Below are 288,358 nucleotides of genomic sequence, written 5' to 3'. Positions count from 1 at the left end.
GAGAGGAGAGGAGGGTTCTCATTTACAATTGCTGGCCAAGATAAAGCAAAGCAGTTCGACACATACAACGACACAGAGTTACACATGGAGTAAAACAAACATACAGTCAATAATACAGTATAAACAAGTCTAAATACGATGTGAGCAAATGAGGTGAGAAGGGAGGTAAAGGCAAAAAGGCCATGGTGGCAAAGTAAATACAATATAGCAAGTAAAACACTGGAATGGTAGATTTGCAATGGAAGAATGTGCAAAGTAGAAATAAAAATAATGGGGTGCAAAGGAGCAAAATTAATTAATTAATTAAATACAGTAGGGAAAGAGGTAGTTGTTTGGGCTAAATTATAGGTGGGCTATGTACAGGTGCAGTAATCTGTGAGCTGCTCTGACAGTTGGTGCTTAAAGCTAGTGAGGGAGATAAGTGATTCCAGTTTCATAGATTTTTGTAGTTCGTTCCAGTCATTGGCAGCAGAGACCTGTAAGAAAGAATTGGTTTTGGGGGTGACTAGAGAGATATACCTGCTGGAGCGTGTGCTACAGGTGGGAGATGCTATGGTGACCAGCGAGCTGAGATAAGGGGGGACTTTACCTAGCAGGGTCTTGTAGATGACATGGAGCCAGTGGGTTTGGCGACGAGTATGAAGCGAGGGCCAGCCAACGAGAACGTACAGGTCGCAATGGTGGGTAGTATATGGGGCTTTGGTGACAAAACGGATTGCACTGTGATAGACTGCATCCAATTTGTTGAGTAGGGTATTGGAGGCTATTTTGTAAATGACATCGCCAAAGTCGAGGATTGGTAGGATGGTCAGTTTTACAAGGGTATGTTTGGCAGCATGAGTGAAGGATGCTTTGTTGCGAAATAGGAAGCCAATTCTAGATTTAACTTTGGATTGGAGATGTTTGATATGGGTCTGGAAGGAGAGTTTACAGTCTAACCAGACACCTAAGTATTTGTAGTTGTCCACGTATTCTAAGTCAGAGCCGTCCAGAGTAGTGATGTTGGACAGGCGGGTAGGTGCAGGTAGCGATCGGTTGAAGAGCATGCATTTAGTTTTACTTGTATTTAAGAGCAATTGGAGGCCACAGAAGGAGAGTTGTATGGCATTGAAGCTTGCTTGGAGGGTTGTTAACACAGTGTCCAAAGAAGGGCCAGAAGTATACAGAATGGTGTTGTCTGCGGAGAGGTGGATCAGAGACTCACCAGCAGCAAGAGCGACATCATTGATGTATACAGAGAAGAGAGTCGGTCCAAGAATTGAACCCTGTGGCACCCCCATAGAGACTGCCAGAGGTCCGGACAGCAGACCCTCCGATTTGACACACTGAACTCTATCAGAGAAGTAGTTGGTGAACCAGGCGAGGCAATCATTTGAGAAACCAAGGCTGTCGAGTCTGCCAATGAGGATGTGGTGATTGACAGAGTCGAAAGCCTTGGCCAGATCAATGAATACGGCTGCACAGTAATGTTTCTTATCGATGGCGGTTAAGATATAATTTAGGACCTTGAGCGTGGCTGAGGTGCACCCATGACCAGCTCTGAAACCAGATTGCATAGCAGAGAAGGTATGGTGAGATTTGAAATGGTCGGTAATCTGTTTGTTGACTTGGCTTTCGAAGACCTTAGAAAGGCATGGTAGGATAGATATAGGTCTGTAGCAGTTTGGGTCAAGAGTGTCCCCCCCATTGAAGAGGGGGATGACCGCAGCTGCTGTCCAATCTTTGGGAATCTCAGACGACACGAAAGAGAGGTTGAACAGGCTAGTAATAGGGGTGGCAACAATTTCGGCAGATAATTTGATTTGTAGGGGTCCAGATTTTGTAGCTCATTCAGAACATCAGCCGAACGGATTTGGGAGAAGGAGAAATGGGGAAGGCTTGGGCGAGTTGCTGTGGGGGGTGCAGTGCTGTTGACCGGGGTAGGAGTAGCCAGGTGGAAAGCATGGCCAGCCGTAGAAAAATGCTTATTGAAATTCTCAATTATGGTGGATTTATCAGTGGTGACAGTGTTTCCTATCTTCAGTGCAGTGGGCAGCTGGGAGGAGGTCTTCTTATTCTCCATGGACTTTACAGTGACCCAGAACTTTTTTGAGTTAGTGTTGCAGGAAGCAAATTTCAGCTTGAAAAAGCTAGCCTTGGCTTTTCTAACTGCCTGTGTATAATGGTTTCTAGCTTCCCTGAACAGCTGCATATCACGGGGGCTGTTCGATGCTAATGCAGAACGCCATAGGATGTTTTTGAGTTGGTTAAGGGCAGTCAGGTCTGGGGAGAACCAAGGGCTATATCTGTTCCTGGTTCTACATTTCTTGAATGGGGCATGTTTATTTAAGATGGTTAGGAAGGCATTTAAAAAAAATATCCAGGCATCCTCTACTGACGGGATGAGATCAATATCCTTCCAGGATACCCCGGCCAGGTCGATTAGAAAGGCCTGCTCGCTGAAGTGTTTCAGGGAGCGTTTTACAGTGATGAGTGGAGGTCGTTTGACCGCTGACCCATTACGGATGCAGGCAATGAGGCAGTGATCGCTGAGATCTTGGTTGAAAACAGCAGAGGTGTATTTAGAGGGCAAGTTGGTTAGGATGATATCTATGAGGGTGCCTGTGTTTAAGGCTTTGGGGAGGTACCTGGTAGGTTCATTGATAATTTGTGTGAGGTTGAGGGCATCAAGTTTAGATTGTAGGATGGCTGGGGTGTTAAGCATGTTCCAGTTTAGGTCGCCTAGCAGCACAAGCTCTGAAGATAGATGGGGGGCAATCAGTTCACATATGGTGTCCAGAGCACAGCTGGGGGCAGAGGGTGGTCTATAGCAGGCGGCAACGGTGAGAGACTTGTTTTTAGAGAGGTGGATTTTTAAAAGTAGAAGTTCAAATTGTTTGGGTACAGACCTGGATAGTAGGACAGAACTCTGCAGGCTATCTTTGCAGTAGATTGCAACACCGCCCCCTTTGGCAGTTCTATCTTGTCTGAAAATGTTGTAGTTTGGAATTAAAATTTCTGAATTTTTGGTGGTCTTCCTAAGCCAGAATTCAGACACAGCTAGAACATCCGGGTTGGCAGAGTGTGCTAAAGCAGTGAATAGAACAAACTTAGGGAGGAGGCTTCTAATGTTAACATGCATGAAACCAAGGCTATTACGGTTACAGAAGTCGTCAAAAGAGAGCGCCTGGGGAATAGGAGTGGAGCTAGGCACTGCAGGGCCTGGATTCACCTCTACATCGCCAGAGGAACAGAGTAGGAGTAGAATAAGGGTGCGGCTAAAAGCAATAAGAATTGGTCGTCTAGAACGTCTGGAACGGAGAGTAAAAGGAGGTTTCTGGGGGCGATGAAATAGCATCAAGGTATAATGTACAGACAAAGGTGTGGTAGGATGTGAATACAGTGGAGGAAAACCTAGGTATTGAGTGATGAAGAGAGAGATATTGTCTCTAGAAACATCATTGAAACCAGGAGATGTCATTGCATGTGTGGGTGGTGGAACTAATAGGTTGGCTAAGGTATAATGAGCAGGACTAGAGGCTCTACAGTGAAATAAGCCAATAAACACTAACCAGAACAGCAATGGACAAGGCATATTGACATTAAGGAGAGGCATGCTTAGTCGAGTGATCAAAAGGGTCCAGTGAGTGGAGAGGTTGGTTGGGGGTCACGGCGATTTAGACAGCTAAATCGGTAGCAAGCTAGCATAGGATGGAGGTCTGTTATTAGCCACCTCTTGCGTTCTGTCAGTAGATTAGTGGGTTTCCGTGTGGTAGAGGGGATTAATCCAAATCACACAACAACAACAAAAATAAAAACAATAGATATAGTTATAGAGGCCCAAGAAGAAAAATAAATAAATACAAATAAAATAAAAATGGTCCGATTGTCTATTCAGATAGCAGCCGATAAGACAGCCAACGGCTAGCAGGCCGCAGATGGGCGCCTAGGCAACGTCGCGCCGGAGGAGCCAGCCGGACAACTCCCTCGGGTAGACAACGTCGGCAGTCCAGCTGTGAAGGCCCGGTGGGGGTCCGCGTAGGCAGCAAAACGGGTCCGGATAGGTGACTGCAGCCCAGGAGTGATTGATGGAACTCTTCAGCTGGCTAGCTCCGGAACAATTGATGTTAGCTCCGGAATCGACGAAAGCCGATAGTCACACGGATAGCAGCTAGCTAGCTGTGAGATCCAGGTATGAATGTCCAGAGCCAGCGGCCGAAATCCAGGGACATGGAGAGAAAAATTGGTCCGGTATGTTCCGTTCCGAGCCGCGCTGCGCTGCGCTGCGCCGCGCCGTAAAAAACTGGCGATAGATTCTCGAGCCAAAGGACAGCCGATGACCACAAATCGTGGTTAGCTGAGTACTAACGATTAGCCAGTAAAGAAGCTAACTAGCTTCTGAACTAGCTTCTGAACCAGCTTCTGATTAGCTTCTGGACCAGCTTCTGGCTAGCTCCCGGCTAGCTTCTGGCTAGTTTCTGGCTAGCCTCTTGGAGGATTACAGATCTGAGGTAAATAATACTTTTTTTATATAAATATAAATTGGTGAAGCGGATTGCAGGAGAGTGTTCTGAAGATGAGTTTATGGAAAATTAAAAAATGTATGTGAAAAAAAGTTGTAAATATATATATACGGGACACGACAAGACGAGGACAAAAAGACGTCTGAACTGCTATGCCATCTTGCAAGATAGAAGATATGTTGAGGGGGAGAGAGGAGAGATGGGAATGGAATAGACAGAAAGAAGAAAGAGTGTGTGACAGAGAGAGAGAAACAGACACAGAGAGAGAGACAGAGAGAGAGACAGAGAGAGAAACAGACACAGAGAGAGAGACAGAGAGAGAGACAGAGAGAGAGACGAGAGAGACACGGAGAGAGACACAGAGAGAGACACGGAGAGAGACACAGAGAGACAGAGAGAGAAACAGAGAGAGAAACAGAGAGAGAAACAGAGAGACACAGAGAAAGACACAGAGAGACAGAGACAAAGAGAGAGACACAGAGACACAGAGAGACAGAGACAAAGAGAGAGACACAGAGAGAGTCACAGAGACACACAGAGAGACACAGAGAGAGACACAGAGACACAGAGAGAGACACAGAGAGAGACACAGAGAGAGACAGAGAGAGAGACACAGAGAGAGACACAGAGAGACACAGAGAGAGAGACACAGAGAGAGACAGAGAGAGAGACACACAGAGAGAGACACAGAGAGAGACACAGAGAGACACAGAGAGAGAGAGAGACAGAGAGAGACAGAGAGAGACACAGAAAGAGACATTTGTACATTGTTAAAACACTGTATATATAATATGACATTTGTAATGTCTTTATTGTTTTGAAACTTCTGTATGTGTAATGTTTACTGTTCATTTTTATTGTTTATTTCACTTTATATATTATCTACCTCACTTGCTTTGGCAATGTTAACACATGTTTCCCATGCCAATAAAGCCCCTTGAATTGAATTGAATTGAGACACAGAGAGAGACACAGAGAGACACAGAGAGAGAGAGACACACAGAGAGAGCGAAAGGTAAAAAGGACAGGGAAAGGGGCAGATAAAGAGGGGGAAGATAAAATAAGAGGGCAGCAGAGGGAGGATACAGGAGACGTAAAGTTAGAATGGACAGGGGTCAGAACTGAGAACATTGCTTTAGATTCATGACTAATGGTGACACATTTTTAGGGCTTAATTATAATAACTGGAAGTGTATTAATGTTTTGCACACACTGAAGTTCAAGTGATCAATGTAATTTACTGATTGTTGTCCACTGTTGTGAAGACATTTTTCTAAATTACAAAAGGGACAAGGAAGCCAACAGTCAACAGAGAACGTTTGAAGAATAACAAATAAATAAGAAGCTATGCTGTATACTCTAATTCCCTGAGAGAGACTGAACAAGTGGAACAAGAGACTTGGCAAAGAGAATGGGAAAAGAAAGAGAAAGAGGGGGGTAGAAGGAGAGAGAGAGAGGGGGGGTAGAAGGAGAGAGAGAGAGATGGGGGCAGAAGGAGAGAGAGAGAGATTGGGGGTAGAAGGAGAGAGAGAGAGATTGGGGTAGAAGGAGAGAGAGAGAGGGGGTAGAAGGAGAGAGAGAGAGATGGGGCAGAAGGAGAGAGAGAGAGAGGGGTAAAGGAGAGAGAGGGGCAGAAGGAGAGAGAGAGAGGGGGGCAGAAGGAGGGAGAGAGAGAGAGAGAGAGAGAGAGAGAGGGTGCGACAGAAGGAGAGAGAGAGAGGGGGGCAGAAGGAGAGAGAGAGAGGGGGCAGAAGGAGAGAGAGAGGGGGCAGAAGGAGGGAGAGAGAGGGAGAGAGAGAGAGAGAAGGGGGTGCGACAGAAGGAGAGAGAGAGAGAGAGGGGGCAGAAGGAGGGAGAGAGAGGGAATGAAGGGGAGGAACAAGAGACCTTTTAAGGCTACAGAGCACTGAAACATATCCATCTTTAGTCAGGAGGAACCAGGGGGGAGTGAATACTGACCAGTCTGAATGGACTCGTTAGGTGGATATTAAAACATGACCACATTAAAATGTTTGAGATCCACTGATATAGAGCATTCCTACTGTCTGTGTTGTGCTGTGGGAATGTGTGTGTGTGCCAAGACCCCCAGAAATAACTAGCAGCCACACATAGTACAGTACAGTAATACGATGTGCCCCAAATGGCACGCTATTCCCCATATAGTTCACTATTGGTCCGTAGAGTTCTGGTCAAAAGTAGTGCACTATGTAGGGAATAGGGTGCCATTTGGGCCATAGAATCTGATAGGCCTACTGTATAACATACTGTATGGAAGAGTGTGTGATGTAGCTGTACATTGTCATGGTAACACCTCTTTAAGCCAACTGTGTATAATATGTTTAGGGCCTGCCAGCCATAGTTCAATAGAAGACTTGTTGTAAACATTCATTATAAAAATCTATACATTCATAATGAGTGACATAATCACACAGGTTGGTCACATACAGTGCTATCTAAAGGAAGATGATGACTTAACTTCTTATCCTCAACCTTAGATACTATGAACCCCAATGACTGGTCTCTCTCACACAGCTCTACCTATAAACCTCAAACTAGAGAGTCTGGTGTATCGGTGGTCCTGTTTTAGGGACTCCCTGTCAACGCCCCAGTCAGACAGAAAACTACCACCAAAACACGCAGAGCGATGAGACGACCCCAGCCAGATCAATAAGAAGGACTACAGCCAGATCATTAGGAAGACGACCCCAGCCAGATCAATAAGAAGGACTACAGCCAGACCAATAAGAAGACGACCCCAGCCAGATCAATAAGAAGACGACCACAGCCAGACCAATAAGAAGACGACCACAGCCAGACCAATAAGAAGGACTACAGCCAGATCATTAGAAAGACGACCCCAGCCAGATCAATAAGAAGGACTACAGCCAGACCAATAAGAAGACGACCCCAGCCAGATCAATAAGAAGACGACCACAGCCAGACCAATAAGAAGACGACCACAGCCAGACCAATAAGAAGACGACCACAGCCAGACCAATAAGAAGACGACTACAGCCAGACCAATAAGAAGACGACTACAGCCAGACCAATAAGAAGACGACTACAGCCAGACCAATAAGAAGACGACTACAGCCAGACCAATAAGAAGACGACCCCAGCCAGACCAATAAGAAGACGACTACAGCCAGACCAATAAGAAGACGACTACAGCCAGACCAATAGGAAGACGACCCCTGCCAGACCAATAGGAAGACGACCCCTGCCAGACCAATAGGAAGACAACCACAGAGCCAAATAAATGAGATAGCTACTGAAAGAGTGAGGTGTCAGCAACAGACATGGCCTCGACTAGGCAAAGAGGAATCAGGGGTTATTATCACGGCCAACTGCTTAATTACCCGAAGCCTCCGTAGCAGATCCTATCATGACCACAAAAGCCTGGACTTATCAGACACGAACGCTTCTCACACACACATGGTGATAGATAAATAAACATTAACAAACACACATGCAGATATTCACAGACCACAGGAGGCTGGTGAGTGTAGGACGTCTCATAATAATGGCTGAAATGTAGTGGTATCAAACACATGGTTTTACCATTCCAGTCATTCCGTTCTAAATCAAATCAAATCAAATCAAATCAAATTTATTTATATAGCCCTTCGTACATCAGCTGATATCTCAAAGTGCTGTACAGAAACCCAGCCTAAAACCCCAAACAGCAAGCAATGCAGGTGTAGAAGCACAGAAGCATGATATAGTAGCCTACTGTTGTAAGGAGATCACAATGGGGAGGAGGAAGAGATAAGGACAGTTGGGGCTGACCAGAGCAGAGGGGAGAGGGGGGCACACTGAGGGAGAGGGACAAGGAGAGTGTTTGGTTATCTCGGAACAGAAGTACTGTCCTCCACCCAAAACCCTGTGTTTTTAATCACTTTGGTACTATTTTCACAAGTTTGTGGTAAAATATCTCAGTACAAAACTGAAAACAGATCATGAAAAAGGCTTCTTTAAAAAACTTTAAGCACATTTTCAACAATCAAAATCCCTCAGTAACATTTTCAGTAACATAATTCTCTTCTTATTTATTTAAATAAAATAATCCAACTGCGCTTACTCACTAAACTGTTTGGTAAACTTATAGGTTTTAAACTGGTTTGTCTACTATATATGCTACATAAATAAAATGTGTGTTTGTAAATTATAAACATCTAATGACATGTATGATACATGATAACCATACATAATGACTACTGTAAATTATAAACATCTAATGACATGTATGATACATGATAACCATACATAATGACTACTGTAAATTATAAACATCTAATGACATGTATGATACATGATAACCATACATAATGACTACTGTAAATTATAAACATCTAATGACATGTATGATACATGATAACCATACATAATGACTACTGTAAATTATAAACATCTAATGACATGTATGATACATGATCACCATACATAATGACTACAGTAAATTATAAACATCTAATGACATGTATGATACATGATAACCATACATAATGACTACAGTAAATTATAAACATCTAATGACATGTATGATACATGATAACCATACATAATGACTACTGTAAATTATAAACATCTAATGACATGTATGATACATGATAACCATACATAATGACTACTGTAAATTATAAACATCTAATGACCTGTATGATACATGATAACCATACATAATGACTACTGTAAATTATAAACATCTAATGACAAGTATGATACATGATAACCATACACAATGACTACTGTAAATTATAAACATCTAATGACAAGTATGATACATGATAACCATACATAATGACTACTGTAAATTATAAACATCTAATGACATGTATGATACATGATAACCATACATAATGACTACTGTAAATTATAAACATCTAATGACATGTATGATACATGATAACCATACATAATGACTACTGTAAATTATAAACATCTAATGACAAGTATGATACATGATAACCATACATAATGACTACTGTAAATTATAAACATCTAATGACATGTATGATACATGATAACCATACATAATGACTACTGTAAATTATAAACATCTAATGACATGTATGATACATGATAACCATACATAATGACTACTGTAAATTATAAACATCTAATGACATGTATGATACATGATCACCATATATAATGACTACTGGTTATTGCTGATGGAGTTCACATAGTAACCACAAATGGGGGTGAACACTTGTAATTTATTTCAACATGGAGCAGGATAGACAGCAAGGCAGAGAAAGAAATCAAAGAGCTAGTGGACAAGGGGCCCGTCAGAGAGGTGGGCATGGACCCTGTCAAAGAGGTCAAAGAGGTGGGCATGGGCCCTGTCAAAGAGGTCAAAGAGGTGGGCATGGACCCTGTCAAAGAGGTAAAGAGGTGGGCATGGACCCTGTCAAAGAGGTCAAAGAGGTGGGCATGGGCCCTGTCAAAGAGGTCAAAGAGGTGGGCATGGACCCTGTCAAAGAGGTCAAAGAGGTGGGCATGGACCCTGTCAAAGAGGTCAAAGAGGTGGGCATGGACCCTGTCAAAGAGGTCAAAGAGGTGGGCATGGACCCTGTCAAAGAGGTCAAAGAGGTGGGCATGGACCCTGGCAAAGAGGTCAAAGAGGTGGGCATGGACCCTGTCAAAGAGGTCAAAGAGGTGGGCATGGACCCTGTCAAAGAGGTCAAAGAGGTGGGCATGGGCCCTGTCAAAGAGGTCAAAGAGGTGGGCATGGACCCTGTCAAAGAGGTCAAAGAGGTGGGCATGGACCCTGGCAAAGAGGTCAGAGAGGTGGGCATGGGCCCTGTCAAAGAGGTCAAAGAGGTGGGCATGGACCCTGTCAAAGAGGTCAAAGAGGTGGGCATGGACCCTGGCAAAGAGGTCAGAGAAGTGGGCATGGACCCTGTCAAAGAGGTCAGAGAGGTGGGCATGGACCCTGGCAAAGAGGTCAGAGAGGTGGGCATGGACCCTGTCAAAGAGGTCAAAGAGGTGGGCATGGACCCTGGCAAAGAGGTCAGAGAAGTGGGCATGGACCCTGTCAAAGAGGTCAAAGAGGTGGGCATGGGCCCTGTCAAAGAGGTCAGAGAGGTGGGCATGGACCCTGGCAAAGAGGTCAAAGAGGTGGGCATGGGCCCTGTCAAAGAGGTCAAAGAGGTGGGCATGGGCCCTGTCAAAGAGGTCAGAGAGGTGGGCATGGACCCTGGCAAAGAGGTCAAAGAGGTGGGCATGGGCCCTGTCAAAGAGGTCAAAGAGGTGGGCATTGGCCCTGTCAAAGAGGTCAAAGAGGTGGGCATTGGCCCTGTCAAAGAGGTCAAAGAGGTGGGCATTGGCCCTGTCAAAGAGGTCAAAGAGGTGGGCATTGGCCCTGTCAAAGAGGTCAAAAGAGGTGGGCATGGGCCCTGTCAAAGATGGGCCCTGTCAAAGAGGTGGGCATCCCTGTCAAAGAGGTCAGAGAGGTGGGCATGGACCCTGGCAAAGAGGTAAAAGAGGTGGGCATGGGCCCTGTCAAAGAGGTGGGCATGGGCCCTGTCAAAGAGGTCAGAGAGGTGGGCATGGACCCTGGCAAAGAGGTAAAGAGGTGGGCATGGGCCCTGTCAAAGAGGTCAAAGAGGTGGGCATGGGCCCTGTCAAAGAGGTCAGAGAGGTGGGCATGGACCCTGTCAAAGAGGTCAAAGAGGTGGGCATCGGCCCTGTCAAAGAGGTCAAAGAGGTGGGCATGGACCCTGTCAAAGAGGTCAAAGAGGTGGGCATGGACCCTGTCAAAGAGGTCAAAGAGGTGGGCATGGACCCTGTCAAAGAGGTCAAAGAGGTGGGCATGGGCCCTGTCAAAGAGGTCAAAGAGGTGGGCATGGGCCCTGTCAAAGAGATCAAAGAGGTGGGCATGGACCCTGTCAAAGAGGTGGGCATGGGCCCTGTCAAAGACGTCAAAGAGGTGGGCATGGGCCCTGTCAAAGAGGTGGGCATGGGCCCTGTCAAAGAGGTCAAAGAGGTGGGCATGGGCCCTGTCAAAGAGGTGGGCATGGACCCTGTCAAAGAGGTCAAAAGGTGGGCATGGACCCTGTCAAAGAGGTCAGAGAGGTGGGCATGGGCCCTGTCAAAGAGGTCAAAGAGGTGGGCATGGGCCCTGTCAAAGAGGTCAAGAAGGTGGGCATGGACCCTGTCAAAGAGGTCAGAGAGGTGGGCATGGGCCCTGTCAAAGAGGTCAAAGAGGTGGGCATGGGCCCTGTCAAAGAGGTGGGCATGGGCCCTGTCAAAGTGGTCAAAGAGGTGGGCATGGACCCTGTCAAAGAGGTCAAAGAGATGGACATGGGCCCTGTCAAAGAGGTCAAAAAGGTGGGCATGGACCCTGTCAAAGAGGTCAGAGAGGTGGGCATGGGCCCTGTCAAAGAGGTCAAAGAGGTGGGCATGGACCCTGTCAAAGAGGTCAAAGAGGTGGGCATGGGCCCGGTCAAAGAGGTGGGCATGGACCCTGTCAAAGAGGTGGGCATGGGCCCTGTCAAAGAGGTCAAAGAGGTTGGTATGGACCCTGTCAAAGAGGTCAGAGCGGTGGGCATGGACCCTGTCAAAGAGGTCAGAGAGGTGGGCATGGACCCTGTCAAAGAGGTCAAAGAGGTGGGCATGGGCCCTGTCAAAGAGGTCAAAGAGGTGGGCATGGGCCCTGTCAAAGAGGTGGGCATGGGCCCTGTCAAAGAGGTCAAAGAGGTGGGCATGGGCCCTGTCAAAGAGGTGGGCATGGACCCTGTCAAAGAGGTCAAAAAGGTGGGCATGGACCCTGTCAAAGAGGTCAGAGAGGTGGGCATGGGCCCTGTCAAAGAGGTCAAAGAGGTGGGCATGGGCCCTGTCAAAGAGGTGGGCATGGGCCCTGTCAAAGAGGTCAAAGAGGTGGTCATGGGCCCTGTCAAAGAGGTGGGCATGGACCCTGTCAAAGAGGTCAAAGAGGTGGGCATGGACCCTGTCAAAGAGGTCAAAGAGGTGTGCATGGGCCCCGTTAGAGGTTGACATAAGAGAGAGGGAGGCAGACAGCAGGGAACTGTTGTGTCTAATGAAGTCCGGACCATCATCGGTGACCATGTGGTTAACAGAGGCCTTACCATGGCAGAGGCAGCCAGATTAGAACATTTGAGGACATTTCGCCAAGAAAACCGTTAAGTCTGCAGGATATGGACTATGCTTTACCATTACATTTACAGTAAATTAATATTGTAATGCATGTCAATTCACAAAACAGGTTACACTATTCTTACTGTATGATCTATTGACAGTATACTCTGTTCTACCCTCAGAAGACCCCATGGTGGTGGCCGTGTGCTGACCGACCAGCAGGAGTGGGCAGTGGTGGAAATGGTGAGGGCCAGGAATGAGATACGTCTGTCTGAAAGAAAGCAGGACATTGAGGAGAACGATGACACCTTTGCCAATGTGGAATCCATCAGCCTGCCAACAAGCACCCGCCTTTTGGAGAGGCACCAGGTATCTATGAAACACATTTACCTGGTGCCTTTTGAGAGAAACAACGACCAGGTGAAACATTTGCAGGCTGACTATGTTCAGTTACACCACTATATACGGTATTACTGTTACTATTAATGCACATGCTACTTCACAATATCATATTGGAACTATACTGTAAAAATAACTAACCAAAATATATTTTTAGAGGGTGATGGTACTTGATAATGATGTGAACCATCACAAGTACGTATGTGTCTGCTTTGAAAGTGAACTGTGTTTGCGTGAGATCAGGGGTGTATTCGTTCTGCCAATTCTGATGAAAAACTTTTCTTAAACGGAAGCAAACGGAACGAAACAGGGATAAGCATATCTGAATATATCCAATAGAAGCTCTCGTTTGCAACTGTTGGACTAATAATTACACCCTAGATCAGTTAGATGCAGGCAAGAGTGTGCAGGTGGTATTGAATGAGCCAATGTCTGTCATCTTCATTAGAAAACTTTCTCTCGACCTGTGCACCTACGTTGTAAACCTTCACACCGGGGGCAAACTACCTGCCCTCCAGGACACCTACACCACCCGATGCTACAGGAAGGCCATAAAGATCATCAAGGACATCAACCACCCGAGCCACTGCCTGTTCACCCCGCTGCCATCCAGAAGGCGAGGTCAGTACAGGTGCATCAAAGCTGGGACCGAGAGACTGAAAAACAGCTTCTATCTCAAGGCCATCAGACTGTTAAACAGCCACCACTAACATTGAGTGGCTACTGCCAACACACTGTCAATGACACTGACTCTACTCCAGCCACTTTAATCATGGGAATTGATCGGAAATGATGTAAATATATCACTAGCCACTTTAAACAATGCTACCTTATATAATGTTACTTACCCTACATTGTTCATCTCATATGCATACGTTGATACTGTACTCTAAATCAAATCAAATCAAATCAAATTTTATTTGTCACATACACATGGTTAGCAGATGTTAATGCGAGTGTAGCGAAATGCTTGTGCTTCTAGTTCCAACAATGTAGTAATAACGAGCAAGTAATCTAACTAACAATTCCAAAAAAACTACTGTCATACACAGTGTAAGGGGATAAAGAATATGTACATAAGGATATATGAATGAGTGATGGTACAGAGCAGCATAGGCAAGATACAGTAGATGATATCGAGTACAGTATATACATATGAGATAAGTATGTAAACCAAGTGGCATAGTTAAAGTGGCTAGTGATACATGTATTACATAAGGATGCAGTCGATGATATAGAGTACAGTATCAACGTATGCATATGAGATGAACAATGTAGGGTAAGTAACATTATATAAGGTAGCATTGTTTAAAGTGGCTAGTGATATATTTACATCATTTCCCATCGATTCCCATGATTAAAGTGGCTGGAGTAGAGTCAGTGTCATTGACAGTGTGTTGGCAGTAGCCACTCAATGTTAGTGGTGGCTGTTTAACAGTCTGATGGCCTTGAGATAGAAGCTGTTTTTCAGTCTCTCGGTCCCAGCTTTGATGCACCTGTACTGACCTCGCCTTCTGGATGGCAGCGGGGTGAACAGGCAGTGGCTCGGGTGGTTGATGTCCTTGATGATCTTTATGGCCTTCCTGTAGCATCGGGTGGTGTAGGTGTCCTGGAGGGCAGGTAGTTTGCCCCCGGTGATGCGTTGTGCAGACCTCACTACCCTCTGGAGAGCCTTACGGTTGAGGGCGGTGCAGTTGCCATACCAGGCGGTGATACAGCCCGCCAGGATGCTCTCGATTGTGCATCTGTAGAAGTTTGTGAGTGCTTTTGGTGACAAGCCGAATTTCTTCAGCCTCCTGAGGTTGAAGAGGCGCTGCTGCGCCTTCCTCACGATGCTGTCTGTGTGAGTGGACCAATTCAGTTTGTCTGTGATGTGTATGCCGAGGAACTTAAAACTTGCTACCCTCTCCACTACTGTTCCATCGATGTGGATGGGGGTGTTCCCTCTGCTGTTTCCTGAAGTCCACAATCATCTCCTTAGTTTTGTTGACGTTGAGTGTGAGGTTATTTTCCTGACACCACACTCCGAGGGCCCTCACCTCCTCCCTGTAGGCCGTCTCGTCGTTGTTGGTAATCAAGCCTACCACTGTTGTGTCGTCCGCAAACTTGATGATTGAGTTGGAGGCGTGCATGGCCACGCAGTCGTGGGTGAACAGGGAGTACAGGAGAGGGCTCAGAACGCACCCTTGTGGGGCCCCAGTGTTGAGGATCAGCGGGGAGGAGATGTTGTTGCCTACCCTCACCACCTGGGGGCGGCCCGTCAGGAAGTCCAGTACCCAGTTGCACAGGGCGGGGTCGAGACCTAGGGTCTCGAGCTTGATGACGAGCTTGGAGGGTACTATGGTGTTGAATGCCGAGCTGTAGTCGATGAACAGCATTCTCACATAGGTATTCCTCTTGTCCAGATGGGTTAGGGCAGTGTGCAGTGTGGTTGAGATTGCATCGTCTGTGGACCTATTTGGGCGGTAAGCAAATTGGAGTGGGTCAAGGGTGTCAGGTAGGGTGGAGGTGATATGGTCCTTGACTAGTCTCTCAAAGCACTTCATGATGACGGATGTGAGTGCTACGGGCGGTAGTCGTTTAGCTCAGTTACCTTAGCTTTCTTGGGAACAGGAACAATGGTGGCCCTCTTGAAGCATGTGGGAACAGCAGACTGGTATAGGGATTGATTGAATATGTCCGTAAACACACCGGCCAGCTGGTCTGCGCATGCTCTGAGGGCGCGGCTGGGGATGCCGTCTGGGCCTGCAGCCTTGCGAGGGTTAACACGTTTAAATGTCTTACTCACTTCGGCTGCAGTGAAGGAGAGACCGCATGTTTCCGTTGCAGGCCGTGTCAGTGGCACTGTATTGTCCTCAAAGCGGGCAAAAAGTTATTTAGTCTGCCTGGGAGCAAGACATCCTGGTCCGTGACTGGGCTGGGTTTCTTCCTGTAGTCCGTGATTGACTGTAGACCCTGCCACATACCTCTTGTGTCTGAGCCGTTGAATTGAGATTCTACTTTGTCTCTGTACTGGCGCTTAGCTTGTTTGATAGCCTTGCGGAGGGAATAGCTGCACTGTTTGTATTCAGCCATGTTACCAGACACCTTGCCCTGATTAAAAGCAGTGGTTCGTGCCTTCAGTTTCACACGAATGCTGCCATCAATCCACGGTTTCTGGTTAGGGAATGTTTTAATCGTTGCTATGGGAACGACATCTTCAACGCACGTTCTAATGAACTCGCACACCGTATCAGCGTATTCGTCAATGTTGTTGTCTGACGCAATACGAAACATCTCCCAGTCCACGTGATGGAAGCAGTCTTGGAGTGTGGAGTCAGCTTGGTCGGACCAGCGTTGGACAGACCTCAGCGTGGGAGCTTCTTGTTTTAGTTTCTGTCTGTAGGCAGGGATCAACAAAATGGAGTCGTGGTCAGCTTTTCCGAAAGGGGGCGGGGCAGGGCCTTATATGCGTCGCGGAAGTTAGAGTAACAATGATCCAGGGTCTTTCCACCCCTGGTTGCGCAATCGATATGCTGATAAAATTTAGGGAGTCTTGTTTTCAGATTAGCCTTGTTAAAATCCCCAGCTACAATGAATGCAGCCTCCGGATAAATCGTTTCCAGTTTGCAGAGAGTTAAATAAAGTTCGTTCAGAGCCATCGATGTGTCTGCTTGGGGGATATATACGGCTGTGATTATAATCGAAGAGAATTCTCTTGGTAGATAATGCGGTCTACATTTGATTGTGAGGAATTCTAAATCAGGTGAACAGAAGGATTTGAGTTCCTGTATGTTTCTTTCATCACACCATGTCACGTTGGCCATAAGACATACGCCCCCGCCCCTCTTCTTACCAGAAAGATGTTTGTTTCTGTCGGCGCAATGCGTGGAGAAACCCGCTGGCTGCACCGCTTCGGATTGCGTCTCTCCAGTTAGCCATGTTTCCGTGAAGCAGAGAACGTTACAGTCTCTGATGTCCCTCTGGAATGCTACCCTTGCTCGGATTTCATCTACCTTGTTGTCAAGAGACTGGACATTGGCAAGAAGAATGCTAGGGAGTGGTGCACGATGTGCCCGTCTCCGGAGTCTGACCAGAAGACCGCTTCGTTTCCCTCTTTTTCTGAGTCGTTTTTTTTTTTTTGGGCGCTGCATGTGATCCACTCGGTTACACTGGTTGTAAGGCAGAACACAGGATCCGCGTCGCGAAAAACATATTCTTGGTCGTACTGATGGTGAGTTGACGCTGATCTTATATTCAGTAGTTCTTGTCGGCTGTATGTAAAGAAACCTAAGATGACCTGGGGTACTAGTGTAAGAAATAACACGTAAAAAAACAAAAAACTGCATAGTTTCCTAGGAACGCCAAGCGAGGCGGCCATCTCTGTCGGCGCCGGAAGTCATCCTTATGTAATACATGTATCACTAGCCACTTTAACTATGCCACTTGGTTTACATACTCATCTCATATGTATATACTGTACTCGATATCATCTACTGTATCTTGCCTATGCTGCTCTGTACCATCACTCATTCATATATCCTTATGTACATATTCTTTATCCCCTTACACTGTGTATGACAGTAGTTTTTTTTGGAATTGTTAGTTAGATTACTTGCTCGTTATTACTGCATTGTCGGAACTAGAAGCACAAGCATTTCGCTACACTCGCATTAACATCTGCTAACCATGTGTATGTGACAAATAAAATTTGATTTGATTTGATTTCATTCATATGCTAGGATGTAGCAACCTCATGATAGGGAAAACGTGAGTATCATGTAGTAGCCTAAACCTATCCATGTTACATTGAGCTGGGCGAATTGAATATGAATGACAGTCATCCAATTTGCTGTAATAGAAATAAGGCCATGCTCATACTTTTTTTTATTGTCTCCCTCATCTTAAAAGGTACCGACTGCCACGGGTAGGAGTGTTAAGGTCAATATGCATGCATGGGAAATGAGGGGAGAGTAGTGGAGTGTGTGTGTGCTTGGGATTTCATGCTTGAATGTGAGTACATGACTGGTGTTCATTGCGTGGGACCATTTGTTTGAACTTAACAGTTAAAGGAGAAGTTTACACTTAAAGGAGAAGTTTTATTTTTTACAAACAAATCTCTATTTTTTATGTAAATGGCATGTTACAGAAGGGTCCACACAGCTTTTTGGGGATTTCCTTTGTTTTACAGAAACTTACCCCAAACTGCAAATCACTTCCTCATTTACTCAAATGTTTCCTTTAATTCCTTTACTAACTGTAGAACAGACCTATCGCTCGAGCCGCAACAAAATGAAATATAACGTAGCGGATAAAGTTCGGAATGACACCATTTAGGTGTACAACATCTAAAGCCCTGCATCACTATACCGAGAGCTTTGCCGTTTAAAATGACATATCTGGGTGTTCTTGGAGCCTTTGTTCATGTTTTTCAGGCCCCTCATTATACATAACGAGGATGAAGAAGGGATTTGCTGTTTGGGGTAAGTTTTTTGAAAAACAAGTGAAATCACAAAAAAGGCATCAGGACCCTTCTATAACATTTATAACATTATAACAACATGCCATACATTTTACAAACAAATTGATATTTGTTTGTAAACAAAATAAGAAAACTCTTCCTTTAAATGCTGCACCATGCTGTACTGAAAGCAGGGTCTATTTTTACCATTGCTGTGCTTATTTAACTTCCAAATGTCTCTCTCAAAGGAGAGGAAGAGAGTGGGAGACACATTAGGTTAGACTGGACGTCTATAGACTCCCCTTTACTAACTTTGCTCCTATCTGACCCATAGGTCTCTACCACACCCATCCACCACTCCAAGCAGGCTAAAGCAAACACTCAAAATCTTTGAAAGATGTGTAACAGTATTTGAGCCCAGGTGTGCTATTTAGCCTGCAGGAGGGACCAGATCAGGGGTCAGTAAGAATAGACTGGAGTTAGACTGGATTAGAGAAAAACCCACAGGATACTTTGCATGTGTGTGAAAATAAATATGATATGGATACATGAATTGTGGCAGACGCCAACCAGACACTCGCCTTTGCATCGCCAGTACACACACATGCATGCACACGCATGCACACACACACACACACACACACACACACACACACACACACACACACACACACACACACACACACACACACACACACACACACACACACACACACACACACACACACCCTCTCTGAGAAACAATCCATGGTGGGGATGTGAGAAACCGTTCTGGCAGATAGGTGAGGAATTCTACCTCCCCTCATCATGGAACTGTCCTCGCATGCACACACATAAAAGCCCTCACCCCAACCCACTACCTCCTCTGTTATATTCAGCTACTGTACATCCCCCAGGCAGGAAAACCATCCATACCATACATACAAAAGTGATCAGGACTTGAATAGTCCATCTCGTAACACAAAAAGCCAAACGCTAATAATGAAGGTCACTCAATTATTTAGTCCAATTGAAAAGCTACAGGTGAGAAGAAGTCAATGTACAAGTCAAATCAAAGAGTTAGGGGTCTATGAGATAGCCTGGCATTGTCGTTCTCCATATTCTTGTGTTAGAAAGAGGTTATCAGGTGTATTCGTGTACTAGACATGATTTTGGAGATCAAAGTTCCTGCACACTTGGGCAGTTAGAGGAATTTCTGTCCCAATTATCTTTAATTGCAGCCGTCTTACTCAGTGGGTGGTGTGGAGACACTGTTGGAGAGCTTGGCACAGACACCAACACAAAACACCAGCACACGCGACCCGTACACACGCACACACGCACACACACACACACAATATGGGGCTTGGGCCAAATACATTTTCAACTGTATGTCATGCTGCTATTCAAGAGCCAAATTGTCTTCAGTCTTATACTGTATCACAGACCAACCTACAGGTATTCTGCTATCAGTAGAACAGAGTATAGTAGTAGTAGTAAGGTACTAGTATAGTGGTACTAAAACAGAAGCAAAAAGACTAGAATGAGATAGGTCACTAGGTCTATGCTCTAGATTTAACCTATAGTGGAATATCTCATTCTGGTCTTTTTAGATCTATTTTGAGTGATTTATCAATAAGGTAAATCTACATTTCTGCTCTGGCAAATATAAATATATTTTCTAGAAACAAGCACAAAACCCTGAATAAGTCATCATTTTAATTTTTCTTTTACCTTCAGTTAAGAACAAATTCTTATTTACAATGACGGCCTACCAAAAGGCCTCCTGCGGAGACGGGGGCCTGGGCTTAACATAAATAAATACAATATAAAGAGAGAGAGACAACACAACACTACATAAAGAGAGACCTAAGACAACAACATAGCAAGGCAGCAACACATGACAACACAGCAGGGTAGCAACACAACCTAACAACAACATGGTAGCAACACAACATGGTAGCAGCACAAAACATGGTACAAACATTATTGGGCACAGACAACAGCACAAAGGTCAAGAAGGTAGAGACAACAATAAATCACACAAAGCAGTCACAACTGTCAGTAAGAGTGTCCATGATTGAGTCTTTGAATGAAGAGATAAAACTGTCCAGTTTGAGTGTTTGTTGCAGCTCGTTCCAGTCGCTAGCTGCAGCGAACTGAAAAGACGAGCAACCCAGGGATGTGTGGGGACCTTTAACAGAATGTGACTGGCAGAACGGGTGTTGTATGTGGAGGATGAGGGCTGCAGTAGATATCTAAGAAAGGGGGAGTGAGGCCTAAGAGGGTTTTATAAATAAGCATCAACCAGTTTACAGAGGAGTATAGTGTGCAGTGATGTGTCCTATAAGGAGCATTGGTGGTAAATCTGATGGCAGAAACCAGGAAGCAAACCAGAGAGAATACTATAGACATCAAGAAAACCAGTCAGTTGATTATTGACATGTTTTTCCAACACTTTTGATAAACAGGACACAACCAGTGCTGCTATAGCATTAGGTTAGAGTAATACACAGCTGAGCGGTGATTATCTTCTGGAAGGTTTATACAGCATTAGGTTAGAGTAATACACAGCTGAGCGGTGATTATCTTCTGGAAGGTTTATACAGCATTATTAGAGTAATGCACAGCTGAGCGGTGATTATCTTCTGGAAGGTTTATACAGCATTAGGTTAGAGTAATACACAGCTGAGCGGTGATTATCTTCTGGAAGGTTTATACAGCATTATTAGAGTAATGCACAGCTGAGCGGTGATTATCTTCTGGAAGGTTTATACAGCATTAGGTTAGAGTAATACACAGCTGAGCGGTGATTATCTTCTGGAAGGTTTATACAGCATTAGGTTAGAGTAATACACAGCTGAGCGGTGATTATCTTCTGGAAGGTTTATACAGCATTAGGTTAGAGTAATACACAGCTGAGCGGTGATTATCTTCTGGAAGGTTTATACAGCATTAGGTTAGAGTAATACACAGCTGAGCGGTGATTATCTTCTGGAAGGTTTATACAGCATTAGGTTAGAGTAATACACAGCTGAGCAGTGATTATCTTCTGGAAGGTTTATACAGCATTAGGTTAGAGTAATACACAGCTGAGCGGTGATTATCTTCTGGAAGGTTTATACAGCATTAGGTTAGAGTAATACACAGCTGAGCGGTGATTATCTTCTGGAAGGTTTATACAGCATTATTAGAGTAATGCACAGCTGAGCGGTGATTATCTTCTGGAAGGTTTATACAGCATTGGGTCTCTAATGCATATCAAACACATAAGCCCCAGTCTGAATGAACATACTCGACTTGGCCTGTGCAGTATATTGGTTAACTAAATCATACCTGGGATGTTACTGTAGTTTAGCCTGTATTAATGAACTAAACCCAAACTGGGATGTTACTGTAGTTTAGCCTGTATTAGTTAACTAAACCCAAACTGGGATGTTACTGTAGTTTAGCCTGTATTAATGAACTAAACCCAAACTGGGATGTTACTGTAGTTTAGCCTGTATTAGTTAACTAAACCCAAACTGGGATGTTACTGTAGTTTAGCCTGTATTAATGAACTAAACCCAAACTGGGATGGTACTGTAGTTTAGCCTGTACTGGTTAACTAAATCCTAGCTGGAGTGTTACTGTAGTTTAGCCGGTATTACCATCTGTATAACTATCACCAAGCTGGAGTGTTACTGTAGTTTAGCCGGTATTACCATCTGTATAACTATCACCGAGCTGGAGTGTTACTGTAGTTTAGCCGGTATTACCATCTGTATAACTATCACCAAGCTGGAGTGTTACTGTAGTTTAGCCGGTATTACCATCTGTATAACTATCACCGAGCTGGAGTGTTACTGTAGTTTAGCCGGTATTACCATCTGTATAACTATCACCAAGCTGGAGTGTTACTGTAGTTTAGCCGGTATTACCATCTGTATAACTATCACCAAGCTGGAGTGTTACTGTAGTTTAGCCGGTATTACCATCTGTATAACTATCACCAAGCTGGAGTGTTACTGTAGTTTAGCCGGTATTACCATCTGTATAACTATCACCGAGCTGGAGTGTTACTGTAGTTTAGCCGGTATTACCATCTGTATAACTATCACCAAGCTGGAGTGTTACTGTAGTTTAGCCGGTATTACCATCTGTATAACTATCACCAAGCTGGAGTGTTACTGTAGTTTAGCCGGTATTACCATCTGTATAACTATCACCAAGCTTCTGAATTACTACATGTAGTTCACCTCTCTCCAACACTGGGAGAGCAGAAGGAGAGGAACATATGGAGGAAAGGAGGAGAAGAGAGCAGAAGGAGAGGAACATATGGAGGAAAGGAGGAGAAGAGGAGGAGAGGAGAGCAGAAGGAGAGGAACATATGGAGGAAAGGAGGAGAAGAGGAGGAGAGGAGAGCAGAAGGAGAGGAACATATGGAGGAAAGGAGGAGAAGAGGAGGAGAGGAGAGCAGAAGGAGAGGAACATATGGAGGAAAGGAGGAGAAGAAGAGGAGAGGAGAGCAGAAGGAGAGGAACATATGGAGGAAAGGAGGAGAAGAGGAGGAGAGGAGAGCAGAAGGAGAGGAACATATGGAGGAAAGGAGGAGAAGAGGAGGAGAGGAGAGCAGAAGGAGAGGAACATATGGAGGAAAGGAGGAGAGGAGAGCAGAAGGAGAGGAACATATGGAGGAAAGGAGGAGAAGAGGAGGAGAGGAGAGCAGAAGGAGAGGAACATATGGAGGAAAGGAGAAGAGGAGGAGAGGAGAGCAGAAGGAGAGGAACATATGGAGGAAAGGAGGAGAAGAGGAGGAGAGGAGAGCAGAAGGAGAGGAACATATGGAGGAAAGGAGGAGAAGAGGAGGAGGAGGGAGAGCAGAAGGAGAGGAACATATGGAGGAAAGGAGGAGAAGAAGAGGAGAGGAGAGCAGAAGGAGAGGAACATATGGAGGAAAGGAGGAGAAGAAGAGGAGAGGAGAGCAGAAGGAGAGGAACATATGGAGGAAAGGAGGAGAAGAAGAGGAGAGTTGCCAGACACTGGGGATTTGAAGAATGTGTTGTTCCCATCTAGCCCTTGTAGAGGTAACCCATCCTACCCCTGTCTCTAGCCCCAAAAGGCCCACTGTTACCCAATATTGTGCAATGTTTCCCAATGTTGCCAAATGCTCAGTGTTGTTTTGCAGGGTGATGTGCAACCATATTGAGCGGTTGCTTTTATTCTGCTGCTTGTTTGATAAGATGCAATACTCTTTCATTTCATGAAGGCGACAGCTACTTTAAACCAAATGAATGGACAGGGGTCCCAAAACTCTCCATGGATAATGTGGGTCTGTCTGTGGTACAACCAGAAAGGTCACGTCATCAGATCAAAGTGTTTGAAGGAGTTATCACTGTTTGAACAGAGAGACGTAAAGAAAGGGAGTGAGAGGGGAGAGGTAGAGACAGAGATATACAGTACCTTAGGAAAGTACTCAGACCTCTGGACCTTTTCCACATTTTGTTACGTTACAGTCTTATTCTAAAATAAAATAAAAATCCCCTCAATCTACACACAATTCCCCATAATGACGAAGCAAAAACAGGTTTTTAGAAATTGTTGCTAATTTATAACATATAAAACTCTTAAATATCACATAAGTATTCAGACCCCTTAGTCAGTACTTTGTTGAAGCACCTTTGGCAGCGATTACAGCCTTGAGTCTTCTTGGGTATGATGCTACAAGCTTGCCACACCTGTATTTGGGGAGTTTCTCCCATTCTTCTCTGCAGATCCTCTCAAGCTCTGCCAGGTTGGATGGGGAGCGTTGCTGCACAGCTATTTTCAGGTCTCTACAAAGATGTTCGATCGGGTTCAAGTCCGGGGTCTGGCTGGGTCACTGAAAGACATTCAGAGACTTGTCCCGAAGCCACTCCTGCGTTGTCTTGGCTGTGTGCTTAGGGTCGTTGTCCTGTTGGAAGGTGAACCATCGCCCCAGTCTGAGATCCTGAGTGCTCTGGAGCAGGTTTTCATCAAGGATCTCTCTGTACTTTGATCCATTCCTTTTTTCATCACTCCTGACTGGTCTCCCAGTCCCTGCCAATGAAAACCATCCCCACAGCATGATGCCACCACCATGCTTCACCGTAGGGATGGTGCCAGGTTTCCTCCAGACGTGATGCTTGGCATTCTTGGTTTCATCAGACCAGAGAATCTGGTTTCTCATGGTCTGAGAGTCTTTAGATGCCTTTTGGCAAACTCCAAGCGGGCTGTCATGTGCCTTTTACTGAGGAGTGGCTTCCTTCTGGCCACTCTACCATAAAGGCCTGATTGGTGGAGTGCAGCAGAGATGGTTGTCCTTCTGGAAGGTTCTCCCATCTCCACAGAGGAACTCTAGAGCTCTGTCAGAGTGACCATCGGGTTCTTGGTCACCTCCCTGACCAAGGCCCTTCTCCCCCATTTGCTCAGTTTGTCAAGGCGGTCCACTGTGTTCTTGGGGACATTCAATGCTGCAGATTTTTTTTCCACCCTCCCCCAGATCTGTGCTTTGACCTAATCCTGTCTCGGAGCTCTACGGACAATTACTTCAACCTCATGGCTTGGTTTTTGCTGTGACATGCACTGTCAACTGTGGGACCTTATATAGACAGGTGTGTGCCTTTCCAAATCATGTCCACATCAATTGAATTTACCACAGGTGGACTCCAATCAAGTTGTAGAATCATCTCAAGGATGATCAATGGAAACAGGATGCACCTGAGCTCAATTTTGAGTCTCATAGCAAAGGGTCTGAATACTTATTTAAATAAGTTATTTCTGTTTTTTATTTTTCATACATTTGGCAAAATTTCACAAAATAGCTGTTTTTGCTTCGTCATTATGGGGTATTGTATGTAGATTTCTGAGGACTTAAAAAAATTGAATCCATTTTAGAATAAGGCTGTAACCTCACATAATGTGGGAAAAATCAAGGGCCTGAATACTTTCTGAATGCACTGTACAGGGAGAAAAGAGAGGAAGAGGTTAGAGACACGTACCATAAGTTGCAGTTCTCTTTGTATGTCTGTCCTGAGAGGAATTTGTGGCTGTTCCTTTCACAGGTGCCTGGAAGGAAACAAAGGAAGGAAATTCAGAAAGATGCTGACAGCTGATAGGATCACATTAATGATAACTTTTTAGTCCAGTTGTGGCGGAAGATCTGAGAGGCTGACTCATACAGATTCCTCCACTATATCTTCTCACCACACTCCCATGTATACACACACACACTCTACACTACACACTCTACACTATACACACACACACACTCTACACTACACACTCTCTACACACACTCTACACACACACTCTACACTACACACTACACACACACTACTACACTACACACTCTACACTCACTACCCACTACACACACACACACTCTACACTACACACACTACACTACACACACTATACACTACACACTCTACACTACAATACACACTCCACATACTCTACACACACACACTCTACACACACACTCGACACTCTACACTACGCACACTCTACACTTCGCACACTCTACACTACGCACACTCTACACTTCGCACACTCTACACTTCGCACACTCTACACTTCGCACACTCTACACTTCGCACACTCTACACTACACACTCTCTACACTACACTACACACACTCTACACTACACACACTATACAATACACACTCCACACACTCTACACTACACACTCTACACTACAATACACACTCCACACTCAACACTCTACACTACACACACTACACGACACACACACTACACACACTCTACACTACACACACTCTACAATACACACTCCACACACACACTCTACACACACACACACACTCACACACACACTCTACACTACACACTCTACACTACACACTCTACACACTCTACACTACACACACACACTCTACACTACACACACTCTACAATACACACTCCACACTACACACACACACACACTCTACAATACACATCCACACACTCTACACTACACATCCACACACTCTACACTACACACTCTACACACACACACACTCTACAATACACACTCCACACTACACACACACACACACTCTACAATACACACTCCACACTACACACACAAACACACTCTACACTACACACACAAACACACACACTCCGCACTGCAAACACACACTCCACACACTCTACACTACACACACACACACTCCGCACTACAAACACACACTCCACACACTCTCTACACTACAGACACACACTCTACACTACACACACTTTTTAAAATGTTATTTTAGTAATGAGTGGATACATTTTCACAGACACACACACACTTCACACTCCAGACAGACACACACACACACACACACACACACTCCAGACACACACACACACACACACTCCACACTCCAGACAAACACAGACACAGACACACACTCCACACTCCAGACACACACAGACACACACTCCACAATACAGACACTCCAGACACAGACACACTCTACACTCCAGACACTCAAGATACAGACACACACTCTACACCCCAGACACAGACACTCCAGACACACACTCTACACTCCAGACACAGACACAGACACTCCAGACACAGACACACACTCTACACTCTAGACACAGACACAGACAATCCAGACACAGACACACACTCTACACTCCAGACACAGACACACACTTCACACTACAGACACACAAAGGCACGCAGACTTGAGGGGCACACACGGGCGGGCTCAAACGCCAGGAGGAGAGGGAAAGTACCCAAGCTACCAGCCATGCAGGCACCCACGTGTCCACAAACATACCCAAACACCCTGGCTGTGAGGTGTGTAGTGAGAGAGTTAACAGTAACACCCTGGCTGTGAGGTGTGTAGTGAGAGAGTTAACAGTAACACCCTGGCTGTGAGGTGTGTAGTGAGAGAGTTAACAGTAACACCCTGGCTGTGAGGTGTGTAGTGAGAGAGTTAACAGTAACACCCTGGCTGTGAGGTGTGTAGTGAGAGAGTTAACAGTAACACCCTGGCTGTGAGGTGTGTAGTGAGAGAGTTAACAGTAACACCCTGGCTGTGAGGTGTGTAGTGAGAGAGTTAACAGTAACACCCTGGCTGTGAGGTGTGTAGTGAGAGAGTTAACAGTAACACCCTGGCTGTGAGGTGTGTAGTAATGTGTGTGGGGTTTGGGGAACCCTGAGCTGCAGTAATCTTCTGTTGGAATGTCCTGTTGGCTTCTGTCCTCTGTGTCCCAGGGCTAACAGGTCCTCATCATGCCTTAACAAGCTTAATTACACACACACTTAATGAAAACCCTGCCACCTCCAGGGGGTTCCAGGGGACAGGGGCGCCACTCTACCTCACACATCCCACCTCTCACTGGGCAAAGACAAAACCACACACCCCCCCCGTGTGGCCTCCGAGGGTGGGGTCAATTTAAATTCCATCTAGACCTCATCAGTATAGGATTAGACATTCCATGGAGTTTGAATCAAAACGTATAATCCATGTATTATCCTCATGGTCCTTTAATCAACGTTTTCTCAGCACTATTTCCTTTCCAATGTCTTTTGTCATTTTCAAAGGTTTACAGGGTCATTCCAATGTTCAGTTGAAGTCCGACACTGACTGGGACAGATATCTACACCATCTCTGCTGACCTCTTCCCTCTAACACTCCCCTTGTGTAGGAGGAGGGTCAGAAGCCAACGCTGTGTTGGGCCCTGCAGGAGACTGCTGTGTGATTTATGGTAGTAACACTGTAACACTACAGAAGCTACTCCTCCTTCAGCTGTCTCTGTCTGTCTGTCTGTCTGTCTGTCTGTCTGTCTGTCTGTCTGTCTGTCTGTCTGTCTGTCTGTCTGTCTGTCTGTCTGTCTGTCTGTCTGTCTGTCTGTCTGTCTGTCTGTCTGTCTGTCTGTCTGTCTGTCTGTGTCTGTCTGTCTGTCTGTCTGTCTGTGTCTGTCTGTCTGTCTGTGTCTGTCTGTCTGTCTGTCTGATTAACTCTAAAAGTCTAAGCCGTTGGGGTGGCGGGGGGCTAACATATGGAATTGTTTTAAGATGGTGATACCATGGACCATTAACACGACACTACACACTCCAGACACAGACACACAGACACACAAAGGCACGCAGGCTTGAGGGGCACACACGAGCGTGCTCAAACGCCAGGAGGAGAGGGAAAGTACCCAAGCTACCAGCCATGCAGGCACCCACGTGTCCACAAACACACACCCACACACACAGTGTGTAGTGAGAGAGTTAACAGTAATACCCTGGCTGTAAGGTGTGTAGTGAGAGAGTTAACAGTAACACCCTGGCTGTGAGGTGTGTAGTGAGAGAGTTAACAGTAACACCCTGGCTGTAAGGTGTGTAGTGAGAGAGTTAACAGTAACACCCTGGCTGTGAGGTGTGTAGTGAGAGAGTTAACAGTAACACCCTGGCTGTGAGGTGTGTAGTGAGAGAGTTAACAGTAACACCCTGGCTGTGAGGTGTGTAGTGAGAGAGTTAACAGTAACACCCTGGCTGTGAGGTGTGTAGTGAGAGAGTTAACAGTAACACCCTGGCTGTGAGGTGTAGTGAGAGAGTTAACAGTAAAACCCTGGCTGTGAGGTGTGTAGTGAGAGAGTTAACAGTAACACCCTGGCTGTGAGGTGAGAGAGTTAACAGTAACACCCTGGCTGTGAGGTGTAGTGAGAGAGTTAACAGTAACACCCTGGCTGTGAGGTGTGTAGTGAGAGAGTTAACAGTAACACCCTGGCTGTGAGGTGTGTAGTGAGAGAGTTAACAGTAACACCCTGGCTGTGAGGTGTAGTGAGAGAGTTAACAGTAACACCCTGGCTGTGAGGTGTGTAGTGAGAGAGTTAACAGTAACACCCTGGCTGTGAGGTGTGTAGTGAGAGAGTTAACAGTAACACCATGGCTGTGAGGTGTGTAGTGAGAGAGTTAACAGTAACACCCTGGCTGTGAGGTGTGTAGTGAGAGAGTTAACAGTAACACCCTGGCTGTGAGGTGTAGTGAGAGAGTTAACAGTAACACCCTGGCTGTGAGGTGTAGTGAGAGAGTTAACAGTAACACCCTGGCTGTGAGGTGTGTAGTGAGAGAGTTAACAGTAACAACCTGGCTGTGAGGTGTGTAGTGAGAGTTAACACACCATGGCTGTGAGGTGTGTAGTGAGAGAGTTAACAGTAACACCCTGGCTGTGAGGTGTGTAGTGAGAGAGTTAACAGTAACACCCTGGCTGTGAGGTGTAGTGAGAGAGTTAACAGTAACACCCTGGCTGTGAGGTGTAGTGAGAGAGTTAACAGTAACACCCTGGCTGTGAGGTGTGTAGTGAGAGAGTTAACAGTAACACCCTGGCTGTGAGGTGTGTAGTGAGAGGAACAGTAACACCCTGGCTGTGAGGTGTAGTGAGAGAGTTAACAGTAACACCCTGGCTGTGAGGTGTGTAGTGAGAGAGTTAACAGTAACACCCTGGCTGTGAGGTGTGTAGTGAGAGAGTTAACAGTAACACCATGGCTGTGAGGTGTGTAGTGAGAGAGTTAACAGTAACACCCTGGCTGTGAGGTGTGTAGTGAGAGAGTTAACAGTAACACCCTGGCTGTGAGGTGTGTAGTGAGAGAGTTAACAGTAACACCCTGGCTGTGAGGTGTGTAGTGAGAGAGTTAACAGTAACACCATGGCTGTGAGGTGTGTAGTGAGAGAGTTAACAGTAACACCCTGGCTGTGAGGTGTGTAGTGAGAGATTTAACAGTAACACCCTGGCTGTGAGGTGTGTAGTGAGAGAGTTAACAGTAACACCCTGGCTGTGAGGTGTAGTGAGAGATTTAACAGTAACACCCTGGCTGTGAGGTGTGTAGTGAGAGAGTTAACAGTAACACCCTGGCTGTGTAGGTGTGTAGTGAGAGAGTTAACAGTAACACCCTGGCTGTGAGGTGTGTAGTGAGAGAGTTAACAGTAACACCCTGGCTGTGAGGTGTAGTGAGAGATTTAACAGTAACACCCTGGCTGTGAGGTGTGTAGTGAGAGAGTTAACAGTAACACCCTGGCTGTGAGGTGTGTAGTGAGAGAGTTAACAGTAACACCCTGGCTGTGAGGTGTGTAGTGAGAGAGTTAACAGTAACACCCTGGCTGTGAGGTGTGTAGTGAGAGAGTTAACAGTAACACCCTGGCTGTGAGGTGTGTAGTGAGAGAATTAACAGTAACACCCTGGCTGTGAGGGTTAACAGTAACACCCTGGCTGTGAGGTGTGTAGTGAGAGAGTTAACAGTAACACCCTGGCTGTGAGGGGTGTAGTGAGAGAGTTAACAGTAACACCCTGGCTGTGAGGGGTGTAGTGAGAGAGTTAACAGTAACACCCTGGCTGTGAGGGTTAACAGTAACACCCTGGCTGTGAGGTGTGTAGTGAGAGAGTTAACAGTAACACCCTGGCTGTGAGGGTTAACAGTAACACCCTGGCTGTGAGGGTTAACAGTAACACCCTGGCTGTGAGGGTTAACAGTAACACCCTGGCTGTGAGGGTTAACAGTAACACCCTGGCTGTGAGGGTTAACAGTAACACCCTGGCTGTGAGGGTTAACAGTAACACCCTGGCTGTGAGGGTTAACAGTAACACCCTGGCTGTGAGGGTTAACAGTAACACCCTGGCTGTGAGGGTTAACAGTAACACCCTGGCTGTGAGGGTTAACAGTAACACCCTGGCTGTGAGGGTTAACAGTAACACCCTGGCTGTGAGGGTTAACAGTAACACCCTGGCTGTGAGGGGTGTAGTGAGAGAGTTAACATAAGGTTTTGAAGTGTTTGTCCTATATCTAGGAGACATAAGAAAGCTCATAAAAGATTGTATTTTTTTGGGACACATATTTCACCCTTTATTTTTGTTGGCACAAAACGATCTCCACACTTCCACTGATCTGTATGGGTTACCTTCAGACGAGTCCTGTGGCACGTAGAGCAACATATTGATTTGTAGCCCACACGGTTTCAGACGCCACAGTACAGACCCTTGGCACACCAGCGTTACCGACTTCAGACGTGTCCCATGACACTACAGACGTTTTCGTGAGAAGAACAATTTTCGGGATGTCTCATAGTCTGAACAACACAGCCGTAGCTGCAGATACGGTGGGCCGACATCGGCAGATGTGGTCGATTGAGACGCAGCCCATGCAAAAAATAGATATCTCTAGCTTAAACTGAATGGATTTTGATGGGGATTTGTTTATTATGTTTCTTACAGTATATTAACTCACGAGTGTATCGAGAAACTCTTCTTAACTCCATCACTACTCCATAATGGTTCTGTGTAGTGGGCACTAGGAGAGGTGAACCTAACCCTAAACCTAACCCTAACCCTTAACTTGAGCTAATGGTTCTGTGGAGTGGGCACTAGGAGAGGTGACCTAACCCTAACCCTTAACTTGAGCTAATGGTTCTGTGGAGTGGGAACTAGTGTAACCGATGTGAAATGGCTAGCTAGTTAGCGGGGTGCGTGCTAATAGCGTTTCAATCAGTGATGTCACTTGCTCTGAGACCTTGAAGTAGTTGTTCCCCTTGCCCTGCAAGAGCCGCAGCTTTTGTGGCGCGATGGGTAACAATGCTTCGTGGGTGGCTGTTGTTGATGTGTGCAGAAGGTTCCTGGTTCGAGGAGAGGGACGGAAGCTATACTGTTACATTGATGCTGTTGACCCGGATCACTGGTTGTTGTGGAAAAGGAGGAGGTCAAAAGTGGGGTGAGTGTATGACTTGAATGAAATGGTTTTGGAATTTATCCTACAGTTTGTCTGATAAGGTGAGCTGAGAGATGGGAAAGAGCAAGTGAGGTAGAGAGAGTGAGAAATGAAGCTGTCGCTCCTTTCTCTTTCCCCCGTCTCCCATAGGCTAAGGTGTGTTTATGTCCCTCTTTGGGAAACGCAACCTCCCTGTCATCTAGCGAGCACATCCTTACTTCCTGTCCCGTTCCCGTCGCCTATCTCTCCCTCTCTCTGCATAGTGTGCATTCTTTCTCCTGACCTTTGACCTCCCCCTCCATCTGTCTCAGACTAATAAGAAGACTACTGTTCCTGGTCTCTTCTCAGGTTGGGCCCTGCTGCCAGCAGAACATTTTACACCTCCACAACGACTAGCAGAGTTATAGTGTATGTGAAGCATGTTTATACTGTGAAAGCAGAGAAAGTGAACCCACTAATCTCTTTTGACTCATCACATACACTGCTGCTACTGTCTATTGTCTATCCTGTTAACTAGTCACTTTATCCCTACCTATATGTACACATCTACCTAAATTACCTCGTACCCCTGCACATCGACTAGGTACTGGTCCTCTATGTATATAGCCAAGTCGTTACTCATTGTGTCTTTATTCTTTGAGTTCATAGAAAAATAAGATTTCTCTTTTTTTCTTTCTGCATTTTTGGGAAGCGTGCGTAAGCACTTCCCTGTTAGACTACACCTGTTGTTTGTGAAGCATGTGACAAATAATATTTTATTTTACCACAGTGTGCTAAGGTTTCACAGGCCAATGGGACCTCCTACCTAATGTACTGTGACAGTTGAAACATAACTTTGCCTGTGCGTAGGATTAGCAGTTGGTAGTTGCCATTCATTCAGTAGTCCCATACACTCAGTGTGGGACATGTATACTTTGGCTACTCTACAGGTCTCCACTGTACTGGGCCTTTCTGTTTGAATCCTAAGTTGCAGGCCCATACACACGCACACACCATACAACCCCCCCGCCGCCACACACCCTCCTCCCCACACACACCCTCTCACTTACCAATGAAAGGGGGTGAGATGCCCAGACAGTGGCCCCAGAAGTCAGGGCAGCAGTCTGAGATGGTTCGGTTACAGAACAGGTCACAGTAACAGATGGTGTCCAGGTAGGGCACCGTACACTGGTCGTCACGGCCCGGGCAGCAGCCCCCTCTCCGCTCGCAGTACGACCCAAACGGGTCCCTGATTCCCCCCATGTGCAGCGGGCTCATCAGCTCCCTCTTGGTCCTCCTGGATGTGCCTCTGGCCGCCATATTCTCCGCCACCACCAGGAGGAGCACCACTGCTATGGCCACTAGAAGCTTCATTTCTACCCTGACAGAAGGGACAAAGAAGAACATCTGTTAGGATGCTGTGAGCAGGTCATCAGTTATGTAGACACTGATAGAGTGTCAGGTCAGACATTTGTCAAAATCCTAATAGATTCTTTCTATTACAGGGGCTGAGTCACTGGCTTACTGGTGCTCTTTCATGCCGTTCCTAGGAGGGGTGAGTCACTTGAGTGGGTTGAGTCACTGATGTGATCTTCCTGTCTGGGTTGGCGCCCCCCCTTGGGTTGTGCTGTGGCGGAGATCTTTGTGGGCTATACTCGGCCTTGTCTCAGGATGGTAAGCTGGTGGTTGAAGATATCCCTCTAGTGGTGTGGGGGCTGTGCTTTGGCAAAGTGGGTGGGGTTATATCCTTCCTGTTTGGCCCTGTCCGGGGGTGTCATCGGATGGGGCCACAGTGTCTCCTGACCCCTCCTGTCTCAGCCTCCAGTATTTATGCTGCAGTAGTTTATGTGTCGGGAGGATAGGGTCAGTTTGTTATATCTGGAGTACTTCTCCTGTCTTATCCGGTGTCCTGTGTGAATTTAAGTATGCTCTCTCTAATTCTCTCTATCTCAGAGGACCTGAGCCCTAGGACCATGCCTCAGGACTACCTGGCATGATGACTCCTTGCTGTCCCCAGTCCACCTGGCCGTGCTGCTGCTCCAGTTTCAACTGTTCTGCCTGTGATTATTATTATTTGACCATGCTGGTAATTTATGAACATTTGAACATCTTGGCCATGTTCTGTTATAATCTCCAACCGGCACAGCCAGAAGAGGACTGGCCACCCCTCATAGCCTGGTTCCTCTCTAGGTTTCTTCCTAGGTTCTGGCCTTTCTAGGGAGTTTTTCCTAGCCACCGTGCTTCTACACCTGCATTGCTTGCTGTTTGGGGTTTTAGGCTGGGTTTCTGTACAGCACTTTGAGATATCAGCTGATGTACGAAGGGCTATATAAATACATTTGATTTGAATAAGATGACAGGCCTAGTCCTGCTTAGAGATCAACAAGTGAGATATGTAGGTCTAACAGTAGGATAATATATTCAAATCTAACAGCAAGCCCAAAAGTCACACTCAGTGGGTCATTTAACAGCTGGAGAGAGTTCTTAGGAAGATGGAAGGAGGAGAAGCTGGAGAAGGAGGAGGATGAGGAGAAGGAGGAGGAGGCCTGAGCTGCATGCCAACTCTGCAAGGTTTCCCTTGACAGTGGGCTCTGACTGAAATATCAACCCGTGATAACACCTACGTTCATCTGGTTCCTTTATGAAACAATCCACTCACAACCTTCAACAGGGTCATACAGTGTATCAAAAGGATCAACTAACTGTAATAACATACAAACATACATTTGATTTGATTTAAAGGGCGAACCTAGTGTAACAGCGGATGATTAAAGTCCCCTATTTCTTTAAACCGCTTCCTATGAGAGGTCTCAAGACAACAGAATACCTCGTTTCAGAACTTTTTAAATAAGGCCTGTCATTTGGGTTTAGATTATTTCAACATAACTAGTAAGAATAGTAACATAGCACCTTTTTATGTGATACGCGTTTATAAATCAACAAGTATGGAACATATCACTTTGTATATTATGTAGCTTTGACATACCTTGGATGATAATGACAAAATGTAGATTTTCGCCTAAATAGACATACCCAAAGGTAATGAGAGGGCCGTCAACAATAACTAGGAATGCTGCATACTCCAAAACAGATTCAAATGGGGCGTTTACATCTAACAGGTTAGGTCAAGATTTTAAGGGACCTCTCCACAAATCCGTACGCTACTCTTCAAAGAATTCTAGAGCATTCACAGAATGCTCTACTGTATTTGAACAGTGCAAATCTATACTTCACTATGATGAAGAGAAAGGTAAAGCTGCAAAGATTGAACTGCCCAATACTGTTACTGTATTTCAATGGTTTCAGGTCTGAGACATTACTAGACTGTGTCAATGTCCCAAATGACACCCTTTCCCTATAAAGTGCACTACTTTTGACCAGGGACCATAGGACTCTGGTCAAAAGTAGTACACTTTATAGGGAATAGGGTGCAGCCCTGGTCAAAAGTAGTGCACTATGTAGAGAATAGGGTTACATTTGGGACAAAACCTGTAAGCCTGCTATAAATATGGCTCTCTGGGGTCTCTTTGCATAATACGTTGTTCGATGCGGCCGCACTAAAATAGCACTCAATGCAATACTTCACTGTTTATTAAAAAAGGGACATTCCACCACTGCTCAGTCAAAAAGGGGGGTTGTGACATTATTATCATCAACATGAGAATATAAAGCTATCACATCATGGAAACAAACATCCTGCTGTCTGTCAGAGCTAATTTGTCAATCTTCAGGAAATGTCCCAAAGAGCATGCCTCTTTCTCTCTCTATCCTATCCTACAGAACACATCTCTCTCTATCCTGTCCTACAAACCACGCCTCTCTCTCTATCCTGTCCTACAGACCACGCCTCTCTCTTTATCCTGTCCTACAGAACACGCCTCTCTCTCTCTATCCTGTCCTACAGAACACATCTCTCTCTATCTTGTCCTACAAACCACGCCTTTCTCTCTATCCTGTCCTACAGACCACACCTGTCTCTATCCTGTCCTACAACCAGGCCTCCCTCTCTATCCTGTCCTACAGACCAGGCCTCTTTCTATCCTGTCCCACAAACAAGCCTCTCTCTATCATGTCCTACAAACCACGCCTCTCTATCCTGTCCTACAGACCACACCTCTCTATCCTGTCCCACAAACAAGCCTCTCTCTATCATGTCCTACAAACCACGCCTCTCTATCCTGTCCTACAAACCACGCCTCTCTATCCTGTCCTACAAACCACGCCTCTCTATCCTGTCCTACAAACCACGCCTCTCTATCCTGTCCTACAAACCACGCCTCTCTATCCTGTCCTACAAACCACGCCTCTCTATCCTGTCCTACAGACCATGCCTCTCTATCCTGTCCTACAAACCAAGCCTCTCTATCCTGTCCTACAGACCATGCCTCTCTATCCTGTCCTACAAACCACGCCTCTCTATCCTGTCCTACAGACCACGCCTCTCTATCCTGTCCTACAGACCATGCCTCTCTATCCTGTCCTACAAACCAAGCCTCTCTATCCTGTCCTACAGACCATGCCTCTCTATCCTGTCCTACAAACCACGCCTCTCTATCCTGTCCTACAGACCACGCCTCTCTATCCTGTCCTACAGACCATGCCTCTCTATCCTGTCCTACAGACCACGCCTCTCTATCCTGTTCTACAGACCACGCCTGTCTCTTTCCTGTTCTACAGACCATGCCTCTCTATCCTGTCCTACAGACCACGCCTCTCTATCCTGTCCTACAGACCACGCCTCTCTATCCTGTCCTACAGACCACGCCTCTCTATCCTGTCCTACAGACCAGGCCTCTCTATCCTGTCCTACAGACCATGCCTCTCTATCCTGTTCTACAGACCATGCCTCTCTATCCTGTCCTACAGACCATGCCTCTCTATCCTGTCCTACAGACCAGGCCTCTCTATCCTGTCCTACAGACCAGGCCTCTCTATCCTGTCCTATAGACCAGGCCTCTCTATCCTGTCCTACAGACCAGGCCTCTCTATCCTGTCCTACAGACCACGCCTCTCTATCCTGTCCTACAGACCACGCCTCTCTATCCTGTCCTACAGACCACGCCTCTCTATCCTGTCCTACAGACCACGCCTCTCTATCCTGTCCTACAGACCAGGCCTCTCTATCCTGTCCTACAGACCAGGCCTCTCTATCCTGTCCTACAGACCACGCCTCTCTATCCTGTCCTACAGACCACGCCTCTCTATCCTGTCCTACAGACCAGGCCTCTCTATCCTGTCCTACAGACCACGCCTCTCTATCCTGTCCTACAGACCACGCCTCTCTATCCTGTCCTGCAGACCAGGCCTCTCTATCCTGTCCTACAGACCACGCCTCTCTATCCTGTCCTACAGACCACGCCTCTCTATCCTGTCCTACAGACCAGGCCTCTCTATCCTGTCCTACAGACCATGCCTCTCTATCCTGTCCTACAGACCACGCCTCTCTATCCTGTCCTACAGACCAGGCCTCTCTATCCTGTCCTACAGACCATGCCTCTCTATCCTGTCCTACAGACCAGGCCTCTCTATCCTGTCCTACAGACCACGCCTCTCTATCCTGTCCTACAGACCACGCCTCTCTATCCTGTCCTACAGACCATGCCTCATCCTGTCCTATAGACCAGGCCTCTCTATCCTGTCCTACAGACCAGGCCTCTCTATCCTGTCCTACAGACCACGCCTCTCTATCCTGTCCTACAGACCACGCCTCTCTATCCTGTCCTACAGACCACGCCTCTCTATCCTGTCCTACAGACCACGCCTCTCTATCCTGTCCTACAGACCAGGCCTCTCTATCCTGTCCTACAGACCAGGCCTCTCTATCCTGTCCTACAGACCACGCCTCTCTATCCTGTCCTACAGACCACGCCTCTCTATCCTGTCCTACAGACCAGGCCTCTCTATCCTGTCCTACAGACCACGCCTCTCTATCCTGTCCTACAGACCACGCCTCTCTATCCTGTCCTGCAGACCAGGCCTCTCTATCCTGTCCTACAGACCACGCCTCTCTATCCTGTCCTACAGACCACGCCTCTCTATCCTGTCCTACAGACCAGGCCTCCCTGTCCTACAGACCATGCCTCTCTATCCTGTCCTACAGACCACGCCTCTCTATCCTGTCCTACAGACCAGGCCTCTCTATCCTGTCCTACAGACCAGGCCTCTCTATCCTGTCCTACAGACCAGGCCTCTCTATCCTGTCCTACAGACCACGCCTCTCTATCCTGTCCTACAGACCACGCCTCTCTATCCTGTCCTACAGACCATGCCTCTCTATCCTGTCCTACAGACCACGCCTCTCTATCCTGTCCTACAGACCAGGCCTCTCTATCCTGTCCTACAGACCACGCCTCTCTATCCTGTCCTACAGACCACGCCTCTCTATCCTGTCCTACAGACCACGCCTCTCTATCCTGTCCTACAGACCACGCCTCTCTATCCTGTCCTACAGACCAGGCCTCTCTATCCTGTCCTACAGACCACGCCTCTCTTTCCTGTCCTACAGACCACGCCTCTCTATCCTGTCCTACAGACCACGCCTCTCTATCCTGTCCTACAGACCACGCCTCTCTATCCTGTCCTACAGACCACGCCTCTCTATCCTGTCCTACAGACCAGGCCTCTCTCTATCCTGTCCTACAGACCATGCCTCTCTATCCTGTCCTACAAACCACGCCTCTCTATCCTGTCCTACAGACCACGCCTCTCTATCCTGTCCTACAGACCAGGCCTCTCTATCCTGTCCTACAGACCACGCCTCTCTATCCTGTTCTACAGACCACGCCTCTCTCTTTCCTGTTCTACAGACCATGCCTCTCTATCCTGTCCTACAGACCACGCCTCTCTATCCTGTCCTACAGACCACGCCTCTCTATCCTGTCCTACAGACCACGCCTCTCTATCCTGTCCTACAGACCAGGCCTCTCTATCCTGTCCTACAGACCATGCCTCTCTATCCTGTTCTACAGACCATGCCTCTCTATCCTGTCCTACAGACCATGCCTCTCTATCCTGTCCTACAGACCAGGCCTCTCTATCCTGTCCTACAGACCAGGCCTCTCTATCCTGTCCTATAGACCAGGCCTCTCTATCCTGTCCTACAGACCAGGCCTCTCTATCCTGTCCTACAGACCACGCCTCTCTATCCTGTCCTACAGACCACGCCTCTCTATCCTGTCCTACAGACCACGCCTCTCTATCCTGTCCTACAGACCACGCCTCTCTATCCTGTCCTACAGACCAGGCCTCTCTATCCTGTCCTACAGACCAGGCCTCTCTATCCTGTCCTACAGACCACGCCTCTCTATCCTGTCCTACAGACCACGCCTCTCTATCCTGTCCTACAGACCAGGCCTCTCTATCCTGTCCTACAGACCACGCCTCTCTATCCTGTCCTACAGACCACGCCTCTCTATCCTGTCCTGCAGACCAGGCCTCTCTATCCTGTCCTACAGACCACGCCTCTCTATCCTGTCCTACAGACCACGCCTCTCTATCCTGTCCTACAGACCAGGCCTCTCTATCCTGTCCTACAGACCATGCCTCTCTATCCTGTCCTACAGACCACGCCTCTCTATCCTGTCCTACAGACCAGGCCTCTCTATCCTGTCCTACAGACCAGGCCTCTCTATCCTGTCCTACAGACCAGGCCTCTCTATCCTGTCCTACAGACCAGGCCTCTCTATCCTGTCCTACAGACCACGCCTCTCTATCCTGTCCTACAGACCACGCCTCTCTATCCTGTCCTACAGACCATGCCTCTCTATCCTGTCCTACAGACCACGCCTCTCTATCCTGTCCTACAGACCAGGCCTCTCTATCCTGTCCTACAGACCACGCCTCTCTATCCTGTCCTACAGACCACGCCTCTCTATCCTGTCCTACAGACCACGCCTCTCTATCCTGTCCTACAGACCACGCCTCTCTATCCTGTCCTACAGACCAGGCCTCTCTATCCTGTCCTACAGACCACGCCTCTCTTTCCTGTCCTACAGACCACGCCTCTCTATCCTGTCCTACAGACCACGCCTCTCTATCCTGTCCTACAGACCACGCCTCTCTATCCTGTCCTACAGACCACGCCTCTCTATCCTGTCCTACAGACCAGGCCTCTCTCTATCCTGTCCTACAGACTACGCCTCTCTATCCTGTCCTACAGACCAGGCCTCTCTCTATCCTGTCCTACAGACCACGCCTCTCTATCCTGTCCTACAGACCATGCCTCTCTATCCTGTTCTACAGACCAGGCCTCTCTCTATCCTGTCCTACAGACCACGCCTCTCTATCCTGTCCTACAGACCAGGCCTCTCTCTTTCCTGTTCTACACATGTACTATATATACAGTTGAAGTCAGAAGTTTACATACACCTTAGCCAAATACATATAAACTCAGTTTTTCACAATTCCTGACATTCAATCCAAGTAAAAATTCCATGTCTTAGGTCAATTAGGATCACCAGTTTATTTTACGAATGTGAAATGTCAGAATAATAGTGGAGGGAATGATTTATTTCAGCTTTTATTTATTTCATCACATTTCCATGGGGTCAAACGTTCCCATACACTCAATTAGTATTTGGTAACATTGCCTTTAAATTGTTTAACTTGGGTCAAACATAGCCTTCCACAAGCCTCCCACAATAAGTTGGGTGAATTTTGGCCCATTCCTCCTGACAGAGCTGGTGTAACTGAGTCAGGTCTGTAGGCCTCTTTGCTCGCACAAACTTTTTCAGTTCTGCCCACAGATTTTCTATAGGATTTAAGTCAGGGCTTTGTGATGGCCACTCCAATACCTTGACTTTGTTGTCCTTAAGACATTTTGCCACAACTTTGGAAGTATACTTAGGGTCATTGTCCATTTGGAAGACCCATTTGCGACCAAGCTTTAACTTCCTGACTAATGTCTTGAGATGTTGCTTCAATATATTCACATAATTTTCCTTCAACATGATGCCATCTATTTTGTGAAGTGCACCAGTCCCTCCTGCAGCAAAGCACCCCCACAACATAATGCTGCCACCCCCGTGATTTACGGTTGGGATGATGTTCTTCGGCTTGTAAGCCACCCCCTTTTTACTCCAAACATAACGATGGTCATTATGGCCAAACAGTTCTATTTTTGTTTTAACAGACCAGAGGACATTTCTCCAAAAAGTACGATCTTTGTCCCCATGTGCAGTTGCAAACCGTAGTCTGGATTTTTTTATGGCAGTTTTGGAGCAGTGGCTTCTTTCTTACTGAGCGGCCTTTCAGGTTATGTCAATATAGGACTCGTTTTACCGTGGATATAGACACTTTTGTACCTGTTTCCTCCAGCATCTTCACAAGGTCTTTTTCCTGTTGTTCTGGGATTTACTTGCACTTTTCACACCAAAATACGTTCATCTCTAGGAGCAATGTGACGGCTACATGGTCCCATGGTGTTTATACTTGCGTACTATTGTTTGTACAGATGAAGGTGGTACCTTCAGGCGTTTGGAAATTGCTCCCAAGGATGAACCAGACTTGTGGAGGTCCACAATTTTCTTTCTAAGGTCTTGGCTGATTTCTTTTGATTTTCCCATGATGTCAAGGAAAGAGGCACTGAGTTTGAAGCTAGGCCTTGAAATACATCCACAGGTACACCTCCAATTGACTCAAATTATGTTAATTAGCCTGTCAGAAGCTTCTAAAGCAATAACATAATTTTCTGGAATTTTCCAAGATGTTTAAAGGCACAGTCAACTTAGTTTATGTAAACTTCTGACCCACTGGAATTGTGACACAGTGAATTATAAGTGAAATAATCTGTCTGTAAACAATTGTTGGAAAAATGACTTGTGACATGCACAAAGTAGATGTCCTAACCGACTTGCCAAAACTATAGTTTGTTAACAAGAAATTTGTGGAGTGGTTGAAAAATGAGTTTTAATGACTCCAACCTAAGTGTATGTAAACTTCCAACTTCAACTGTATAGTTATGGCATATGCTGCTATACAGATAATGTTACACAGATAATGTTAGAAAGAGAAAAGGAGACCCGTCCACTCTAGGAACTCAGATGCAATAATTGAATAACTAATCAAAATCAAATCAAATTTTATTTGTCAAATACACATGGTTAGCAGATGTTAATGCGAGTGTAGCGAAATGCTTGTGCTTCTAGTTCCGACAATGCAGTAATAACGAACAAGTAATCTAACTAACAATTCCAAAAAACTACTGTCTTATACACAGTGTAAGGGGATAAAGAATATGTACATAAGGATATATGAATGAGTGATGGTACAGAGCAGCATAGGCAAGATACAGTAGATGATATCGAGTACAGTATATACATATGAGATGAGTATGTAAACCAAGTGGCATAGTTAAAGTGGCTAGTGATACATGTATTACATAAGGATGCAGTCGATGATATAGAGTACAGTATCTACGTATGCATATGAGATGAATAATGTAGGGTAAGTAACATTATATAAGGTAGCATTGTTTAAAGTGGCTAGTGATATATTTACATCATTTCCCATCAATTCCCATTATTAAAGTGGCTGGAGTAGAGTCAGTGTCATTGACAGTGTGTTGGCAGTAGCCACTCAATGTTAGTGGTGGCTACTGCCAACACACTGTCAATGACACTGACTCTACTCCAGCCACTTTAATAATGGGAATTGATGGGAAATGACTAGCGTTTGGACAGCCGACCTGTCTTCATCAGGGTATAATGACAAAAAATGCTGGTCACTAGTTTATATATACTCAACAAAAATATAAATGCCACGTGCAACAATTTCATTTTTTCCCACAATAGGACTTTATTACGGACAGAAATACTCGTCAGTTTCATCAGCTGTCCGGGTGGCTGGTCTCAGACGATTCCGCAGGTGAAGAAGCCAGATGTGGAGGTCCTGGTCTGGCGCGGTTACACGTGGTCTGTGGTTTTTAGTCTAGTTGGACGTACTACCAAATTCTTTAAAATGACATTTGAGGCGGCTTATGGTAGAGAAATGAACATTCAATTCTATGACGACATCTCTGGTGGACATTCCTGCAGTCAGCATGCCAATTGCACACTCCTTTAAAACTTCAGATATTTGTGCCATTGTGTTTTGTGACATAACTGCACATTTTAGTGTGGCCTATTGGTGTCCGCAGCACAAGGTGCACCTGTGTAATGATCATGTTGTTTAATCAGCTTCTTGATATGCCACACCTGTCAGGTGGATGGATTATCTTGGCAAAGGAGAAATGCTCACCGACAGAGATGTAAATAAATTTGTGTTTTTTGTGCGTATGTGTCACGTTCTGACCTTTATTTCCTTTGTTTTGTCATTATTTAGTATGGTCAGGGCGTGAGTTGGGTGGGCAGTCTATGTTTGTTTTTCTAGGTTTTGGGGTATTTCTATGTTTTAGCCTAGTATGGTTCTCAATCAGAGGCAGGTGTCATTAGTTGTCTCTGATTGAGAATCATACTTAGGGAACCTGGGTTTCACTGTGTGTTTGTGGGTGATTGTTCCTGTCTCTGTGTTTGCACCAGATAGGACTGTTTTTGGTTTTCCACATTTATTGTTTTGTTAGTTATTTCATGTCTAGTTCCTTTATTAAAGAACATGAATAACCACCACGCTGCATTTTGGTCCACTTCTCCTTCACCACAGGAAAACCCTTACAGTATGGAACATTTCTGGGATCTTTCTGAGATCTCATTACCTTAATGATTTCTCTGTTAAATCTAATGAGACCCTGCTGTACATCAAGCAGACAACAACAGATGATAAACATCAAATCGCTAGGGATATTAGAGCCAACATGAATCCAGGCACAACTGCCTTCACTGGTGTAACTAATGAGCAGTGGTGTAAAGTACTTAAGTAAAAAATACTACTTAAGTAGTTTTTGGTGGTATCTGCACTTTACTATTTATATTTTAGCCACCTTCTACTTCCCTAACACCCAAAAGTACTCATTACATTTTGACAGGAAAATGGTCCAATTCACACACTTATCAAGAGAACATCACTGGTCATCCCTACTTCCTCTCATCTGGCAAACTCACTAAACACAAATGCTTCATTTGTAAATGATGTCAGAGTGTTGCAGTGTGTCCCTGGCTATCCATCAATAAAACTATATATAATAATCAGGCCTTCTGGTTTGCTTAATATAAGCAATTTGAAATGGTTTATACTTTTACTTGTGATACTTAAGTACATTTTATCAATTCCATTTACTTTTAAAATACGGTATTTCTGTTTTGTATTTTTAATACATTTGCAAAAATGTTTTTAAAAAAAGTTTTTGCTTTGTCATTATGGAGTATTGTGTGTAGATTGCTGTGGATTTTGATTTAATTGATCAATTTTAGAATAAGGCTCTATGTGCAAAACGTGGAAAAAGTCAAGGAGTCTGAATACTTTCCAAAGGCACTGTACATAGACAGAATCTCTGGTCACTTTAATGTTTATGAATATACTGTTTTACTCATTTCATATGTTTATACTGTATTCTATTTTATTGTATTTTAGTCAATGCCAACTCCGACATGGAGAGAATCTTGACCACACCTTTTTGGCTGGTGTGTGAACTCTCACTCTCTGCACAGCCATGGGAAGGACAAACAAGGGCCCCCAGCCACATCTTATTGTGTGTGATTGTATCATCAACACCAGCATCAACACCATGACCAAACACCATCACCAACTACCATTAACACCAGCATCAACACCATGACCAAACACCATCACCAACTACCATTAACACCAGCATCAACACCATGACCAAATACCATTAACACCACCATCAAACACCATCACCAACTACCAGTAACACCACCATCAATACCATGACCAACTACCATTAACACCATGACCAAAAACCATCACCAACTACCATTAACCCCACCATCAACATCATGACCAAACACCATCACCAACTACCATTAACCCCACCATCAACACCATGACTAAACACCATCACCAACTACCATTAACCCCACCATCAACACCATGACTAAACACCATCACCAACTACCATTAACCCCACCATCAACACCATGACTAAACACCATCACCAACTACCATTAACCCCACCATCAACACCATGACTAAACACCATCCACACCATCACCAAATCACAGGTCAAGTCTATGTACTGTAAATGGACATGTGACCAGAATTACCTTATTAAGGGCAAATGGTGTCATGTCACATACAGGACTTACAATATACTGTACATACAATATGCTTCGGAATGACTCAAGTAGTGAAAGTCACCCAGTAAAATACTACTTGAGTAAAAGTCTAAAAGTATTTGGTTTTTAATATACTTAAAGTATCAAAACTAAATGTAATTGCTAAATTATACTTAAGTATCAAAAAGTAAAAGTATGAATAATTTTTAATTCCTTATATTAAGCAAACCAGGTGGCACAATTTCCTTGTTTTTTTAAATTTACAGATAGCCAGGGGCACACTGCAACACTCAGACATCATTTACAAACTAAGCATGTGTCTTTAGTGAGCCCGCCAGATGAGAGGCAGTAGGGATGACCAGGGATCTTCTCTTGATAAGTGTGTGAATTTGACAACTTTCTGTCCTGTTAAGCATTCAAAATGTAACAACTGCTTTTGGGTGTCAGGGAAAATGTATGGAGTAAAAAGTACATTATTTTCTTTAAGAATGTAGTAAACGTTACAAATATAAAGTAAAAAATATGTCAAAATATAAATAGTAAAGTATAGTAGAGATACCACAAAAATTACTTTTAAATAATTTTATTTAACTACACCCCTGCCAACTCTGTCAATGATAGGCAAAAGGCAAAAACCACAAATAGTTTAGAGGAAAACTTTCTCTGTGGCGCAAATATAGCAAATACTGGCCATCATTGATCAAGCCAAGTACATGTATGTCCTCTGAGTGCTTACAAACTTTCCTTTGTAGACGACAGCTTTGTCTAGTGGGGTGGCTGGTGGTTAGAGCGTTGGGCCAGTAACCGAATGGTTGCTAGATCAAATCCCCGAGCTGACAAGGTAAAAATCTGTCGCTCTGCCCCTGAACAAGGCAGTTAACCCAAATAAGAATTTGTTCTTAACTGACTTGCCTAGTTAAATAAAGGTTAAATTAAACAAATCTAATCCCTGTGAATATGATATGGCCTGCTGGGTCCAGTTTTGTTCCACGGTAGTGTCTCAGACATACAGAATGACACAGTACTGTAGTCAGCCCTGCTTTGGTTCCATGGTAACGCCTCAGACATACAGAATGACACAGTACTGTAGTCAGCCTTGCTTTGGTTACATGGTAGCACCTCAGACATACAGAATGACACAGTACTGTAGTCAGCCTTGCTTTGGTTACATGGTAACGCCTCAGACATACAGAATGACACAGTACTGTAGTCAGCCTTGCTTTGGTTCCATGGTAGCGCCTCAGACATACAGAATGACACAGTACTGTAGTCAGCCTTGCTTTGGTTCCATGGTAACGCCTCAGACATACAGAATGGCACAGTACTGTTATCAGCTGTAGCCTTGCTGTTGATCCCTCCAGCACAGTAAAACAGAAAAGCCTCATCGCACAACCAACTTATAGACATTCCACAGTTATTATAACCCATAACGACTGCAACTCAGAGGGATGCAGTGCCCTAGAACCAGCTGCTCAACTACTTACAGAGTCCATTGCCGGCTGCCTGTCTGCCTCATATTGTATGGAGTCATGAAGGTAGAACACTGAACAAGCACAACACACCCTGGTTTCATCTCACCTGGGCAGTATCATTCACCTGTGCTGAGACAGCCAGACAAACAAACACATGCACGCAAGCAAACACACACCCACACACACACGCACACGCATAGACACACACACCAACTCTCTTTTCTCTCTCACCTCTCTTCACATATAGACAAATAGGATCAGCTGAACTTTGAAACATTGCTTCACAACCCACTAGATAACTCAATCACTCACAGTCAGTATCAGTCTAAAAGCATTTCAATGGAGTGAGGTATTTCTAGAGAGTTCTAAGAGTGTGTCATGGGGTCCTTGAGTTCTGTTTACTTTTATTCTCAACTCAAGGATACACTAAACAAAGCAACCATTTATTTTACAGGTGTCACACAAACCTCCCTTGGTTTAAAACAGGAGACACAGTCCAAAGACAAAATTAACAATCATCTTAGTATCTAGAATACATAAGATGTACACTACACTTTCAGACATTTTCCACATATCAAGTCTAATTTTGTAGTATTATATGTGGGTTAAATCATAGTTTTTTAAATCTTTTTTTTAATTAACCCTTTATTTAACTAGACAACTAATCAAATTCTGAAAACAAACTTAAGAAGAATCTGATTAGGAAGCCTGAACATAACTGAAACTAGTCACAGTAAATGCTAATTACAATCACATTATATCAAAACTAGCATAGCCAAGGAAATCTAACTAGCTTTATTTATTTAGTTGTTTACCATCAAACCTACTTCCAAAATGTTTGTTCCATTTTTTAGATAATGATGTGAATCCTGCACCTGTCTGATCTGGCTCAGAGAGAGGGAAAGAGGTCATCCATTTTACCTTGTATGTGTGTTCTGTGAAAATCTCTCTTGTTTGTAATCCAATAGAAAAACCCAGTCCTGTAAAAGATATGATTTTCTGCTGCTTTCTCTGTGATTCATACACAGCGAGAAAGTCTGTCTCCCTTTCTCCCTCACTCTCTTCTCATTCACTGCACTGTCAGGCTAAACAACTGAGTTATATATACTGTACAGCCACTAAGTATGAACAAACCACTCCTCCCTCCCCCTCCTTCACACTCTCTCTCTGCCCTATCCTCCTGACTCCTAGCCTAAATCTTATTTTCACTCTCTCTCTGCCCTATCCTCCTGACTCCTAGCCTAATCCTTATTTTCACTCTCTCTCTGCCCTATCCTCCTGACTCCTAGCCTAAATCTTATTTTCACTCTCTCTCTGCCCTATCCTCCTGACTCCTAGCCTAATCCTTATTTTCTCTCTCTCTTGAATAAACCTAAAACAGTTATTTTCAAAAGCAACTGCCATTTAGCTCTTTCTTTCTATTTTGTCCCTGTGATTAAGCTTTTTTAATTTGTGACATCACCACAGGGTCATCCACTTGTTTCCCTTTGGCACAGTGACCACCTCGCTACCCCCTAGTGGTCACTAGAAAAACATAACATAGGGTGGTTTGAAAAGACTCAAATCAAATCAAATCAGAATCAAATCAAATTGTATTTGTCACATACACATGGTTAGCAGATGTTAATGCGAGTGTAGCGAAATGCTTGTGCTTCTAGTTCCGACAATGCAGTAATAACGAGCAAGTAATCTAACTAACAATTCCAAAAAAAACTACTGTCATACACAGTGTAAGGGGATAAAGAATATGTACATAAGGATATATGAATGAGTGATGGTACAGAGCAGCATAGGCAAGATACAGTAGATGATATTGAGTACAGTATATACATATGAGATAAGTATGTAAACCAAGTGGCATAGTTAAAGTGGCTAGTGATACATGTATTACATAAGGATGCAGTCGATGATATAGAGTACAGTATCAACGTATGCATATGAGATGAACAATGTAGGGTAAGTAACATTATATAAGGTAGCATTGTTTAAAGTGGCTAGTGATATATTTACATCATTTCCCATCAATTCCCATGATTAAAGTGGCTGGAGTAGAGTCAGTGTCATTGACAGTGTGTTGGCAGTAGCCACTCAATGTTAGTGGTGGCTGTTTAACAGTCTGATGGCCTTGAGATAGAAGCTGTTTTTCAGTCTCTCGGTCCCAGCTTTGATGCACCTGTACTGACCTCGCCTTCTGGATGGCAGCGGGGTGAACAGGCAGTGGCTCGGGTGGTTGATGTCCTTGATGATCTTTATGGCCTTCCTGTAGCATCGGGTGGTGTAGGTGTCCTGGAGGGCAGGGAGTTTGCCCCCGGTGATGCGTTGTGCAGACCTCACTACCCTCTGGAGAGCCTTACGGTTGAGGGCAGTGCAGTTGCCATACCAGGCGGTGATACAGCCCGCCAGGATGCTCTCGATTGTGCATCTGTAGAAGTTTGTGAGTGCTTTTGGTGACAAGCCGAATTTCTTCAGCCTCCTGAGGTTGAAGAGGCGCTGCTGCGCCTTCCTCACGATGCTGTCTGTGTGAGTGGACCAATTCAGTTTGTCTGTGATGTGTATGCCGAGGAACTTAAAACTTGCTACCCTCTCCACTACTGTTCCATCGATGTGGATGGGGGGTGTTCCCTCTGCTGTTTCCTGAAGTCCACAATCATCTCCTTAGTTTTGTTGACGTTGAGTGTGAGGTTATTTTCCTGACACCACACTCCGAGGGCCCTCACCTCCTCCCTGTAGGCCGTCTCGTCGTTGTTGGTAATCAAGCCTACCACTGTTGTGTCGTCCGCAAACTTGATGATTGAGTTGGAGGCGTGCATGGCCACGCAGTCGTGGGTGAACAGGGAGTACAGGAGAGGGCTCAGAACGCACCCTTGTGGGGCCCCAGTGTTGAGGATCAGCGGGGAGGAGATGTTGTTGCCTACCCTCACCACCTGGGGGCGGCCCGTCAGGAAGTCCAGTACCCAGTTGCACAGGGCGGGGTCGAGACCCAGGGTCTCGAGCTTGATGACGAGCTTGGAGGGTACTATGGTGTTGAATGCCGAGCTGTAGTCGATGAACAGCATTCTCACATAGGTATTCCTCTTGTCCAGATGGGTTAGGGCAGTGTGCAGTGTGGTTGAGATTGCATCGTCTGTGGACCTATTTGGGCGGTAAGCAAATTGGAGTGGGTCAAGGGTGTCAGGTAGGGTGGAGGTGATATGGTCCTTGACTAGTCTCTCAAAGCACTTCATGATGACGGATGTGAGTGCTACGGGCGGTAGTCGTTTAGCTCAGTTACCTTAGCTTTCTTGGGAACAGGAACAATGGTGGCCCTCTTGAACCATGTGGGAACAGCAGACTGGTATAGGGATTGATTGAATATGTCTGTAAACACACCGGCCAGCTGGTCTGCGCATGCTCTGAGGGCGCGGCTGGGGATGCCGTCTGGGCCTGCAGCCTTGCGAGGGTTAACACATTTAAATGTCTTACTCACTTCGGCTGCAGTGAAGGAGAGACCGCATGTTTCCGTTGCAGGCCGTGTCAGTGGCACTGTATTGTCCTCAAAGCGGGCAAAAAGTTATTTAGTCTGCCTGGGAGCAAGACATCCTGGTCCGTGACTGGGCTGGGTTTCTTCCTGTAGTCCATGATTGACTGTAGACCCTGCCACATACCTCTTGTGTCTGAGCCGTTGAATTGAGATTCTACTTTGTCTCTGTACTGGCGCTTAGCTTGTTTGATAGCCTTGCGGAGGGAATAGCTGCACTGTTTGTATTCAGTCATGTTACCAGACACCTTGCCCTGATTAAAAGCAGTGGTTCGTGCCTTCAGTTTCACACGAATGCTGCCATCAATCCACGGTTTCTGGTTAGGGAATGTTTTAATCGTTGCTATGGGAACGACATCTTCAACGCACGTTCTAATGAACTCGCACACCGAATCAGCGTATTCGTCAATGTTGTTGTCTGACGCAATACGAAACATCTCCCAGTCCACGTGATGGAAGCAGTCTTGGAGTGTGGAGTCAGCTTGGTCGGACCAGCGTTGGACAGACCTCAGCGTGGGAGCTTCTTGTTTTAGTTTCTGTCTGTAGGCAGGGATCAACAAAATGGAGTCGTGGTCAGCTTTTCCGAAAGGGGGCGGGGCAGGGCCTTATATGCGTCGCGGAAGTTAGAGTAACAATGATCCAGGGTCTTTCCACCCCTGGTTGCGCAATCGATATGCTGATAAAATTTAGGGAGTCTTGTTTTCAGATTAGCCTTGTTAAAATCCCCAGCTACAATGAATGCAGCCTCCGGATAAATCGTTTCCAGTTTGCAGAGAGTTAAATAAAGTTCGTTCAGAGCCATCGATGTGTCTGCTTGGGGGATATATACGGCTGTGATTATAATCGAAGAGAATTCTCTTGGTAGATAATGCGGTCTACATTTGATTGTGAGGAATTCTAAATCAGGTGAACAGAAGGATTTGAGTTCCTGTATGTTTCTTTCATCACACCATGTCACGTTGGCCATAAGGCATACGCCCCCGCCCGTCTTCTTACCAGAAAGATGTTTGTTTCTGTCGGCGCGATGCGTGGAGAAACCCGCTGGCTGCACCGCTTCGGATTGCGTCTCTCCAGTTAGCCATGTTTCCGTGAAGCAAAGAACGTTACAGTCTCTGATGTCCCTCTGGAATGCTACCCTTGCTCGGATTTCATCAACCTTGTTGTCAAGAGACTGGACATTGGCAAGAAGAATGCTAGGGAGTGGTGCACGATGTGCCCGTCTCCGGAGTCTGACCAGAAGACCGCTTCGTTTCCCTCTTTTTCTGAGTCGTTTTTTTTTTTGGTCGCTGCATGTGATCCACTCGGTTACACTGGTTGTAAGGCAGAACACAGGATCCGCATCGCGAAAAACATATTCTTGGTCGTACTGATGGTGAGTTGACGCTGATCTTATATTCAGTAGTTCTTCTCGGCTGTATGTAAAGAAACCTAAGATGACCTGGGGTACTAGTGTAAGAAATAACACGTAAAAAAACAAAAAACTGCATAGTTTCCTAGGAACGCGAAGCGAGGCGGCCATCTCTGTCGGCGCCGGAAGTACAAGTGCCGTGGTTAGCACAGCTGCAGTAAAAACAGTAGCATTACTGTTACAAAATTATTCCGCTGCTCTGTCGTTCGCTAAACTAATGTCCAATGGCATGGTGTAGCGTTTGGTCAGCCAAGGAGTCTGGGTAGCCAGGCAACATGAACACACCTTTACAATATGTCCACTATCTGCACCTGTGCCTCGTTTCCCTTGATTGTATTTAAACCCTTCGTTTTCCTCAGTTCTTTGCTCTGTGTTTGAATGTTAGCACCCAGCCCCAGTGATGCTGTGAACATTTGTTGCTCCAGTTGGACTCGCATGTGGTATTCTGTTTTGTTCTTGTTTATTTATTTTTGATTATCTTTTGAGGCCTGCCCCCCCCCCCCAGGGGTCGGATCTTTTCCCTATCTCCTCCCGAACGAGCTGCTATGGATAACTACATCAACGCTCTGGAAGCAGGCCTCATGCGTCCATCCACCTCTCCGGCGGGAGCAGGGTTTTTCTTTGTGGCCAAAAAAGACGGTGGATTACGTCCTTGGATCGACTACTGGGGACTCAATGCCATAACCGTCCGTAACCGCTACCCGCTACCCCTTATGGCCACAGCCTTTGAGCTGCTCCAGGAAGCAGTTGTCTTCACCAAGCTTGACCTGTGGAACGCATACCATCTTGTGCGGATCAGACCCAGTGATGAGTGGAAGACCGCTTTCAACACGCCTACTGGTCACTACGAATACTTGGTGATGCCCTTCGGCCTGACCAACGCCCCGGCTGTGTTCCAAGCGCTCATAAACGATGTGCTTAGGGATATGCTTAACATATTCGTGTTTGTTTACTTGGATGACATCCTCATCTTTTCAAGCTCCCTTCAAGAACACACAAAGCATGTCAGACAAGTACTCAAACGCCTCCTAGACAGCCATTTGTACGTTAAGCCGGAAAAAATGTGAATTCCATTCATCCCGAGTACAATTCCTGGGATTTGTAGTGGAACCCGGTCGAGTCCAAATGGACTCCAGTAAGGTAGGGGCGGTAGCGGATTGGCCCACCCCCAAGTCTGTTAAGGAAGTTCAGCGTTTCCTGGGCTTCACAAACTTTTACCGCAAGTTCATCAAGAACTTCAGCTTGGTGGCAGCCCCTCTCTCAGCTTTAACCAAGGGTGGCAACGCAAGGTTTTTGTGGAGAAAAGAAGCTGAGATGGCCTTCCAAGGACTCAAGCAGCGCATCCTCTCTGCTCCCATCCTGACACTACCGACTGCGGATGAACCTTTTGTGGTGGAGGTAGACGCATCAGAGGTTGGTGTTGGAGCTGTCCTGTCTCAGAGGGGAGAAGACAAGAAGCTCCACCCTTGCGCTTTCTTCTCACACCGGCTTACCCCTGCCGAGAGGAATTACGATGTGGGGGATCGTGAACTCCTAGCGGTTAAGATGGCATTGAAGGAATGGAGACACTGGCTCGAGGGGGCTTCTCACCCGTTTCAAGTGCTTACGGACCACAAAAATCTGGAGTATATCCAGCAGGCGAAGCGGTTGAACTCCAGACAAGCTCGATGGTCTCTTTTCTTCAATCGATTCCAGTTTATCCTCACCTATCTGCCCGGGTCGAAGAATCTCAAACCCGGATGCCTTGTCCCGAGTCTACGCTCCTGCCATTCGAGACGACACTGACATCCCTGTCCTTCCTGCTGCTAAGATCGTGGCCCCGATCTCGTGGCAAGTTGAGGATACCGTGAGACGAGCTCAAGCTATCGAACCGGGTCCGAAAGGAGGTCCTGCCAATCGGTTGTTTGTCCCCAAGGCAGCGAGGACCCAGGTCCTTCTGTGGGGGCACTCCTCTCACCTCACCTGTCACCCGGGCGTAGGTCGCACCTTGGAGTTCATCCAGCGAAAGTTCTAGTGGCCCACCATAAAAGAAGACGTTGCCACTTTCGTCAATCTTCTCACCTCCACCCTCAAGGACTCCTTCACCCTTTACCTGTTTCCCACAGACCCTGGTCCCATATCTCCTTGGACTTTATTACTGGCCTTCCTCCGTCCCATGGTAATACTACTATCCTAGTCATCATCGACAGGTTTTCTAAGGCGCCCAGGTTCGTCCACATGGTCGTCCTTCAATGTTTGGGCCGAATACGCACACAACACCTTGCGCTCCTCCTCCACTGGTATGTCCCCGCACGAGAGTCAGTTTGGCTATGCCCCTTCATTGTTCCCGGACCAGGAGGCAGAAGTCGGAGTGCCTTCAGCCTTGAAGTTCGTCAGACACTGTCGGCTTACATGGAGGAAGACCCGTCTTAATCTTCTGCGTTCCTGACAGCGGTACCAACATCAAGCCAACAGATGTCGCCGCCCTGGGCCTACTCTGCGCCCAGGCCAGAGAGTCTGGCTCTCCACAAAAAACTTACCACTACTGGTGGAGTCTCGCAAGCTGTCCTAGAAATACACCGGTCCCTTTAAGGTTGCCAGGAGAGTGAACCCCGTGTCATATCGCCTACACTTACCCAGATCCCTTAAGATGAATCCCACGTTTTACATTTCCTTATTAAAACCGGTTGTTTTTTCTCCCCTTGTCCCGGCAGGCAGACCTCCCCCTCCGCTCCGTGTCATCGGAGGCCAGCCGGCTTATACCGTCCATCGGATACTGGATTCCCGCCGGGTGCAGCGGTCCTGGCAGTATCTGGTGGACTGGGAAGGCTACAGTCCCGAGGAGCGCTCCTGGGTTCCTGCCAAAGACATACTGGACCCTGACCTCATTCGACAGTTCAGGGCCCTCCACCCCGAGAAAGCTGGTAGGAACGTCAGGAGCCATTCCTAGGGGGAGATTCTGTCAGGATTTGGCCAGGGTTGTTCCAGTTTTGGTCACTAGATACCGCCATTGTGCTTTTTGACCCTTTTGTTTTCCCTTGTTCCCAGTTATTATTTGCACCTGTGCCTCGTTTCCCTTGATTGTATTTAAACCCTTAGTTTTCCTCAATTCTTTGCTCTGTGTTTGAATGTTGGCACCCAGCCCCAGTGATGCTGTGAACATTTGTTGCTCCAGTTGGACTCGCTTGTGGTATTCTGTTTTTGTTCTTGTTTATTTATTTTTGATTATCTTTTGAGGCTTTTTTCTGCTGTACCTACCACCTTGTGGATTTACCTTTTTGACTTGGAGGATTACCTTTGTTCTCTTGGAATTACTTTTGACGTTGTGGATTTATATTTTTGCCTGAAGAACTTTCCTTTTACTTTATTAAAACACCGTCTCCAGTACTGCTGTGTCTGCCTCATCTTCTGGGTTCTGCTGACTATTTGTGGCTCAGTTTGCTAAGTGACTGTTTCTCTCACCGGAAACCCAGGTTCGTAACCGGTCCTGACACTATCTAAATGGTTTACTTTTCATCTCTTCTCTATAGTAGTTCCTAGGTCGCTTCGTCACCCCAAAACATCACTGATCCAAAATCTGTCCCCAGCTTGAGATGGGCGGAGCAGAGGTCTGTCAGTGAAGACAGTATATATTGGAAGTGACAAAGGATCAGAGAGAGAGAGAGCAAGAGATCTCCAGACACACAGATGTTTCCGTAGTTGCCGCCTAGTGTAAACAATAAGTATTGTTAAAGACACAATCAATACCACACACAGCAGGGGGAGAGGGCTATCCCCGATAGAGTGCTAACACAAGTTAGAGGCAGTGCCACACAAACTGAATTCAAAGAAAGGTAAACCGATAAAATAAAAAACGTTTGAAACTGCAATTTCAACACACAAGGAATGTCCCAACCCACTTTTCTAAATAAACAGTACACTGCTAGATACAGTGCCTTGCAAAAGTATTCATTCACCTTGGCGTTTTTCCTATTTTGTTGCATTACAACCTGTAATTTAAATGTATTTTTATTTGGATTTCATGTAATGGACATAAACAAAATAGTCCAAATTGGTGAAGTGAAATGAAAAAAATTACTTGTTTCAAAATTTAAAATAAAAGGAAAAGTGGTGCGTGCATATGTATTCACCCCCTTTGCTATGAAGCCCCTAAATAAGATCTGGTGCAACCAATTACCTTCAGAGGTCACATCATTAGTTAAATAACGTCCACCTGTGTGCAATCTAAGTGTCACATGATCTCAGTATATATACACCTGTTCTGAAAGGCCCCAGAGTCTGCAACACCACTAAGCAAGGGGCACCATGAAGACCAAGGAGCTCTCCAAACAGGTCAGGGACAAAGTTGTGGAGAAGTACAGATCAGGGTTGGGTTATAAAAAAATATCAAACTTTGAACATCCCACGGAGCACCATTAAATCCATTATTAAAAAATGTAAAGAATATGGCACTACAATAAACCTGCCAAGAGAGGGCCGCCCACCAAAACTCACAGACCAGGCAAGGAGGGCATTAATCAGAGAGGCAACAAGGAGACCAAATATAACCCTGTAGGAGCTGCAAAGCTCTACAGCGGAGATTAGAGTATCTGTCCATAGAACCACTATAAGTCGAACACTCCACAGAGCTGGGCTTTATGGAAGAGTGGCCAAAAAAAAGCCATTGCTTAGAGAAAAAAATAAGCAAACACATTTGGTGTTCTCCAAAAGGCATGTGGGACTAGTCAGTCATCAGGGGACTAGTAAATGATCCATATATCATGAGTTTTGTTTACAGTGAACACTGATTCATACCCAGTCACACTTCACATTTCTCTATAATATGGGGTCACAGTGAGTCATCAACGTAGTACAATACAGTAGTGACATTCTTTCAGTAAAGGAGAGTGATTGTAGCCACATGTGAGGGCCCGGGTGTGTCCCAAGGGGCCTCCTATAACCTCCCCCCAATTAGGCCCCTGAATCAGAGGAGGAAGTCACACGACTGGTGGGATTCACAAAATATGCGTCAGCAGAGGAACCGAGGAGGAATCACTGAATGTACAAACAAGACGAGTTGTGAAAGAGGGAGCTATATGTTTCACAAGACTTTTGTTTGTGTGTGTGTGTGTGTGTGTGTGTGTTGAGAGGCTGGGCCTGTTCTATAATGACTCAGGTCTGAGCCAGGCCCTCCAGATGCTCAACATTAGACTGTCCAATCTCCTCAGGAGCAGAAGTAAAGTGGAACCATGGCCACAATAGAGGGTCTATACATACTGTACACACTGCACACACACACACACACACACACACACACACACACACACACACACACACACACACACACACACACACACACACACACACACACACACATAGTATGCTCCATTGTTTATCTACTGGCAGCATATGGATCTGACTGGAAGGTCCAAGTTGACGGGAGCCGGCGTGGGCCGTAGTCACTCTGAGTCTGAACACAACCCAACAACACTCCGACTGAACAAAAACAATCCTTGTAATTTCTCCCCCGGGATGGGAGCAGCTCCCAACAGCGGTAAACCTCCCAGGCCAAGACGCACCAAGATCGGAAATCGCAGATGGAGACTCTGCTGTGTGTTCACTGGAAACAAAACTCATAATATATGGATAATGTACTAGTCCCCTGATGACTGACACATTGAACAGGTTGAAAATGTGACACTTGACATAGATGACTTTCACCAGGCATTGCGTTTTCCTTGATGGCCAAAAAGCTCAATTTTAGTCTCATCTGACCAGAGTTCCATCTTCCACGTTTGTGGAGTCTCCCACATGCCTTTTGGTGAACACTAAACATGTTTGCTTATTTTTTTTCTCTAAGCAATGGCTTTTTTTGGCCACAGCTCTGTGTAGTGTACGACTTATAGTGGTCCTATGGACAGATACTCTAATCTCCGCTGTAGAGCTTTGCAGCTCCTACAGGGTTATATTTGGTCTCCTTGTTGCCTCTCTAGTTAATTCCCTCCTTGCCTGGTCTGTGAGTTTTGGTGGGCGGCCCTCTCTTGTCAGGTTTGTTGCCATATTCTTTCCATTTTTTAATAATGGATTTAATGATGCTCCGTGGGATGTTCAAAGTTTCGGATATTTTCTTATAACCCAAACCTGATCTGTACTTCTCCACAACTTTGTCCCTGACCTGTTTGGAGAGCTCCTTGGTTTTCACAGTGTCGCTTGCTTGGTGGTGCCCCTTGCTTAGTGGTTTTGCAGACTTGTGGCCTTTCAGAACAGGTGTATATATAATGAGATCATGTGACACTTAGCTTGCACACAAGTGGACGTTATTTAACTAATTTTGTGACTTCTGGAGGTAATTGGTTGCACCAGATGTTATTTAGGGGCTTCATAGCAAAGGGGGTGAATACATATGCACGCACCACTTTTCCTTTTATTTTTATTTTTTGAAACAAGTAATTATTTTCATTTCACTTCACCAATTTGGACTATTTTGTTTATGTCCATTACATGAAATCCAAATAAAAATACATTTAAATTACAGGTTGTAATGCAACAAAATAGGAAAAACGCCAAGGGGAATGAATACTTCTGCAAAGCACTGTATCTAGCAGTGTACTGTTTATTTAGAAAAGTGGGTTGGGACATTCCTTGTGTGTTGAAATTGCAGTTTCAACATAAACGTTTTTTATTTTATCGGTTTACCTTTCTTTGAATTTAGTTTTGTTTTTGTTCAGTCGGAGTGTTGTTGGGTTGTGTTCAGACTCAGAGTGACTACGGCCCACGCCGGCTCCCTTCAACTTGGACCTTCCAGTCAGATCCATATGCTGCCAGTAGATAAACAATGGAGCATACTATCTGTGCCAGAGTGTGCTCTGAGCGTTTGTAAATTCAGAGCATTGTCAGATTGTCCAATTGTAAATTCCGAGTGTTTCGCTCTCGGAGCGTTCAGAGCGCACACTGGACGCTCTGGTCGATGAGTAGGGTGCATTAGTAAATTCAATCTGGAGTGCCAGAGTGCACTCAGAGCCCCCTCTGGGCGTTCGTAAATTCAGAGCGTGGTCAGATTGTCCGTTAGTAAATTCAGAGCGTTTAGCTCTCGGACACACTGGCTGAGGAGAAGGGTTGTTCCGAGCGTTCTGACCTCACAAGGGCAGTCAAGCACCCAAATTAGCTGGTTAACGTTAGCTAGCTTGCTAACTACTTCCAGACACAAATGAGAGAATACCTCACTCTGACAATTTTACTTGCCCTGGCAGAGCTGGTTATCCAGAGCTTTGGTGACTAAATGTGCTGCTGGCAACAATTTCATTATGCTTTTTTGCCAAAGTGTACTGACACCGGCCATATTCAACGGGAGTTGAGCGTTGGTAAATTCATCAGTTATTTTGCGTACTGGTACACTCAGACGAGAGTGCTCTGAAATCGGAGTAGATAACCAGAGCGAATTTACGAAAACACCCGAATGTCCATTGAGAACGCACAATGACTATACCACTTAGCTAAGCATGACGGGAATAATCAAGTCAATAAATGTTCGGTAGTTCGTTAAAGATAGGATATAGTTAAAATTACTGGCAAGTTTGATGTATTAGTAGCCAACTAACATTAGGTAGCTCAAATCAAAATTGAATTTGTCTCGTACACTGTTTAGCAGATGTTATTCCGGGTGTAGCGAAATGCTTGTTTCTAGCTCCAACAGTGCAGTAATATCTAACAAGTAGTATCTAACAATACACACAATCTAAAGTAAAGGAATGGAATTAAGAATATATAAATATTTGGATGAGCAATGTCAGTGCGGCATAGACTAAGATACAGTAGAATAGGATAGAATACAGTATATGCAAAATATGTGAACATTATTAAAGTGACTAGTGATCCAATTATTAAAGTGGCCAGTGATTTCAAGTCCATGTATATAGGGTAGCAGCCTTTAATGTGCTAGTGATGGCTATTTAACAGTCTGATGGCCTTCAGATAGAAGTCTCTCGGTCCTAGCTTTGATGCACCTGTCCGGACCTCGCCTTCTGGATGATAGGTTGTTGTCCTTGATTATCTTTTTGGCCTTCCTGTGACATCGGGTGCTGTAGGTGTCCTGGAGGGTAGGTATTTTGCCCCCGGTGATGCCACCCACCGCCCTCTGGAGAGCCCTGCGGTTGCAGGCGGTGCAGTTGCCATACCAGGTGATGATACAGCCCAACATGATGCTCTCAATTGTAAATCTGCAAAAGTTTGAGGATTTTAGGTGCCAAGCCACATTTTTTCAGCCTCCTGAGGTTGAAGAGGTGCTGCTGCGCCTTCTTCACCACACTGTCTGTGTGGGTGGACCATTTCAGTATGTCAGTGATGTGTACACTCAAAAACTTGAAGCTTTCCACCTTCTCCACTGCGGTACCGACAATGTGGATGGGGGGGGGCTCTCTCTGCTGTTTCCTGAAGTCCACAATCAGCTCCTTTGTTTTGTTGACGTTGGGTGAGAGGTTATTTTCTTGGCGCCACACTCCCAGGGCCTTCACTTCCACACTCCCAGGGCCTTCACTTCTTCCTTACTCCTATATTCTGGTAATCCGACCAATTGAACATATGCAGTGGTACTTAATGAATATGATGTCAGTTCGGTTGTCATCTGAGACATTCTCATCGATGATAAGATGACAAACTCTACGGTGTAAAGTCTACACATCAGAGTTATCGGATTCACATGGAATTGTTGTTCAATTGAAATGTTTGAATATGAAATTATTCGTGATGGGATGAAATGTGATTTTAGCTTCTAAAATGTGAGATTTGGGTTTTCATAAGATAGGGCTCTGCTCAATCAGTGGCCCGCCCCTGTGAAGGGACAGGGGCTATAAAACTTTTCAAACATGCCCTCCTCTCCCTTCCTATGTAAGCCCTTGATGACAATATAACCTCCTGTTCCGAGGACGTGAGGACAACGGTCCAATGTCAGAATGGTTCAGATAATAACTACAGAACGAAGCCAACATTAGCGTGAGCTTTGGTTCCGAATGGTATGAACTTTGAACTCTTATTCACTACAAAAGTGATACCTCCTAGCCGTTGAGTTAGCAACAGCCGCTGCAAACGAGGGTTAGGAAGGAACAGACAGAGTATCCCGTCTACCACACAATGACATTACTACAACGTGTTCAATATACCAGCAGAGACATTCTTCAAAGGACAAAGGACTCGGTTGGGCAACACGGCTTTCCATCTACCACCAATCTACCGAAATGCAGCTCAGAGTAAATATTTATTGGATTTTCCTTTTCCAAATGGGCGGTAATTTAGAATGCATAAGATACTGTATTTACGATAGCACAGCTTCTTCCTTTGTTCCTCAGTCTTCCCGGACGTTTTCCTTTATGACGTAATTTGTAATCAAGTTATGATTTAAATATGTGTATGTGTAATTCTGTGTGATTAGTTAGGTATTTAGTAAATAAATAATTAAACCCAATTTTGTATTGCTGATTCTACTTGTTAGCCAGGGTTCGTGAAGATAACCAAGAATTTACAACTTTCAGATGAACCTGAATTAAGGTGACGATTAATATTGACTGCTATTGATGTAAAATATTACTAGGTCTTTAAGAGTTTATTCGGAAGATAACAGCTCTATAAATATTATTTTGTGGTGCCCGACTCAGGTTAATTACATTTACATGATTAGCTCAATCAGGTAATATTAATTACGGAGTAATTATTTTATAGAATAGCATGTCATATCACTTAATCTGGCATACCCAAAGACACTACAGTACTATGGTGTTGAATGCTGAGCTATAGTCAATGAACAGAATTCTAACATAGGATTTCCTCTTATCCAGATGGGATAGGGCAGTGTGCAATGTGATGGTGATTGCATCGTCTGTGGATCTATTGGGGCGGTAAACAAATTGAAGTTGGTCTAGGGTGTCAGGTAAGGTAGAGGTGTTAAGATACTTCATGATGACAGAAGTGAGTATTATGGGGCGATAGTAATTTTGTTCAGTTACCTTTGCTTTAATGGGTACCCGAACAATGGTGGACATCTTGAGCATGTGGGGACAACAGCCTGGGATAGGGAGAGATTGAATATGTCCGTAAACACTCCAGCCAGATGGTTTGCGCATGCTCTGAGGACACGGCTAGGGATGCCGTCTTGGCTGGCAGCCTTGCAATGGTTAACACGCTTAAATGTCTTACTCACGTCAGCCACAGCGAAGGGGAGCCCACAGTCCTCGGTAGCGGGCCGCGTCGGTAGCACTGTGTTCTCCTCAAAGCAGGCGAAGAAGGTGTTTAGCTTGTCCGGACATGGCTGGTTTCCCTTTGTAGTCCGTGATTGTCTGTAGACCCTGTCACATACGTCTCATGTCTGAGCCGTTGAATTGCAAATCCACCTTGAAATTATACTGACGTTTTGCCTGTTTGTTGCCTTATAGAGGGAATAACTACACTATTTGAATTCGACCATATTCCCAGTCACCTTGCCATGGTTAAATGGGATGCTGCCATCTATCCATGGTTTCTGGTTAGGGTAGGTTTTAATAGTCCCAGAGGGTACAACATCTCCTATGCACTTCCTGATAGACAAATACACTGATATGGTGACTGAGTTTATGTTGTTCTCGGAAGCTACCTGGATCATATCCCAGTCTGTGTGATCGAAACAATCTTAAAGCATGGATTCTGATTTGTCAGACCAGCGTTGAATAGTCTTTAGTGCAGGTACTTCCTGTTTGAGTTTCTGCCTAGAGAAAGGGAGGAGCAAAATGGAGTAGTGATTAGATTTGCCAAAGGGTTGGCGGGGAAGGGTTTTGTGGGCATCCCAGAAGTTGGAGTAGCATTGGTCAAGTGTTTTAGCAGTGTATGTACTACGGTCAATGTGTTGATGGAACTTCAGTAACGTTTTTCTCAAATTTGCTTTGTTAAAATCCCCAGTTACAATAAATGCTGCCTCAGAATATGTGGTTTCCAGGTTGCATAAAGTCCAGTGAAGTTCTTTGAGGGCCGCCGTGGTATCGGCTTGAGGAGGAATATACACGGCTGTGGCAATAACCAAATAACCAAGAGAATTCTCTTGGGAGGTAATACGGTCTGCATTTGATTGTGAGGTATTCTAGGTCAGGTGAACAAAATAACTTGACTTCCTGTATGTTATCACAATCACACCATGAGTAGTTAATCATGAAACATACACCCCTGCCCTTCTTCCTGAAGAGACATTTATTCCTGTCAGCGCAATGAACTGAGAACTCAACTGGCTGTATGGACACAGACAGTATATCCCGAGAGAGCCATGTTTCCATGAAACAGAGTATGTTACAATCCATGATGTCTCTCTGGAAGGAAATCCTCTCCTTGATCTAGTCAACTTTATTATCCAGAGACTGAACATGAGCGAGTAATATACTCGGAAGTGGTGTGCACGCATCCTGAGTCGGACTAAAAGTCCACTCGGAGTACCTCTTTTCCGCCGGCAGTGTTTTGGAACAGCCTCTGGAATCAGTTCAATTGCCGTGGGGGGTATGAACAAAGGAGCCGATTCTGGAAAGTCATGTTCCTGGTCATAATGCTGGTAATGCTGGTGAGTTACCGCCGCTCTGATATCCAAAAGTTTTTCCTGGCTGAATGTAATAACACAAAACATTTCCTGGGCTAATAATGTAAGAAATAACACATTAAAAAAACAAAATATTGCAAAGTTTCCTAAGAGCTAGAAGCACGGCAGCCCTATCCTTCAGTGCCATTTAATCTAACATTTTAGCTAAAATACCTAGCTAGCATACTGGTACATACTGCTGTAATGATGTGGTTCGTAAGGATTGTCAGCCAACATAATGTGTAAGGTAACTTATTTGAAAAGTCATTACTTTATTACATTGATCAGCATTTTTGTAACATTTGTCATAATTAGTTAAAGCAAATGAATTTGTATCCGCTCTGCATATTTTCCTAAATTTTCTTGAAATCTGAAAACAATATGAAGCCACGCCCATTTTCGGAAGAATTGCATTATGGGAAATAGTGTCCACTGCTTGTATACTTCCTATTTTGGCAAATGTAGTACGACATCCGGGACATTTTGGCATACTAACTATATCCATACTATGACCAATAAGCATACTATATACTCAATTTACATCACAAATAGTACCGTTTTATTAATTTATTTTTATTAACCTTCATTTAACTAGGCAAGTCAGTTAATAACAAATTCTTATTTACAATGATGGCCTACTCCGGCCAAACCCTAACCCGGATGACGCAGGGCCTATTGTGCACTATGGGACTCCCAATTACGGCCAGTTGTGATGTAGCCTGGAATCGAACCAGGGTCTGTAGTGACGCCTCTAGCACTGAGATGTAGTGCCTTAGCCGCTGTGCCACTCTGGAGCCCGGTTTGTGCGGTTAGTCGGAGTCCTTGAGCACAGACTATATGTCCCAAATGGCACCATATTCTCTATATAGTGCACTCTATTCCTCTGGTGTATAATATATAATGCCAGGAACATGAACTCGCTCTCTTTTTATCTCTCAGTCTGCCTCCTTCTTATCCATTAAATCACACCTTGCTTTGATAGCAGGCTGATGTAGAGCCATAGACAAAACACCTCTATCGCTCTGTCTCCATGTGAAGGGCAGATAGTGAGGGTGTCGGAGATAGTGAAGGTGTCAGGTGTGCTGTATAGGACATGTGTTAGATATTTACTTCACGGCTCTCCTCTCTTTCCTCTTATAAGTCAGAAGACGGAGGAATAACTTAATAGTTTAAAACCAGTACTTTTACTGATTTCTTTCATTCAAGCCTACTAACCCTGACAAGATCACAGAACATTCAGCAAACTCTCTCAGAACAATCCTCTGTCACCTTTGCCCCTCTCACGTCTCATATGTCTGACATATTATTCCCATTGATTGAGGAACCACAGATTGGTTTCTTGCTGACAGAGGAGGTAGCAAAGTGGTGAGTGTGAATCGCCTCTGCTTTGCCAAAGAGAAAATGTCCCTAGATCAGCTGTATCTGTCTATAGGATTCAATGTGACACTATCTTGGCATATGTTTAAAGGGACTTTAAAAATATGACTTGTGAATTAGATAGTAATTACTGTATAACAACAAAGATGACAGTTTATTGTCCCAACACTGCAATGGCAGACAGGCCCAGTACACACACTCCCTCAAGGTATGTTTGGGTCTGTCTGACTCTATTGGCCATATCAGTGCAAGCAGACTCATACTCTCCTTTCTCCCATCTCTCAGAACGGGAATGGGAGGACCCCACACACACACACACACACACACACACACACACACACACACACACACACACACACACACACACACACACACACACACACACACACACACACACACACACACACACACACACACACACACACACACACAACCTGCCCTGCTACACCAACCTCTCCCTACCAATCAGACCCATTCAAGCAGATTTCTTTGTCTGCATATAGTAACTCATGCAACACTGAACATAGTTCTAACGTACCAAATAAGACTTCAATAACAGCAGCATCCCTACATTTTCACATGTCCAAATGTTTCAACCAGTGTGACTGGAAGGCCGGTCAACCATCAGTTGTTGAAGGTAGAATGTGACCAAACTAAATATAAAGGCTTTCCATCTTTTCACTATGAAATTCCCTTATAGTACTGTTAATGGATAGGTGCTAGAGATGAATTCGTTCATTCTGTGTGTGTTTAAAAGTATTTTCCTCTTCCTATGTTTTGTGAGAGCAGTACAATACAGACTTATAGTACCAGAAAATATATTGTCTGGCGTGTAGAGACCTGCTGCTCGTTTGATATTCCCTTCATGTTTGATCACAGCACTCAGTCTTCAAGTCTCTGATTACATTTAGTCTCTATGGCAGGCAGCTCCTTCATTTTGTTGTAATACGCTTTGTTGATGCCAGTGGTGGAAAAACTACCCAAGTCACCCAGCAAAATCCGACTTGAGTAAAAGTAAAACATTATTTGGTTTGACATGTAAATATACTTAAGTATGAAAAGTAAATGTAATTTCTAAAATACAAGTATCAAAAGTGAAAGTAAAAATAATTTCAAATTTCTTATATTAAGCAAACAGCACAATTTTTTAGTTTTTTTAATTTACAGAGAGCCAGGGACACACTCCAACGCTCAGACATCATTTACAAATAAGCATTTGTGTTTAGTGAGTCCGCCAGATAAGATGCAGTAGGGAAGAACAGGAATTTCTCTTTCAGAGTGGGAATTAGACCATTTTCCTGTCCTGCTAAGCATTCAAAATGTAACGAGTACTTTTGGGTATGGAGTAGAAAGTACATTATTTTCTTTAGGAATGTAGTGGAGTAAAAGTAGTCAGAAATATAAATAGTAAAGTAAAGGAAAACAAATCTACTAAAGTATTTTTACTTAAGTACTTTACACCACTGGTTGATGCTGTATGTGTGTGTGTGGTAATGGTTTGTTGACGCTGTGAGCGGGAGAGCAGTTACTGCCTTGGCGTTTGGCAATATTGCAATTACAAAACAACATAATACTCAGCCACAATAACCAAAGTGAATACAAACTACACAGTCTACGTTTTCTGCGGACACCAATGTAATGTACAGCGCTTTGAATGTGGGAAAAGAGCTACTTTAATCAAATTTAATTCAATTCACAACATTGAATCTCCAAGACAGATGGTTAGTCCCTTTTGGGGAGAGAAGGGATGTTTTAACTTTAAGAGGGAAAGGGACAAAAATGAACTCTTATGATGACAGAAGAGGAGTGGCCAGATACATGTATGTTCTGGTGATTCAGTGTGTCTACAGGGAAGGAAGAAGACAGTCTCCTCCCCCTCTTTCCTCCTCCTTCACCCTCCTCACCCACCCTGTCCCCTAAGGATGTCATCCTTTCATCTTTGGATGAGTGTTGAGAGAGTGGGCCTCAGGTGGCTCACACCAGACCTCTCCTCCCTCCATCCACTCCTCCACCCCCATAGGGACTGACCCAGCCTTGATGGTCTGTCACACCATCGCTCAATACCTGTCATCTACTCATCCTCCCTCCCCTCACTGGAGCCCAAAACATCCAGCGCCACTCCACTAGACTCCTGAGAGCATCCTCATGTCTCAATCTTGTAAATCTTTCTCAGATATGTTGTCATGAAGGCTGAATAACTCACAGGCTGTTACTTACCTTGCATCACTGTGTGATGTATGTAAAATGTCTCAAATGTCTCAGGCTAAGTAAGTTCAATATTATGAGTAAAAATCAGAAAGTCAAGCTTTTCACTTTCTTTTTTTGTAATTTTACCCCCTTTTTCCTCCCCAATTTCGTGATATCCAAATTGGTAGTTGAGATCGTGTCTCATCGCTGCAACTCCCCAACGGGCTCTGGAGAGGCGAAGGTCGAGTCATGCGTCCTCCAAAACATGACCCACCAAGCCTCGCTGCTACTTAACACCTCTGACAGCTAGCCGCATCAATATGTCGAAGGAGGAAAGCGCCCCGGCCAAACCCTCCCCTAACCCAGACGACTACTGCAACGCAGCTCCTTAGACCGCTGGGCCACTCAGGAGGCCAGCTTTGCACTTTCATCATCATCTTAGTGTTTCTAATATGTCTGAGGCTGCTGACTGACAACTTTATGATGGCTGAGACTGCTGACTGAGGACTTGATGTTTGATGCTGCTGACATAACTTTATGATGCCTGATGCTGCTGACTGAGGACTTATGATGCCTGATGCTGCTGACTGAGGACTTTACATTACATCTCAGGAAAGATTGGATAATAACTTAGGGCTTAATTCAATCAAACCCACATTGCAGTAATTACGCAGTAGCTCTTTTCCCAATGGTCAAATGAACTCATGGATTGGTCTTGGGTACTGTATAAAAACCTACAACTACTACTAGGGCGACCATCCTCACAAGTATACTTTCACTTTTCAGAATTAAAAGTGTGTGGGCACGGGATGAATATTGTAAATAAAATACACTGCGTAAACATTGCTCCAGTATTTGTGCTAAGGCACCTTTTACCAATACAGTGGCTTGTGAAAGTATTCACCCTATTTGTTGCCTTACAACCTGGAATTAAAATATATTTTTTTTGGGGGGGGGTGTTGTATCATTTGATTTACACAACATGCCTACCTCTTTGAACATGCAAAATATGTTTTATTGATAAAATAAAAAAGAAATAAGACAACAAACACTCTCTCGTCCAAGAATTTGATGACCCACCACTTTACTATTCTTTAGTTGTTTGTGTTCCTAAGCAGTGGGACATTTGAGGATGTTTTATTACCCCCATCTTAGACCCCTTGGTTCAATCCATGAGAGGTGTTTCCCCCATCTTAGATCCATCCCTTGGTTCAGTCCATGAGTTGTGTTCCGCTCCCCCCCCCCAGTTGGGTTCAAGAGGTGGCAGCTGGAGTTATGCTCTGTAGACTACATTCCTTGTTTTCAGGCCAGCAGTGTCACAGTCAGGAACTCTGGCAGGCTGAGGATGAACATGTTTGATTGTGGAACATCCACTGCCATATTCCATGTCAGGTTGCCATGGGGACCAGCTCCAAACAGAATGTTCCTGAAAAGTAGTGTGAGGTGTTCTTGATAAAAGGGGTTTAATGTGTGACCGAGAAGAGACGGGGCTGTATAACAGGGGTTTAATAAGTCACTGAGAGGCTAAAAGGCCTGTAAAGCCTGTGTTCAGTAGTCTTCGCATAATGAAGTTCAATAGGAACTAGAGGCGTTAACACAAGTTAAAAATGTTTTAAAATTCAGTCTCTCTTTGAAATACATTTAAAATATATTAAATATCAAATCCTCAAAACATTTAGCTAACAAATGGCTGAATCTTGGATACCAGTCTTCAAAAAAGCAGATTCATGGTTTAGAATAAAATTCATGACTCTGTCACGGTCCCAGCCTCCTACCTGTTTAGATGAGAACCACAGCCTCCTGGGCCTTGCAACAGGATGTCCTTCCTCCTCCTCCACACATTTGACAGAGATTAAACTGTGGTGTGGACTAGAGTTTGATTTGAAATACATAAAGAAGCCACACCAGGCAACCAATACATGTACCAAAATTGCTGAGGATTATACATACAAGAAGTCTGACTTGTTTCCATTGTGGTCCTCTATTGGTAGGCAAGTAGCTGCAGGGCAAAACAAGTGACATGGGCACGCTGTGCCATACATTCAATCATACACAATGTCCACATATTTAGATACATATACTTTTTGGGCTAGCGCAAAGTGGCTTTCCACTTGGCAATGGTTAAATCGGAGCTACCTGTAGGCGGGATCCTGCACCTTGGGTCAAATGAAGATACAGGAGGAGCCGAGCTACAGGACCTTATACTTCCAAAGAGAAAAGTATGATAGTAGTATGATAAACCAAGATTAGGGTTAGGGTTGATTATAAGGCTATGGAAAGGGTTGAGGTTTAGGGATTAGGATTAAGGACAATGTTAGGGTTAGGGTTGAACATACGGGTCAGCCATAGCCCAACCCTTTACCCTAGCTTCATGTCGGCACTCCGGCTCAACCAGAATCATCCCCCTAATCCCCCCAAATACTGTAGGCCTCCCTCATCTTCAAATTCCCAATGTAGAGAGGATATGTCTAACTACATTTGCATTAAGGCAATAACAGTGGAATGTGGTGGCTCATCTCTACTCCTGAAACTCCCTGCCCCACCAGTTATCTCTACTCCTGAAACTCCCTGGCCCACCAGTCATCTCTACTCCTGAATCCCGCTGGCCCACCAGTCATCTCTACTCCTGAAACCCGCTGGCCCACCAGTCATCTCTACTCCTGAAACCCCTGGCCCACCAGTCATCTCTACTCCTGAATCTCCACGGCCCACCAGTCATCTCTACTCCTGAATCTCCACGGCCCACCAGTCATCTCTACTCCTGAATCTCCACGTCCCACCAGTCATCTCTACTCCTGAATCTCCACGTCCCACCAGTCATCTCTACTCCTGAATCTCCACGGCCCACCAGTCATCTCTACTCCTGAAACTCCCTGGCCCACCAGTCATCTCTACTCCTGAATCTCCACGGCCCACCAGTCATCTCTACTCCTGAAACTCCCTGGCCCACCAGTCATCTCTACTCCTGAATCTCCCTGGCCCACCAGTCATCTCTACTCCTGAATCTCCCTGGCCCACCAGTCATCTCTACTCCTGAATCTCCCTGGCCCACCAGTCATCTCTACTCCTGAATCTCCCTGGCCCACCAGTCATCTCTACACCTGAAACCCCCTGGCCCACCAGTCATCTCTACTCCTGAATCTCCACGGCCCACCAGTCATCTCTACTCCTGAATCTCCCTGGCCCACCAGTCATCTCTACTCCTGAATCTCCACGGCCCACCAGTCATCTCTACTCATGAATCTCCACGGCCCACCAGTCATCTCTACTCCTGAAACTCCCTGGCCCACCAGTCATCTCTACTCCTGAATCTCCCTGGCCCACCAGTCATCTCTACTCTTGAAACTCCCTGGCCCACCAGTCATCTCTACTCTTGAAACTCCCTGGCCCACCAGTCATCTCTACTCCTGAATCTCCCTGGCCCACCAGTCATCTCTACTCCTGAATCTCCTTGGCCCACCAGTCATCTCTACTCCTGAATCTCCCTGGCCCACCAGTCATCTCACCCCTGAAACTCCCTTTAAAAGGCCCTCCCTGTCAATACCATTGATCCCTGCTGAGGCCATCAATACTCAGCAACAGCACCTGCTATTCTTCCCATCGATACGTTTGAACTTATTTAGCCTTTGAAAGCATTGGGTTAAGGGGAAGTATCAATGGGTAGAAACCTAAGAAGTGGCATTGAGGTCTGGTCAGTACAGCAATGAGGATACCTCATGTCTCTTAGACTCAGTAGACCAGTGGAAGGTGTGCAGACTTTTGTTCCGTCCCACTGTTAACACACAATAAAGGGAGTCCAAATGTTCAGCCTTACCTGTGCAGCTCCACCTGTCCCACCTCTCCCCCTCCCCAATGCTATTCTTGATTCCTACTCAGGCGTGTTCCTGCATGGTCCCGCTGTCTAGAATTCCCGGGATTCTTCAGATACTCTTATCTCAAGGAGAGAAAACCAAAAGAGGGGAGCGAGCCAAGACATAACGTCCCTCCTGATGTTCCCTAATAGTGGTGGCATTGGTGGGTTTTAATCATCACACGCCAAAGTAAAACAAACTGCACTGAGGAATTGTGAGCACAAACACCACATGCACACAATTGCATAGCACACCTACAACATAAAACACATCTGTTTTTCATTTTTCTGGATCAACACAAAAGGTGCTAAAAAGGTTATGACATCGTCAGGAAAGGTTTCAGAATGTAATATCAATACAGAGTAATGATGACATCAGGAAAGGTTTCAGAATGTAATATCAATACAGAGTAATGATAACATCATAAGGAAAGGTTTCAGAATGTAATATCAATACAGAGTAATGATGACATCAGGAAAGGTTTCAGAATGTAATATCAATACAGAGTAATGATGACATCAGGAAAGGTTTCAGAATGTAATATCAATACAGAGTAATGATGACATCAGGAAAGGTTTCAGAATGTAATATCAATACAGAGTAATGATGACATCTGGAAAGGTTTCAGAATGTAATATCAATACAGAGTAATGATGACATCAGGAAAGGTTTCAGAATGTAATATCAATACAGAGTAATGACATCAGGAAAGGTTTCAGAATGTAATATCAATACAGAGTAATGACATCATAAGGAAAGGTTTCAGAATGTAATATCAATACAGAGTAATGATGACATCAGGAAAGGTTTCAGAATGTAATATCAATACAGAGTAATGATGACATCATAAGGAAAGGTTTCAGAATGTAATATCAATACAGAGTAATGATGACATCATAAGGAAAGGTTTCAGAATGTAATATCAATACAGAGTAATGATGACATCATAAGGAAAGGTTTCTTCAAGTAAAAAGGTCCCTAATGGTGAGCCAATGATATAGCCCAACCCCAGGTTTTTCACCATCTACAACAATTTAATTTATTCTGGTTGTGGAGACCATCTGGGTGTGCAGGCTTTGGTTCCAGCCCTCGTTCAACTTACCCATGGCTTGATGATAAATTAATTTGTTGAATCTGGTGTATTAGTGCACATCATGTGTCCCCAAGACCAGGATCGAGGAACACTTCTCTAGAACTGTCTGTGCCACTTAGAGAGTGCCTAAAAGACCTGCAGGAGCGGTGTTGTTAACTGTTGTTAAAAACTGGAGCCAAGTGAGGCATAATCCAATGAGGTGATTGACATTTGGGAAATGGGAACACTGCGAGTATCAACACTGCACCGTAGCAAGTAATGTCATTTAGGATGAGAGACGCAATCAGTAGCTGACTTCTTAAGCTTCCCTCTTGGCACTCATCTGTCTAAACAGAACCAGGCCTACACACCTAATCCCATTCATAAAGCTTGACTTCCAGATTGGGGGAATTGTAGCTGTGGTCATTCGTTTACCTCAAGGCTCTCTTCCACAAAATATCCATGGACTCATCAGTCTAGCTCAACCTAGGCATCAAAGTAGAACACAGCACCCCACTGGGCACACATTGGTTGAATCAACATGGTTTGAGGTCTGTGCCCAGTGGGACCATTATTAACTAAACGTGTTACCTCATCTATGTCCATACCTTCTTAACTACCCTGACATGCATACCCTGGGGCCACCACAAAGTAGTGTGGTTGACCATCTGGTAAATAAAATACCATGTCACCAATCATGCCTCTTACCCTCATATCAGAACACTCCGGGATAGTGCTGAGGGCTCAGAGAAAGATGTTTAAGCCCCAGACACTCACATTTCGAATTTGGTATCGTGAACAGGGCCACTGACTGAGTCTCTCATTGCCTCAATCTGCCAATGCAATGTCGTTCAGTGTCTGACAGGGTTGGGAAAGACTGCTCTCTAGTGGACACTCAATGTTTATACATCATCATATTGTGCAGTCAGTGACCACCTTTACATGCACACCAATATGCCATTATTATTTGTTATACTCAAGTATTCTGATTTTGAGTTGACACATAAACATCATATCCCATTCACAATTACCTGAAAAGGCTTGTAATCCCGGGTTATGAGATATTCTGATCTTAGACGGGTTACTGTGGCATGTAAACATCTTATCCCATTCAGGCTACTGTTGTTTTACCAGTCTGCGCAGGCTCAGTTTAGCATATCATGGGTGTTGTGTGATGATGTTTTCATCTGATTGTCGAACAAATCACTTCAAAAAGTAGGCTACCTGTGCAGTTCCATCCACCATAATTTATGTTGCTGTTACTCCATACTGGACCATATAGCCTACTGGTTACTTTCACCCCTAATTTAGACAACGTTTTGCTTATAATTTCTGACATTTGGTAGTCCATATTATAATTTCTGACATTTGGTTGGCCATATGATAATTTCTGACATTTGGTAAGCCACTATATGTTATGCAGCTTCTCTCCTTTATAACTAAATAAAGTAGAACTCACCAGAATAATGTCTTACATTGCTAGAATTAATGAACTAGTAATCTAGTTAACACCGGTAAAGTTGTCTGTTTAGTTCAGGGACCTGGGTGAAAAACGCAATAACTTCAAAACAGTGTAAAGATAGGTCCTGTGCAAGATGTCCAAATGTCATCAGTTTGACTGGTGTTGAGAAGATTAATAGCTGAGAAAATGATTCTGATAAGCCTCCCAGTTTATTTAACCTTTATTTAACTAGGCAAGTCAGTTAAGAACCAATTCTTATTTACAATGACGGCCTACCACGGCCAAGCACTAACCCGGACGACGCTGGGCCAATTGTGCTCTGCCCTATGGGACTCCCAATTATGGACGGTTGTGATACAGCCTGGAATTGAACCAGGTCTGTAGTGACACCTCTAGCACTGAGGCAGTGCCTTAGACTGCTGCGCCACTCTGGAGCCCAAAATCTTGGGTGCATATTTTATGTGGTTGAAATACTGTCTGCTTGCATGTCAAAGATAACACATGCATTTTCATAAGAGATGCTGAAAGAAAGAAATACCATTTCTCCGCCCCTGTTCGAGAAAAAATGCATAATTCTGCAGGAGTTAACATTATATTATCCTACATGTGAAGTTACAGCCCTACAGTCGGTGTCCATATTTCAGTTACAATTCAATTTAACCCATATAAACTTAAATGAGGAATATTATGTTTATTCATGTAAACAGTGAAACTCGTGAGCGGAATAAGGTGCATGTAAACAGTTTATCCCGAATTAGACCTTAAGCGTGATACAGTATGAGGTACTATCCAGAATACTGTGCGCATGTAAACGTGGTCAGTGAGAGAGCGTGAGAGAAACAGAGAGACATAGAGAGAAAAGCATTGGGAAACAGAGTGAGGGAGACAGAGAGAAATGGAGAGCGAGAGAGCGTTCCATTGACAAGCCTTACGTTGTGGTTTGCCACGTTGTGGTTTGCCACAGCTGAAGTCACAATGCCTTTAGCATTCCAACTCCCTGCATTCCGCAGCAATTACATCATCGCACATGCACCCTTTCCTGCCACCCTATCCCCAATAGGTAACAAGCAGGAATCAGGAAATGACCTCAAATCAACCAGACTATGAAAACAATATGAGAATAACACTTGTAGCTAAACTACTATGTATTGTAGCTCTTCACTATAACTAGAGACAGTCTGGTCTGGGCTCAAAGTGCAAAAACATCCATTTGTGTCATTACCTTCAGGTTATTATATGTCTTCCAAGAATGTGGGGGTATGGTTAATAGGACGGACAAAGTGATGAAGAGACCTTAAACAGAACTGAATCAGGTGAGAGCTGGGCTGGACTGAGAAGATATGCTGCTTTATCGTTTGACTGGATTAACCATGTCAATACCACTATAAAACTTTTGTTAATTAAAAAATAATTTATCACCACCCTGTAATTTAGTGTACTGGTATAATTTGGCAGGCAAGTGTACTATTTTTCATATAATTACCTGTACTATATACAGACGTGGGACTGATTTAGACCTGGGACAACAGGTGTGTGCAATTAATTATCAGGTAGAACAGAAAATCAACAGGCTCCGGCCCTCGCGGGTAAAAGTCGACTACCCTTGATATAGGGAATAGGGTGCCATTTGGTAGTCAGACATTCTGTATCTGGATAGAGTTCCTGTGGAGCGAATTATGGACTTATCTACATTACAGGCTGCACGCTGAAGTTAAACACGACGTCCACTATAACAGTGTTTCCCAACTCCGGTCCTCCAGTACCCTCAACAGTACACGTTTTTGTTGTGGCCCCAGACAAGCACACCTGATTCAACTTGTCAACTAATCACATCAAAACCTTGATTAGTTGAATCAGGTGAGTTTGTCCCTGTGCTACAACATAAATGTGTACTGGAGGACAGAGGTTGGGGAAACGCTGCACTGGCCAAATGATAAATGAACATCCTGCCATTCATGTGATAAATCCAGGGAAAGGAAGTATCTGTAGACCTCTGGAGTCTTTGAATTGGTCCCTACTGTACATTGGGTATTTCATAAAGCTACGACGTTAATGTTAAGTGGTTGGTAATAACATAGTTTCTAATCTTTCCAGAGTGGACTGAGTCAACAAAGTTTGATTTGATCCAAAAAGGGTACGAGGATCGTTGATCATCATCATTAGGCTAAAGCAGGCAGGAGAAAGAAGACTGCGTTACTCAAATGAGAGACAGCATAACATTCAATTAAATCATTATTGAAAAAAGTAATAAATTAGTCAATTGAATTATTCAACAAGTAGTGAGCATTTTATGGTTTCACTTTTAAAAACCAAATCAGGTGTGCATTAGAAAATAAAAACACTGAATATCGTTATTATTCCAACAGGTATCTTCATCAAATCATTGAAATTGCATGGAAGACATTTTGTTAATACTAGTTTATTGCTTTGACTTTGTACTAGTTCTCGTTATAAAAATAGATCCCATACATTATAGGGATTAAAAGAAGTGAGGGAGGATGGATGGAATGTTGGAATGGCAGCAAGTCAGAGGGCCCATCTCAAAAGACACCCTATTCCCTATATAGTGTAGTACTTTAGACCAAGGGCCCTTCAGGCTTCTCATCAACAGCAGTGCGCTAGATAGGGAATATGGTGCCATTTTGGGACGCAGACAGAGGAAGTGATGTGATGGAATCTTGAAAGGGACAGTAAGACAACATGCAGAAGATTAGATCATGCTCAGCCTTCGTGTTGATTAGAAAATCAGAGCTGTGCTTATCTCAGTTCCTATAGAAGCTAATGTGTATCAAGGGAAGGCAGGGTGACGTGCTGGGTCAGTACTGTCACTGTGGGATGCTAAAGGTCATGCCTCCAGTCCCAGCTTAAAATGTGACAGAATTTGAATAGAGGAGCAATGATTCAGTTTTAAAACTATACACTTGCAATTGATACATTCATTCCAATCAGTTGTTTCTGTAATCAGTCTTGGGGAAAAAAATGTAAGGGCTTGTTCAAGCTGTTGACTCAGTGTATGTCGTTGCACAGTAAGGGACTGAGATTGCAATGAAAATATACATTTTCTGTGATTTCCTTCTCAAAGTTGTGTGTTATGTAAGGTGTATCATTCTGTACTGTGCTGTAGCCACTCAACACCATTGAAAGTAGATCATGTCTCATCACTGCAACTCCCCAACGGGCTCGGGAGAGGCGAAGGTGGAATCATGTGTCCTCCGAAACATGATCCGCCTAACCGCGCTCCTTAACACCCACCATCTTAATTCTGAAACCAGCCACACCAATGTGTCAGAGGAAACTGTTCAACTGGCGACTGGGGTCAGCCCGCAGGCACCCAGCCCACCACAAGGAGTCTCTAGAGCGCGATGAGCCAAGTAAAGCCCCACCAGCCAAACTCTCCCCTCACCCGGACGACGCTGGGCCAATTGTGCGCCGTCCTATGGGACTCCCGACCAAGGCCGGTTGTGGCACAGCACGGGAATGAACCCGGGTCTGTAGTAACGCCTCTAGTACTGTGATGCAGTCTCTTAGACCACTGCGCCACTCGGGAGGCCCAGATCAAGATATTTAACTCTAAAAAGACTATAGCATGTAAAGCGACACATCATTCTAATATGGATAAGTGTGTGCTGTCTACCACTGAATGAACAATTAACTGATTGGACATAATTTGGCATGGCTTCTATTTAAGGACAATAACAAAAAGCTATTTACCATCCAACAATACATACGTAATGAAATGATGCCAAATTGAATCTCTAGGCCCTACTGAATGTGGTCTTGCCATTGTCTAACTCAGAACAGTCACTTGTCGTCGATTTGACAAAAGCAGCAACAAAAACACCAGATGTCCCAAGCGTAAAATGCTTCAGAATCTCCAGACGCTTTGAATGGTAGGTACATTTATGCACCTGAATCAACTAACTGTTGGCTTGATTGAACCTAATTAATTTGTCCAAGCCTTTCATGGTGCCAGAGACTTGCTTGTACTGGCTGAAAACAGAGAACTGTGATTCTGAGAAAAAGAAAATGTCCTCCATTGTTAGGGCCGGATGCAATTATGGCTAACAACAGTTAAATCAATCGTTGAGCTCTGGGACTGTGTGTGTGTGAAGTATGGGAGTGTCTGAGAACAGTCATGCATCGTCAATTTGACTTGACAAAAATGCTACATTTATTAAACTTTATAACAATATCAAAAAACAAAATGGGAGGACACATTCATAACGGACTCAAATCTAACATTCACTTTAAACAATAAAACCCCCCACAAAAATACAATCATAGAAATGGTCCATGTAATTTTAGCTGTCAGAGGAGACGCGGTGGAGTGTATGAACAAACAGAAAGGACGACTTACAAGTACTCTGATTACAGTTATTACAGGAGTCTCTTCAGGTGCCATAGTGTCCACTACAGTGGGTACAAGAATATAACTTTGGGGTGAGTGTTCTCCAGTTCTGTCCATTAGGAAATCTTTACATAACATTACCTCTATGAGCAAACCATTGTTTAGGGTCTGTCAGCGAACCATAAACAACCATACACCATATGGCTAAAGTGGACTCTCTCTTGTCGATAATGCAAGGAGGACGTCTGCATTGAATCCTGCCACGGTTAGATGCAGTAAAGAAGTACTTATAAAGCTATTGGCTAAGACACATGCATAGATAGGAGAGGCTACAGTACCAGAGATCATGCTTCTGACATGGATGAATGCCTCCCAGGCATTATCTTATCAGCCACCACCTGACTGTACCATTCACACGATTGGCTACATCACACCAACAGTACTCAGTCTGTTCACTTGACGTGCATCATGAGAAGGTGCGTGTGTTGGGCGAATCAACGAGACAAGATTTCTCTATCGACAATGAGAGAAAGTAAGGCTCTGGTCCAACATCCACACTAGCACACTGCTTTGAAGCTATTATGGTTGGTGCATGCACTTTAAGTAGTATGCTAGTGTTGATGTTGGAAAGCAGCCAAAGAATGTGTGATAGTTGGTTGGTTTGGAAAACATCTCATCATAGACATGAGCTGATTGGCTGGCCTAAACCAGCTGACATGAAACACAGGAGTGAGATACTACGTGACAAAGACGGGTGAGAACGGAGGAGTACTGATACAGAGAGAAGGGACATCACCCTCCATAGTCTGACTTGGGGTCAGTGTTTTCTTACCCTTTGGTCTGGTCTGAGGAACACGCATGTCTGAGGGGTGGGCGGCCAGACAGAGGTTTTTAAAGAGATCAACAGGTAGAAAACATACAATAACCCCTTTAACCTGTAAAATCTCTTCCGAAATCCCATGAAACAATGCTAGAGAGAGAGATTCCCCATTCCAAAACTGATTTGGAAAACAGAGCCTGCCTCCTTCCAGTATTTCTCTCACTATTATGCAATATCATATTGGCTGTTTCAAGGAGTCACTTTCTCTTTCTTTTCTTTTTTTTTTTTTGCAAAGAGGGCTTTTTGTATAGAGAATCATGAGTCGGGAGACTATCGGAGTGGCATGGATGTACTTCAAAGAGGGATGGAACAAGTGTCACAAAACGAGGCCTAGGTTCTTCTCTTGTTGTAACCTAGTCCCTCTCTTTTCAGGACAGCATACTGTTGAATTGTAAAACGAGTATCATGAAACAACCTGGACTGGAGGGCAAGGACAGAGAGCTGATGTTTTGGTGAAATGGCTGTGGTTTTCATCTTTCTATTCATGACGAGTCGTCCATTTTTGGGCCATTTTTCCAGTCTGGGTATCCCCACAGTGGAGTAGATGGGGACATGACGTCTTTGCAGTGCCTCAAAGAGAGTTGAGTTGAGCTGTGGAAGGTGTGGTGAGGATGAGAGGAGGAGGGGACAGAACAGGGCGCACACAGTACATTCATCAGAAGCTTAGAGACAGTCCGTCTCCTATAGCGACAGATTAGAGAACTAATCAAACAAATCAAAGCTATTCTGACTGTTGGAGAGCTGCAGCAGTTCATTGGTTCATCTGGAAATCTATTGATTACAAATTAGGAAACCAGAAGAGGAAAAAAAACTGAGCAGATAACAGAACACCAAACCGTGTAAAAAATGTACAAAACCCAAACTTGGGTTGATATTTAGGAAAAGGCATAGATAGATACAGTATATATGATGTGGTTGGTGAGTGAAACTGGTCAGTTAGTAGTGTTAGGTGGTCAAGTAGTAGTGTTGTTCTCTCTCTTCTTCGGGCCAGGACTCTGCTCAGATGTTACCCTCTGGTGGCCAGTGTATGCATATTCAGTAGGGACTCCACTGGTTCACTTAAGGCTGGGTTAGGGTTGGATAGGGCTATGGCCAGATGAAGATGAAGGGAGAGGATTAAGGGAGGAGGGTGTGGAGGGAGGGTGTGAGTGAAGGGCTTCATGTGAGGAGTAGTTAGGGTTGATGGGTGCTGGTTTGTAACAGAGAAAGGATAGTATGATGAAGACTACACTAGTGGGGGCTCTAAAACAGAGGAGATGATTTAAAATACACCACATAGCCAAAGGTATGTGGTCACCCTCTCGTCAAACATCTCATTCCAAAATCATGGGCATTAATATGGAGTTGGTCCCCCCTTTGCTGCTATAACAGCCTCCACCCTTCTGGGAAGGATTTCCACTATATGATGGAACATTGCTGCAGGGACTTGCGTTCATTCAGCCACAAGAGCATTAGTGAGGTCGGGCACTGATGTTGGGCGATTAGGCTTGGCTCGCAGTCGGCATTCCAATTCATCCCAAAAGGTGTTCGAGGGGGTTGAAGTCAGGGCTCTGTGCAGGCCAGTCAAGTTCTTCCACACCGATCTCGACAAACCATTTCTGTATGGACCTCGCTTTGTGCACGGGGGCATTGTCATGCTGAAACAGGAAAGGGCCTTTTTTTGGCAAATTGTTGCCACAAAGTTGAAAGCACAGAATCCTCTAGAATGTCATTGTATGCTGTAGCGTTAAGATGCCCCTTCACTGGAACTAAGGGGCCTAACCTGAACCATGAAAAACAGCCCCAGGTCATTATTAGCAGCTGCTCGGCCACGGAAACCCATTTCATTAAGCTCCCGACGAACAGTCCTTGTGCTGGTAATGCTTCCAGAGGCAGTTTGGAACTTGGTAGTGAGTGTTGCAACCGAGGAAAGACGATTTTTACATGCTACACGCTTTAGCACTTGGCAGTCCTGTTCTGTGGGCTTGTGTGGCCTACCACCTCAGGGCTGAGCCGTTGTTGCTCCTAGACGTTTCCACTTCACTATAACAGCACTTACAGTTGACCAGGGCAGCTCTAGCATGGCAGAAATATGACAAACTGACTTGGTGGCATCCTATGATGGTGCCACGTTGAATGTCACTGAGCTCTTCAGTACAGGTCATTCTACTGCCAATGTTTGTCTATGGAGATTACATGGCTTTGTGCTCGATTTTATACACCTGTCAGCAATGGGTGTGGCTGAAATAGCCGAATCCACTCATTTGAAGGGTTGACCACATTCTTTTGGCCATGTAGTGTATGTGGAGGGAGAAATTATTAAAGATGAGGATCAGTCAATGGTAAAAAGGGTGGGTCCTAAGGTGTGGACTGTGAATTCCTAAAGGAGTCAGACCTCCAAAGTTAGGAATCAAATTGGTTTGGTGATTAGTGGGAAAAGCTATGGGCATAGTGGGTTGCTCCAGGGGTGCTGCTACAGTCCAGTATTGTGACATGACATCTCAGGGCGATTGTGGTGAGGGTCTAGCGGTGGACCCAGTTCATTCCCAGACTCAGCCCCAGCCTCAGTCAGTGAGTACAATACCAGTCACTTTATGTTGCTGGACTCTGAGTGGGAGATGTTGAGTGTGTTGGCGGAGGGGAAAAGGTCACGATGGTCTGTGGGGCTGTGGTAGTCCGACATCAGGTCTGGTTCTAACAGAGAGGACAAGGTGAAGTTGGAGGAGCCTTTCTTCAGACACTGTGTGTAGAAGTTAAGAAGGAGGTCCAGCTTGTTCTCTATCGACTGCACCTGTACAGAGATTAACACACACTGATTATTTTGTGCACTAAAATCTATTTATGACATTATTAATGAGCAATGATTATGATAGTCTTTTTTACTGGGTATTTCATTATAAATTGCAAAGTTAAATGGCAGTTAGTCGTACTACTAACCCAATAATTATCATTAGACAAATACAAGCATAAATTGAGAAATCATGCACTCACCCCTATATTATACTGAACAAAAATATAAACGCAACATGCAACAATTTCAAAGATTTTGCTGAGTTACAGCTCATATAAGGAAATCGGTCAATTAAATAAATAATTGAGGTCCTGATCTATGGATTTCACATGACTGGACAGGGGCGTAGCCATGGGTGGGCCTGGGACGGCACCTACTTGTGAGCCAGGCCAAGCCAATCAGAATGCGTTTTTCCCCACAAAAGGGCTTTATTACAAACAGAAATACTCCTCAGCACCCCCCCGACGATCCTGTAAGTGAAAAAGTCGGATGTGGAGGTCCTGGGCTGCGTGGTCTGCGGTTGTGAGGCCGGTTGGACGTCCTGCTAAATTCTTTAAAACGACGTTGGAGGTGGCTTATGGTCGAGAAATGAACATTCAATTCTCTAGCAACAGCTCTGGTGGACATTCCTGTAGTCAACATGCTAATTGCATGCTCTCAAAACTTGAGACATCTGTGGCATTGTGTTGTGTGACAAAACTGGACATTTTAGAGTGGCCTTTTATTGTCCCCAGCACACCTGTGTAATGATCATGCTGTTTAATCAGCTTCTTTCTATGCCACACCTTTCAGGTGGATTGAATATCTTGACAAATGATAAAATGTCACTTATTTTCTACAAAATGATTCTGCAACCGTATCTTACGGCAAAAAAAGAGCTTCTGGATATCAGGACAGTGATCACTCATCTCGGATTAGACAAAGAGCTTCTAGATATCAGGACAGTGATCACTCATCTCGGATTAGACAAAGATTTTTTCTTCAACATACAAGACGCACAAGACCTTCTCCAAACACCCGGCAGGGCCGACATCCCCGTTATTTGCAAGAGGAAGCGACGCAGGTACAGAGGACAAAGAGCTGGATGCCTGGTCAGGACCCGAAAAAGGCGAGTGAGCAAGCTGCCGTTACCGTCAATACTACTCTCCAACGTGCAATCATTGGACAATGAACAAGACGAGGTACGATCACGAATATCCTACCAACGGGACATCAAAAACTGTAATATCCTATGTTTCACGGAATCGTGGTTGTATGACGATATGGATATTCAGCAAGCGGGATACACGCTGCACTGGCAAGATAGAACAGCACACTCCAGTAAGACAAGGGGGGGAGGTCTGTGCATATTTGTAAACAGCTGGTGCACGAAATCTAAGGGATTCTCTAGATTTTGCTCGCCTGAAGTAGAGTATAGTGATAAATTGCAGGCCACACTACTTGCCTAGAGAGCTTTCAGCTATACTTTTCGTGGCTGTTTATTTACCACCACAGACATGTGCTGGCACTAAGAAGGAAATAAGCAAACAGGAAACCACTCACCCAGAGGCGGTGCTCCTAGTGGCCGGAGACTTTAATCAGGGAAACGTAAATCAGTTCTACCCAATTAACATCAACATGTTAAATGTGCAGCCAGAGGGAAAACAATTCTAGATCACCTTTACCCCACACACAGAGACACATACAATGCTCTCCCTCGCCCTCCATTTGGTAAATCCGACCACGACTCGATCATCCTGATTCCTGCTTACAAGCAAAAATTAAAGCAGGAAGCACCAGTGACTCGGTCTATAAAAAAAGTGGTCAGATGAAGCAGAGGCTAAACTACAGGACTGTTTTGCTATCACAGACTGGAACATGTTCTGGGATTCTTCCGATGGCATTGAGGAGTACACCACATCAGTCACTGGCTTTATCAATAAGTGCATCGAGGACGTCATCCCCACAGTGACATACCCCAACCAGAAGCCATGGATTACAAGCAACATTCACACTGAGCTAAAGGGTAGAGCTGCCTCTTTCAAGGTGCGGGACTCTAACCCGGAAGCTTACAAGAAATCCTGCTATGCCCTGCGACGAACCACAAACAGGCAAAGTGTCAATACAGGGCTAAGATCGAATCATACTAGACCGGCTCCGATGCTCGTCTTATGTGGCAGGGCTTGCAAACTATTACAGACTACAAAGGGAAGCACAGCCGCGAGCTGCCCAGTGACACGAGCCTACCAGACGAGCTAAATCACTTCTATGCTCGCTTCGAGGCAAGCAACACTGAGGCATGCATGAGAGCATCAGCTGTTCCGGATGACTATGTGATCATGCTCTCCGTAGCCAACGTGAGTAAGACCTTTAAACAGGTCAACATACAAGGCTGCGGGGCCAGACGGATTACCAGGACATGCGCTCCGGGCATGTGCTGACCAACTGGCAGGTGTCTTCACTGTCATTTTTAACATGTCCCTGACTGCGTCTGTAATACCAACATGTTTCAAGCAGACCACCATAGTCCCTGTGCCCCAAGAACACAAAGGTAACCTGCCTAAATGACTATAGACCCGTAGCACTCACGTCCGTAGCCATGAAGTGCTTTGAAAGGTTGGTAATGGCTCACATCAACACCATTATCCCAGAAACCCTAGACCCACTCCAATTTGCATACCGCCCAAACAGATCCACAGATGATGCAATCTCTATTGCACTCCACACTGCCCTTTCCCACCTGGACAAAATTAACACTTATGTGAAAATGCTATTCATTGACTACAGCTCAGCATTCAACACCATAGTACGCTCAAAGCTCATCACTAAGCTCAGGATCCTGGGACTAAACACCTCCCTCTGCAACTGGATATTGGACTTCCTGATGGGCCACCCCCAGGTGGTGGGGGTAGGTAGCAACACATCTGCCACGCTGATCCTCAACACTGGAGCTCCCCAGGGGTGCATGCTCAGTCCACACCTGTACTCCCTGTTCACCCACGACTGCATGGCCAGGCATGCAACACCATCATTAAGTTTGCAGACGACACAACAGTGGTAGGCCTGATCACCGACAAAGACGAGATAGCCTATAGGGAGGAAGTCAGAGACCTGGCCAGGTGGTGACAGAATAACAACCTATTCCTCAACGTAACCAAGACTAAGGAGATTATTGTGGACTACAGGAAAAGGAGGACTGAGCATGCCCCCATTCTCATCGACAGGGCTGTAGTTGAGCAGGTTGAGAGCTTCAAGTTCCTTGGTGTCCACATCAACAACAAACTAGAATAGTCCAAACACACCAAGACAGTCGTGAAGAGGGCACGATAAAGCCTATTCCCCCTCAGGAAACTAAAAAGATTTGGCATGGGTCCTGAGATCCTCAAAAGGTTCTACAGCTGCAACATGGAGAGCATCCTGACTGGTTGCATCACTGCCTGGTACGGCAATTGCTCGGCCTCTGACCGCAAGGCACTACAGAGGGTAGTGCGAACGGCCCAGTACATCACTGGGGCTAAGCTGCCTACCATCCAGGACCTCTGCACCAGGCGGTGTCAGAGGAAGGCCCTAAAAATTGTCAAAGACCCCAGCCACCCCAGTCATAGACTGTTCTCTCTACTACCGCATGGCAAGCGGTACCGGAGTGCCAAGTCTAGGACAAAAAGGCTTCTCAACAGTTTTTACCCCCAAGCCATAAGACTCCTGAACAGGTAGTCAAATGGCTACCCGGACTATGTGCATTGTCCCCCCCCCCCACCTGTCTTTTTACTGTTGTTTTATTTCTTTACCTACCTATTGTTCACCTGATACCTTTTTTGCACTATTGGTTAGAACCTGTAAGTAAGCATTTCACTGTAAGGTCTACTAACACCTGTTGTATTCAGAGCACGTGACAATTAAACTTTGATTTGATTTGGAATGCTCTTGAACAGGGATGTAAACAAATGTGAGGCAAAAGAATTTGAGTGAAATAACTTTTTGTGCATATGGAACATTTCGGGAATCTTTTATTTCAGCTCATGAAACATGGGACCAGCACTTTAAATGTTGCGTTTGTATTTTTGTTCAGTGTACATGGAATATTAGCCTAATCAGGGGAGCCACGCATTGATGATCAGGGTTTTTCCTGTCTCAAAGTGGTGGCCGTGGCCGTGCGTTAACATGACGATCAACCTACTGTACTGGAGCTCTGTACCTGTTTCTCCACCTTGATGACACGTCCCATCATACTGAGCTCGTCCATAAGGTCTAGTTCTGGAGGGGTCTTCTCTCCCTTCTCACTCCTCACCTTCTTATTTTCTGGCTGGTAGGACGATCCACGACCCACTATCTGATCCACTCTGGGGAGGACCAGGACAACACACAACAGTCATTATCAAAATGGTTCATTTAGTGGTGTTATGGTTACTACTGATGATAGAGTGTGTGTGGAACGAATCCACTGTGTCTCCAACTGTTGTAGGTTGTGTGTGTGTACCTGGATTGTAGACTCTTGATCCTCCCCAGCATGTCCAGGTGTCCAGCAGAGTACTGCTCTATGACGTCCTTCACGTCGTATGGACGCAGAGTCTCCTTAAATTTCCGCTTGGCCACCAGGAACTTCAGAATCCTACACACACACAAGTAGAGATCTACTAGAATGTGTTGCCTGTGGGTGCCTCACACTGCAGAATAAAACCAGTGAATACTGCGAAAGTGTTAAACCATGAAACAAGTCATGCACGTCATCAATGCCACTACGTAGGTGTGATTAAGTGGGATTTGCAGTCAAAGTGACCTTATCAATATTATTCACAAATGGCCTCATTAAAGGAAACCACTGGAGGACTGCAGGGATTCCCCTTTGTTGTGGACTTTGACAACGGCATTGGTTCTGTATTACCAATGACATATGTAGAGCCATGTATAGAACACTGACTGTATACAGTGCCTTCGGAAAGTATTCAGACCCCTTCACTTTCTTCACATTTTGTTACGTTACAGCCTTATCCTAAAATTGATCAAATATATATTTTTCTTATCTACACACAATACCTCAATGATAAAGCAAAAACAATTTTTTAGAAATGTTTGCTAATTTATTTTAAAAAATACAAGACTGAAATATCATATTTACGTAAGTATTCAGACCTTTGGCAGCAGTTAACAGCATCGAGTCTTCTTGGGCATGACGCTAAAAGCTTGGAATATTTGTATTTGGGGAGTTTCTCCCATTCTTCTCTGCAGATCCTCTCAAGCTCAGTCAGGTTGGATGGGGAGCATTGCTGCATAGCTATTTTCAGGTCTCTCCAGAGATGTTCGATTGGGTCTGGGCTCTGGCTGGGCCACTCAAGGAAATTCAGAGACTTGTCCCGAAGCCACTCCTGTGTTGTCTTGGCTGTGTGCTTAGGGTCGTTGTCCTGTTGGAAGGTGAACCTTCACCCCAGTCTGAGGTCTTGAGCACTCTGGAGCAGATTTTCATCAAGGATCCCTCTGTACTTTGCTCCGTTCATCTTTGCCTCGATCCTGAGTAGTCCCTGCCGCTGGAAACAATCCCCACAGCATGATGCGGCTACAACCATGCTTCACCGTAGGGATGGTGCCAGGTTTCCTCCAGACGTGGCACCTGGCATTCAGACCAAAGAGTTCAATCTTGGTTTCATCAGACCAGAGAATCTTGTTTCTCATGGCCTGAGAGTCTTTAGGTGCCTTTTGGCAAACTCCAAGCGGGCTGTCATGTGCCTTTTACATCCGTCAGGCCACTCTACCATAAAAGGCCTGATTGATGGAGTGCTGCAGAGATGGTTGTCCTTATGGAAGGTTCTCCCATCTCCACAGAGGAACTCTGGAACGCTGTAAGAGTGACCATCGCGTTCTTGGCCACCTCCCTGGCCATGGCCCTTCTCCCCTGATTGCTCAGTCTAGCCAGTCTTGGTGGTTCCAAACTTCTTCCATTTAAGAATGATGGGGACCTTCAATGCTTCAGAAATGTTTTGGTTCTTTTCCCCAGATCTGAGCCTCAACACAATCCTGTCTCGGAGCTCTACGGACAATTCCTTTGACCTAATGGCTTGGTTTTTGCTCTGATGTGCACTGTCAACTGTGGGACCTTATATCGACAGGTGTGTGCCTTTCCAAATCATGTTCGAATCAATTGAATTGACCACAGTGGGACTCCAATCAAGTTGTAGAAACATCTCAAGGATGATCAATGGAAACAGGATGCACCTGAGCTCAATTTTGCGTCTCATAGCAAAGGGTCTGATTACTTATGGAAATAAGATTTCTGTTTTTTTATTTTTAATACATTTGCAAAAATGTCTAAAAACCTGTTTTCACTTTGTCATTATGGGGTATTATATGCAGATTGCTGAGGATTTTAAAACAAATGTAATCCATTTTAGAAATAAGGCTGTAACCTAATACAATTTGGAAAAAGTCAAGGGGTCTGAATACGTTCCCAAGGCACTGTGCATATCTTTAATAGACACCCTTATTCCGGTGCACTGTGTAAGGAGAGAGGGACACACTCAGTTTTCTGCACACCCTGGCCCTCTGCTTAGTCAGCATCTCTCTCACACACACATGAGGTGGACCCCTGTGTGTGTCTCGTCTACCTCCTCTCAGCGAGACAGCTCTGTGTGTGTGTGTGTGTGTGTGTGTGTGTGTGTGTGTGTGTGTGTGTGTGTGTGTGTGTGTGTGTGTGTATAGAGTGTTGAACATATACTGGGCAGAGTTCTGGCTGCTTGTCACACTATAGGAGAGTAGTCAGACACCCGAACACTGGGGTGCTGGATCGGCAGAATGCAGGAAACACCAAATGTTAGCGTAGCCAAACATACGCACTTAACCTGTCAAACAAAGCCGTGATGGATTGCTCCATGAGTCGGAGTTGGCACAGAGGGGAGGGAGGGCGAGGCAGGTGGGGAGGGGGGCTGTTTTATGAGGAAACACTATCTCTCACACACAGATGGGCTAAGACCTCTTTAATATCAGTGTGTTCTGTCAGGGGGAGGACACACACATTACATTTGTAGTGGTGGTGGTTTGGTGAAACAGACACACACAATCACAGCAGGGATATGGAACACAATGTAACGTGGAAACGTGTTAACCATTGTTGGCAACTGAACAACTGGCATGTGCAATGGCAGTTTAGTGCTATGTGCTGCAACGCTGTGCTGCAAAGCTAGTGTGTTGATGGCAAACAAACACTTTTCCTCTTTATCACCCTTTCCCTCTTCTTTCTTCTGCTCTGCAGGAGAGAGAGAAAGTAGAAAAAGAGGGGTGGTGGTCGACAGCTGGTACCACAGAAGCCGTCAGCGCACCCTTCCTCCTTCCTCTTCCTCACAGTGCGCTCTTGATGACTACAGAGTTTTTCGAAAATATTTTTGCAAGTTGTCTTTTTATTTTTTTTGCAGGTAGATGCATATTTTTTTCTGTTCGGGTGGGTCTCAGGTGTGGGTAAAATAAAGAGTAAGGAAAAGTAGAAAGGAATGAACAAGAAAAAGAAAAATATCATTTTATTTCCATCCTCTAAGGGGTTCTTCAAAGCGCTGAGTCTCTCTCTTCATCGAGTGGTATGATCGTCTTAATACATTGGCTGCCTGAAGTATTCCCACTGCAGCTACCTGGTATAGGGGCATAGCTGGGTGCACTAAATCATTAGCTACAGACTCAGGGGCTCTGGTAGGGAATCAGTACCAAAAAGTTATTGAGATCTGGACCAAACCTATTCAAGTCAGCATTCGGTCATTTTTGGTTTGGTTTTATGTGAATGACTCATGGCAACAGCAGTGAAGTGGGTTGTGATGGAGGATAGGTGCAGTGAATTGTGTTGTTTTATAGGGTCAGCCATAGTAAGTACAGCGCCATTGGAGCAAATGAGGTTTAAGTGCCTTGCTCAAGGGCACATAGACAGATTTTTCACCTTGTTGGCTCAAGAGTCTTCTTCGGGTGTTCAAACCAGCGACATTTCAGTTACTAGGCCAATGCTCAAACCGCTAGGCTACCTGCTGTCTTTAACACCAAAATAGGAACTCCTGCTTACATGAGCTCAATCAACAGCTTCTAACTTTAAAAGCAGAGGAATGGAACTATCACTTCTTTAAAACCCTTAACACGGAGGATCAAACAATAGGCAAATGGTTGACTTTACAAACTCTGGATAAAACAGTTTCAAAAATATAAAATGTTCACAACTGTGCAGAAATACAGAAGTTGACTACTAGTGGCTTTAGCACAACTTGATTAGTTTGAGTAGAGTACTACAACAAGTATGCAGATCTCTCTCCTCCTCCTCTCTCACCATCCCTGCATATCCCAAACACCACACATTTACACAGGCAAGTAGGCAGGCTGATTAACTACATTAGCCTTCCTATAGTGAAGCCTCAGCAATACAGCCGATGTTAATATCTACCGGTTTCTTAAAAGACATCAATCTTAAGTGTGGAGTCTTACATACGATTCCAGTGTTTCTACAGTGATGTAGTGTCGACAAAGAATATTCACGTTTCAGTATGGTAGCTAATAGGGCCTACACTCAAATGAATCCAGACCCAATCCACTATCCCTTTCATATAAACACATGCACTCACATAACCCCTCATACTTATAGAACACTGTACACAGTGTACACATGGAAACACACACACAGTCTGATGCAACATGAAAGATGCTGTGTGTCTGTATGGCTGATCCTTGGGATCTGCCAGTAGTGGTTCAATACAACCCACTCACACCAACTACCCACAGACCAACATACCTGCCTCACTGACAGCTGTTTGCTGGCAATTGTAGTGTTTTTCTGCCTCCCTCAGTGGAATAAGTTTTGCATGTTCGTGCGTCCGTGTGTGTAGAGCGATGAAGGTATCCCTCCAGGATATTTACATGGTTAAGCACAGAGAAACCTCAAGGGGTCGTGTTTCCCCCCCCCCCCTGAACACATGGAGCCGTTAATTAGTGTATAGGTTTGCCAGCTAGGCATTTTTCTCGTTCCTTCACACCATTCTTTCTCCATTCCTTATATCGTGGACATAGAAATGTGGTCTTTGTACACGACTACACTACAGCATGCAGAACCTTACCTTTAAAACAATGTTATATGAAGACTTTGGTCAACAAATTCTTATGATAATTTCCATCAAAGTAAGACGAGACAAAATAACTGTATAATAGACTAGTATAGTGATGTCATGTTTGTCTATTTTTGGGGGCCAGGGAGTGATCGCTAAAACACACAGTGTATCATTAACATGGAGCTCTGCAATAGACTCTCCATGATCACGGCTCTGTCAGCTGCCCTCCAGGCCCTGACTGACTGACTGAGACAAGGTCAGAGCCAAGCAGCTGGCCTGCGGCAGGAAGGATCAGTTACCACACTAAAGAGGACATTTCCCTACAGTCAGCTGAAACTGCATATGGCCAGAGTCCACTGGAAAAGCCAACCATTCATCTTACTCCATCCACCATAACATGAAGTACTGTAGGCCCAAATATAATACTCGGGCCTATTGCGACAATAGGACCAGAAGAGGCAGGTGACCTGGTTCCATCATGATGTGGACCAGTAGGTACCCTGTGGGTACAGGTAGGGGTGCTGTGAGAGGGGTTGTAGGACTCACCTAACAGCCCGTATCAAGGTCTTCACTGCTGGGATCACCTCCTCCATGGCAACATCACAATATGGTTTGTCTTCAACACTGTCCTCCCCTACTCCTTCCACTGGAGACAGGACAGCAACAATATAGTTAAGGGTGAGAGGGAGGGAGTGAGTGAGTACAATAACATACGTGAGAAAGACAGTATGTGAGTATGTACTGTTTAAGTGTATGTAAATGTAGAATGTGTGTTTGTGTGAGTGAGTCAAGTCCCAGTTCTCACCGTCTGCAGGAGGTCTGGGTTTGAGTCGTAGGGAGGTGCGGAACCGCGTGCGGTCGTTGAAGCTCCAGCTCTTCTGCACCTTTCCGGGGCTGGTGGCTTCTGGGACATTGTCCGTGCTGGGCGACTGGCGGACACTCGTCCCGGGAGGCAGCGGGGACGCCTTGTTCCGGCTCGCCTGGGACGAACGGGAGTTGTTCAGACGCATCCTGTCCCGGAATCCCATTTTGCTGCTGCTGAAACAACGAAGGTAATTAACTTGTGTCCACGTGTTTATCTGCCACTTAGGACAACCTTAGAGTTCTGTTGTGTGATTTTCCTCATTGACTATAGGTTCATAGTGTCCAGTGGACGATCCAGTTGTTTTAGACACTGAGTTTAGCCAATCTGCAGAGAAGCAGTCCCAGGTAGTTAGCAGGTACAGACAGCAGTACACTAGATAGTGTGTAGCTACTGACTCCCATTAAAACAGTCACACACAACATACTCAATGACTAACAAAGCGCAGAGAGAACAGAGACAGACATTCAGACGGAGATGTCACACAGGCATGACTGACTGTCTGGCTGATTTACTGCCGGATTTATTGACTGACTGGCTGATTTACTGACTGGCTGACTGGGGGGAGTATAGGTATATATAGGGAATAGGGAGCAAATTGTGACGTACACTTGGTGACCACTTACATGTTACAAAGTCACAAAGCATTTCAAACATCACGCACCAGAGAACGATTAGAGACATGTTGTTTATGCTGATATAACCCTTGTTTGTGCGCTGGCCTGCCATTTAAATGTAATATTTAAGTAGCTGGAAAAGCATTAGGGTAAACGGCATTTCATACGCCGGAGCTGAAATGCTCAGGATGACTTAGAAGGGGAGGGTGGACAGAGTAAGATGTTGAATTACTGCCCTTTGCATTCCATTGGAAAGGAAATTAAAAAGGGATGTGCTAGGGTTAAAAACACAGCTAAACCCTCCAAAGACATGCACGGCATACTGAGCACAGGATTTGAAGAGAAACATTTTAGCAGACGAAAGGGAAAAATCTATCAGGGGAGGGAAATGTTTCTGCATGCAACAAGCATATGGTTGCATTGCATGCAGGATCATTTGAACCCTTTCTCCATAATTCACTACAGAGCAGAAGTGATCAAAGAATGCATGCATGAACAATGTGTGCAATTAACAAGTAACGGTCATGCAACACTATTAAGAAAACAGCATGTGTGACTTGCTAATTATTTGACCTTTTCATAAAATGTATATTTTTTATTTGTCAGAACCTTCTGTAAAAATTATGAAAAATCTGTAAAATCTGTAAGTGTGTGAGGAGGCCAATGCTGACATTAGATCCACATAAACCATGAAACAAATCCCTTTGTTTTCTAATAAAGAATGCATGGTTTATTGTGTCATCCAGTTCACTGAAAGAAAGTGGTTTACAACAGAGTTATCCTTTTAACAGAACACCCTGTCATTCTTCTCACACAGTAAAGGCCCAGGCAAAGATTAACACCAGAGCAGTGTTTCCTATTCTCAAAGATCAATTCCAAAATGGGACTATCAATTGTGCAATTTACAACCATTTTTATTCTGATGACCATCCCTAATGACAAGTGTCTTCACACTATGCTAAATGAAGAGACTAAAACCAACTCCTTATTGAAAGTGGGATATTTAGAGGGGACCAAATCCTTATTGAAAGTGGGATATTTCAAGGGGACCAAATCCTTATTGAAAGTGGGATATTTCAAGGGGACCAACTCCTTATTGAAAGTGGGATATGTCAAGGGGACCAACTCCTTATTGAAAGTGGGATATTTCGAGGGGACCAACTCCTTATTGAAAGTGGGATATTTCGAGGGGACCAAATCCTTATTGAAAGTGGGATATTTCAAGGGGACCAACTCCTTACTGAAAGTGGGATATGTCAAGGGGACCAACTCCTTATTGAAAGTGGGATATGTCAAGGGGACCAACTCCTTATTGAAAGTGGGATATGTCAAGGGGACCAACTCCTTATTGAAAGTGGGATATTTCGAGGGAACCAAATCCTTATTGAAAGTGGGATATTTCGAGGGGACCAACTCCTTATTGAAAGTGGGATATGTCAAGGGGACCAACTCCTTATTCGAAGGAGAAAATGTACAGAGACACACACACTGCACTGGGACAGAAGGCTGTGGGACCCTCAGGCAGAGTGGGAAGGGGGTAGTGTGAATGTGTGAGTAAGGAAGGATGGGAGGGGGGGCGTGCCCCGTGTACAGGCTTGTCACCGTGGATACCTCTGCTGCTTACGGCCAGCGTGAATCCAGAAGAGACCGCTTTTTAGAAACGAGTTGACTGAGGAAACACACAAGGCAGAAGGAGGGTGAAGAGAATAGGAGGAGAGGAAGAGTAGAGGAGGAAGGGAAGAGGAAGAGGGGAGAATAAGAAGAGGGGGTGGGGGCTAGAAGGGGAGAGGAGAGAGGAGGAAAGGAGAATTGGAAGATAGGAGAGAAAGAGGAGGAAAAGGGAGAGCAGAGGCAGGGTACGCAGGCAGTGAGATCATAAAGGTGAGGGGCTGAGGGAGGTGAGAGGGTGAAGTGGAGGGGTAGCCCAGTACTGCAACTCAACAGTCTTAAATGGCTTCCTTTCCTAGTCTCCTTTCACTTTGAAGGTTTGCAAATGTATTGACACACACCCATGGAGGAGGGAGGTGTTGAGTTGGGGGTGTACTGTAGGCAGCAGGAGAGTCTGCAGAGGAAGCAGTTCACCGGAGTATATCCATAATAAGACTGCAGCCCCCGTTCTAGAAGGTCGAAAATAATTAGCTCCACACCTAACCATTGTCTTCTTGATTTGGGAGACACACTGCCATCAATGTGTTATTAATGTATTTCAGTACATGCAACACTATTCAATCAACTGTATGACAAATACAGCATACATCTGGTTCATACTGAGGGGCTACAAGACCAAACATATACCTTGGAAAACATGGCATGTTATTGTATGTATCTGACATGCTGGGTTGTGTCCCATTGTTTTTCCCATTACCATGGAGGACCACTTCCTAGCTGGATTTGTCAGAGAGAGAATGCAGAGACACATATGTTCAGAAGAACAAACCTGCTAGGGACTTCTGCCTTCCTGAGAACAGGGTTGATGGAGGGATGACATGGAAAATAAGTGGATGACAGGAGAGAGAGAGAGCGGGACAAAAAGGAGAGAAAGAGGGGATGAATGGATGAGGGTGATGGAGTTGACATGAAGATGAATCAGACGAGGAAAGTGAATGAGAGGCAGACAGAGATGGAGCAAGCGGTGCTGTTAATTACACACAGGTTTAGAATCAGTATTTATGACAGGTGGTTAGATACACAACAGTACATCCACACAGGAACCACAGACCAGGGAACAGCCAGCACTTCTTTCTAAACCAGCTCGCTGCTATCAGGAGTAAAACCTGCGTGAAAGATTGGTGAAATCTTCTGTGTGTGAAATCTGGTGAAAGATTGTTTGATACAAATTAGTGCATGTGTCACGGTGATCTTTTCTTGCATGTGTATATGTCGGTGTGCATCTATATATTGGTCTGTCGTTTATCTGTGTGCATGTGTGTGTGTGTGTGTGTGGTGGTGCGTACCTGTCCCCTGACAGGTAGGGGGAGCTGTAGGGCCGTGGCCCGGACAGCAGGGTGTTGTGGGAGATGTGAAGGACATTCTTGGCGCTACGCCGTCGCTGAAGGTGACTGAACAGTAGTGTCAGTTCTCTGACCCCATGTGCACAAAAAAAACAAAGAAAGCAAGAAACAAAAAACAAAACAAAAAAAAACATAAAAAGGATGTCAAATTAAGGGTCAAAACATAAAAAAGGTGGGGATAATTCATATGTAATTTATCAAAATTAAGTATGACAAATATTGATGGCACCATCAACACACTTTGCTTGTCACTGGACACAGAGCTAAGAGGCAAAAAAAGGTATATGTAAGTCATAAAAGTCCCCCTCTTTTTAAACATAGTTTATGACTTTTATGACATTTAGTTAATGAGTCAAATTAATATGTAAATACTTAAATAAAATAAGAGAATACAATCTTAAGAAATAATAAAGATAAACAATGGTGTAGTCACATTTGAGGCCTGAAGAAACCTGTAATAACTTAAAAAGGGAGAATGAAAATGAATGAAAGTGCACCCCACTGTTTTAGACCAGGAAGATAGAATGCCCACGGTCACCACTGGTAAAAGCAACTCAATTGCTGGGATATTGATCATTGTTGTATATTTGTGTACGTTCATGTGTGTATGTTCATGTGTGTGTCATGTTAATTATATGTAGGTGCAAGTTACATTTAGTTTCTCTTCCTAGATCCTATAATTCATCTGTACAGCCTCTCCTCACCTCCCTTACAATGCTCTCTCAATGTTCAACCGGTTAGCAGTGTCAGCTGGCTTTCAAAACCACATTATTTTAGGATAGGTGAGACACGCTTGCTACTTCAAGTCACACCTAAGTCAAATCTACCTGTACAAACATTTTGTCCTTTTAATTTAATGTAGTGGGGATGGTTAAATTCATGGGTCGACCAGCACCAACACACAACAACGGCATTATTGGAGAGGAGAAGAAGGGAGTCCCTACCTGAAGGATGGAAGCATGCTGTCATAGAAGTACCAAGTGGCTGTCAGGTAGGAGTGCTGAGCATCAGTAGAGTACAGACGCCAAGCAGCCTGGAACACACACACACAGGAACACGTTAAGCCACTAAAGGAAAATGATCCAATCATACAGCAATTTGTTAGTGGGTTCAGTTTTATTATTTTATTTAACCTTAATTTAACAAGGCAAGTCAGTTAAGAACAAACTCTTATTTACAATGACAGCCTAGGAACAGTGGGTTAACTGCCTTGCTCAGGGGCCGAAAGACAAATATTTACCTTGTCAGCTCGGGGATTCGATCGCGCAACCTTCCGGTTACTGGTCCAACCTCTATGCTACCTGTCACCCCTTATGACCTAGTCTGTTGATTGAGTGGATGACACCTGAGCTATCTGTGGTCACCTGTATAAGGTTGGCAGCAGGAGTCCTCCTCTTCTCAAAGTGCTTCTGTCTGTGCTGCTCCTGCACCTTCAGAGCAAAGCCTGACCCCAGGATACCCTGAGAGAGGGTTCAGAAGGAGCGGATCAGAGGGAGGGCCAAAGGAATGAGCGCCGATTGGCTGGGAGGGGAACTGACAGTGATGTACACCAATGAGAGAGACTCACAGCAGGAAGGGCGAAGAAGGACACACCCAGGAGCGCAAAGCCGGCAGCTAGGAGTCGGCCCAACCAGGTGCGGGGTGTTTTGTCACCATAGCCGATGGTGGTGAGAGTAATCTGGAAGTAGAAACACACACACACACACACACACACACACACACACACACACACACACACACAGAAGTTGTCTTCCAGTGGTAAATACTATACAGAGCAGAACTAGTAAAACAGTATGGTACTAGAGAGACAGTCTATTGGTCAGTCTCATCCTAGATCTGGAGAAAGGGCAATTCATACCCAAGTCAGTGGGTGTGTGTGTCAAATCAAATGTTATTTGTCACATCCTTCGTAAACAACAGGTGTAGACTAACTGTGAAATGCGTATGGGTCCTTTTCCAACAATAGCATAATTGGTCAGGAGCCCAGAAGACGGCTGCTATCCAATACAATGCAATCTTTCCTGTGTGAGTGAGTGTTTGTGTGTGGTACTGACCGTTCCCCACCAGAGGGAGTCTGCGTAGGTGTTGAACTCTGTGTTGACATCCTTCTCTGCCAGGTAAACCAGGAAGGAGGCAAAGATCAGGACCAGGAAACCAATGTACCACGCTGTAATGAGCTCCTGAGACCGAGAAAGGAGGGGGGAGGGGCAGGTAGTCATCAAAAGATTATCAAAAACATAATCAATTAACATCAATCAATATATGCCAAATATTAAAGAGCAAACAATCACCACAATCACCTGACAACACAATCACCTGACAACACAATCACCATCACCTGACAACACAATCACCTGACTACACAAACACCTGACAACACAATCACCATCACCTGACAACACAATCACCTGACAACACAATCACCTGACAACACAATCACCTGACAACACAATCACCTGACAACACAATCACCTGACAACACAATCACCTGACAACACAATCACCTGACAACACAATCACCTGACAACACAATCACCTGACAACACAATCACCTGACAACACAATCACCATCACAACACAACACAATCACCATCACCTGACAACACAATCACCTGACAACACAATCACCTGACAACACAATCACCTGACAACACAATCACCTGACAACACAATCAACTGACAACACAATCACCTGACAACACAATCACCTGACAACACAATCACCTGACAACACAATCAACTGACAACACAATCACCTGACAACACAATCAACTGACAACACAATCACCTGACAACACAATCAACTGACAACACAATCACCATCACCTGACAACACAATCAACTGACAACACAATCACCATCACCTGACAACACAATCAACTGACAACACAATCACCTGACAACACAATCACCATCACCTGACAACAAACACCACCACCTGACAACATAATAATCTCCTGACAACACAATCCACACCATCACCTGACAACACAATCCCCACCAACACCTGACACCACAATCCCCACCATCACCTGTCAACACAATCAACACCACCTGTCAAAACTATAATCATCACCATCACCTGACAACACTATAATCATCACCACCCGACAACACAATCACCACCCGACAACACAATCACCTCCACCACCTGACAACACAATCACCTCCACCACCTGACAACACAATCACCTCCACCACCTGAGTACACAATCACCTCCACCACATGACAACACAATCACCTCCACCACCTGACAACACAATCACCTCCACCACCTGACAACACAATCACCTCCACCACCTGACAACACAATCACCTCCACCACCTGACAACACAATCACCTCCACCACCTGACAACACAATCACCTCCACCACCTGACAACACAATCACCTCCACCACCTCTCACCTCCATCTCCTGACAACACTATAATCAACACCACCTTCACCTGACAACACTATAATCAACACCATCACCTGAACAACACTATACTCATCGTCACCATCAACTGACAACACTACAATCACCATCACCTGACAACACTACAATTACCACCACCTGACAACACAATTACCACCACCTGACAACACTACCATCACCACCACCACCTGACAACACTAGAAATCACCACCACCATCACCTGACAAAACTATAATCATCACCATCACCTGACAACACTAATCATCACCACCATCACCTGACTACACAATCAACTGACAACACAATCACCTGACAACACAATCACCATCACCTGACAACAAACACCACCACCTGACAACATAATAATCCCCTGACAACACAATCCACACCATCACCTGACAACACAATCCCCACCAACACCTGACACCACAATCCCCACCATCACCTGTCAACACAATCAACACCACCTGTCAAAACTATAATCATCACCATCACCTGACAACACTATAATCATCACCACCCGACAACACAATCACCACCCGACAACACAATCACCTCCACCACCTGACAACACAATCACCTCCACCACCTGACAACACAATCACCTCCACCACCTGAGTACACAATCACCTCCACCACATGACAACACAATCACCTCCACCACCTGACAACACAATCACCTCCACCACCTGACAACACAATCACCTCCACCACCTGACAACACAATCACCTCCACCACCTGACAACACAATCACCTCCACCACCTGACAACACAATCACCTCCACCACCTGAGTACACAATCACCTCCATCTCCTGACAACACTATAATCAACACCACCTTCACCTGACAACACTATAATCAACACCATCACCTGACAACACTATACTCATCGTCACCATCAACTGACAACACTACAATCACCATCACCTGACAACACTACAATTACCACCACCTGACAACACAATTACCACCACCTGACAACACTACCATCACCACCACCACCTGACAACACTATAAATCACTACCATCAACTAACAACACTATAAATCACCACCACCACTTGACAACACAATCACCGTCACCTGACAACACTATAATCATCACCATCACCTGCCAACACTAGAAATCACCACCACCATCACCTGACAAAACTATAAACATCACCATCACCTGACAACACTAATCATCACCTGACTACACAATCACCACCTGAAACCACAATCACCACCTGACAACACAATCACCTCCACCACCTGACAACACAATCACCTCCACCACCTGACAACACAATCACCTCCATCACCTGACAACACTATAATCAACACCGCCATCACCTGACAACACTATAAATCACCACCACCACCATCTGACAACACCATAAACATCACCTGACAACACTATAATCATCACCAGACAACACTGTAAACCACCACCATCACCTGACAACACAATCTCCACCATCACCTGACAACACAATCCCCACCATCACCTGACAACACAATCCCCACCATCACCTGACAACACAATCCCCACCATCACCTGACAACACAATCCCCACCATCACCTGACAACACAATCCCCACCATCACCTGACAACACAATCCCCACCATCACCTGACAACACAATCCCCACCATCACCTGACAACACAATCCCCACCATCACCTAACGTTTATAATCATCACCACCTGACAACACTATAATCATCATCACCTGACAACATAATCACCACCACCACCTGAAAACACAATCACCACCACCACCACTTGGCAACACAATCACCACCACCACTTGGCAACACAATCACCACCACCACTTGGCAACACAATCACCACCACCACTTGGCAACACAATCACCACTACCACTTGGCAACACAATCACCACCACCACTTGGCAACACAATTAACCTCCACCACCTGACAACACTACAATCATCACCACCATCATCTGACAACACTACAATCATTACCACCATCACCTGACAACACTATAAACCACCACCTGATAACACAATCAACAGAATCACCACTACCACCTGACAACACAATCACGACCATCACCTGACAACAAAATCACCACCATCACCTGACAGCACTATAATCACCACCATCACCTGATAACACTATAATCATCACCATCACCTGACAACACTATAATCACCACCATCACCTGACAACACAATCCCCACCACAATCACCTGACAACGCAATCCCCACCACAATCACCTGACAACGCAATCCCCACGACCTATAGCTGACAACGCAATCACCTCAAACACCTGACAACGCAATCACCTCAAACACCTGACAACGCAATCACCTCAAACACCTGACAACACAATCACCTCCACCATAATCGCCACCATCACCTGACAACACAATCACCACCGTCACCTGACAACAGTATAACACAACACAATCACCTCCACCACCTGACAACACAACAATCACCTTCACCACCTGACAACACTACAATCACCTCCACCACCTAACAACACTACAATCATCACCACCATCATCTGACACCACTACAACCATGACCACCATCATCTGACAACACTACAATCATCACCACCATCATCTGACAACACTATAAATCACCACGTGACAACACAATCATGACCATCACCTGACAACACAATCACCACCATCACCTGACAGCACTATAATCACCACCATCACCTGACAGCACTATAATCAGCACCATCACCTGACAACACAATCCCCACCATCACCTGACAACACAATCCCCACCAATCACCTGACAACGCAATCCCCACCACAATCACCTGACAACGCAATCCCCACGACCTATAGCTGACAACGCAATCACCTCCACCACCTGACAACACAATCACCTCCACCACAATCATCGCCACCATCACCTGACAACACTGTAATCATCGCCACCGTCACCTGAGAACACTGTAATCATCGCCACCATCACCTGACAACACTGTAATCATCGCCACCATCACCTGACAACACAATCACCACCGTCACCTGACAACAGTATAACACAACACAATCACCTCCACCACCTGACAACACAACAATCACCTTCACCACCTGACAACACTACAATCACCTCCACCACCTAACAACACTACAATCATCACCACCATCATCTGACACCACTACAACCATGACCACCATCATCTGACAACACTACAATCATCACCACCATCATCTGACAACACAATCCCCACCATCACCTGACAACACAATCCCCACCAATCACCTGACAACGCAATCCCCACCACAATCACCTGACAACGCAATCCCCACGACCTATAGCTGACAACGCAATCACCTCCACCACCTGACAACACAATCACCTCCACCACAATCATCGCCACCATCACCTGACAACACTGTAATCATCGCCACCATCACCTGACAACACTGTAATCATCGCCACCATCACCTGACAACACTGTAATCATCGCCACCATCACCTGACAACACAATCCCCACCATAATCACCTGACAACGCAATCCCCACGACCTGTAGCTGACAACGCAATCACCTCCACCACCTGACAACACAATTACCTCCACCACAATCATCGCCACCATCACCTGACAACACTGTAATCATCGCCACCATCACCTGACAACACTATAATCATCACCACCATAAACCACCACCTGACAACACAATCACCACCACCTGACAACACTATAAACCACCACCACCTGACAACACTATAAACCACCACCACCACCTGTCAACACAATAAACCACCACCACCTGTCAACACAATAAACCACCACCACCTGTCAACACAATAAACCACCACCACCTGTCAACACTATAATCACCATCACCTGACAACACAATAATCACCATCACCTGACAACACAATAATCACCATCACCTGTCAACACAATAAACCACCACCACCTGTCAACACTATAATCACCATCACCTGACAACACAATAATCACCATCACCTGACAACACAATAATCACCATCACCTGACATCCCTGAGTGTGTGTGCAGTGTATTTGGCTGTAACTTTTCAGAGTGGTCATCCTAACTACCAGTCTAAGGTGGATATCGTTTCTGAGGTCCGCGACCCTAACCTTTCAGTATGTGTACAGTATCTGTGGGTGTGTTGTGGTTGGCATGACACCCACTGTCATTTTGCTTTGACCACATATCACTAATACTAGTCCTTTCATCATCCACTGTCTGTGTGTGTGTGTCCACCTTGCTGTGGGCATAGACCACAGAGCCCAGTAGTTTCCAGGTGCCTCCTCGTCTGTCCATGCGTACCATCCGGAGGATCTGGAGGAACCGCATGCTGCGCAGGGCAGAGGTAGCAAATATGTTCCCCTGGGTACCCGCTGCGATCACCGCCAACGACGCCACAAACACTATGAAGTCTATGGAGAAAGAGGGGGAAGAAAGAGAGGAGGTGAAAGGAGAGAAGAGGAGGTGAATGGAGAAAGAGGAGAGAAAGGGGGTAAGAGAAAGAGAGATGCACAATGCACATCCAGTACACACACTCAGTCCCAGTAAACTCAGACACATATCAATAGATCAATAACTATCCATTAGCTACTGCTCTATGGAAACCATGTATGTATGTATGTAAATGCTACTCCGCACATGTATAAGTACAGTCGTGGCCAAAAGTTGAGAACTACACAAGTTAATTTTCACTAAGTCTGCTTCCTCAGTTTGTATGATGACAATTTGCATATACTCCAGAATGTTATGAAGAGTGATCAGATGAATTGCAATTAATTGCAAAGTCCCTCTTTGCCATGCAAATTAACTGAATCACAAAAAACAAAATGTCCACTGAAATTTCAGCCCTGCCACAAAAGGACCAGCTGACATGTCATTAATTCTCTCTTTAACACAGGTGTGAGTGTTGACGAGGACAAGGCTGGAGATCACTCTGTCATGCTGATTGAGTTCGAATAACAGACTGGAAGCTTCAAAAAGGAGGGTGGTGCTTGGAATCATTGTTCTTCTTCTGTCAACCATGCTTACCTGCAAGGAAGCACGTGCCATCGTCATTGCTTTGCACAAAAAGGGCTTCACAGGCAAGGATATTGCTGCCAGTAAGATTGCACCTAAATCAACCATTTATCGGATCATCAAGAATTTCAAGGAGAGTGGTTCAATTGTTGTGAAGGCTTCAGGGCGCCCAAGAAAGTCCAGCAAGCGCCAGGACTGTCTCCTAAAGTTGATTCAGCTGCGGGATCGGGGCACCCCCAGTATAGTGCTTGCTCAGGAATGGCAGCAGGCAGGTGTGAGTGCATCTGCACGCACAGTGAGGCGAAGACTTTTGGAGGATGCCCTGGTGTCAAGAAAGGCAGCAAAGAAGCCACTTCTCTCTAGGAAAAACATCAGGAACAGACTGATATTCTGCAAAAGGTACAGGGATTGGACTGCTAAGGACTGGGGTAAAATCATTTTCTCTGATGAATCCCATTTCCGATTGTTTGGGACATCCAGAAAAAAGCTTGTCCGGAGAAGACAAGGTGAGCGCTACCATCAGTCGTGTGTCATGCCAACAGTAAAGCATCCTGAGACCATTCATGTGTGGGGTTGCTTCTCAGCCAAGGGAGTGGGCTCACTCACAATTTTGCCTAAGAACACAGCCATGAATAAAGAATGGTACCAACACAACCTCCAAAAGCAACTTCTCCCAACCATCCAGGAACAGTTTGTTGACGAACAATGCCTTTTCCAGCATGATGGAGCACCTTGCCATAAGGCAAAAGTGATAACTAAGTGGCTCGGGGTACAACACAACGATATTTTGGGTCCATGGCCCGGAAACTCCCCAGACCTTAATCCCATTGAGAACTTGTGGTTAATCCTCAAGGTGGGTGGACAAACAAAAACCCACAAATTCTGACAATCTCCAAGCATTGATTATGCAAGAATGGGCTGCCATCAGTCAGGATGTGGCCCAAAAGTTAATTGACAGCATGCCAGGGCGGATTGCAGAGGTCTTGAAAAAGAAGGGTCAACACCGCAAATATTGACTCTTTGCATCAATTTCATGTAATTGTCAATAAAAGCTTTTGACACTTATGAAATGCTTGTAATTATACTTCAGTATTCCATAGTAACATCTGACAAAAATATCTGAACACACCGAAGCTGCAAACTGTGAAAATTAATATTTGTGTCATTCTCAAAACTTTTGGCCACAACTGTATACTTACACATGATCTTGTAGTTGAATAGACACACACACACAGACAGGGAGAGAGAGACAGAGACAGCCTATGACAGTCTTGCCTATGACACAGAAGGGTTTCCTGGCGAAGCGTAGTCTCCCCTGCCATCCTCTGTAGCGACAGCAGCAGCCAGATGCCCAAACCCTCACAGCGTATTCCAGACCAAACACCACGATCATCACAAACTCCTGTAGGGGGAGACAGACAGCGAGAGAGAAAACACCATGATCATTACAACCTCATCTAGGGGGAGACAGAGAAAACACTGCAATCATTACAACCTCATCTAGGGGAAGACAGAGGGAGAGGGTCAGTCATGGGTCATAATGAGGAAACCAACTGAACAGCACAGATCAGCATAGGGTCACAGCAAGGTCAGTTAAAGAAGCTCACCAGCTGTTTACAAAATGATAATCTGTGACAAAGGACAAAGAGTTAGAGGAGAAGGACAAAGAGTTAGAGGAGAAGGACAAAGAGTTAGAGGAGAAGGACAAAGAGTTAGAGGAGAAGGACAAAGAGTTAGAGGAGAAGGACAAAGAGTTAGAGGAGAAGGACAAAGAGTTAGAGGAGAAGGACAAAGGAAAGAGAGTGGGAGTGGAAACAGACAAAATCATTCTCCTTAGTCACTGTCAGTGTTGCCAAATATAGTGCTATATATAGTATGAGTCAAAAGTTTGGACACACCTACTCATTCAAGGGTTTTTCTTTATTTTTAAAACTATAAAATAACAATCATGTAGTAACCAAAAAAGTGTTAAACAAATCCAAATATACAGTTGAAGTCGGAAGTTTACATACACCTTAGTCAAATACATTTTAACTCAGTTTCACAATTCCTGAGTACAAATTCCCTGTTTTAGGTCAGTTAGGATCACCACTTTATTTTAAGAATGTGAAATGTCAGAATAATAGAAGAGATAATTATTTCAGCTTTCATCACATTCCCAGTGGGTCTGAAGTTTACATACACTCAATTAGTATTTGGTAGCATTGCCTTTAAATTGTTTTACTTGGGTCAAACATTTCGGGTAGCATTCCACAAGCTTCCCACAATAAGTTGGGTGAATTTTGGCCCATTCCTCTGACAGAGCTGGTGTAAGTCAGATTTGTAGGCCTCCTTGCTCGCACACACTTTTAAAGTTCTGCCCACACATTTTCTATAGGTTTGAGGTCAGGGCTTTGTGATGGCCACTTCAATACCTTGACTTTGTTGACCTTAAGACATTTTCCACAACTTTGGAAGTATGCTTGCGGTCATTGTCCATCTGAAAGACCCATTTGCGACCAAGCTTTAACTTAACTGGTGTCTTGAGACGTTGCTTCAATATATCCACATAATTTTCCTATCTCATGATGCCATCTATTTTGTGAAGTGCACCAGTCCCTCCTGCAGCAAAGCACCCCCACAACATGATGCTGCTACCCCGTGCTCCACGGTTGGGATGGTGTTCTTTTGCTTGCAAGTCTCCTCTGTTTTCCTCCAAGCATACTTCCAAAGTTGTGCCAAAATGGCTTAATAAGTACAACAAAGTCAAGGTATTTGACTAAAATTTGTGGGCAGAACTGAAAAAGTGTGTGCGAGCATGGAGGCCTACAAACTTGACTCAGTTACACAAGCTCTGTCAGGAGGAATGGGGCAGTTAAGTTAAACAATTTAAAGGCAATGCTACCAAATACTGAGTGTATGTAAACTTCTGACCCACTGGGAATGTGATGAAAGAAATAAAAGCTGAAATAAATCATTCTCTCAACTATTATTCTGACATTTCACATTCTTAAAATAAAGTGGTGATCATAACTGACCTAAGACAGGGAATTTTTACTTGGATTAAATGTTAGGAAGCATGAAAAACTGAGTTTAAATGTATTTGGCTAAGGTGTATGTAAACTTCCGACTTCAACTCATTTGCATTAGCGGGTAAATTGGCTCAATCTTCCATAACAGTACTGTTCACGTAAGCAAAGCTCAATAATGGCTAAAAGACTGATTCAAAGAGTGAATGGTCATAATGTAGAATCATAAAATACAAGTTTGACCATTAATTAACAGTTAGAGAGGAGGGCAAACAGGAGAGAGAAACAGAGCAAGAAAGATTGGGAGAAAGAGAGAAAGGGAGGGGGTGGAGGGAGAGAGAGAGTAAAAGGAGAGTCAGAGAGTAAAAGAAAAAGTGAGAGGAAGGGAGGGAAATTAAACAGGTGATAAAGGCAGAGAGTAAAAGCAGAAAGCCATCCTCCTAAAGATGAAAGAGGAAGTAGTGATTATGGCTGTTTGGATTACTGGTTCATGTCTGGGATTTCCTGTATACTCAACAATACCTGAGTCCTCCCGCCTGCTTACACCACCGTTTCTTACACTGCCATTCTTCCGCGGAACACACACACACTCAACAGCAGGTGTGACGGGAAGCAGAATCAGACACACTGTAGCTCTTCCCCAGTATGATGTTGTAATCACACTCAGACAAATGCAGTACACATGTGGTCCAGAAAATGGCAGACCTGGGTTCGAATACTATTCGGAATCATTTCAAATACTTTAGCTAAGCTTAATTGAGCTTGCCTGGCACAATGGAACCAATAGAACAGTCCCAAAATGACAAACCCCACCCATATGGCACTCCAGGCAGGCTAGAGTAAACATTCAAAGTATTTGAAAGATTTCAAATACTATTTGAACCGAGGTGTGAAAAATGATGTTACAGTATATGGTTTATATAGCTGCCCCTAAACCACCCTACCACTTAGGAGCAATGCCTGGGCTAGTCAGATAAAGGGAGAGGAAGATTCAGTGGGATAACCAGTGTTTACACTAACAGTATATCAACTTAGCTACTGTAGGTTCCAGTCTGCCTCCGCTTTCTCCAACCTGTTGTTGTCTTGCCAAACAAGGCAATGATATAGTGATGTTGAAAGCAAAACCAGACAGGAACTCAGGCTAACACATTACTGATTTAGAATCGTGTTAAGGTGGGTTGGCACTTGGCAGGGGCAAATTGTACTTTTAGTGTAAAAAAAATAAACTGATCCCAAATCAGCCCTCCTACTCTGAGAGGCTTGGTACATCTGGCCCGTGGAGCTGGGTGTATGGTGGAGGGGAGGAGATGGGGGCTGACGGCTTACCAGGATGAAGAGGCCTTCGTTGGCTACCTTTTGATGGTCTGGTATGGTGGAGAACACAGATAGAACCAGACAGCTGAACACCAGCAGGAAACTGTAACACACACACAGACAGGTCAACATACACTCTAAACATAGCCAAATGCTTAGACAGACACAAAAATAGACATTAGGCAGACAAGTGTGTGTATATGGTGAGAGAGGGAGAAACAGACCATGGCTATAAGATAGAATCGGTTTTCTTTTTCATTGTACTCTAGTATAGATTATTAACTTGAGTGTGCAGAACAATGGACACTGGTCACTTCTGTGGGACAATGTCACACATTCATCCAGCCTTGCATTGTGTCCACAGTAGATGTATCTGATAATTACAATTGTGGTGTTGTACTCTGCACAGCATGTCTGGCATGTTGAGTGGACACAGATTCTCTCAACACCATTATCCCAGAAACCCTAAACCCACTCCAATTTGCATACCACCCCAACAGATCCACCGATGATACAATCGCTATTGCACTCCACACTGGCCTTTCCCACCTGGACAAAAGGAACACCTATGTGAGAATGCTATTCATTGACAACAGCTCAGCGTTCAACACCCTAGTGCCCTCAAAGCTCATCAATAAGCTAAGGACCCTGGGACTAAACACCTCCCTCTGCAACTGGATCCTTGACTTCCTGACAGGTCGCCCCCAGCTGGTAAGGGTAGGTAACAACACATCCGCCACTCTGATCCTCAACACAGGGGCCCCTCAGGGGTGTGTGCTCAGTCCCCTCCTGTACTCCCTGTTCACTCATGACTGCATGGTCAGGTATGACACCAACACCATCATTACGTTTACCGATGACAACAGTGGTAGGACTGATCACTGACAATGTTGAGACAGCCTATAGGGAGGAGGTCAGAGATCTGGCCGTGTGGTGCCAGGACAACAACCTCTCCCTCAACGTGATCAAGACAAAGGAGATGATTGTGGATTACAGGAAAAAGAGGACAGAGCACGCCCCTATTCTCATCGACGGGGCTGCAGTGGAGCAGGTTGAGAGCTTCAAGTTCCTTGGTGTCCACATCACCAACAATCGAACAGGGTCCAAGCACACCAAGACAATCGTGAAGAGGGCTCGACAAAACCTATTCCCCCTCAGGAGACTGAAAATATTTGGCATCGGTCCTCAGATCCTCAAAAGGTTCTACAGCTGCACCATCGAGAGCATGGCTGGTTGCATCACTGCCAGGTATGGCATCTGCTAGGCCTCCAACCACAAGTCACTATAGAGGGTAGTGCGATCGGCCCAGTACATCACCCTGGCCAAACTTCCTGCCATCCAGGACCTCGACACCAGGCGGGGTTAGAGGAAGACCCTAAAAATTGTCAAAGACTCCAGCCACCCTAGTCATAGACTGTTCTCTCTGATACCTCTCATGGCAAGAGGTACTGGAGCGCCAAGTCTAGGTCCAAGAGGCTTCTAAACAGCTCCTACCCCCAAGTCATAAGACTCCTGAACACCTAATCAAATAGCTACCCAGACAATTACACCGCTGCTACTCTCTGTTGTTATCTATGCTTTGTCACTTTAATAACTCTACCTACATGTACATATTACCTCAACTAACCAGTGCCCCAGCACATTGACTCTGTACCAGTACCCCCCTGTATATAGTCCCATTGTTATTTTACTGCTGCTCTTGAATTACTTGTTACTTTTATTTCTTATCGTTTTTTTTTTTAACTGCATTGTTAGTTAGGGGCTCATAATAAGCATTTCACTGTAAGGTCTACACCTGTTGTATTCGGTGCATGTGACTAATACATTTTGATTACAATACCAGTACTTTTGGAACGCACAAGGTTCTTTGACAGTTGGAGCAGTGCCGTTAACCCGACTCCATTCCAGGTGATCCCAGTGGAGTTTTTTTTCCCTCTCTCATGTGAATATTCTGGGAGCACAGTAGGATTAGCCAGGTGGCAGCTGCTGGGGTAGAGGCTAGGCCTCACAGTATGCTGCTGGGGTAGAGGCTAGGTCTCACAGTATGCTGCTGGGGTAGAGGCTAGGTCTCACAGTATGCTGCTGGGGTAGAGGCTAGGTCTCACAGTATGCTGCTGGGGTAGAGGCTAGGTCTCACAGTATGCTGCTGGGGTAGAGGCTAGGTCTCACAGTATGCTGCTGGGGTAGAGGCTAGGTCTCACAGTATGCTGCTGGGGTAGAGGCTAGGTCTCACAGTATGCTGCTGGGGTAGAGCCTAGGTCTCACAGTATGCTGCTGGGGTAGAGCCTAGGTCTCACAGTATGCTGCTGGGGTAGAGGCTAGGCCTCACAGTATGCTGCTGGGGTAGAGGCCTGGGTCTCACAGTATGCTGCTGGGGTAGAGGCTAGGTCTCACAGTATGCTGCTGGGAGGCCAGGCCTCACAGTATGCTGCTGGGAGGCCAGGCCTCACAGTATGCTGCTGGGGTAGAGGCTAGGCCTCACAGTATGCTGCTGGGGTAGAGGCTAGGTCACAGTATGCTGCTGGGGTAGAGGCTAGGTCACAGTATGCTGCTGGGGTAGAGGCTAGGTCTCACAGTATGCCGCTGGGGTAGAGGCCAGGTCTCACAGTATGCTGCTGGGGTAGAGGCTAGGTCACACAGTATGCCACTGGGGTAGAGGCCAGGTCTCACAGTATGCTGCTGGGGTAGAGGCCAGGTCTCTCAATATGAGAACACTTCTCACAACCCCAAACAGTCTCCTGCTCACAATCACACACATTCTCCATCACACATACACACTCCCCCCTCCCTCTTTCTTTCACGCACATTCTCTCTAATCTCTGGAGAGGGCTAACGAAGGCCATGACCAGTAAAACCCTCTATTACGACAACGACAATCTAACCTAAGATAAACAACTGTATGAATGGAGCAATCACACTGTGGATATGGATGGGTCATCACTGAAGGAATGACAATCACACTGTGGATATGGATGGGTCATCACTGAAGGAATGACAATCACACTGTGGATATGGATGGGTCATCACTGAAGGAATGACAATCGTAGGCCTCTTTTAAATTGCATATTCAACAATTTACAATAAAATTGAAGCTGAAATTTGGATTTTATTTTTGGAATAAGGCCTGTTTTTCTTTTGAAGCCGGAAGGAGGCTAGTAAGTTACATTTATGCCTTTACTAGACTATGGGGGATATTTTATATATGAATGCTTCTGCTCAGTGTTTGGCACTTTGAGATGTATTTTAAACTGCAAAACCCTTACGCACCACTGCACTAGGGGTTGGCTGGCCTTCTCTAGTCACTCGTAGGCTCAGTCACTGGTAGACTTTTATTTACAAAGCCATTTTGGGTTTACTACCTTTTTATTTGTGCATTTCTATTGTTCAGAAATGTGGTGGGTACTCTCTTCGTTCACTGGACTTTATCCTGCTAACTGTTCCAAATGTCCAAACTGAATTTGGTAAAAGGGCTTTTATGTACTCTGCGCCATCGTCTTGGAACGCCTTACAAAATACTTTTAAACTGGAAGAACTTGATGAATGATCACTGATGAATGATCTTGAGGCTGATTCCCTGACCTGTCAATGTTTTTAATTTGCTGTTTTATACTCTTGTGAATTCTATGATTTTTATTAGATTACTTGTAGTTTTTCATGTTGTTTGTCTGTCATTTTTGTAATGACTTAGTGCTGCCTATCTTGGCCAGGGCACTCTTGAAAAAGAGATTTTAAATCTCAATGAGCCCTTCCTGGTTAAATAAAGGTTAAATAAATAAGTAAATCACACAGTGGATATGGATGGGTCATCACTGAAGGAATGACAATCACACTGGTCAGTGTTTAACAGAGTGTGTGGCAAAGCCATAATTGTGATAATATTTGGTCTGTTGGACAACAAGGGTGATGGTAACACTATAATGAATGACAAAGTGACTTTATAATGTTGTTCAGCTCTGGTGAGTAACATGTCCACTGTATTCACATGTGGCAAATAACCCTGAAACTTGACCAAACAAAACATTTAAAAATGTAACAATAAAGAGCAAGAGTAATAACACACAGAGTGGACAGAGAACTCCCTGTTCTTATCCACTATCTCCATCTCTCTAATGATAGAATCCCAGAGGATCTGACAACAACCCAATGTCGGAGTCAGACACACTGTAGTAGCTACAACAGGACTGGAACCCACCCATTGGGACAACAGGAAGAAAGGAACACAAGACACATATGTCGTAGAGATCTGACAGATCCTCCGGACAGTTCAGACAGCAGTTGGGAGGAATATGTCAACCAGGGAGAGAATACACCAGAAGCCGTATGTATCATGCATCCCAGGAGTGCTGATCTAGGATCTGCAACTTCCCCCATCCTTGTAATCTTACTCATTGTGATCTAAAAGGCTAAACTGATCTTAGGTTAAATTGTTTTAATAGAGGATTGTCCACGTCAACCCCCGGGTTATATTATTTTAATAGAGGATTGTCCACGTCCACCCCCGGGTTATATTGTTTTAATAGAGGATTGTCCACGTCAACCCCCGGGTTATATTGTTTTAATAGAGGATTGTCCACGTCCACCACTGGGTTAATTTGCTTTAGATGATTGTCCACGTACACCACTGGGTTCATTTGCTTTAGATGATTGTCCACGTCCACCCCTGGGTTAATTTGTTTTATTAGAGGATTGTCCACGTCAACCACTGGGTTCATTTGCTTTAGATGATTGTCCACGTCCACCCCTGGGTTAATTTGTTTTATTAGAGGATTGTCCACGTCAACCCCCGGGTTATATTGTTTTAATAGAGGATTGTCCACGTCAACCCCCGGGTTAATTTGTTTTAGAGAACTGTCCACGTCAACCCTCGGGTTAATTTGTTTTAGAGAACTGTCCACGTCCACCTCCGGGTTAAACATTTTCAATAGAGGACTGTCCACGTCCACCCCCAGGTCATATTGTTTGAGGATTGTCCACGTCCACCCCTGGGTTAATTTGTTTTAGATGATTGTCCACGTCCACCACTGGGTTTAATTTGCTTTAGATGATTGTCCACGTCCACCCCTGGGTTAATTTGCTTTAGATTGTCCACGTCCACCCCTGGGTTAATTTGCTTTAGATGATTGTCCACGTCCACCCCCGGGTTATATTGTTTTAATAGAGGAGTGTCCACATCCACCCCTGGGTTAATTTGTTCTAGAGGACTGGCCACGTCCACCCCCAGGTCATATTGTTTGAGGATTGTCCACGTCCACCCCAAGGTAAAATTTTAATAGATGGTTGTCCACGTCCACCCCTGGGTTAATTTGCTTTAGATGGTTGTCCACGTCCACCCCTGGGTTAATTTGCTTTAGATGATTGTCCACGTCCACCCCAGGGTTAATTTGCTTTAGATGATTGTCCACGTCCACCCCTGGGTTAATTTGCTTTAGATGATTGTCCACGTCCACCCCTGGGTTAATTTGTTTTAGATGATTGTCCACGTCTGGGTCAATTGTCTACATCCACCCCCGTGTCATGTTGTTTTAATAAAGGATTGTCCATGTCCACCCCCGGGTTATATTGTTTTAATAGGATTGTCCAAGTCCACCCCTGGGGTTAATTTGTTCTACAGGACTGTCCACGTCCACCCCTGGGTTAATTTGTGTGTGTGTGTGTGTGTGCGTGTGTGCGTGCGCCTCGCCTGATCAAACACAAATGTGAATAGATGAATAGGACATAATTCAAAAGTTAACTTCTTGTGGAGATGATCCGGTGAGTGCAAAGCCTTTTACCACATGTTATTCTAGCGTGTCAAACCACAAGCCACGCCTGGCCCATGTCGCACGGCAGCCACCCGTGCTGGCATGGCCCATGTCGAGCTAGCAGCCACCCGTGCTGGCATGGCCCATGTCGAGCTAGCAGCCACCCGTGCTGGCATGGCCCATGTCGAGCTAGCAGCCAACCGTGCTGGCCTGGCCCATGTCGCACGGCAGCCACCCGTGCTGGCATGGCCCATGTCGAGCTAGCAGCCACCCGTGCCGGCATGGCCCATGTCGAGCTAGCAGCCACCCGTGCCGGCATGGCCCATGTCGAGCTAGCAGCCACCCGTGCAGCCACCCGTGCTGGCCTGGCCCATGTCGCACGGCAGCCACCCGTGCTGGCCTGGCCCATGTCGAGCTAGCAGCCACCCGTGCTGGCATGGCCCATGTCGAGCTAGCAGCCACCCGTGCTGGCCTGGCCCATGTCGAGCTAGCAGCCACCCGTGCTGGCATGGCCCATGTCGAGCTAGCAGCCACCCGTGCTGGCATGGCCCATGTCGAGCTAGCAGCCACCCGTGCTGGCATGGCCCATGTCGAGCTAGCAGCCACCCGTGCTGGCCTGGCCCATGTCGAGCTAGCAGCCACCCGTGCTGGCATGGCCCATGTCGAGCTAGCAGCCACCCGTGCTGGCCTGGCCCATGTCGCACGGCAGCCACCCGTGCTGGCATGGCCCATGTCGAGCTAGCAGCCACCCGTGCTGGCCTGGCCCATGTCGCACGGCAGCCACCCGTGCTGGCATGGCCCATGTTGAGCTAGCAGCCACCCGTGCTGGCCTGGCCCATGTCGCACGGCAGCCACCCGTGCTGGCATGGCCCATGTCGAGCTAGCAGCCACCCGTGCTGGCCTGGCCCATGTCGCACGGCAGCCACCCGTGCTGGCCTGGCCCATGTCGAGCTAGCAGCCACCCGTGCTGGCCTGGCCCATGTCGAGCTAGCAGCCACCCGTGCTGGCATGGCCCATGTCGAGCTAGCAGCCACCCGTGCTGGCCTGGCCCATGTCGAGCTAGCAGCCACCCGTGCTGGCATGGCCCATGTCGAGCTAGCAGCCACCCGTGCTGGCCTGGCCCATGTCGAGCTAGCAGCCACCCGTACTGGCCTGGCCCATGTCGAGCTAGCAGCCACCCGTGCTGGCATGGCCCATGTCGAGCTAGCAGCTACCCGTGCTGGCATGGCCCATGTCGAGCTAGCATCCACCCGTGCTGGCATGGCCCATGTCGAGCTAGCAGCCACCCGTGCTGGCCTGGCCCATGTCGAGCGGCAGCCACCCGTGCTGGCCTGGCCCATGTCGAGCTAGCAGCCACCCGTGCTGGCATGGCCCATGTCGAGCTAGCAGCCACCCGTGCTGGCATGGCCCATGTCGAGCTAGCAGCCACCCGTGCAGGCCTGGCCCATGTCGAGCTAGCAGCCACCCGTGCCGGCCTGGCCCATGTCGAGCTAGCAGCCACCCGTGCCGGCCTGGCCCATGTCGAGCTAGCAGCCACCCGTGCCGGCCTGGCCCATGTCGAGCTAGCAGCCACCCGTGCCGGCCTGGCCCATGTCGAGCTAGCAGCCACCCGTGCCGGCCTGGCCCATGTCAAGCTAGCAGCCACCCGTGCCGGCCTGGCCCATGTCGAGCTAGCAGCCACCCGTGCCGGCCTGGCCCATGTCGAGCTAGCAGCCACCCGTGCCGGCCTGGCCCATGTCGAGCTAGCAGCCACCCGTGGCCGGCCTGGCCCATGTCGGCCTGGCCCAGCAGCCACCCGTGCCGGCCTGGCCCATGTCGAGCTAGCAGCCACCCGTGCCGGCATGGCCCATGTCGAGCTAGCAGCCACCCGTGCCGGCATGGCCCATGTCGAGCTAGCAGCCACCCGTGCCGGCATGGCCCATGTCGAGCTAGCAGCCACCCGTGCCGGCATGGCCCATGTCGAGCTAGCAGCCACCCGTGCCGGCATGGCCCATGTCGAGCTAGCAGCCACCCGTGCCGGCATGGCCCATGTCGAGCTAGCAGCCACCCGTGCCGGCCTGGCCCATGTCGAGCTAGCAGCCACCCGTGCCGGCCTGGCCCATGTCGAGCTAGCAGCCACCCGTGCCGGCATGGCCCATGTCGAGCTAGCAGCCACCCGTGCCGGCATGGCCCATGTCGAGCTAGCAGCCACCCGTGCCGGTGCCTGGCCCATGTCGAGCTAGCAGCCACCCGTGCCGGCCTGGCCCATGTCGAGCTAGCAGCCACCCGTGCCGGCATGGCCCATGTCGAGCTAGCAGCCACCCGTGCTGGCATGGCCCATGTCGAGCTAGCAGCCACCCGTGCTGGCCTGGCCCATGTCGAGCTAGCAGCCACCCGTACTGGCCTGGCCCATGTCGAGCTAGCAGCCACCCGTGCTGGCATGGCCCATGTCGAGCTAGCAGCTACCCGTGCTGGCATGGCCCATGTCGAGCTAGCAGCCACCCGTGCTGGCATGGCCCATGTCGAGCTAGCAGCCACCCGTGCTGGCATGGCCCATGTCGAGCTAGCAGCCACCCGTGCTGGCCTGGCCCATGTCGAGCGGCAGCCACCCGTGCTGGCCTGGCCCATGTCGAGCTAGCAGCCACCCGTGCTGGCATGGCCCATGTCGAGCTAGCAGCCACCCGTGCTGGCATGGCCCATGTCGAGCGGCAGCCACTACTGTGCCGCTTGGGCATAAAACGCATCCAATAAACATTACTACCTCATATTACTCTCTGGCCACCGCTTCCTTCAATTGTCATGAATTAACACACAAATCTAAATGGAAAGAATAGATTTGCTTAATCTTTAGGACCTCCTAAAAAAAAGGAAGAAAAGGTATTTAAAAAGGGAGGAACTTGCTGAACTTACATTTTCCGCTGCAAAATGTTTTGCTATGATGTGCCATAATGAATACGACACCAGTCTGCAGGGGTCACATTATAATAGTTAAATTAAACAGGTCTGAGAACTGGACACCAGGGCCCGCATTCCCAAAAGTATCTTAAGACTAAGTTCATCTTTAGAACCCTCTTAAAGAGCCTTTTGAAAGACGCGCTACGCAGAAATCGCACCGTCATTTCCTGATTGCTAATATTCTAATAGTTCGCCTAATTTCAGTTTGTGACAAAACAAGCGAGTATTGTGTATAGAATCATTGTACCATCTAAACCGCAGTGAAATATATTCTCCATAACCAAAAATATTGTATTTTCTGGTGTTTGACGCTTGTGTACGAACCGAAAAGATTTTTAAATATATGTATAACTTAAGGGGAAGCATAGAAATCGCGAACAGAGAACAGATCGATTGCGTCCTAGACTTGCTTTGAATAGAACGATCGATCTAACACACATTTCTATGTGAATTTTGTCAGGTTGCCGACAAAGTTACATATTGCAGCTTTAAATTTCCAAACCCGTTCCCAAAACAGTCTTTGACGTTGCATTTGAAATCACCTCAGACCACTAGTAGAACAGCTAAGTGCGTAGTTAGACTACAGTTTGACCTCCAGCATCACTTTACTCGCAGAAAAACTCAGCTAAACATACAATGAAGATGTTCATCTGTCTCTGTGACCGCAGAAATCATCAAAGTTCAATATAAATAACATAACTTTACAATGTTATAACAATCTAGCTATTATATAATTTGTTTAAATATTGACATCACATTCATGTATGTGTAATCAAATAGACCTACCTAGTATTAAGCCATTATGCAGCGCTTCAATATTCGTATATACACAGCTCAAAAAATTAAAGGGAACACTTAAACAACACAATGTAACTCCAAGTCAATCACACTTCTGTAAAATCTAACTGTCCACTTAGGAAGCAACACTGATTGACAATAAATTTCACATGCTGTTGTGCAACTGGAATAGACAACAGGTGGAAATTATAGGCAATTAGCAAGACACCACCAATAAAGGAGTGGTTCTGCAGGTGGTGACCACAGACCACTTCTCAGTTCCTATGCTTCCTGGCTGATGTTTTGGTCACTTTTGAATGCTGGCGGTGCTTTCACTCTAGTGGTAGCATGAGACAGAGTCTACAACCCACACAAGTGTCTCAGGTAGTGCAGCTCATCCAGGATGGCACATCAATGCAAGGTGTGGCAAGAAGGTTTGCTGTGTATGTCAGTGTAGTGTCCAGAGCATGGAGGCGCTACCAGGAGACAGGCCAGTACATCAGGAGCCGTGGAGGAGGCCGTAGGAGGGCAACAACCCAGCAGCAGGACCGCTACCTCCGCCTTTGTGCAAGGAGGAGCAGGAGGAGCACTGCCAGAGCCCTGCAAAATGACTTCCAGCAGGCCACAAATGTGCATGTGTCTGCTCAAACGGTCAGAAACAGACTCCATGAGGGTGGTATGAGGGCCCGACATCCACAGGTGGGGGTTGTGCTTACAGCCCAACACCGTGCAGGACGTTTGGCATTTGCCAGAGAACACCAAGATTGGAAAATTCGCCACTGCCGCCCTGTGCTCTTCACAGATGAAAGTAGGTTCACACTGAGCACGTGACAGAGTCTGGAGACGCCGTGGAGAATGTTCTGCTGCCTGCAACATCCTCCAGCATGACCAGTTTGGCGGTGGGTCAGTCATGGTGTGGGGTGGCATTTCTTTGGGGGGGCCGCACAGCCCTCCATGTGCTCGCCAGAGGTAACCTGAGGTACCGATTAGGTACCGAGATGAGATCCTCAGACCCCTTGTGAGACCATATGCTGGTGCGGTTGGCCCTGGGTTCCTCCTAATGCAAAACAATGCTAAACCTCATGTGGCTGGAGTGTGTCAGCAGTTCCTGCAAGAGGAAGGCATTGATGCTATGGACTGGCCCGCCCGTTCCCCAGACCTGAATCCAATTGAGCACATCTGCGACATCATGTCTCGCTCCATCCACCAACGCCACGTTGCACCACAGGCTGTCCAGGAGTTGGCGGATGCTTTAGTCCAGGTCTGGGAGGAGATCCCTCAGGAGACCATCCGCCACTTCCTCAAGGGCATGCCCAGGTGTTGTAGGGAGGTCATACAGGCACGTGGAGGCCACACACACTACTGAGCCTTATTTTGACTTGTTTTAAGGACATTACATCAAAGTTGGATCAGCCTGTAGTGTGGTTTTCCACTTTAATTTTGAGTGTGACTCCAAATCCAGACCTCCATGGGTTGATAAATTTGATTTCCATTGATAATTTGTGTGTGATTTTGTTGTCAGCACATTCAACTATGTAAAGAAAAAAGTATTTAATAAGAATATTTAATTCATTCAGATCTAGGATGTGTTATTTTAGTGTTCCCTTTATTTTTTTGAGCAGTGTATTAGGCCTATATCTAAAAGCTCACGTATTTCCCTGTAGCCTAACCAATTACCGTGAGGTCAACATATATTAGGTCTATGGCAATGTCGCTTCACTTGCTACTTCATGTTTAATTACTTTAATTGTTGAATATCTATAGGCTTACTTGAAGTGCAATTCCTGCCTGCCATTAAGCTACAATGACTTGAACATTAACAAAAACCTTTGTCCTCATATCCTATTTTTAGGTCACGTTCATGTTCTATAGCGGACGAGGGAACAAGCGACTGACTTTGGCATTATTCATTCATGCTCACAGTTTACACAAACTGAAAAAAATATCAAACATTACATACAAAATAGCAGGAGAAAACACAAATAATACATAACACATGGTAAACATAATACAAATACATAATAGGATACAGAAAATGTATTCTCTCTAAGGGACCACTGTATTGTGTACAAAAAAAGAAAAGGATTGACCAGCCATTACTAATTTAGCTCTTCAGCCTAAATTCTTGAATCATTGCACCACGGGAAAGCTCCTGTAACACAGTCGAGTTTCCCCTTTGTAACGAGAGCACTGCGTGGTGTTTTGGGAAACAGGTGTGACATCTTTTAGGACATTATTTTTTAGGATGAATCCTTAAAAACACGCTTTAGCCCGAGTTACATCGCTATCAGGAAACCTGGCTCAGGTCTGAAAGACAACACCCCCTTTGTACATCAGCAATTAACTGGAAACATTGGGGCAAAAATCCACCAAAATCTGCTTAGTTGTGCGTTGCCTCAAAATCCTGGAGGTCAGAAAATTGATAACGGCAAAAGCGTAAGATATATAGCCCATGCATTGTCCATGTGCGGGAGGTCGTATTTCAACATTTCAGCTGAGGGAACAGTTTTAGCCACAACACCCCCCACCCCTCTCCAGCTCCCTTCAGAGAAATGTCAATTAAGGAGGCGCATCAGTAGAAAAAACACCAAATCAGCAGTCTCTTGTTTCTGAGGAGATCGAATGGAGTTTAATCTGCTGTATGGCTCCTCCTGAGTGGTTTTCGGTTTCCATATGAACAAACTGATATCAGACTAAATTATGTCAAAAACCCTGTCTCGCAAGGTAATGAGAGTCACAATTAAAATTGAGAGAAATGCTACTGTATTGATGACTATATGAGAAGAAACTTTGTTAAAAACGTACCAGTAAGCACTTAATGTCATTTTTGCTTAGGCCCTTATGGAATGATTGATTGATGATGATTGATTGATGCAGGGAATTGGAAATTGACAAAAGCCAAAACAGGCCAGATCAGTGAAAAAGTATTACCAGACTGGTCATGACAGGTAAAAGCATTTGGTCAGAAGCAATGCCACCTTCTGGCCTTCTCTGGGAAGATCTCAAATGCATACTCCTTACATCCGCTCTCCTCACCTCCTTATCAAAACGTGCGTGTGCGCTTCGCTGTGCGTGCGAGCGCGTCTCGCTCTGTGGGCGAGTGACTCACACAGAGAGGCACGTGCACACACACAGAGAGGCACACACACACAGAGGCGCGCGCACACACAGAGAGGCGCACACACACAGAGAGGCGCACACACAGAGAGAGGCGCACACACACACAGAGAGGCGCACACACAGAGAGGCGCGCGCACACAAAGAGAGATGCGCGCACACAAAGAGAGACGTGCGCGCACACAGAGAGGCGCACACACAGAGAGGCGCTCTCTCTCTCCTATCCCAGCTGTTGTACTTTCTGAACAGATACAATTTGGGCCTGCTCTGGGGGTCCCTGCCTTCTCCCTTCCACCCGTAAAGACCTACTGTAGGACTGGTCATCGGATGGGTCACCCTGTATGGCCTGCTGTGACCCTCTGCCAACAAACCTGGGGGTGAGGAGACATCCTGAACCGCAGGATTTTTTTCTCCATCTGACACCCCACTACAAAAGCAAACCCAGCCAACCAATGTAGCCAGTCTGGGAGAGGGGATATTTGTAGCCTGAGTGAGAACAGGACACAAACCAAACCATCCTAAATGGGATGACAAGCCACAGATACACTATGGGATAAATGCCTGGTAGAATATACATTAGCCAGTTGCTTGCATGCATATACACACACACACACAGTATTCATATCTATTTACCATTTGATCTGAAAACAAAACAATGGGAATCTTGCCTTTCAGCTACACCTCAAATCTAGGTTGGTTTGACCACTGTTTCTTACTACAGACAGAAGAAAAAAAACAGGAGACTTCTCCAGCAGCCTTTGGCTCTCTGCAAGGAAACATGTCTTCAAATCCAACAGTGTTGTGTCTTGTGTATATTTGAAGTTTCTTTGAAATTCAAGCTAGTTGTAAACAGACACTACCTCTCTGTCCAGCTACACAAAAACACAGCCTGGTCCAAATAAACAGCCAGAATAGGCCTCTTTCATTTTGAGCAACAGTAGGAAACATAGGAGTCTACGTCCCAAATTGCACCTTATTCCCTTTATAGTGCACTACTGTTGACCGGGTCCCATAAGGATCTGATCAAAAGTAGTGCACTATATAGGGAATAGAGTGACATTTTTGGTGAAGCATTCTGAGCTAAATTACTTTTCAGGGAAGTAGGCTTTTAATGGAAGTTAGGTTGGGCCTCTTGTTTGTAAGTGCCTTGACCTACTATAAATGTTTTCCTGAAAATGCATACTGCAAGTGCAATAAAAAAAGGCACTTTACTTGAATCCTGAGGTCTTTATAGTATAGGAATGAAAAAAAAACAGGCACAATGGATATTTTTAACCATCTGTCACCATGCCATCAGTGTTTATTTATTTATTCATTCAATTAAAACAACCGCTTGTCCCCACCCGACCTCAGATGCTGGCATACTGAAGCCCCTGCCCCAAAGAGACTTTCCAAGGGCGGAAAAGCCCAGCCCGATGCCCGGTCAGGCATGGTTGTGAGCGCACCCACAACCACCAGGACCACACATACCGCTCACAGCGTGAAACCAAAATCAAAAACATAACTAAATGTAAAACATACAATAATCACATCCCCACCAACTGGGGTCCATATCATCAGGGGATCTCTTTACATGACTGGTTTTTGATATTCTAGAGAATACAGACCATGTCCAATGTATATTTGGAGTTTTGTGGATATTCACCAAATCCTGACATTCTGAATCCATGTGTCTTTTAGACACACTACCGTTCAAAAAAGTCTGGGGTCATTTAGAAATGTACTTGTTTTTGAAAGAAAAGCACATTTTTTGGTCCATTAAAATAACATCAAATTGATCAGAAATACAGTGTAGACATAGTTAATGTTGTAAATGACTATTGTAGCTGGAAACGGCTGATTTGTTATGGAATATCTACATAGGTGTTCAGAGGCCCATTATCAGCAACCATCACGTCTGTGTTCCAATGGCACGTTGTGTTAGCTAATCCAAGTTAATCATTTTAAAAAGGCTAATTGATCATTAGAAAAACATTTTGCAATTATGTTAGCACAGCTGAAAACTGTTGTTCTGATTTAAAAAAAAAAGTTTTACCTTTATTTAACCAGGCAAGTCAGTTAAGAACAAATTCTTATTTTCAATGACGGCCTAGGAACAGCGGGTTAACTGCCTGTTCAGGGGCAGAACGACAGATTTGTACCTTGTCAGCTCGGGGATTTGAACTTGCAACCTTTCAGTTACTTGTCCAACACTCTAACCACTAGGCTACCCTGCCGCCCCTTGATTAAAGAAGCAATAAAACTGGCCTTCTTTAGACTATAGTTGAGTGTCTGGAGCAACAGCATTTGTGGGTTCGAATACAGGCTCAAAATGGACAAAAACAAATAACTTTCTTCCGAAACTCGTCAGTCTATTCTTGTTCTGAGAAATGAAGGCTATTCCATGCGAGAAATTACCAATAAACTGAAGACCTCGCACAACATGTACTACTCCCTTCACAGAACAGTGCAAACTGGCTCTAAACAGAATAGAAAGAGTGGGAGGCCCCGGTGCACAACTGCGCAAGAGGACAAGTACATTAGAGTGTCTAGTTTGAGAAACAGAGGGCTACAAGTCCTCAACTGGCAGCTTCATTAAATAGTACCTGTAAAACACCAGTCTCAATGTCAACAGTGAAGAGGCGACACTGGGATGCTGGCCTTCTAGGCAGAGTTGCAAAGAAAAGCCATATCTCAGACGGGCCAATAAAAAGAAAAGATTAACACAGATACTGGACAGAGGAAGATTGAAAAAAAAGTTATGGACAGACAAATAAGTTTGAGGTGTTCGGATCACAAAAAAGAACATTTGTGAAAAAAAACAGAAAAAATAAAAAGATACTGGAGGAGTGCTTGACGCCATTTGTCAAGCATGGTGGATGCAATGTGATGGTCTGGGGGTGCTTTGGTGGTGGTAAAGTGGGAGATTTGTACAGGGTAAAAGGGATCTTGAAGGAAGGCTATCACTCCGTTTTGCAATGCCATGCCCTGTGGACAGCGCTTAATTGGAGCCAATTTCCTCCTACAACAGGACAATGACCCAAAGCACAGCTCCAAACCATGCAAGAACTATTTAGGGAAGAAGCAGTCAGCTGGTATTCTGTCTATAATGGAGTGGCCTGCACAGTCACTGGATGTAAACCCTATTGAGCTGTTCTGGGAGCAGCTTGACCATATGGTACGTAAGAAGTGCCCTTCAAGCCAATCCAACTTGTGTGAGGTGCTTCAGGAACCATGGGGTGAAATCTCTTCAGATTACCTCAACAAACTGATAACTAGAATGCCAAAGGTCTGCAAGGCTGTAATTTCTGCAAATGGAAGATTTGGACAAAAGCAAAGTTTGAAGGACAATTATTATTTCAATTAAAAATAATTATTTATAACCTGGTCAATGTCTTGACTATATTTCCTATTCATTTTGCAACTCATTTCATGTGTGTTTCATGGAAAACAAGGACATTTCTAAGTGACTCTAAACTTTTGAACGGTAGTGTATATGATGTTGGGATTACTCTGAATATCACACATGAACATTTCCTATGGTTGGATATGGACTCATTCAATATCCTGAGATATGGGACATCCTATTTTCTCTCTTCATGTTGACAAATACCGACTGTATACATCACATATCTGGGTTCTCAGCATATTCAAGATATGAAGCTATATTGATTTCAGATATGTTTCTCTTGGCTGAGGTCCATATCCGGATCTTGATATGTTTTTTGATCTATGTATAGTCCCTCCACCCCTACCTACCTACCTACAGTACATGTACAAATAACCTGTACCCCCGCACATTGACTCAGTACTGGTACTCCCTGTATATACCTCCTTATTGTGTTACTTTTGATTATTTTTTACCTTTAGAAAATATTTACCAAATAAACTAAACTCTTTCTTGAACTGCACTGTTGGTTAAGGGCTTGTAAGTAAGCATTTCACGTTAAGGTTTACATATTGTATTCGGGACATGTGACAAATAAAGTTTGATTTGATATGCTGTCAATAAGGATGATTTCTGATGCATTTCTGAGTTCAACACATGCTCAATTGACAAATTTGAAATACATATTTTTTCTTTCAGGCACAAAGAAAGCATTTATGGATTGCCTCCGGATATCATACACGTAAGGCCGGATATTGACTTATTAGATATCCTGAGATAGGCCTATGTGGACATCTTATTTTCTGTATATGATAACAAATAGTAGGCCTACATGGTATGTTTATTCAGCACATACAAGGCATATGCTCTTGACTGAGGTCCATATCAAGATCTTGATATGCTAAATAAGGAAACATTTTTAAGCTTATTTGAGTGGAGGACATGCTCAATAAATTTGACGAATATTAAATCCTTATCATTTTTTCAAACACTAGCTGTAATTGTTGACTAGGTATCCGCTTTCCCTTTGTTTTCCCTCTGGATAAAGGTCCACGCAAACCACAAGCTAAAAACACTAACTGGTAGCCTAGCAACAAGAATCACATTTTCTTTTTGTCATTTTTTAGTTTGGGTATCACAAATTAGTGTGTAAATGGGTGTGTGGTCGAACTGACAACTGGAGAAACAAGGAAGTGAGATGGTTGTCAGAAAATATCTCGAAAGTAGTTCATGCTAAAGTAAGTAGGTCATTTGAGAGGTTTTATTTATGAAAAAAATATATAATTTGGCCAGCAGCAGTAAGTAGAGCTAGCTAGCTAGCTACGCTTGAAAGGGGGGTGAAAGCTAACTGGGAGCCTTGCTAGCTGACAAATAACGAAAACAAATTACCACCATCAAGGTGACAGTTAATATTTTAAAACGTATAACAATAATACAAAGGCATATTTTGTATTATTGGTTAATATAAGCTAGCTAGCTACTGATAACTTAACTATCTATCAAAGTAGCAACTTGGCTAGCTAAGGTTAGCTACATTGTTCCAGTTTGTTTTCTCGTCATGAATGAAGCAAGTAGCTACCTTGTGGTAGGGTTACGTGAAATGACAATATTTTCTTGCAATATCGACAATTTTGATTCATGATTTATGCATTGACAGTTTGGATTGTTCACAGACCAGCAATACTCACCACTGACGACCCAATCTCCTCATCCATAGCAAACAGGGCAGGCAGGAGTATTGAGGGTGTGCAACTTTTATTTTCTGTTAAACAAATAAAATACATTTTCAGCAACGATTGACCGGTTTGCATCTTTACAAAAAACGTGATTGGAGCTCTGGATTTTCTATGCTGAATTTAAAATTTAAAAAACAGAAATAGCAGAGATGTGCTTTGGAAACAGCAACTTGGATCAGGTGTGTGTATTGAATGCATCTCACCCCCGATATTTTCTGAAGTCCGGATTGGATGCATGTAGAGACTGTCCCATTACAGAGAATATCCTAGCTCCGTATATGAAATTAAGGACATGCGTATCTGGAGCATGTCAAGTCCTTATATCTAACGGAAATGTAAAGATATTCTCTGATATTGACCATTTTCGCCCAGTGATCCTCAACCCTGATTGGAGGACCTCAAACATTTATACTGTGCATGTATGTATGTATTTATTCATACACTCATTAATTCCAACCTTCAACCAGCCACAGACCAACCCATCTTTCATCATTCTACCATTTCCTCTTGCAATACATCCCTCCATTCTACCATTGTGTCTCACTAGGGACTCGAACCTCCCAATCTGCAACATTAATGCAGAAATTGCCCCCAAAATACACATTTTATCCAAGAGCACAATTATATTTCCTATCGACTGACTGTTGTCCTTCAAATCCCCCAACAATACAGTTTGCAGGTCCAACCGCACCCTGATATGACATAACCATTCCTGGACCTGACTCCAAAAACAAGCCACCAACAGTACCAAAATAAATGCTCTATTGATTCTGTTTCCGCGTGGCAGAGTCTGCGCAGGGCTGACTGTTCAATACCCCAAATACTGAGCATTCTTTTTGTAGAGAGAATTTTATATAATAGCTTGAATTTAAAGAATAGACTGATGCATCAATTGTTGTTTTGTATATCAGTTCATAACCGCGATGCCATGGTATTGGGACATCAAATCTGTTACCGACTATCTTGAATTTTATGTGGCATAGTTGTCAACCCTCTTGACCGTAAGTGAAACATACTTTTGACTATTTACTATATTGACCATTTTAAGACATTTATGATTTTTAATTGGTGGCAGACAAACTAATTCCTTTTTAGTAATTGCCTATTCCATTTTTGTGGCAGAGCTGCGATGAGTTGGTTATAATTTTGTATTGAGCATACATCTCCATGCACCTTGATTAATTGCTTGTGTGAGAATTTTACTGCTGTTTACAAAGTCATTCATAAACATGATACCTTCCTTATACATTCAAGAACATTGGTTTATCCACTATCAGTACATTGGAGTTTAGCAATATTATTTAATGTAATACATGTTCTGCCTCTTCTGGAGAGTAAAACTGGAATTGTAGCCAACAGTGCATGGTTCCATTTAAAAAGCAGGATACTTTAAACAGGGTTCTATTGTCAAGCCACCAGAAAAGAATGGTTTCAATCTGTATAAACAGCAAATATACCCCTTTTAAATGTCAGATGTGCCTCTCTTAGTAACCTACCGGAACCAGTTTGGATTTAGAAACAGTTTTGGTATAATAAACTTTAATACAGTGGTGTAATGCCTTGATATTGAATAGTTTTAGCACTTCAAACTCATTCATTATATAAATATACCAGTTTTACGCCATCTGGTTTGCCATTCCAAATAAAATATGTAAACTGCGATATCACTACAGTATTAATGAGAGTTTCAAGAGTAAGTTTGTTGCAAGATCATTCAACTTTTTCGGAATGTGTACGCCAAGCACATCAACTGCACATTTAAGTCGGGAGACCACATAGCAATTTAAAGTGTATTTTAGAGACCCAATCCGTAATAGAGTACAATTTTCATAGTTGGATTGTAATCCAGATAAACTGGAGAAATTATCCAGGTCCTCAATAAGACCCTTCAGGGTTGAACATTGTGGACTCAAGAGAGAACTTGAATCATCGTCTCTAACGCATTCATTTCGAACCCTTTAATTTTATGATTGGATCGGATTTTTATAGCTAACAATTTATAACAAACAAGTATGGTGATAGAGGGCAACCTTGTTTTACACCTCTTGACAATTCAGAGAAATGACCATTAATAATTTTACATAAAGGAGTATTGTACATGACTTTTAACCATTTTATGAGAGATTCGCCAAAATTGAAATAATAATAATTTTTTAATTATAGCTTTACTTTACCTGCTATAAAGATTGCCTGGTTTCCCTGCATTCTCATAGGTTTTCAATTATTTCTAATAATTGTCTAATGTTATCGTCAATTCATTTTTGCGTTCAATATTGCAAGGGTGACATTTTGTGTGTGAGACAGTTTACCATTTATATATGAATAATTTAAAAAACATTCTAGTAGTGGATCTTTCAGTAATTCATAAAATATATATATATTTTACCTTTATTTAACTAGGCAAGTCAGTTAAGAACAAATTCTTATTTTCAATGACGGCCTAGGAACAGTGGGTTAACTGCCTTGTTCAAGGGCAGAAGGACAGATTTTTGCCTCGTCAGTTCGGGGATTTGATCTTGCAACTGCTCGGTTACAAGTCCAACACTCTAACCATTAGGCTACCTCCCGCCAGGTAGATCTCTATTGGAATGCTGTCAAGGCCAGGGGTTTTCCCGAGTCTGAAAGGAGGTGTGTTGTAGCTGGGATAGGAAGCTCTGTACAGGCATATCAGTTTAACCAGGTGTGTTGTAACTGGGGTAGGAAGCTCTGTACAGGCATATCAGTTTAACCAGGTGTGTTATAACTGAGGTGGAACAAAAAGCAGCACCACAGAAGTACTGCACTACTGTCGTGTTGTGTGTGCCAGTACAGTTGAGCAGAATGTACAGTACGCATATCCCTGTCAGTCATTCAGGCAGCTCCGGTGGGATCCTACAGCTACAGTACACCTGTGGGAGTCTGCACCTCGGATTCAATTCAGCACAGGATGATAAAGCTGCTATCAGTTACACACTACAGGGGAGAGCATGGAAAGGAGGAACGGGGAAGGAGAGAGAGGGATAGAGGGGAGTGGCGGAACAGGGAAAGAGAGAGAGGGGTAGAGGTGAGAAGATTGAACAGGTGCCTACAGTAGTTGGCTCTCTGGAGAAGGGACAGAAAGAAAAAGGGTACAGCAGGAGAGAAACGAGTTAAAGCAAACTTCTCAAATGTCACTCAATGAGAAAGTTAAGAGGAGGAAAAGCGGTAGAAATGGAAGGTGTGTGCGCGTGCGTGCGTGTAGGCAAGCATGTGGCGCCAGCTCTGAGTGAAGGCTTCCAGGCATTGATCCACAGGCTGCACTACGCACAGCAGGTGCTCAAACACACAAATAACATACACATAATCACACATCAAAACACTTCATTCACAAAGAGATGGACACAGACAAGTATGTGGACACCCCTTCAAATTAATGGATTCTGCTATTTTAGCCACACCCATTGCTGACAGGTGTATAAAATTGAGCACATAGCCATGCAATCTATATAGACAAACATTAGCAGCAGAATGGCTTTACTGAAGAGCTCAGTGGCTTTCAATGTGGCACCGCCATAGGATGCCAACTTCCAACAAGTCAGTTAGTGAAATTTCTTCCCTGCTAGAGCTGCCCCGGTCAACTGTAAGTTCTGTTATTGTGAAGTGGAAACGTCTAGGAGCAACAACAGCTCAGCGAAGTGATCGGTCACACAAGCTCACAGAACGGGACAGCAGAGTGCTGAAGTGCGAAGCGCACTGTCCTTGGTTTCAACACTCACTACCGAGTTCCTAACTGCCTCTGGAAGCAACTTCAGCACAATACCTAAATCGGGAGCTTCATGAAATTGGTTTCCATGGCCGAGCAGCTGCACAAGATCACAATACGCAATGACAAGCATCGGCTAGAGCGGTGTAAAGCCATTGGACTCTCCGCCATTGGACTCTGGAGCAGTAGAAAGGCGGTCTCTGGAGTAAACTTCCAACTTCAAATGTACGTATGTATTAACAGTTTAAAACGTAAATACCTTATTTAGATATGTATTCAGACCATTTGCTATGAGATTCGAAATTGAGCTCAGGTGCATCCTGTTTCCATTTATCATCCTTCAGATGTTTCTACAACTTGAATGCAGTCCACCTTTGGTAAATTCAATTGATTGGACATGATTCTGAAAGGCACACAGCTGTCTATAAAAGGTCCCACAGTGCATGAGGGAAAACCAATCCATGAAGTCAAAGCAATTGTCTGTAGAGCTCCGAGACAGCATTGCGTTAAGGCACAGATCTGGGGAAGGGTACCAAAACATTTCTGCAGCATTGAATGTCCAAGAACACAGTGGCCTCCATCATTCTTAAATGGAAGTTTGGAACCACCAAGACTCTTCCTAGAGCTGGCTGCCCGGACAAACTGAGCTATCAGGGGGAGAAGGACCTTGGTCAGGGAGGTAACCAAGAACCCGATGGTCACTCTGACAGAGCTCCAGAGTTCCTCTGTGGGGATGGGAGAACCTCCCAGAAAGACAACCATTTCTGTAGCACTCCACCAAATCAGGGCTTTGTGGTAGAGTGGCCAGACGGAAGCCACTCCTCAGTAAAAGGCACATGACAGCCTGCTTGGAGTTTGCCAAAAGGCACCTGAAGACCCTCAGACTATGAGAAACAAGATTCCCTGGTCTGATGAAACCAAGATTGAACTCTTTGGCCTGAATGCCAACCGTCACATCTGGAGGAAACCTGGCACCATCCCTACGGTGAAGCATGGTTGTAGCCGCATCATGCTGTGGGGATGTTTTTCAGCAGCAGGGATTGGGAGACTAGTCAGGATTGAGGGAAAGATGAATGGAGCCAAGTAGAGATCTTTGTTGAAAATCTGCTCCAGAGCGCTCAGGACCACAGACTGGGGCGAAGGTTCACCTTCCAACAGGACAATGACCCTAAGCACACAGCCAAGACAACGCAGGAGTGGTTTCGGGGCAAGTCTCTGAATTTCCTTCAGTGGCCCAGCCAGAGCCTGGAATTTAACCCTGATCGAACATCTCTAGAGAAACCTGAAAATTGCTGTGCAGCAACGCTCCCCATCCAACCTGGCAGAGCATGAGAAAAATTGATGCTGTAATCGCTGCCAAATGTGCTTCAACAAAGCACTGAGTAAATGGTCTGAATACTTCTGTAATCATTTTTTTGTTTTGTTGATAAATTAGCAAACATTTCTAAAAACCTGTTTTTGCTTTGTCATTATTTTTTAGAATAGGGATGTAACGTAACAAAATGTGGAAAAGGGTCTGAATACTTTCTGAAAGCACTGCATGTCCATGAAGGCAAGGGGGAGTGACTAGGCATCAGGACAGATAAGAGCAAAAAGAAGATTGAAAAAATGATTGAGTAGCAACATCATATTGCGTGTAAAGGTGTGGTGCGTGTGTATGTGTTGCATCAGTATGCGTGTGTGTTTTGTCTGAGAGTGTCAATGTAGTGTGTGGGTGTGTATATAGTGTGTATACACTGAGTGTACAAAACATTAGGAGAACCTGCTCTTTCCATGAAATAGCTTTCACTTGGATTCACCTGGTCAGTCTATGATCCCTTAGTGGTGTCACTTGTTAAATCCACTTCAAGCAGTGTAGATCAAGGGGAGGAGACAGGTTAAAGAAGGAATTTTAAGCCTTGAGACAATTGAGACATGGATTGTGTATGTGTGCTATTCAGAGGGTGAATGGGCAAGTTAAAATATTAAAGTGCATTTGAACGGGGTATGGTAGGTGCCAGGCGCACTGGTTAGTGTGTGTCAAGACCTACAACATTTCTGGGTTTTTCATGCTCAACAGTTTCCCGTGTGTATCAAGAATGGTCCACCACCCAAAGGACATTGAGCCAACTTGACAAAACTGTGGGAAGCATTGGAGTCAACATGTGGAATGCTTTGTAGAGTCCATGCCCAAACGAATTGAGGCTGTTCTGAGGGCAAAACTCAATATTAGGAAGGCTTTCTTAATGTTTTCTTACACTCAATGTATATAGTCTCGTGAGTGTGCATAGAGTTAGGGTCAGTGCAGATAGTCCAGTTAACCATTAATTCATTATTTAGCAGTCTTATGGCTTGGAGGTAGAAGTGGTCTTGGAGCCTGTTTTTCCAAGCCGAAGCTCTGGTACCTTTTGCCAGATGGTAGCCGAGTGAACAGTCTATGGCTTGGGCCATTTTTTGGGCCATCCTCTGACACCGCCTGACAGAGGTCCTGGATGGCAGGGAGTTCAGCCCCAGTGATGTAGTCGGCTGTCCGCACCACCAACTGTAGCGCTTTGTGGTCAAGGGTGGTGCATTTGCCATACCAAGCAGTGATACAGCCAGTCAAGATGTTCCCGATGGTGCAACTGTAGAACTTGAGGATCTGAGGGCCCATGCCAAATCTTTTCAACCTCTTGAGTGGGAAGAGGTGCTGTGGGTGTGTGTGGACCATGTTAATTCCTTAGTGATGTGGATGCCAAGGAACTTGAAGCTCTCGCCTCGCTCCACTACAGCCCTGTCGATGTGGATGGGGGTGTGCTTTCCCCTCTTTCTCCTGTAGTCCACAATCAGCTCCTTGGTCTTATGTTGATGGAGAGGCTGTTGTCATGGCACCTCACTGCCAAGTCACTGACCTTCTCCTTGTAGGCTGTCTCATCACCGCCAGTGAAATTTGATGGTGTTGGGAGTCATGCGTGGCCACGTAGTCGTGGGTGAACAGGGAGTACAGGAGGGGATGAGGGACCCCTGTGTTGAGAGTCAGTGTGGCAGAAGTTTTGTTGCCTACCCTCACCACCTGGGGCTGTCCCATCAGGAAGTCCGAAGTCCAGGATCCAATTAGAGGGAGGTCTTCAGTCCCATGGCCCCCAGCTTGGTGATGAGCTTGGAGGGCACTATGATGCTGAGCTGTAGTTTATGAAGAGCATTCTCACAGTTATTTCCCGTCTTGTACAGCTGGGAGAGTGCATTGTTAAGTGCAATTGCGATTGTGTCATCTGTGGATCTGTTGGGGCAGTATGTGAATTGGAGTGTGTCCAGGGTGTTGATGTGGGTCATGACCAACCAGCCTTTCAAAGTACATCATAATTACAGATGTGAGTGCTACAGGGAAATGGTCATTTTGGCTGGTTACCTTGAAGTTCTTGGGAACAGGGACAATGGTGGTCAGCTTGAAACATGTTGGGATTACAGACCGGGAGAACGGGCCATGGTATGCGCTTGCTTTGAGAACACACCCTGGTATTCCATCTGGCCCGGAGTGTTAACCTGTTACAAAGGTTTCTCACATCGGCCACAGATAGAGAGAGATCACACATTTATCTGGAACAACAGGGGCTTTTACGCAAGACTCAATGTGGTATTCCTCAAAGCGAGCATAAAAGGCATTTACTTGTTTGGGAGTTTTGAGTCACTAGGCATCTTATGGCTGGGTTTCCCTTTTTAACCCATTATCATCTGCAAGCCCTGCCACATACCAAGAGCGTCGTAGCCGGTAATATAATTCCACCTTCCTCCTATATTGTCCGTTTGCATGTTGTCTCGGAGGTCGTAGCAGGCTTTCTTGTATGTGTCCATGTCAATGTCCCGTTGCTTGTAAGTGGTAGCTCTAGCATTTAACCCAGCAAGGACATTGCCAACCACTAATCTGTGGTTTTTGGTTTGGATATTCTTTTCTTTTTTTTTGTTGGTTTAGATATGTTAGTATAGTCACTGTGGGGACAAAATCATTTATGCACTTATTTATGAAGCTTGTGGCTGGTGTGGTAAACTTCTTAATGCTATCAGATGAATCCCAGAACATATTCCAGTCTGTACTAGCAAAACAGACTTGTAGCTTAGCATCTGCTTCATCGGACCACGTCCATATTGAGCTGGTACTTCCTGTTTGAGCTTTTGTTTGTAAAAAGAAGAATATAGTCTTGGTCAGACTTACCAAAGGGAGGAAGAGGGAGGGCCTTATATGCATTTCTGTGGGTAGAATAAAAGTGGTTTTAGCACCCCTAATGGTGCAGGAGACGTGTTGGAAAAAATAAGGTAGAACGGTTGGTAAAAGTAAGGTAGAACGGTTAAGTAATCCAGGGTTAATGTCTCCGCCCATCAGAAACGCTGCCTCTGGGTGAGCGGTTTATAGCTTTTTTCTAATGTCCCCATACAGTTCATTGAGTTCCAAAGGGGTGTTGGCTTGTGGAGGGATGAATACAGTCGTGATGATTATGGATGAGAACTCTCTTGGTAGATAAGTGTCTGCAGCTTACCATGAGGTGTTCTATATTAGGTGAGCAAAAGCTCAAGATTTCCTTCACACTGGAAGAAGCACACCAGTTGTTGATGAAGAGACAACCCTCCCCCTTCGGACTTTCCCCGAGGCTGCCCTCGCCCGATCGTGCCGTTGCATGGAGAAACGTCTTACTACTGCAGCACCTGCCAGAGTCACCCTGCCACGTCTCTGCAAGGCATATAATACTTTGGCTTTTCAAGTCTCTCTGATAGAAGACTACGGAACAAAGCTCATCCATCTTATTCTCGAGTGAATGGATATTTTCTAATAGAATGGAGGGGTAGTGCCGGTCGATATTATTTGCGCCTCAATCTCACCAGGATGCCGGCACATCTCCCACATCTATACCTGCAGCATTTTGGTAGCCAAGGAATGGGGTCCAGTATGAACAAAGGAACAGCTAAGTTGACGTCAAATTTGAAGTCGAAATCGAGGTTAGTAAGTGTTGATCTGATATCCAGAATATGCTTGATGGTCATATGTGATAATCAACCAGCTCTCACATCAGAATTTGTTCATCCATGTTTCACAAACGTCAAATTTCGAAGTTGTTCCAAATGTCACATTTCAGTGTTTAACGTTAAGTTTAGGAATTAACTCCACATTTTTTCGTAAGGGTTAAGGTTTGGGACATACTTCAATTTTTAAAAGTATAAACAACTTTCTATCACTGGATTCGAACTTGCAACCTTTGGAATCAGAGGCAGATGCTTAAGCCCATCCACAACACCCTAGAAAAACCGAAACCTACTTGAAGGTAACGTCGCTCACTGTTGCCCATAGCGGCCGGTTTCCACGTCATCTCCCAACATCCTTAGACATGGATGGGCAGCGAATACTGACTTGAATAGGAGGTCTGCCCTCCTTTGTCCAGTAGTAGGGGTTACGGCGACACTGGCGAGTGTGGGGCTGCCCTGCTTTGTCCGGGAGTGGGGGTTATGGCATTGAAGGGGTGTGTGGCAACACTGGCGAGCACAAGAGAGTGTCAGCAAGCAGAAAGAGAAAGGTGGTAACAGTAGAATAGGTTATAAATAGTGCCTCGGTGTCTTTAAATAGCGACTGTAGGCAAATGTACTTTTCCTCAGGAAGCAGCACAGCTCTGTACAGGCCTGCCTCTCTCTCACTCCCCCTCTCTTGGTAACAGCACAGTACAGGCATGCATCTCCCCCGGTAACAGCACAGTACAGGCCTGCCTCTCTCGCTCCCTCTTCTCAGGTAACAGAACAGCTCACACTCTCCACCACTAATCCCCAACCCATGCATGTCGCTGGTGACCAGAAACTTCAGGGAAGAGGGAAAAAAACAAACAATAAGTACTTTTTCATGGGGGAAAGAAGCCAACGATGCACTTTATAGACTTTGGTAACCTTGGGAGAAAACTGCCTACTCATTAGTCACTGTGTGGAAAAACGAGGCACCCAAGAAAAGAGAGAAGTGTGTGTTTGCGGGACCAGGGAAACCCTGCATTTTGACAGACAGTTTCCACTATCAGCCATCTTTCCAAATGTTATTCTTTCATTCACATCTTGATCGTATAAATCGTATTAGTTGGTGTGTATTATTATTACTACAAGTGTGTAATGGTAATGTGTGTTTTTTTAATATGGGTCAAAGACGAGACGTGTAAATTTGGTGTCCGAAGGCCAGTCTAATATTAAAATCACTCAATTCTTACCCTTATTTTGAACCAGAAATATTTGTGTTGCAAACTATTAAATTAATGGAGTTATTGAGCGTTAAAGTGTCAAAATGTCCTTTAGTGTAACTGTCCGGGTTAAAAATTCTAATGACAAAATTGTTTTTAAAATGTAGAAATTCATCTAAAAATAAAAGTTGTGTTATATCACAATGTCACCTGTTATGCTGAATGACAGTAGCTTTGTTATCCCATGTTTTCACTAGTTTACAACATTTAATCATGCAATTCATATTTACTTGTATGAATACTGCATATTATATTTTATTTAATTTTATGCCATTTTAAGGAACATTATCTTTATACTGTACATTCCATTATCTAATAAAGGAGAGGGCTGCACGGCACAGACAAAAGATGCAGATCCAGTTGTTTTCATGCTACTGTCAGCAACAGAATAGGATATAAAGCTGGGTGGATAACACTTGACATTAAGTTGAACTATTACATTGTAGTTCATGTTTTATTGCACTGCAGTTAAGGTATAACTGATGGATTATATTAATTAATAAAATATTACACACACAAAATATGGATAATGAATTATATTATTTAATAGCTGCTTCACATTTGGGGCACTCTATGCAAAATCAGGCTGTACAAGTTTGAATTGAAGTAGTTTGATGGGCATTTTATGGAGCTATTTTGTGTAGGTATCTTGAAATTGTATTTGTATACATGTATTGCATAGACATTTACCAGTTAGTGTCACAATGCATAAAAATAAAAAAAAATTAAGGGTTGGATCAGCTAAATATTGCAGAAAGAATATTGGTTCCATCAATGTAATTGTCTGCATCATTTCCAATCCCCCATATATTTTTTGGGTAAATATATATATCCACACACACATGCATACACATACCTATATAGATATACATACTTTTTAAAAAGAATATACCTTTATTATTATTCCCCGCAAACCCTACCACCGATCCCCCAATTAGAGTAAACGAATAAACACTTCGGCTTTTACCTTCAATTTATACATCTTATACACATTTTACATTCACAGTCTATTTTACAAAAGTTATTTTTGGTTTGTTTTTAGTCCTTCCTCTATTTCTGATGTCCATCCAGTTTGATTTCTATTTGTAACTGTGCTATTTCCCAAAAGTTCTGAACATATATACATTTTACAGACCCCGTATGTTCTACATGTTTTATCTTGCCATTAGTCCCACCCTTCAGCTCCATTCAAACCCTCCCATCCATCTCTCAACATCAGCCATTTTGGATTTCTATTTGCCATATATTTTTCAACTGTGCTGTGATGCTTCACAAATGACCTGAACCTTTCTATTCTCATAGCTTCTACAGATTGTATATTAAAAATAAACATTTTTGCTAAAATAATTGTTATATTATTGATTGATTGACTATGGCTTTTCAAATCACCCAGTATTGCTGTCTGCAGCATTAGTTCTAGGCAAATGTTGCAATTCTTCAGCCATTCCTGGACCTGTGACCAAAAACGAGATACATAAGGACAATACCGAAATAAATGTTCTAATGACTCTGCGTCCTCACAGCAGAATCTGTAGAGCTGGGAAGATTGTATCCCCCATATATATAACATTCTATTAGTTGCAAGAATTTTGTATAGTAAGTTAAATTGAAAAATTCAAAGTTTTGCATCCGGCGTTGTTTTGTGTATCTATTCATAAACCATGTGCCATGGAATGGGTACATCGAAAATCTCTTCCCAACTATTTTGCAATTTATATGGCACAGCTGTCAGTTTTTTGGTCCTTAAATGAAATTGGTATATGTTTTTATTTATCACACTTTTCTTTAACCATTTATGTTCTTTAATACAGGGCCGACATACAAGTACCTTACTTCTTCCCCTTCTACTTGCCTCTTCCATTTTTGTGGTAATGCTGCAATTAATTGGTTGTAATTTTGGGTAGAGCAGACATTTCCATATGTCTGTGTTAGCTGCATGTGTGACAGTCCTATTTATGATATCATTCACAAATATTATACCTTTTTTTTTAAATTTCTTCAAAAAATACTGTTTTTTTATCAATAAGTATATTTGAATTTAACCACAATATTTGTTGTATTATTTGTTCTGTCTTTTCAGGTGGATTAAACTGAAATTGCAACCAACTTTCTAAGGCTTGTTTAAAAAATAAAGATATTTTGGAGATGATTTCCTTTTCAAACAATCGAAAGTGGGCCGGTGTAATCTGAATAAAGGGAAAAAAGCCCTTCTTGAACATAGGATGAGACATTCCTACCAATTTACTAGAGAACCATCTTGGATTTAAGTATAACTTTTGTATGACTGATGCCTTTAGTGAGAGGTCTAATGCTTTAATATTTAATAATTTCAGCCCTCCAAATTCATATTCGTTATATAAATAGGCTCTTCATTTTCTGGCTTGCCGTTCCAAATAAAATTGAATATTTTATGTTCATATAATTTAAAAAGCAGGTCACTAGGTGTAGGCAAAACCATAAGCAAATAGGTAAACTGTGATATGACTAAAGAGTTAAATCAGGGTGATTTTTCCACAAATAGACAGGTATTTTTCCTTTCCATGGTAGCAAGATCTTATCTATTTTTGCTAACTTTCTATAAAGATTTATTGGAGTGAGAACATTTCTTTCTTTTGGGATTTATATACCGAGTATGTCCACATTTGTCAGACAATTTTATTGGTAAACTACATGGTAATGTAAAATTTGCATTTTTTTAGTGATCCATAATTTGGTTTTAATCCAGAGAGAATAGCAAAAGTATCAAGATTCTCTATAAGGCAGTGGAAAGACTAATTGTGGTTAAAAGAAAACATGAATCAGAGTACAATGACACCTTAGTTTTTAAGCCAACGATTTCTAATCCCTTAATATTATTGTTTTATCTAAACTTAACAGCTAACATTTTGATGGCAATAATAAATAGATATGCCGATAGTGGACATCCTTGTTTTACTCCTCTAGAGAGTTTAAAACTTTCTGAGATGTAGCCATTATTTACTATTTTACACTGAGGGTTACTATACACAACTTTAACCCATTTTCTAAGAGATTCCCCAAAATTGAAATATTCTAGGCATTTATATATAAACTCCAGTCATACTTTATCAAAAGCCTTTTCAAAATCAGCTATGAAAACCAGGCCTGGTCTCCCCGATATTTCATAGTATTCTATTGTTTCCAGTACTTGTCTTATATTATCTCCAATGCATTGTCCATGTAAAAAAAACTGTCGGATTAGGATGAATAATATCTGACAACACTTTTTAAATTCTATGCGCCAAGCATTTTGCATCACAACACTGTGTAAGAGGTCTCCAATTTTTTTAATGGACTGGATCTTTATATTTACCACTTGGGTCCTGTTTCAGTAATAATGATATCAGACCTTGTTGCGTGTCTGATAATCGACCATTTATATAGGAGTGGTTAAAACATGCTAATAATGGTCCTTTGAGTATATCAAAAAAAGTTTTGTATACTTCCACTGGGTTGCCATCCAACCCTGGAGTTTTCCCATCCTTAAAGGCCCCAATTGCATCAACGAGTTCCTCCTCTGTAATTTGGCCTTCACATGAGTCTTTCTGTACAGATGTTCATTTTACAATATTATTAGGAAGTAAATCCATACAATTAGTTTCAGTTAGTGGAGATGGAGGAGCCTGAAATGAAAACATATTCTTAAAGTACTTTACTTCCTCTTTCAAAATATCATTTGGTGAATCATGCGTGACTCCATTTCTAACAAGTTTTAATACATTTTGTTTGGTAGCATTTCTATGCTGAAGGTTGAAAAAGAATTGTGCATTTTTCCCCATATTCCATCCAGTTTGCTTTATTTTTTACAATCTATTACACTGTATCTTTCTTGAATAAGTTCCTCCATTTCTTTTAGTTTTTCCTCTAACTTATTCTGTGCCTCTATGGTACCGTTTTTATTGCTATCTAACTGTACTGTTAGTCCTTCAATTTCCTTTGTTAATATGGACTCTTTTGATCTAAATTGCTTTTGTTTTATTGATGAGTACTGAATCGCATGGCCTCTAAAGGCACACTTAAGTGTCCCATACAATAAGGGGATATGCTGTACCTATGTTATGTCTGAAAAAGTCTGTTATAAATTCTTCTGTCCTAGATCTAAACAATTTATCATCTAGTAGGCTTTGATTAAATTTCCAATATCCTCGCCCACATGGAAATTCCGTAAGAGTAATATATATGCCAATTATGTGATGATCCGACCGCATTCTGTCCCCTATCAACACTAACTTTTGGTGCCAGAGAGAATGGCATAAGAAAGTAGTCAAGACGACTAGCTTGATTAAGTCTCCGCCATGTATATCTCACTAGGTCAGGGTATTTAAGTCTCCATATATCCACTAATTCCAATATATCCATGACATTCATGATTTCCTTAAGTGCTTGAGGGTGATAGTTTGTAGTGTGATTTCCTTTACGGTCCATAGAGGTATTTAAGAACGTATTAAAATCTCCCACCATAATAATAGAGTCTAGTGTAGAGTTGATAAATTCTTATATATATTTTCAAACAAGCTTGGATCATCATTATTCGGACTGTATAGGTTGATAAGCCATATCTGTTTATTGTCCAATAACATTAAAAATAATCCATCTACCTTGATAATCTGTTTGGACAATTTGCACATTTGGATCAAAATTACTGTTAATTAAAACCATCACCCCTTTTGAATTTCTTTGCCCATTGGAGAAATATATTTCGCCCCCCAGTTCGTTTTCCACAAAACTTCATCTAAAATTGTTGAATGGGTTCCCTGTAAACAATAGATATTATATTCCTTCTCTTTTAGCCAGGTAAATACTGATCGTCTTTTCTTATTATCTGCTAGGCCATTACAATTGTAACTGGCTATACTTATTTCACCACTTACCATAATGATACACAACTTTCAATTCAATTTATCAAAATATATGTTTGTAAACATACCATTAAAAAGTAACATGATGCTTGAGTATCTATATAGCTGTACCATGATATTTGCATGCTACTAAGTAAACCTCCAATTGGTCCCCACCATTCAACCCGCTAAAAGCCCTCATCCCGAGCTGGGCCGTCATCCCAATGCCCGGCAGACCACCTCTGACCCCCGCATCCCATAGCCCTGAACAGACTGGGATCCATCCTTCGTAAAGAGCACACAGTGCCATTTATCGAATTGAAGTAGATCAACTGCCAAATGCATTTCCATCGCCCTCACCTCGAGTTGTATTATATATAGCTGTGGATCATCCTCTATTGTCCCTAACATCTTTACTCCTTCGCAACAGTTGTGGGATACACACATACACCCACTCAACCCTTTCCCCCCACACAACCACAAACTCCCATTCACAGCAGTTGCACAATGCATAATTACAACATTAACTATCATGTAATAATTGGGTAATAATGCAACGTAAAGTGTTGCCGCAGGCTCAAATTATAGTAAAGTGATTATTATTAATATTAACAATGAAATAGTAAAACATGTTTGAGAGAGAAAGGGAGAGGGAGTTGATTTAACGTTTAAACTTTGATTAAATGTTATCATTGTATAGGCTACTATTAACATCTTGGTGACAGGGGGCAGTATTTTCACATCCGGATAAAATGCATGCCCAAATTCAACTGCCTACTACTCACCCCCAGAAGATAAGATATGCATATTATTAGTAGATGTGGATAGAAAACACTGAAGTTTCTAAAACTGTTTGAATCATGTCTGTGAGTAGAACAGAACTTATTTAGCAGGCGAAACCCCGAGGACAAACCATTCAGATTTTAGTTTTTTTGAGGTCATTCTATTTTCAATGGGTTTTCATTGGGAATTCAGAATTCTAAGGGACCTTCTTGCAATTCCTATCGCTTCCAATGGATGTCAACAGTCTTTAGAAATTGGTTGAGGTTTTTCCTTTGTGTAATGAAGAAGTAGCCCTGTTCAAAACGAGGGTCACTTGAAGTGCACTGTTTGTTAGAGGCGCATGACCAGAGAGGTAGCGTCAGTTTCTTTACTTCCGGTATTGAACACAGATCATCCCGTCTTAAATTTGATCGATTATTTACTTTAAAAAATACCTAAAGTTGTATTACAAAAGTAGTTACAGGTAACTTGAGATATTTGGTAGTCACATTGCGCAAGTTGGAACCGGTGTTTTTCTGGATCAAACGCGCCAAATAAATGGACATTTTGGAAATATATCGACATATTGGAGTGCCAACATAAGAAGCTCGTCAAAGGTAAGGCATGATTTATATTTTTATTTCTGCGTTTTATGTCGCGCCTGCAGGGTTGAAGTATGCTTCTCTCTCTTTGGTTACGGGGGTGCTATCCTCAGATAAAAGCCTTTTTGAAATCTGATATGTTGGCTGGATTCACAACATGTGTAGCTTTAATTTGGTATCTTACATGTGTGATTTCATGAAAGTTAGATTTTTAGAGTAATGTATTTGAATTTGGCGCTAATTTAATAGATGTGAATCCTATTCTGTGCCAGTCTCATAACTTCTACATTTTTGTTTTTTAGCTATCAGAGAAGGAGGATGTCAATCCTGATCATCCACCCACCCATCCATACAATGACACAATATGATACTGGGGAGAAAAAAAGAGGGAAAAATGTAGAAAAATGTAGAAAAATGTAGGCGCCGCTGATAAGGGAATTACATGCTTAATGGTAATGATTAAAACATTCCACCCTAAAACCATATAATTGTATGAAATGCTTTAGAATCATAAAACTATAATCTGATGATGTGTGTAGTTTTAGTCAGAATTAGAACAATGACCTTTTGTTCCTTTTTAGTATGTAAGTAGGGTGCAAGTGTGAAACAAATGATAAGAGGAGCTATCGACAGACAAGTTGTACAACTGTGTTCCTTACAGGACATTCTGTCTCCACCCGTGGAGGGGAGAAACTGTTAGGCTTGCGGAAAATTATGAAACATGTTGCAGATTAAAGGAACAATGTATCTGTGTAGTGGAAAAACATTGACTGTCTGAGCAAGGCGTAGCTTAAGATTTCATCTTGTTTGTGTATGTTATGAAGACTGTTTGCATTTTTGATTTTAGAACATTCTCGTTAACAAACTTTACTAACCTTTTGCATAAGCTGAGTCTATGCCTAATTATTATTAAACCCATGGTCTTACAAACCTCGGGGATTGGTCAAAGCTATAGATTGTTTGTTATTATCATTGTGATTGAAAATTCTCCTGACAGCTTGGTCCTTCGAAGCCGGATTTCAAGACCTGTTTTCTGGGAGTGCCGAAAACCGTGCACGGATGGATCAGAGATCCGTAAGTTAACTTCTTGGTGACAGGGGGGCAGTATTGAGTAGCTTGGATGAATAAGGTGCCCCAGAGTAAACTGCCTGCTACTCTGTCCCAGATGCTAATATACGAATATTATTAGTAGTATCGGATAGAAAACACTCTGAAGTTTCTAAAACTGTTTGAATGATGTCTGAGTATAACAGAACTCCTATGGCAGGCGAAAACCTGAGACAAATCCAACCAGGAAGTGGGAAATCTGAGGTTTGTAGTTTCATTTACGTGATTGCCTATCCAATATGCTGTGTCTATGGGGCCAGATTGCACTTCCCAAGGCTTCCAGCAGATGTCAACAGTCTTTAGAAAGTTGTTTGAGGCTTCTATTATGGAAGGGTGTCGAATAAGCGCGGTTTCAAGTGGACTAGGCTGAGGCCAATCAGTTGTTTACTGCGCAGTCACACGGGCGCGCCGTTACTTCTTTTTCCTCTAATGAATACACTATTGTCCGGTTGGAATATTATTGAAGATTTATTATAAAAAGACCCAAAGGATTGATTGTAAACATCGTTTGACATGTTTCTACAAACTGTAATGGAACTCTTGATTTTGTCTGGATTTTGCGCTTGCGCATTGTGCCTTTGGAATAGTGAACTAAACGCGCAAACAAAACGTTCAGGTATTTGGACATAAATATGGATGTAATCGAACAAAACAAACATTTCTTGTGGAAGTGGGAATCCTGGGAGTGCATTCCGACGAAGATCAGCAAAAGTAAATGAAGATTTATAATGCTATTTATGACTTTTGTTGACTCCACAATTTGGCGGGTAACTGTATGGCTTGCTTTTGTGGCTGAACGCTGTTCTCAGATTATTGAATATTGTGCTTCTGTCGTAAAGCTTTTTTGAAATCTGACACAGCGGTTGCATTAAGAACAAGTTTATCTTTAATTTCATGTAAAACATGTGTCTTTCATCAAAGTTCATGATGAGTATTTATGTTATTTGATGTGGCTCGCTGCAATTTCTCCGGATGTTTCGGAGGCATTTCTGAACAAAGAGCCAATGTAAACTGAGATTTTTGGATATAAATATGAACTTGATCAAACAAAACATACATGTATTGTGTAACATGAAGTCCTGGGAGTGTCATCTGATGAAGATCATCAAAGGTTAGTGATTAATTTTATCTACATTTCTGCAACAGCTCTTTGGTTGGAAAATGGCTAAATGCTTTTTGTGACTAGTTGCTGACCTAACATAATGATATGTTCTGCTTTCGCCAAAAAGCCTTTTTGAAATCGGACACTGTGGTTGAATTAAGATATAAACTGAACGTTTTAATAACTTGTTTAGGTTAAATTGAAAGACTAATCTGTTCAAATAATAGCGAGGCGATTTCGATGTAATACGTTGTCTGTTCCCTAAATGGTCTGCTGGAATAAGGTATTGAGAATAGGAGTCGTATTTAAATAACAATCACAGAAGAGACAGTTACCTAAATCTAATGCAGATATTTAATGGCAATAGAGTTGTGTCCACCGAAATGTTTTTATTCTTATGGATTGACTGATGTATTTTATACATTTGGTGATTTACATGTTACTTTTAAAGTCTTGGACATTTCATACGTGATGCCGAAAGAGAAGAGAAAGTTGTAAAATGTGTTTTAATCTTACAATAGAGGTAAGGTTGTTTGAGTAGGGGTTATATTTTCGCATACTGGTAAGAATAGGTGATTTAGTTGTGCTCGCTGGGCTATATTTGGCTGTAAGGGATTAAGGTCTGAATAGTTAACTTTCACGATTCGTGACAGTTTCTGATTATTGTTTTTTTTGTTTTATTGTTTAGGTAATACCAGTGAACTTGAGCAGGAAGTTAATGTATTCTAACGTTTCCATTACATAGAACAAAAGCAGATTGAAGGTGCTTTTCCTTAAGGGAACTATACAGTCATCTCTCATGGCGGACCATGTGGATCTGCTGCCATAAGGTTTGGGTTTTCTGTTCAACAAAAGTACTGAGTGGAGGGGGGGCCTGGACATGTAGAATTTTTAATACAAGACATGCGTCAGTGTAATGCATTAGATTTTTCCAATTCAGGAGCTCAAGCTTTTTGAGAATGTAACAGTGATGATGGCTATGGGGCTTTCTATCAAGCACTTTGAGAGATTGGTTGCAGACAGACTGAATGGGTTTTAATGTTGTAAAGCAAGCTTGGGCAAAATCAGTCAAGTAATATGTTAATTAGGGGAATTTCATGAATTTGAAGTATAGTATTTTATTCAAGGGTAACGCATGTTCAATTAAGTACATTTAACCATTGAGGAAGTTTAAAACGAATGATTGGAGGGAGTAAAATGGAATTATCATTATTATTAGGTTTTGTTTGTCGTCAACGTTTGGGTTTCTAAATCGGTGTAGTATAATGAAATGCTGACTGGGTGCTTGTGGGGGTTTTTCTGGGAAAAGGAGTGCTTCATTGTCTCGTTTTCTGGGGCTGTAATCTTGGAGGGAGCGAGTGAGATAGAGGCATATTTCTACCAAATTGAAAAGGCCTGGAATTGTTTTGTTTGTATTTAACCTAGGGGTTGCCTTTGGGTTTGAGGAGATATCCATGTTTCCTAGAGTCACAATATCTTAAAGGGGTACACACACACACACGGTATTTTAGAAGTTGTATTTTCTGAGTTTTAATTAAACACATGAATTCTTTTGATAAAGGAATGTTGTGGGAACCTGGGATACAACATGTAGAAAATGTTTGATGTTTTTTCTTTAATTTGTCTAATATAGTAAGAAACATTTCTTTGAAGAGGTGGTATGACTTTTGACCTAAATCATGGCTTTCCTTTGTGGTCTGATCAGCTTCATGGGAGGACCATTTGGATAATGAATTTAAGGTCATTTGCGATACTGATTTCAAGGTACTTTGTGTAATTGATAATTATGATGGAGTTTATAGTTCTTTGACATATTTGTAATTTGAACCAATGAGAAGGGCATAGCCTTTGACTAAGGGTAGACTTCCTTAAGTCTCTCTTCCTATGGCCATAAGGGTACAATCATTTTTCTTTGTGGAGGATTTCAGAGTAGTGATTTTGATCTGATTATGTTATTTGAAACTTTGTTTTATCTTTTGACCAGTAGTAGTATTTTTTATACAATACTCTCATGGAGAATTATGGGTTAAAAAGGGGGTGAAGGTGGGTTTATAAAAAACTGTCATAAGGTTATTTTGAAACTCCCACTATTTTGGCTTAACCCGTCTGGGACAGGAACCCCGTTCCGCTAGCGGAACCCAGTTGACAAATTATTACAAACCGTAACCAGCCAAGCAGAAGCGTTACAAAACTCAGAAATAGATACATTTAATCCCTTACCTTTGATGATCTTCATATGGTGGCAATCAGAAGACATTCATTTACTCAATAGATGTTCCTTTTGTTCGATGAAGTCTCTTTATATCCAAAAACCTCTGTTTTGTTAGCGCATTTTCTTCAGTAATACACAGGCTCAAACTCAGTCAAAACAATCAGACAAAAAAAATCCAAATTGTATCTGTAAAGTTCATAGAAACATGTCAAACAATGTTTATTTTCAATCCTCAGGTTGTTTTTTAGCCTAAATGATCCAAAATATTTCAACCGGACAATAACGTTGTCAATATAAAACGTAAACAAGAAATGCACTTGCGCCTGAAAACTCTGCGTCACGTTAGGGCCCACTCGTGCAGACTGGTCTTACTCCCTCATTTATAAGAATACAAGCCTGAAACGATTTCTAAAGACGGTTGACATCTAGTGGAAGGCATAGGAACATCCAAAATTCCGAATGCTGCCCCCTAACCTAGAGAGGTTAACATAAAACTTAATTAATGTTCCAACCGGACAATTCCTTTGTCTGTACAAATGAAGTGGAACGTAGCTACCTTTCACGTGAGCGCGCCAGACCGAGGCTGTGGCACTCTGCCAGACCACACACTCAAAGAGCCCTTATGAGCCCCTCCTTTAGAGTAGAATCTTCAAAACAGGTTCTAAATACTGTTGACATCTAGTGGAAGCCTTGGGAAGTGAAACATAACTAATATCACACTGTATAATCAATGGGGGCTGAGTTGAAAAACTACAAAACTCAGATTTCCCACTTCCTGGTTGGATTTTTCCTCTGGTTTTTGCCTGCCATATGAGTTCTGTTATACTCACAGACATCATTCAAACAGTTTTTGAAACTTCAGAGTGTTTTCTATCCAAATGTACTAATTAGATGCATATTCTAGGCTTTACGGCTGAGTAGCAGGCAGCTTAAATTTGGGCACGTTTTTCATCCAAGCTACCCAATACTGACCCCTACCCCAAAGAAGTTTTAAGTAATGTTTAGAAACTTTTGTTTTCCCTTAGGTAGTCAGCTGTTGCTGTATTCAGTGTAAGAAATTTAACACAAGGCTGTAAAATTGATAATAGTATTATTATATTTTGTTGTTGAATAAGGTTATAAAGTTAGCAAGAATAAGTGTAATAATGGTAGACTTATGTTAAGTATTTAGAACATATTCTGAGCCAACAGGACAGGGATATATGACATCTGTGGTGATTCAGGATCATTGAGAGTATTGAGATAAACTTTATCAACTAGGTAATAATCTTAGAGATTACTACCATAGACATGTTGATTTTTCTAAAAATCCATGAGTGCAGACAGGGAGACAGTGAGACATTTAGTCAATATTTTGAAAACTGAAACCATATTTGATACTGACTGTTTTGAGAAAGAGCGACAGACAGATAGAAGGGCAGACGGAGAAGCCCTTCCCCGCACTGCTGAGATCTTGATGGTTTGGGAGTAGCATGAGGAGAGAAGATAGAAGTGACACAGAATGGGTAGATAACAGTTACTGAGTGGAGACCAGCATAGTTAAATTATAAACAGGATTAGATGGCAGAGTGTAAGGCTCTCCTGAGAAATGGGGGACAGAAATAATACTGTGACACACAGAAAAGACAGAATAAGAATGAAAGGGAAGAGATTTTGGTTCGCTTAGCTTTAGGATATTCATTCATAGAGAGACTGTAAGCTCCATTGGTTTTAAAAATGTGAAAAGTTAGGAGAGGAGGCAGGTATTTTATTTTTTATTTTAAGTGTATCGTTAGCAAATTCGCTAGGAAGAGATATGATGATTTTGTTGAAAGTAGTCGTTACCCTAACTAAAAGGGGAACGGTTTCAGGAACTAAGGTGTTAGACACTGAACCATTGCCCAGAAATTATTCTGCACAACAGGCCGAAATAGTAGCATTGACTAGAGCCTGCGAAATAAGAAAGGAGAGAAAGGTTACTATTTACACAGACAAGCACATAGGCATTTAAAACCATAAAAAGCAGCACAGATAAATCTTAAAGAAGATAAGACACTTGACAGAGAATTGTTACAGGATAGCCAAGAACGAACGCCCCAGGAAGAATTGGACATGTGGAAAATGAAAGGAGCGATCCTACAAGATAATGTCACACTTTAGGATAATTTACTAATCTTACCTAAGTCATTGTTTAGATATGCAGCAAATTGACACATGGGCAGAGCCATGTGCCAACAGGCAGGAAGGATGGTAGAGCAGGTTAGGAAACACTGCAGGTTAGGAAAGACTTAGTGGCCTAGGGGATAACTACTTTTTTTTTTTAAATGGTTGAATATCCAGTCCAACATTTGGAAATGGACTTCATTGAGCTATTCCAAAGTAAGGGGAAGAAGGGGTGTTTAACAATAATAGATAAGTATAGTAAATGGGTAGAAGCGTTCCCAACTTACTTGGCGGACACGATTATGGTAGCTAAAATATTAGGTCAAGATATTATCCCTAGAATTGGTTTACTAGGATCTATTTATTTAAATAATGGATGACATTTTAGCTAATCAGGTAGAACAAATAGAATGCCAGAGTTAGGGACCAGAACAGGTAGACATAGAAGTTGAAGATATACTAGCAGAACACAAGACTGTTAACCAAACCCGTATGTCCAACAGGTGAATTACAGGAGAAGATGATTTACTCAATCCAACCAGGAGACTGGGTGTGGATCCAGTCCCCGAGGAGAAAAGACTGGAAGCAGCCCCGTTGGGAAGGCCCACACCAGGTTCTGTTAAACCACCTTTGCCATTAGAACAGCTGAGAGAGTCACTTGGGTCCACATTACCCACTGCAAAAGGGTATTTACACACACACACACACACACACACACACACCTGACGGGCCGCCCCCAGGTGGTGAGGGTAGGCAACATCACCCCGCTGATCCTCAACACTGGGGTCCCACAAGGGTGCGTTCTGAGCCCTCTCCTGTACTCCCTGTTCACCCACGACTGCGTGGCCACGCACGCCTCCAACTCAATCATCAAGTTTGCGGACGACACAACATTGGTAGGCTTGATTACCAACAACGACGAGACGGCCTACAGGGAGGAGGTGAGGGCCCTCGGAGTGTGGTGTCAGGAAAATAACCTCACACTCAACGTCAACAAAACTAAGGAGATGATTGTGGACTTCAGGAAACAGCAGAGGGAACACCCCCTATCCACATCGATGGAACAGTAGTGGAGAGGGTAGCAAGTTTTAAGTTCCTCGGCATACACATCACAGACAAACTGAATTGGTCCACTCACACAGACAGCATCGTGAAGAAGGCGCAGCAGCGCCTCTTCAACCTCAGGAGGCTGAAGAAATTCGGCTTGTCACCAAAAGCACTCACAAACTTCTACAGATGCACAATCGAGAGCATCCTGGCGGGCTGTATCACCGCCTGGTCCGGCAACTGCTCCGCCCACAACCGTAAGGCTCTCCAGAGGGTAGTGAGGTCTGCACAACGCATCACCGGGGGCAAACTACCTGCCCTCCAGGACACCTACACCACCCGATGTTACAGGAAGGCCATAAAGATCATCAAGGACATTAACCACCCGAGCCACTGCCTGTTCACCCCGCTATCATCCAGAAGGCGAGGTCAGTACAGGTGCATCAAAGCTGGGACCGAGAGACTGAAAAACAGCTTCTATCTCAAGGCCATCAGACTGTTAAACAGCCACCACTAACATTGAGTGGCTGCTGCCAACACACTGACACTGACTCAACTCCAGCCACTTTAATAATGGGAATTGATGGGAAATGATGTAAATATATCACTTGCCACTTTAAACAATGCTACCTTATATAATGTTACTTACCCTACATTATTAATCTCATATGCATACGTATATACTGTACTCTATATCATCGACTGCATCCTTATGTAATACATGTATCACTAGCCACTTTAACTATGCCACTTTGTTTACATACTCATCTCAGATGTATATACTGTACTCGATACCATCTACTGTATCTTGCCTATGCTGCTCTGTACCATCACTCATTCATATATCCTTATGTACATATTCTTTATCCCCTTACACTGTGTATAAGACAGTAGTTTTGGAATTGTTAGATTACTTGTTGGTTATTACTGCATTGTCGGAACGAGAAGCACAAGCATTTCGCTACACTCGCATTAACATCTGCTAACCATGTGTATGTGACAAATAAAATTTGATTTGATTTTTAGGAGAAGAACCGAGTACCAACAGGGTCCGGGGGCCACCTCCTTAACAAAGATTCCCTATCCCGACCGCTCATCACTGTGTGTGCTCCTAGAGGTTTGAGTATTTAAAAAAATATATATATATATTTTACCTTTATTTAACTAGGCAAGTCAGTTAAGAACAAATTCTTATTTTCAATGACGGCCTAGGTGGGTTAACTGCCTGTTCAGGGGCAGAACGACGGATTTGTACCTTGTCTGCTCAGGGATTTGAACTTGCAACCTTCCGGTTACTAGTCCAATGCTCTAACCACTAGGCTACCCTGCCGCGTATGGGGTGGTACGTAGCAAACCAACTAAGGGCAGGAGAGGGTTGGCGGTTTTTGGGAAGAGTAGGGACTCTGAGGTGCAACATAGTCTTGATAACCTTTCTGATACATCCAGATCCACCACCTGCCGGTATTAATTATATGATGCCGTTGTCATTGATAAGTAAAAAATAAACTATATAATAGACTGATGAGTGACTTACAGAATACGGAGTCAAAGAAGATCAAGAAGGTAAACATTAAACAATTCCCTTGGAAAGCAAATAACTTTACAGCGATTGGGTTGGCCAGATTGAAGTAATCAGCCAACCCACCTCAGTTCACTTTAACTCCTGATGAGTACCAGTGATATAGATACAAGAATGGCACCGAGAACTGAGATGATTTTAATGGCTGAAGGGTAATCGTTAATGCGACTGACTTAGGTTTGGAAGTACAGGAAAAAATTCTTAACCTCACAGCACCTATAACTGATGTAGGGTGGGCTCATACCAGCAAAGGACGCATACGACAGAAACTTCCAAGAAAAGGGTTGGTTAGGAACTTGCACCCCGGCGTTATTGGTCCAACCAGTTCGAGTTAGTCATCAGAGGCCAGTTACAGGAGGCTAAAGTAGGCACAGGAGTTTTGACCAGGATGGGAGTAGCTTTGTCTAGATGGATGCTTTTGCCATCCCCAGGGAAGTTCCAGATGAATACAAAGCTAGGAATTAAATTAGGTGAAGGCTTTACCACTACGTTCTTTTGGTCGTTGACAATAAATAAAAATGGGGATTGGATTAAATCTATTATATTTAACAGAGATTCATGAATGAAACCGGGGATGCAGTAAAGGGGAATTCTGACCAATTATCCTCCACCTCCCTCATGACCTGGTAAAATAGACTGACTCTCCATATATTATTGGCAGAAAAGGGAGGGGAGGGAAAATGACTGGGGTTCAATTGCTGTACGTTTATTTTTTAATAACACAGCTCCAGACAGATCAGTGAACCACGCCCTGGCTGGTTTGACCTCATGAGTTAGCAGAGAACTCTGGGGTGGAAGTAATGTATTATGGGCTGCTTTAACCTGTATGAGTGTGTTGGTGTGGTGTGGATGCTGTTTGGTCCCATGTGCGAGAGGTTTAATCACTAGAACTCTAGAGAGATCGATGATGCAACAGATGGTGAGACATGGACCGATTCCGAGCTCACACCAGTGGGATGACGAATACAGGCCTCCAGGCCTAGGAGATGGCTCCGTTTCTTTTAACCACGAGGAGGCAATGTTAGATGAGACTATCTTCAATGTTTAGACAGACTGTTCCTTTAACCTCAGAGCTACCCCCCTACTTTTTTCAATTTCCACCTGAAGACATACCCAAATCTAACTGCCTGTAGCTCTGGCCCAGAAGCAGGGATATGCATATTCTTGGTACCATTTGAAAGAAAACTCTGAAGTTTGTGTTAATGTGAATTGAATGTAGGAGATAACACAATAGATCTGGTTTAGATAATATAATGAAAAAAACATACGTTTTTTTATTTTTATATCATCATCTTTAAAATGAACAAGATAAAACAAACATTCAGATAGGATGATGGGGACAATTTCAGTGGAAAACATAAGAGGGCAACAGTACTTTTGCAAAGTTTCAGAATGATAACTTCCAAAATGAGTGTGGTACATGACATTTATCATGAAGTCACCCAGGTGTCCCACACAAGTAGCCCAAATGTACTCAAGTGAACAAATTGGTGAAGTAAATAATTTTGAATGGAATAACTATATACAAAATACCAAAATGGTATTCTAACACACCCACCCACAAAATGGAGAAAAAACATGACGAAAAAATATACACATTTACAAAATAACACTTTCAATATTTGGAAGACCCTCAGTCCTCTACACAATATTGTGCTGCTGATGCCAGGTGCCATAGCAGTCTCTTTCTGCTGTAAAGCAGAGGGTCACCAAGCATGTGGTGCAGGTGATGGGGGACTTCATTTTGCAAAGAACACAGCGACGCCTCCATGCTGTGCCCTTTTTGCCCTGAGGCACATCCATGCCTGCAGAAATAAATTTGGGCAGATGAACACCACTTGTGGCAGGAGCAGAAGGGACAGAGGTAGAGGGGCCAGAATGTGGTGCAGTGGGGCTGTAACCAGCAAGCTCCTTGATGAGCAGCTCCCTGAAGGCTAGCTGGGAGATGGAGGGCTTTCCACAGCTCTTAGCCATTTTCTTGTGTAGGATGAATGCATTCACCACAGCAATGTCGATGAAATGATAGGTCTTGTACCATTTCATCATCTTATGGAGAACATTGTAATAGCCTATCAGCGCATCTGACAGGTCCACACCTCCCATGCTCTTGTTGTAGTCCTTATTGCAGTTGGAATGGGGACATTTTTTGCGGTCCATGCCCCAGTAGCGCTGAGACAACAGGTGTCCGGCTGGATGAACCAGCTTCAGTGGGGGATGGACACCTTGGCACTGGGGGCTCCCATTCGGAGTCGATGTCACTGTGAAAGAAAATGTTCAGTTAGAATAGTTTCACATATGTGCCCTGTATCAACAGGTATAATAAACAGATATATATAGAGTACAGGGAACATAAGGTTGAATATATTATTATAGACCTGCTAGATCTACCATCTCATTTATATGACAGACCAGCTAGATCTACTGTCTATTTTATATTATGACAGACCAGCTAGATCTACTGTCTCGAATTCACTTTGGTCATTGTTGTGGGCCTGCCCTCCCCTCAACAGCCTCAAATAGGCTATTTCATGTGGGGGTGGGGTGAGGTGGAGCAGCAGACACAAGCATCTCGGCAATGCTCCCTCTAATTCACAATATGTATATATACACACACACACAAACATAGGCTATGGGTCATACACATACATACAAACATACCCCCACCCACAATGTATAGCCAACGTGTACTTTACACATTTCATAAAATATTTATATATTGCTACTAAAAATAAATAAAAAATCAAATATTTTATATTATTAATTTCAAACAACGGCATTAGCATGAGAAGAACTTACCAGTCCAAATTGATGTCCTCTCCATTCAAAACATATTCCTCCATTTGGGAATCAAAGCTATGCTCACTAAATTAATCGTCCTCCAACAATCTCGGTCTCACTTTCCCGATCAATTTCTTCTAAAATTGTGTGTACATCTGTATATCTAGACTTAGATTTAGCTTTCCCTGACTTAGTCGCCATTCTGATTGATATATAAACAGCTGAAGATGAGCTTTACCAAAATAGTGCTGTGCATAACATGCGTGGCTCCTTCCAGTATGAATCTTCAATGGCAAATGACCCTCTTTACGCCGGAGTTTTACATGGGTTGGTCTTCCAACACATAACCATTGCATATTGCCGTTTACCTCAGCTCATTGGCTATCTATCCAGCCAGATTTCAAGACGATCAGTGGTCATTGGGTTAAAATACAGTCAATCAACGAAACAGCGGTCATATCATTGGTGCACAATGTCGTCATTACTTGTCTTCAAATCGGTTTCTTTCAGTCAATACTTCCCGCGAAATGACCCATCAAGTTTGGTTGTGTTACAAACAACCAGTTGATTGCAATGAAACCAAACATGACTGGATAAAGTCACGTTTAGTGTGTGTATTTACATTGAATGTGTCGTAGAAAATTGAATGAGACGGAATTCACGACACAAGCAGTTCACAAAACGTTTCGTGTTAGGCTAAAAAAAAGGGATTTTATCAAACAAAAGACCATTCATTGCATAACAATGAGCATTGGGATTGCAAACAGAGGAAGATCATCGAAGGTAAACAACTTATTTTATTGCAATTTTGTTACGCCTGTGCTGGTTGAAATAGTTTTTTTATTTTTTAATGGGGCTCTGTCCTCAGATAATCGCATCGTATTCTTTCGCAGTAAATCCTTTTTTAAATCTGACAACGCAGTTGGATTAGCAAGATTCTAGGCTTTCGAACCATGTGAGACACTTGTATTTTCATGAATGATTAATAGGACTATTTATGTAGCGATCGCCGTATGTTGTTGAATTTAAACCCGCTAACGGGTTCTGTGCGCATAGAGGTTAATGAAGACTAATAAAAATCCTAAAAAGAAGAGTTATAATTGGATATAGGCCTAGAGCAGTCGATGAGGTGTATCTGATGTAAATACATGTCTTGGTTTTGTGTAACATTTTTGATTCCATATGACGGTGGAAGTATCAGTGAGTATTATTTAGTCATTAAGGGTGGATTGATAAGGGAATTATATGCTTAATGGTAATGATTAAAACATTCCACCCCGAAACCATATAATTGTATGAAATTTATTAGAATCATAAAACTATAATCTGATGTGTAGTTTTAGTCACAATTAGAACAAGGACCTTTTGTTCCTTTTTAGTATGTAAGCAGGGTGCAAGTGTGAAACAAATGATAAGAGGAGCTATCGACAGACAAGTTGTACTACTGTGTTCTTTACAGGACATTGTCTCCACACAACATCTCCACAAAACATCGACTCTCTGAGCAAGGTGTAGCTTAAGATTTGAACTTGTTTGTGTGTGTTATAAAGACCGTTCTAAAATCAAAAATGCAAACATTCGTGAATAAACTGTACTAACCTTTTGCATAAGCTGAGTCTTTGCCTAATTATTATTATCATTGTGATTGAAAATTCTCCTGACAGCCGCCATTGAAAAAAAATCGAAACAAATGAATGTGGTGATGAACTTAACTCCAGAATCCACTGCAGGAAACTCTTTTGAGCAGCCCCCTGAACAAGTTATACAAACACAACATGAACCTGCACCTCCAGAGCTGGAGCAACCATCGGAGTCCTTGACTCCATAACTAGAGAAATCCCTTAAGCCTCAATCTCAAACATTGGAGCAACCACTTGCTTCCTCCACGCTACTGTTTTTTACACCGTTTTATAACTTTAAAGAATTCCTCAAAGAAAAATACTATTGCTGCTACTAATAATAGTTCATAGGATCATTATTGTTATTGCTGAAGGAATCCTATTTAATCAATATTTTTGGGTCGTAGTGATGTGTCGTTCAGGGTAACAAAATAGTCATACAGTATAACACCAGAATTTTATATTAAAGTACAATAACTTTGTTTTGCTGACTGGATGAAGTGAAAGATTGAAAAAAATGCTAAAATCTTGGACAGTGTAATGCAGGAAGTCTTTGTAACCTTCAACAGATTTTGAGTTGTACCTATGACACACCAAATATGTGGTATTCAAAATAAGTCTCATTATACTGTGTTATAGTGTTATACTGAATTGCATTTTACTAGGGTGCATTCATATGAACCACAATAAAAATGAATTCTTGGCTTTATTCTTGAATATAAATATTATAACACTCCAATGAACATAAAAACAAACCTTTTGGAGAATTGTAATTGCGGTTTTATTTTTGTCCTGAGACACCCAAAGGGAGTGGGGTTACGGCCAGGGTCACCATTGTGCTGTGCCCCTGGAGCAATTAGGGTTAAGTACCTTGCTCAAGGGCACAGTGACAGATTTTCACCTAGTCGGCTCCGGTATTCGAACCAGCAACCTTTTGGTTACTGGCCCTACGATCTAACCTCGAGGCTACCTGCCACTTTCTTTTTTTGCAAAACGTTTTGCTACTACAGTGTGCACTAATTAATACAACCCTACATTCTCATTGACCTAACGCAGCCTACATACTGTATCATGTATATTAGCTCTGATTAGTCTGTTTAGATCTGGTATCCATGGTTTACTATATCAACAGCACCGCCCAAATACAACTACCTACTTCAATACTTCTGACAGGAGTAGACATAGTACTGCAACAATTAATAACTGTAAACGTCATCTATAAACTTGGCAATACAGGTAATCAGATCAAAGTTGGTTAATGACGCAGCAGTCCAGAACACACAAATAAATGCCATATTTTGGTATGGCACACACGCACACTTCAATAGAATTAGTGTGTTGTACTGTGTATACATACTGCCTTCTTTCAAGAGCTTGCCTGGCGGGACCTCCAACAACTGTTATGGTACCATTGTCCCCCTGAAGATGATACATTTCAAACAGCGAGTCCCTTGCTGGAAAATAACATACATGAACATCAGTCATTAGACTGAAGCGGAATCAGATGAATGGTATTAAATACAAACACATCGTTTCCAGGTGTTTGAAGCCAATCCATTTGCGCCGTTCCGGCCATGATGAGCCGTTCTTCCCCTCAGCAGCCTCCTGCGACTAAGGTCTATGGTTCGTACGTACCAGTGCTTATGGCATCTGAAATGCTGAGATCTTTTAAACAGATTGATTAAAAATGATACACATGCATGCACTGTAAAAAAATATGTACTGTACCAGCAAAAAGTTTGGACACACACACACACACACACACACACACACACATACATACATACATACATACATACATATATATAGCTCAAAAAAATTAAAGGGAACACTTAAACACAATGTAACTCCAAGTCAATCACACTTCTGTGAAATCAAACTGTCCACTTAGGAAACAACACTGATTGACAATACATTTCACATGCTGTTGTGCAGATGGAATAGACAACAGGTGGAAATTATATGCAATTAGCAAGACACCCCCAATAAAGGAGTGGTTCTGCAGGTGGTGACCACAGACCACTTCTCAGTTCCTATGCTTCCTGGCTGATGTTTTGGTCACTTTTGAATGCTGGCGGTGCTTTCACTCTAGTGGTAGCATGAGACGGAGTCTACAACCCACACAAGTGGCTCAGCTAGTGCAGCTCATCCAGGATGGCACATCAATGCGAGCTGTGACAAGAAGGTTTGCTGTGTCTGTCAGCGTAGTGTCCAGAGCATGGAGGCGCTACCAGGAGACAGGCCAGTACATCAGGAGACGTGGAGGCCGCCGTAGGAGGACAACAACCCAGCAGCAGGACCACTACCTCCGCCTTTGTGCAAGTAGGAGCATTGCCAGAGCCCTGCAAAATGACCTCCAGCAGGCCACAAATGTGCATGTGTCTGCTCAAACGGTCAGAAACAGACTCCATGAGGGTGGTATGAGGGCCCGATGTCCACAGGTGGGGGTTGTGCTTACAGCCCAACACCGTGCAGGACGTTTGGCATTTGCCAGAGAACACCAAGATTGGCAAATTCGCCACTGGCGCCCTGTGCTCTTCACAGATGAAAGCAGGTTCACACTGAGCACATGTGACAGACGTGACAGTCTGGAGACGCCGTGCGGAACGTTCTGCTGCCTGCAACATCCTCCAGCATGACCGGTTTGGCGGTGGGTCAGTCATGGTGTGGGGTGGCATTTCTTTGGGGGGCCGCAGAGCCCTCCATGTGCTCGCCAGAGGTAGCCTGACTGCCATTAGGTACTGAGATGAGATCCTCAGACCCCTTGTGAGACCATATGCTGGTGCAGTTGGCCCTGGGTTCCTCCTAATGCAAGACAATGCTAGAGCTCATGTGGCTGGAGTGTGTCAGCAGTTCCTGCAAGAGGAAGGCATTGATGCTATGGACTGGCCCGCCCATTCCCCAGACCTGAATCCAATTGAGCACATCTGGGACATCATGTCTCGCTCCATCCACCAACGCCATGTTGCACCACAGACTGTCCAGGAGTTGGCGGATGCTTTAGTCCAGGTCTGGGAGAAGATCCCTCAGGAGACCATCCGCCACCTCATCAGGAGCATGCCCAGGCGTTGTAGGGAGGTCATACAGGCACATGGAGGCCACACACACACTACTGAGCCTCATTTAGACTTGTTTTAAGGACATTACATCAAAGTTGGATCAGCCTGTAGTGTGGTTTTCCACTTTAACTTTGAGTGTGAGTCCAAATCCAGACCTCCATGGGTTGATAAATTTGATTTCCATTGATAATGTGTGTGATTTTGTTGTCAGCACATTCAACTATGTAAAGAAAAAAGTATTTAATAAGAATATTTAATTAATTCAGATCTAGGATGTGTATTTTAGTGTTCCCTTTATTTTTTGAGCAGTGTAGAAAACTAAAATGTTGGAGGGGGACATGGTGGTGAGTGCTGTGACTGTGGATAATGGAGTGTACACATTACTCTAAGAAGAATGGATTTTATAGATTTGATTTATTTAGATTGTTTTCCGAGTGTGAATGACCAAATGACCAATAAATTGCTTGATTATGTATTTTATGTAAAAGTCCAAAAAAAGCATACAGTAATGTGACAGAATCAATACACCATAGACAAATAACTGTACTCTTCCAGCCCTGGCTATGTCAAAGAAGATGAAAGTCTTAGTGAAAGATTTAAGGTACTGCTACATGAGCCACTTTCAAAGAACTTGTTATCAAAGGAAATACTCATACGCCTTCACCACCAGTTATCTACAACTGGACGAGCGCAGACAGGCACACCTGATATCAGGAAGTCCAGTTAGTGCATCCAATCAAAGCCCATTGTGTATGTAGTAATATAGTCTAATAATGAATACTTGTGGAGTTGGCATCAGCGGAAACTCCAGCTAGCATTTCTCTCTCTGTAAAAGATTCTAATTGGTTAAAAGGGGAGGTGCTGTGAGAACTGTGACATTTACATGCGCTAGTGTTACCACTAGCAGGTAATTAGTCAAACCTCAGGGCTACGCTCCCAATGGCACCCTATTCCCAATATAGTACATTACTTTTGGCCATATCCCTATCGAGTTATGGGCCCTGATCAAAAGCAGTGCACTATAGAGGGAATAGAGTACAATATGGGACTTAGACCAGGGTTATGAAATGCCTTAAAGGCTGGAGTTAGACAGTTTGGGAATACAAAGTTACACGCAGTTGTATATTTATTACAAGTCCATTGTAATAAGTAATATAATTAAATAAATATACAGTACCAGTCAAAAGTTTGGACACACCTACTCATTCAAGGGATTTTCTTTATTTTTACTATTTTCTACATTGTAGAATAATAGTGAAGACATCACAACTATGAAATTACATATGGAATCATGTGGTAAGCAAAAAAGTGTTAAAGAAATCCAAATATATTTGAGATTCTTCAAAGTAGCCAGCCTTTTCCTTGATGACAGCTTTGCTCAATCTTGGCATTCTCTCAACCAGCTTCATGAGGTAGTCAGTCACCTGGAATGCCTTTCAATTCACAGGTTTGCCTTGATAAAACTTCAGTTGTGGAATTTCTTTCCATCTTAATGCGTTTGAGCCAATACGTTGGGTTGTGACAACATATGGGTGGTATACAGAAGATAGTATTTTACCAAATAGGGCTAAGTCCATATTATGGCAAGAACAGCTCAAATAAGCAAAGAGAAACAACAGTCCATTACTTTAAGACATGAAGGACAGTCAATGTGGAAAATGTCAAGAACATTGAAAGTTTCTTCAAGTGCTGTTGCAAAAACTATCAAGCTCTATGATGAAACTGGCAGAGTTACCTCTGCTGCAGAGGATAAGTTCATTAGAGTTACCAGTCTCAGAAATTGCACCCCAAATAAATGCTTCACAGAGTTCAACATGCACTGTTCAGAGGAGATTGCGGGAATCAGGCCTTCATGGTCAAATTGCTGCAAAGAAACAGCATTCTGCAGCGATAACCCATCCCATCTGGCTGAGTGGGACTATAATTTGTTTTTCAACAAGACAATGACCGAACACACTACCAGGCTGTGTAAGGGCTATTTGACCAAAAAGAGAGTGATGGAGTGCTGCATCAGATGACCTGTCCTCCACAATCACACCAACTCAAACCAATTGAGATGGTTTGGGATGAGTTGGACCACCGAGTGAAGGAAAAGCAGCCAACAAGTGCTCAGCATATATGTGGGAACTCCTTCAAGATTGTTGGAAAAGCATTCCAGGTGACACTGGTTGAGAGAATGCCAAGAGTGTGCAAAGCTGTCACCAAGGCAAAGGGTGGCTACTTTGAAGAATCTAAAATATATTTTGATTTGTTTAACACTTTTTTTTGGTTACTACAGGATTCCATATGTGTTATTTCATAATTTTAATGTCTTCACTATTATTCTACAACGTGAAAAACAGTTAATATAAATAAAAAAAACTTGAATGAGTAGCTGTGTCCAAACTTTTGACTGGTACTGTATATAAAAAAATATATGCCATTTAGCAGACATTTTACATACTGGTGGTCCAGGAATGGAACCCACTATCCTGGCGTTGCAAGCGCCATGCTCAACAAACTGAGCTTCAGAGGACCATTGACAAGTAAATTGACTTGACTGACCCTTTTAAACCATCTTCTACTTTCTCATAGCAGAGGTTTAGGCAACTGAATCTGCATGTCTATCGTGTTCTGTTATCTGCAACAATATTCCAAGGGTCTCTTCTCTTCTTATCTGAGTAATATAAATGGCTATGAATAGTTTAACATAGGCCCAGTGGAAGGTAACAATACACAAACATAACACGCACAACAACAAGAAGTAATTGATATTTTTTTGGTCTATCACTACACTTTCAGTGACATACTGTAACTTCGGCCTCATGCCTTCCCACGTCACTGGAGGGACGTGGTTATTCACTGACAAGGCACGGTCTGTCATGTGTTAGTGCTTACATGTGTACAACCAATGACAGCACAACCAGGTGTAAATGTATTCAGTTCTGTTACTCATTGTTAATGTCTACACACAGCTGAACTGGCCTGCAGAGCCTTCAACACCTAACAGCTCAACGGCAAAAAGAAGCATTACTATAAACGTGTTGTCAGTTTAGGTTGCCATGGCAGCGACCCTACGACCCGGTGGTGGGTTTTTCAGCCTGGTCTTTGATGATAACCCTGCATGACAGAGACGTGTGAATCCTGGTAATGACAGCAGAGCTAACTGCAAGGCTCCAAAACCATCTCCCCATCAGGCAGACAACCCTACAGTAGAAACCCCTGCCATCTCTCAGACAGGCAGACAACCCTACAGTAGAAACCCCTGCCATCTCTCAGACAGGCAGACGACCCTACAATAGAAACCCCTGCCATCTCCCCATCAGGCAGACAACCCTACAGTAGAAACCTCTGCCATCTCTCAGACAGGCAGACAACCCTACAGTAGAAACCCCTGCCATCTCTCAGACAGGCAGACGACCCTACAATAGAAACCCCTGCCATCTCCCCGTCAGGCAGACAACCCTACAGTAGAAACCCCTGCTATCTCCCTTATCACAGAGACAACTTAGCTAATGTCTTTATCCGATGACTTCAAACATGAAGCCTGAGGTTGACATGAAAGACTACAGTGTATAGCTGAGAGTTTTGGTGATACGGCACCAGCCTGCCTCAGGCTGTGTGTATGGAGACACAATCCAGAGCCACGTGTTAGAGTTACATCATCATCCTTAGACTCCACTACAGCCAGTACAACCAACATGAAGACTTGGAGGGTGCGTCTCAAATGGCACCCTATTCCTTATATAGTCCACTGCTTTTGATAGGGCTCTGGTCAAACGTAGTGCACTGAATAGGGAATATGATGCCATTTGGGATGGAAACTGACTCTTTTTCCATTGGTTGGCCACACTGACTGAACCTCTGGTCCACTAGCTTCTATAGGAGTTGGACTTCCAGTAGCAGAACTTCTGCCCTGCAAACCCACTATCTGGTCTACTGAAGAAAGCTGGGTTTGGAATCTCTTAAAATAGACTCCCCAGTGGATGTGAAACACATTTTGAAAGAGCGTAATTTTGTTCACAAGTAGTAAGCAAAAGGACAACAAGACTGTATACATGTACTGTGTGGCTCCCTTCAGTAACCACGAGTAACTGTATATTGCGTTTTTGGGTAAACTACAGCATACCTGAAGTCAATGACATCAATCTGCCAATGTATGCTAACCCAATGGAAAAACGAGCAGGGAGATTGAACATACAGTACCTAAACATTTACTGAAAACTATCGCTTATACGTCCTGGAAAGTGCAACCTCTACCCACCGTGCTCTACTCACTTTCCTCTCCCCCTCCCCCCCTCCCCCCCTCCCTCTCAACAGGGATTGAACCCTTGCCAGGTTCAGAGTGGGCCACTTGTAGGCCTCTCAGTCACTCGCCGTCTGCCTGTCTCTCTCCCTCTTCATGCCTCTTTCTGCATCATTACAACAAATTAAGTGACAGGCCATGGAGGGAATGGAATGGGAGAGGAGGGATAATACTTCTGAATTATTCATCCCTTTCTGACATCCCTCCATCTCTTGTCCACCCCTCCCTTCTCAGTCTTGCTTTCGCTCGCTCTCTCATTGTCCCTCTCCCTGTTTCCCTTTCTCCCCACTGTCTCTCATTCTCTTCCCCCCCTCTACACCCCCTTCTTTTTCCCCTCTCTCACACTGTTCCCGTGCAGCGTTGAAGGTCAATGGTCACAGTGATTGAGCCTTAGTCCTGAGGGAGAGGTTTGCCGACTTGCTGTCCTCCATCACACGGCTGCGGTGTAGGCCTACGTGGTGTTCCACACTACCCCCCATCGTCATCTAATCTGAGCTCCACTAAAGGCCATAGGACCCTCACTCGGACATTACTGAGGAAACAATGTGGGAATTTGACAAGCGGGGCCGAAATGATCGATTGAGCAGTAGAGGGAATAGAGAGTATGCAGCTGTGAGGAAAGGAAACGCATGTGAGAGAAAAAAAGAGAAAGTCAGAGAAAAGATGATTGCTGCCAGAGTGAGAGGATGATTCCCAGAGTGAGAGAGAAAAAGAAAGAGATGAAGTATCTGTAAGGTCTCATCACACACCTGCTGACATGGCTTTAATCTCAGGGCCAAGAGGCCACCAGAGCACTGAGCAGCCCTCTAAACAAAACAACACAGTGAGCTTAAGACATCTAATATGCGTTCCTTTCTCAAATATAAATATTTCATCTCCTCTGCACCCGTCAAATGTGCTGTATGCGCAAACACTACCTTGAACTACTTGTAACACCACCTATCAATTCTCCACTGGTCGAAATCCTTAAATCGGATGATTTCAAAATAAACCAGAGGAAAAATGGGAACCATGGGAAAATGATATCTTGAAACAAAGAATGACTGTAAAAATATTTTTACAAATCTGTTAATTTCACAAGGGAGAGAATAATAATTTTAGTGATGAAGCAGGAACAGAAGCTGCTGATTTTGCAGTATTTAAAGGCTGACCCTATATAGTGTGCCACTTCTGACCAGAGCCCTATGGGCCAAAGTACTGCAGCACAATATAGGGTGCCATTTGGGATTTGGCCCAGTCAGGCTGAGGCTGACCTTTAGGCAGTGTTTACCTCCTGCCTGCCCTCATCAGAGCCTGTTAATTAACAAGGACAAACCTGCAGAGTCAGGAAATCAGGTGGAGAAAGCGAGGGAAGATGGGGAGGGCAGAACGGAGACAGGGGATGGAAAAGGAGGGAGAAAGGGGAAAGAGAGGGAGGAGAAAAAGTGAAAGGTGAATAGCGTAGAGGAGGAGAGGAGAAGGAAAGAGGGATGAGTGATAAAGGTGAAATGTGGCATTGAGAAAATGTAGAAGGGAGGGAAGTGAGAGAAACTGAGAAACTGAAAAAGAGGAGAAGAAATGGAGGAAGGATTGCGTTGAGAAAATTAGTTGAGCACTAATACGAAACAGAAAGAAATGGAGTAACACTGCGAATAACAGTTCACAGGGAGGCAGAATATAATGTGTGGCAGTCACCCATGTCATTAAAACAGACATTACATTTAATTATTGGTCATATTGTACACTGTATAATACACACATGCATATTCACATAAAAACACTCGCATGAAGACATAAAAACACCATGCAATGTGTGCACACACGCGTGTAACACACACACACACACACACACACACACACACACAGAGAGAAAAGGCCCCTGCTTAGTGCAGGCAGGCCGACCAGGCCTTATAAATACAGGTCTATATTATGCATTTGTTTTAGTCCAGTCTCCATGGTGAGGTTTCCCCACATGTTTATAGAAGCTGCAGTTATAAATTAAAATGGTTGTAACACTTAAGCAGCCAGTCCTTCCACCACGCTGCTGGCCGGGTACAGCCAGAGAGAGAGCGAGTGACAGGGTCCTTGGACCTGGGACTTCCCAGGAACAAGAACAAGGGCTTCCTTGGATCTGTAGAGTGTGTGTGTGTGTCACTATATTAGGGTAGATTAATCTAGCTAGCACTATGTCAATGAGTGCAGTGGTGGTTGACGTGGGGGCAACAGGGAGACAAAAGCAAGTGGAGAGCGTGTGTGCGCAGTATAGGTGACCGGTCACCATCAGGACTAGAAAACTGTTTACCTTCTATAAGAGCAACTAAATGAGTTAGATGTAGGATCTTAAATTTGACCAGTTTCATCACAGGTCTAAAATAATCCTGCAGCAGGAGGATTGGATTATTTAAAAAAGTGATCATTTCTAATAGGAAATTATTTTTGATAGGCTGCAGTAGACTATAGTTTAGGTGTGTGATGTAGTGAGACAAAGAGAACTGTGGGTTTTCCAACTAGCTCTCAGTCTCACATCAGAATTAGACATTCATCCAGGTTTCTCAAAATGTCAAATTTCAAAGTTGTTGGAAACATAAAATGTCGAAGTGTTTAAGGTTAAGTTTAGGTATATTAACTTAACCCTAACATAAAAAAGGTATTAACATTAACTCCACAAACTCCAAATGGTTAGGGTAAGGGTTAAGTTTGGGTTAGGCTTAAAACCAAAATCTCAAACAACTTTCTATCGCTGGATTCGAACCTTTGGAAATCAGAGGCAGATTCTTACCGAAACCTACTTTTTTTCACCTTTATTTAACCAGGTAGGCTAGTTGAGAACAAGTTCTCATTTACAACTGCAACCTGGCCAAGATAAAGCAAAGCAGTGCGACACAAACAGAGTCACACATGGAATAAACAAACATGGTCAATAATACAATAGAAAAAAATGAATGTACAGTGTGTGCAAACTGTAAGGTAAGAGCACTCACTGTTGCCCCTAGTAACTGGTTTCTATGTAATCTCCCGACACGGATGGATGTTTAATCCTGAATTATATCACAGGTGATCTGACTGGGGTTTTCAGTGAATTTATGTTAATCACAAGATAAGGTGTTTTAAGAGAGTATGCGAGCACACTCGTTCGGTTCGGCTAGGCGCAGGCCAAACTGAAACATGCTGACGCCTTTAGGTATTTAGGTTAGCAGTGTGGTTAAGATTAGGTTTAAAAACAGATTTTATGCTAGTTACCACAGCAGAGCTGCCTGCAGGGCATTCTCACTGCTCTTTGTGAAACACTGGTGGTGCTGGGGTCAACTGACTGACTGACCTGGTCATAGTGGTGTGGATCATGAGTTACGTTCATAACCTCAAAACTGGAGCAAACCGTTTAGAGTGGTTTCAGTGTTTCCAAAATGAACAGGTCAGAACCATTGAAAGCACTTTGCAAGCGCAAACACTTTTTCAGCAGGTCAGTATTTTTAGTAACAGACGCTTGCACACAGACCATTTTTATTTGGGGGGGGGCACAATGTGAAATAGATGGAATTAAGGGGCCTATAATGTGTTGCGAAATAGTGCTGGTGTAATAGTATAAGGTGTTGGAGAGAGATGTGTTGATGGTTACAGCATGCCAGCTCTCTCTCTCTCACAGTACCACCAGTTACAGAAGATGACAGTATCCACAAACCAGAAAACACACTCTAGCTCTTTGTCTATAAACAGGATTTAACACTCACAGGCACAGCGTTGCCTTAACCTTTTAACTGGGTGACGCGTCAGAAGACCCTCTGTCCCAAATAGCACCCTATTCCCTATATAGTGCAGTACTTTTGACCAGGGCCCATAGTTGTGCAGTATGTAGGGAATAGGGTGCCATTTGGGACAAAACCGCCCTCAACAGGACAATGCGTTTCCCGGTAGGACTGCCATTGTGCGTAGAGCTTTTCTGGCAGTCTTCGACGCCACCGTCCTAACAGTCCCCCCTGCACTCATCTGTCCCATCCCCAGGACCTGCCAGGTTTGACTGTCCACTGTAACGCTTACTAAACCCCTGTAGATCTAAGCCCTTAGTAGATATTGCAATCTAAGCAAACGTATGGAATTGTTTTAATAAGATGGTCATAAAATGGATCATTGTACATTAAGGGTCAGGTCAAAGAACTCTACTTTCATGTCATCCAACAAAATGTAAAACGTCTGGAGTTTGCTAAACGGCATTGGCACTTGGATTGAAACTAGTGGTTTGGTCAGATGTCATGAAAATAGAGCTTTGGCCATGCACACCAGTGGTGGGTTTGGCATTGAAAATAGAAGCACATGCAGAAAAGTACCTCATACCTACTGTACAATATGGTGGTGCACCTTTGATGTTACAGGGCTACTTTGCTTCCACTGGTCCGGAGGCCCTTGTTAAGGTCAACGGCATCATGAACTTTACCCAGTACCAGGACATTTTAGCCAAAAACCCGGTTGCCTCTGCCATGATGTTGAAACTTGGTCGCAAGTGGATCTTCCAGCAAGACAATAAGCCCAAGCACAAATCAACAGAAATTGGCCACAACGTCAACATTTTGCAACGGCCATCTCAGTCTCCAAACTTGAACCCCATTGAAAACCTGTGGTTTGAATTGAAGAGGGCAGTCCATAAGCTCAGTTTAAGTATCTGGAAGGATTCTGTGTGAAGGAATGGTCTAAAATCCCTCCCAATGTGTTCTCTAACTCATAAAACGTTTTAGAAAAAAGGCTCAGTTCCATTATCTTAGTAAGGGGAGGTACTGAAAGGTATTGAAAAACAGGTGTTAATCTTTTTGACCCCTACCTTTGAGATAAAAATATTTTACTTCTTAAAAACTTCTTATGGCTGAGATCCCGTTACCGGGAGCGATATAACAACAACCAGTGAAAGTACAGGGCACCATATTCAAAAGAACAGAAATCTCATAATAAAAATTCCTCAAACATACATGTATTTTATATCGTTTTCAAGGTAGTCTTGTTGTTAATCCCACCACAGTGTCCGATTTCAAATAGGATTTACGGGGAAAGCACCACAAACGATTATGTTAGGTCACCAACAACTCACTAAAATACACAGCCAATTTTACCAGCCATAGAGAGAGAGAAAAAGTACAAAGAGATAAAATGCATCACTAACCTTCAATAATTTTCAGATGACACTCATAGGACTTCATGTTACACAATACATGCATGTTTTGTTTGATAAAGTTCATATTTATATCAGAATATCTGAGTTTACATTGGCGTATTAGATTCACTAGTTCCAAAAACATCCAGTGATTTTGCATAGCCACATCATTTAACATAAATACTCATCATAAATGTAGATGATAATACAAGTTATACACATGGAATTATAGATATACCTCTCCTTAATGCAACCGCTGTGTCAGATTTTTAAAAAACTTTACGGAAAAAAGAAACCCATGGAATAATCTGAGACGGCGCTCAGAAGTAAAAAAACACCACAGCCGCAAAGATGGCGTCAAAATAAACAAGAAATTACATGATAAATATTCCCTTACCTTTGATGATCTACATCAGAAAGCACTCCAGGAATCCCAGGTCCACAATAAATGTTTGTTTTGTTCGAAAATGTCCGTTATTTATGTCCAAATACCTTCTTTTGTTAGAGCGTTTGATATACATATCCAAACGCTAATTCTGGTCAGTGTTATATCAGAAAAAAAATTAAAAAGTGATATTAACAGTCGAAGAAACATTTCAAACTCAGTACAGAATCAATCATTAGGATGTTTTTAACATATAGCTTCAATAAAGTTCCAACCGGAGTATTCCTTCATGTCTTCATGAGCAATGGAACGCAAGTGACTACCACGAGGAAAAAACATGATCAGAAAATGGCTGACTGCCTGACTGATTCTGTTATCATTCACTCCCACAACATCATAGAAGTCTCATTATAATTTCTATTGATGGTTGACATCTAGTGGAACCCCTAGGCAGTGCAACATCATTCATATCTCAAGGGGATTTCATTGGGGACTCTGGTGAATACATACAAAGCTCAGATTTCGGACTTCCTGTTTTGATTTCAACTCAGGATTTTGCCTGCCATATGAGTTCTGTTATACTCACAGACATCATTCAAACAGTTTTAGAAACTTGTGTTTTCTATACAATACTAATAATAAAACGCATATATTAGAAACTGAGACTGAGGAACAGGCTGTTTACTTTAGGCACCTTATTCATCCAAGCTACTCAATACTGCCCCCCAGCCATAAAAAAGTTAAACAAAATCTTTGAGCAATTGTATTTAGTATAAAATAATACGTTTATATTTAAATTTGAGCATAATATAGCTCAGTATTTGAATTATACTGAACAAAAATAAATGCTTGCAACAGTCTAACATTTTACTGAGTTAGTTCATATGAGTAAATCAGTCAATTGCAATCCAAATCAAAAGTAACAGTATCTGGTGTGGCCACCAGCTGCATTAAGTAATGCAGTGCATCTCCTCCTCATGGACTGCACCAGATTTGCCAGTTCTTGCTGTGAGATGTTAGCCCACTCTTCCACCAAGACACCTGCAAGTTCCTGGACATTTCTGGGGGGGGCTCTAGCCCTCAACCTCCGATCCAACACGTCTCAGACGTGCTCAATGGGATTGAGATCCGGGCTCGTCACTGGCCACGGCAGAACACTGACATTCCTGTCTTGCAGGAAATCAGCCATACTGCTCGTTCTGTGCGTGGTGACATTGTCATGCTGGAGGGTCAAGTCAGGATGAGCCTGCTCCAGAGTTCAAGCCTCGGTGGAACGCTCGATCCTTCGACGATAAAACGTGAATCCCACCATCACCCCTGGTGAGACAAAACCGTGATTCGTCAGTGAAGAGCAAGTTTTGCCAGTCCTGTCTGGTCCAGAGACGGTGGGTTTGTGCCGATAGGCAACGTTGTTGCCGGTGCCGTCTGGTGAGGACCTACATTAAAACAGGCCTACAATCCCTCAGTCCAGCCTCCCTCAGCCCATTGCTGACAGTCTGAACACTGATGGGATTGTGTGTTCCTGGTGTAACTCGGGCAGTTGTTGTTCCCATCCTGTACCTGTCACGCAGGTGTGATGTTCGGATGTACCGATCCTGTGCAGGTGTTGTTACACATGGTCTGCCACTGCGAGGACGATCAGCTGTCCGTCCTGTAGTGCTGTCTTAGGTGTCTCGCAGTACGGATATTGCAATTTATTGCCTTGGCCACATCTGCAGTCCTCATGCCTGATTGCAGCATGCCTAAGGCACGTTCACGCAGATGAGCAGGGACCCTGGGCATCTTTCTTTTTGTGTTTTTCCAGAGCCAGTAGAAAGGCCTCTTTAGTGTCCTAAGTGTCTTTTCATAACTGAGACCTTAATTGCCTACCGTCTGTAAGCTGTTAGTGTCTTGATAACCGTTCCACAGGTGCATGCGAAACAGTGTTTAAACCCTTTACAATGAAGATCTGTGAAGTTATTTGTATTTTTACAAATGATCTTTCAAAGACAGGGTCCTGAAAAAGGGACGTTTCTTTTTTTGCTGAGTTTACATATACTGTTCAAAAGTTTAGGGTCACTTAGAAAAGTCCTTGTTTTTGAAAGAAAAGCATGTTTTTGGCCATTAAAATAACATCAAATTGATCAGAAATACAGTGTAGACATCGTTAATGTTGTAAATTACTTTTGTTGCGCGAAACGGCAGATTTTTTATGGAATATCTATATAGGCGTACAGAAGCCCATTATCGGCGACTATCACTCCTGTGTTCCAATGGCACGTTGTTAGCTAATCCAAGTTAATCTTTTTAAAAAAGGCTAATTGATCATTAGAAAATCCTTTTGCAATTATGTTAGCACAGCTGAAAACTGCTGTTCTGATTAAAGAAGCAATAAAACTGTCCTTCTTTAGACTCATTGAGTATCTGGAGCATCAGCATTTGTGAGTTTGATTACAAGGTCAAAATGTCCAGAAACAAAGAACTTTCTTCTGAAACTCGTCAGGCTATTCTTGTTCTGAGAAATGAAGGCTATTCCATGCGAGAAATTGAAGATCTCGTACAACGCTGTGTACAACTCCCTCACAGAACAGTGCAAACCGGCCCTAACCAGAATAGAAAGAGTGGGAGGCCCCGGTGCACAACTGAGCAAGAGGACAAGTACATGAGTGTGTCTAGTTTGAGAAACAGACGCCTCACAACTCCTCAACGGGCAGCTTCATTAAACAGTGCCCGCAAAACACCAGTCTCAACGTCAACAGTGAAGAGGTGACTCCAGAATGCTGGCCTTCTAGGCAGAGTTTCTCTGACCAGTGTCTGTGTTCTTTTGCCCATCTTAATCTTTTCTTTTTATTGGCCAGTCTGAAATATGGCTTAATCTTTGCAACTCCGCCTGAAGGCCATCATCCCGGAGTCACCTCTTCACTGTTGAGACCAGTGTTTTTCTTTCAAAAACAAGGAAATGTCTAAGTGTCCCCAAACTTTTGAAAAGTAGTATGTATGCATGTATGTATAAATAACACACACACAAACACACACACACACACACACACATTAAAGTGTTTTGCTTTATTTTTACTATTTTCTACATTGTAGAATAATTGTGAAGACATCAAAACTATGAAATAACACATACGGAATCATGTCGTAACCAAAAAAAAGTGTCAAACATCAACATATTTTATACTTGAGATTCTTTAAAGTAGCAACCCTATGCATTGATGACAGCTTTGCACTCTCTTTGCATCCACTCCAAGCGGGCTGTCATGTGCCTTTTACTGAGGTGTGGCTTCCGTCTGGCCACTCTACCATAAAGGCCTGATTGGTGGAGTGCTGCAGAGATGGTTGTCCTTCTGGAAGGTTCTCCAATCTCCACAGAAGAAGTCTGGAGCTCTGTCAGAGTGACCATCGGACTCTTGGTCATCTTTCAGACCAAGGCCCTTCTCCCCCGATTGCTCAGTTTGGCCGGGCGGACAGTGTGGTAGCAGAATGAGAATTATTTAGGTAAGATTGATAAATAAGATGTTTTATTCATTTTTATAGTATGCTTATGTGAGAAAAGTTACTTGGGCCCAGAGAGGGGAGAGGTCAGCTTAGTCTTATCTGTGAATGTGTCTAAATATTCCTAAACAATGTGAAGAGATGGTGTGATTAATGTGGAACCAGTTAGGTGGCTCCACAATGTCTGTGTTTCTGTCATTCCTCTGTAAGCTTGTCCAGGAGGGGTTGTATTTTTTATGGGAGTATCTAGAAATTGACAATTGATATATGCCATTGGATGAGGTAATGTTTTGGTCATAAATGGTACCAAGAATGAGATAAGAACTTTGTCTAAGAGGGCAAACTGAAGGATAATTTATAGCTAATGCTGTCTGGCTATAGGATACTCTTTTTTTCTGGTAAAAGGTTCTTTGTGTAATGTTCCTAAGATCTGTTATTTGTCATGTGAGTTTAGATGGGTGTGTCTCTGCTATAAAGGATCTCAGTTGCCATTATGTTGACACTCAGAGAATTCATTTATGGACACTGAATTGATCTGAGAGTCACAGGGCTATGGTGAAGCTCATATAATTAAAGATGGACTTTATGATAACTCTGACTTGTGTGTGGTTTGCTCTCTCATGATTCAGTAATACAGGAAATTTCCACGACATTTGGCGACGAGGATGGGTTGTGAATCGTCACCTCGGTGACCGTTCCTGACGATCTAGGTAAATAAATCATGCACGAGGGATCCCTCAAACTTGGGATCTTAGGGAAACCACATCTTGGGAAAGAAGCAGATGGACCAACCTTTGATCTGAGAGGAAGCGAGCCGAGTAGATACCACATCTCGAACTGAGTTTTTTTTTTTATTTTTTTTTTTTAAACAGAGGTGAGCTAACCACAGATTTGAAGTTGAGTTTCTAAAAATATGCCTCTGTTACGTATACTCCGAGTGTGAATTCCTTTGTAAGGAGGGCACCCCAGAGGCATAAGTAGGGCCGAGTCAGAGGAGAGTAATCTGAGAGTTTGTGGACTCAAATATACTCTGCCACTGTCCGGTTGCGAGTGACCAAGAGCTATCCTGACACTGAATTGATCTGAGAGTCACAGGGCTATGGTGAAGCTCATATAATTAAAGATTAACTTTATGATAAGTCTGACTTGTGTGTGGTTGCTCTCTCATGATTTGGTAATACAGGAAATTTCCACAACACCAGCTATAGGAAGAGTATTGGTGGTTAAAAACTTCTTCCATTTAAGAATGATTGAGTCCACGGTGTTCTTGGAGACCTTCAATGCTGCAGACATTTTTTGGTACCCTTCCACAGATCTCTACGGACAGTTCTTTTGACCTCATGGCTTGCACGGTCAACTGTGGGACCTTATATAGACAGGTTTGTGCATTTCCCCAAGTCATGTCCAATCAAATTCTAGAAAACATCTCAAGGACGATCAATGGAAACAGGATGCACTAGAGCTCAATTTCCAGTCTCATAGCCAAGGGTCTGAACACTTCTGTAAATAACGTATTTCTGTTTTTTATATATTCTAAAAACCTGTTCTCGTTTTGTCATTATGGAGTAGTGTGTGTAGATTGCTGAGTTTTTATTGAATCAATTGTAGAATAAGGCCGTAACGTAACATGTGGAAAAAGTCAAGGGTTTTACCTGCTTGCCATCTCGTCTCATCGCTGCAACTCCCCAACGGACATGGGAGGCAAAGATCGAGTCCTGCGTCCTCCGAACATGACCAGCCAAACCGCGCTTCTTAACATCCTCCCGCTTAACCCGGAAGCCAGCCGCACCAATGTGTTGGAGGAAAAAACGTTCACCTGACCACCAAGGTCAGCCTGCACGTGCCCGGCCACAAGGAGTCGCTAGAGCACGATGGGCCAAGTAAAGCCCTCATGGCGAAACCCTCCCCTCCTCATGGCGAAACCCGGAGGGCGCTGGGCCAATTGTGCGCCGCCCTATGGGACTCCCGATCGCGGCCAGTTGTGATCCTGCCCGTGATCGAACTTGGGTCTATAGTGACACCTCTAGCACTGCGATGCAGTGCCTTAGACCACTGTGCCCACTCGGGATGCCTCCCTTCACTCTATTTTCATTCCAATGTCATCCTCTACATCAATCCCTCTCTAGCGTCGTCCCATCACAAATATTTACCAGTCTTTCTCTGTTTCCATCCAAGTCTCACTTCCCTCTCAAAATATTATTCTCTCTCTGCATCTGTCCCCTCGCTTCCAGTCACACCTCCGTACTAGCTGGTTGTGCTGGCTGCTCCGAAAAGGGGCTTTGACAGTTGCTGCAGATATCTGACAGGCCATCGAAAGAGACGGCAAGCACATGAGAGACCCACGGCGGACAGACAGGCAGGGAGAGGGGGACAAGGGGGAAGCGGGGTAGAGGAGAGAGGAAGTGATACACTTCGATAGAGAGAGAGGGATGAGAGGGAATGAGAGACTGACAGAGACACCTCAAAAGCTCAGAAGTTAAGCTCACAGAACCCTTCCCAGTCCAGTAGAATAACACCCCCCGATTCACCCTAATCTCATTAGCCACTCAATTACATAATTATTGTTTCCTTCACATGAGTGGTATGTAAAAATAACAAACTGTGCTCCTTTATCAGAGGGGTAGTGTGCAGAGCTGCTGGAATTAGCGTCAGTCTCCCAGGCTGAGTTCCACATGGCACTCTATTCCCTATGTCCCCATAAGGCTCTGGTTAAAAGCAGTGCACTATAGAGAATAAAGTGCTATTAGGAATACACTCCCTGTACCAGCCCTTCACAGCAGGGCATAATGAGGCCTAATGAAGACAGACGTTTAGCGAGGGAGAGCAACAGAGAGAGATGGGGGGGGATTTGGAGAGAGGGGGTTTACAGATGGGGAGAGGGAGTGAGAGGGGGAGATGGGGTTAGAGAGGGGGGGAATAGAGAGGGAGCCCGAGAGGTGGGATGAGAGGGGTGAGGGGTTTACAGAGCGAGATTGAGAGAGAGAGGTTACAGTGGCAGAATACCTGACCACTGTGGCTGACCCAAAATAAAAGGAAAGCTTTTAACTATGTACAGACCGACAGTGAGCAAAGCCTTGCTATTGAGAAAGGCCACTGAAGGCAGACCTGGCTCTCAAAAGAAGGCAGGCTATGTGCACACTGCTCACACAATGAGGTGGAAACTGAGCTGCACTTCCTAACCTCCTGCCAAATGTATGACCATAGAGACACATATTTCCCTCATTACATAGAACTTGAAAACAAATCCAATTTTGATAAACTCCCATATCTACTGGGTGAAATACCACAGTGTGCAATTACAGCATCAATATTTGTGACCAGTTGCCACAAGAAAAGGGCAACCAGTGAACAAACACTATTGTAAATACAACCTATATTTATGTTTATTGATTTTCCCTTTTGTAACTATTTGCACATTATTACAACAGTGTATATATGCATAATATGACATTTGAAATGTCTTAATTCTTTTGGAACTTTAGTAAGTATAATGCTTACAGTTAATTTAATTATCTATTTCACTTGCTTTGGCAATGTGAACACATGTTTCCCATGCCAATAAAGCCCTTGAATTGAGAAGAGAGGAGAGAGATGTAGGGGATGGTGAGGGAGACTTGGCTTTGTTGTCCTCACACCATTTACATTCTAAGAACCCTGCCAGTTTCAGGTATTTCAACCCAGCCTTCTCTAAACACCTCTACTGTCCTGAAATTTCTGGCCTCCCCAGTTTCTCAGTTCAGTTCAAAACATCCTTTCATTCCTTACTCAATTCACGTATCTGAGAGACACAGAGACTAAGGCGAGAATGGCCGTCGAGGGAGAGTAAGAGCTCAGTTTGCCTTGCCCTCAGCTGGCTCATGTCATTGGTTACCTTGTAAAACCTGTTGTCTGTCTCTGACCCACGGTAGCATCTCAATTAGCCTCCACTCACCATCTCTGGGCCTGTATTCATAAAGACTCAAAGAGAAGGATGGCTGATCAAGGATCAGTTTTGCTTTACAGATCCTAATGAATACAATTATATGGACAGGGGAGACCTGGGCCTGTATCCACAGAGCGTCTCAGAGTAGGAGTACTGATCTAAGCTCAGGTCCAAATAATCTTATTAATTATGATCTTAAAGGCTAAACTGATCCTAGATCATCAACCCTCCTACTTTAAGAGGCTTTGTGAATACAGGCCCTGGACTCTCAAACCTATTAGAGCTAGACACATACAATCGTCAACCCCTTTCTGAAGCGCCTAGGCCATCTATACTCTCCCTTCTGTTTTGTTGCTCCTAGGCCATCTATACTCTCCCTTCTGTTTTGTTGCTCCTAGGCCATCTATACTCTCCCTTCTGTTTTGTTGCTCCTAGGCCATCTATACTCTCCCTTCTGTTTTGTTGCTCCTAGGCCATCTATACTCTCCTTTCTGTTTTGTTGCTCCTAGGCCATCTATACTCCTGTCTGTTTTGTTGCTCCTAGGCCATCTATACTCCCACTTCTGTTCTGTTGCTCCTAGGCCATCTATACTCCCACTTCTGTTCTGTTGCTCCTAGGCCATCTATACTCCCACTTCTGTTCTGTTGCTCCTAGGCCATCTCTACTCTCCCTTCTGTTCCTATAACAGAAAGAAATCAATAATATATGGTGTATTTTCACCCTCCCTCCATAGAATCAATCACTCCCTCTGGTCAGTTCTCTCTTATGCTTCCTTTTCCTGTCCCATCCCACACTGGACAGGAACATTGTGCTCAAGGATCTATGAGTGACTTCCCCACCCCTAGCTAAAAAGTATAAGACATTGTTGCCTAACAGCTCCGTTCTGGGCTTTGGCCTGGCACCGAATGGTACACACAGTCCAGTCTGACAGACACACCCTATGGGCGCTGGTCAAAAGTAGTGCAATATATAGGGAATAGGGTGCCATTTGGGATGCGAACAAAGTCCCCTGATCCGGAGGGACCCCTGTAGGGAGAGGAGGTGGTCATGTGATCATCTATATGTGGCATGGGTGGCGGGTGGGAATGGGTGAGTCGTCATAGGTCAGATAGAAGATTGCTAGATGAATCTAATCCAGCTGAATGCCAGGCATCTGACAGGTTGACACCACACAGTTTACCAAGGTCCCTATTCTCCTAACACACATCACACTCTTCTTACAAACCCAGACAGCCCAGGCCTGATGTCCTAGGTGTAGGAAGTTGGCTGAAGGGTGACAGAGGTTTCAGGCTTTTAAGTAAGTGAACCTCCCGTTTTAAAATGTGGCACTTAATGGTCTCCAAGACATTTAAACGGAAGCTCGTCGGGCGTATGAATTCACTGTGTGTCTTAGCAACAGTTCAGGATGGTGAGCACAGGAATTCCTAGGACCAGGTTGTCAGGAGGAGCAGCAGATATCCCAAATAGCACCCTATAATCCCTATATAGTGCACTATAATCCCTATATTTTCACCAGTGCCCAAAAGTAGGGTACTATATAGGGAATAGGGTACCATTTTGGATGCAGAATCATTGTCGGTCTTAACGACCCCTTCATATTCTCCCAGGTTCTCACAGGACACATAGCTTTCAGTTCAGCCTCCTCTTCAGTTCTCACCCAGAGTCCTGCCAGCTCTCTAGTCAAAACGTCACCAGTCTGGAATCTCAATAGAGAGAGAAAGCAAATGTGTGCGCCCAGGTGGTGAAACCAGAGGAACCCTGTGAACGGTGCTGTCTCTGCATCTCTGGTTCAGCTGCTGCAGCAGAAGCTTGAGAGAGACTGAAGGGGGGTGTCCAAGGAAGAGCTTTTGGGTAGAAGTTGCCCATATGCACAGATCTACGATCAATTTGCCCTCCCCCAAATGCTAGCGTTTGAGAGAAGGGGGGCCTGAAGAGGGCGCATGAGGACACTGACATAGTCGAGGGCTACTTCACTTCCTTTCCTATACATGTAACCCTGCACAAAGGGACCCTCTCTAGAAATGAGATCTGCACCAGCTGCTTTCCCACCTTCACAGCTAAGGCCTAATTAAACGATATAGGGATATTAGCACTCAATGTACGCAGCAGCACTGTGTGGCTCAATTCAATTATGATTGTTTTTTGTTGGTGTATTTATTTAGCACTCTTACCAAGTAAATTGGTTCCTTCTGATTTGCTGCAACGACCTGGGGAATAGTTACAGGGGGTGGGGGTTTTGAATGAGCCAATTGGAAGCTGGGGAGATTGAGTGTCCGTGATGGTATGAGGGGCCAGTTTGGTAATTTAGACAGGACACTGAGGTTAACACCCCTACTCTCACTATAACTACCATGGGATATTCAGTGACCACGGAGAGTCAGGACCGATTAACATCCCAGCCAAAATACAGGACCCTGTTCCCAATCACTACCCTATAGACCAGAGGAAAGAGTTCCTCCTACTGGCCCTCCAACACCACTTCCAGCAGCATCTGGTCTCCCATCCATGGACCGACCAGGACCGACCCTGCTTAGCTTCAGAGACGAGCAGTGGGATGCAGAGCTGAATGCTTCTGGTTGGTGGCTCCCTGGCACAGCATAATTCCTGTACAGCCATACTGTAGTTATTCTCATGCTATGTGACTATTGTAATTAAATCACACAAATGCATACCTCAGGGTATAATAACATTGAGGGGGAGATGTGTTCAGTTAGGCAGATACAGCAAATACAATTCATATGAAAACTTACTCAAACCCAAAGTGCATACACACACACAGATAAACATGTAGGCAATTGTAGGGACTATATAGAGTACTGTTGATGAGTAGAGCAACTCAGAGCAAGAGAGTAGCAGACAACCCCCTCTCTCCCGTCTGTAAGAACAGTCCATGAGACACTCGGAGGGCCTGGCATCTGAAACAAGGAACTTCCTCTCGCTCAGCTCTGAGATAGGCTCCCTAATATCAGAGGAATAGCACCAGTACTGACTGAGTACCAGCGAGGAATGATCTTTAAATGGGGGAGAGCCAGGGTTGTGATGGTTCACACAGCAAGCACTGTGCGAGTACACATACATCCATACATACGAGAGACGGCAAAAGAAAGACCACGAGAGTGAGGGAAAGCAAGAGGAGTGCCTGCACTAAGGTGTATTGCTGTGTATGTAGGCCTACATGTCTGTGTGTACAGTAGCATAAGGAAAGAGGTGTGCATAAGAATACGTATCTGTGGCCCTCCTTGGGTTTCCCCTCTGGTGTAAACACAGGGTGACACTGGCAGAGACAGCTGGGCTTGTCTAAACAACCCCAGGGTAAACCACTAGGGATGACAGGGCAAGACACTGAGGAGGACACACAATCAGAGTTCTGTCCTTCCCATAGAGTTCTTAATCAGAGTTCTGTCAGAGGAGAGCTGGCTGTCTGACAGGACAGACTGGACATAGAGTTCTGAACTAACATGGACACTAGATCTGGCTGTCTGAAGACTGGCTGTCTGAGGAGGACGAGGAGTGGCTGGCTGTCTGACTGGAGGACGAGGAGGAGGAGGAGTGGCTGGCTGTCTGACTGGAGGACGAGGAGTGGCTGGCTGTCTGACTGGAGGACGAGGGCTGGCTGGCTGGCTGTCTGACTGGAGGACGAGGGCTGGCTGTCTGAGTGGCTGGCTGTCTGACTGGAGGACGAGGAGTGGCTGGCTGTCTGACTGGAGGACGACTGGAGGACGAGGAGTGGCTGGCTGTCTGACTGGAGGACGAGGAGTGGCTGGCTGTCTGACTGGAGGACGAGGAGTGGCTGGCTGTCTGACTGGAGGACGAGGCTGTCTGACTGGAGGGAGGGGCCAGTGACTGAGGAGTGGCTGGCTGTCTGACTGGAGGACGAGAGTGGCTGGCTGTCTGACTGGAGGACGAGGAGTGGCTGGCTGTCTGACTGGAGGACGAGGAGTGGCTGGCTGTCTGACTGGAGGACGAGGAGTGGCTGGCTGTCTGACTGGAGGACGAGGAGTGGCTGGCTGTCTGACTGGAGGACGAGGAGTGGCTGGCTGTCTGACTGGAGGACGAGGAGTGGCTGGCTGCTGACTGGAGGACGAGGAGTGGCTGGCTGTCTGACTGGAGGACGAGGAGTGGCTGGCTGTCTGACTGGAGGACGAGGAGTGGCTGGCTGTCTGACTGGAGGACTGGCTGTCTGACTGGAGGACGAGGAGGCTGGCTGTCTGACTGGAGGACGAGGAGTGGCTGGCTGTCTGACTGGAGGACGAGGAGTGGCTGGCTGTCTGACTGGAGGACGAGGAGTGGCTGGCTGTCTGACTGGAGGACGAGGAGTGGCTGGCTGTCTGACTGGAGGACGAGGAGTGGCTGGCTGTCTGACTGGAGGACGAGGAGTGGCTGGCTGTCTGACTGGAGGACTGGCTGTCTGACTGGAGGACGAGGAGTGGCTGGCTGTCTGACTGGAGGACGAGGACTGGAGGACGAGGAGTGGCTGGCTGTCTGACTGGAGGACGAGGGCTGGCTGTCTGAGGAGGACGGAGGGCTGGCTGTCTGACTGGAGGACGAGGAGTGGCTGGCTGTCTGACTGGAGGACGAGGAGTGGGTTTTAAGGGGGAGGGGGTTCTCTGTCCTCATTGACTCCTGACACTGTCTTGTAGCAGTGTTTCCCAATTCCACTAACCCCAACTCCACTAACCCCAACTCCACTAACCCCAACTCCAGTAAGCCCAAAAGGTGTGCTTGTCCAGGGCTACAACAAAAGTGTGTACCATTAGGGGTACTGGAGGACTGGAGTTGTTGTACCGTGACTAGCGTCCCGTCCTTGTTACCAGTTGTAAAAAAAATCATTAATTAAAAAGTGTTTTCTGTGAGTTGTTCCGCCCCCATCACACCAAACTCCAAACCCTTACACACCATCATCAAAGAGGTATGAAAGGAAAGCTGAGTGGTCACCTTAAATCTTTCTGATCAGAGGATGTCACAGCAGAGCTATGGTGCGTCTCAATGGAGCTTTGATTATGGTGGAGTAAAAAGCCCCAGATTATGTATGAGTTGCCAAGAGGAGTGTTGTGCCGGGCCTTGTGTAGTTCTGATAAGACCCGAGTTTAGGTCTGGCTCTGGATACAAACACAGTCGTGTTCATTAGCGCACACTGTGGAAAAACATTTCAAAACATTGAGCAATGGAAAATTAAAACAAGCATTTCTTGTTGGACAAGTTATGTTAACTTCCTGTTGCACTCGGTTTTGAACCGTTGCCATGTTTCGTACATAGTGAACACAACCCAGCTGTATGGATTCAGAGTGCTGGGGATGACCTCATCTGTCCCAGTGTTATATGAGGAGTTATTGGATTGGATAGGGCTATGTATATATTGTATACACTTGTGCAAAGGGAACTCGAAGCAATGACAGATCACATTAAGAGTGGAAAAGATCTTCCCCAAGTTGTAACTCACAGTTAGCAGAGGTTTATTATGGTAAGGAATATTATGGTTGTCCATAGGCTACACTACTTACCTTTAAGTTATGGAGAAGAAAAAAAATCTCTAATAAACTGATTCGGGTTTTGGTGATTCCATTCCTTTTAAGCATTTATTTACTGTCACTAAAGGGCTGCCATAAACTAAACTTGTTCAAAGGAAATGTTCTCTTTACACAATTGGACCTACATTACCTAAACCTCACTGTTACCATGGTTACCCCATGGCTATTCAGTCTGGAAAAAAAGACACCCTAAAAAAAGATACAAGAGACACTTAACCGGTTGTCTGCGCTGTTGGTCCTTTTGATGGTAGGAAATTGAGATGAAATATCCACAGGAAAGGGTTGTTTTCCAACTTTGAGGAGCAGGTAGGTTCAGTCGTTTGCATGTTCAATCTAACGCATCGCACGTGATGCACAATATGTCAACAGCCGAATCGAATGTAACAGCACGTTTCCTGCAATCAACTGAAAGTGTTTGTGAAATTTGCCATCTGATTATGTGGGACAATGTTCGGTCTGTGGTTGGGTTAAACTCAGCCATTGTTTGTCATGTGCAAATTTGCTTCATTATTGAATATATAAAACCGCAAATACACAGACCAGTGTACTGAAAGTCGGGTTAATATAAGGACAAAAATTTGCGGACAACAGGTAAAGTTTTAAAAATAAAAAAGAAATGCAACATTCTGACTAATGGGACTGTTCGTGAATGCTAAGCCTACATGTTAGACACCAGAGTAAATCTTCCACTCTCGGGTTCTAAAAGAGGGTAGGACCTCCACTATGACTACTCCTGGGCGGGATGTTGTAGTTTTTTTCAAGGGATTCCATTGCACACTGGCCATAATCGACCACTAAACAACATATTTAGTCAACTAACAATCAGCAAAAAGTGGTAGTTTTTGATCTGAGATGTGTTGACGTACAAAACAAATGCCTCTACAGGTATCAAGTAGAGTAAAGTCAAGTAAAGTAGACAAGCAGTAGGCCTACAAATGATTTCCAATTAACAACGCCGGTTTTGGAGAAATTCAATTATAAAGCCGTTCTATCGGGGATTTCATTAAGTTAAGCAGCGGAAATTGAGTGTGAGGTCCCATGTTGTGATGTATTGCGAACGTGTGAGCTAATTGCCAACAAAGCAACACCTGATGAATTAGGAATGACTCAAAGGAAAACGTGGCATGTGCATTATTCAGGAAGTCATGACAATATACAATTAATTGTTTCAATGCAAATATAAGTCATGTAAAAAAATGATATGGCAAAGTAAATATACAAATTCAGCTATTGATAGTGTAAATCCGCGTGCGCAAATGAGATGACTAGGCCCTACAACATTGTATTGAAAAACAATTGGGGTACTTACATGAACGCATGGTAGATGAATGCCCATCCTCGTGGTCTTTCCAGTACGTTGTACAAGAAGTTCTGAAACTTTCTGTAGCGCTTGCTGGAGGCTGAGGTGGTCGCCCGGGGTCCAAGACGCCCGGGCAGCGGGGTACCGAGGAGCCCGGTGCGGTGAGAAGGGTGCACGCGCTCCGGGGTCGATGGTTCACTCCTCTCAGTATGAACGGCGGTAAGAGCCACAAACTCAACCCGTCTATCGTCGTTAGGTGCGGGGAGAACCAACATTCTAATGGCACCGTTATTTGATGGGGTGCTTAACATGGTTAAAGTATATCTATATAAGTACTAAATGTAACGGAATTCAGTTTCAATCACCTATGTGAGTCCAGTGAGTCCATATCTACATTGGTGATTTAGCCAACTGAATTCGAAGCCATAATCAGGTTGTCTGCATCGGATAATTACTTGGGACTAAATACAGCGAGTCAATTTCGTCCCTCTAAAAGTCTGGGTCTGGACTCTGAATTTAATTTAAGTTATCTAAAAATCAAGTCACAGCCATAAAATAAAATTCGCATGGCATTTTGACAAGTGCGGTATGTAAAACCGTAACTTTGAGAAACATTGTTGAAAATCAAATGCAAAGTTGTCAAATGTATTACGCGATAATTCCAAGGACCGGGATCTTGGAACACGAGATGCAACCGAGAGATGATTACAATATCTTTTGGCCGGGGGAACGGTAACTTTATAACCTACCCTATTGCTAATTAGTATAGTCGTCCCCACATGCGCATCTTGCTCGAAATTAGTCTATATGGAAAACACTTAAACCCCGCAATTGAAAGCTTAAAGCAGACAAGTGTATTTATTAAAAGACTACAATTAAGTTGGTTAAATAACTATCGATTGAACATTATCGCCCTGCTCTTTTATAAAATTATTTCCTTATTAATATTATATTAATCGCATATGAGGTTCGCTGCTGCACAACATGCCCACTGAACTGACACTCACTCCAGCCGACTTTCCTGTGAGTCTCGCTGGTTCAGCGCGCTCGTGGTGAGGAGCGGTGAAGACCGTCCGTGAGATATCTAAAATCAAGAGTCAACTTTACTCTAAACTTCTATTATTTCAGAGAGGACTCTCGGGTCACACGCAGCAGAATCAGATGGTCCAGAGATAAATTAGAGGGACCCAGGGCCGTTGCGCTTCCGAAGACTTCGCACGCACAAACCAAAAGCATATGGCTGTCTTGAACACACGGATTGTATGGGATGGACGCTGAGAGAGGGAGCGAGAATGCGCACGGTGATATTCCTGCCCTGTTTCAGTCAGTGCTCTTCCGTTTGGTGCCTTGTGAATACAACCCATCTCTACTGCAGTGGCAGTACACTCAAAGCGATGGAGAAAACAGTGATTTACAGGACAACCTGTAAACCAAAGCACATAAATTCATATATCAGTGGTCTAAAGTGTAAAATACCATATTTGAGCAGAAAAACTCACATGAACGAAATGACATTTCTAGAAGAGGTGCTTGAACATATAACTTTGGACCTTCTGTGACACTGGAAAACAAGGAATGTATAGCTTCAGCAACCTACAAAACAAGCATTCATCATTGTCACCATTTTGGTATGTAGCCTAATGGTGCACAATATACACACTTCTGGTCTATTTGATTCTTTTCATTAGTTTATGAAACATGGTTGAGGAAAGAGCAGGGGGATGCATGGTGGTGCCACTGCTGTGCTGGAGCTACAAATCTCTAGTGTATTCCCAGGACCCTATGCTTACATAACTTAACATGCTCAGCATTAACTCTTTTCATTGCTTCAGAATGCTTACAGAGGGCTTTACAAACGTAGTGCAACGTATAGGCAATAGGGTGTAATTTGGGAGGTAGCCTAGCTATGCAGTATGTGCGTTGCTTGGACACTTATTTCCAGACAATTAAGGTCAACTAAAATCTAGCAAGCTATACATCATCCTCGGATGTTGTCATTGGTTTGTCTCACACTAGACTCCATCCATCCTGTGCCTAGGTAAATAATGCCCTGGTTAAGTTCGCTTTGACCAAAAGCTTAGCCTATAAAATCAGACATGCATATGTCCCCTGAGCATGCATAGGCTCTCTGGAGGAGGCTCTATAACATTCAACATCTGGGGATACCCCCATACCTTAGTCATAGTGGACAAGGCATCATCAAAACATTCCTCCCACCATCCCCCCTCTCCCTCTCAGCAGCCTTTCTGTGATTCTCCAGGGGGTTAGGTGGTGACTCCTGAAGTTGAGTCGAGCGAAGTGACGATAGACAGGGCTGATCTGGGCCTGCACCAGGGGATTAACATCAAAGTTTAACCGCGGAAAAGCATCCCACGAACCCTCCACCAACCCTCCAGCTCCCTCTGCCACCCCTCCACTACCCCACTCCATCAGCCCTCCACCACCCCCTACACTAATCAGTCCACTACCCAGCACCATCTTCACCCCGCTCTCTTAATTAACATGCAGACAGGATTGGAAAGGACCAGGTCTGGCTGCATGGGCTTCTGACAACACAACAGCTGAGCAAGGTCACAGCACAAATGTGTCATTAGCCGTTCACTAACACACAGACGTGCATGCAAACACACAGACTCTCTCTCACACTCCAATACTGTACACTCGAGAAGCCGCCACACACACACACACCCCTATCCACTGGAGTATTACACAGGCCCACACAATCAAAAACACCCATTGTCCTCTTGTCTTGAGCAGGTTCGAATAACTTTGGGTTACACCATGTAATGTAAGGTAAGGTGTCAAAGTGGACAGGTGACACCATGTAAGGTAAGGTGTCAAATGGGACAGGTAACCATGTAAGGTAAGGTGTGAAAGGGGACAGGTGACACCATGTAAGGTAAGGTGTCACCATGTAAGGTATCAAAGGGGACAGGTGACACCATGTAATGTCAAAGGGGACAGGTGACACTGTGTAATGTAAGGTGTCAAAGGGGAAAGGTGTCACCATGTAATGTGTCAAAGGGGACAGGTGACACCATGTAATGTGTCAAAGGGGACAGTTGACACCATGTAAGGTAAGGTGTCAAAGGGGACAGGTGACACCATGTAAGGTAAGGTGTCACCATGTAATGTGTCAACGGGGACAGGTGACTATATAATGTAATTTGTCAAAGGGCACAGGTGGACACAATGTAAGGTGTCAAAGGGGACAGGTCCCACTATGAAATGCAAGGTGTCAAAGTGGACAGGTAACACCATGTAATGTGTCAAAGGGGACAGGTAACACCATGTAAGGTATCAAAGGGGACAGTTGACCCCATGTAATGTGTCAAAGGGGACAGTTGACACCATGTAAGGTAAGGTGTCAAAGGGGACAGGTGACACCATGTAATGTGTCAAAGGGGACATGTGGCACCATGTAATGTGTCAAAGGGGACAGGTGGACCCATGTAAGGTAAGGTGTCAAAAGGGGGACAGGTAACACCATGTAAGGTAAGGTGCCAAAGGGGACAGGTGAACACCATGTAATGTAAGGGGTCAAAGGGGACAGGTCCCACCATGTAATGTGTCAAAGGGGACACGTGTCACCATGTAAGGTGAGGTGTCAAAGGGGACAGGTGACACCATGTAATGTAAGGTGTCAAAGGGGACAGGTAACACCATGTAATGTGTCAAAGGGGACAGGTGGAACCATGTAAGGTAAGGTGTCAAATGGGACAGGTGACACCATGTAAGGTGAGGTGTCAAAGGGGACAGGTAACACCATGTAAGTTAAGGTGTCAAACGGGACAGGTGTCACCATGTAAGGTAAGGTGTCAAAGGGGACAGGTGACATGATGTAAGGTAATGTGTCAAAGGGGACACCATGTAATGTAATGTGTCAAAGGGGACAGGTGTCACCATGTAATGTGTCAAAGGGGACAGGTGACCAATGCAATGTAAGGTGTCAAAGGGGAAAGGTGACACCATGTAATGTGAGGTGTCAAAAGGGGACAGGTACCACCATGTAATGTAAGGTGGCAAAGGGGACAGGTGAACCGTGTAATGCAAGGTGTCAAAGGGGACAGGTGACACCATGTAATGTAAGGTGTCAAATGAGACAGGTGAACTGTGTAATGCAAGGTGTCAAAGGGGACAGGTGACTCCATGTAAGGTAAGGTGTCAAAGGGGACAGGTGGCACCATGTAAGGTAAGGTGTCAAAGGGGACAGGTGACTCCATGTAAGGTGAGGTGTCAAAGGGGACAGGTAGCACCATGTAAGGTAAGGTGTCAAAGGGGACAGGTGACACCATGTAATGTGTCCATGGACAGGTGACACCATGGTGTCAAAGGGGACAGGTGAACCATGTAAGGTAAGGTGTCAAAAGGGACAGGTAACACCATGTAAGGTAAGGTGCCAAAGGGGACAGGTGACACCATGTAATTTAAGGTGTCAAAGGGGACAGGTGCACCTATAATGTAAGGTGTCAAAGGGGACAGGTGACACCATGTAATTAAGGTGTCAAAGGGGACAGGTGGGTCCATAATGTAAGGTGTCAAAGGGGACAGGTGACACCATGTAATGTAAGGTGTCAAAGGGGACAGGTCCCACCATGTAATGTAAGGTGTCAAAGGGACAGGTCCCACCATGTAATGTAAGGTGTCAAAGGGGACAGGTGACACCATGTAAGGTAAAGTGTCAAAGGGGACAGGTGACACCATGTAATGTGTCAACAGGGACAGGTGACACCATGTAATGTGTCAAAGGGGACAGGTAACACCATGTAAGGTGTCAAAGGGGACAGGTGAACCATGTAATGTAAGGTGTCAAAAGGGGACAGGTGCCACCATGTAATGGTGTCAAAGGGGACAGGTGACACCATGTAATTTAAGGTGTCAAAGGGGACAGGTGGAACCATGTAATGTGTCAAAGGGGACAGGTGAACCGTATAATTTAAGGTGTCAAAGGGGACAGGTGGGTATATAATGTAAGGTGTCAAAGGGGACAGGTGGCAGCATGTAATGTAAGGTGTCAAAGGGGACAGGAGGCACCATGTAATGTAAGGTGTCAAATGAGACAGGTGAACCATGTAATTGAAGGTGTCAAAGGGGACAGGTGACACCGTGTAAGGTGTCAAAAGTGGACAGGTGCCACCATGTAATGTGTCAAAGGGGACAGGTCCCACCATGTAAGGTGAGGTGTCAAAGGGGGCAGTTGACACCTTGTAAGGTGAGGTGTCAAAGGGGACAGGTAGCACCATGTAATGTAAGGGGTCAAAGGGGACAGGTAGCACCATGTAAGGTAAGGTGTCAAAGGGGACAGGTAGCACCATGTAAGGTAAGGTGTCAAAGGGGACAGGTGACACCATGTAAGGTGTCAAAAGTGGACAGGTGCCACCATGTAATGTGTCAAAGGGGACAGGTCCCACCATGTAAGGTGAGGTGTCAAAGGGGGCAGTTGACACCTTGTAAGGTGAGGTGTCAAAGGGGACAGGTAGCACCATGTAATGTAAGGGGTCAAAGGGGACAGGTAGCACCATGTAATGTGTCAAAGGGGACAGGTGACACCATGTAATGTAAGGTGTCAAAGGGGACAGGTGACACCATGTAATGTAAGGTGTCAAAGGGGACAGGTGACACCGTGTAATTTAAGGTGTCAAAGGGGACAGGTGGCACCATGTAATGTAAGGTGTCAAAGGTGACAGGTCCCACCATGTAAGGTGAGGTGTCAAAGGGGGCAGTTGACACCTTGTAAGGTGAGGTGTCAAAGGGGACAGGTAGCACCATGTAAGGTAAGGTGTCAAAGGGGACAGGTAGCACCATGTAAGGTAAGGTGTCAAAGGGGACAGGTGGCACCATGTAAGGTAAGGTGTCAAAGGGGACAGGTGACTCCATGTAAGGTAAGGTGTCAAAGGGGACAGGTGGCACCATGTAAGGTAAGGTGTCAAAGGGGACAGGTGCCACCATGTAAGGTAAGGTGTCAAAGGGGACAGGTGGCACCATGTAAGGTAAGGTGTCAAAGGGGACAGGTGACTCCATGTAAGGTGAGGTGTCAAAGGGGACAGGTAGCACCATGTAAGGTAAGGTGTCAAAGGGGACAGGTGGCTCCATGTAAGGTAAGGTGTCAAAGGGGACAGGTGACTCCATGTAAGGTAAGGTGTCAAAGGGGACAGGTGCCACCATGTAATGTGCCAAAGGGGACAGGTCCCACCATGTAAGGTGAGGTGTCAAAGGGGGCAGTTGACACCTTGTAAGGTGAGGTGTCAAAGGGGACAGGTAGCACCATGTAATGTAAGGGGTCAAAGGGGACAGGTGACACCATGTAATGTGTCAAAGGGGACAGGTGAAACCATGTAATGTAAGGGGTCAAAGGGGACAGGTGTCACCATGTAATGTAAGGTGTCAAAAGTGGACAGGTGCCACCATGTAATGTGTCAAAGGGGACAGGTCCCACCATGTAAGGTGAGGTGTCAAAGTGGGACATGTGGAACCATGTAATGTGTCAAAGGGGACAGGTAAATATATCATTTAAGGTGTCAAAGGGGACAGGTGAACCCATGTAAGGTAAGGTGTCAAATGGGACAAGTGAAACCATGTAATGTAAAGTGTCAAAGGGGACAGGTATCACCATGTAATGTGTCAAAGGGGACAGGTGAAACCATGTAAGGTAAGGTGTCAAAGGGGACAGGTGACACCATGTAATGTAAGGTGTCAAAGGGGACAGGTGGCTATATAATGTAAGGTGTCAAAGGGGACAGGTGGCACCATGTAAGGTAAGGTGTCAAAGGGGACAGGTGCCACCATGTAATGTAAGGTGTCAAAGGGGACAGGTGACACTGTGTAATGTAAGGTGTCAAAGGGGACAGGTGCCTATATAATGTAAGGTGTCAAAGGGGTCAGGTGCAACCATGTAATGTAAGGTGTCAAAGGGGACAGGTGGAACCATGTAATGTAAGGTGTCAAATGAGACAGGTGAACCATGTAATTGAAGGTGTCAAAGGGGACAGGTGACACCGTGTAAGGTATCAAAAGTGGACAGGTACCACCATGTAATGTGTCAAAGGGGACAGGTCCCACCATGTAAGGTGAGGTGTCAAAGTGGGACAGGTGGAACCATGTAATGTGTCAAAGGGGACAGGTAAATATATCATTTAAGGTGTCAAAGGGGACAGGTAAACCCATGTAAGGTAAGGTGTCAAAGGGGACAGGTGACACCATGTAATGTAAGGTGTCAAAGGGGACAGGTGACACCATGTAATGTGTCAAAGGGGACAGGTGAACCATGTAAGGTAAGGTGTCAAAGGGGACAGGTGACTCCATGTAAGGTAAGGTGTCAAAGGGGACAGGTGACACCATGTAATGTGTCAAAGGGGACAGGTCCCACCATGTAAGGTGAGGTGTCAAAGGGGGCAGTTGACACCTTGTAAGGTGAGGTATCAAAGGGGACAGGTAGCACCATGTAATGTGTCAAAGGGGACAGGTGAACCCATGTAAGGTAAGGTGTCAAAGGGGACAGGTAGCACCATGTAATGTAAGTTGTCAAAGGGGACAGGTGACACTGTGTAATGTAAGGTGTCAAAGGGGACAGGTGACACCGTGTAATTTAAGGTGTCAAAGGGGACAGGTGGCAGCATGTAATGTAAGGTGTCAAAGGGGACAGGTGAACCATGTAATTGAAGGTGTCAAAGGGGACAGGTGACACCATGTAAGGTGTCAAAGGGGACAGGTCCCACCATGTAAGGTGAGGTGTCAAAGGGGGCAGTTGACACCTTGTAAGGTGAGGTGTCAAAGGGGACAGGTAGCACCATGTAATGTAAGGGGTCAAAGGGGACAGGTAGCACCATGTAATGTGTCAAAGGGGACAGGTGGCACCATGTAATGTAAGGTGTCAAAGGGGACAGGTGACACCATTTAATGTAAGGTGTCAAAGGGGACAGGTCCCACCATGTAAGGTGAGGTGTCAAAGGGGACAGGTGGCACCATGTAAGGTAAGGTGTCAAAGGGGACAGGTGACACCATGTAAGGTAAGGTGTCAAAGGGGACAGGTGACACCATGTAAGGTAAGGTGTCAAAGGGGACAGGTGACACCATGTAAGGTAAGGTGTCAAAGGGGACAGGTGCCACCATGTAATGTGCCAAAGGGGACAGGTCCCACCATGTAAGGTGAGGTGTCAAAGGGGACAGGTGACACCATGTAATGTGAGGTGTCAAAGGGGACAGGTAGCACCATGTAATGTAAGGGGTCAAAGGGGACAGGTGACACCATGTAATGTGTCAAAGGGGACAGGTGATACCATGTAATGTAAGGTGTCAAAGGGGACAGGTGGCACCATGTAATGTAAGGTGTCAAAGGGGACAGGTGGCACCATGTAATGTAAGGTGTCAAAGGGGACAGGTGACACCATGTAATGGTAAGGTGTCAAAGGGGACAGGTGACACCATGTAAGGTAAGGTGTCAAAGGGGACAGGTGACTCCAGGTAAGGTGTCAAAGGGGACAGGTGACACCATGTAAGGTGTCAAAGGGGACAGGTGACACCATGTAAGGTGTCAAAGGGGACAGGTGACACCATGTAAGGTGTCAAAGGGGACAGGTGACACCATGTAAGGTGTCAAAGGGGACAGGTAACACCATGTAATGTAAGGTGTCAAAGGGGACAGGTGCCACCATGTAATGTGTCAAGGGGACAGGTGCACCATGTAATGTGGGACAGGTGACACCATGTAATGGTGTCAAAGGGGACAGGTAACACCATGTAAGGTGTCAAAGGGGACAGGTGACACCATGTAATGTGTCAAAGGGGACAGGTGCCACCATGTAATGTGTCAAAGGGGACAGGTGACACCATGTAAGGTGTCAAAGGGGACAGGTTTCACCATGTAAGGTGTCAAAGGGGACAGGTGACACCATGTAATGTAAGGTGTCAAAGGGGACAGGTGAAACCATGTAATGTAAGGTGTCAAAGGGGACAGGTGACACCATGTAATGAGTCAAAGGGGACAGGTGACACCATGTAATGTGTCAAAGGGGACAGGTAACACCATGGAATGTGTCAAAGGGGACAGGTGAACCCATGTAAGGTAAGGTGTCAAAGGGGACAGGTGAAACCATGTAATGTAAGGTGTCAAAGGGGACAGGTGCACCATGTAATGTAAGGTGTCAAAGGGGACAGGTGCCACCATGTAATGAAGTGTCAAAGGGGACAGGTATCACCATGTAATGTATCAAAGGGGACAGGTGGCACCATGTAATGTAAGGTGTAAAAGGGGACAGGTAACACCATGTAATGTAAGGTGTCAAAAGGGACAGGTGGCACCATGTAATGTAAGGTGTCAAAGGGGACAGGTGCCACCATGTAATGTGTCAAAGGGGACAGGTAAATATATCATGTAAGGTGTCAAAGGGGACAGGTGACACCATGTAAGGTAAGGTGTCAAAGGGGACAGGTCACACCATGTAAGGTGAAGTGTCAAAGGGGACAGGTGAATATATAATTTAAGGTGTCAAAGGGGACAGGTGACCCATGTAAGGTAAGGTGTCAAATGGGACAGGTGAACCATGTAATTGAAGGTGTCAAAGGGGACAGGTCACACCATGTAATGTAAAGTGTGAAAGGGGACAGGTATCACCATGTAAGGTCTCAAAGGGGACAGGTGACACCATGTAATGTGTCAAAGGGGACAGGTAACACCATGTAATGTAAGTTGTCAAAGGGGACAGGTGACACCGTGTAATGTAAGGTGTCAAAGGGGACAGGTGAACCATGTAATGTAAGGTGTCAAAGGGGACAGGTGACACCATGTAATGTAAGGTGTCAAAGAGGACAGGTGGCTATATAATGTAAGTTGTCAAAGGGGACAGGTGACACCATGTAAGGTAAGGTGTCAAATGGGACAGGTGAACCATGTAATTGAAGGTGTCAAAGGGGATAGGTGCCACCATGTAATGTAAGGTGTCAAAGAGGACAGGTGGCTATATAATGTAAGTTGTCAAAGGGGACAGGTGACACCATGTAAGGTAAGGTGTCAAAGGTGACAGGTCACACCATGTAAGGTGAATTGTCAAAGGGGACAGGTATCACCATGTAATGTATCAAAGGGGACAGGAAGAACCATGTAATGTGTCAAAGGGGACAGGTGACACAATGTAATGTGGAATAGGGGACAGGTGAACCCATGTAAGGTGTCAAAGGGACAGGTCCCACCATGTAATGTGTCAAAGGGGACAGGTGACACCATGTAATGTGTCAAATGGGACAGGTAACACCATGTAATGTGTCAAATGGGACAGGTAAACCCATGTAAGGTAAGGTGTCAAAGGGGACAGGTAACAGCGTGTAAGGTAAGGTGTCAAATGAGACAGGTGAACCATGTAATGTGTCAAAGGGGACAGGTCACACCATGTAATGTGTCAAAGGGGACAGGTAACACCATGTAATGTGTCAAAGGGGACAGGTAACACCATGTAATGTAAGTTGTCAAAGGGGACAGGTGAACCCATGTAAGGTAAGGTGTCAAATGGGACAGGTGAAAACCATGTAAGGTGAAGTGTCAAAGGGGACAGGTGCCACCATGTAATGTGTCAAAGGGGACAGGTAACACCATGTAAGGTGTCAAAAGTGGACAGGTGCCACCATGTAATGTGTCAAAGGGGACAGGTCCCACCATGTAAGGTGAAGTGTCAAAGGGGACAGGTGACACCATGTAATGTGAAGTGTCAAAGGGGACAGGTGGCACCATGTAAGGTAAGGTGTCAAAGGGGACAGGTGACACCATGTAATGTAAGGTGTCAAAGGGGACAGGTGACACCATGTAATGTAAGGTGTCAAAGGGGACAGGTGACTATATAATGTAATGTATCAAAGAGGACAGGTGCCCATGTAATAAGGTGTCAAAGGGGACAGGTGACACCATGTAATGTAAGGTGTCAAAGGGGACAGGTGACACCATGTAATGTGTCAAAGGGGACAGGTGACACCATGTAATGTGTCAAAGGGGACAGGTGGCACCATGTAATGTGTCAAAGGGGACAGGTGGCACCATGTTAGGTGAGGTGTCAAAGGGGACAGGTGACACCATGTAAGGTAAAGTGTCAAAGGGGACAGGTGACACCATGTAAGGTAAGGTATCAAAGGGGACAGGTGACACCATGTAATGTAAGGTGTCAAAGGGGACAGGTGACACCATGATGTAATGTAAGGTGTCAAAGGGGACAGGTGACACCATGTAATGTGTCAAAGGGGACAGGTGACACCATGTAATGTGTCAAAGGGGACAGGTGACACCATGTAATGTGTCAAATGGGACAGGTGACTATATAATGTAAGGTGTCAAAGGGGACAGGTGACACCATGTAATGTGTCAAAGGGGACAGGTGTCACCATGTAATGTAAGGTGTCAAATGAGACAGGTGAACCATGTAATGTAAGGTGTCAAAGGGGACAGGTGACACCATGTAATGTAAGGGGTCAAAGGGGACAGGTGACACCATGTAATGTAAGGTGTCAAATGAGACAGGTGAACCATGTAATGTAAGGTGTCAAAGGGGACAGGTGACACCATGTAATGTAAGGGGTCAAAGGGGACAGGTGACACCATGTAATGTAAGGTGTCAAGGGGACAGGTGACACCATGTAATGTAAGGTGTCAAAGGGGACAGGTGACACCATGTAATGTAAGGTGTCAAAGGGGACAGGTGACACCTTGTAATGTGTCAAAGGGGACAGGTGACACCATGTAATTATATAATTATATAACTACGCAAGTCAGTTAAATAAGATTTTGTTCTTACAATGACAGCCTAGGAACAGTGGGTTAACTACCTTGTTCAGGTGCAGAATGACACATTTTTACCTTGTCAGCTCAGGGATTCTATCTAGCAACCTTTCGGTTACTAGTCCAACGCTCTAACCACTAGGCTACCTGCCGCTCCATGTAAAGTGTTGAAGAGGACAGATGTCGGGCTGGCACGGTTGTGCTCTCACACCCCGCTCTCCTCCATTGCATCCATTGCATCTGCTCTCGAACCGGCATTCACTCACGCCCCACAGAGCCTCGTTGAGCTCTAGGAGTAGACAGCCGTACTGGGATTTCATGGGAACTTAAAAATCCCCCCACATCAGCAGCACGCTCTCACTCTGACGGACCCCAACAACCTTTTATATCCGCTGAACAACTTGGAGCTTTACATACGCGTTACACCACTTAATGGCTTTCCCAGACCACATTGTTTGGCTTTATTTAATCTTTATTTTTTTCTCCTTCCGTTAATCTGCATGTGTTTCCTCTTTTCCCCAGATTTCACTTAATGGAAAACATCAGAGAAAAAATGAGGGGGAAAACACAGATCCATTTGTTGATACAGTGTGTTGTTGTTTGTTGCTTCATGTTATGATAGGCTTGGTAGTAGTCTTTGGAGAGATGCTGCTATCATTTAGACTACGGCTGAACTGGGGATGACATTTCTTTTTAACCCACTAAGATTCATGTAGACACACTAAATGCCAGACACACTATTGTAACATGAACAGAAAACACTGTTGTACTACACTATTGTAACATGAACAGAAAACACTGTTGTACTACACTATTGTAACATGAACAGAAAACACTGTTGTACTACACTATTGTAACATGAACAGAAAACACTGTTGTACTACACTATTGTAACATGAACAGAAAACACTGTTGTACTACACTATTGTAACATGAACAGAAAACACTGTTGTACTACACTATTGTAACATGAACAGAAAACACTGTTGTACTACACTATTGTAACATGAACAGAAAACACTGTTGTACTACACTATTGAAACATGAACAGAAAACACTGTTGTACTACACTATTGAAACATGAACAGAAAACACTGTTGTACTACACTATTGTAACATTAACAGAAAACACTGTTGTACTACACTATTGTAACATTAACAGAAAATGCTTTCAAATAGTTTAAAGAACACAGTCAAATGGGTGGAGGCCTAACCCACCACCAGCACATTCATTACCCGGGGAAATAGCTTTTCAACCTTGCTGCTGCTGCCCCCTGCCCCGGTCCCCAGGCAGCCCTCCGCTCCCCTAGCATATCTGCCCCGGTCCACAGACGTTCCTGTCAGGCCAAACAACACATGAGCTAGCGGTGTGTGTGTGTGTGTGACCGTCACAGCTCAAACTCTGCCTCTGGACTCCCAACAACCTTATTTTACTTCCTTTGTTATTAAGACTAGATTAGCAACATTTTCTTTTTCTTTATTGTAAAGAGACAAGATAGTTACTTGCATCGTGTCTTTTTGCTCCTGATTTGACCAGAGCCCTGCAGCTTTGTCCAGGTGGAAACAGGCCATGTAGTCTTCAAAAAACAGTTAAGGCACTTAAATACAATCTCCCTGTTATCACATTATTCAATTGATGTACATCATGTATGTACATTGTGTCCATACTAGACACAATGTCTGCTACATGCAGAATGAATCACACTGGTTAGTTAATCATGGATTGACCCCTGACCTTCTGCCTTGTAACTGTGATGCCTGAATAACCACAGAATGACAAAATCTCCCACACCTCAAAGATAAAGATCATCAAACACATGGTCAAGATGGATTCTGGTCTATCTAACTCAAAGTCAACTCGTCTTAATAAGGTCTGATGTGGTTAACTTGTTGGGACAAGCTGGTGTGGTGGCCGCATCACAAGGTGCGTCCCAAATGGCTCCCTATTCCCAAAGGGCTCTGGTCAAAAGTAGCGCACTATATACGGAATAGAGTGCCACTTGGGACCTACCCCAACGTGGAGCCAGAGCAGTCGGTCATAATTCATCTCTCCAAAGTTACCTTGATCTAAGCGGTGGGGGCCTTTGGACAATCCTATTCACGCTCCACTAAAGCTACATAAATTTCACCCAATCCTCATTGCCCCTTATTAGACAGAGGCGAGCATGAGTCTATTCACTAATGCAGTTATTGTTCAGTGATTTAAGTCGATTAGAACGGGAATGGGTCCCAATCTACCAGTAGGCTTATGGACCGGAATAGCATCACTGTTTACCTGTTACATAACACAAACGGTTTCCAGCACTTAAACCCTGACTGACCCAACCAAAGACCTAGCACTATTATCAGACAGAAGGGTTTTAAATGTGGACAGCACTCAAAGCTAAAGGTAGGGCTAATCTTCTCATTAGGTAGATGTTAGACTCACTGGGCCAGATGGGGAGGTTAGCAATAAGTAGAACCAGGAGTTATTCCAAGGTCAGTCTTGCAGACAGGAATAACTCCTGGCCCTACTCATACATTATAGACATTGCCCAAGTAATAATAAATCATTCTTATTGGGAAATATGAGATATTTAAACATTAATTGTTGTTGACAAATTGCGGTTTATGTGACCAATTCCTCGAGGTAGGTGAGGCATCACTCTCGCTATATTTCTGTCCCAGCCTAATTACCGATTTTCCTTTTAAGATTTAGGTCGGATAAGGAATGATGTCTGATCTCCAAAGTGCTGAGCCGTCTCCAACCAACTACCTCGTGATTCCATTGTTACCCGCTTTCCCTTTCACAACGAACAGCCCTTTCCAGAAGTAGAGAAGTGAGAAGAAAAAAACAGTAGGGCCTACAGTACGTACATTGCTCTGCTGTTGGAAGTGTAGTCCTCTAGGGGTGAACATTGTATGGATAAATTAACCTACAGTCGCCCCCTTGTGGCCATATAGTGCTTACGTTCTTAGGTACGTCACCAGGGCGCATAGGCCATCTACGACCCTTCTCCATCGCACTCTTCTGGGCTGATCTCTCAATCTCGTACCATCACATGCTGGATTTTTGGCATCTGCTTCAAGCTCCCGCCTCCGGGTGTTTCGTGGGCGCTCTGATTTCCATTTCCATTGTGGGTTTCAGGATAGTTTGTCAGTCGATGTTGGAGGCCATAGAGTGATCGTTTTTATTCAGACAGTTGTAGAGTGCATAGACCCATATCTTGAAGTGATATTTGTCAAGAAATTCCTACTCAACAACTTGTACATCATTTTTCACCATCAAGTCGAACCTATACCGACTGATAAATTACTTCACTAAAGGATAACTATAGCTAGGTTTCCATCAAAATAAAGACTGATTTTCATGCAAATATTCTAAAATCAGCATTTAGAAAATATGCGCATTTTTCCACCCGTGGCGTTTACACGAAACGGAATTGTTGCAGAAACTAAATCAGTGCGTGAAGACGTAGGGCAAACAATTTACTTTTATTTTACCTTTATTTAACTAGGCAAGTCATCAGAACAAACTCCTATTTTCAATGACGGCCTAGGAACAGTGGGTTAACTGCCTGTTTAGGGGCAGAACGACAGATTAGTACCTTGTCAGCTCGGGTGTTTGAACTTGCAACCTTCCGGTTACAAGTCCACCGCTCTAACCACTAGGCTACCCTGCAGCCCCAATGTACTTTTTCGCTTTAGTTTTCATGTACAAAATAAAAATCGAATGTTCAATGAGTTTCCATTGCATTTTAGACTCTACAGAGCAAGAATAGTTGTATTTTTCCAACTGCTGTCAACCATCGATCATCATGTCACCAGAAAATGACCCTCGAAATGTATTGGAAAGGCGCATCAAACTCATCACTGTGCACTTTCACCACCCTGTGAAGAGCATAACGCCAGATACCAACAAAATACATGTTTTGTTTTTCCGTATGTTTTGCTCGCATTTGAGGTATTTGACATACATGTGCTTTGCAACTAGGTAGTTTGAGTCTGTGTGTACTTCCGTTTGTACCACCGAACAGAAAGCATTAAAAATGTAATGCACACGGTACACCGAACTCACCGCGGCCTAGTGCGGCATCCCCAATGTAGTGTTGCGGCCTGCTCAATTGACAATGAATGACTTCGGCCGGAACGCATGTTCCATCTGGTGGACATAAGGCGTAATTATTTCATCTGTAGCCTAATAAACCACATCGTTTCCTGAGTCTTAGTGGGAGACCACCCAACATTTCAAGTTGACTTCGTTATGATAGTTATTTTATCAATATTTGTGCATAAAGGCGTTTCCACCGCCATTTGTCGCATAACGAATTTTACCGACACAAAAAGATCCCATCATGTTAAACTAATACATTCTGTCTGCATTCATAAAATTGTACCGAAACGCCTTTTCCATCACAGCTGTCTTGATTTTTGTTTGTATGGTATTGCTCACATTAAAACCTGTGGATGGAAACGTGGTTTATGTTGTACTATGTGGTAGTTACCAATAGGCTATGAATAGATTTCAATCACCTCAAACACAAATGCACATTTGCAACAAAAACTGTTGGGCGAAAAACTGTTAACTTTTCTGTTGAAAAGATTGCATGTATTGTTTTTTTATTTAGTTTTTTTTTCTTTTTCTCACAAACCCAAAGTTTGCTTTACAAAAAAAGAACAAGAATAAAATGTGTACCTATCCATTGCATATCATGCTGGCAGTTTAAACTACATGCAAAACAACAATAAGAAGAACAGCTATGATAATGGTCATTACTAAATAAGAAAGGGAAGGAAAAGGGAGGGATGGTCATCTCAAAAGAAACCTTGACAAGTTACAACCGGTATTAAGAAAAGACTATAAAAAGGGGTCCTTGCTCCAGTGAAGTCTTTCTCTACGAGCAAGGAAGGAGAACCAAAAACCTCTCTGGATAGGGGAGAGACTGCATATAAGGCAGAGAAAGGCCTAACCACTCCCTGCTCTAAGAATGATAGTGATCAGTGTGGTGATTCATGAAGAGATGGAGGGGGAAGGAAGAGGAAAGAGAGATGGAAGAGGGCCACTGAAGAGGTGAGTATGATCACTGGGCCATGGGAAAGAGATACTGCACCATATTGGACGGACACACACGCACAAGGGTCATATACATACTAAATACAAACTCCATCATACAGTTAGAAGCCCTTTCATTGATGGCATGTCTCGTCAATGTGAACAAAACGAAGAGAAACTAACAACAAACTATGAATTGATCCATCACGGCTGGTGTGAGTCTTTCATACAATTTACAATGAATTATTGTGCGCGAGCTTAGAGTATGGCTTTATAGTTTTTTCTTTTAAAGTCTACACATTAAGACATTACAACAAAAAGGGCATGATTCATGTTCTCTTGTAGACCAAACAAGGACCAAGCCTTCCATAGGATTCATCCCAAATTGCACTATTCCCTATATAGTGAACTACTTTTGATCAGGGCCATATAGACCGTGGTCAAAAAGAGTACATTATATAGGGAACAGTGCCATTTGGGATGCAGACAGAACATAAGACACCCCTATACGGTGTACTTCACAGAGAGACAGAAGACATACAGATTATACAGCAAGGGTTGACAGACACTGAGGAAGAACAGAGAGTTGGTCACTAAAAAGGAGGAAAGTTGGGTCCTGGAGGATTCAGCATTTGGATACCCTGTGTGTGGCTCTCGTGAATGGGCATTAGGTGAGGCCTTTCTGGGGAACGTATCAGGTGAGTGTGGGTGCCAGGAGGAACTAACGGAGGCAGAGAGAGATGATATGACATGGGAATGAGGGAGAGTTGTCGGGCAGTCCCTTTGGTATCTGACCCAGTATACTGAATAAAGAACTGTTGTTGTCAGAGAGTCCCTTGTAATTATCATGTCATATGTATTGAATGAGCGTGAGGGCACATCCCAAATTGCACCCTATTCCCTATATAGTGTGTAGGTAATAGGGTGCCATTTGGGACATATCCTAGGAGGTCCCTTGGCTGTTTGAGCCAGTTGCCCTTATGGATGGTAACAGGTGGTGGGATCAATGGTTGGGTGGTCTGGTGGTCAGGCGGATGCTTCCGGAGCCTCAGTCTCCGCTGACCTGCGTAGTGACCTGTCCGTCGGCCGTCTGGTTGGTGGACTGGATGAACATTGGCTGGCTCAGGTCCTGACCCGCCGGCATCGTCACCTGCTGAATCTGATACAACTGCTGTAAGGACACAGAGGGAAAGGGTGAGAGAGAGGAGGGTGTGTGCATGTGTGTGACAGGAGTGGGAGATGTTCATCTTACCTGTCCGTCGGTAAACTGGTTGAATTGTTGCTGGCCTTGCTCCGTTTGTGTAATCTGAGAACAAACCAGAGAGAGAGGAGTCAGTCATTCACACAGTAGTTCTCACAGCCACTATGAAAACCTACACCTCTGTTCAAATGCAACTGAAGGCAATGGACAATATAGAAGTCGATTCATGAAACAATATAGAAATACACAATCGTATAATATTTGTATCGGTTACTACCTTAACGACGTTAATGTTATTGTATAAACTAGTATAGTGATACCAGACCAGAGACTACATTACAGAGATGAAGTGTCCACACACATATGATGCGATACTATACATTGAAAAGGTTCTTGTTCAGTACCTGTACCTGCTGAGTGTTACCCAGCGTCTGGATCTGCCCCTGAACCACCTGTGTGCCAGAGACTGGCTGTGCCAGCCGGATGTACTGCAACTGACCAGTGTTCAGCTGCACCTGCACACAACCACCACACGGGGGAGACAAACACTCACTTTAGGCAGGGGAGGTCATAGAAACACAACACAAACGTCATTATGATCGTTGAGCTAGTTAGTGTCAAAATGGGGGAGAGGAAGGTTCAACCAGCTCTCTACAGTGTGTTTGAAGATTGATCCCCAACTTAAGAAAATGTGTTGTATTTATTTCATTAGAACATTTGACATGATTCAACTTTCCAGTTAGGTCACTCAAGGAGAGAATCTCCCCCCTCCCTCCTTCCCTCTCTCTTACTGGTATCTGCTGGATCTCGGCGGAGTTGGTGAGGATCTGCTGCATGACCTGCATGGTCTGTCCTGACTGCACAGTCTGGGTCTGGCCCTGGGACGACGCCTGTACTATCTGGACCTGCTGGTCCCCAACCTGCATGGTCATTGGAGCACTCTGGTGGTGGGGGTGGGAGAGGGAGAATGTTAATTCTTAAACAACTGGTGAGAGTGTGGTGACTGTGACCATGTAATGATTGACATTGGGCTGGAAAACCTGGGCCTAATAAGTAGATTACAGTTAGAGTGGGACCACAGAGAGCGATGACAAGGCAGGGTTGAAAACCCCCCCTCATCCCACAAGCTGATAGACGATAATATGGTTGTGTCAGGCAACCCAGTCTCTCCAGGATTGGCTGATCGGATCTGATGAACGTCCCTAGTATGCAACAATAAAAAAAATCTAACGGCAGTTTTAATGAGCCGGCTGCTGCTGAGAGACAGCAGGGCTCTGGGGGGGGGTAAACTCAGTGAACTAGTGATGCAGCCAAACACAAGCTTCCTCCTAATCTTCCTGATTCAATGTGGAGGGGTGCCCTCCGGGATGAAATTTCCACTAGGATCAGATCTAGGATCAGCGTTCCCTCCCCCAATGCTAACCATTTAGTGGGAGAAATGCAAAATCGATCAGCGTCCAGGGGCAACTTCACCCTACACTGAGGTGTGCTGGGAGGGGGTATCAGATGGGGACGGGGCGGCTGAGGAGCGGTGTTTACCGTGATGGGTGTGCCCTGTGACTGGGCTACCTGCACCTGCTGTAACTGTTGCATTGTGGCCCCCTGCAGCACCTGAAGAGGGGAGGGAGGAGGGAGGAGAGAGAGAGGAAGCTTTACAAAGATGACTACGAGCACATGCAGAGCACACAGGAACACACACACATACAGTAGACAGGTGTCGTCAGATCACACACACAACAATGAGCATGTGAGCACAATGAAATGCTGCATAGAACAGAAGTGATGTGCAGAATTAACGAAGGAATAGCAGCTGTGAAATCCAGGTATAGTGAAGTTACTGAATATAAAGATGTATCCTACAGTAGGAAATGGTAGTTACATTAATATAAAGACGTATCCTACAGTAGGAAATGGTAGTTACATTAATATAAAGACGTATCCGACAGTAGGAAATGGTAGTTACATTAATATAAAGACGTATCCGACAGTAGGAAATGGTAGTTACATTAATATAAAGACGTATCCGACAGTAGGAAATGGTAGTTATATTAATATAAAGACGTATCCGACAGTAGGAAATGGTAGTTATATTAATATAAAGACGTATCCGACAGTAGGAAATGGTAGTTATATTAATATAAAGACGTATCCGACAGTAGGAAATGGTAGTTATATTAATATAAAGAGACGTAGGAAATGGTAGTTATATTAATATAAAGACGTATCCGACAGTAGGAAATGGTAGTTATATTAATATAAAGACGTATCCGACAGTAGGAAATGGTAGTTATATTAATATAAAGACGTATCCGACAGTAGGAAATGGTAGTTATATTAATATAAAGACGTATCCGACAGTAGGAAATGGTAGTTATATTAATATAAAGACGTATCCGACAGTAGGAAATGGTAGTTATATTAATATAAAGATGTATCCGACAGTAGGAAATGGTAGTTATATTAATGTTATATTAATATAAAGACGTATCCGACAGTAGGAAATGGTAGTTGTATTAATATAAAGACGTATCCGACAGTAGGAAATGGTAGTTGTATTAATATAAAGACGTATCCGACAGTAGGAAATGGTAGTTGTATTAATATAAAGATGTATCCGACAGTAGGAAATGGTAGTTATATTAATATAAAGATGTATCCGACAGTAGGAAATGGTAGTTATAGTAATGTTATATTAATATAAAGACGTATCCGACAGTAGGAAATGGTAGTTGTATTAATATAAAGACGTATCCGACAGTAGGAAATGGTAGTTATATTAATATAAAGATGTATCCGACAGTAGGAAATGGTAGTTATATTAATATAAAGACGTATCCGACAGTAGGAAATGGTAGTTATATTAATGTTATATTAATATAAAGACGTATCCGACAGTAGGAAATGGAGGTTTGGTTTCCTAACAGATCAGTCCATTAGGGACTTTGTGACCTGAGAGGGCATTTGACAGAACTGGTACGACAGTGACGACTAGTGACAAAGCTCTTTGCAGTCAAGTCTGGAGACACACACGATTTAAGATCTCCCTCTCTTCACCCTCCTCCCTCGCTCTCAATCTCCAGATAACTCTCACTTTTAAAAATGACACTTTATCCCCCTGTTCTTCTGCTCCCTCCAACCCCCTGGCCTCTTGATTGTTGCCCAATAGTGATGCACCCTGGACTAGTCATCTATTCTAAGGTGCCAGTCATTTGGTGACCTTCCCTGCTCTGCGACTAAGTGGACTGCAGCAGCAACAGTAGTAGCAGTAACATTAACAGTAACATTAACAGCAGCAGATATTAACAGTAGCAACAGTTCTGGTCCGACTGTGGAACTGCGACAGCTCAATCAACTTAAGGCAGCATAAAATAAAATACATTAAAAAAAAGAGCGAGAGAGAACAAAAAGAGAAAAGATAAAGAAGACAGACCAGGGGTGGTGGGGACCAGAGAAGATGACAAACTAGGGATGAGGGGGTGGGGGTTCCTCCTCTTCAGAGAGAAGTACAGTAGAGGGGTGGAGAGCAGTCTCACAGGGACTCCCAGCTATACAAGCAGTGGCCCAGAGCCATTTGATCTGCACACTTCAGTCACTCCCCTCTCCACTGTAGGTCCGTAACACATTAAAAAGTAACACACTAGGACTGTGTCTCAAATGGCACCCTACTCCCTGCATAGTGCACTACTTTTGACCAGGGTTGCACTCTATTCCCTACATAGTGAAGTACTTTTGACCAGGGCTGCACTCTATTCCCTACATAGTGCACTACTTTTGACCAGACGCAGCCCTAGTGTGTTACCGTTTAATGTGTTACGGACCTACAGTGGAGAGGGGAGTGACTGAAGTGTGCAGATCAAATGGCTCTAGACCACTGCTTGTATAGCTGGGAGTGTGTGTGTGTTGGGTGTGTACGGGTCAATCATCCCTGCTGGTGGGAAAGAGTTGAAGCCAAAGTGGGGATCGGCTGTGCTTGCCAACGATAATATCAATAAAATCCACTGTTACTGCCGTTATTCCCCCATTCACACTGGACTTCACAGGGTTGTTGACTGGGTATGTTAGGAGAGCTTGTGTTCTGCCAGGCTGTGTGGTGTGTTATACTTAAGCAACAAGGCCCAAGGGGGTGTGGTATATTAAGCATGACAACGTGGAGTGCCTGGATACAGCCCATACCTTTATTGCTATTATAAACTGGTTACCAACATAATTAGAGCAGTAAAAATACATGTTTTGTCATGCCCGTGGTATACGGTCTGATACACCATGGTTGTCAGCCAATCAGCATTCAGGGCTGTCACCACCCAGTTTATAATATGCCTTTGCCTATACTGTATGTCGGTACCTTACTGGTTATTTGCAGTCTGTGTGGTGCGTTGTGTGTGCAGCGCGTATGAGTGTGTGTGTGTCTATTCTCCAGCGTACCTGTCCTTGCTGTGGCTGTGCGATAATGATCTGTCCAGGCTGGATGGTGGTAGTCTGTTGTCCCGTGGCCTGCTGGCCCTGCTGCTGGCCCTGCTGCTGACCCTGCACTTGGACCTGACCTGGCTGCTGAGCCAGGGTGAAGTAGTACTGAACCGGCTCTGCTGGGGCCACTGACTGACGCACCTCCTCCTGTACACACACACAGGAAGAGAGAGAGACAGGGGGAGAGGGGGAGAATGGAAGACAGAGAGAGAGCGAGAGAGAGGAGGATAACAGAGTGAAGGGCAGAAAGAGAAGCATATCAGTCCATTACATCTCCATTAATTATTTTGCCAGCGTAATACAATAAGCGAGAGGCCCGATAAATAACTAATAAGCTCTGGATGGATGAGTAATGTGATTCTGAATGAAGGTTCTGTCACAAATGGCACCATAATACCTAGGTAGTGCACTGCTTCTGAACAGGGCCCTATGGGTCTGCCCTACAGGCCCTGGTCAAAACAAGTGCACTTTATAGGGTACAGGGTGACATTTGGGACACTACCCAGAGGATCCATTACTTTCACGTTTTATTAGTCTTATGTACGGGATATACATGGTATACATCGTCCAACTAAACACTTACTAGCAGCTTCTCAACAATAAGAAATAAAAAAATCATATGAACAGAAAATAAATGCATTAGTAAATCCATTATCACTGTGATGATCAACAACATTTTTCACAAGAACACTAGACTGAAAGGGATAATTTCTATTCATAAAAAAACAAGGCCTTGATACATTATTGAGAATGTTCTAAATCAAAGTGTGAAAGGAAAGCTAATTTAGTGACACATTGAACATGATCAACCATTAACAAGTCTGTACCCTCCTTGTGCCTAGTTATCCTAATATACAGCCCAAAATCAGTTTGAGCAATGCCACGGCAAGGCCTCACCACAAGCACAGTTCCCTAAAAGCTACTGGTTGGTTGATCTTCCATGGGGTAGTGTAGGAGGTAGCCGATTTGCCCGTCACCAGAAGTGTAAACACCCCTCTCCCAGCTCGATGATGACACAGCTGAGAGTGTAGGATGTTTACACCCCTGGTCACAGATCAGGGCAACTATATTGATTTATGGATCTACTGATAGAATACCATCATTTTAGGTAGGTCACAACTTCCAAATGCTTGGGAGGCACTGCCTAGTGTAAAACATGTACCACCATCAAACTGTAATGTGGCAGAGGGCATCAGTTACTGTTGGTACTGTTGAGGGATGTTGGAGGTAAGGGTCAGCCAGACGCTGCAAACATCCGACTGAAAGCCCTCGCTGACCGAACACCAGCTTCCAGTCAAGGATGTTTACAGCGCCTCCAGGCTGCCAAGAGTGGTACTACACCCTGCCGGGGTCCTGAAATGAAATGCAGATGGACTCTCACACACTACCTGTCGTTTAGGGGGCTTGAGCTCATCCCGGGGCACGATGTCGATGAGGAAGTCAAACTGGTCGAATTTTGTTATCGCCATGGCAATGTCGTTCCTCTGAAACACAGGATAAGAGTTGAGGGTGAACATTAGGCTCCTCATTCAGTATGTGCAGAAACTAGACTAAATATAAAACCGGCTTTCTACTTCTGCTGCTCTCTCCAAATATAGCCTTTTTGAAAACGATTGAAGAAAAGACCATTTATATAATCTTCTAGGTCATACCCGAACATTCTGCAGCTTTGTAAACAATACTAAAAGGAGTTAGCTCACAGTGGAACTGTAAAAGCCTACTTCAATCACACACACACAGTTACATATCGTAATATTATTTTGGACAATATATCGATACTTTGACTCCCAAGTATTGATCAGTAAAAAGTATTATATATATATATATATATATATATATATAATATTTTTTATTATTATAATTTTTTAAAATATTGTTTTTGCCTAGGTAGCGTTAGCTAGCACTAGTCGGCTGTATCTGCGCCAAAACTTCCTGTATTTTCATCCTACATCTTTTTAACGAGTGAGAAGCATCGTAACAATATCGTATTGTGAGGTCCCTGGCAATTCCCAGCCTGAACATTCACCATGTAAAAAACAGCAGGAATGGGCCCACTGTAAGAAACACCAGATGAACAACAATCGGGAGTTGTGACGTATTCTTAGCATCACTGTCCTACTGGGCTCCCCCTTCTAGAGTGTGTGTGTGTGCGTGATTTTCCATTGGATATTAAGTCCCCACCATCAGTCTATTTATAGTGCTGTGATTAATATCTGGTAACACCGGGTCACATCCACAGTTGCTATATTGATGAGTGTCACCATGGTGACCCTAATCGGCGTGCTGTCAGCACAATGGAACTCTGGCGAGAGCCGGAGTGTGTGTGAGAGAGAGAGAGAGATCAAGTGTGATTGAAAGCAGAGCTGTCTTATTAACAACACACACAGACTAGTAGCATACGCCAGACACATATCACCATCTGTGGTGTAGAAATGTAATTGACATGCCAAATTGGAATTCTATTTCAAGGTTAACAAAGCTCAACTGAATGACGTTTTCACTCTGAATTTATAGGAGTGAGATTTGACTTTGTAATTCAGCCCCACCGTTATGAAGCCATGTTGAAGGACAGAATTTGCCAAGATATCGTGCAAAGCAGTATCCCACACACACAGGTATGTGAATAGATGGAGATGAAAGAAGTGGGGTATTCTGTTTAATGTTTCAGTGTGTGGCTGACTGTCTGGTCGACCCTTAACACCCAGGTGACTGGCCCTGGCTTTCCAAACCACTCTGATCAACACTCTCTTCTCTCTCTTCAACGTCTCTCTCTCCCTTCTCTCTCACACATGCTTTCACAATCTTTCACTTTGTGTCTCTCCTCCTTCTCTCTTGCCCATTCCCTCACTCATTCTCTCACTTTGGCTCTCCCTCTTTCCCACTCTCGCCATCCCTTTCATCACACTAGGATCCATGTAATTCCCCTGGCTCTGGGATCAGAGAGCAGGCAAAATGGCATTCGAAGTAAAAGTGGGTCACGGGAGCCGAGCTCTGCTTTCACAGTCGACACAGAGAGAGAAGGAATTTAACAGAGCAGGTCCTCAGGGGATGGCCGTGTGGGGCCTCTACACACACACACACAGGGACCAGTACACTATGTGAGGTATTTACACGTGAACTTGGGCCAGCAGACTACATGTGTGAGGTCTTTACACGTGAACTTGGGCCAGCAGTCTGCATGTGTTGTCTGTGTGAATGTGTGTGTGACCTCTATACAGACTAGGGAGGGTGTGACTGACCTGTAGGGTGCGTCTCTTGTTGTCTTCAGTGTGGATCCAAGCCCTCAGTGTGAGCTCTGTGATGAAGATCTGAGCTGCCTTGGCAAACAGCACCGGGGCCTCTGCACTGATCATCTATGGAGACATTGAGATGACATGTTAAAAACTAATATAGTATAGATAGACCGCCCGTATCCCTTGCTGCTAAAGGGGGAGACCTAACCTTTAGAAAACCTTTCAACACAGAGTGACATTTAGAAGTTGGCCTGGGCAGGAGGTGGTCGGTGAAGCAGGCTGCAGGAGCTGCTGGGTCATGGCTAGCATCACACACTCTCTGTCACACTCTGGGTCATGGCTAGCATCACCCCCCTCTCTGTCACACTCTGGGTCATGACTAGCATCACGCCCCTCTCTGTCACACTCTGGGTCATGGCTAGCATCACGTCACTCTGGGTCATGGCTAGCACCATACCCCACTCTGTCACACTCTGGGTCATGGCTAGTATAACACTCCTCCTGTCACACTCTGGGTCACACTCTCTGGGTCATGGCTAGCATCATACCCCACTCTGTCACACTCTGGGTCATGGCTAGCATCATACCCCTCTCTGTCATCATACCCCTCTGGGTCACACTCTGGGTCATGGCATCATACCCCTCTCTGTCACACTCTGGGTCATGGCTAGTATAACACTCCTCTCTGTCACACTCTGGGTCATGGCTAGCATCACGTCACACTCTGGGTCATGGCTCTGTCACACTCTGGGTCATGGCTAGCATCATCACACCCTGGGTCATCTCTGTCACACTCTGGGTCATGGCTAGCATCACACCCTCTGGGTCATGGCTAGCATCATACTGTCACACTCTGGGTCATGGCTAGCTAGCATCACGTCACACTCTGGGTCATGGCTAGCACCATACCCCACTCTGTCACACTCTGGGTCATGGCTAGCATCATACCCCTCTCTGTCACACTCTGGGTCATGGCTAGCATCACACATGGCCACTCCTCTCTGTCACACTCTGGGTCATGGCTAGCATCACGTCACTCTCTCTGGGTCATGGCTAGCATCACATCCCTCTCTGTCACACTCTGGGTCATGGCTAGCATCATACCCCTCTCTGTCACACTCTGGGTCATGGCTAGCATCATACCCCTCTCTGTCACACTCTGGGTCATGGCTAGCATCACGTCACACTCTGGGTCATGGCTAGCATCACCCCCTCTCTGTCACACTCTGGGTCATGACTAGCATCACGCCCCTCTCTGTCACACTCTGGGTCATGGCTAGTATAACACTCCTCTCTGTCACACTCTGGGTCACGGCTAGCATCACGTCACTCTGGGTCATGGCTAGCACCATACCCCTCTCTGTCACACTCTGGGTCATGGCTAGCATCATACCACTCTCTGTCACACTCTGGGTCATGGCTAGCATCATACCCCTCTCTGTCACACTCTGGGTCATGGCTAGCATCACGTCACACTCACTGGGTCATGGCTAGCATCATACCCCTCTCTGTCACACTCTGGGTCATGGCTAGCATCACACCCCTCTCTGTCACACTCTGGGTCATGGCTGGTCACACTCTGGGTCATGGCTAGCATCATAGTCATCACGCCCCTCTCTGTCACACTCTGGGTCATGGCTAGTATAACACTCCTCTCTGTCACACTCTGGGTCATGGCTAGCATCATACCCCTCTCTGTCACACTCTGGGTCATGGCTAGCATCATACCCCACTCTGTCACACTCTGGGTCATGGCTAGCATCACACCCCTCTCTGTCACACTCTGGGTCATGGCTAGCATCACACCCCTCTCTGTCACACTCTGGGTCATGGCTAGCATCACGTCACACTCTGGGTCATGGCTAGCATCATGGCTATACCCCTCTCTGTCACACTCTGGGTCATGGCTAGCATCACACCCCTCTCTGTCACACTCTGGGTCATGGCTAGCATCACGTCACACTCTGGGTCATGGCTAGCATCATCTGGGTCATGGCCCATACACTCTCTGTCACACTCTGGGTCATGGCTAGCATCATCCCCATGGCTAGCATCACGTCACACTCTGGGTCATGGCTGTCACACTCTGGGTCATGGCATAGCATCACTACACTCCTCTCTGTCACACTCTGGGTCATGGCTAGCATCACACCCCATGGCTCTGTCACACTCTGGGTCATGGCTAGCATCACGTCACACTCTGGGTCATGGCTAGCATCATACCCTCTGTCACACTCTGGGTGTCACACTCTGGGTCATGGCTAGCATCACACCCCTCTCTGTCACACTCTGGGTCATGGCTAGCATCACGTCACACTCTGGGTCATGGCTAGCATCATACCCCTCTCTGTCACACTCTGGGTCATGGCTAGCATCACCCCCTCTCTGTCACACTCTGGGTCATGGCTAGCATCACCCCTCTCTGTCACACTCTGGGTCATGGCTAGCATCACACCCCCCCTCTCTGTCACACTCTGGGTCATGGCTAGCATCACACATCCCTCTCTGTCCTCTGGGTCATGGCTAGCATCACGTCACACTCTGGGTCATGGCTCTCTGTCACACTCTGGGTCATGGCTAGCATCACACCCCTCTCTGTCACACTCTGGGTCATGGCTAGCATCATACCCCTCTCTGTCACACTCTGGGTCATGGCTAGCATCATACCCTCTCTGTCACACTCTGGGTCATGGCTAGCATCACGTCACACTCTGGGTCATGGCTAGCATCACACCCCTGGGTCATCTCTGTCACACTCTGGGTCATGGCTAGCATCACGTCACACTCTGGGTCATGGCTAGCATCATACCCCTCTCTGTCACACTCTGGGTCATGGCTAGCATCACGTCACACTCTGGGTCATGGCTAGCATCATACCCCTCTCTGTCACACTCTGGGTCATGGCTAGCATCACGTCACACACTCTGGGTCATGGCTAGCATCATACCCCTCTCTGTCACACTCTGGGTCATGGCTAGCATCATCACACCTGGGTCATGGCTCATCACTCTGGGTCATGGCTAGCATCATACCCCTCTCTGTCACACTCTGGGTCATGGCTAGCATCATACCCCTCTCTGTCATACCCCTCTCTGTCACACTCTGGGTCATGGCTAGCATCATACCCCTCTCTGTCACACTCTGGGTCATGGCTAGCATCATACCCCTCTCTGTCACACTCTGGGTCATGGCTAGCATCACACCCCTCTCTGTCACACTCTGGGTCATGGCTAGCATCACGTCACACTCTGGGTCATGGCTAGCATCATACCCCTCTCTCTGTCACACTCTGGGTCATGGCTAGCATCACACCCCTCTCTGTCACACTCTGGGTCATGGCTAGCATCATACCCCTCTCTGTCACACTCTGGGTCATGGCTAGCATCACACCCCTCTCTGTCACACTCTGGGTCATGGCTAGCATCACACCCCTCTCTGTCACACTCTGGGTCATGGCTATCAGAAGGGTTCCTGCTAGATGTCCAGTATGTTAGTGATCTGCTGACCTTCCTCCTCACACTTAAGCTGCCACTGCTTATCTCTCTCGGGAGGAGCCCTACTTGGACACGGATATGGACCCAAACTCCCCATGCCGGTCCTCTCAGAGCAGAGCAGGAATAGCCCTGTAGGGTGATAAGCTGATGATGGTCTAATGGGATCAGGGTGTATATTTCAACATAGAATGTGACGTGGGACTCAAGATTCCAAATAACGTGCCAAGTCAAAATGTTTCCTACACAATGAGCTAATGGATGCGGTGTTCATTTCAGCCAGCCGTGTAGCCACACCTCAGCTCCAAAATACTATATATTGTTATCTGAGTGGGGTGTTGATGAAGACTTCATAGAGCAATCACAGAAGGCGGAGACCTGCCTCATACCTTCACATCTTCGTCCAGCTTCATGATTTTCTTGATTCGGGCGAGAGGCAACTCCTGCACGCGGAAATCCTTCTGAAACAGAGCCAAGGGGTGTTAGGGGCAGGTCATGTGGAAACCACTTGTGAGGTGCGATGTGTGTGCCTTTGTATGTGTGTGTGTGTGTGCACGAGTGTGCATTCAATCAGAGGGAGGCCGTGACATACCACCGTGAGGTTCCTGATCTCTTCCATGACGCGGGGCCAGAAGGACTGTAGGCTCTGCTGGGCATCGCTGCCCCCGGCGCCAAACGAATCTGCAGACATGCTCACTGTACAGGGGAGAAGCAAGAGGATCAGACAAAAACACAAAATCTACCCCAGGAACCAACTAAACCGACAAGTTGACTGACAATGGCACCCAAAGATTGCACTGGCCAGAGCTCTAGGAACTCTGTAGGTTAACTTACAGTTAGAATACATAGAATTATAAATATAGCGGGTCGATTCTATTTCTGTAGCAGCCCATTAATCCTGTGTGTTGACGTGCCTAATGACAGATCGCTGCATGAATCTGAATGGCTCAATCACATTAGTCGCCTACAGCTCCTGGTCTGTCATGTCACTGTGTGGGGTATTACAGCTCCTGGTCTGTCATGTCACTGTGTGGGGTATTACAGCAGACTAAACTCCACTCTATGGTCATGGAAGTTTACACCAATGGAGTGGAACAGAGACCAGTCTGTCATGTGTGGGGTATTAGTGACCCCAAGTCTGACGACAGGCCTGAGTGCCCGATGTGTGTGTGTGTGTGTGTGTGTGTGTCACTCCAGGAGCTCAGAGTATCCTAAATAGAGCTCTATTCCAATCCCTCGAATAACAACTCCCCACCGCACTCAAACACCAAAACACACACACACACACACACACACACGTCATTGTGTAACGTGAGGCCGGAGTCTGGCTCCAAGGGGACACGCCAGGTTACTATGGCATGCCAGGAATTCTGCTGTGAATACTGGCCTGCTTGTCTGAGCCTGCAGTGCTGGAGAGTCTACACAACTATCTCCCTCCCTTTCTCTTCTTCCCCGGGAAGAATGGGCAGGCGACGAGGGTAAAGGGAAACACTAATAGCTGGGTGTGGTGTGTGTGTCCGTTGGATTAATGCTGGTCAACTGTACATGATGAGACAAAGTGCCAGAGGCTGGAAGAGGGGGAGGGAAGAGACAGGGTAGGGCAGGCTGTAGCAGTGCGACAGCTATGCCAACCGGCTATGTGGGTCAGACATGATGATGAGAGGGGGAGTGGGAAAGAAAAGCATGACCACATAAAGACTAGTCCAGTCTCTCAGCCATTGGCCACAGCTGAGCTCACGTCCTCCAGCAGCTCAAAACACAGACAGCATGGAAAAAAGAGAGAAAAAAAGAGCATTCCGTTCCATTATTTTAAAATGGAATCAATCAGAGTGGAGTCAGGGGCCTCGATGAATCAATCAGAATGGAGTCAGGGGCTTCGGTGAATCAATCAGAATGGAGTCAGGGGGTGGAGGGGTTGATAAATCAACAAGGGCTGATGCTGTGGCGGGCTTAGAGAGCAACTGACCTCTAAAAGTGGCTGTGATGAGTTGGGCTGCCCAGTGTCCAGTTTAATTTCAAGGTTGATTGAAGTCCTGTTGCAAATCCCTAACCAGCTTCCTCTTCACCTACCAAACAATCCCAGCACTCCAGAGGGCACAGATGAAAGTAACGGTGATGGGATTTTTAATCTTATGGTGGAGTCAGACTAAGCCTACGATGACAAACCGAATGCCCTCTATGTCCTTGTCTAGTTGACTGTTCCTTTACTTGTACCTGAAACCTGTTCTGGTCTTAGTGACAAAGCAAAGAAACACTTTGCCTGAATAAATAACAGTATAAGGACACGTCTCCTTCCAGGAACACTGTTTTGTTTGTCTCTTTTTACAGTTCGGCCCAAGGCGGCCCTGAGTTTTGTGATGGATGCAGCAGGAGAGGAAGACATCTCCGTGTGTGTGTGTGTGTGTGTGTGTACCTGCACTTTCTCCAACTGGTATCCAGATAAGAAATTATGATTAGATGATTCACTTAACACCATTACAATTTACTATCAGGCAAATTACCCCAGCAACAGCGCAATTTCCGCTGTGTGTGTGTGTGTGTGTGGGGGGGTTAAAAAAAGCACACACTTCAATTAACTAGGAGATAAATAAGTAAAGCCTAACCACCCCAGCTGTCTCCGCTTACACCCACCCAACCTCAGCTGACTGAACTACCTACCTCAGGAGTGGGACTCTGCTCTCTCAGATGTGACTAAATGATCCGGCTCTCTGAGTGACCCTACGACATTCAATATAAACGCCGCAGACCAAAAATCCCACGAAATGGGGTGGGGGGGAGGGAAACATGCAACAATTTCAAAGATTTTTGTGAGTTACAGTTCATATAAAGAAGTCAGTCAATTAAAATACATTCATTGGGCCTTAATCTATGGATTTCACATGACTGGGAATACAGATATACATCTGTTGGTCACAGATACCTTAAAAAAGGCAGTTGCGTGGATCAGAAAACCAGTCAATATCTGGTAATCACTATTTGCCTCCTGCAGTGTGACTCTTTCGCATAGAGTTGTTCAGGCTGTTGATTGTAGCCTGTGGAATGTTGTCCCACTCCTCTTTAATGACTGTGCAAAGTTATTGGATATTGGAGGGAACTGGAACACGCGGGTCAGTCACGCGGTCGTAGATGTCATGGAAGAATTGGGACATCAATTTTCAGCTTCCAGAAATTTTGTACAGACCCTTGCGATATGGGGCCGTGCATTATCGCACTGAAACATGAGGTGATGGTGTCGAATGAATGGCACAACAATGGCCTCGGTATCTCGTCATGGTATCTCTGTGCATTAAAATTGCCATCGATAAAATACAATTATGTTTGTTGTCCGTAGCTTATGCCTGCCGATAACAAAACCCCACCACGGGGCACTCTGTTCACAACGTTGACATCAGCAAACCGCTCACCCACATGACACCACACACGCTGTCTGCCATCTGCCCGGTAGAGTTCAAACCAGGATTCATCTATGAAGAGCACATTTCTCCAGCAGGTCAGTGGGCATCAAAGGTGACTATCTGCACACTGAAGTCGGTTACAAAGCCGAACTGCAATCAGATCAAGACCCTGGCTAAAAGCATGCAGATGAGCTTCCTCAGACAGTTTGAAAGTTTGTGCAGAAATTCTTAATTGTGGAAGTTGTGGAAACAGTTTCATCAGCTTTCTAGATAACTGGTCTTAGACGATCTCGTAGGTGAAGAAGCCGGATGTGGAGGTCATGGTCTGTCGTGGTTACATGTAGTCTGTGGTTGTGAGGACGGTGAAGACTTACTGCCTAATTCTCTAAAACGACGTTGGCGTCGGCTAAACATTCAATTCTCTAGCAACAGCTCTGGTGGACATTCCTACAGTCAGCATGCCAATTACATGGTCCCTCAAAACTTGAGAAATTTGTGGCATTGTGTGCCAAAACTACACATTTTAAAGGGGTGCTCCCCTGTGCTGTTTCCTTCTCTGCAGTTCTGTTGCCCTTCAGTGGTGTGAGTGAGTGAGTGAGTGAGTGAGTGAGTGAGTGAGTGAGTGAGTGAGTGAGTGAGTGAGTGAGTGAGTTGGCAGTGTTGGGTTTCTCCTGACCTGCGCTATGTGCCTGTGCTTCGTCGGCAGACCATCCCAACGCCTCTCTCAAGTCAATGGTTTTCAGCAGGAGTAAGCAGCAGGATCTGCTGAATCAGCAGCATTGTTTCCTGCCAGCACCAGCCTCTCCGCTGCTCTCCCCTGGCAGGTCGGCCCCCGACACGCTCACAACAGCTTCAGGGCTCAGGTCCAAACTGTCAATGACATTCCCTTACCTGGGCACTTGTGGACTGAACTAGCACTACATCGGAAAGAACTGGATAGGTGCAAGGAAAATGGTGGAAACTTTCCATCGAGTCCTCTCAAATCTCTTGACTAGAGGTGATATAATTTAACTCACATCGGTTCAATTGAATTCCATATGTTTATTTAATGAGCTCAATTGTACGCCTGCTACATACAGTGCCTTCGGAAAGTATTCAGTCCCCTTGACTTTTTCCACATTTTGTTACATCACAGCCTTAATCTAAAATGTATCAAATCATTTTTGCACCTCAATCTACACACAATAATGACAAAGCAAAAACAGGGTTTTTAGAAATGTTTGCAAATGTGTACTTTTTTTTTTTAATAAATGTATTTACATAAGGATTCAGACTCTTGGCTATGAGAGTTGAAATTGTGCTCAGGTGCATCCTGTTTCCATTGATCATCCTTGAGATGCTTCTACAACTTGATTGGAGTCCACCTGTGGTAAATTAAATTTATTGGACATGATTTGGAAAGGCACACAACCTGTCTACAGAAGGTCCCACAGTTGACAGTGCACGTCAGATCAAAAACCAAGTCATGACCAAGGACCCGATGGTCACTCTGACAGAGCTCCAGAGTTCTTCTGTGGAGATGGGAGAAACTTCCAGAAGGACAACCAACTCTGCAGCACTCCACCAATCAGGCCTTTTATGGTAGAGTGGCCAGACGGAAGCTGCCACTCAGTAAAAAAAGGCACGACAGCCTGCTTGGAGTTTGCCAAAAGGCACCTAAAAACTCAAAGCAAGATTGAACTCTTTGGCCTCAATGCCAAGCGTCACGTCTGGAGGAAACCTGGCACCATCCCTACGGTGAAGCATGGTGGTGGCAGCATCATGCTGTGGGGATATTTTTCAGCGGCAGGGACTGGGAGACGAGTCAGGATCAAGGGAAAGATGAACGGAGCAAAGTAGAGAGAGAACCTTGATGAAAACCTGCTCCAGAGTGCTCAGGACCGCAGACTGGGGCCAAGGTTCACCTTCCAACGGGACAATGACCCTAAGCACACAGCCAAGACAACGCACGAGTGGCTTCGGGACAAGTCTCTGAATGTCCTTGAGTGGACCAGCCAGAGCCCGGACTTGAACCCGATTGATCATCTCTGGAGAGAACTGAAAATAGCTGTGCAGCAGCGCTCCCCATCCAACCTGACAGAGCTTGAGAGGCTCTGGAGAGAAGAATGGGAGAAAATCTCCAAATACAAGTGCGCCAAGCTTGTAGCGTCATACCCAAGAAGACTTATTTACTTTGAAGAACTAATAGTGATTGTCAGACAGCATAAGCAGAATCTATATAGATAGATGTCTTGGAATTAAATCATGAAATCATGAAAAACAAATTAGGTAATATACCCAACTGAAATATTTTATTAAAGTAATGTGAATAATTGATGGTTAATAAGTAGTAATGGGTAGTCACTACCACCGTGGGACTTTTATTAATTGTATTATTCTGCTTTACATCATTCAACCCACATAATGCATAGCGCATTGAATGTTAAAAAAATAATCAACATTTTGTAGTAATCTAAACCAAACCGGCCTCAAAAAGCACTAGTCGCTAAGTACTACCATATTGCTTGAAACTGTACTGTCCTTTCAGAATCCCCAAGGTGGAAGCCAAAGGCACAAAAGAGGTTTAGTTTTCAGATTGGAGTCCTGTACTGAAAGTAGCTAGCTAGCTAACGGAAATACACTCTCAATAGAGAGGCGTTCACTGCTCTAGTAAAAGCATGGCTGATGGACAGAAAATGAGTGAGTGAAACACTAATTCTGAGCAGTAAATTAATAGCTTCCTTAAATGACCTGGCTGGTGGATCTGAATGGAGGTCACAGTAGTGCGGACTGAGGAGAGCAGAGTATGACAGTTAATGGGCCGAGGAGGAGGAGGAGAAAACCTGGAGGCAGTCAGAGGAACAACTGCCCTCTGAGATGACCTGGACTGAAGCAGGTTAAAGAATAGCCTAAGGATTTAGGCCTCTAGCCATGGTACCATGACTCCTGACTGGTTACAAGATGTTGGCGGAAGAAGTTCTGGCTAACTCATTAATCCAGACTTGTGAGACTCCCCTACGAGAGTCTGCACTAACTAACTTTGAAACGTTGATGAAAACCAGAATACTCTGGATGACTGCAGTTATTCAATCAAAGGCTATGGCTAGGCTATATAAGCTAGCTAGGCTATCAGTAAATTATGTATGATAGGCCTACAGTGCAAAAAAGTAAGAGGGTACATATTGCACAAGCTGCATGCAATGTCCTTAGCGGGGGTCACTTTGTAGAAGCATGACTGCTTTGAAATTTGCAACAATGCAAAAAGGTAAACTCAAGGAAAGTCGCTAAAAGCAAGCCCTGTAGGATTCTGTTTAGCAGAAAAACAGGCCCAATCACGAAATCAGCCAATTGGGAGAGAAATGATATGCAGGTACCACGATAATATCACGGTGCCAGAACATCATGCCAATTATGATACCAAGATTTTAGAATACTGTAGTATCGTTTCATATGATACTATTGATTTTTTTTGCCCTATAGATCTAAAAGAACCTGCTGGCGCCAGTCAGTTTTGTTTATAAATTCAGGTGAATTTAAGCAACAGCCACTAGTCCCTTGTATGCGCAGGTTCAATAATATCCACTTCACTTTCATGCGCATATCATGTGTGGCAGATGTTTTTTTTAACAGCAATTGGGGTTAAGTGCCTTGCTCAAGGGCACATTGACAGATTTTTCATCTAGTCAGCTCAGGGATTCGAACCAGCGACCTTTCGGATACTGGCCCAGTGCTCTTAACCACTAAGCTACCTGCCCCCCCTCTACCTGCTCTCAATCAAATGCTTCTCTCTGTTCGCTCTTCACGTCTATTCTTTCATCGGTTTTCTTAATAAATCGTTTAGCTGTGATGGCGAGCGGGATGCAGACCCTCGAGTCCACTGTTGTTAGATTTGTACATTTATTACATTGGAGCAGCGCACAAAGAAAGCAATGTTGATACATTGTATAATTCCATCAAGCACAGACCAGTCTGAGTAGAATTTGCAAGTTCACTGTCATGCAGCTTAAGAACGTCAGAGGGAGAAAATGGAAAGAAAAAGTATTTTCCCTAGCCTAAACAGTTAAAAAATGACCCATATTACCGGAGGTCTTGTCTCTGGTCTAAACAGTTAAAAAATGACCCATATTACCGGAGGTCTTGTTTCTAGCCTAAACAGTTAAAAAATGACCCATATTACCAGAGGTCGTGTCTCTAGCCTAAACGGTTCAAAAATGGCCCATGTTACCGGAGGTCTTGTCTCTAGCCTAAACAGTTAAAAAATGACCCATATTACCGGAGGTCTTGTTTCTAGCCTAAACGGTTAAAAAATGGCACATATTACCGGAGGTCTTGTTTCTAGCCTAAACGGTTAAAAAATGGCCCATATTACCGGAGGTCGTGTCTCTAGCCTAAACGGTTAAAAAATGGCACATATTACCCGAGGTCTTGTCTCTAGCCTAAACTAGAGGTCGACCGATTAATCGGAATGGCCGATTAATTAGGGCCGATTTCAAGTTTTCATAACAATCGGAAATCTGTATTTTTGGACGCCAATTTTTTTTTAATATGTTTTTTTCCCCCCACACCTTTATTTAATCTTTATTTAACTAGGCAAGTCAGTTAAGAACACATTCTTATTTTCAATGACGGCCTAGGAACGGTGGGTTAACTGCCTTGTTCAGGGGCAGAACGACAGATTCTTACCTTGTCAGCTCAGGGATTCAATCTTGCAACCTTACAGTTAACTAGTCCAACGCTCTAACCACGTGTCTCTCATTGCACTCCACGAGGAGCCTGCCTGTTACGCGAATGCAGTAAGCCAAGGTAAGTTGCTAGCTAGCATTAAACTTATCTTATAAAAAAACAATCAATCAATCATAATCACTAGTTAAACTAGTAATATCATCAACCATGTGTAGTTATCTAGCGTGTCCTGCGTTGCATATAATCGATGCAGTGCGTACCGTTGCTCCAATGTGTACTTAACCATGAACATCAATGCCTTTCTTAAAATCAATACACAGAAGTATATATTTTTAAACCTGCATATTTAGCTAAAAGAAATCCAGGTTAGCAGGAAATATTAACCAGGTGAAATTGTGTCACTTCTCTTGCGTTCATTGCACGCAGAATCGGTGTATATGCAACAGTTTGGGCAGCCTTATTTGCCAGAATTTTACGTAATTATGACATAACATTGAAGGTTGTGCAATGTAACAGGAATATTTAGACTAATGGATGCCACCCCTTAGACAAAATACGGAACGGTTCCGTATTTCACTGAAAGAATAAAGGTCTTGTTTTCGAGATGATAGGTCATTAATGTGGTCGAATACGGAAACTAAGGCTCGTATTTCTGTGTGTTATTATGTTATAACTAAGTCTATGATTTGATAGAGCAGTCTGACTGAGCGGTGGTAGGCAGCAGCAGGCTCGTAAGCATTCATTCAAACAGGACTTTCGTGCGTTTTGCCAGCAGCTCTTCGCTGTGTGTCAAGCATTGCGCTGTTTATGACTTCATGCCTATCAACTCCCGAGATTAGGCTTGTGTAACTGATGTGAAATGGCTAGCTAGTTAGCGGGGTGCGCGCTAATAGCATTTCAAACGTCACTCACTCAGACTTGGAGTGGTTGTTCCACTTGCTCTGCATGGGTAACGCTGCTTCAAGGGTGGCTGTTGTCATTGTGTTCCTGGTTCGAGCCCAGGGAGGAGCGAGGAGAGGGACGGAAGCTATACTGTTACACTGCCAATACTAAAGTGCCTATAAGAACATCCAATAGTCAAAGGTTAATGAAATACAAATGGTATAGAGAGAAATAGTCCTATAATTCCTATAATAACTACAACCTAAAAACCTCTTACCTGGGAATATTGAAGACTCATGTTAAAAGGAACCACCAGCTTTCATATCTTCTCATGTTCTGAGCAAGGACCTTAAACGTTAGACCTTAAACCTTTCTTACATGGCACATATTGCACTTTTACTTTCTTCTCCAACAATTTGTTTTTGCATTATTTAAACCATTGAACATGTTTCATTATTTATTTGAGGCTAAATTGATTTTATTGATGTATTATATTAAGTTAAAATAAGTGTTCATTCAGTATTGTTATAATTATCATTATTACAAATAAATAAAAATAAATAATAATAAAAACGATCGATTAATCAGTATCGGCTTTTTTGGTCCCCCAATAATCAGTATCGGCGCTGAAAAATCATAAATCGGTCGACCTCTAGCCTAAACGGTTCAAAAAATGACCCAGATTTTTTTTTTAACCTTTATTTTACTAGGCAAGTCAGTTAAGAACAAATTCTTGTTTTCAATGATGGCCTAGGAACCGTGGGTTAACTGCCTGTTCAGGGGCAGAACGACAGATTTGTACCTTGTCAGCTCGGGGATTTGATTACCGGAGGTTTTGTCTCTAGCCTAAACGGTTAACAAATGACCCATATTACCGGATATGCCTTTTTTAATTTTCTATTTGAGCGCATTTTATATAATTTTACAAACCATGTTACGGGCCATTTTAAACTAATCTCGGGTCACTACTTATTGCTTTGATAAGACAACGTTTGTCAATCATGTTACCTAACTAGCTAAAGACATGGTAACTTCACAGTTGGTTTAGGCAAATGTTATTGGCACAAGTAGGATTCACAGAGACCTAAACTATATCAAATATCCATTTATTTCTGGTGCTCCTTAAATTCTGTCTGGTGCCTAACGTTTCAAAAGTTGGGAGCAGTGTGTTGTGGGAGAGCGAGAGCGATGTGTGTGTTTGAGGGTGAGGGAGGGAGCAAGTGTGTGAGGAAGGGAGAGTGTGTGTGTTAACTGGAAAGTAAAGAAGGTTCCATGCAGTGTTTTCCTCTTACTGACTATGACATGACGATCATTACGCATGTATATCACAGGAGGTTGGTGGCACCTTAATTTGGGAGGACTGGCTCGTGGTAATGGCTGTTACGGAATGAGTGGAATGGTATCATGCCATTTCATTTGCGCAATTCTTATGAGCCGTCCTCCCTTCAGCAGCCTCCACTGATGTATATTCCTTCCTCCCATTCCTCAAGCCAAATCACAGGTAGGTCTTTGCAAATATGAGCAAATCAACCATTTATGCCGTATTCTATTAAACAGTGAACAGTTAAATTCAAATGTGTTGTATTGAGTAGAAGTGTGAATTGCAGTGACAGATTTTTAGAGAACAAGTATCCATCCGGGGGACGGGTCAAACAGGACGCTGGGTCACAGTTTTTTTCCCCACCGTGATATCGCGATACTCGGCCTGGTATCGTTCGTAATATGGTGGTATCGTGACAAGCCAAAGTCAAATTCTGTGTTTTTAGGGCGTAATTGATCCAAAAAAGGTACTTTGTCAGAATTTAAATCCTGAAAAAACACAAAATGTCATGCTTTTTTTATTTTCCTGTTATGAATTGACATTGGAAGCTCAGTATAGCTGCTCTATCCAGTTCTACTCAAATTAAAATCAGTATGGGGAGAAACCAGTGTAAGACAAGCGTGAACATGAACATCTCTAAATAAAGCAATGGGAAAAATTGTAACTGAGTGAAGAGAAACTGAAAAGAAAAAAACAATCATTGTTGAATCCTAGGGGGCCTATTATGGGCATAGCGGCAGCGGCATACCAAACTCAAAACAACTAGATATATTCATTCGGGGCAGAAGTAAAAACCCAATAGGCTGGGGGTAATATATTGTTTATACCATATAACGACAAAATGCCACCCCCCAGGGGCTTGCAGGGTTGTGTGCTATTATGCCACTGCTTAGAACTATAAGTTAAGCAGAACTATAAGAAATCTAACATGTGTCAAATAATTATATCCAGCTCAGGACTCCAGCTATGCATTTGGTTTGCTAACTTGTTAGCTAAGTGGCTAGATATCAAGACCAAGCTTCTTGGTCACAGAAGAGACATTCAATTCCCTCCTGGATCAACTTCCCTGGTGTCTAAATTGTTTTGTGCGTCAACATTTTTATAAAGAATAATCAAAAGGGTTTTATTTTATTTTTTAGAAATAACGCTCGTTGTATTCACATTCAGTATTCACATTCAGTAATACCGTATACCTGGTATGGTACAGAAACAGTATGAAAATCCCCCCCCAAAAAAAAAAAATAGGGAACAGAAATTGGCAGTGTTGCAATGTGCTGGGTAAACAATCTACTCAAGCACAACAAAAACAAGGAGATGGTTCTCGTTCTCAGCCAGTCAGTGAATTAAAGATTAACCCAGAATACACAGCTAGAATTGCATGCATATGTTTGATCCGTCGATGGTCGATTTTGTACTTGAAATTTGTGCTTGCCCTGACCCGTGTCAAAGCAGTCTGTCCACCTGGCCCTGTTAACATTGCCCTTGGTTCTGCTTCAAACCAGCTATAGGAAGCACTCGCTCAGCTCTGATCTCCCAAGGTCATTCAACAGAGGAGAGAGAGAAACCAGAGAGGGAGGAGGGAAGAGAGAGAGCGGGAGGGAGGGAAGAGAGAGAGCGGGAGGGAGGGAAGAGAGAGAGTGAGAGGGGAAAGAGAGGACAGGTTTTTCAACTTTCACTGCAGCACTTGCACGCGCGACACAATGGTTTCTATTTTCTTCACTTCTTCCCGAGGGGGGTCTTCCTTTGAGCACAAAGACATCTCTGTTAGCAAAGTCCCTTATTCCTCTGTCCCTCACTGTCCTTTCATCCTCTCTCTGCCGGTCTCCCTCTCTATGCTGACTAAAAGACTGCAGGAGCCTGTCGCACATTCCTGTGACAGCTTCATCCAACACTAGGCCCAGCCGCTAGCTGCATATCAGCCTCAATAACAGAACACCAAACTTTATCTGGTAGTTTGGCTCATGTGTTGACAACACACACCGTGACTTACACACTCAAAACAAGGCTGCCTGCAAGGGCAAAGGAATAAGGCACACAATAGCTGTGTGGTCACTGGAGTTATTTTTAGTCATCCCTCTCCCCAACGGAACTTTGTCAGAGAGAGAGAGAGAAAGGTAGCACTGATGGAAACTTTCAATTAGGGAGAAGGGGAGGCAGAACAGAGCTAGAGATGATATATAGATTGCATCTAAAAAGATCACACATCAAAAACCTGTGGTCTGTCCCTGAAGCTGTCAATTGCCATTCGTCATTGCAGCGGCCCCGACACAACCCAACTACAAGGTCTCAAATTCGTCCCCTAAACATGCTGTAGCGAGCTCAGCGCCATCTTGCCCTCTGCATCACTGTCAGGCGAGTGTAAACAACACTCCAAGGACCAGGCTTTGGGACGGGCCATGGACCGCAGTCACAGCAGTACAATCGTGACCATCCTGAATGACTTTGAAGTCTGTCTGTCTGCGAGCACAGCGCTGGGCAGTCCAACCACAGCGCTACAGAGAGTCAATAACCAACATAGCCCAGAGAGACAAACTAACAGCTGCTAACGTCCTGCTTAAAAGTCCAAAGTCAAGACACAGCAGAAGCAGGGTCGCAAACAAACACCAGCCAGTGCTGGTCAACAGAACAACCAGTCTAATTCAATAGAACTTGTCATCAATATTAACAGCCTACATTGTAGTTTTTATAGAAAAACATTAACATGACTCAAGGAGAGACATTCTGCAAAATGCAAACTAAAGATGTCAACAACACAGATCCTGTCCTGGAGTGACAATTGAAGGACATGAGGGTGACTGCTGTTAGTTGCAAAAATAGTTTTGTTTTTTTAATGACACACACATTCAGATTTCTCCCAAGGAGAAAAGTGGAGACGACAGAGAAGAGGAGTAGTGAGGGCAGAGAGCGCATCCCATCTCTGCAGAGAGTCAGAGAAGAAACAGAGCGAAAGAGAAAGAGCGAGAGAACGCGAAAGAGCGAGAGAAAGAGGAGAAGAGAAAGCACACATGAGTAGAGGAATCCAGCAGCGATCTACAACACAGACAGGTCTAGTGTGTGTGTGAGGTTGGTCACACTTACCCTGTGCCCATCATTCTGTGTAGTTGGCTGAAGGAGAGCAGGAAAGGAAGAGAGGCTGCACTCTCTACTCTGTACTGTAGAAGTCTCGTTGAGAGGCAAGAGGGGGGGCTGGCTAACACAGAAAATCTCTGTAGCACTTCACTTCCTCAGGCGCCGGTCCCAGGAACAGACAAAACACAGTCCGCCCATCCTCCGTCTTTAAAAACCTTACAGCCTGCCCAACAGACAGAGAAGAGCGTTCACCACCCCCACTTTCTTCTACCCCTCCCCCCTCAACTCATTCTTGTCCGGCCCCCTCCCACCCCCTTTCTCCCGTTTCTCCTCTGACCAACCCCCCCCACCCCGAGCATCTCCCTCCCGCTCTCTCACCCTCTCCTTATCACTTGTTCCATCTCTTTCTCCAGCCAGCGACCCACACGTTTGTCTTTCAGTTGACCCCTGCCTCAGCACAGTGAAGGACAAAAAGAAAAAAAAGACAGCCGAAAGAGATCAAAGTGGCAGCGGTACAGCAGCACTCGACTCCCAGACAAATCTCCTCCTTGCCTCCTTTCCTTTTAACATTCAAAAGTAATCAATCTAGCCTGCTACATGATACTCAGACCCTGGCCAGGCTTCTTCCCCGCTCTCAGCCTTTCCCGAATGAAAGTAGAGAGCCCTCCTGCACTATTGGCCGAGCCACCCGCTCGTCGGCTCTGACACTTCCCCCGCCCTACCCCCTCCTTCCTACACCCAACCCCCTTTCACCGACAGCCAACTTCCTGTTTTAAGTTACCTTGAGCTGCAGGATAGGGGTCAGGGAAAGAAAAGAGGAAGAGAGAGAAAGAAGAACCAGACAAAAGACAAAGAAAGTTCTAACAAAGCGAGTCAGGGACTGATTGAGGAAGTGGTGGAGGTAGCTTGCCTCTGCATTCCGTGTCCTCCGGCTGATCTTGCGTTTCTCATGGCTGTACGGAGAAGAAAGGAACCACTGGCTGCTCTCTGACAACTGTTCCCTGCTTATTTACAATGTCAAACTAAATGTCTCCCTGAGTCCCGCCTCCCTGCGGCCATGACTGGTTGAATGGCCAGTGATGCAAGCAACCCTGATGCCCCTGATTGGCTGAGGGGAGTGTCAGAATGGATGCCGCATGTTGCAGCCACATGATTTAAAGAGCAAAGGCATATTGAGCAGACGCGTTGTGATCTACGTGTTCACAGACATGCGTGCAAGTCCACAAGCACACGCCTGTCCTTCCTCTGTCACACATCCTTCCTCGGTCACACATCCTTCCTCGGTCACACATCCTTCCTCTGTCACAGTAGGTAGAAAGATAACATCCAGGCAATCTACTAAATATTGTAGTCTGTGTTAGTGCTAATAAAACACCTTCATTGAAGTACATATTTCTTTCACTAAAAATGTGCTAGAATAATAACATAACTAAATACATGAGAATGAATTAGTTTATCTGATCGTAAGATCCAGATTTAGAAATAGATACATGAAATACCTAACCTACTAATGAACAAAAAGGTATTTAGTAAAACTTTTTTTTTCAAGACCAAAAAAAAAAGGGTCTTCAAAAATAATTTTAAGTGCATTTCCAATTCTAAAGGTAGCTGATCAAATCAGGCCAAAAAAGGCACCTCAACAAATTGAGTTCATGTTTGTGGGTGGACAAGACATAGGACAATGTCAATAAACAACTATTGTTGTCTTGGCCCTAAAACTATGCTCCCGGACAGTTCTCGTTCTACAATTAAAATGTCATCATAAAACCATTTCAGCAATGTCATATAAATGCCCTGCTGTTATCTCGCCATGGGTTAAACGGACATTCAGCCATGCTGTTCTACGCACTAACGTTTACATTAGGATGAGCACACGCATGCATGGGTTGCTCTTGTCAAAAGTAAGGCACTATAGGAATAGGGTGCCATTTGGGATCCATAACAGTGTTTGGAGAACTGCATGTCTAAAGATCTGTCTAGCAACAGATTAAGGAAACGTAATGTCCTGGCAATGAAGTGTACTGAAGTGAGAGATTTAGGTGAGAGGAGGGGACAAAGCAATTTACTGAGAGTTGCTTTTAGCTGGCAGTCTGCATAGATGATGGTGGAATGACCTGAGGCTTATCCTGCATATTACTGCTGCAAATCCCCCATTGTACCGAGAAACAACAAGCCAGAGAGATAGAACACAAACCTGCTCCGTCACTGAACAAACCGGGGGGAGGGAGAGCCAAAAGGATGGAGAAGGATAGAAAGGAGAGAGCTGTTACAGGATGAGAGAGAGGGACAGAGAGCGTGAAAGAGGAGGGACAGAGAGAGGATGACAGAGAGAGGATGACAGAGAGCGAGTGAGGGGGGACAAAGAGGATGGACAGAGAGCGAGGAGGGACAGAGAGCAAGAAAGAGGGACAGAGAGCAATAAAGAGGAGGGACAGAGAGCGAGGAGGGACAGAGGATGACAGAGAGCGAGTGAGGGGGACAAAGAGGACGGACAGAGAGCGAGGAGGGACAGAGAGCGAGAAAGAGGGACAGAGAGCAATAAAGAGGAGGGACAGAGAGCGAGGAGGGACAGAGAGGATGACAGAGAGCGAGTGAAGGGGGACAGAGAGCAATAAAGAGGAGGGACAGAGAGCGAGGAGGGACAGAGAGAGGATGACAGAGAGCGAGTGAAGGGGGACAAAGAGGACAGACAGAGAGTGAAAGAGAATATGGACAGAAAGTGAGAGAGGAGGGACAGACACCATAAAACAACACTAGACACTATGGGAAAAAAAGTCTTCATTATCTAATCCTGGAATATATAAGGTCTGAGGTCATCTGCCTTTGGCCTAAAGAGCAGGAATCCAGACTTCATCAAAGCAATTGGAAATACAGACATTGTCATCCTACAAGAAACATGGTATAAAGGAGACAGACCCACTGGTTGCCCTCTAGGTTACAGAGAGCTGGTAGTCCCATCCATCAAACTACCAGGTGTGAAACGGGGAAGGGACTCAGGGGGTATGCTAATTTGGTATAGAACACACCTTACCCATTCTATTAAAATTTGTCAAAACAGGAACATTTTACATCTGGCTAGAACTAAATAAGGAAATAATTTCCACAGAGAAAAATGTCTGTGTGCTACCTACATACCACCAGTAGAATCCCCATAGGGGGAGATCAACAATTTCCAGGCCCAGGGACATGTACTTGTCTGTGGCGACCTTCATGCCAGAACTGGACAAGAACCCGGCACACAGGGGGACAAACACTTACCTGGAGGTAACAGCATTCCCTCCCCCATATGCCCCCCTATACAAAACTACGACAACATAACCAACATAAACAGGTCACAACTCCTGCAGCTCTGTCGGAATCTGGGTATGTACATTGTCAATGGTAGGCTTCGGAGGGGACTACTATGGTAGGTACACCTATAGCTGATCTCTTGGCAGTACTGTAGAGTACTTTATCACTGACCTCAACCCAGAGTCTCTTAGAGCATTCAGTCAGTCCAATGACAACCCTATCAGATCACTTTAAAATCACACTCTACTATGCTCAATCACGAGGCATCAAAGCCAAAGGAACTGAATAATATTAAGAAATGCTATAGATCAAATACACATGGTTAGCAGATGTTAATGCGAGTGTAGCAAAATGCCTGTGCTTCTAGTTCTGACGGTGCAGTAATATCTAACAAGTAATCTAACAGTTCCACAACAACTATCTTATACACACAAATGTAAAGGGATGGAATAGGAATATGTAGATATAAATTAGAGGTTGGCCGATTAATTAGGGCCGATTTCAAGTTTTCATAACAATCGGAAATCGGTATTTTTGGGTGTCGATTTGCTGTTTTTTATTTATTTATTACGTCTAGTTAAATAAAGATTAAATAAAGGCAAGTCAGTTAAGAACACATTCTTATTTTCAATGACGGCCTAGGAACGGTGGGTTAACTGCCTCGTTCAGGGGAAGAAAGACAGATTTTCACCTTGTCAGCTCGTTGGATCCAATCTTGCAACCTTACAGTTAACTAGTCCAACGCAATAACGACCTGCCTCTCTCTCGTTGCACTCCACAAGGAGACTGCCTGTTACGCAAATGCAGTAAGCCAAGGTAAGTTGCTAGCTAGCATTAAACTTATTTTATAAAAAACAATCAATCATAATCACTAGTTAACTACACATGGTTGATGATATTACTAGATATTATCTAGAGTGTCCTGCGTTGCATATAATCTGACTGAGCATACAAGCATACAAGTATCTAAGTATCTGACTTAGCGGTGGTAGGCAGAAGCAGGTGCGTAAACATTCATTCAAACAGCACTTTCGTGCGTTTTGCCAGAAGCTCTTCGTTGTGCATCAAGCATTGCGCTGTTTATGACTTCAAACCTATCAACTCCCGAGATGAGGCTGGTGTGACCGAAGTGAAATGGCTGGCTAGTTAGCACGCGCTAATAGCGTTTCAAACTTCACTGAGCTTCATCTGAACTTCACTTGCTCTGAGCCTTGGGGTGGTTGTTTCCCTTGCTCTGCATGGGTAACGCTGCTTCGATGTGGTGGCTGTTGTCGTTGTGTTGCTGGTTCGAGCCCAGGGAGGAGCGTGGAGAGTGACGGAAGCTATACTGTTACACTGGCAATACTAAAGTGCATCCAAAAGTCAAAGGTTAATGAAATACAAATGGTATAGAGGGAAATAGTCCTATAATAACTACAACCTAAAACTTATTACCTGGGAATATTGAAGACTCATGTTAAAAGGAACCACAAGCTTTCATATGTTCTCATGTTCTGAGCAAGGAACTGAAATGTAAGCTTTCTTACATAGCACTTTTACGTTATTCTCTAACACTTTGTTTTTGCATTATTTAAACCAAATTGAACGTTTCATTATCTACTTGAGGCTAAATTGATTTTATTGATGTATTATATTAAGTTGAAATAAGTGTTAATTCAGTATTGTTGCAATTGTCATTATTACAAATACATTTTTATTTATACGTAAAAAAAATAAATAATAATAATAATAAAAAAAAAATTAAAAAATTGGTATCGGCTTTGTTGGTCCTCCGATAATCGGTACCGGTACCGGCGTTGAAAAATCATAATCGGTCAACCTCTAATATAAATACCGTGGGGCAAAAAAGTATTTAGTCAGCCACCGATTGTGCAAGTTCTCCCACTTAAAAAGATGAGGCCTGTAATTTTCATCATAGGTACACTTCAACTATGACAGACAAAATTAGAAAAAAAAATCCAGAAAATCACATTGTAGGATTTTTTATGAATTTATTTGCAAATTATGGTGGAAAATAAGCATTTGGTCACCTACAAACAAGCAAGATTTCTGGCTCACAGACCTGTAACTTCTTCTTTAACCTTTTATAACTAGGGGGCGCTATTTTAATTTTTGGATGAAAAACGTTCCCGTTTTAAACAAGTCACAACATGTCACGAAAAGATGCTCGACTATGCATATAATTGACAGCTTTGGAAAGAAAACACTGACGTTTCTGGCACTGACAGAACTGATGTTACAGAAAAAACCCAGATAAAAATCCAATCAGGAAGTGCCGCATTTTTTGAAACCGCCTCATGGCAATGACTCCTTATATGGCTGTGGAGGAGCTAGGAGTCAGCTTACGTTTTCCATGTTTCCCCCAAGGTGTCTGCAGCATTGTGACGTATTTGTAGGCATATCATTGGAAGATTGACCATAAGAGACTACATCTACCAGGTGGTCGCTTGGTGTCCTCCATCGCAATTATTGCGTAATCTCCAGCTGCAGTATTTTTCCGTTTGCCTCTGATGAGAAACCGAATGCCAGGAATGATTTTTCATCGAATAGAATTGTGAAAAACACCTTGAGAATTGATTCTAAACAACGTTTGCCATGTTTCTGTCAATATTATGGAGCTAATTTGGAAAAAAGTTAGGCGTTGTAAGTGACTGCATTTTCGTTTTTTTTTCTTAGCCAAACGTGATGAACAAAACAGAGTCATTTCTCTTACACAAATAATCTTTTTGAAAAAAAATGAACATTTGCTATCTAACTGAGAGTCTCGTCATTGAAAACATCTGAAGTTCTTCAAAAGGTAAATGATTTTTATTTGAATGCTTTTCTTGTTTTTGTGAAAATGTTGCCTGCTGAATGCTAGGCTTAATGCTATGCTAGGCTATCAATACTCTTACACAAATGCTTGTGTAGCTTTGGTTGAAAAGCATATTTTGAAAATCTGAGATGACAGTGTTGATAACAAAAGGCTAAGCTTGTGTTGGAATATATTTATTTAATTTCATTTGCGATTTTCATGAATAGGAAACGTTGCGTTATGGTAATGAGCTTGAGGCTATGATTACGCTCCCGGATAAGGGTTTGGAGTCGCAAGAAGTTAAGAGTCTCCTCTGTCCTCCACTCGGTACCTGTATTAATGGCACCTGTTTGAACTTGTTATCAGTATAAATGACACCTGTCCACAACCTCAAACAGTCACACTCCAAACTCCACTATGGCCAAGACCAAAAGAGCTGTCAAAGGACACCAGAAACAAAATTGTAGACCTGCACCAGGCTGGGAAGACTGAATCTGCAATAGGGAAACAGCTTGGTTTGAAGAAATCAACTGTGGGAGCAATTATAAGGAAATGGAAGACATACAAGACCACTGATAATCTCCCTTGATCTGGGGCTCCACGCAAGATCTCACCCTGTGGGGTCAAAATGATCACAAGAACGGTGAGCAAAAATCCCAGAACCACACGGGGGGGACCTAGTGAATGACCTGCAGAGAGCTGGGACCAAAGTAACAAAGCCTACCATCAGTAACACACTACGCCTCCAGGGACTCAAATTCTGCAGTGCCAGACGTGTCCCCCTGCTTAAGCCAGTACATGTCCAGGCCCGTCTGAAGTCTGCTAGAGAGCATTTGGATGATCCAGAAGAAGATTGTCATATGATCCAGACGAGAATGTCATATGGTCAGATGAAACCAAAATATAACTTTTTGGTAAAAACTCAACACATCGTGTTTGGAGGACAAAGAATGCTGAGTTGCATCCAAAGAACACCATACCTACTGTGAAGCATAGGGGTGGAAACATCATGCTTTGTGGCTGTTTTTCTGCAAAGGGACCAGGACGACTGATCCGTGTAAAGGAAAGAATGAATGGGGCCATGTTTCGTGAGATTTTGAGTGAAAACCTCCTTCCATCAGCAAAGGTATTGAAGATGAAACGTGGCTTGGTCTTTCAGCATGACAATGATCCCAAACACACCGCCCGGGCAACGAAGGAGTGGCTTCGTAAGAAGCATTTCAAGGTCCTGGAGTGGCCTAGCCAGTCTCCAGATCTCAACCCCATAGAAAATCTTTGGGGGGAGTTGAAAGTCCGTGTTGCCCAGCAACAGCCCCAAAACATCACTGCTCTAGAGGAGATCTGCATGGAGGAATGGGCCAAAACACCAGCAACAGTGTGTGAAAACCTTGTGAAGACTTACAGAAAACGTTTGACCTCTGTCATTGCCAACAAAGGGTATATAACAAAGTATTGAGATAAACTTTTGTTATTGACCAAATACTTATTTTCCACCATAATTTGCAAATAAATTCATTAAAAATCCAACAACTTTCTCATTTTGTCTGTCATAGTTGAAGTGTACCTATGATGAAAATTACAGGCCTCTCATCTTTTTAAGTGGGAGAACTTGCACAATTGGTGGCTGACTAAATACTTTTTTGCCCCCACTGTATATGGATGAGAAGCATAGTCAAGATGCAATAGATGGTATAAAACACAGTATATACATATGAGATCAGTAATGTAAGATATGAAAACATTATTAATGTGGCATTATTTAAAATGACTGGTAATCCATTTATTAAAGTGGCCAATGATTTGGGTCTGTATGTAGGCAGCAGTCTCTCTGTGTTAGTGATGGCTGTTTAACAGTCTAATGGCCTTGAGATTGAAAAACAGCTTCTGTCTCTCGGTCCCAGCTTTGATGCACCTGTGCTGACCTCGCCTTCTGAATGGTAGCAGGGTTTACAGGCAGTGGCTTAGGTGGTTGTTGTCCTTGATGATCTTTTTGGCCTTCCTGTAACATTGGGTGCTATAGGTGTCCCGGAGGGCAGGTAGTTTGCCCCCGGTGATGTGTTGTGCAGACCGCACCACCCTGTGGAGAGCCTTGCGGTTGAGAGCGGTGCAGTTTCCATACCAGGCGGTGATACAGCCCGACAGGATGCTCTCAATTGCGCATATGTAAAAATTTGCGGGGGTTTTAGGTGACAGGCCAAATTTCTTCAGTCTCCTGAGGTTGAAGAGGCACTGTCACACCTTCTTCATCACGCCGTCTGTGTGGGTGGACCATTTCAGTGAAGTGGACACCGAGGAACTTGAATCTTTCCACCTTCTCCACTACTCTCCTGTCGATGTGGATAGTGGGGTGCTCCCTCTGCTGTTTCCTGAAATTCACGATCATCTCCTTTGTTTTGTTGACGTTGGGTGAGAGGTTGTTTTCCTGACATCACAATCCCAGGGCCCTCACTTCCTCCTTGTAGGCTGTCTCGTCGTTGTTGGTAATCACACCCACTACTGTTGTGTCGTCTGCAAACTTGATGATTGAGTTGGAGGCGTGCATGGCCACGCAGTTATGGGTGAACAGGGAGTACAGGAGGGGGCTGATCACGCACCTTTGTGGGGCCCCAGTACTGAGGATCAGCGACATGGAGGCATTGTTTCCTACCTTCATCACCTGGGGACGGCCCATCTTAAAGTCCAGGACCCAGGTGCAAAGGTTGGGGTTGAGGCCCAGGGTCTCAAGCTTAATGATGAGCTTGGAGGGTACTATGGTGTTGGATGCTGAGCTGTAGTCAATGAACAGCATTCTTACATAGATATTCCTCTTGTCCAGATGGGATAGGTCAGTATGTAATCTTAAGTGGGTATAGGGTGGCAGGAAAGGTGGAGGTGATATGATCCTTGACTAGCCTCTCAAAGCACTTCATGTTAACAGAGGTGAGTGCTACAGGGCGATAGTAATTTAGTTCAGTTTGCTTTGCCTTCTTTGGTACAGGAACAATGGTGGCCATCTTGAAGCATGTGGGGACAGCAGACTGGGATAGGGTGTGGTTGAATATGTCCAAACACACCAGCCAGCTGGTATACGCATGCAGCTAGGGATGCCATCTGGGAAAGCAGCCCTGCGAGGGTTAACACGTTTAAATGTCTTACTCACATCGGCCACGGAGAAGGAGGGGGAGCGCAATCCTTGGTAGCGGGCCTTGTCGGTGGCACTGTATTATCCTCAAAGAAGGTGAAGGTGTTTAGCTTGACTGGAAGCAAGACGTCGGTGTCCGTGACGTGGCTGGTGTTCTTTTTATAGTCCATAATTGCCTGTAGAACCTGCCATATGAGTCTCGTGTCTGAGCCGTTGAATTGCAACTCCACTCTGTCCCTATATCGACATTTCGCTTATTTGATTGCCCTGCGGAGAGAGCAACTACACTTACTTTCGGCCATATTCCCAGACATCTTTCCATGGTTGAATGTGGTGGTTCGCGCTTTCAGTTTGGTGCTGATGCCGACATCTATCCACGGTTTCTGGTTAGGGTAGGTTTTAATAGTCACAGTGGGTAAAACATCTCCAACACACTTCCTTATAAACTCGCTCATCGAGTCAGCATATAAAACAATGTTATTCTCTGAGGCTTCCCAGAACATTTCCCAGTCCACATGATAAGGGGGGTAGTATACACGGCTGTGACTATAATCGAAGAAAATTCTGTTGGGAGATAATGTGGTCGGCATTTGATTGTAAGGAATTCTAGGTCAGGTGAACAGAAGGACTTGAGTTCCTGTATGTTGTTGTGTTTACATCATGAGTCATTAATCATGAAGCATACATCCCTGCCCTTCTTCTTGTGGTGGTTGTACCGACTCAGACAACATATCCCGAGAGAGCCATGTTTACGTGAAACAGAGAATGTTACAATCTCTGATGTCTCTCTGGAAGGCAACCCGGGCCCTAATTTCATCCACCTTGTTGTCTAGAGACTGGACACTGGCGAGTAATATACTCTGAAGCGGTGAGTGGTATGCACAGCCACTGCGTCTACCTCTCCTGCGTCGAGGTTGTTTTGGGTCGGCCTCTGGGATTAGATCCAATGTCCTGGATGGTGGTCTGAAAGAATTATCCGGTTCAGTAAAGTTGTATTCTGGTCGTAATGTTGGTAAATTGACGCCGCTCTTATATCCAATAGTTCTTCCCGGCTGTATGTAATAACACTTAAGATTTTCTGGGCTAACAATGTAAGAAATAATACATAACATAAATAAAAATACTGCATAGTTTCCTAAAGAGTCAAAGTGAGGCGAGCATCTCTGTTGGTGACATCTTGCAAAAAGATGGAAGGAAAGTGTGGAAATCTACCAAAACACAATTAGGCAACAACAAATTCAAACCCTTCAAGACAATTTCCTGGACAAAACGTTTCACTGTAATAGTGATGGTGTAAACTTCACAGTAAAAAACCTAAACAGTATTATTTGACCTCTCAGCTTCCCTGTCAAATCGAAAAATGTAAAGCAGACAACACAGGTGTGGCTGCTTTGTCTGATGTATTGTTGTCTCTACCTTCTTGACCTTTGTGATGTTGACTTGTCCAATAATGTTGGTACCATGTTTTTGTGCTGCTACCATGTTGTGTTGTCATGTGTTGCTGCCTTGTTATGTTGTTGTCTTAGGTCTCTCTTTATGCAGTGTTGTGTCTCTTGTTGTGATGTGTTTTGTCCTATATTTATATTGTATTTATTTTTTTAATCCCAGAACCCCATCCCCGCAGGAGGCCTTTTGCTAGGCTGTCATTGTAAATAAGAATTTGTTTTTAACTGACTTGCCCAGTTAAATAAAAAGGTGAAATAAACAAAAAAAGAAAAAAAGAAAATGAACAACAATGACAAATTGTTTCATGAAAAAATGCAAAAACCTAAGAAAGAAATTGAAAAACCTATTGGCCGATATTAGCTAAAAATGCCAACACCGGCACTGGCCCAATGTGTAGTTTAACACCAATGTGCAAAACCGATGGCAAAGCTGGCATGCCTACCCAAAGTAGGTAGATGACGTAATAACGCCACGAAAAATACAGCAATGCACAGTAAAAGCAGAAAAATATTAAGTGCACACTTCAACAACTAAACAAGTTCAAATCGAGCCGTCATTTGAAAGAGTAAGAATTTCAGCGAGGGAACTCAAAGGCTAATTCCATTAATGCCAAGATAAATGGAATTCATTGCCCTTGACAATCAACCGTTCTCTGTCGTGGATGTTGGCTTTCGCCAACTGGTTGAGCACCGGCACACACTACCAAGTCTGAGCTATTTTTCAGATGTTGCCCTACCGGAGTTGCACAGTATTGTTGAAACACGTACATGAGCTACTTGCTATGGGCGTCACTGCTATTAGCTTCACAACTGACATTTGGACCAGCGATGACAGCCCCATGAGCATGCGGAGTCTGACAGCACAGTGGGTCGACAAGGATTTGGTACTGAGGAAAGCCGTATTACATGCCCAAGAATGTGGAATTCTCTCTGAGCCTCTTTGCTGTGTCGCCACCACGCTCGATGCTAGGTACAAGGACCACTACTTCGATGCAGAAAAGAAACAGGGTTTACGTGAAATGTTACATACACAGCTGGACAAGATGGAAACTCAGTTGTGCACCGGGGCCGCCCACTCCTCTTTCTATTCTGGTTTCTGGCCATTTTGAGCCTGTAATCGAACCCACAAATGCTGATGGCTCCAGATACTCAAATAGTCTGAAGTCGGACAGTTTTATTGCTTCTTAAATTAGCACAACAGTTTTCAGCTGTGCTAACATAATTGCATAAGGGTTTTCTAATGATCAATTAGCCTTTGAAAATTATAAACTTTGATTAGCTAACACAACGTGCCATTGGAACACATACGCCTATGTCGATATTCCATTAGAAATCAGCCGTTTCCAGCTACAATAGTCCTTTACAACACTAACTATGTCTACACTGTATTTATGATCAATTTGATGTTATTTTAATGGACACATTTTTGTTCGGCTTTTCTTTGAAAAACAAGGACATTCTAAGTGACCCCAAACTTTTGAACGGTAGTGTCCATCAAAGAATTGGTGAAGGCAATAGAACAGTCTGCAGAATCCGGCCTCACCCTGCTAGAATCTGAAGTCAAATGTCTACTATTTGCTGATGTTCTGGTGCTTCTGTCCACAGCAAAGGAGGGCCTACAGCAGTATCTAGATCTTCTGCAAATATTCTGTCAGACCTGGGCCCTGACAGTAAATCTCAGTAAGACAAAAATAATGCTGTTCCAAAAAAAGGTCCAATTGCCAGGACCACGAATACAAATTCCATCTTGACAACATTGCCCTAGAGCACACAAAAAACGACACATACCTCGGCCTAAACATCAGCGCCACAGCTAACATCCATAAAGCTGTGAACGATCTGAGACAATGGAATTAGTGCCTTCTGTGCCATCAAAGGGAACATAAAATTCAACATACTAATTATTATCTGTCTAAAAAAATACTTGAAAGAGTTATAGAACCCATTGCCCATTATGGTTGTGAGGTCTGGGGTCCGCTCACCAATCAAGACTTCACAAAATGGGACAAACACCAAATTGAGACTCTGCATGCAGAAATCTGCTAAAATATCCTACAACGTAAAACACCAAATAATGCATACAGAGCAGAATTAGGCCGATACCCGCTAATTATCAAAATCCAGAAAAGAGCCGTTAAATTCTCAAACCACATAAAAGGAAGTGATTCCTAAACCTCCCATAACAAAGCCAGTACCTAAAGAGAAATTAACCTGGAGAAGAGGTCCCTAAGCAAGCTGGTCCTGGGGCTCTGTTCACAAACAGACCCACAGAGCCCCAGGACAGCAACACAATTAGACCCCAACAAATCACGAGAAAACAAAAAGATAATGCTTTCCAATGTGTCAAGTAATTAACAAAAAAGAGCAAATTAGAATGCAATTTGGCCCTAAACAGAGTACACAGTGGCAGAATACCTGACCACTGTGACTGACCCAAATTTAAGGAAAGCTTAGACTATGTACAGGCTCAGTGAGCATTGCCTTGCTATTGAGAAATGCCGCCAAAGGCAGACCTGGCCCTCAAGAGAAGACCGACTATGAGCACACTGCCAACAAAATGAGGAAGAAACTGGAGCTGCACATCCTAACCTCCTGCCAAATGTATGACCACTGAGACTAGAGGTTGACCGATTAATCGGAATGGCCGATTAATTGGGGCTGATTTCGGGAATCCGAATTTTTGGGTGGCGATTTTTATATATATATATTTTTACACCTTTATTTAACTAGGCAAGTCAGTTAAGAACACATTCTTATTTTCAATGACGGCCTAGGAACGGTGGGTTAACTGTCTCGTTCAGGGGCAGAAAGACAGATTTTCACCTTGTCAGCTCGTTGGATCCAATCTTGCAACCTTACAGTTAACTAATCCAATGCAATAACAACCTGCCTCTCTCTCGTTGCACTCCACAAGGAGACTGCCTGTTACGCAAATGCAGTAAGCCAAGGGAAGTTGCTAGCTAGCATTAAACTTATCTTATAAAAAACAATCATAATCACGAGTTAACTACACATGGTTGATGATATTACTAGATATTATCTAGCGTGTCCTGTGTTGCATATAATCTGACTAAGCATACAAGTATCTAAGTATCTGACTGAGCGGTGGAAGGCAGAAGCAGGCGCGTAAACATTCATTCAAACAGCACTTTCCTGCGTTTTGCCAGCAGCTCTTCGTTGTGCATCAAGCATTGCGCTGTTTATGACTTCAAACCTATCAACTCCCGAGATGAGGCTGGTGTGACCGAAGTGAAATGGCTGGCTAGTTAGCGCGCACTAATAGCGTTTCAAACTTCACTCGCTCTGAACCTTGGGGTGGTTGTTTCACCTGTTCTGCATGGGTAACGCTTCTTCGATGTGGTGGCTGTTGTCTTTGTGTTTTTGGTTCGAGCCCAGGGAGGAGCGAGGAGAGGGACGGAAGCTATACTGTTACACTGGCAATACTAAAGTGCTTATAAGAACATCCAATAGTCAAAGGTTAATGAAATACAAATGGTATAGAGGGAAATAGTCCTATAATAACTACAACCTAAAACTTCTTACCTGGGAATATTGAAGACTCATGTTGAAAGGAACCACCAGCTTTCATATGTTCTCATGTTCTGAGCAAGGACCTTAAACGTTAGCACATATTGCACTTTTACGTTCTTCTCCAACACTTTGTTTTTGCATTATTTAAACCAAATTGAACATGTTTCATTATTTACTTGAAGCTAAATTGATTTTATTGATGTATTATATTAAGTTAAAATAAGTGTTCATTCAGTATTGTTGTAATTGTCATTATTACAAATACATTTATTTATTAAAATCGGCCGATTAATCGGTATCGGCTTTTTTGGTCCTCCAATAATTGGTATCGGTGTTGAAAAATCATAATCGGTCGACCTCTAATTGTCGACACACGTTTTCCTCAGATTACATACAGACCCAAAGTTTATCAAATCCAATTTTGATAAACTTCCGTGCCATCTCAGCAGCAAGATGTGACAAACACCACTGTAAATACAACCTATATTTATGTTTATTTTCCCTTTCGTAACTATTTGCACATCATTACAACACTGTATATAGACATACTTATTCTTTTGGGACTTGTGAGTGTAATGTTTACTGTTAATTTTATTTCACTTTTTTTTTATTACCTATTTCACTTGCTTTGGCAATGTAAACATATGTTTCCCATGCCTATAAAGCCCCTTAAATTGAAATGGAATTGAGAGCGACTCAATGTTCCCTTTTCTATTTTGGTACAGCGAGAACAGGGGAACAGAGTAGAGCTGGGAACAGAGTAGAGCTGGTAGCAGGCTGGTTAATGATTATAGAGCAGCTAGACTGCACATAGATTATTCCATTCCAGCGATAGCCAACTATGGCGGTGCAGGCAGGCTCTTCTACACCCAAACCTCCTCCACGAGGACACCTGACAAGGTCACTCTGCAGCAGAGACCTTCCCATTACTTGTGGTGCCTGGGACATGTTTGCTTACAGTCGCTGTTTAGAGCCAAACACACACAAGCCGGGGTATCACTTTCACAAACAAACAGCAGAGAAGAGCCCTCAGGGCTGCCGGGCTAAGTCATGCACGCACACAACTGCATAAACTAGGCTTACCTACACAAAAACATGCACACACACGGGCTACACACAGTTTGTCCATCCTAAATTTGGATGATAAACAGTCTCACTGGCTTCAATCCTGTCTGCGCTCAAAAGGAAAAACTGATTCTAGATGTTGATAGTTTAGTAATGGGGCATAAATTAACGATATGCATGTTCATTTTCTGATTACATTGTAATGGTGCATTTACACTGGATATCAAGGTCAAGTTGAAAGTTATGAAGCTAACAGCTGCTGTGATAGTTGGGGGCCTACCTGCAGCAACGCAGGAAAAAGCAGGGCAGAACTTAGCTCTCGAAAACCTTTTTTAGCGGTTAGCTGCATGAAGTACAATTGCAACCCTGTGTTTCAACATTTAGAAATAATAATCCTTGCTTGCAAAACAGTTATTGAAAAACATGTGCTGATATCTCCCTTATTGTTCATAACAAAGAGAAAGAATCTTTGAAATTAAAAAGATACACCTACTCTAGCAGTTTTGAACAGATCCATACTGTGTGTGCCTCCAGTTGAAGAACTACACTTCATCCCCAGTTAGCTTACACACAGGTGTTCAAAGCACACATAGATAACTAATTAGCACAGGTGGAGGCCTGTCTTCCATCTGTCTTCCGTAAACAAGCACTGTAACATGGAGATATGGCCGTGTGCGAACACTAACCCTATAAAAAAGGTATGTAGTAATTCAAGTTTGATTTTTGATAATTATTTATAGCTGATATGAAAGATATGTACGTTCCTTATGTTTCCAAAACCGCACCGCAAGTGATGCATTTTAAAGTTCAGAACAAGCGTAGAGGGCCTTAACGAAACTCCCCGGCCAGAAGATACTATCGTCAATAGGCACTAAAGGTAGTTAGCATCCATGAATGGGTTAGGCAGAACTGTACCGTCAGTAAAATACTGCATGCTTTTCTTAGACCCGTTTCAGGCACCACCTTAATGTATGCTCCTGTTTGCATTTAGAGAACAGATCCTTCCTGTATAGAGCTGTGCTTGGTGTGATAGCCATGAAATTACTTTGACACCCCCTGCTCTAGATTGAGAATTTAGGCTAGTTGGTGGATGGTGAGAACATGAAATAATCATGTAAAATAGCCCAACAAATATTGTACCCTTAATAGTCAACCAGGGAATTTCCTTAGACACTGAACAAAAATGTAAAAAGCAACAAGTGTTGGGTCCCATGTTTCACAAGCTGAAATAAAAGATCCCAGAAATATTACATACGCACACAGCTTATCCCGCTCAAATTTGTTTACATGCCTGTTAATGAGCATTTCTCATTTGCCAAGATAATCCAGCCACCTGACAAGTGTGGCATATAAAGAAGCTGATCATTACACAGGTGCACCTTGTGCTGGGACAATAAAAGGCCACTCTAAAATGTGCAGTTTTGGCACAACACAATGCCACAGATGTCTCAAGTTGAGGGAGCGAGCAATTGGCATGCTGACTGCAGGAATGTCCACCAGAGCTATTGCATAATAATTTAATGTTTATTTCTCTACCATAAGCCATCTCCAACCTCATTTTAGAGAATTAGGCAGTACGTACAACCGACCTCATAACCGCAAACTACGTGTAGCCACGCCAGCCCAGGACCTCCACATCTGGCTTCTTCACCTGTGGGATTGTCTGAGATCAGCCACCCAGACAGCTGATGAAACTGAGGAGAATCCGTTTGTGGAGAAAAACTAATTCTGACTGGCTGGGCCAGGCTCATCCATGGCTGCGCCCCTGCCTACTTATGTGAAATCTGTAGAATAGGGCCTAATGAATTTATTTCAATTGACTGATTTCCTTATATGAACTGTAACTCAGTAAAATCGTTTTAAAAGTTACATGTTGCATTTATATTTGTGCTCAGTATAGTTAGTTTTGGATTGTACAGTACATAGGCTGCTACAGTACTCTCCAAATTGCATATTGAAACAGGTATTGCATGGAATGATTTTCTTTCCATCACATAGTTTGAAGCAATTATAAATTGGCAAGATAGCAGAAAATGCTGTTTATCATGCTGCTCAAGGGATAAGGCACAGACTTCAAGTCCTCAAGTATTTTTAGAGTCAGTGCGCTCATAGTGTGATTCACAATAACTGTCAGTCAACACACTGGAATGTAAACAATGAACATGATACATATCTCGGTGTAATGGGCATTAGCAAAATGTGAGAAAGATGTCTGTTGTAATTTCAGATTTGAGTGAGTTCTTTATTGATGCCTTCAGCCTCCTGCCTGTATTCAGACAAACTACGTTAGCTAATAAACGGTAGATGGCCCAAATGTGTCTTCTTGTACATAGCTAGCTAATTGTTTGTTCAAGCCAACAACATGCAACACTGACGATAAACATTTAACGTTAGCTACCTATTATTAACAAACTAAATCATTTTTGGAATGAGCAAAAACTATCCTAACCAGTGATAGACAGCAGACCCGACCGCTTGTTTACAGTTGAAGCAAGCGGGTCGGATCTGCTGGCTAAACCAGCAGCTGTTTAGCTTAGCTAGTTAACTTAGACAGTAACACGGTGTGATCATTTATTGTTAGTCAAACGTGGGGAGACACCGGTAGCTAACAGTTACCTAGCATATAACAAGCGCAACCTGGACAAGGGAAGAGAGACATGGAAGACGATGATACGCTCTACAGTGGCCTGTGATACTGTTTATTCGCCACTGAACAAAAGGAAGCGATAAATCAAAGGAAAGTTTACAAAGCTTTGCAAAGTTGGGGAAAGGCTCTCTAACCAATAAAGACTACGTTTGGATCTGTCCTTCAGACCAATCAAACCTCGGACTAGATTCCACCAATCAAGGTTTCTAAGGGTTCAGTTCGTTGTGAAACTGACGCCATTCGGGATCTACCAAAAATCGCCAGTCGTACGAGACAGAGTTTAGACAAGAGCCAAAATGGCGGACTCAGTGCGGTAGTTTCTTAAACGCCTCTGTTACTTTCAGCTGGCCACCAATAAGCTGCTCAGAGAGCGGGGAGGGAAATGGCGCCTATGTTCATCTTCCAAAACAATCGTCTATTGGACAAGACGAGCAACTGGAAATTAGCAAAGTTATAGCCCCAATTCCATAGCGACACAGTATGCTTTCACATATAGACATTAACCATGTATATCAATTGATTTTTACTCACTTTGTTTTACGGGTTCGCAGTGAAGTTCAGCTCAGCGTATTATTTATTTTATTTCAGTAGCAACGGGAAACAAGATGGCTGCCACGTACTTCTGCTCGAACCGGAAACTGTGCTACGTTGTCAACATTGCGCACTGACGTCAATGAACATCAAATCCTGAGCCTGGGAAGTAAGACGTTTTTTAAATTTTTTTATAATTTTGCATGCCCAATTTTTCAGTTTTTGATTTGTTAAAAAAAATTGAAATATCCAATAAATGTCGTTCCACTTCATGATTGTGTCCCACTTGTTGATTCTTCACAAAAAAATACAGTTTTATATCTTTATGTTTGAAGCCTGAAATGTGGCAAAAGGTCGCAAAGTTCAAGGGGGCCGAATACTTTCGCAAGGCACTGTATATTTAAACATCCAGGCCCAGCTCCCCTGGACATAGGCCAGGCCCAGTCTCCCTGGACATAGGCCAGGCCCAGCCTCCCTGGACATAGGCCAGGCCCAGCCTCCCTGGACATAGGCCAGGCCCAGCCTCCCTGGACATAAGCCAGGCCCAGCCTCCCTGGACCCAAGCCAGGCCCAGCCTCCCTGGACACAAGTCAGGCCCAGCCTCCCTGGACACAAGTCAGGCCCAGCCTCCCTGGACACAAGCCAGGCCCAGCCTCCCTGGACACAAGCCAGGCCCAGCCTCCCTGAACACAAGCCAGGCCCAGCCTCCCTGGACACAGGCCTCTGCAAAGTGCACTAACACTATTGGCACAGATGGTAGTGTGGTTGCCTTGTGAGCCTGGTAGTGTGCTTGCCTTGTGAGCCTGGTTTGAAACTCTGAACCTCCTTTATCCCTGCCTGAAGGAAGGTGCAGCAAAAAGACACTTACAGAGGTCCCAAGCTCATTGACAATCAGTGAGTCAAAGGAACATGAAATCACTTAGCATTAGCAACCAGGGTGTCCTCTTTCTGTCAGGAAGGAAGGGAGACTCAACCGAGAAAAACAGGTTCAGCTGTCTATCAGCAATGGATCAGTGTGACCAGCAACCTTGCTATCAGCATTACAGATAAAGATGGGGTTAGGATCCGAGACGTTATCACATACTGTAGTTAGGTCCATAATTATTGGCATCCTTGATAAAGATGAGCAGAAAATACTATATAAAATCAATAAGATGAGATATGTTGTATGCTAAAAAAGGGGGGGAATTACATTATGCTATACAATTGCTCAGAGAAAGAGATTTTGTTCAACACAAGTAATAGAAAAACAAATTACTACTTTCCGGCTACCCGGATAAAGCACTAAATAAACTTCAGTTAGTGCTAAATACGGCTGCTAGAATCCTGACTAGAACCAAAAAATTTGATCATATTACTCCAGTGCTAGCCTCCCTAAACTGGCTTCCTGTCAAGGAAGACTCATCTCTTCAGTGGGTCATATGATTGAGTGTAGTCTGGCCCAGGAGTGTGAAGGTGAACGGAAAGGCTCTGGAGCAACGAACCGCCCTTGCTGTCTCTGCCTGGCCGGTTCCCCTCTTTCCACTGGGATTCTCTGCCTCTAACCCTATTACAGGGACTGAGTCACCGGCTTACTGGTGCTCTATCATGCCGTCCCTGGGAGGGGTGCATCACTTGAGTGGGTTGAGTCACTGATATGATCTTCCTGTCTGGGATGGCGCCCCCCCCCCCTGGGTTGTGCCGTGGCGGAGAACTTTGGAGGACCTGAGCCCTAGGACCATGCCTCAGGACTACCTGGCATGATGACTCCTTGCTGTTCCCAGTCCACCTGGCCGTACTGCTGCTCCAGTTTCAACTGTTCTACCTGTGATTATTATTATTTGACCATGCTGGTCATTTATGAACATTTGAACATCTTGGCCATGTTCTATTATAATCTCCACCCAGCACAGCCAGAAGAGGACTGGCCACCCCACCTAGCCTGGTTTCTTTCTAGGTTTTGGCCTTTCTAGGGAGTTTTTCCTAGCCACCCTGCTTCTACAGCTGCATTGCTTGCTGTTTGGGGTTTTAGGCTGGGTTTCTGTACAGCACTTTGAGATATCAGCTGATGTAAGAAGGTCTATATAAATACATTTTAAATTATGAAAAAGATATGGGTCAAAATTATTGGCACCTCTGTTTTCAATATTCATTTTTATGAAATGTTTTAGAGATTGAAGAACACATTGGGAGGTATTTTAGACCATTCCTCCATACATAATATTTCCTGATTTTGTGGTCAATTATCCATTTCTTTGTGAATTTTTTTTGTGCTTGGGGTTATTGTCTTGCTGGAAATCCACTTGCGGCAAAGTGTCCACTTGCAAGATCCACTTGTGACAAGAGGCATAATATTTTGGGCTAAAATGTCCTGCTACTTGGTAAAGTTCATGATGCCGTTGACCTTGAGGGGCAGGACCAGCCTGACAGTAATTGATTTGGGCCGGGCTCGGACTTGCCGCGCTGTGTTAAAAAAATGACATTGAGTGCCTGTTGGCGCAAGTTGTCTCTCACTCTTCCCTGCTGCAGCGACCAGGGACCATAGCACAGCAGCAATATTTATCGCGCTGCCCGTGGTGATGAAGCTGCAGCAAAATTACAGGTATTTCTTACTTCTTTTGTCTCTGAAAAGATCTGTTACCAAAATCCCAAATTTGTTTAGGAAAAACGTTCCCTAATTCCCTCAAACCTTGCTCTCTTTGCGTGACACATGTATGCATCGTATGTATGTGACCAATGGGGCATGACCTGTAGCATATCATAATCAGGTCAATAAATTGGTTATAATAAACTCCAACACCATAACACATGGCAGCATAAACGATGTGGAGGACGGGAAAAATAAACTTGAAACAGAAGAATGTTTACCGGTTGCTCAGGATAGAAAGGGGAAATCCAATGTGTGGAATAAATTTGACTTAGTTGTGGAAGCTACTGGAGATCAAGAAAAAGGAGGCTATATGAGCAAGCGCTGCCTGCATATGATGTGTACCAAACAGGTGTTCAGATTACAATATTTAAACAGAACGGTGTGAACTACACTAAATAAAATATAACTGTACCGGAGAGTCTATTCTAACGAAAAAAAAGGTAAAGCCTTTACTAATGTAAAGACTAAAACAGTTGCATGCATTCGTGAATGGAATTGCCAACATGTTGCAGTTTATTTATTGTTTAGGCTAATTATTCAAGGCTCCCCTTGTTATGTCATTTTAAAACCTAAAATGCTTGATTGCATTTCAAAGTATGAATGACATTAACAAATTATTGATTGATGCAGTAGCCTATAGGCTTTCTTGAAATATAGGCCTTAGTAAGGAACGGGAAGTAAGACAGCTAAACAAGATGCACTTTTAGGCCTACAGCTCGAAGGCTGTTATACAAGGCTGCTATACTAAGCCTACTAATGATAATGACATTACTTATTATTATAATGATGATTATAATAATAATTATAAGAATATCAAGAAAAGGAGGTATAGGAGCAAGAGCTGTGTGTGTAGCCTATTATGTGTGACTAACAGGTGCTGTTATATTACCATATTTCTGACCATTTGGAACAGTGTAAACAACACTGAATACATTCTAAGTAATACCAGAGAGTATGTTGTAACGATCTTTTTTTTTAAAGATAAAACACAGCCGAAATAGTTTTATCCGACATGTTGCAGTTGAGTGAGGCTTGAAGCTTACATAATCAGTAGGCTATTAAACAAACCCTCAAACATATATATATATATATATATATGGATGATTTATAAAGCCAGGCACATTTAACAGTTAGGCTATTGATTATAGACCTAATTAAGTTGGGGTTTCCTCTCTCCTCTATTTTCTTAGATAATTAGGGCAAGGGATTTTCTCTTCTTACTCCTCTGCTGCCTGCACCGCATTGTTCTCAACACCAATTGGCTGGGTAGCTTCGCTATTATGCACATAGCAACATGGTCCAGGAAAAGACGCCAGCTCAACGGCGCTCTGAAGATTATGTTTCAGAACAGCAGATACGACCGCTATCCAACGCAGGAGAAAGCGCATTTGTTATAAAATAATATGTTTTATTATTAGTGTTGCACAACCATATACAATTTCAGTAGCACGTCGTAGAGTAATGGGGATGCGTGTCCTCAGCAATGGATTAGTCCACTGAGACATGCGTGAATCGGACGGGTGTCTTGTGTCCATTTGCTACTGCTCAACTAACGAAATTTCAGTCGACCCAGATCTTATCGACCCAAAAAATCAAGCCGTCGATTAAATCGGGTAACGCTAAACTACTCCTGGGCTAGGATAAAAATACTTCCTGTTTTTACTGATTGACCAACTTCCTCCCCATGTTTCTGTTCCAAATGCTATACCACCACCTGCTGAACTGGTGGTCATATTGCTTTGACATTGAAATCAAATTGTATTTGTCACATGCTTCGTAAAACAACTGGTCTAGACTAACTGTAAAATGCTTACAGGTCCTTTTCCAACAATACAGAGTTAAAGATAAAACATAAATAGTGACACGAGGAATAAATACAGGGTGAATAACAATGAGTAAAAATACCATGGCTATATACAGGGAGTACCAGTACAGAGTCAAAAGCACAGTATTTTTAGAGGGCATTATTTGTCATTATAAGTATATTGTGTTAATGTGTACCACATACACATTTTAAAATTACAAATAATAATCACCCCAAAAATAAATCATGCTGGATTGATGCTGACAAAATAACAATACATCTTGATAAATTCTCCTATGTTTGGCTGTTTATTGGGTTTTGAGAACAACACATTACAACAATTTGTGTTTCAATGAAGACTTACAAATCATTGACATAAGTTATACGGAGTAGTTTAGCAAAGTGTGCCCCTTCAAGTTCTTCAAAGAGCATAGCTGTCACAGGCGGCTGAAGAACCTTCAGTAGAGGTTATAACCAGGGGGCAGTAGGGAATACGGTAAAAGAGCATAGCTGTCACAGGCGGCTGAAGAACCTTCAGTAGAGGTTATAACCAGGGGGCAGTGGGGAATACGGTAAAAGAGCATACAACACTGATGTCTCCACTTGCTTGTTCCAATATGGGAAAGGCTTCAACTATTACGGAGACATCTAACTTCTATAGAGATGCATCTGCAATGAGACCCAGGCATTTTTTTGGAATGACTACCATGCACTCTTAGAAAAAAAGGTTCTGGATAGAACCGAAAAAGGGTTCTATTTCTTGCTTCATACTGTATATGGCACTCCATATATATGGGGTTCTTCACTGAACCAAAATGGGTTCCATATAGGTAACCAATTTCAGTTCTATATAGAACATTAAGGGGTGCCATATTGGAAGCAAGCATAGTACCCTTTTTGGTTGTATCCAGAACCATTTTTTTAAAGAGTGTGTCTTGGCCAGTCCATAATGACGATACAAGACTGACAGATAAAAAACTATTAGTTCCTAGGATTTACATGCAACTTTGTCTATGTGCTAAAACAAAGAAAGAAATTGGTTACTGCTTTAAGAACAATGTTTACAATGAACGTTTTTGTTTCCCTAAAGAGCTTTCTCCAAAAAAGTCAAACATATTCAAACGTGTTACTTTTACATTTTCCAACTTGTCCATTTCCTTTTCAACCTGATTTCACAATTAAATCTGGACAAAATAACTTTTCTGAACAGGCTTAATTATTTTAAGGCCATTTATATAGAACTTGAACAGTAACAGTCCCTGCTATTAGTGAAGCCCCCGAGAACAAGATCTAAAACCTAGTGAGCTGTGTCCACATAATGGGAATACGACTTAGAGCAGTTATAAAAGAACGCATAAAGATGATAATTGTTCGTTATCAAAATACTGCAGCTGATTATAATGATACCAAACTGAGGGGATGTATGCATTGGGACTACTGCAGTATACCATTTCCGGTGCTATCTAAATTCACTATAAATACAAAAATAATATCACAACAATATCTTTCCGGCCATTTTGAGGAGTTTGGGGTTAGGCGGATAGGGGAAACAGAAGAGGAATATCATGGGAACAGAGGAGGCTGGTGGGAAGAGCTATAGGAGGATGGGCTCATTTTAATGGCTGGAATGGAATAAATGGAACAGCATCAAACATATGAAAACCACGTTTGACTCCGTTCCAATTATTCCATTCCAGCCATTAGAATGATATTGTCTTCCTATAGCTCCTCCCACCACCATCCTCTGCATGGGAACACTGTCAGTGAAAGTGAAGGCAGTATATGTATTCAGAGGAAGAGCAGGTGGGAAGAAAGAGAGTGCATTAGGTATGGAAAACATTGGTCATACCCTTCATTTAATAGCATTAGATGTGGACGCAAATGATACAGTGCATTCGGAAAGTATTCAGACCCATTGATTTTTTTCCCCTACATTTGGTTACGTTACAGCCTTATTTTAAAATGGATTAAATATTTTTTTCCCTCAGCAATCTACACATAATACCCCACAATGACAAAGCGAAAACAGGTTTTTCTACATTTTTGCAAATGTATCTATATATAAATATATATAAAACGTATTTACATAAGTAATCAGACCCTTTGCTATGAGACTCCAAATTGAGCTCAGGTGCATCCTGTTTCCATTGATCATCCTTGAGATGATTCTACAACTTGGAGTCCACATGTGGTAAATTCAATTGATTGGACATGATTTGGAAAGGCACACAACTGTCTATATAAGGTCCCACAGTGCATGTCAGAGCAAAAACCAAGCCATGAGATCGAAGGAATTGTCCATAGAGCTCCGAGACATGATTGTGTCGAGGCACAGATCTAGGGAAGGGAACCAAACATTTATGAAGCATTCAAGGTCCCCAAGAACACAGTGGCCTCCATCATTCTTGAATAGGAGTTTGGGACCACCAAGACTCTTCATAGAGCTGGCCACCCGGCCAAACTGAGCAATCGGGGGAGAAGGGCCTGGGTCAGGGAGGTGACCATGAATCCTATGGTCACTCTGACAGAGCTGCAAAGTTCCTCTGTGGAAATGAAAGAACCTTCCAGAAGGACAACCATCTTTGCAGCGCTCCACCAATCAGGCCTTTATGGAGAGTGGCCAGATGGAAGCCACCCTTCAGTAAAAGGCACGTTACAGCCCGCTTGGAGTTTGTCAGAAGGCACCTAAAGGACTCTCAGACCATGAGAAACCAGATTCTCTGGTCTGATGAAAGCAAGATTGAACTCTTTGGCCTGAATGCCAACCGTCACGTCTGGAGGAAACCTGGCGCCATCCCAACGGTGAAGCATGGTGGTGGCAGCATCATGCTGTGGGGATGTCAAGATCAAGGGAAAGATGAACGAGAGAGATCCTTGATGAAAACTTGCTCCAGTGTACTCAGGACTTCAGACTGGGGGCGAAGGTTCACCTTCCAACAGAACAATGACCCTAAGCACACAGCCAAGACAACGCAAGAGTGGCTTTGGAACAAGTCTCTGAATGTCCTTGAGTGGCCCAGCCAGAGCCCGGACTTGAACCCGATGTAAAATCTCTGGAGAGACCTGAAAATAGCTGTGCAGCAATGCACCCCATCCAACCTGACAGAGCTTGAGAGGATCTGCAGAGAATGGGAGAAACTCCCCAAATACAGGTGTGCCAAGCTCGTAGCATCATACCAAAAGTCTCAAGGCTGTAATCGCCAAAGGTTCTTCAACAAAGTACTGAGTAAAGGGTCTGAATACTTATGTAAATGTCATATTTCAATTTATTTGTCAACATTTCTAAAAACCTGTTTTTGCTTTGTCATTATGGGCTATTGTGTGTAGATTGATGAGGGTAAAAAACAATTTTATCAATTTTAGAAAGTCAAGTGGTCTGAATACTTTCCGAATACTGTACCAATAAGAGTGATCTATTGTGAAGAGAATACGAGGGATCCTTGGCGAATAGGAGGGAGATATACTGTTACAAAGAGAGGGTTACATGATGATGGGTAAGAGAGAAATTTGATAAATAGGACTACATGTGGAAAGATTGGATGAGAGAGCAGTCGAACAGTAGCACAATGGCAAGATGCATATGGCCAATGATAGTAACCTTTGACTGACGTATCTCCCAACCTAAGTGACTCTGATGTCCACGAAGTGAAGTGATGTCCACAAGTTAAATGATAGGGCGAGAGATGTGTCAATCAGAGGGTGGATGGTCGGTCAGAGATGGGAAACACAGGTGAGCTGTCAGGCTGTGGGGTCATAAAGCTCGACGCCAGACGAGGGCAGGTGCAAATGTCCACCGGTCACACTGGGGAGCACAGAGAGGTCTGGTAGGTTGCTGAGATGAGAACGCAGATCCTTCCGTACCTGGGTCACCCGCGCCAGCTTGCGCTTGTACTCCTGAAACAACAAGAATAGGTGTGAGGAATAATGTGACATTTTTTTGTACAACATTAGAGTTGGATATGCTGTTCAATTGTTAGACATCATTTTGGAGTTCACTGTAAACCTTGTAGCTCATTGTGAACCTTGTAGCACAATGGTTCGGAAAGGGAGGATTTACAAAGGAACTTGGACACATCAGAGTAAACTGATGACATTCAATCATTTCCGTTTCATTGTGAACCCCTATTTACTTTTATAAGTGGCTAAAATATAACATTTTGAATGAAAAAGTGAGTTGTAGGTGGTTTTATATTATTAGTGTGTGTGTAAGTATTTTGTTTATTTTTTACTAAAAATCATCATCATCCTACATCAACCTCTCACATCAGGATCACAGAGGGATGGCAAGGTAAATATTTCTGAAGGACCTTTACTATAACCATTCCGTCTTTAAAGTTGTGAGCTATGAAATCCTTTCATTACATTTCAAGTCACAGAAATAGTAGTGTTCGATCCATTCATTTATTTACTACAGAGAAAAACAGAGGCGTTTCCTTATCTCCTATTTTTAGGGCAGTGTGACTAATCTAAATAAGCATTAAAGACAAATCAATAGTACAGTATGGGAGAAATGCAACCTTATAGGCAAGTCAAGGATATGCTAAGGCCTGTAACCAAGACCCAGTTTGACAAACAACCCCTTAGCAATTGAAGTGTCAGACTCCCCTTCGCTAGCATTGACCCAGTCATGTCGTTAACCCATAGCCTCAATGTGGGGGAGTAAAACCACCCTGAACCCAGAGTACAAGGTGAGCCAGAAAATAGTCAAAGCCAAAAGACCCATCTCTAGAAGGCATGTGTTTAGAACTGGTGGTGGACAACTCTAGTCCTGGGGAGCTGCAGAGTTCCTCTTTTTTTTCCAGCACACCTGATTAAACTCATTGTGGTCCAAATTAATATGGATTACTTTTATTATTACAAGGGATGATTTGGTGTGTTAGTGCTGAGCGGGATCAAAATACTTCCCATACTGCAGCCCTCCAGGACCAGAGTTGCCCACCCCTGGTTCAGGGGCTTGACAATCAAATTGAGAAGAAACCAAAATCATATTTGCAGACCAGTATAATTTACACTTGCTGAAAATACCTTCAATGGCATTTTAAGTACCCCAGTATGAGTACGAATATTATTTTGAACTTTAGATTCAGTTTATAACACTCTAGCCATCTGTGAATGCACTTAATTTCAAATAAATGGACAAATGTCACATGGGCCTGTCTGTGTGCGTTGAGTTTCCAAATGTTTAAGAGGCATAAGACATTTGACTCATATTGTACATTTGAGGCTACTGTTAGAGTACACATTTTAATAGCATTCAAGTAAATTTTTCTGCTGTAGTTTTTGTTATTTTGTTGAAGTCATGACCTCACTGACTATTTGCAATGTAAAGTATCTGTTCATGAATGACTACCAAAGCTGGGTTTTAAAAATGTGTTTTAGCTATCGAAAAAAACGTATGTCTTATGTAATAACATAGCAGGTGAATTTTGATTGCTTTTATGCTAAATATGTATTTAATATAATGACACTCAAAAGTAAAGTCAATCAAATTGGACTGGAGTAATGCAATGCAACCCCCACCAGTACAAACACAAGTAGCATCAAATAACAGCACTCACAGATTCAGTTTTAATTTCTCATTTATTTTTCTTTATTACAAGAGATTTGTTGAATTGCAGATACACTGCAGATACAGAGACCAGGAGACGTGATCTTGCTCAGTTCCTGTGGGTAAAGGCTGGACAGTTAAGCATTCAGCAATTACAAAACAGTAAATTGTTCTCCACAGTGTATTAGAAACCAATGGAAATAGTGTGTTGTCGTTTTGCAAGCAATTGGGTGAGATGTCATCTTTGCTAAAGCCTTCAGGGCCTGAACTAACCATGGGGGAGGAAGACACCACTGATAAGTGGAGAGAGGCATAATGACTTGAATCCTATCTTGAGGTAAACATGTAACTCAAACCATGGTGCAAATCTCCCATTGACAATGTGGGATTTGCATGAAAGGTCCAGTTAAGCATGTCTATGTCAAGTTTAGGAAAGGCCAAATGAGTTTAAACTGAACAACTATTTTTCCCCATGGATGTTTTCTTTGGCAGGGCACAGAATATTAATATTCTTCAGAAGAGTTGCTTTTTGCCAAGCACTATTTTGAGCATTCTTTGTTCAATTCCATTGGTGAGATGCAAAACATACCATTTGAAAGGGTGAAATGATACAGGGCTACAAGAGGAAAATACATGCTACAAAAACAGAAACACACAAAGAGTGAATGAAACAACATGCAAGACAGACAGACACAATGAAGATGGAGAATGATAGAAAAGGGTGTGTAGTGAAAAAAGAAAGGTGATTATTTACTTCTAGTTTCTGCTCGTTCTGCGCCAGGCCGTCCCTCTGGCTGTGTAGAAACAGGGTGAGCGTCCGCGTAAGCTGCCGCCGGTCGTCGATCTCCGCCGCCAAACGGCCGCTGAAGTCCGCCAGCAGCATGCATGCCTCCTCCACCAGCCTGGACAGGCGCTCACCCTGCTCTTTATCTGAAACACACAGAGGAGGGGGACAGAATGGTTGAATGGTTCATTGGGGCACATCTCATCCAACATTTGAGTGTCTTCAATGATGACAAATGATATCAAGCACTGGTGTGTGTGTGTGTATACACACACACACGTTTTACTATACTTGTGAGTACCAAACGTCCTCACAAAAATAGCAAACCAACTAAAATTCAGAAGTGGGCACATTTTGCCGGTCCTCACTTGTAAAAAGGCTATTTTAGCCTTAGGAGTTAGGGTTAAGGTTAGAATTAGGGTTATGGGTCCAATCAAGTATAGTAAGACATACTTGTGTGCATGTGTGGGTCCAATGAGCATTGTTGGGTAAATTACATCCCCAACCTAACAGCCCTTCATCAGTTGTGGTTGACTGAGGTGGGACTTAACAAATCTCTCAATCACATGTTAATTGTATGGCCAACTAATGTACAATGGGCTCTATTTTCGGCTGGCGTTAAGGTGGAGCTAGTGTTAAAACGCACGTTAGTTTGCAATTTCGTCATTTAAAACTGCCGCACTGGCATTTTCCATCCCTAACGCCAGGTACAGCAATTTACCTGTCTTATATCAGCTCACTTAACGCTCAAATGGGAGGGGTGGAAATATTTAAGGTGTGTCCTTAAAAACATGATCCAAGTTTCTATTTTCAAGCTAGGATAGGATACTTAAGACCAACCAAAAGCTGGTTTTAATGGTAACACAGTTGGTTATGATACAGCATATCCAGCCGTGACACACACTGCCCATTTGAACAAGAGTAGCCTAATGTGATTTTGGTGCCTTTATACTTTGTAATTAGAACCGTTAAAAAAAAAGTCCCCCCCCATTTCATTTCGTTAAAAACCAAGCATAGCCTCCTCTCCTCTCAATGAAGGCTTTTTTTTGTTATCCTGCCCAACGCAACCGTGAAGTAGACAAGACCGTTGATAAAGAGTTTGGCCCCTGAGACCCCTGGGAAATAAATCTTAATCACCAAAGCTTTATTCAAATATAATGTTTGAGAGAAGTAGAACAATGATCTGACATTCCCTTTCTATATATGCATTGTAGGCAGGCCCACATTATTTTAGTCATGCAGGTGCCGTTTTGGAAGTGCCCCCCGCCCACCCTACGTGTCCATACCATCATGAAAAGAGAACCTTGGTGAATACCGGTGAACCTCGTATTAAGAAGTTATCTGTAACCTGCAACAATTGCTTGTTTTCTGTTTAATATGTTCAAAACCCAAGCCTGCCCATAGGCCTACTATAACTAAGGCTGGTTCAACAGTAATGAGTTTACATTCATTCATTGTTGTTGTAAAGAAAAAGAAAAAGATTGAACTTTTATTACAATCAAAAAACAAAACAAGCAGTCTTATTACAACGATTCACCTGGTTTTATGGTAACAACGTCCGTAGTGCACATGCAACTTCTGGGGATGTGAAAATGTGATGTGATCTGTAAGATGTTTCCGATTATGTTCATAGAACATAGGCCTATTTGGGAGCAGTATAACGTGAGTGGACATCCTCCCTTTCTCTTTATAGTGGATCTTTGTCCAGCCACTGTGAAAAAGTTTGGATGTGTGTTAAACTCTCCATAGTCTGCGTTGTTTTAATATTATATACCCACGGGGAGAAATTATGGTGCCTGTTGTTTTGTTTAGAACTTGATTATAATTACTTGTTCTCTTTGTAGGCCTTATCAATAATGCATTTAACCTTGTTTTTTTACTATGTTTAGTATGTCCATGCTCAGCCATAATGCAATTTACAGTAGGCCTAGCCCCTATTTCAGTGTCTCAGCTATTGTAGCCACTTAGAACAATGTGGACTGCAAATGGCTTCATGTTAACTATTTAGCCAAGATTGGTCTACATTTTGTTATTTCGTTTCTGTGAAGCCATTTAACAAACTATAAAACGGACTAACATTGGAATTGGAGTTGATTCCAAGGCAATACATAAAAGACCATAAATACACAACTTGAAGCAAACCACATATTTCGCCATGGCGCACATTCTGATTGGCCAGTGAGGCCTCGACACACTCACACCGTGTTTATTCATCAAAACCCAGCCCTTTCACTCCAACGCCAATTGTACGTGAAAATAACAAATATTTCTGACGCAACCCTGAACATATAGCGCTACCGGCGGCACTTAGATTTACAATTGCGTTATTTTTGTTAAAATAAAGCCCAGTATGTTTAACAACATATATTTAACCTTTATTTAACTAGGCAAGTTAGTTAAGAATAAATTCTTATTTTACATTGACGGCCTACCCCGGCCAAACCATACCCTAACCCGGACGACTCTGGGCCAATTGTGCGCCGCACTATGGGACTCCCGATCACGTCCGTTTGTGATACAGCCCGGGATCAAACCAGGGTCTGTAGTGACACCTCTAGCACTGAGATGCAGTGCCTTAGACCGCTGCGCCACTCTATATGGTGTATGTGACAAAACATTTTGGGTTTGTTTAACTGACTGTAAGTAGTATTTATATGTAGCATGGTGTCTGTCTTTGTTTTTCCCCAGAGGACAGCACTAACACGGTCCATTCACTTCCAAAAACTAGGCTATACACACAGCTGGGTCAACTGCACCCTGTACGCCACCCCTTCCTACAACAGCATTCTCTGGAGCATGGCTGACTGTAGCGAATGGGAGTGTGGGATAGAGGTGTGTGCCAGGGCCTACCTGTGATCCTGTGCAGCAGTGACGTGTCCTGCACCTCAGCAGGCAAGGAGGAGATTCGCTGTCGCAGTGCTGAGTCCCCAGAGGCTGCATTCTCAAGCTCCTGCAGGGCCCGGATTAACTCTGCCGTCTGACGGGGAAGGGAGGGGCAGGCAGAGGAGAGGTAGAAAAAGAAAGAAGAAGGGGAGAGTGAGGAGAGAGGGGGAGCAAAGTGTGAAGGAATGGGAGGTCAGGAAAATGGAGAGGAAAGGAGAAGGAAGAAATGACAGCGATGGGGGATAAAGGAGAATAGTCCCACATTGCAGTTAGAAAGTAGGTCAAACATCTAAAACAAATAACTAACAAGGCAACTTGTCTTAACAAAGCCATGTGACTACCAAAACTATTAAGTTACGTGGGATACTAAGAGGTAAATGCAATGAAAAATAACCTCTGTTTGGTTAAATTAATCTAGCCATTACACCCCCCTGTGAGGGGTTGGGTTGGCCTGTACCTGTGGGGGCTCCGCGGGGGAGCTTTGGGAGGCCAAGTCCTGGTCGTCCAGTTGAATCTCCTCATACGGCCTCTTCTTGGCCTTCTTCTCTCCCACTGTGGAACATGTATACAGGGTGAGAGATCATGGGAACAGAGAGAGATGGAAAGAAGATGGCATGATACTATTTCACATCCTTTATTGACGCTCACGTATGTGAAGTAATGACTATGGAAGGCCAATATCTCCTGTCAAGCATACTATGTTTTCAGATCAGAGTAGATGGAGGATGGGACAGGGGAGAAAGCACCCCGTTTTCAGACGAGGAAGCCACTGAGCGTGGTGAGACAAACCGGAGGTGTCTTTGTTAGGAGGCTACTTACACAGGACGTGTGAGAGCTGGTCCAGCAGGTTGTTCTCATACACAGCCCTCTCCTGCCAGATGGACAGAACCCGGCCCAGCTGTTTCTTACAGGGGTCCTCTCCTTCCCTGCACGCACACATACACACGTCTAATTTCCATCAACAGGCTCATGCCCCAACTACTACTGTAGGGAAAACAGTGGGAGACCGATGTAATTGTGCATCTCACCCCTCACCTGGACACATGTTTGAAGGCATCAACAATGACAGGAGCAAAGTCCTGAGTGAACTCAGGTCCTTTCTTCTTGCTGTTCTGGATGACGTCGTTGGCGAGGTAGAGGAAGGTGAGCTTCCTGGATACCTTGGCTGCAGACACAGATCAGTCAACTGTGGGAAACTGATTTAGAGCAGAGTTAAACTATACAAAGCCTAGCAACACAGGAAAGTGTCAACAAATGCATCTGCTAGGCTTCAACTCAGTATACCTTTCTTAACACTCAGGCATACTACACAACATTAACTTAGAGCCCACTTAGGCCTTAACACGTAAACACAGGCTGACTATAAGAGCAGAAAAGTATGACGCTGCATAATATAGCCTAATTTACATAGCCCACACATAATGCAGTTGACAAACAGGTGTTGTTATATAGCTCTATTGTATGAGGAAGATCTGTCTCTAGGCGGATAGGGGGTTTTCTTTCTCCAAGGCTAAGCAAAGAAACACATGCTTCTCCCTGGTTCATGTATTGAGAGAGCAAATCAACCCCAAGTGACACGACTCCCCCCCTGTACACACACACACCATGGTGACAAGGAGCCCTTATGAAAAAGAGGACCTTTTAGGAACTGCACACCACTTCTAATTTAAATCCCAGCTCCATTAATGCGCAAGAGTCTATAAAGAGGGCCTAGATGTATCCTTCGCAATGGCTCACAGCTTTGACGTACCGACACTGAACTGTGAATTGGAGGTTTAGACAATCACTGACTGTACACAGCACAAAATCATACTTCGTAGCTGTTCGTAAGGACTTGAAGCCAGAGATAGCCCTTTTTGTGATTTGTGGTTAGTGAGCATCAAACACCAAGCACAGCGATGACAACAGGAAATAAGAAACCTAGAAAATGTGACCACAACTCTGTCCACGAGTCGGCTACAGAGAACCCTCCAAGGCAGAGAAATGAGATGACATCCGATGCTATTCCCAGTCCAGAGAAGAGTCAGCAGCTCCCAAAATACAGAGGGTCAACTGGGATATCATTAGGCCAAAGGAAAATATAATTTACCCAAAGGAAAACCGAGAGCATGCATCAAAATACCACTTCCTACCAACTAGCTAGCACACCAGCTCAGACCTCATACATTTATATCTATGCAGTAGGCAGGTACCGGTAAGTTAATGTCATACACAACAGATGGGTTTTTTAAAGCTTTATTTGACCAGGTATATTGATTTTACTAGGTAAGATATATGCCAATGCAGATTGTCCTATTTCCTGGTACATTTTATGCACATTCAACATCTCTGATCTGATCACCCATTTCACATGGCAAAACACTACAAATGACCTGAGCTCAATCAACAACAAAAACATTAAAGCCACCCTGCATCTTTCTACACGTCAATTTGGAAGATATAACAGTTTCCCAAAGGTATTCACACATTGAGACCTTGTGGCAGTGTAGTGTGAGAAATCCTTAGATACAAAGGTCATATATATGTGTTTCTAGGTCTTCATTTTATTGTGAACTTCTATTGGCAAAGCAGGGAATGTAGGCCTAGATGAGTAAAATAGGTAGACTAATGTCACTGTCACCCTATTTCACAGATATAGCCCATGGCTCATGTGCAGTGATGCAGAGAAGTTCGTGGATTGGCACTTTATGAGCAGGTGCATGCAGCACATACAAGCTAACTACATGTGTAAACGATGATGGGCAGCAATGCTGACCCTTGGTCACATGTGGATTAGCTACCTTTACCCTGCTTTTAAATTGAACATACTAGGAAATGTCTGACAGTGAAGTAGGGTCCCAATACGAAGGGCTCTTTAGCTGTAACAAGACTGCCTGGTTTTAGGACTCAAATGACTAACTAGTAGTAGCTACTGCCTTCTCGTTCACTGTCTGAGCAATCACTCCAATTACGTAACTTTGATATACAAATTAGCTAGGCAGTCCAACTAAATTTCAACTTTACAAAAGATTAGACTTGTGAGCTAACGTAGCTAGGTGGCAGCTGAGTGACCTGAATGGGGCCTCGCATCAGTCTAGTTATCCATACAAGCAAAGACCTTGCTTAGCAGGGTGATCGTTAACCTCTACACTTGAATGTAGACATGCCTCCACCATGTGACGACGACTACCCCACCCTGGCACTGTAGGAGAGGAGAGAGCTAGCTAGCTAAACAACTAAAGTTAAGCTAACTAGCTAGTTAGTAAGCATTAATAACTACACTATTAGCAAAAAAAGTATCTAGCTACAGTAGCTAGACGTAATTTAAATTAGAGAAAAGTTAATGGCATATCGTTAGCTAACTAGTAGCTGACGTTAGTTGGGATGTGGTGTGAAAGAGCTGGCTAGCTACAGTAACCTTTGCAAGTAAACAAACATAAAATGTTATCTAACGTTAGCTACACTTAATAGACGGTTTACGTTAATTCCTAGCTAACTGAACAAAACTTGGAGATAAATGTTATTATTGATTAATATAGTTTAGCTAGCTAACATTACCTTTTTTCAATTCGTTGAACCAAACGTTGACGATGGTCTTCGAGTGTTTTCTATGATGGATAAGCCACAGTGACAGAGTCTGGACACTTTGTTGGGAATTGCTAAGCTCCGATAGTTTCTTTTCCAAAGCTGCCTCTGAAAAGGCCGACATGTCAACGATAATGTCAAATAATGAGAAAATAGTTTTCTACCAGATGTTGGATGCTAGCTAGGTCATACAGCTAAGGTTAGCAATCTACCTACCTACCTAGCTAGCTAGCTAGCTAGCACTCAATGTGTTGTGCAAAAGCTACCGCCCTGTGACTACCGACGGACGCAGGGTCATTTGTGTCTGTTTAGAGTCAAATGTATCTAAAGTATACACCACGGTTGCCAGGTCTAGCTAAAACGTATATATACTAATGACCTCTGAATACCCTCCCACAAAATTGTTATTTCGCAGCAAGAGAGGAGTTGCCACATTTATCCATTTAACCATTTTTCTATAAGCAAATTAAAAAGGAATATCGAAGTAATTTTTATCAACCTAGGCTAAGAAGCAAACTTCGGTTTACCATCAAAATAATAATTATTGCAAGTTTAAGAATATGTCGCAAGAGAAAAGATAAATCACACTTACTAAACTCTCCAGATCATTTTCCATCAATGGATGTTGATTTAATTTGTTTTGACTGTTATGATTAAGCAATAAGGCCCGAGGAGGTGTGGTATATGGCCAATATACCACAGCGAAGGGTTGTTCTTAAGACATAGCCCTTAGCTGTGGTATATTTGGCCATATACAGTGCATTCGGAAAGTATTCAGACCCCTTGACTTTTTCCACATTTTGTTAAGTTACAGCCTTATTTAAAAATGTATGACAGTTTTTTCCTTCATCAATTAAAAAAAACATACCCCATAATGACAAAGAAAAAACAGGTTTTTAGACATTTTATAAAATAAAAAAAACTGAAATATCACATTTACATAACAATTCAGACCCTTTACTCAGCACTTTGTTGAAGCACCTTTGGCAGCGATTACAGCCTCAAGTCTTCTTGGGTATGAAGCTAAAAGCTTGGCACACCTGTATTTGGGGAGTTTCTCCCATTCTTCTCTGCAGGTCCTCTCAAGTTCTGTCAAGTTGGATGGAGAGCCTCTCTCCACAGCTATTTTCAGGTCTCTCCAGGAATTTTAGATCGGGTTCAAGTCCAGGCTCTGGCTGGGCCACTCAAGGACATTCAGAAACTTGTCCCAAAGTCACTATTGCGTTGTCTTTGCTAGGCCCCTGAGTGGCGCAGCAGTCTAAGGCACTGCATCTCAGTGCAAGAGGTGACACTGGTTCGAATCCAGGCTTAATCACATCCGGCCATGATTGGCCATAGGCTATTGACTAATATCTGGGTTTATAATTGCAATTCAACTTTGCAATGGTTTGCTGAGCTAGATGCAGGTAGCCTATAGCCCCTGTCAGGCAGACATCTCATTTCAGGGAAAAGTCCACAATGAAACGGGCATTAAATGTGGAGAATGATACATTTGCGATAGAGCTGTGACCATGATCACAATTGTTGACTTCCAATTTAATTAACCAAATATGGCCATTAACAATGGCATAATAACACAAGGCTACAACAATAAATGAGTTATAGGCAATTTATTAAAACCGTTTACCAGCTCCAGGTGGGCTGCACAAGTGGCACAAATTGATTTGCAATGACTCCATTGATATCGTAAATTCAACATATTTATTGTAGCAAATGGTAGGCTATACAATGCCATGCCATATCAATTAATAGCCTACTTGATGGCCAAAAAATGCAAATGTCCCCTATCATTCTCCACATTTAATGTCATTTTCATTGTGGACTTTTTCCCCATAACAGAAGCACGCGAGGGAGTTCCATAACTTCAATTTTAAACCCTAGAACTGAGCACGAGTAAAACCCTTAGCTTGACACGGTTATCCGTGAGAAAGTCGGCATTAGAATGCAATTTAGAATGTATCTCAATCAATCAAATGTATTTATAAAGCCCTTTTTTACATCAGCAGATGTCACAAAGTGCTATACAGGAACCCAGCCTAAAACCCCAAACAATGCAGATGAAGTCGTTTTCCAATGCTTTGTTGCTGTTATGTAAGTTCTAAAGCGTTAATATGTTTTAAGGGAAAATAATGTCTCCATAATGACATATCTAAATAGCCTACCTACAACTGGTAAAAAGTTGTCATGACGTGTTGCTCTTTCGCGGTGACTCAGCTGCCTCTGCAGCAGCACTATCTCAACCAGTGCTCTCAACGCACACACCCACACACCCCTCTGGCCCTCCCCCTCCCCCTCCCCTCCACTCCCCCTGTAACAGCCTAGTCACTGCCTGATAGTCAGCAGCAGCAGGTCACAATGAAATATACTGTATTTATATTTTTTAAACTAAATGCCATGGCAGCCGCAGTGCAATTTAGAATTATTCCAAAACCGGTCCCCTAAGATCAATAGATTTTCAGCAGCGACATCGTTTTCAAAGTAGCCCAATTGGCTAGAATATCACGAACATGGCAACCCTGAATTTTTAAAAAACATTTTTTATTTAACTTTAATTTGAACTAGGCAAGTCAGTTTAGAACAAATTCGTATTTACAATGATGGCCTACCCCGGCCAAAGCTGTGCCAATTGTGCACCGCTGGGACTCCAATCACGGCCAGATGTGATACAGCCTGGATTCGAACCAGGTTGTCTGTAGTGACGCACTGAGATGCAGTGCCTTAGACCGCTGCGCTGTGATAAACACACTGGCCCTGTTAATTTATGTGAATGTCTGTTTCTGTATTTTCATTGGGTCATTCTAGAAGGAAGGCGGGAACTGGCTAGTAAAACATTGTTAGTGTCTCATTCTTACATTCTCAAGAACTGTGTTGGTGTTACAGGATGAAGACCAAATCAATGATTTCAAGAGATATTTCAGAAAACTATCATGAAAAAGACAGAGACATTTGATTACAGTTAGAAACACAATATTTAAATTTGGTCTGTTTATGGAATAAGGATAGGGTAAAGGCAACATGGCAGGAACACTGACAGCACCACGTGATTGATCACAGAGGAACTTCCTCATCCTCAGACAGGTGGATTGTTGCGATCATTGTTAGCAGACAGGATGATTTTGGGCCTGTGGATGACAAGGTGGCGTTTAGAAGTGTCCTGGTAGTCAAAGTAATTGAGGTTGAGTTTCGTCGCTATCCTCCTGCCCTGGCACTCCAACAGCTGTGAAATAAATATACAAATATTCTGTAATATAAGTGGATGAGCAAGGGAAGGAATGGGCAGTGATATAGACAACATACTACATTATGGTCAGATGTTTACTAAAATATATGATTGGTTGATGAGAAGTAGGCCAGGGCCCATATCTAGGATCAGTTTTTCTAGATCATAATGAATAGGATTATATGGACAGATCCTAGATCAGCAATCCTATTCTGAGACGCTTCGTCACATAGTGGCAATAGTAATTCTACTCAGCAATGATACCTCATATTTCTCTGAGAAGCCACTGAGTTCCCTCTCTTCAATCTTGTATCCATTCAGCATCAGCTTGTACATCAGCAGTACCTGTCCTGAAATTATGCCATGAACATTTGCCTGCAATGCCTTGAAACTTAAATCAGTCCTTTTACTGGACATCCATTCAAACTATCTCTTCACTTTTGTTTTGATTATCTGAGCACCAATAGCCCATGACTGATATGAATGATCACAATTCCCTACTGACAGAAAAGGAGTAACAGTACTAGGACCTCACCACTCTTCTGCGCTATCATGCGTATGTAGATCTGGTGCAAGGGGCCCCTGTGGCGTAGGTGTGTGTGGATGTAGTAGCGGTACTCCTTCTTCTTGTGATCGATCACCAGGCGCCGGCGGAAGGCCCCGGAACAGACCAGCCACAGAGAGAGACACATGCTGAACACCAGGAACCCAGTATACTTGTGATGGTCCTGAACCAGGAAGAGGTAAGCTTAAAGGTTATGGTAAAGGTCAGTCGAAGGGAGAACGACTGAAGAAAGGACTAGGACAACAGTTAATGGTATGAGATTTATAACTGCTCACAAAAATAAAACTAAACATGTGAGATGTGTTTACAATTCTCCCTTTTCAACCCGTATTAAAAAAAGAGAAATAGCATGTCGGGCAATTTCAGATTGTGTGCCTATTCCTCATGGGAGCACTCACACACCCCAAACTCCATGTTCATGTAACAGGCAGTTCCAATGGTGGAAGCGATCAGTAGCAGTGAACCTTTCCAGATGTTTTCATGCAGGTATTCAAGAACAAACACTGCAACAAATCATATCAACATCAACCAGAAAACCAACCAGAGGACCATTTGAAAACAAATAAACTGAAACAAAATAATTTGAGATAGCAATAAAAGAACAGTTAAATAAAAATGAGAGATGTCAGCAATAGATCTCTTACCGTCCTTCACTATAGTGAATGGATAGCAAGGGTTGTTCTTGATCTTATCTGTGAGTGCTTGCTCAGTGGCATTGAACTGATGGTCCCACGTGCCAAAAATCCCGATAGTCATGGTGCTAACAGGCTAAATGGAGAGGGTTACATGAGAGAAAACACAATGTCAATCATTGAAAGTTGCACTACAATGTCATTTTAGTGTAAAGAGTGTATCATGCAAATAACTCACACTCGTTGTTATGCATGTTTTAGTCAAAAATACATGATGTTCTGTAACCAAATCCCTAAACCTTCTGCCTCCTACAGTGGAAAATGGAAGACAGTAAATTGACAACAATAGGTTGTCATGGTAACTAAGTAATTATTGTTGTCTGATAACATTCTAGAGCCCTATGATTTCTATTCTACTGAGCTCCCCTAAAACAGAAAGTGTTCATAGCCCAGAGCTGTGAGCTGAAATGTCTTACAGCATTCACAATGATTCTCTGGGGTTGCAGTTTTGCTAAATCTGTCCTCAGGGAGTTAAATGTGGTGTGATCACCAATTTTAGCATCACGTGAATGTGCTCAATAGCAAGGTCCATATAGCATGCACAATCGATTTTGTATTTTCACTCGTTCAATTTGCAAAGAAAGGAATCTGTTAAAATCTCACAATAAACGTTGTTTCAACGAGTCAAATGACGTTCGTATGTATCCCTCAGAGATCCTAGAAGGTAACAAGACTTCACTATATCATTAAGGGTGTAGTATATCCTATAGGACATCATATTTGGTCAAAGAGAAATGCCGTCATGGCACGGCGATGACGCGGGCGGTCAACACTTGAATGACTGTATCTTTGTCAAAACAGCACTGTCACGACTTCTGCCAAAGTCGGTCCCTCTCCTTGTTCGGGCGGCGTTCGGCGGTCGACGTCACCGGTCTTCTAGCCATCGCCGATCCACCTTTCATTTTCCATTTGTTTTGTCTTCCCACACACCTGGTTTCAATTCCATCATTACATGTTGTGTATTTAACCCTCTGTTCCCCCCATGTCCTTGTCCAGAATTGTTTATTGTAGTGCTTGTGCACGTTATGCTGGTGTGTAACGGGTTTTGTTTACCCATTTATTTATTGTTCTGTTTACAGTGGTTTTGTTTATTAAACTGCGCCGTTGTAAATCCGTTTTTGCTCTCCTGCGCCTGACTTCTTTGCCACCAGTACGCACCCCCTACAAAGCACCAATTGGGGTAAAACAGAGCTAGCTAGATAGCCAATGAGCTGGGCTTTACGGGAGTATCCGGAAACCATGTATATGTCGTAAAATGTAGCTACTAACCTTGTACGACAGCATGCCTTTTCATTTTGGACAAAAATTATAAATATACTCAGTTATAAAGTTCTGAAAACTGGTTGTTTTGCAAATGTTGAACTTATAATATGGCTACTAATACTTGGAAAGCTAAATCAAAGTCCACGTATACAGATTTGACGATATTCTTGCAGAAAAATGTTATATGAATGCAAATGTCTCCATCATGATTTGCCCATCTTGTGGACACTATCGGAATTACAACCAGAGTGATGGCAAGAACTGTGATTTCTCTTGCATTTCAAAGATGGTGATTTTTTTTCTTTGTATTTTATTCCATTGTTTTATATTCTACATTTAATTCACATTTACATAAACTTCAAAGTGTTTCCTTTGAAATGGTACCAAGAATATGCATATCCTTGCTTCAGGGCCTGAGCTACAGGCAGTAAGATGTCATTTAGGCGAAAATTTAAAAAAAGGGGGCTATCCCTAAGAAGATGTATTAAATGGACACAACATTGGCATTGAGGAATACACCACATCAGTCATCGGCTTCATCAATAAGTGTATCGATGACGTCGTCCCCACAGTGACTGTACGTACATATCCCAACCAGAAGCCATGGATTACAGGCAACACCCGCATTGAGCTAAAGGCTAGAGCTGCCACTTTCAAGGAGCGGGAGACTAATCTGGACGCTTATAAGAAATCCCGCTATGCCCTCAGATAAACCATCAAACACTGTCTGGTTTACACCGGCTCTCTGCTACACCGGCTCTGACGCTCATCAGATGTGACAGGGCTTGAAAACTATTATGGACTCCAAAAGGAAACCCAGACACAAGCTGCCCAGTGATGCGAGCCTAACAGACGAGCTAAATGCCTTTTATGCTCGCTTCGAGGCAAGCAACACTTGCACGAGAGCACCAGCTGTTCTGGATGCATCACTTGGATTTGATTTGACAACAGACCAAAACCTGAAGGGAGATAACAATGTATGCATGCTGCATTATTAGCCATAAAACATAAATCTGGACAACAGATAACTGAGGATGACTCAATTTGACGTCCTTAGAGAACAACATTTTACCTTGTCGTGTCTCGGTTCAAATGTGGCAAGCAGTGACTCAGCAACATCCAATGGCTCATTTAGCATTTCATGTAAATTATCCAAAAGCGGTTTCCATTAGATAGCACAGCCACAAAGTCAAATTGCTATATTGAAAAAATTAACATACACCAAAATGTGCTTTTTGGTTTTCATTTAAGGTTAGGCAGTGTGGTTAATTTTAAATTGTAGAAATAAGTGGGGTTATTGACTTTGGGGCTGTGGTAACTAGTGTCATGACATTGGCCTGTGGGTAAGGTTTATGACCCCCCCATAAATACCTTTCTCCCTTCCCTCTCTCTTGACTCTACAGAGGGACTCTTGAATAGCCTTTGTTAAACAGAGAGTCTGGGAACATCAAACAAGTGGAGGGAAAGGAACCATATTTCGGTAATAGAACCAGTTGAAAATATGCGTTGGTACTTAATGAATATGATGTCAGTTCGGTTGTCATCTGAGACATTATGACTGACAACAGGATGACCTAAACTGTATCTGGGAAAGTCTACACATTATAGTTATCAGTTTCACATGGAATTGTTGTGCAATTCAAATGTTTAAATATAAAATTATTGGTGAAAAGATTCAATGTAATTTTAGCTTCCAAATTAGAGATTTGGGCTTTCATAAGGTTAGGGCTCTGCTCAATCAGTGGACCGCCCCTGTGAAGAGATATGGGCTATAAACTATGAAACACACCCTTCTCCCTCCACTATATAAAAGCTCTTGACGAAAAGATAACCTCCTGTTCCGGGTACATTAGGATGACGGTCCGATGTCAGAAGGGTTCAGATAATAACTACAGAACAAAGCCAACCTCAGCGTGAGCTTTGGTTGCGAATGGTATGAACTTTGAACTCTTATTCGCTACAGAAGTGATACCTCCTAGCCGTTGAGTTTGCAGCAGCCGCTGTAAACGTTGGCTAGGAGGGGACAGACAGAGCATCCCGTCCACCACACAACGATGACACTAGAACATTTCCCGTTCACTACCAGAGACACTCTTCAAAGGACAAAGGACTCTGCTGGGCAACACGGCCTTCCATCTACCACCAACCTATTGAAGTGCAGCTCAGAGTAAATATTGATTGCATTTTCCTTTTCCACAACCGCAGACCACATGTAACCATGCCAGCTCAGGACCTCCACATCCGGCTTCTTCACCTGTCTGTGACCAGCCACCCGGACAGCTGATGAAACTGAGTATTTCTGTCTGTAATAAATCCTTTTTGTGGGGAAAAGCTCATTCTGATTGGCTGGGCCTGGCTCCGCTTCGTGTGGGCCTATACCCTCCCATGCCCACCCATGCCTATATCCTACCAGGCCCACCCATGCCTGCGTTCCTGCCAAGTCACGTGAAATTCATAGATTAGGGCCTAATTTATTTATTTAAATTGACTGATTTACTTATATGAACTGTAACTAAGTAAAATCTTTGAAATTATTGCATGTTGCATATATATTTTTGTTCACTGTATATACAGTACCAGTCAAAAGTTTGGACACCTACTCATTCAAGGGTTTTTCTTTATTTGTACTATTTTCTACTTTCTACATTAGTAGAATAATAGTGAAGACATCAAAACTATTAACACATATGGAATCATGTAGTAACCAAAAAAGTGTTAAACAAATCCAAATATGTTTTAGATTCTTCAAAGTAGCCACCCGTTGCCTTGATGACAGCTTTGCACACTCTTGGCATTCTCTCAACCAGCTTCACCTGGAATGCTTTTCCAACAGTCTTGAAGGAGTTTCCACATATGCTGAGCACTTGTTGGCTGCTTTTCCTTCACTCTGCAGTCCAACTCATCCCAAACCATCTCAGATGGGTTGAAGTTGAGTGATTGTGGAGGCCAGGTCATCTGATGCAGCACTCCATCACTCTGCTTATTGGTCAAATATCCCTTACACGGGCCTCCTGGGTGGCGCAGTGGTTAAGGGGGCTGTACTGCAGCACCAGCTGTGCCACCAGAGACTCTGGGTTCGCACCCAGGCTCTGTCGTAACCGGCCGTGACCGGGAGGTCCGTGGGGCAACGCACAATTGGCCTAGCGTCATCCGGGTTAGGGAGGGTTTGGCCGGTAGGGATATCCTTGTCTCATCGCGCACCAGCGACTCCTGTGGCTAGCTGGGCTCAGTGCACGCTAACCAAGGTTGCTAGGTGCACTATGTTTCCTCCGACACATTGGTGCGGCTGGCTTCCGGGTTGGATGCACGCTGTGTTAAGAAGCAGTGCGGCTTGGAGGTCAGTAAATCCTCAAAATGTCAAGAACTTTTACATTTTCTTCCAGTGCAGTCGCAAAAAAACCATCAAGCACTATGATGAAACTGGTTCTCTCTAACTTATCCTCTGTAGGAGAGGTAACTCTGGGTCTTCCTTTCCTCATGAGAGCCAGTTTCATCATAGCGCTTGATGGTTTTTGCGACTGCACTGGAAGAAAATGTAAAAGTTCTTGACATTTTGAGGATTTACTGACCTCCATGTCTTAAAGTAATGATGGACTGTTGTTTTTATTTTCTTATTTGAGCTGTTCTTGACATATGTACTTTTACCAAATAGGGCTATTTTCTGTATACCACACCTACCTTGTCACAACACAGCTGATTGGCTCAAATGCATTGAGGAAATCATTTCCACAAATTAACTTTTAACAAGGTGGCACAACTGTTAATTGAAATGCATTCCAGGTGACTACCTCATGAAGCTGGTTGGGAGAATGCCAAGTGTCCAAAGCTGTCATCAAGGCAAAGAGTGGCTACTTTAATATCCATATTTCAATCAATCAGCTTATTATCCAAATGTCTATCAATCAGATTAACACATCCTATCCACACTCACACAACTTTAACATCCACTTAGTACTATTCCCTAACACATGGTAAACTCCCGTATTACATCATTTGCATTTTCAACGATTCTCTTGTTACTTGCTATGCACCATATGTATCACCATATATTCTCTTGCCGCTACTTCCTATACATATATACCACATGCTTTTAGTAATGGCTGCAGACCACGTAGACACTGCTCTTATAAATGCCAACAGACAGCTGCCATATTGTTTTTTTTATAACAAAATATTTTTAATACAAACTCATTTAAATTGACTTACTGAAATTCATTAGACATGTCCCTCAGAGGTTTGGGGATCATGCATTTTCCCCAGGGCAGCTCTCAATAAAAGTCTGGGCGGGTCCACATCCTCTTTGGTCAGAAGGGAAATCCCTTACTCTTTCCCACTAGGGAATGCGGCACCGATACCCCCCTCACAGACCTTCACTGGGATGCTACACAAGTGGAATTACTGATCCTGTTCGTTGACGCCAAATTGTTGTTGAAAGCCTATCTTTACCAAGCACAGGCAGGAACCAATGATTGTTTATGACGCCAAAAGGCAAGACGACCATTTGAAGGCTGTCTCTTCACAAAGTAATATTTCCTCCACATGCCCCTTCCACACTAAACAGCTTTAATACAAGAAGTGCTTTATGGCTTTAGCATCAGAGTGGTTCAAACCACACACAACAGAAAAAAAGTGTATAGCTCTTTTAATGAAAAACAAAGAGTAGTGTAAAGGAATCCAATTCCAGTTCATTTTAATGCAAATGTACAGTGCAAACATAACTACAAAGCTCCAATTTACTCAATACACATCAAACCACTAAGGAGTTGTATTATACAGTGTACAAAACATTAGGAACACCTGCTCTTTTCATGAGCAAGTGCCCAGATGAAAGCTATGATCCCTTCTTGAGGTCACCGGTTAAATCCACTTCAATCAGCGTAGATAAAGGGGAGGAGACAGGTTTAAGAATGATTTTTAAACCTTGAGACATGGCTTGTTTGTGTGTGCCAGTCAGAGGGTGTAGGGGCAAGACAAACGATGTACGTGCCTTTGAACGGGTTATGGTAGTAGCTGCCAGGCACACCGGTTTGAGTGTGTTGAGAACTACAACGCTGCTGGGTTTTTCACTCTCAACAGTTTCCCCATGTGATTCAAGAATGGCCCACCACCCAGTGCACATCCAGCCAACTTGACAACGGTGGGAAACATTGGAGAGAACATGGGCCAGCATCCCTGTGGAACACTTTCGATACCTTGTAGAATTGAGGCTGTTCTGAGGGCAAAAGGTGGGGTGGGGGGGTGCAACTCAATATTAGGAAGGTGTTGCTAATGTTTTGTACACTCAGTGTATATACACATTTACTTAGATAAACAGAAACATTAAATCAAAACAGGGCCGTAGGTAGCATAACAATAACACTTCTATTGTTATGATTATTCTTCGTTCAACATGACTCAAATAAACAGCTAGTGCCTGCCCAGTGTGAAATCACAGCACATGCAACAATAGGGAAGGATCATGCAACAGGAGTCAAATTATAACTCAATCTGAGATATTGAAGACTTTGATGTGGTTTTCAAAAAATGGTATTCATTTTAGTGGATGTAACTTAGTGTATAGTTTCAATGGAGAACATATCGTCAGCATTTGCAGTAGTGGAGTGTTAAAACTAATGTGTTCTCTAGTGACTAGTAGTCAAAGTTATTCTGTGTTTCCAGACTCTCCTTATTCTACCTTCAAGTCTTCCAGTGTATACACAAATCCATGTTCAAGCAGGAAACCTCACAGAATATATGCCCCTCTGCGTCCCATGAATCATTCAAAACAACAGAAAAGTGTGGTGTCCTGCTCATTTACTTTCAACTTCACAGCAGCCCTGCCTTCTATAGCAACTAAAATAAATATATAATTAATAACTTATCCTTCAATCTCCATGTCAGTAAAAACAAGTGATATTTTTCTAACAGCGCTGTATAAAAGTGTTCCGAAATTCCAATACCTAAACATTTCACATTAGTAAGAATGGAGAGAAGGGGAAAAAAAACAATACTATTTACTATACATGAAGACAGAGACAAATTAGGAATTAGTAAGGACAAGCGAAAAGTAAGAGGGAAAACATTTATCCAAAGGAAGCCAATGGGACATTCCACATTTAGCTTATACAAAAGCATCTCAATTACCAACCTTCCCAACATTCAGAACATAAGGGGGGGAAAAAACATTATCATTCCATTAATAATATTTTCACATACAGTACCAGTCAAAAAAGTTTGGACACTCCTACTCATTTGAGGATTTCTATATATTTATACTATTTTCTACATTGTAAAATAATAGTGAAGACATGAAATAACACATAGGGAATCATGTAGTAACCAAAACAAGTGTTAAACATATCAAAATATATTTATATTTGAGATTCTTCAAAGTACCCACCCTTTACCTTGACGACAGCTTTGCACACTCTTGTTATTCTCTCAACCAGCTTCATGGAGGTAGTCACCTGGAATGCATTTCAATTAACAGGTGTGCCTTGTTAAAAGTGGATTTGTGGAATTTCTTTCCTTCTTAATGCATTTGAGCCAATCAGTTGTGTTGTGACAAGGTAGGGGTGGCATACAGAAGAAAGCCCTATTTGGTAAAAGACCAAGTCCATATTATGGCAAGAACAGCAGCTCAAATAAGCAAAGAGAAACAACAGACCATCTTTAATACATGAAGGTCAGTCAATGTGGAAAATTCCAAGAACTTTGAACGCTTCTTCAAGTGCAGTCGCAAAAACCATCAAGTGCTATGATGAAACTGGCTCTCATGAGGACCGCCACAGGAAAGGAAGAGTTCCCTCTGCTGCAGAGGATATGTTCATTAGAGTTACCAGCCTCAGAAATTACAGCCTAAATAATTGCTTCACAGAGTTCATGTAACAGACACATCTCAACATCAACTGTTCAAAGGAGACTGCGTGAATCAGGCCTTCATGGTAAAATTGCTGCAAAGAAACCACTACTGAAGCACACCAATAAGAAGAAGTGACTTGGTTGGGCCAAGAAACACAAGCAACGGACATTAGACTGGGGAAATCAGTCCTTTGGTCTGATGAGTCCAAATGTGAGATTTTTGGTTCCAACTGTGTCTTTGTGAGACGCAGAGTAGATGAACGGATGATCTCTGCATGTGTGGTTCTCACCATAAAGCATGGAGGTGGTGTGATCGTGCTTTGCTAGTGACACCATCTGTGAATTATTTAGAATTGAAGGCACACTTAACTAGCATGGCTAGCACAGCATTCTGCAGTGATATCCCATCTGGTTTGCACTTAGTGGAATTATCATTTGTTTTTCAACAGGACAATGACCCAACATACCTCCAGGCTGTGTAAGGTCTATTTGACCAAGGAAAGTGATAAGTGCTGTATCAGATGACCTGGTGTCCACAATCACCCAACTTCAATCCAAAGGAGATGTTTTGGGATGAGTTGGACCGCAGAGTGAAGAAAAAGCAGCCAACAAGTGCTCAGAATATGTGGGAACTCCTTCAAGACTGTTGGAAAAGCATTCCAGGTGAAGCTGGTTGAGAGAATGCCAAGAGCGTGCAAAGCTGTCATCAAGCTAAAGGGTGGCTACTTTGAAGAACCTAAAATATATTTAATTTGTTTAACACTTATTTCATAGTTTTGATATCTTCACTATTATTCAAAAATGTAGAAAATAGTAAAAAAGAAAAACCCTTGAATGAGTAAGTGTCCAAACTTTTTAAATTAGATTTTTTATTACCCCATTTTCGTGTTATCCAATTGGTAGTTAGTCTCATCGCTCCAACTCCCGTATGGACACAGGAGAGACAAAGGTCGAGAGCCGTGAGTCCTCCGAACCACAACCCAACCAAGCCGCACTGCTACTTGACACAATATCCACTTAACCCGGAATCCAGCCGCACCAATGTGTCGGAGGAAACACGTATACCTGGCGACCATGTCAGCATGCACTGCACCCGGCCCACCACAGGAGTCACTAGTGCACGATGGCACAAGGGCATCCCTGCCAGACAACCCCCCCCCACAATCCGGATGACGCTGGGCCAATTGTGCGCCACCCCATGGGTCTCCCGTTTGTGGCAGGCTGCGACAGAGCCTGGACTCGAACCCAGAATCTCTAGTGGCACAGCTAGCACTGTGATGCAGTGCCTTAGACCACTGCGCCACTCGGGAGGCGTGTCCAAACTTTTGACTGGTACTGTACATACATTATTATTCATGTCTATTAGTGTTGTACATCCATGTTAACAACACAAACGACATTCACATAGCTTGGAGTTTTGGTCTTTGTACTGGTTAGCAATGCTTAGTGATGGCATCATTTTATAGATATATATCTCTCTCTGAAGAGAGAGAGAGAGAGAGAGAGAGAGAGAGAGAGAGAACGAGAGAGCGAGAGAGAGATTAGTGAGCATCACAGCCATACACTCCCCGGGCATGCCTAGAGAGAGCTGGTTAGGGAACTAAGCGTCATATACATTTCACACAGAACTATGTACACAGCTACGTAACAAGCAGGCTAGGAGAGGTATCCCTCTGGAGGGTTTTTATTCATCTATTCAGCTTATCTCAGCTGTTTCAGGTGCCATGCAGAGTTAATTTACATTGGCAGGAAAACAAGGGAACACCAGAGGGGGAGAATATAGCAGGAAAGGTGTTGTTTCTAGGTTTCTTCCTTAAAAAGCGCTGGCCTGCATCACAGCGTGGCTTTCTCTATCAGATAGCATATCACTCGCTCTCTCTACAGTGCTTAATTTACAAGGCAAGGAAGAGCGCCAAAATCACAGAGGACAGGAAAGTTCTATAGAACTTGTTCAGCTAATGTTGTTCAGAAGTGATTTACTAGTTAGCTACCATATCTCTGTAAGTAGAAGCAGATTGCCAAGGAGGACCGAACAAGCAGAATGCATAAAAACAAACAAGGAATGTTGAAAAAAAGATGGAATAATTTACAACATACTTAAATAGAACTTCAAATAAATTACTTCAAAAATGTGCCCTTCTTTGCTGCACTCTATGGCAGGCCTGCTGCAATAGGTGACAGAACCCTTTTTTCTGTCACCCAATTCGTCTCCTGAAGGGGGTGGGATGATGGCGGGGAGGTGTAACAGACAAATTGGAGGGAACCTCAAAAAGTGGAACAGATCATGCAAAAAGATAGCGAGGGGAAAAGAGCATCATTCAATCCTTCTGGCTGCCTTCCTCTCCCTTTCCTCTAGAGGGCGACGCTCCATCACTCACGGGAACGGCCCACGATAGCCAGGATGTAGAGGAAGATGTTGATGATGTCTGTGTAGAGGTTGAGAGCAGCAAAGATGTACTCCTCTGGACTCAGAGCCAGCTTTTTGTTGCCCAGGAGGAGCTGGGTGTCCACAGCCAAGAACTACAACCACACAGAACATGGAGAAAGGAATTATTATGGCAAGAGAGACATTCAATCAGCCAATCATGTACTGCAGAATTGTAATGCCCTCCCCCCGTCCTCACTAACACGCTGCCCTCCCCCCGTCCTCACTAACACGCTGCCCCTCACTCCCCCCCCCCCGTCCTCACTAACACGCTGCCCCCCCCCGTCCTCACTAACACGCTGCCCTCCCCCCGTCCTCACTAACACGTCCTCACTAACACGCTGCCCCCCCCCTCACTAACACGCTGCCCCCCCGTCCTCACTAACACGCTGCCCCCCCTCACTAACAGTCCTCACTAACACGCTGCCCCCCCCCCGTCCTCACTAACACGCTGCCCTCCCCCGTCCTCACTAACACGCTGCCCCCACCCCCCTCTAACACGCTCCCCCCGTCCTCACTAACACGCTGCCCTTCCCCCCCTCACTAACACGCTGCCCTCCCCCCCCTCACTAACACGCTCCTCACTAACACGCTGCCCTCCCCCTGCCCTCCCCCCGTCCTCACTAACACGCTGCCCTCCCCCCCTCACTAACACGTCCCCCCTCACTAACACGCTGCCCTCCCCCCCCGTCCTCACTAACACGCTGCCCTTCCCCCCTCCCTCACTAACACGCTGCCCTCCCCCCCGCTGCCCTCCTCACTAACACGCTGCCCTTCCCCCCTCCTCACTAACACGCTGCCCCCCCCCCTCACTAACACGCTGCCCCCCCCCGGTCCTCACTAACACGCTGCCCTCCCCCGGTCCTCACTAACACGCTGCCCCCCCCGGTCCTCACTAACACGCTGCCCTCCCCCAGTCCTCACTAACACGCTGCCCTCCCCCGGTCCTCACTAACACGCTGCCCTCCCCCCGGTCCTCACTAACACGCTGCCCTCCCCCCCCGGTCCTCACTAACACGCTGCCCTCCCCGGTCCTCACTAACACGCTGCCTCCCCCCCGTCCTCACTAACACGCTGCCCCCCCGGTCCTCACTAACACGCTGCCCTCCCCCCCCCCCGTCCTCACTAACACGCTGCCCTCCCCCCAGTCCTCACTAACACGCTGCCCCCCCGTCCTCACTAACACGCTGCCCTCCCCCCGGTCCTCACTAACACGCTGCCCCCCCCCCGGTCCTCACTAACACGCTGCCCTCCCCCGGTCCTCACTAACACGCTGCCCTCCCCCGGTCCTCACTAACACGCTGCCCCCCCCGGTCCTCACTAACACGCTGCCCTCCCCCGGTCCTCACTAACACGCTGCCCCCCCCCGGTCCTCACTAACACGCTGCCCCCCCCGGTCCTCACTAACACGCTGCCCTCCCCCCGGTCCTCACTAACACGCTGCCCCCCCCGGTCCTCACTAACACGCTGCCCTCCCCCCCGGTCCTCACTAACACGCTGCCCTCCCCCGGTCCTCACTAACACGGTCCTCACTAACACGCTGCCCTCCCCCCCCTCCCCCCGGTCCTCACTAACACGCTGCCCTCCCCCCGGTCCTCACTAACACGCTGCCCTCCCCCCTCACTAACACGCTGCCCTCCCCCGGTCACTAACACGCTGCCCTCCCCCGGTCCTCACTAACACGCTGCCCTCCCCCCCGGTCCTCACTAACACGCTGCCCTCCCCCCCGGTCCTCACTAACACGCTGCCCTCCCCCCCTCACTAACACGCTGTCCCCCCGGTCCTCACTAACACGCTGCCCCCCCCCGGTCCCACTAACACGCTGCCCTCCTCACTAACACGCTGCCCCCCCCCGGTCCTCACTAACACGCTGCCCTCCCCCCCCGTCCTCACTAACACGCTGCCCTCCCCCCCCCCGTCCTCACTAACACGCTGCCCTCCCCCCCGTCCTCACTAACACGCTGCCCTTCCACCCCCCCTCCCCCGTCCTCACTAACACGCTGCCCTCCCCCCCCGGTCCTCACTAACACGCTGCCCTTCCCCCCCCCGGTCCTCACTAACACGCTGCCCTCCCCCGGTCCTCACTAACACGCTGCCCCCCCCCCCGTCCTCACTAACACGCTGCCCCCCCGGTCCCCCGTCCTCACTAACACGCTGCCCTCCCCCCCGGTCCTCACTAACACGCTGCCCTCCCCCGGTCCTCACTAACACGCTGCCCTTCCCCCCGTCCTCACTAACACGCTGCCCTCCCCTCCCCGTCCTCACTAACACGCTGCCCCCCCCCCCGTCCTCACTAACACGCTGCCCCCCCCGGTCCTCACTAACACGCTGCCCCCCCCCTCACTAACACGCTGCCCCCGGTCCCCCACGTCCTCACTAACACGCTGCCCTCCCCCGGTCCTCACTAACACGCTGCCCTCCCCCGGTCCTCACTAACACGCTGCCCTCCCCGGTCCTCACCACGCTGCCCTCCCCCGTCCTCACTAACACGCTGCCCTCCCCCCCGGTCCTCACTAACACGCTGCCCTCCCCCGGTCCTCACTAACACGCTGCCCTCCCCCCCCCCCATCCTCACTAACAAGCTTCCCTCTCTTTTTACTGCCTTGATTAAAGGTGAATGAGAGCTTTGGGCACAACACTTTGTGAGTCTGACTAGTGCCCATAACTGACTGATCGCATCAGCAAGGTTGTTTTTCCACCTTTAGAGTTTCCTAAATGTAACCATGGTTTTTTTATACATTTTTTGTTTCGTTCTCACTTTTCCACACAAAAATATGAAATTATCCCAGTTTGCAGGGAGAGCAGACTGGGCTCAGACAGAGGTGGAAAACCTGAGGCCACCAGCAGCTGCGTGATAATCCGGTCACATAGCCAAACAGTTGGACTCAGTCAATTCCTGTCCCGCTGAGCTTTGATTCTATTAGAGCTCAATGGGTATAGTATAGCCCAATGACCTACATATACACACACAAGAAAGGCAGCGCTGTGTTGAAGACAGGGTTTATATACACATCCTTGGTATAGCCCTGTCACAACCCTGTCATTTAGCAACCATCCCATATGCACCATAACATTGATTATAATGACAGACATCCCTAGTAAACAACACACCCTTTATACTAAAATTTGTCCTGATAGTCAACCATGTCACATTTACTTATTACACTTTCACAGGTCACACAGTGGTGTGGATGAGGCGAGAGCCCCCCTTAAAACATGAAGCCCTGAAAAGTGCCATAGAAATGCATTACATCATTAAAATTCAGGCGAGTTCCTCTACTTACGCAGGTGAAGAGCAGGGCTCCCAGGGAGGCGTAGACAATGTGGAGGATCCTGTGGCGGATGAAGATGCAGAGGATGGAGAAGAGCAGCAGGACGATCAAACACACAAACAGAACGCCGCGGCAGGAAGTGAAGTCATACTTGCTCTGGATTAGGGGAGAAAACAGGGAAATTAGAGATTGTCATTGTCCCAAGAGGGAGTTGAGGTTAAAGCCCCCGAACATTCCTCAATTCTCAAGGCTATGCCATAGTATGTGATAGTAGTGTCAGTATGTAATAGTGATAGCAATAGTAAGTGATAGTGACAATAATAGTACGTGATAGTAATAGTGACAGTATGTAATAGTGACAGTATGTGATAGTAATAGTGAAAATTAAACAAAGGCCATGGAGGCAGAAAGACTCCATAACATCATGGTTTGCAAAACCGTAAGTGTGATACTGACAGCAAGGTGGGAGTCAGGATGGTGTGTGTGTGTGTGTATACGCATTCATGCCTGTGTGCATGTGTGTACTACTGACCTGTAGTGAGAAGAGGACCACGGTGAAGCAGACCACAGCGGTGATGCCCACAGCCATGATAACAGTCTCCGTGTCGTAGAAGCTGGCGATCATCCCCACCATGTAGGACAGACTCAGGGTCAGGATGGACTGAGGGCAGACAACAACGTCAGTATTACAACCACAACACATCCCTCTCATAATGTTATATAACTAATATAGAGAGACAAATCAGGTCATCAATTGTATTTAAAGCCACTATGTAACCTTTTGGGGCGACCAGACAAAATTCACTTCCAGATGTGAGTTATAGATCTGTAATTCTCATTGAAAGTAAGTCTATGAAGTGGTAGATCTGTTCTATGTACACTATTTCTATGCTTCCAGTTTTTTAAGTTTAGTTTTCGGTTTTGTACACCAGCTTCAAACCGCTGAAAATACAATATTTTGGGTTATAAAAATGAATCTCTACACTATATTTGCTTGTTGTTTTCCATATAGAAACTGATATGAGGCAAACTTTTAGAATTTTAGCAACCAGGAAATGGCAGAGTGCTTTTTTAATCTGTGTTTCATCGCTTCGTTGATTTCACAGTTTTATAAAACGCGACAATATCTATCTTATATTTGTAACTCTAGTCTAATATCAATATATACCCAATTCCAGCAACACTGTCCCAAACCAAGACCTGAAACATTAACAGATAAATAGGGTTGATACATTAGACAATGCATCTTTTAGAGGTTAAAAGACAGAGTCTACATCCCAAATGGCACACTATTCCCTACATAGTGCACTACTGGCACCCTATTCCCTACATAGTGCACTACTTTTAAAATAGAACACTACATATGGAATAGGGTGCCATTTAGCATGCAACCAGAGTCAGGGTGGGGCTGTACCAATGCCATCAGGTTCCAGGGGTGTTTGCGACGGAACTCTCCACAGCAGCTGAGGGTGATGAGAGACACAAAGAAGATGGCGTAGGACACGTAGTACGTCCAGGGGTTACGCCGCACAAACAACTTGGCATCGTCCACAAAGGTAAAGACGGCCACGAAGGAGAAGGTGACCATCAGCTGAACGGTCAGCACCAGGAACACCTAGGAGGAGGTGGAGAAGGTTGGACAGACAGATGTTATAGGACTGTCTCAGGAAAGATATTCAATAACTATGACAAAGTGTCAGTCAACATTGGCTATTGAAATTAAAGTTGAAACATTCCTGGTTAGATTTGTGAGGGAATTTCTTTATTTTGAATAATAGTCAAAAACATGAAAATAATAGCAGATCATTGTTTTATTCATGAAGTTTATTTGGACATGGACAATGTACCTCAAAAACATACAGTACATCTCAAAAGTGAGAAGTGATGCTTTGCACCATTTATTTATTTACATTTTGCACCAGGTTTAGCTAAAAGCTCATTTATATCTGAATAACTAGGAGCTGATAGAATGGTTTGGTTTCTATCTCCTCCGTTCACTCAACTGACAGCATGTTTTTCTGTTCTCATTCATGCAGTCCCGTCCCCTCTCCTGTCTCACCTTTCTGATGAACGCCTGTCGGATGCTCTTGTCCTCAAAGCCAGAGTTGGTAAACTCCTCGTTGTCGTAGTAAGACGGCGGCACGTCCCCATGGTAACCATCACCCACGGAAGCTGAAAACCCCAGACAATAACAACAATAAGGACCAAATAGCAACCATGGGTTTAATCAGTACAGGGGTGAGTCTTTTGGCAATCAAATGAGACTATTGAATGTGTTGTTTTGACACGGGTCATTAACAGGGTTAGTTCTATATAGTTGTTGGTCAGTGAGACAGTCAGTCAGTGAGACAGTCAGTCAGTGAGACAGTGAGACAGTCAGTGAGACAGTCAGTCAGTCAGTGAGAAAGTCAGTCAGTCAGTGAGACAGTCAGTCAGTGAGACAGTCAGTCAGTCAGTGAGACAGTCAGTCAGTGAGAAAGTCAGTCAGTCAGTGAGACAGTCAGTCAGTGAGACAGTCAGTCAGTCAGTGAGACAGTCAGTCAGTCAGTGAGACAGTCAGTCAGTCAGTGAGACAGTCAGTCAGTCAGTGAGACAGTCAGTCAGTCAGTGAGACAGTCAGTCAGTCAGTGAGACAGTCAGTCAGTCAGTGAGACAGTCAGTCAGTCAGTGAGATAGTTTAACCTCAGGAGGATGATATGTGTGCTTCTTCAGCACACTAGGTTGATGGACAGTGAAAGACACAGGCAGCAAATTCTCAGGGTAATTATACATCCATCTAAGTGGAAAACCAAACAGTGATCTTAAGAATTTCCAAACCTGCCTTTCAAATGGAAAACTGACATAAGCAGAAGTGAAGACTGGTAACAGAATTAATTTAACTGTACCTGAGCACATTGTGTTTGGCCCACTTGGATTAATGATGTATGACATGGGCATGAGTGTTACAAAACATTTAAGTATAGAAATAATGTCCATGTTAGCCCAGGTCTTGGGACAGTTTTGCAATCTTATAGCCATTTAAGCATAGAATGGAGGTAAACCCAGAAGAACCAGAAAGAGTGTCTAGAGAGTAACCTTTTCCTAGATTCTCCATGACACCATATGACTGCTCTTCCAAACATAAATCATGTGAAATGTCTCAAGCACAGCTACATGTCCACTACTGTCTACTCACTGTTGGGGTCACCAGGGAACCCTGGCTGTGCAGGTTGCTGGTAGGGCACTGTGGGGTAGGGGCCCTGGGGATAGGGCATCTGAGGGTAGGGTCCCTGTCCAAACCCAGGGCCTCCCTGGGGAAACCCAGGCTGACCATAGGGTGCAGGTTGACCATAGGGTGCAGGTTGACCATAGGGTGTAGGCTGGCCAGGGTATGGAGCTTGCACTGGAGCCGGGGTGTAGTTGGGAGGGGCTATCCCGAACCCGGGCTGGGGCGGTCCGTAGACGTTGTTGTGGAGGGGGTTGTTCTCCCCCATGACCCCAGGGTAGCTGTTCTTGTCCTGAGACATGGTCTGTTTCTCTCACTGGCGGCCTGAGGAACAAGGAAACATGAAAAGAAACCTGTATGGCATTCACAGGAACAGACCACTGCTGGGTGGGACTTTGCATTTGAGATAACATGACAAGCTGGAGTTTTCTGGAAAGTGAGGCAGGGGAAAGGAAATGGTGAAACATAGTAAACTTAGACTAATTATGTTTGACAGCTTCAGCATTAAAGTTCAACAGACACATCTTAGGTCAATAATATGAAGTATTTTTCTTCACCTTGCTCGTTTTACTCCCTCCCTCTAAAAGGAGGCGCCGGAAAAGGTAATGATAGTCTTTGCCAGTGTGGCAAAGACCGTGCTAAGATTCAAACACTGAATCTGCCTGATTAGAAAGCTGATGAGAACACCGAGGAAGCTGGCAGACAAAAGGCCCAGGCAGCAGCCCAGTGATTCTTCCTGAGAACACCCAGACAGTTCACACACAGAGTCACATACCCTCCATCAACACGGCTAAGCTGCTCAGTCAGTCTGCTCTATGCAATGTACAGGAGGCAGGGCGAGAGAGGAGGCATTGATGACATGAGTTGAATCAAGCCACATTAAACACTGTCCAATGACTGGCTGTTCTTGAATAGGCTAGGTGATTCTGGAACGTTAGGTTAGGATCCACTTGTCCTGACAATAGGATTCTCGGTAAACTGAAATGGAAGGATGTAGAATGACAGACCACTTTGTCCACGTCTAGGCCTAATCCAAATAATACACTCTCACTGGAGAGAACACTTTGTGACCGGTCACTGTCATGATGTTTTGTTGTGCTTTTCATCCACTGCATTGTTACACCACCACCAGGTCAAACTGGACTACAGTAGAGGCTGGTGGGCAGAACTAGAGGAGGACAGGCTCATTGTAATGGCTGGAATGGAATTCATGGAGCGGAGTCAAACATGTGGTTTCCATATGTATGATCTGTTTGATACCGTTCCAATGAGCCCGTCCTCCTACCAGCCTCCACCTCAGGACTTAGAATTTAGCACCAGCCAGTATGCTATTTAACCAAACAGTGTTTAGGCTATGGGGCAAAACAAAAAGAAAAGTTCAACTGCATGTTAGCCTATAAAGCTTGTTTTGCAAACATCTTGAAGACCCAGTTACCAGTTGACTGAATAGGACCTGACGTGTTACACAAAAATACCTAGATGAGGAAAGACGGACCATCCACACAGTCCTTCAGACTTTCCAGGAAACGGTATAGTGCTTTCCCCTAAAAGCTTTCCTGCACCAGAGCACAGAGTCACCACGGACCCAGGCAGGAGGTGTGTTGGTAATTAAATGCATTATTAATCTGCTTCGCTTTAGTAGGAGACCTGGTCTGAGTCCCAAATTGCACCCTAATCCCTAAGCACTATCTAGGAAAAAAAGGGACCCACCCTTGAAAACACTTGCCTTACTACAGGGGTGTGAAACTCAATCAGCACAAGGGCCATATTGAAAAAAAAAAAAAAAAGGAATTCACAGGCCAGACAGTTTTTACACACAAAAATCCATGCCTATAACTGGTTTTATTTGAAAAAAAGATGGCCCTTTATAATTCCACCTACATACATCGGATGCTGTATATAGCATTAACATATTAAAACAAAAATAATAAATAATATCTGTTCAGCCTTTGCTGCTATGCTTTCAGATGTGAATAATATGCTGTCACCCTAATGAAAAAGCATTTAATAAACAAAAAATGAAGCTATAGGTTGTTAAACATTTAAACTTAAAAAATGTTTTTCATTTTTTTGCACTGCATGGATCACCAGTGCGGTTGAATGCAGTATTGCTGTATGGCGTTCTCAAAATGTTTATTAGCCAGCTTAGTATACTGCTCAAATGTTGCTGTAATAGGCCGACATGTTTGTCCTTTGCATGGTGTTTTGTTGCAAGTTTAGTTTTTTGGTTATTCATTGTCAAGCTTTAAAAACTGAAGCCAGACTACAACATTTATTAGCCTAGCTATGACATGTGTCTGTACACTTTCCATCTGCTGTGCAAGGTAAACGAGACACATGATAGCGGAGCAATTGAGGTTGAATTCACGATGCCTACAAGTTTAAACTTTTGGTTCTGTAGAAGATTCAGTCAGTGCCATTAGTGATGATATGATACTGCACACTGGCTGGCTCGTGTGTGGGTGTGGCTGGGTCTGAGAAAGGGTGTGTGTGTGTGTGGCAATGCACTGCCGTTTGGTGTACAGCACGTTGGCAGTGCATTGCTGTGACTTGTAGTGCAGCACAGGCTATATGGAAGCGGAACACACAAATAATTGCACGGGCCAGGTAGAAATGTGTCCAGGGGGCCTTGTGTTTGACACACATGCCCCCTTTCTTCACTCTACAGGGTCACTCAGCCATCTCAAGCTCGCTCCATTCTATTGTCCTCCTTTAATACATATTTAAAATGCAGGTGGTCAGAGCCAACCACATTTTTAAAAAATGCATACAACTGTATGGCAGGTTTATCGAGTGATTTGTGGAGACACTTCTGGTTGTGTAACTTAGCCTTTTGTATCCCTAGACGGTAGCTTCTGCACAACAAGTTCCCCTTGGCTTGTACAGTCAAGTCCACACACACACACTAATCCTGTCTCTCTCACACTCAATCGGATAAGCAAGGGAAAGCAGAGGGGCAGATCACATCACTACAGCATCTGGGGCCACATTGAATAACAGTAGAATTATGTAACACCTGACTGTCCCATTTCCCCTTGGTGCCAAAGCCTGCATGTCTCCCAAATGGCACCCTATTTCCTATAGAGTGTACTACTTTTGAACACAACCCTCTGAGCCTTGGTCAAAAGTAGTGCACTAAAAGGAGAATAGGGTGCCATTTGGGACGTAGGCCCCTGCACACTGGCTTGACCATTGGGGACTCGGCCAGATGGGTAACATTCATTGGCATCTGGCTTCACAACATTCCCCTACCTGTCCAGAACATAGCCATTTCAATTACCTCATACCACTAGAATTGACTCGGTACTGATATTCATATACATAACCATGTTATTTTCTACTCTGCATTGTTGGAAAAGGACCCGTAAGTAAGCATTTCACTTAGTCTACACCTGCTGTAAACGAAGCATGTGACAAATACAATTTGATCATAACAGACTACAATCCTTATCTGACACAAGCCATTTTGACTGTTCCGACAATAATAATTGCTTGCTGACAAGGTAGGTACAGAACCCAGCAGCAATTCCTGTAAGCTTGATCCATGGGCTGTCTGAACACACCTCTCTGCATGTCTGAATCAACAAGAATGTAGTGTAGACAATCAATCCATCAGCTCAGTTAGGAACTGTCTGGGACTGAATAGTGGCTTTGCAGACAGCACAAGCATTCCATGACACCGCTCTTTTACATCTACATTTTAGTCATTTAGCAGACGCTCTTATCCAGAGCGACTTACAGTAGTGAGTGCATACATTTTCATTCATTTTCATTCAAGTCATATATATATAGTGGTTTCAGAAAGTATTCACACCCCTTCTCCAATTTGTTTGTGTTGCAGTCTGAATTTAAAATGGAATAAATTCATATTTTTGTCATCACTGGAATGCACACAATACCCCAATATCAAAGTGGAATTATGTAAAAAATAAAAAAATAAATTCAAACAAAGACCAGGGAAGTTTTACAATTCATCACAAAGGGAACAGATTGGTAGATGGGTTTAAAAAAAAAAAAATGTTTTTAATAAAAAAATCAGACATGGATATCCCTTTGAGAATTATGAAGTTATTAATTACACTTTGATACACCATCCAATACACTCAGGCACTACAAACATACAGGCGTCCTTCCTAACTCCGTAGCCGGAGAGGAAGGAAACCGCTCACGGATTTCACCATGAAGGGCAATGGTGACTTTAAAACAGTTTAATGGCTGTGATAGGAGAAAACTGAGGATCGATCAACAACATTGTAGTTACTCCACAATACTAATCTAATTGACAAAGTGAAAAGAAGGAAGCCTGTACAGAATAGAGATATTCAAAAACATGCATTCTGTTTGCATCAAGGCACTAAAGTAATACTGCAAAAAAATGTGGCAAAGCAATTCACCTTTTGTCCTGAATACATGGTGTTATGCTTGCACAAATCCAACACAGCACATTACTGAGAACCACTCTCCATATTTTCAAGCATAGTGGTGGCTGCATCGTGTTATGGGTATGATTGCAATCGCTAAGGACTAGGGAGTTTTTCCAGATTAAAAAAGAAACTGAATGGAGCTAAGTATTGGCAAAATTCTAGAGAAAAACCTGGCTCAGTCTGCTGGTTCAGCCAGTACGTACTGGCTGATTTCTTTTGATTTTTCCATGATGTCAAGCAAAGAGGCACTGAGTTTGAAGGTAGGACTTGAAATACATCCACAGGTACACATCAGAAGCTTCTAAAGCCATTACATCATTTTATGGAATTTTCCAAGCTGTTTAAAAGGCACAGTCAACTTAGTGTACATAAACTTCTGACCCACTGGAATTGTGATACAGTGAATTATAAGTGAAATGATCTGTCTGTAAACAATTGTTGGACAAATGACTTGTGTCATGCACAATGTAGATGGCCTAACCGACTTGCCAAAACTATAGTTTGTTAACAAGAAATTTGTGGAGTGGTTGAAAAACGAGTTTCAATGACTCCAAACCTAAGTGTATGTAAACTTCCGACTTCAACTGTGTGTGCGTATATATATATATATATATATATATATGAGAGAGATTTTTTTAAATAGAAATGTTACATTTCTTCCACTTTGACAGAGTAATTTGTGTAGATCGTTGACAAAAAATGACAATTCTACCCATTTTAATCCCACTTTGCAACAACAAAATGTGGAAACATTGATCAAGAACCCCTCTGAGGCGCCCATGTTGTGATTGACCAAACCCATGTAACAAAACCGATTAGGTAATATTATAAGAAAATGCTTAGTCACTTCCAGGGGCCTGACAGTGAAAGGAAAATTACACGTCTGTGTCATGCAAATCTAATCTGAAAACTAGTCAAATTGTCAGCTCTGCAGCATGCTTAGGCAAGCTAGCTAAATAGGATGACTAAAGACAGTACAGTATGGGGAGCAGAGATAACATTGTCTGACTGGCTGGATGCTACTGCCTGAGCAGACATGAGATAACTAAGGAATTAAAAATAATCAAGTCATAGGCTAAAAACAAAGTAATATTTTATTACTTCATAGTAATTTCCTATTGATGTCTACCCAATGTGGACCAGACAGTGACAATGGAATATTTTCAATATTTTGGCAATTGAATGTTCACTATTTTTGACTTTGAAATTTTATGTACTCTGATAGTCAAGGAATGGAGACTATAGGAGTCAGATAGGGGGGAAAACTACAGGCCTTGTAACATAGTAATCTCCCTGCTTTGGTGGTTCCTGATTGTAAAAGACTCAGTGGAGGTGATATTGGACAAGACAGCCTACTATGTAACAATTCATGTACTTTCTCCAGTGGTTTCCATTCTTTGGTGTTCACTGCTCACTGATTGTAAAGGAATGGAGACAACGTGGGACAGATGAGCCTATCCCAACCAAGCCTATTGTGTAACAAGGCCGGTACTTTCTCCTCTCTCTACTCTTTGGCTTTCTCTGACAGTGAAAAGAATGGACTCATAAAAACAAAGTGGTTTGAGTAGTTATTTCCATGGCTGCTATGGAGATTCAGTAATGTCTGGACCCGATTCAATCCCATCACATAGAGCGATGGTGCTTGACTACAAAGCAGAAATATCCAGGAACCTATTAGCAATCGCCCCATCTTTCTCATCCTTATTGCTACCGGAAAGAATGGGAGATTAATGAATTGTATTTAGATCGTGCTTTAAATGTAATGCACTGAAGAGTTCTCAAATGGCAAGCCAGGAAAGGGAAGCGTGCATGTTCACAATGCAATGCATGAAAGAGTCAAATTAAATTTGCTCCACATAAGACTAACACAGCTTATGTCCAGAAAACAGCATGCATCCCCAGAACACAGAGAAGGCCTGAAAATCAGATGGGCAGACATTTCACTATCATGTTACAGGAATATTTTACTGTTCAACTGCTAGGGCTACGCCATAAAGGGAAAACTATCCCGTCTCAATTATAAACCGTAACAACTACTGGCTGGGACAATACCAGTATCACGATACTTGTTAGTATTGTGGCAAGTAAGCAAATCACAAAGCAGATTCAATATCCTTAGGAAAACAGTACCTCCGGGACTATAACAGTATCGCAATACTCACTAGCAGAGGTGTGGACTTGAGTCACAAATTTGATGAGCCTTGGAGCCTCAAGACTTGGGACTCAACTTTGACTTATCTGGCCAGGTTTTGTAATGTTTTGTCAAACATTTTGTGGCACTCTCCATGGATTACCCTCTGATTGGAACAGCAAATTGTCAATCAAGACAGGTCGGGTGAGATAGTCTAGTGGTTCTCGTTTTCTTTTCTTTTTTTTTTTTTGGGGGTGAAACTGAATGGGG

General features: G+C 44.1%; 6 protein-coding genes and 1 long non-coding RNA gene across 27 annotated transcripts in view; all 7 read right to left on the bottom strand.

The window, feature by feature from the left end:
- Nucleotides 1–47,854, bottom strand: part of LOC112229454 (tubulointerstitial nephritis antigen-like) — an 80,575-nt gene extending 32,721 nt beyond the window's left edge. For 3 of the 4 annotated variants that reach the window (XR_006080574.1, XR_006080573.1, XM_042310531.1), the window contains exons 1-3: nt 47,662–47,853; nt 33,170–33,480; nt 25,422–25,488 (exon numbers count right to left, since the gene is read on the bottom strand). Coding sequence is in view for 2 of the 4 variants with exons in the window: in XM_042310531.1 (XP_042166465.1) it covers nt 25,422–25,488; nt 33,170–33,480; nt 47,662–47,762 (479 nt within the window). In the remaining 2 variants the exon portion in view is untranslated. Of the gene's footprint in view, nt 1–25,421; nt 25,489–33,169; nt 33,481–47,661 lie in introns of all 4 variants that reach the window. The other variant, XM_042310532.1, reaches the window with a different exon arrangement.
- A 32,745-nt stretch (nt 47,855–80,599) lies between these two features.
- Nucleotides 80,600–183,235, bottom strand: LOC112229456 (potassium voltage-gated channel subfamily KQT member 4). Of its 2 annotated transcripts, XM_024395294.2 has the most exons (14): nt 181,919–183,235; nt 107,432–107,522; nt 104,373–104,499; nt 102,318–102,493; nt 96,734–96,859; nt 96,247–96,357; nt 96,044–96,139; nt 95,624–95,712; nt 94,623–94,748; nt 90,995–91,224; nt 90,736–90,835; nt 85,608–85,739; nt 85,326–85,470; nt 80,600–81,151 (listed from the first exon to the last, which is right to left on the bottom strand). In XM_024395294.2, the coding sequence occupies exons 1-14, from the start codon at nt 182,218–182,220 to the stop codon at nt 80,948–80,950; spliced, it is 2,055 nt and encodes a 684-aa protein (XP_024251062.2). In that variant the 5' UTR covers nt 182,221–183,235; the 3' UTR covers nt 80,600–80,947. The 2 variants fall into 2 exon arrangements, with proteins under 2 accessions (XP_024251062.2, XP_024251063.2); XM_024395295.2 differs by lacking the exon at nt 94,623–94,748.
- A 14,990-nt stretch (nt 183,236–198,225) lies between these two features.
- On the bottom strand, nt 198,226–242,967 carry nfyc (nuclear transcription factor Y, gamma). Of its 15 annotated transcripts, none has more exons than XM_042309869.1 (12): nt 224,793–225,068; nt 224,424–224,637; nt 211,678–211,781; nt 211,475–211,546; nt 207,601–207,714; nt 205,750–205,845; nt 204,320–204,508; nt 201,437–201,508; nt 200,689–200,838; nt 200,302–200,412; nt 199,949–200,002; nt 198,226–199,867 (listed from the first exon to the last, which is right to left on the bottom strand). In XM_042309869.1, the coding sequence occupies exons 3-12, from the start codon at nt 211,774–211,776 to the stop codon at nt 199,745–199,747; spliced, it is 1,080 nt and encodes a 359-aa protein (XP_042165803.1). In that variant the 5' UTR covers nt 211,777–211,781; nt 224,424–224,637; nt 224,793–225,068; the 3' UTR covers nt 198,226–199,744. The 15 variants fall into 15 exon arrangements, with proteins under 15 accessions (XP_042165803.1, XP_042165808.1, XP_042165807.1 ...); XM_042309874.1 differs by having other exon boundaries at nt 211,475–211,543; nt 224,793–225,067; XM_042309873.1 differs by lacking the exons at nt 224,424–224,637; nt 224,793–225,068 and adding an exon at nt 242,840–242,967 and having other exon boundaries at nt 200,308–200,412.
- Nucleotides 242,968–247,557: 4,590 nt separating this feature from the next.
- LOC112229459 lies at nt 247,558–249,274 on the bottom strand. The gene is made up of 2 exons (XR_002950179.2): nt 247,859–249,274; nt 247,558–247,782 (listed from the first exon to the last, which is right to left on the bottom strand). It is a non-coding gene; the product is annotated as an uncharacterized LOC112229459 (long non-coding RNA).
- Nucleotides 249,275–250,573: 1,299 nt separating this feature from the next.
- Nucleotides 250,574–260,490, bottom strand: LOC112229460 (regulation of nuclear pre-mRNA domain-containing protein 1A). Of its 3 annotated transcripts, none has more exons than XM_024395303.2 (7): nt 260,025–260,481; nt 257,523–257,652; nt 257,307–257,413; nt 256,945–257,039; nt 256,455–256,581; nt 253,575–253,750; nt 250,574–251,166 (listed from the first exon to the last, which is right to left on the bottom strand). In XM_024395303.2, exons 1-7 carry the CDS (start codon nt 260,173–260,175, stop codon nt 251,011–251,013), a joined length of 942 nt encoding a protein of 313 aa, XP_024251071.1. In that variant the 5' UTR covers nt 260,176–260,481; the 3' UTR covers nt 250,574–251,010. The 3 variants fall into 3 exon arrangements, with proteins under 3 accessions (XP_024251071.1, XP_024251073.1, XP_024251072.1); XM_024395305.2 differs by lacking the exon at nt 250,574–251,166 and adding an exon at nt 252,834–252,949 and having other exon boundaries at nt 260,025–260,490; XM_024395304.2 differs by lacking the exon at nt 250,574–251,166 and adding an exon at nt 252,834–252,936 and having other exon boundaries at nt 260,025–260,487.
- A 2,243-nt stretch (nt 260,491–262,733) lies between these two features.
- LOC112229461 (transmembrane protein 249) lies at nt 262,734–264,592 on the bottom strand. The gene is made up of 4 exons (XM_042309835.1): nt 264,481–264,592; nt 263,807–264,022; nt 263,536–263,621; nt 262,734–263,268 (listed from the first exon to the last, which is right to left on the bottom strand). The coding sequence occupies exons 1-4, from the start codon at nt 264,590–264,592 to the stop codon at nt 263,122–263,124; spliced, it is 561 nt and encodes a 186-aa protein (XP_042165769.1). The 3' UTR covers nt 262,734–263,121.
- A 9,660-nt stretch (nt 264,593–274,252) lies between these two features.
- The window catches only part of LOC112229462 (protein lifeguard 1), a 16,736-nt gene continuing 2,630 nt past the window's right edge, over nt 274,253–288,358 (bottom strand). The window contains exons 2-7 of the mRNA XM_042310142.1: nt 281,504–281,857; nt 280,388–280,500; nt 279,743–279,943; nt 278,861–278,989; nt 278,341–278,484; nt 274,253–275,151 (exon numbers count right to left, since the gene is read on the bottom strand). Of these exons, the coding sequence (XP_042166076.1) occupies nt 275,002–275,151; nt 278,341–278,484; nt 278,861–278,989; nt 279,743–279,943; nt 280,388–280,500; nt 281,504–281,834 (1,068 nt within the window). The 5' untranslated portion in view covers nt 281,835–281,857 and the 3' untranslated portion in view covers nt 274,253–275,001. The remainder of the gene's footprint in view (nt 275,152–278,340; nt 278,485–278,860; nt 278,990–279,742; nt 279,944–280,387; nt 280,501–281,503; nt 281,858–288,358) is intronic.

This window comes from Oncorhynchus tshawytscha, linkage group LG31, assembly GCF_018296145.1.
Source record: "Oncorhynchus tshawytscha isolate Ot180627B linkage group LG31, Otsh_v2.0, whole genome shotgun sequence".
NCBI classification, from domain to species: Eukaryota; Metazoa; Chordata; class Actinopteri; order Salmoniformes; family Salmonidae; genus Oncorhynchus; species Oncorhynchus tshawytscha.
The sequence above is the reverse complement of the archived record's forward strand: the minus strand, read 5'-3'. Positions and strand labels throughout refer to the sequence as shown.

What these genes read in the sequence shown, in the direction of transcription:
- LOC112229456 (XM_024395294.2), bottom strand. Translation starts at nt 182,220, where the DNA reads ATGTTAAGCACCCCATCAAATAACGGTGCCATTAGAATGTTGGTTCTC. An exon ending in GAAACCCTTCTGTGTCATAG is followed by an intron (nt 102,494 to 104,372) that starts GCAAGACTGTCA and finishes CTTTCTCCATAG; the next exon opens with ACTTCATAGTGTTTGTGGCG. An exon ending in ATCAAGAGTCTACAATCCAG is followed by an intron (nt 85,471 to 85,607) that starts GTACACACACAC and finishes GGTCCTCCCCAG; the next exon opens with AGTGGATCAGATAGTGGGTC.
- LOC112229461 (XM_042309835.1), bottom strand. Translation starts at nt 264,592, where the DNA reads ATGACTATCGGGATTTTTGGCACGTGGGACCATCAGTTCAATGCCACT. An exon ending in CATGATAGCGCAGAAGAGTG is followed by an intron (nt 263,622 to 263,806) that starts GTGAGGTCCTAG and finishes GCATAATTTCAG; the next exon opens with GACAGGTACTGCTGATGTAC. An exon ending in GCTTCTCAGAGAAATATGAG is followed by an intron (nt 263,269 to 263,535) that starts GTATCATTGCTG and finishes TTTATTTCACAG; the next exon opens with CTGTTGGAGTGCCAGGGCAG.
- nfyc (XM_042309864.1), bottom strand. An exon ending in CACAGCCACAGCAAGGACAG is followed by an intron (nt 201,509 to 204,319) that starts GTACGCTGGAGA and finishes TCCCCTCTTCAG; the next exon opens with GTGCTGCAGGGGGCCACAAT. An exon ending in ACCAGTTTACCGACGGACAG is followed by an intron (nt 199,868 to 199,948) that starts GTAAGATGAACA and finishes GTGTCCTTACAG; the next exon opens with CAGTTGTATCAGATTCAGCA.
- LOC112229460 (XM_024395303.2), bottom strand. Translation starts at nt 260,175, where the DNA reads ATGTCGGCCTTTTCAGAGGCAGCTTTGGAAAAGAAACTATCGGAGCTT. An exon ending in GCCTTCAAACATGTGTCCAG is followed by an intron (nt 257,414 to 257,522) that starts GTGAGGGGTGAG and finishes GTGTGCGTGCAG; the next exon opens with GGAAGGAGAGGACCCCTGTA. An exon ending in ACTGCTGCACAGGATCACAG is followed by an intron (nt 253,751 to 256,454) that starts GTAGGCCCTGGC and finishes TGTGTGTTTCAG; the next exon opens with ATAAAGAGCAGGGTGAGCGC.